General features: G+C 40.3%; 3 protein-coding genes and 1 non-coding gene across 6 annotated transcripts; 2 read left to right on the top strand and 2 right to left on the bottom strand.

The window, feature by feature from the left end:
• The first annotated feature begins 10,698 nt into the window (after positions 1-10,698).
• Positions 10,699-88,225, top strand: FAM184A (family with sequence similarity 184 member A). 3 transcript variants are annotated; one of them, XM_068407546.1, is made up of 18 exons: positions 10,699-10,866; positions 33,259-34,113; positions 37,019-37,154; positions 40,777-40,958; positions 41,619-41,816; positions 45,093-45,215; positions 53,771-53,932; positions 55,781-55,906; positions 56,105-56,251; positions 72,006-72,218; positions 73,368-73,521; positions 73,943-74,070; positions 77,325-77,509; positions 78,001-78,147; positions 81,580-81,697; positions 82,413-82,517; positions 86,141-86,343; positions 88,078-88,225. In XM_068407546.1, exons 1-18 carry the CDS (start codon positions 10,699-10,701, stop codon positions 88,157-88,159), a joined length of 3,432 nt encoding a protein of 1,143 aa, XP_068263647.1. In that variant the 3' UTR covers positions 88,160-88,225. The 3 variants fall into 3 exon arrangements, with proteins under 3 accessions (XP_068263647.1, XP_068263657.1, XP_068263666.1); XM_068407556.1 differs by lacking the exons at positions 10,699-10,866; positions 78,001-78,147 and having other exon boundaries at positions 33,460-34,113; XM_068407565.1 differs by lacking the exons at positions 10,699-10,866; positions 78,001-78,147; positions 82,413-82,517 and having other exon boundaries at positions 33,460-34,113.
• Positions 88,226-94,872: 6,647 nt separating this feature from the next.
• On the top strand, positions 94,873-143,598 carry MCM9 (minichromosome maintenance 9 homologous recombination repair factor). Its single transcript, XM_068409053.1, has 13 exons — positions 94,873-94,902; positions 95,774-96,090; positions 99,522-99,838; positions 101,732-101,813; positions 102,751-102,951; positions 105,480-105,605; positions 106,887-107,006; positions 127,402-127,576; positions 129,446-129,648; positions 130,621-130,824; positions 135,390-135,472; positions 140,122-140,267; positions 142,026-143,598. The coding sequence occupies exons 2-13, from the start codon at positions 95,781-95,783 to the stop codon at positions 143,596-143,598; spliced, it is 3,540 nt and encodes a 1,179-aa protein (XP_068265154.1). The 5' UTR covers positions 94,873-94,902; positions 95,774-95,780.
• Positions 115,916-124,998, bottom strand: ASF1A (anti-silencing function 1A histone chaperone). Its single transcript, XM_068406384.1, has 4 exons — positions 124,551-124,998; positions 123,229-123,344; positions 118,638-118,814; positions 115,916-116,347 (listed from the first exon to the last, which is right to left on the bottom strand). Exons 1-4 carry the CDS (start codon positions 124,657-124,659, stop codon positions 116,135-116,137), a joined length of 615 nt encoding a protein of 204 aa, XP_068262485.1. The 5' UTR covers positions 124,660-124,998; the 3' UTR covers positions 115,916-116,134.
• A 38,495-nt stretch (positions 143,599-182,093) lies between the features above and the next one.
• On the bottom strand, positions 182,094-182,166 carry TRNAK-CUU (transfer RNA lysine (anticodon CUU)). Its single transcript has one exon. It is a non-coding gene; the product is annotated as a tRNA-Lys (tRNA).
• Positions 182,167-222,722: the final 40,556 nt, after the last annotated feature.

Consider the following 222,722-nt stretch of genomic DNA (forward strand, 5'->3'; position numbering starts at 1 on the left):
TTAGATTTCAAACGATTACGGTGTAATTATTCCTAGTAGCTTTATTGTGCTTTTTGGATTTTCAGTCTCAAATAATTCAACTGGTTCTGATAATCTTGGCAAGAACAAAAACCACCTTTAAACTACAGTTCAGCCCTATGAATGTAATACCTGAATGATGTTAGAGAAAGCCACGGATAACTTAGCTGTGGAGAAATAATACCCCTAATTAAAACAAAATCAAAAACCTTTTAGCCTTCTGTGAAAGGTTGATAAATGGGATCTCTTCTGTTTCACTAAAGATCGGCTGGGAAGAGGGCTCCACGTTACTAAGAGAATGAATTATTTTTTATTTCTCTGACTGATTTCCATTCTAAAATTCTCTGAATGTTATAGTAGGCTTAAAAAAATAGTAAAAATACCTAGTAGAAGTACATTTCTGCCGTTGGCTGGTAGAGTGTGTTTCATTAGATGAAAGCTGATCTCAAAGAGATTACTGAAATACTCAAAGCTAAGTATGAACCTGCTGGACTGAGGCTCTAATCACCCAGCTTACTCCACTGGGATGAAGACTTGGAGGGAATTCTTTTTCATACCCTTCAGGTTTCTTACTTCAGAGTCACCACATCACTTCATCACAATCTTTGACTTCAAGAAATTTTGTGTGGAGTAACTCTTGATATTCAAATGCTGGGGTTTATTATTTTCCTTGCTAAGTGTTGTACATATTTTATTTAGTTTTATTTAGTTTTATCTAATTCTAATCTTACAGATCAGGAAACTTTTAATGTTCAAAACATGGATTTATGTGAAAGTTTATAAACTCTGTTGTAGTAACTAACTCAGCACACAAACAGCGGTAATAATGATTTCAAAATTATTCTCTTAACATCTAAGGATAGTAAACTGTGCTTACAAGCAAGTAAACTAGATTTTATTGTAGTAATTACGGGTGCTTGTAACTAAGAAGTAAAGTAAAAATGAACAGATGTAAAAAATGACATAACAGTGATATGTAATCTTTACAATTTTGTCCTAGTGTTCATAAATTTCAAAAGATGCTCAAGGGTGTTTTATATGCTATGTGTGGAAAAACATAGCTCTTATTCGCTTTGACTAAAATGCCTGTTCTTAAACTTGATAAGCAATAATTTGCAAATTTAAGGACTATTCTGGTCATAGAAATCATCTGTATCTTTCAGTCTCAACAACATTTTCCAATAAATAATTAACAAACTTTTCCCATAATAATTAAAAATACTCACATTTCTGTGCTTATAAACTAGCTTGATTATGCACCAAACAGGATACTACGCCCTCAATGAAATTATATGCATGATATACTGAAACACAAGTTTATGCTGATTTGGGGAAAAATGTGTTTTAGCTTTCAAAGGTAGCCCATTCTCAAAGCAAATCTCTTACCTTGGTCCAGAACGAGGCCTGTGCAACACTAATCCTGATCCCTTCCAAATTTTTAAATATTGCTGAGGGAGTTGGGCTCCTGTGAAGAACCAGAAATCCAACATTCTGCTGAATGCAAGCTGTGTTGCTGTTGATTTGAGTTTGAGCATAACACAACATTTTCAGGCATGATGCACTTTCATCCAGATAGCTGATGATCCTGTAGTCTTGACTGTTCAAGTGAAATCTGGATGTCTGGCAAGCAGGCTTCAAAACATCACTTCTGTGAATAATAACAGTACAGTCACAAGATAATAAGCACAGTCACCAGAACTTACAATTATAGCAGGCTATCTTATTCAGGGCAGATAAACTTTGCTCTTTTTCCCCTACCCCTGATGTTTTTAGTTACTGTATCAGTTTCAGTAGACGACACTATGTAGAAGTACAAGGGCTGCCTCTTGATTTTTACATGTTAATTGAAGATCAGCAATAAACTTAAAATGCTCTTCTTTATCCCCCCTTAACCACAATTTTTATGGAACATTTTATAAGATGGAACTTTCAGTCAGCAACCTGCATAGGCAAATTCATCTTAAAATACTGCAGTTTTCAATACCTTTAATTTCAGAAGAAACCTTCAACTATTTGAAGGTAATAAAAACTTTACAAAAGCCATTTCTATTTGAATGTTGACACTTGTGCAAAGCTTTTGAGGCCTCAACACAATTTTAGCAAAACCATAAATCCACCACTGTTAATTTTCTGGAAAGATGCCAGTCTGTCTGCCTTCCTTCTTGAAGCATAACCAAAATCCTCTCTAGTCTCCAAATCTGTATGCTTAAATCCCCCAAACTACATTGGCAAGATGCAGCGATTCAAATTCATATGCATCAGGGAGTAGGCTGGCGATAACTATGTGGGCCAGAAAAGCCTGAACCAATGTTGGAGATTAATTAGCCACATTCAAATTAAAACCTTCAAGCCACCAATCTCTCCGTTTCCAATACTGTCACAGTGAGAAATACAGATCACAAATGTTGTCTGTGTTGCTCTGCAGAATGACCCTGAGGGCAAGATCAGAGCTACACCAGCCATCTGTTTGAACTTTCCTACAAGAGCATTTCTGTGGCTGCTTCCAAGGGATCCCGTTGGTACTGAGGGAGAAAGAAAACCTGAGCAGTCCTGGTGCTTTTGGTGCCTTTACCTGCACTGTGGACAAGATGTGCCACTCAGCGCTGCTTTCAGCTGTCCCAACCAACCTTCCACTGATGGCCTCAAGAAGAAAAAAATATCTGTATTTCATCCATTATGCCTATTGCAAGACTGTATGCATTTTATAGGCATCCTGAAGCCTGAATGAGTACATACATGGGAAAATATGAATGCCAGCCTGGAAAGCAGTGAATTAAATCCTCGCCCAGCTTAACTCTGTACCAGTGCTCCTATAATGAACAAGTACATGATATCAAGCTGCTAAAAGCAGTGACACTTAAACTAGGGGCTGTCACTATAGCTGTTTTTTCCTACCGATTATTTTTTCCCTGTAGATGAATAATATTTTTATCAGTCAGAATTATTTTTATGTTTTAGCCTATAAAGCTGCTTTTCCTCCAAAAAGAAAACAAGTGCATTACATTTCTGTACAAGTCCAGCATATTTAAATAATGTCAGGATTGAGCTAAGCAAGTCATAGTAATATATCAAAATAATCTTTACCAGTTGCTACTAAAAGACCATGGCAGACCTCTTTATTTGTCTCCTTTTTGAGTTCATTGTAACATTTGCATTAAAACAACCCAGCCCCCCAGTGCACAGCACTCCCTTGCATTTAGTTTGGTCCTTAGAGGAACATTTCAGAAGTCAGCAAGGTTACTTAATGCATCCCTGGAAGAGGCTCCAACAATATACCAAAGGTCACTGCTCCTTTCAATAGGAATGCTTTCATCCTAATGAAGATAAATATGAATGTATTAATTGAATTAACTGAAATCTATTCATTTTTTACTCTAAACAGTCTCCTTAATGAGTTATTGTCAGAGGAGCATAAGAATGTAAAAGATTAACAGTCTATGAGAAAGACCTTCAAATTCAACTGTTACTTAATACACAATTTTCGTCCTATCTGCCATTTTATCCATGAGCAAAACCCAAAATATTTTCTAATGTCCTTGGAGAAAAGTTTCCTAGGCAGCTGATTAAATTTATATTCCAGTATAGAAAGCAAGACTGGATCCCTCCTCTGCAGTAGAGAAGTCAGCATAATAAGAATTATCCTAAATTTAGCATATATTGAAAAAATTGTGTTTTCATGTGCAGTAATGTGCCTACAACTTGAGTTTGAACAGAGAAATTAAATGAAGCTTTTTTTGCATCCCTGAATTTATTTGTAGCATAAATCTAGAAAGAATGATTTGAAACATTGAGATCAGGATTTGGTCTGACATTCCAGGGAGTGGAAAACAACGTTGATTTACACAGGTTGTGCAGGAAGGGATGGCAGTTCTTTTTAATGTCTGCCAAATTCCCCATGAGGGTCCTGCTTAGCAGACTTCGTTTGAAAAGCAAGTTCCTTGGCCTCCTGTTCCTCGCCATAAAGGCCAACCCTACCCCAGAGGGCCCAAGCTAATACGATGAGACCTCTCTGGTCCCTTCCTCCTGTCCACTCACCATTCCTCTCAAGTACTCGCTCCCAGCTGAGCTGCCAACTTCCCTGTTTTAGGTCTAATTTTTTCTACTTGAAAAAACATGCATAATTTAGAAAAGGGGAACAACATAAAATGAGAAAACTTGTTAAGAAGCAGCTTGAAGCAGTAGCTAATATGTTAAATCTTTGCAGGTGATGGGAAAGACTACGAGGACTATTATATCCTGTTTGAGGACTTGATTGTCAACTTAGAGCAAATGCATACGATTTACCAAAAAAAAAATTCTTGAGAAAAGGCAAAATGAAACATTATTTAAAGTAAGAAGGCTTACTTCAGAAAATATATTTTGTCAGTCAAAATGCTGGCTCTAAGCTGGAAATGAAGTCACTAATTACTAAAAGCCTGTATCTGAGAGGTTCTGTAGGATTACATGCTACATCTTGATAAAGATGGCTGGCCCAAAATATTCTGTAAGGCTACTATTAACACTTACATGAATTTTCAGCATGAGCTCTGGCTTTGTAATGACCAGTTGTCTTATTAATTTTCTGTTCAGTGGTGAGCACTGATAGGTTTAGTTCTCTGTTTTGAGAGGAAAAGCACAACAGCTGTATTTTATGTGTCTGGGTACTTTCTCGATGTTGGTAAATGCCTTTCTGTCCTGGTAAATTAGCAAGGGACTAGACTGAAATAGCACCTTACAAAGAAAAAGTTATGAGAATTAATAGAGACACTAAGATTCATACTTAACTGAGGATTCATCCAGTTTTCCCCATCTGTGCAGCTAAAGACAACAGAAATGTACTGGAAAATCTTGTCTAAAACAAGAGAAAAAATATTTTACACTAGGTAGACTCTTAAAGCATCTTTTACCCAGCTGTATGTCAGCAACGTCCAGAAAAGCAGTGAGTGATATCACCATCGCTTACTTTGTGTGACTCCCACCTGTAAAGGACAGTCATTGGAAGCACTGAGATGTTTTACCAAGGTGGTAGTTTTGCTTTGTTCGCACTTCTGCTGCTTTTTTTTTTTCTTTGTCTGTAAAAATTATCTGTGTTTTCTCTGTAATTTTTGTTTATTTTCTTTAAAATATAACTTCTCTGCTACAAAAAAAAAAAAGTGGATCAAGCTTAAAAACCAAAGTTAAAATAAAATATAAGACAACAGAAGTATTAAAAAAAGAGAGCTGTATCAGAAGAAAGATGGAGCCTTACACTTTTCATATTGGTCTTTTTCCTTTACACTGGACTTTTTCATCCTTAACTACTCTTTTCTGCTTGAAATTAAAATAATATAAAAATCTTTACTGAATGAAAACAACTGACATAAAAGAGTGGGCTATTGTTAATTTTTCTAATAAAAAGCCACATGCCCCCAAACGCATGTTTCCATGTGAGGATAAAAATGTCACGCAAGAGAATATACAAGTGGATTTAAAGAAAGATAGAATTATCTGGAGATAATTGCTCATGGGAATTTTTCTGTGTGCCAGTGCACATTTCTACAGAACCTGGAAAATTAATTTCCAAAGAATCATCAAAAAAAACAGCCGTTCAAATATGCTTGGTCACAAGTTGCAGCCAAAACACTCTCTCTTCCATCATATCTTGACAGTAGTTCCAGTTTGGACACACGCATGAGATGGCAGCATTCCTTTTAGGTATTGGTGACCTAAATTGTTTTCCACACACTAACAGTTTCCTAGATAGGCAACTAGACATAATAAAGTATGCAACAGCTTCATCTGTATCAGATGCGTGTTCACCATTCTCTGCTTACTTATTTGAAATATTCAACTTACGCCAAGTTTCACATACACGTTAGTTCAAGACTTGCAGGGGTTGAGTCTTTCAAGCTTTGAAGGCCAAGGCAGCGTACAGCCATAAAATTATAAAACCCAAAAGATGTAAGGACCAAAGATCTACCAGGTAGAGTCCTAAACCTGTGTTTGTCACCCTGTACCCCTGGCTCATTACTGACTGAAAGCTTACTTGCATGCATAGAAGCAAGACGGTAATTGATTGAATTAGATGAGTATCCTGAAATGTTGACCCAATTGTGTACCTTACAGAAATCACAGTCTTGCTAAGCCACTTTGAGATTATTTCAAAGTTATTAGGACATTTAGGTGGGTTTTTTCGGTCGGTTCTTCACCTCCCCCCTGCATATTCTTCATGATTATATATGCAACCATAGCAAGGCAATTTTGGCTACTCTTTTGTCCTTTATAGATCTGAAAATATACCCCTCTTTATATCATTATCTACAGCTAAGAGAAGAAGCCTTTGTTACTTGTACACTTTCAAAACAAAATTGTTTTGTGTGACTTCTTACACAGAAATCTCAGCATCATAGATTAACCTCAGCTTTAGCAATGAGGTCTTTATGTTAAAGTAGGACATCATGGGCTTATTTAGTTATTGTATTCCATCAGGTTTGTTTTGACCAGAAAATTAAAGCAGCAATGACAGATATGTTTAAGCTGTATTGTTATTTTGAGTATTTTATACTATTATTTTAAATGGTGAATTATTGCTTTATGAAAATAATTAAACCTGTGTGTAAACTTATGGTATGTATATAATAAATGGTTAGTTTAGCATTCTGGTAGAAATAAATAGACCTTTTCTTAGGAGTCCCCTATTTTAAGTATTTAGTTACTAAATACTTGCGTAATTCAACCATTCAATGAAAATGAGAATTGTGGTATAAACACCTTTGTTCATACACATCCACAAAAAACTTGAAAACTCAGAGTTGTAGCTGCAAACGTACAAATTAAACAGCAAACACCTGCAAATACCAGTAGGTCAAATTTCTTGCTAACTGGCCTTTCAGTAAAAGCTCCTGACTTTCTGACTTCTTCAGAGTTGTCAAAAGGCATTATCACAAAGCAAGCTTAGCTCTTGTAACACTTTCTGTCTTTAAAGAACCAGAGAGGGAGTTTTGTGCCTATGGCTTGAAAATAGGGCGTACAGTGATTGCACACATTTATCTTAGTCAAAGCTGTGATGAGATAAATAAAGGGGGTTTTGTACACATGGAAATCTGTAATCCATAATATTCCCAGCAGACTGAATGTAAATTAAATTCTTTCCTGGTTTTGGAAACCTCAGTAATGGTATTTCATAATTTTAGAAAACATACACACATACCAGAACATATGAACGTCAAATATGCAGATAAATAGATATGCAGTAGAATACAAGAAAGCACAGGTAGATTTCCACAGAGGCAGTGTGGTTGATTTTACATCTGAAAAAGCAAAACTATAAAGTCATTGTATGTCTTGCACATCTGCTGCTATATATGCATAGCAGATACATAAAAATGCAATCATAAAGCATATATTCACTATTTTAAAATTTATTAAAAAAATCTTCCATATACATATAGTAAGAGCACACCTACACAGTGCCTATACTCACATGGAGACACTGAGTAGCTACAAATTGTATGTCACTTACGTAAGCCCATAGTAATAGAGACACTAAAGGTTTCACTGTGCAGCTTTCACAGGAATGATGCACATGAAGAGCCCTGCCCCATCCCGTTGCTTTTTGCATCCTCCAGCAAACCCTGGGTGCTGCCTCGTCATTTGCCTCTGGATGGCCTCAGCCCAGGCCCTGGGAGACCTTTGGACCTACAGATCCTACCACACTGACAAGACATGAAATCCCACCAAGGAAAAAAAGCACTAGGGTCCTCACTGTCCTGCTGCATAAAGCCTCTTTTCAGCAACAACCTTAAAGAAAACAGGCTCTATGCTACACATGCAGACCTGAATGGAAAAGAGCTTCTTAGCAGCCACCATCTGAGCTCTAAAGGCATAAAACATGTAAAGAGAAGCTTGGAAGTAATTTAAATATGAAAACTACTACTGAAAGGCACATGAAATATTGACAAAGAATATTTAATCACTTTTTTTTGATTTAAAAGCACCTAGACAAAACGTAGTACTTAGCAACTCAGTGCAAGAAGGAGACAAAAATTAAGCATATTTGACTATTTTGTCCTAGCAGATATAAATCACTTCAAAATGCTTCAGAACAATGATTTGTGGCCAATATGAACCACAGCAAATATGCCTACTCCTTCAGAAGAAACTGAAAAAATTAGTGAGTTGTCTCAGAAGAAATGTTGATAAATCCAAAGCACTCTAATTTATTTGAAAAATAAGTCTATCCAAAATATTTAAAATGTGTAGATTAAAATTAAAATAATACTTTCTGTAACTTTTGAGATTTCTAGGAGCAATAATAAATTGAGCCAGCTATTCCTTAATATCAGAGGCATTATTAGGCACACTAAAGAAAGAGCTCTTTTGCATGAGAATTAAGAAGCTTGCTTAAGGTCACACAATCAGCCAGGCACAACCATTATCTGTGAACACGTCTTCACAATCAGTCTACTGCTTTAATTAGTAGCTTGACCTTCCTAGACATGAAAAAATCACAGTCTCCTTTGCCACTGAATTATTTTTTAATTTAATAAAACTGAATTAATGTGTTATTCATGGATGTCATCTATGGACACAGATTTGATACAGATGCTCCTAATATTCTTTCTTCCCCTTGTATTTTATCTGTATGAGTCACTGCCTGGGTAGGCACCATCTGTCCTTTGTTCTCTGTTGCCAGAATGGGCCACTTCAGAAGGAAAAAAAAACATAAACAGTGTCAGAATTTCCTGAACAATGCAAATTCTGAGTTTAAGGCAACACAGATACTTAAAGACCAGGATTAAATCAGTTCTTAGACTCCTCACTATTCAAAATAGTTTGGGTTTATTACTTCTGTCAATATATGAGACTTTTTCCAGAACCTCTGTAGTTCTTCTGGTCCTTTTTTCAACACCTTTGCAGTGTGTTGATGCATGGAAATTACGGATCCCAGACCTCGATGCAAGTATTTCTCTTGTACTCTCACAACCTGTACAAAAGTAGCAATGACTAATTGTACCTTCTGGTTAGTGTCCCGTCTGTGCATCAAAGAATCTCATTTGCCTCTCTGACCTCAGGTTTGCACTGGCAGTTCATGTTTAGTTGGTTATTTATCATACTATATAAGCATGAATCTCTGTTAGCAAGTGAGACACATTGCTCTGCAATATGGATCTCTTCTTATCATTTACTATTCCACCTATTTCTATCATTTGCAAATTCTAGGTAATACTTGTCTTCATACCCTTGTTGAGAACAACAGATTTAGCCATGTATTTTTGTAGTTTACCTCTTTGAAATTTCTGTCTGCCTACGAAGAATGCAGGCAAGGAAGACTTTCAGAGCAAAAGAAAAAAGGCAATAAAAAGATGAACTACTCAACGAAGAGTGACAAGGACTCTTTAAAAGATGAACGCCGAGGCTGTTAATCAGGAAATCAAATGTGTCCAACCACATTAATACAGATATATATTCTCCCAAGGCCAGAGCCTAGCAAAGAGACATTAATTTGTTAAAGAGGGTGGCTGTTCTCAGGAGTTGCACAGGGTGGAAACAGAAGAGAGCAGTCAAATCCGAGCTAAAGGACATACTAAATTCAGCTGTGGATTCCTTCTGGCAGGGACCTTTGTTCTGCACTCATCAGGTCACGGGTCCGTGACTGGGATCTGCAGCACCTGGGCCTGCAGCAACAGAAGGGACCGGCCAGCTCAAGGGAGTGCCTCCCCTTCGCCCGGCTGGGTCACCCCCGATCTGCGAGTACTGTGTTGCTTCGTCCCCCAAAACCTGAAGTAATTGCGCGGTCAAGTCCTTACCTAACTTACTACCTACTTCAATTTTAAGACACTACTTGCCCCTACCACCTACTGTTGCAAGAAGGCGGCACACACTCCGTCGCATACCAGTACATACCCAGGGGCCAGCAATACCTCATCCACTTCACTCCCTCATACACACCGGGCTGTAGCACCCCTGGCGCCCTTCCAGCGCGGAGGAGCCTGGCCCCAGGCCCCCACCAGCACCCGCTGCTTTTTCAGGCCGCTCCATGAGCAAAAGCTTTAAGCGGCTGGCGTACATGCCCCAGGCCCCGCCACAGAGGGGCAGCCCTGCCCAAAACCCGTACCCCCCTCCCGCCCTGCCCCTGCCCGTAGCAGAAGGGGCTCCCTCCGCCCCCGCCCGCAGGCGGAGCAGCCCGCCGCCCGCTAACAGCTCCCGGCGCCGCCGCCGCGGGCCGGGTGGACGGGGCCGGGACCACAGCGCGCGCACCTGCCGCGGGAAGGCGGGACCCCCGGGCCAGCGCGCGCGGCCCCAGCCGCTCCGAAGGCGGGAGGCAGCGGGCGGGGCCGGCCAGTGACGCGGGGCTGCGCGGCGTAAACAGCCCGGCGGCAGCCCGGCAACCGGGTACGGCCACCCCGCCGCTGCTCCCGCCCGGCCTCCGGCCGCCCCGGGGCCGGACCGGTTCGGTCTCCCCGCCCAGTGCCGGGCGGTGACGAGCGGGGAGGGGGGAGAGGAGAGGCTGGCGCCGCTTCGCGCAGCGGCCCCGAGGGGTTGAAGCCGCAGCCCAGCGCGGCTGCTGGGGACGGCGGCGGTAGGAAGCGCCCGAGGCCGGTGCCGGGGCGGGAGGAACCGTCTCGGGCAGCGGTTCGCGGCTGGGGCGCCCTTGGCCGGGCTCCCCAGTAGGGCCGGTGCTGGCGGCACCCGAGCAGCGGCGGGGGCCGGGCGGTGAAGATGGCGACCCCGGGGATGGGCTGGCAGCAGCCGCAGCACAGCTACGGCAGCGGCTCCGCGCCCGGCGCGGGAAAACTCGGCTCCGGCTCAGCCCAGGCGGGGCTGGGGGCCGAGCACAGCCCGGACCTGCATTTCAAAATGAGCAAGAAGATTGCCCAGCTCACGAAGGTGAGGGAGCGCCCGCCGGGGCGCGCAGGGTCCCCCGCCGCCTTGCATTTCTCCCTTTTTTTTTTTTTTTTTTGTTTCCCTTCTCGCCGTCGCTTCGTCAGCGGGGTGGCTGAAGAGAGGCCGGCTCTCAGGGCTGATGTTAAATCCAGGTGGGATGCGGCCGGGTTTGTACCCCGAAGGCCGGGCCTGGAGCGGCCGCCTTGCCCCGGGAGCAGCCTCGGTCCCCGGGAAACCGGAGCGCGCCGTGCCGGGGCCCTGCGGGGAAGCTCCGGCATACCGCAAACCGGGGGTACCGGGAGCAGCGGGTGGTGGTAGAGGCGAGAACCGCTCACGGAACCTGCCGCAGTACCGGTTCCCAGTTAGTCGTGTCCAAATTTCGCCTGGCACAGCCAGGTATCTGGGTGCGTGGGAGGTGTTCCCTCACTGCTGGGGTGGTACTGGCTGTTTATTCTATGAAAATCGTAGCTTCTCTTCTAGCTCTTTTGTACGCCGTTCTCTGAGTCTGTTTAAATAGAGAAATGCAAGTGACACTTGCTTTCCTTTTGCTGAAGAGCAGTACTGTTATTTAAGGTGTCTGGTAATATCTTAAATGCCTTAGATGGTGAGGGCAAAGTGTGAGAGTATCTCTGGTCTCGTACTGCTGATTGAACAGTTTTCATTTTATCATCCCCCGTGTAGAAAATACATTGTGCCTTTGTTAAAGGCTGGGGTCAAACTACAACATGTTTTAAAAGTATATTATTAAGGCCGGTAGGCCCAATGTTTCAGATGTGATTATAGCTATGATTGACTTAGAATAACTCAAAAAAAATGCTTTGGTGCTGTAATATCTCTTGTATGATGCTCAAGTCATAGATGCATAGCATTGCTTAGGGAATGAAAGGCAGATTGTCTTTGTTAAAGAGAAAGCAGAAGAAGTAATTTCTGTCAAGAATTACATAGCTAAAACATTTAAAGGTAATTTAAAAGCACTGTGAGAACTGCCAGTATTCTTCAAATGTATGCTAAAATGGATGAAGGTGACATTTCATTGGAACTAAGAATGAAGAGAATGAAGACTGCTGGCAGTCTCACAGTGGAGACAGTTCATATTTATGAACAGTTGATGCACCATCAACCAGTTAAAAATAGTATTTGTCATGGAACACCATGCACCTTAATGTATTGGAAAACCTACGACAGAGGGGTGTTTTGTCTTGTCTTTGAATTGAGTACAATTTCTTTATTTTTTCTGGAACTAAAATTGTAATTTCATAAGGAGAGAAGTAGAATTAAAATAAGCTGAAGAATCTCTTTGATTTTACTTCATGTGCATACAAATTATGAGTTCAAATATTAAAGACATTACTACAGACTTGTGCTCCCTGAAAGGTGCAAGAAGCACCTGGAGACCATAAACATACTTTAGTCTTACCTTAAGGCCTAGTGCATATGCAAAGTAATAACTTCAAAGAATAATTTTATTTATGTGTGTGTCCTTTGATATATTTCCCTTTCTTTCTCTAGGAATTTACCCAGAAGTTTATAGCTGATTGCAGAAAGTGTTCCACTTCTGTTGTGAAGTCATTTGTGTATACCCATGAGTTCCACAGCACTGAGCGTGTGCCCTGTGCTCTTTGAGTATATGTGTCAGGTATCTTGAGGTGGATGTGAGTTAAATATGGATTTAAATGCATGGTGCTGGAATATTTTGAACTTCTGTATTGGAGAACATGGAGAGGGTGAAAGTAAATACTGGGGGTTTTTCATAAGTTTTTCTAATGATCCATAGTAGAGCTCTTCTAAAATTCTAGAAACTGTGCGTGTGCATGTCTGTCCTGCCAAAGGCTTCAGAGTAGTGCAGATAAAAGCTATGAATTGCCTTCTGCTTGTTTATTTAAAAAAACTGCACGCTATGTGCTTGTACAAGGAGTTCATATGTGAATGAGACTTTTGCAGGACTGGAATCTTGTATTTGTTTCCCAGTGACTTGCAGATTCTGGTAATGTTTTAGTTTGTGTGTTTGTGTTCTGTTTTCAAGTTTTAGGGAGAAAACTTGGAAAATCAGCTGATCTTTGTACTGACTAAAGGTCTGGAGTGAAGAACAGTATTTTTAGATGTAGAACAGGATGTAGAATAAAATACTTCTCTTGCACCTATTGCAACAATAAAATTAAGAATTTAAAGATTAAAAGTAAAAAGTAAAAGAAATGTGCCCTTGTGGCCAAGAAGGCCAATGGCATCCTGGGGTGTATTAGAAGAGGTGTGGTTAGCAGGTCAAGAGAGGTTCTCCTCCCTCTTTGCTCTGCCCTGGTGAGGCCGCATCTGGAATATTGTGTCCAGTTCTGGGCCCCTCAGTTCAAGAAGGACAGGGAACTGCTAGAGAGAGTCCAGCGCAGAGCCACGAAGATGATTAAGGGAGTGGAGCATCTCACTTACGAGGAGAGGCTGAGGGAGCTGTGTCTCTTTAGCTTAGAGAAGAGGAGACTGAGGGGTGACCTCATTAATGTTTATAAATATGTAAAGGGCAAGTGTCATGAGGATGGAGCCAGGCTCTTCTCAGTGACATCCCTTGACAGGACAAGGGGCAATGGGTGGAAGCTGGAACACAGGAGGTTCCGCATAAATATGAGGAAAAACTTCTTTACGGTGAGGGTGACCGAACACTGGAACAGGCTGCCCAGAGAGGTTGGGGAGTCTCCTTCTCTGGAGACATTCAAAACCCGCCTGGACGTGTTCCTGTGTGATATGGTCTAGGTAATCCTGCTCCGGCAGGGGAATTGGACTAGATGATCTTTCGAGGTCCCTTCCAATCCCTAACATTCTGTGTGATTCTGTGAAGTGTTCCATAGCATTAATTTCATTGAGGTAGAGGTGCAAATTTTGACGGTTCTGTGTTAGAGGGCTCGGGTCCTACATTTCTGTTTGTTACTTGACCTTTCAGAAAGGGAGGCTTAAAAGAAGTGTAGAAACTTCTGCATAAAGTATAATCTAAACTTTCTAACCTGCTCTAGAATCTGAAGCCTGATTTGATAGATGGCTGCAGAAATTAATCCTTGAGAAAGGACTCAAGCTACAGGGGAAAAATATAAACATTATACTTAATTTCCATAAGCAAGAGTTAACTGTCAGAGAAGAATCAGCTTCCCTCTGCAGAAGATTTCCGAAAAGAAACTGATACGAAAAAGATATTAGGCTATTTCTATGGAGGTTTTTTGACCAAATTCTGCTGTTCTGTCAAATGCTTACTAACTTACATGTCTAGAATTCCTCTTCAGTAATCTGGGAACTTCTTATTAAGAATACCACTTCTTAATTGTTCTTCTCAAATTCTTTAATGTCTTACATATAAGACACTTCTCACACACCTTCCAGCTGTTTTGTGCATTTTATTTATTTTGTGTCTTCTAACTTTTCTCTAAGACTGCCTTGAAGATATATTAAGTCTATCAGTGGATTTAAGGCTGAAGCCAGGTGCTTTACCAGGCCAAAACAAACCCACCAATATAGTATAGTAAAAGGAAGTCTAAATATGCATGGGCCATTGCCAAAGGGATACACACAGTTAAGTTTGTCCAGACAGCTTCTGTCTTCTGACAAAAGAAATGTGACTCAATAGTTTATTTTTACCTATCCTTGTACAGTTTTTATTACAGGCCGTGAGTAGCAGCAGAAGAAAATGCTTTCCCCACAGAAGATGCAGGTCACTCATGAAGTAAATGTAAAATTCTAAAATTAGGATTCCTCTCTTATGTTTTTGCATTACTTAGAGAGAATATGATGTTTCAGTCAAAACAATACAGGAACACAAAGAAAAAGGTAAAATTTGTTTAATAACCAGATTTAATCAGTAATTCAGAGTGAGGCAAAATAAGATACAAATCACTAAGCACAACACTTCTGAAGTGCTTAACTATATTTTTACTTTTTTGGGGGGCAAGACTTACTTGATTTAACTTTAATATACTTAATTCACAGAGGAAGGTAAAACAGTTAGAAATGCAGCTTTAAAAACTAAGGTGATACTCCATGTCATGTTTAAAGACTGCGGTAGATTGTCACTGAAGCAATTTTAGGTCTTCCTCTTCAGTATAAGCTCCTTATTTTTAGGCGTTTTGAAAGATCTGTGTACCAGTTTGGGGATAAAGTAGCATCTGACACAAAGATTAAAGCCAACAAGAAATAAACTGCGATTATGAGATTGCATATATGTGTTTCTACTACTGCATGCTGGAGTGCTAATGCAGTGTTGAATTATGCCTGCTGCAGAGGAAAAATGTGCATATATATATTTAATTAGTTTGCATAAAACAACTGGAATAGAAAACAAAAAGCAAGTTGCTGCTGTGCTTACATCAGTAGGGGAGAATGGGATTAGTTTTTACATTGCCAGAAGAGTACAAGTTCAAGTAGTTTTGTTTTTTTGTTGTTGTTTTTGCTTTTTGTGCTGTAGTTTGCAGCTTGAGCATTTGTGATTGAGAAATCCATATCCTAAATGTGTCTGCAAACTCTGTTGTGCAAACTTTGTGGCATCAACATAAATCTTTGACTTTTATGGAATAACTGCATGATGGGTGCTGGGATTATGCAATGAGAATTCTTCAGCATTGATTTGGTTGCACGATATTAGTTGCAGAAATTTTACATTAACTGGAAGAAGAGTCTGTAAGTGCCATGCAGATGATACATACCCCACAGCGATTGTTTCTGTCTATTTAATAAAAAGAAAAAAACTGTACAAAACTCCAGTGTTTTCCCTTGGTACATGCTTAGAGCTGGTTAGTTCAGTTCTGGAAAGGTTCCAAAAACCTCAGCTAGTTCAAAGACTAAGGCAACAAAGTTATCCAAGGCGCATCATACTTCAGTAAACAAAAACTAGAACTGGGACTCCTGGGACCAGAGTTCTGTTCTCAACTCTGCAGCCAGCTTATTGTATAAATTTGTGAAACTGCCTTTTTTTTTTTTTTGCAAATATTTAAATTTCTCCTTTGTTTTCCTTTCTGTCTTCCACTGTTAGAGAGAAGTACTTAGAGAATAGATGTTAATGTAGTACTTAGTCCAGTGAGTCGCTTGGGGCTGTAGATAGTAAATTTATTTCAGAGAATAAAGAGGAAATTTGATGCTTTTTAATTCAGATGCTTATGCTTCTTATTACATGGACTTCTTTTGCTGGGATGGTTAAAGGTCTTCCTCAGCTATCACAGAATGCAGTGCTATGGAAGAGCTATAGGGTTTAACTTGTATTAATGATTCTTAACAAAATGTTTCCAGTGAAACTTTGTCAGTTTTTATTTGGAAGTATTCTGCCTCGGGAAACAAAGCAACTAAACCTCTTGCAGAAGGTTCATTGTGATAGGATTATAAGAAAACTTAAAAGAAGAACCCTTAAAAATAGGGAAGAAATGAGAATCTAAAAAACCCTGTAGGACTGTTTTGATGTTAGCTGTCATCATGTGGTAGTTGATGCCATTAACAGTTTTGTAAAAACTTGGGTTTTAGTTTCTTAAATAACTTTGTCATCTCTCCAATGTGTGTTAACGTTGGCAGTAGGCCAGTATTTGCTAACAGTTCTAGGATTGCATGAAAAGAACTGAAATTTTGAGGCGGGTGTGATTTGACTACATATTTTAATGTCAAAATTTTTGCATATGCTTCTGACTGGTAATGTGGGAATAAATGTTATGTTTTGTTATTACATAAAAATAGTTTTCAAGGACTAGAAGATATGAAAATTTAATATTAGATATTCTATTCTTTTACCTTTCTCTGGAGATACTGAATTTTGGTTTGTGTTAATTATTCCAAAGACAGATGAAGTAAGTACTCTAAGGAGGGAGAGACTGAAGGTAGGAACTGATAAAGTGAGAGAGACACTATTTCTGAAGCAGGTACCTTAAGATTTTTCTTTTTTAATCATGCTAATAGAGTCTCTCCACCTTCCCTTTCTGACTCTGTCCATGTGGTGTTCTGACTGTGTCCTCATTCTGCAGTAGTTAAGGTCTTAGTAAGGGATTTTCACAGAAGAGAAGTTTTCTGTACACATGATGGTATAAGGACAAAGATGGGACTGGGTAAAAATGGTATGTCCTTAATACCATCTGGTATAGTTCAGAAAAAGTAAGTAGAGCTTTCAGGCTCTCGAAATCTTATTCAGTCCTTAGATAAAATCAGCAGTTATTGTCTTTATCTGAATACTTGCTAGTTGATGCACTTAGAATTGCTTTAAAGCAGCTGTGGCTTCTAATTTAAACCTGAAGAGGTGTTTCTTACCTTCCATGTATTGTAGGACAAAAATTACGGAATTCAGTGTTTTAGTTAATATGTACTTTGTCTCTGAAAGAAGAGATCAGAGATCTTAATTAAAAAAAAAAAGTTGACAGTCCTGATATGAAGTTTGGGAACTCTTATTTAATGCTGTTTTTTTTTCCCGATGAGGACTAGTTGAAAAAAGTTAATTATTGTGATACTTTGAAGACTTCAGGACCATGTATCCTTCAAATGGTTCTTCCATTCATTATCATTGTACACCTATAACGTGACACTGCAGGGGTGCTATGTGGACCTGAGATGGGTATATTTTAGAGCTCTGTGTTGTATGTGTGAATTAGGTCAATGACTTCAGAGTCTTTTGTCACAAGGCATCAAGAAGAGAGAGAGAGAAGCAGGACAAGAACGAAATATTTTTAATATTAAAAAAAATTCCTCAAATGAAATTCCTTTCCTCTCCACCCGCATAGTCTTAATAGTTGACTACTAGCTCGGAGTTCTTCTGAGACAGCTTAATGTTCTAAAGATATTTTCTCTGTGTGTAATTGAAAGTGTGATGTTGTGCTTCTCTGAGATTGTTTGGGGTTTTTTGCTTTTTTGTTTTTTCACATTTTACAAACATCCAAAAGAATAATCAAAATGAAGAGACAAATTGAGGGAGATGATGAATAATATGATGTGGTGCTTAGGGATGTGGTTTAGTGGCAGACTTGGCAGTGTTATGTTTATGGTTGGACTTGATGATGTTAAGGGTCTTTTCCACCCTAAATGATACTATGATTCTATACGTATCTTCTTGCTCTATACTTGTTTATTGCTCTAATGAAATAATATAGAATTACAAGGAGCTGGAAATGTTAGATGTTATCGCTCTGATATGTACTTCAGCTGTTAAATCTGATACATCAGTACATTAAGCATATTTAAAGAAAACCTGAAAGATGAGTATTTTAGTACAAAGTTCAATGTTATCAAAATATCAAAATTTAAAAACTAAAGAAGAACATGCAGGCCATAAATGAATCCTGATATGACAACATCCATACAGTTTAAAATCTGTCAACCTTTAGCTGCTTTTTACATATGATGATATAAATCCTATGAAAAAAATTAAGAAATATTTGAAGTTTAGTTTGATTTTTGTGGGGTTTTTTTTCTGCTGCAGTTACACTTTTCAGGTAAGTACTGCATTATGAAAGAAGGCTGTTGCTATTATCTTGATTTAAATAAAATCAAGAAAGTGCCAGTTCAGAGTTAAGAACATAATACTGAAATGCTTTCATCCAGATGCAAAAGTTGTAAACAGGAGAGTCTTTTATGTATATTTGAAAAAGAAAATCAGTGGTTCATCTCTATGTAATTGTACAAGGTATTTATAGATTCGTTTCTTTATGCACTTGTAAATTAGCATGGACATAGCACTTTGAAGTACTCAATCCTGCAAGGAGTTCTGATTTGTCAAGTCTTATAAAAATGTATCATCAGAAGACTGTTGGGGTTTTTTTTTTTGGTTGGTTTTGTGGTTTGGGTTTGGGTTTTTTTTTTGGTATCTGGAATACCATGAAAGTGCACAGACGTTGTTTCAAAATGATGAGTCTTACCACTTCAGAAAAAGTCAGATTGCAATTTAATCTTAGTTGTGGTGGTTCTGTACATTCTTCAAATACTGTAAAACTATTCAGTAACAACATTGTTTGTATTTGGATATTTCTATATTGTCATGCAACCTAATGGTCACACATACTTTATTTTTTAATGTCTAGAAGTACGATTAGATGCAGGCTGCATTTAATGCATGTGTAGAAATGTTACTTGTCATAAGTCATTGTATTGGTACAGTAACTTCCAGCCTTAAGTAGCTTCTAACCACTGAAATTCTTTCGATATCTCATTGTCTAAACTCAGACTTTGGCTTTAATAAAAATAGTAATTTTGTCAGTGATACTACTGTTTCCCCACCCTGTTGGTGTTCGCGAGAGGGCATGGAGTAACTGCACGCAGACCAATATGATCGTTAAGCAGATCTCGATTTATTCGCATATCTGAGGGTACATTTATACTATTCTATTTTTGTATACGCTCTGTGTACAGGTCATTTCTATTATGATTGGTTAGTATGCTTTGTTCACACGCCTCTACATTAGTTCTGATTGGCTTATGCTAAAAAGTTATATCTTGCAGGTGCAGCATTCTTTCTTATTTTTCAACTTCCCTATATCTTATTTTTCTCATAGCCAAGGTCCTCAGCTTCCCCCATACCTTGTTGGTCTCATAGCCAAGTCCCTTGTTCTGTATTATGATTGGCTAGTTCATCACCACCCCATTACCACCCCCTGGACATGCCTGGACATAGCTCGTTCAGTACGTGACCATTGTCCTGTGGGAACCCCACACCACCCCACTCTCCAAGTCTCCACTGAAAACTTTACTCTCCTGTTAACTGTGTGGAGGAGGGGGGACGTTACCTTAAATAGTCACTAACTTTTTCTTACTGTTTGCATGCTTACTGCTTAATGAATCTGGCAAATCTCAACATAACATTGTGAGTTCAGATGTGTATGTCCCTTGGCTGATACAAGTTCGGCAGTAGTGGCAGTAACAAGCCAGGCGTCTGTGTATTCTTCTAATGACTGTTGTCATACCAATAATCAAAGGCATTGCATTCCAAAAATAACGAGAAGAAGCAAAACCAGTCTAAAGCTGTTCACCATCTTGTCCTACTTAATGCATATTACCTGGTTCTGCTTCCTTGGTCAGGCTTTTTTAACTGACTCTAGAAGGCTATGAGGAAGAGCAACCTTTTGCTGAGGTTGTCACTTGGTTAGGCTCAAAATGACACCCTTAAAAATAGCTACCGTTAAAAAGTTCATGAAGTCCTATTGTTCAAAATGCTCCTGTTAAAAGAAAGATAACCTTTTAGCTAAAAGAAGTATGAGGTGATTATAAGAAATACTTGCTTTCTATTTTCATTTTTATGAGATTAAGGTAATCTTTCCAGATAGTTTCCTAAAATTTTGTTTCTACGAACCTAAACTCTAATGTGACTAGAAAACAGGTGTGCTATAATCCAGAGATTTTTAATTGAACAATGTTTTTACTTGCACCATGACTGAAAGCTGTAGCTTTTAGTAAAGGGTGTCTGACACTGTCTTCTCAGATCTAGTATTTTGCAGTATGGATGCTGATATGTTTGGATAGGTTGTACTACAGTGTATTTCAGTAATCTCCTATGACTGTCTTTGTCCTTTTAAAATTTGACAAATGAAAATAGTAGTAAATTATTTCTGTAATAAAGATGAGGGAAAAGGAGTTGAATTTTTATTTATTTATCTGCTTTGTGTAATTATAAGTACAGTTTTCACACTTTAAAAAATACAGTTTATTTGTTGCTGGTAGCAATATGTAATCAAAGATATGTTTACAGACCAAAAAAAAATTTTGAAACACCTTGAAAATATATGTATGTCTGGCTCTCCAACGTTAACCTGTGTTGCCAGCATAAGTAATGTATACTACTTATATATTTAAAAAAAATACTTTTTGTGTTGTGCCACTGAGTGGTAAAACTTTATTTGAAATTTTTGATCCATTATTTTGTTTGGGTTGTTCATGAGCTTTCCATATTGTATCTAACATTATAGCATTAATTAATAGTTCCATTAAGTTCCTATGTAATTAAACTCAGTCATTCATTTTTTTTCTTTTTCTTTCTTTATAAAAGCATATGGTCGTTTGGTTTATGCTGAGATAGAAGATGTCCTAAAACAGAGCCTGGACTTCGACAAGAAGATCAGTTTTTGTTCTTTGAGCTGGTCTGGGAATGTTCTGTGGCCATTCTCTCTACTCCCGTGACTCTTGTCTTGCCTTTCTTTATTTCTGTGCTCTGCTTCACACTTTGTCATGTGCACCTTTTCAGTCTACAGTGTAGACCATTTACAGTTTGGTGTATTGGGTATATTTTGCTTTACCTCCAAATACCTAATGCATGAGACTGTAATTCTTGTCATTTATGTTGGGGCAGGTGCTGTTATATTAAGTATCCTTGCACCTTCTGTACAAGTGAAAAGCCTGAAGGAAGTTTAGCTTCTGTTGGTTTGTATTATTTTCCATAGCTATAAGTTGATATTCTAGAATAAACCATATTCCAAATCCCACAGTTGTTTTTGGACATAGCTGTTTGTGTAATAGACTTTTTTCTCTAATGGCAATTTTTATTTTTCTTATGGGCCTGTACTCCCTGTTCCTGAGGGAAACTATATTTCCTGCTTTCAGAAAACTGTTAGTTTGGCAAAGTTGGAGACAGAAGTAACATGTCCTCTCAATATAAAATATATATGCTTATGTATGTGCCTAAATGAAATTCTGGTAAATGTGGCCCCTTAAAGAAAATCTAATTTAAGTACTGAATGACATGCCCTATTTGACTCTAGATTTGCTACTAATTCTTGAGCCTCTTCTGTTCACATGTATAGAAAAGGGATTCTTGAAGGTTCTTATACAAAAGGGAAGAATTTGTTTAAGTGTACAGAAAGAAAATTCTCTCATCTGGGAAGTACAAAAAAAACCAGTAGTTTGTTAAAGAATTGAAAGTAGCCTCAAGTATCTCTACAATAACTGATTTTATCAAAGAACATGCTGTGTATTTTAGGGAAGCCTGAGGCTGTATGTGCTTTTCTTGGAAGGCTTGTGAAGCGGAGCCCTGTCTGACGCTTTCCCTGTCGGTTGTACGGCGCGACAATTGGTGCGCGCCTGCCGCTCTCCGTGGTGCTGAACGGAGGGGCCGTCTGTCGGCCGGCGCCTGTTGCTCTCCCTGGTGCTGAACGTAGGGCCGGCCAATCGGTGAGCATCTGTCGCTCTCCGTGGTGCTGAAAGTAGGGCCGCCTCGACGTTTTAGCTTCATTAGTGCTAATGTCAAAAGCAAGTAAGTTTTACTTCCTGTTATGCAAACCAGTACATTTTCCTACTCGCAAGATCTCTTTAGAGCCCCAATTTATATAACTACAATTGTCCAATCAGTTTATGTGGTCAATGTGGTGAGCTATAACATTGATTACACTGAACACTGTAAGTAAGTGCAGTGAATTATTTATCTGAAAATGTGTGCCATGCCATTTCATAGTGGCTTCCCAAAAGCCTGACAAAAAGACAAAGAAGTGAAAATAAAAACAAGGAATAGTATTTTCCAGGGAGTTCTGTCAGTTAGCAAATTAAGAAATGTTTGATAATATTTAAATGAGCAGCAGCATTTTATTCATATTGTCGAGTCTAAAAAACGGGTTCAAGTTTGATTTCCTAAAGCTGACTTAGGGAATATATAACACAAAACTTGATAATTTTCTTCAGGATTTATACTTGGTTTAATTCTGTTCTGAAATAATTGCATTCTTACCTTTTAAGGATTTTAAAAAGTTGGAAATGCAGTTGTCTTGTCATAACATTCATTAAAGGTGTGTACTCTAGTTGTGGATGTTGCCCAAAGTATCTTAGATTCAAAAGCCCTTGTAGCTCTCAAAAGAAGAGGAAATTGCATCTTGAAATTATATACTACTTAAAAACTTTTATTTTGATGATTAATCAAGAACAGTGATGCAGGTCTGTAAGATGACTCCCTTTTTCACCCTGTTTCTCCACTTAGGTGTTGCTACTTTTCGTTTTGGGAAGCTTTGAACTTAATATCACTATGCTGAGAGAAAATTCATTTGTTTGTATATGGAACAATTCTTCTAGAACGAAGATCTTTGCTATGTTGTTTGTTTGTTTTTCCAAGGGCAGACTACTGTTATCTCTTCAATACAAAGCCAGTTGCTCAGGTCTGGGAACTTTCCAGTGCATTGTTTCACGGAGTCTAAATACCCACGAAGAGATGCAATACAAATGTACTACCTTAAATTCCTCTAGGGATCTCTATACTGGAGACGCTCAAATCAAATATACAAATACAAAAGAAATAAATCTGTAAGGAAATGCAGCTTGGGAGACTAAAACACAACTCGGAGTAGCCCTTTGGCCTATCCTGTTTTCCTTGCAGCAATTTAAGGTCTAATCACACAGCAGATGTGTCAACTATATTCTAGATAGATGATTAGAGGGTAAATGGGATTCTTTCTCACCAGGAGGCAGACTGGGGAATTTGTACATCTGTCACTAAATATATTTTTTTCTTCCTTCTTTTTTTTTTTTTTCCCTTTCAGTATGCTTCTCAAGATTTAACTGTATTAGGATATTGCCTAAAGCTATTTGTGTTACAGATTTGTAGTGGTTGTTTCTGACATAACCTGACTGGTAGAGATTAACATCCCAGAACTGAAAAGGGATTTTGATTGGGTATTGGTAATGCTGCACCTCTCCTAGCACAAGAGCGGTGAGTTGTGGCTGCAAGTATATGCTAAACCAGTCTGTAACAGGAGGAAATAGTTGATTCAAGTTGTACACAGAATGAACACCTAAGCTAATCCTGTTCATTAGAGAGCTGTGAAAGACTATTTTTTCAAGTCTGTCTTTTATCACAGTGGAATTTTCAATCTCTCTGAAAATAAGCATACTTGAAGTAATTTGATTAATTTGACTTTCTAGTTCAAGTCACTGATTTATTACATGACATCTCAGGGGGTATAATGCATAGCTGGTCTTTTCTTATACGCTTGTGTTTGCCTTTTTCTTAGATACTTGTGTCTGCCTTTGTAAATGGTGTGTTACCCACTATCTGAGCATCACAGTAGGCTGTATCAGATGTTGAAACAGATTAATTTCCTGGCGGTTACACCTTCATCTCAGTTTGTACCTTCCTTATGCTTGTTTTCTAAACAGAACTACATTGCTTTCAAACAGAAACCATGTAGTACAGTAGATGGCATAGCTTATTTCTAGGTAATTTTTGTCCATTGTCAGGCAAATGGGACAGAGTGGAAGCTGAACCTACAATGCAAATTTCACTTCTCAACATATATAGGATCTGGGGTGTATGGCTTAGAGAGCTCCAATATTAACTGCTCATTCCATAGCTTACTTTCTGAAGTATAGTGTAGCGTTACCAGACGTTAATCTTCTGTGTAATGTAGCTTAAGAGCCTTGTAAGGCAGCTTGTATTGCTTTCCTTGCAGATGTTCACAAAGCATTGAAAACTAAAGTTTTCTTTTTTTTACATGACCTGAGAAACTCAGACGATCAGGTTTCTTTAGCTTGTGTCGGTTCTTGGGTTTTTTTTTGTAATGGAGTAGAAAGTAAGTCTAATTCCTGATAAGTGCAAGGGGATTTGTGGTTACTTAATAATTTGGTGATCAGTCCATTACTGCTTTTTGCATCTTTTTGGAATGTTTCTGTTCGGGGCTGGGGAGATATGTTGCTTCTTTATTATGATACACTGATATCATTAATGTTCCATTTTGGCGGCATTTCTATTACCTCTGTATTGAGTTCTAGTGCATTTTATGTCCTGATTCTCTGATTGAAGACTGCCCAAAATATAGGAGATTTATTAGGAACTTAAGGAAAAAACTGGCAAACTAACAAGTGCAAGCATTTTTTTTTTTTTTTTTTCTGTAAAAGGAGACATTTTTGAAATGTACGTAGCTCTGTTGGTATGTACTGAGCTTGTTCATTTTCAATGTGTTTTAATTATAAATAACTTTTACACTTTCATGGAAGAGATGTTGTTTTGGAAGCTGTACTGCACACAGTCTTTCTGACCCTTAAACTATATGGAGAAAGCCATGGAAGTTCTCTTTAAGTATAGATTAGAATTAGGGAGAGGGTCTGCTAAAAGCAGAACAGAAAGTTGGGTATCAAAATCTGACCTCTTTATTAGAACCTTTCCTGACTGTGTCATGGGAAGAGGAGTGCATTAATTGCTGGAGATACTTGTGCTTACGGTTTTTTAAGGGTGCTGTTATTAAAAAACACAAACAAACCAAAGCATAAATGCTATTTGCTAGCTAAATTGAAAGTGAACTTTGAAAAAATATTTGAAAACTTCAGCAAATTGGTTGTCCACTGCTAAATGTTTTAGTCTGCAAAGCAAATTGTTCTGTACTGTCTCTTAACAAGTTAAGACATCATTTATAAGTCTATGGAACTAAAACTGGCGTATTGGAAGCTGTGTTGCACACAGAATAGTCTTAAAATGTGCCTCAGTAATTTCTCAGTATTCTATGAATGTGTTCTTTGTATATGGCTTACTCAGGTCATTCTTAAATTTTCTCTTACCTGATGATGTATTTTGCAGTACACCATCAACTTAGCTCATTTTTCAATTTCATTTTTCATATGAAAATGGATTTTTACAGTAGTAGTCAGAACTAGGCACATTTATTTGAGAGACTGAATATATAAACTGACATGTGCATAATACAGACCTGTACCTACCTCAAGGCTGGAGGCCTTGTGCTAATTATTTAACATGAAGTTGCACACAAGCGCTCAGTAAACTTTTTTTTGCAATTCTTATGTGTGTTCCTTGATTTAAGATTTCTACTATTTTCTCAATTGCTGAATTTTTAAAATAGGTTTTTTACATACGTTGAAGAAAGAAGACTTCTTGGGTTTCCTTTAATTCTCTTTCTCGATCATATTAGGTATCACAGATTTTTTTTCCTAGGACATCTCTTCACGCCCAAAACTTGAGGTCTTGACAAAGATCCTTGTTTGGCTGACTCAACAGGTATGGGCAATTTTTGTTGGAGGTGAAAAATTCTGAACAGATATACCTGTGTACTTTTGTATGATGAATTGCTGGAACAGTAGGAGTTAACGTCTCCCATTTAATGTGGAATACAGTAAGTCTTGTAAAAGAGGTATGTCTAGGAAATAGTTACGATTTAAGTACTCCTAAACACATTGCATTCCAGTTGCCAAACAGGAGCAATAGTAGAAGCCTTTATTACAGTTGCATAGGGCGGCTTTTTAAGAACATGCATTAGTGTAGTTCTCCAGAAGATTAGATCCAACTGGATAACCATAATAAGAAAATACAAGTGTTGGACTGGTAACTGAGTGTTCTGGTTGAGGAGCCAAGGGATTCCCCTTACTGTATTTAATGGGAGTAATGGAAAAGAGATGCTTTAGGACGAAGCAATATAATTGTATGCTTTTACCAGGACATTGGTTTTCTTGTAGGTCTCTAATGGAGATGCTAAAATTTTCCTATTGAAGTATACACAATCAATCTTTCTTTTTTTTTTAATTGAATGGTTCAGAAAACCTGTGGTAGAAGGAACTGAACAAACTTTTAAGTATCTTGATAGATAGACTAGAGACTAGGGAAAAAAGTGTATTGTCTTTTTTGTGGGACTGTCTATAGGAAATTTAAAATTAGCTACATCTTCACTGCTGTTTGTCATGTGCGTTTGTGTTTTCTCCAGGTATATACTAGAGAAGTAGACATTAAGGTAGACTGAAAACTGGCTGAACTGCTGGGCTTATAGTGTTGTGGTCAGCAGCATGAAGCCCATTTGGAGGTCAGTGCACCCTAGAGGCTGATACTCAGGACAGTACTGTTTAACAGCTTTGTTAGTGACCTGGATGATGAGACAGAATGCATACTCAGCATGTTTGTAGACAATACAAAATTGGGACAAGTGGTTGATAAAACAGATGGGTGTGCTGCTATTCAAGGCTGGACAGGCTGGAAAAATGCACTGACAGGCACCTCATGCAAAGTCCTGCGTCTGGGGCAGAATAACAAATATGTGGTTGGGATCGACTGTCTGCAAAGCAGCTTTGGAGAAAAGGCCCTGGGGCCTGATAGACAACAAGTTGAATATAAGCCAGCAACGTGCCTTTGTGGAAAAGAAGGCTAGTGGCATACTGGACTGCATTAGAGCATCGCCAGCAACTCAAGGGAGGTGATCCTTCCCCTCTACTTGGCACCAATGAGACTCACCTGGAGTGATGGGTCCAGTTCTGGGCTCCCCAGGACAAGAGAGACATGGACATACTGGAGCAAGTCCAGCAAAAGCCACTAAGATGGTTAAAGGACTGGACCATCTGTCGTACCAAGAGAAGCAGAGATCTGGAACTGTTTAGCCTGGAGAAGGCTCAGGGGGATCTTATGAATGTGTGTGTCTACCAGATGGTAGGGAGTAAAGAAGACTGAGCAGGCATATCCTTAGTGGTGCCTCATGAAAAGATGAGGCAATAGGCACAAACTAAAACATAAGAAATTTATGTTTTCATAACAGTCAAATACTGGAACAGGTTACCCAGAGAGGTTGAGGAGTCTACTTCCTTGGAGATATTCAAAACCCACTTGAGCAAGGCCCAGCATAGTCTAGTGAGCCCAGCTCACCCTACTTTAAGCAGGGAAGTTGGACTAGATGACCTCCACAGGAGCCTTCCAACCTCAGCCCTTCTCTGATTCCATATACATGTTGTTTCTATAATAGTTAATGTGTCAAACCTTTAAGTTGTTGGTGTGAAATGACAAAGCTAATAGCCAGTATTGTGTAAATACTGAGAGGTAGCTAGAAATTATAAATGTTTTTCATTGTATGATAGATACCTGTAGGTTACTGGAAAGTATCCCAGTGGGCCACTGCAAACTTGTCCTAGATTCATCTCAGGCTGAGCCTTGAGAACTAACTTGGACTGTCAAGTGGTGTGATTTGACCAGAAGTGACTGTGCCACCTTCTTTGCTTACTTTATGGGTTTGCTCCTATAACCTCAAAAAAAAAAAAAAAAAAAAAAGAATGGAAGCTTAGGGATGAATCCTTAGTTTGAACATGATTTTTTTTTATTAAAATCTGGATCATTTTTCCAGAGAAAGGGAAGAGAAATGACTTCAAGGTAGTATGATATTTCTGGGGAAGTGTCTCTACTTCTTCTACAGTTATTAAAAATTCCGTGAATAGACAAGTTTCTGGTTGGAGTAATCCTGGCCTAAAGTTCGAGGCTTGTTTCTGTTGTGTTGCCAGCAATGCAAAGGACTGGATTGACAAAGGATCTGTATTTGCCCAGAGAAGCTGTGGATGCCCCCTCCCTGGCAGTGTTTAAGGCCAGATTAGATGAGGCTTTGAGCAACCTGGTCTAGTGGAAAGGTGTCCCTGCCCGTGGCAGGGGGGTTGGAACTAGATGATCTTTAAGATGCCTTCCAACCCAAACTATTCTATGATTCTATGATTTGCAGTATTTTCTATAAGGGAACAAAAGGTCTTTCTAGATAAAGGGATTTTTTTTTAATTAAAAAAAAAAGAGCAATAACTTAGTTTTCCCCATTAAATGCCCTGAGAAGATTTGTTTCTTGGTTACAATTAAAGGAAAAATAAAATCCTGTTAAAAAATGCAACTTTAAAGATTATTATACCAAAAAAATCTTTAGAGCTTATCTTGTGGTGCTTAACGTCTGGCTAGCAATGCATGAGAAGAAATAAAATGCTATGTTATAATTGGCTGTCTACTTTGGATGCAGTAATGCATTCGTAAGAATGTACTCTGTGATTGTGGACAGGTTTTCTGAAAGACTTTTTAAAATAACTTTGAAGAATTTTCCTGTATTCCTATATAATGTACTAAGGAGAGGAAACTTTTCCAGTAAAAACAAACTTTTTCTGGATTTTAAATTGGTTATTTTATTTACTTTGTCTTAAATTGACCTTTCATTGATCATAATACATAAACTTAAAATGCTTAAATACAACACACTTCTCATTATTTAGCATTATGTGGTCAACAGGAAAAAAAGGGGAAGAATGAATGCAATACCCATTGTAACAAAAAGTATGATCATTCTAGACTATAGTAAAGGATACATTTCTACATAAAATTAATTCATAATAATGCCTGGAAGTTTTTTGATGATTCTTGTCAATGTCATAGACTAAACTTTTCTGTTTGCATCCCACTGTATCTGTGGGGTGTGACTTGTCTCTAGAAAACCCTTATTACTGTTTCCCAGTATCTCTTACTTCTTCCTGCATCTAGCAGTTTTTATCAACCCACAGGCAGCACGGGTACATCAGGCTTGTTGGTCTGCGTGTTCCAAATCATTCACAGGTTATGCACGAGCAATTCCGTGTTGGCACTGTAGTTGTGTAGTTCATTACGTAGGCGTGCAGCACCGACTATGTCTCAGGAGGTCTCTGGGGGCTCTGCTGTTTCAGGCTGGTGGGTGCAGGCAGTGCCAGTGCTCACAGGCAGCAGCAGCAGCACCCCAGCGCTACTGGGAACAAGACACTTCACCTGAACTAGGCTGAATATAGTGTTCTGACCCGGGGGCCCATGCGTTAAGTCCAGAATGTTTATCAGAGACATAAGGTCCATGTTTGTGCAAGATGTGTAGTGAGGTTTTTTCTCATAGGTGTAAGTTCCTGTTTCCATGTAAAATTAGAGAGAATGGACCACACACATTTTTGGATATATTTTCTGTGCTGCAAAATATATTTGGAACTTACTACTCATATTAAGGTGCATTACACATTTTTAATTAGAAAAGCATTCCATCGTGACTAAATTGCTGGCAGGAATGACAGCTGACAACAGAAGACCAAGTGCAGCTGACCATGCAAGAGTTGGTCAGCTCTCCAAGCCATAACATCTGGTTTGGAGTCAAAAATATTTCTCAGCCAAATAGTAGAACTTTTATCTTTCAGCCACAGTGTTGAACACTGGTTGTTGTTTGTATTCCATGTAGTTCAAGACACCAACACTAATGCAGCCACAGACTTGCTTAACTTTACCACATAGAATATAACTAAATGCTCCAATACTCCATTATTGTAATAAAAAAAGGTTATTACTGTTATTGTTACTAACTTACCCTGTTGTAGTTCTTTAGACCAAGGCACATCGCATTTCAGTAGATTCCTATTCATAATTAATGATGTTACTGTTTTGTATAGAGTACTAAGGCCTTCAGCTGTCAATCTCGGTATTCTTGGAGAGGGTTTGGTTCTGTCTGTACCTCTGGAATGATATGGTAACTGAAAATACAGTAAAGCACAATTTATTCTGTCACCTGATAAGAACTGCAATGTGTATGATGCATTTAGTGTAGAGCTGGAAAAAATATGAATTACTCAAATGAGCAGTTTATGCTTCTTAGTAATATGCAGTTGTACTGAAAAAACCTACTAGTATTTTTCAAAGCATTTACAAGCATGCTTAGGAAATGGCTCATCCTCTGATTTAAAAATAGACAGTGCAAAACTTGTTTTATCTGCCCACCTCCAACTTTTACAACCTTACTGCCTTTCAATTTTCAGATGCTTACTTGAGCAAGTACTTTTTATTTTAGCTAGAACTTTAAACGTATTAATTTGTTCCACTGTATTTCAGTTTCTGCTTTCACTTTGTTGTAATGCTGTTAGGTTACTTTTGCTTCAGTTAGTGCAGACTTTTTTTTTTTTCCTATGTTCCTATGCTAATACAGTGCATCAAATTCTCAAAGATAAAATCTGACATAGCTATCCCATTACTTTAAAAATACCGAGATTTATAATAGAGTAATTTGATAGAGCTGGAATTCAGGCTGCTGAAGAACATATGTTATGATACAACATTCAGTTGCATGCTTTTTATTTTTACGTTTTCCATAAGACACCTATGTCCTTCATTTGGGGAACGAGTGGTGCTTATTGAATTTGTAGAAGTGGATGATGAGAATTTAAAGATACCTTCTGAATCCGGCATTGCATATAGGCTTATTTTTCACTTAGAATTTTCAATGAGGGTCCCATTGCCAAATCATAATACCCTTGAAAATACTATATGATTTATACTTTCTGCAGATTATAGTGCTGCATAACTTGAGACTGGAACACTGCTTGAAGTGAGGAAGAACATTATGGCACTTCTGTGCACAAAGACAGGAGTCAAGGACTGTTTTGAGCATGGGATTTGACCTAGTGTTCTGCAAATACTTTTATAATAACCTGATCATAAGTGTGATATTTTTTAATGATACCTTTTTAACTACTTTGCCTAACTTCTCTAACCAAAACTAAGGTCTGTTCATGCAAGACACTGCACGTATGTTTTGAAAACTGAGGGGTTTATTTTATTTTTTGAAGTATTTCTGATATAAACAAAGGAGTTGAGCACTGGACACCATTTAAATGACAGGGAAACGAATCTTTGGGATCCAGCAGCTGAGACTGCTTGTTGGTGACAGGAAGGAGGTGAAAGCTTTGTGGTCAGTAGTTACTGTTGGCATCACCAAAGACAATGGGAATATAAAAGGTTGAAACCTTGGGTGAACGGCATTGCACTGATAGTTGTGATTTTGGTAATGGAATTACATGTGGTTTTGTTGTCACTTTTTGCAGTGTATTGGAGGAGTGTTTTGAGTATCTGAACCATGAAGTTCTTTTGCAGTAGGAAAAACTATTTTTTTTCTAGGGAGGAAGAAAGGCAAAAGTCTACCTGCTGCCTGCAGAGATATTAGCAGTATTAAGAACAGTTATGAAAACCATGGAAGAGCTATTTTTTCCCCTCTTTCATTAAATAATGTGTACATATGTTAGAAAAATTGAATTAGAATAATGTAAGTTAAACTGGTTTTAGTAATTTTTTTTTTTTTTTAAAAGTTATTTCCTTGCTATATAAAGATGGGTGAGGCTGTTCAGTTTTTTATTTCCATCTGATATGGTTTCAGGCTTTTTTTTTAATCTAAAGCCTGCCCTTTTGTTTTTTTTTGGCACAGGTATCAGAGTGGTGGGTGTCTTGTTATTTCAGACAATAAAATTCAAAATACAGTGTCTAGACTTTTGTTTAAAAAAAAAGAAAAAACCTGACAGCCCGCCACGCCCCTCCCCCCCCCGCCGAAAACAGAGCTTTTTGTATTACATAGGCAAAATCTTGAATCTGCTTTTTCACTTACGAGAACTCTTTTGAGCTTTGTAACTTGTCTGAACACTTTGACTGTAGACACTTTCTCCAGTCCAGAACATAGAGGCTCTGTGCTTGGTGCCAGGAGAGAGATTCTGGGCCTTCTTCGTATTTCCTGGCCCGGAGAGCAAGTCAGCACAGTCTTCCTCTGTTGCCTGGTTCAGTGCTAATAGAGGACTGGTCTGGGTTCTGTCCTCACAAAAAAAAAAAATCCCCAGAGGGCAGCTTTTTTCTAAATTTTCTGCTGCTATGTTGTCCATTTTTGTTGCTTCTTGTTCATTTTTAAGATATACCAAATACACTAATCAGAAGAGACTTTTTTTTCTCTTCAGATGTGTTTTATAGCACATCTGAATGTATCTGGGAAGTGTGGGGATTTGCTGGAGTTCTTGGAGCACAAAATATTGTGTTAAAACCACTTATTGCATGAATAGTTTATTCACTGGTATATACATACACACATACTTATCCATATCTCTGTATTGGTGAGAGTACTTCCTAGTTAAAAAAAAAACAAAAAGACAACCTACCATGTTGTGGTGCAATTGAAACATCCCATAGGATATATCTGGTTACTTTAAAACTTTCACTGAAGGTTAGGCAGCTTTGCTGGTTTCACAGCTGCCTTGAGCTGCTTAGCGCCCTGGGCTCCCCAAACTGTTGGCTGCCCTGCCAGCGAATTTTCTGTTCAGTTGACTTATAAGCTGGAAAGTTGGCAAGCTTATGTAGTAAGGGTCCTCAGACCTTAGGAGATCCACATACACTGGATGCCTACTAGATAAGCTGTCAAAACCGAAATTGTATCTGGGCAACCAATGTTGGCATTTTAGGTGTTTCTAAAATGAAATATTTAAGAATAGTTAGCATTTGGAAAGGAGGAATTTGAGACTTGGATTTTGTTCCAATTTAATTTCATGTTGTAACGTATACTCTGTGTGTGTTATTCTCTGACAGAAAACATCTGTTCCAATTTTTTTTAGGCTATGCTTTTAATTCTTTTAAATAAATAGTTTTCTTTTTCAAATGTGTTGAATGTGCTTTTTTCCAGTGGTATTTACAGCAACAACATGCATATAAAGGTAAAACTTTGATCAGGAAAATTATAGGTTAAAAAGTACAGAAAAACCATTCTATAAGATGTATGAGATTGCATGACTAATACAGTGTTTATGCAGTCACATTCATAATAATATTTGGTGTCTTATTTGTATCATGAAGACATGCCAGATTGTCGAAGTAACTTTCAGAATGCCTAGGTGTTTTTTCTTATGATTTAACAGATAATCAAAATGCCTTTTCTCTAATACAATATTATTTCATGTTTGTAGGTAATATATGCTTTGAACACTAAAAATGATGAACATGAAGCTGCTATCCAAGCCCTTAAGGATGCTCATGAAGAAGAAATTCAACAAATTCTTGCAGAGACCAGAGAGAAGATCTTGCAGTATAAAAGTAAAGTTGCAGAAGAAATGGATCTCAAGAGAAAGATCCAAGTTTTAGAAGAGTCATTGGAAGATCATAAAAAGATGAAACATCAGGCCTTGACAGAATTTGAAGCCTATAAGGACAGAGTTGAAGATATGCAGCTTTGTGCAGAAGCTCAGCATGTCCAGCGTGTAGTGACTATGTCAAGAGAAGTAGAAGAGATCAGAAAGAAATTTGAGGAAAGGCTACGAAGTTTCATACAGTTGCAAGTGCAGTATGAGAAGGACAAACGTACAGCTCTGGAAGACTTGAGAGCTGCCCACAGGCTTGAGATTCAAGAACTTCTGAAGACTCAACAGAGTCAGAATGCTACTTTAAGTAAGGGGCAAGAAAAACTAGAGGAATTGCATAGACTGGAGCTGGAAGATTTGAACAGTAAAGTTGAAGAGTTAAGGCTGGAAAGAAAAAAACTCATTGAGGACTATGAAGGCAAACTCAGCAAGGCACAGTCCTTCTATGAACATGAACTTGATTCTTTGAAAAGATCTCAGCTTTTTACAGCAGAAAGTCTACATGCTTGCAAAGAAAAAGAAGCGGAGCTGAGAAAAGAATTTCAAAACCAGGAAAGTGTGTTACGGAAGAACCTGGGAAAGCTTAAAACTGAATTGCAAATGGTCCAGGATGAAGCTGCCAGTCTACGGGAAAAATGTCAAAAACTTCAAGTGGCTCTTGGTACAGCAGAAAACAATGTTCAGGTGAGACCGATGATATGTTGTTACCAAGACTGTGCATTTTCTTTTCCTATTTATGCTGTCTTTCCATGAGGCTGGTAGGTTGAGAAGCTTGGAACATTTAAACTTAATTTTCTGTTTCTTGTACTTGATCATGATCTACTTCTAATTTTTTTTAATTTATTTATATTTTTAAATTTTTTTTAATGTGTTTTAATTTTCCTGGACTGAATTAATACTACCTTATCTTCCAGTAGAATCTAGAAGCCCTTACCCAGGGGAAAGTTTTTGGTCACCTTCCTTTCAGCTGTTCGTGAACAGAACTTGGTTTTTCTAGTCATACTACCCAAAGTGTAGTATACTCAACAGAATACTCAAAACTGTTACCACTTAAAGAACAGAGAAAAAAAATCCCAAAACAAGCCCTGTTCCCCTCCCCACAAAGAAAGAAGGAAAAAAAAAAAAAAGGCAAAAAGCTAAGCAATATCCTTGCATCAGGCCTCCACAGAAATTGATCCCTCCCTCCCCCCGCCCCCCCCCCTAAAAAAAAAAGTATTCAGAGGGAAGGAGGATGTTGGTGACTGGTACCATTTGAGATGTTGTGCTGACAAACTGAAATGCTTGCTAGAAAAGTTGATAAGCCACTTATCTAGACCATACAGTTTCTTGCAGAAATGTATTTGACAGGAATGTCATACAACTGTCAGTATAAATACAATTAATATTCTGTATTCAGTACAGTCTTGTTTGTAGAGATCATTAATGACTACCTTGCCTAAACATGTTGGATGTTAAGAAAAGTAGGTTTGTGGGAGGTAAGAAAAAAAGACTACTTTCTGAATGTTTTAACTTTTTTATTGTAACATCTTCAATGATGATTTCACAAGCAGGAACTGAAATACTGCACACATTTTCAGTATGTACTGGTTTTTGCTGGGATAGAGTTAGTTTTCTTCATAGTAGCTTGTCTGGGGCTGTGTTTTGGATTTGTGCTGAAAACAGTGTTGATAACACAGGGATGTTTTTGTTATTGCTGAGCAGGGCTTACACAGAGTCAAGGCCTTTTCTGCTTCTCACACCACCCCACCAGCGAGTAGGCTGGGGGTGCACAAGAGGTTGGGAGGGGACACCGCTGGGACAGCTGGCCAAAAGGATACTCCATGTCATATGACATCACACTCAGCAATAAAAGCTGGGGGGAAAATGAGGAAGGGGGGGACATTCGGAGTGATGACGTTTGTCTTCCCAAGGAAGTGTGACGTGTGATGGAGCCCTGCTTTCCTGGCGATGGCTGAACACCTGCCTGCCGATGGGAAGCAGTGAATGAATTCCTTGTTTTGCTTTGCTTGTGTGGTGGCTTTTGCTTTACCTATTAAACTGTCTTTATCTCAACCCACAAGTTTTCTCAATTTTACCCTTCTGATTATCTCTCCCATCCCACTGGGGTGACGAGTGAGCAAGCAGCTGTACAGGGCTTAGCTGCTTACCAGGTTAAACCACAACACAGTGTTATTTAGATACTAATGTTTCTTGTCCTTAAAGAAGGACAAGACATCCCAGAAATACGCAGACTGATTTTTTTTTTTTTTGGTCGGCAAAAAGTAGGACTTGATATGCTGGACTTGAAGGAAAAGATTCTGTGAAATTCTGCTTGGTTTTTGGTGGCTGTGCTGAGGCCTGATGAACAGTAATATCTGTGGGTAAGCTTGAGTATCTTGTCTTTTGCATTTGTAGTTACTCTCAAGTTTCAAATCCAGAAGTACCTTAAATGTGATGGTTGTAATAATTTTGGAAGCATCATTGGGTAGAGCTGAGATGGGCCACGAGCTTTTCCCATTTACAGTCTAATTCCAGCCCATCTTTTGGACTATCCTTCCCTCTTATGTAAAGGCTACAGGGTACAGTGAAAGACTACTGCCACCTTTTTTCAGATGTTAAATTCAGAATACCTTTTTACAGTTTCCCAAGGGGCCTTCATTTCCAATTCTGTTCAGTTAACTAAGCAGAACTCTGTCTTTTAATTGACTACATCAAGGAGAGGTGGGTTTCTGACAAGCTGCAGCAAAGAGGAAACCCACTGTATGTTGATTGTTCCTGCAGTAAAGGAGTTCCTCTTGGTTCCAAAGAAGAGGAAGAGACTAGTGAAGTATTCACAGCAGACTTTAAAGTCAGGTCCTGCTCTAACCATCGTGGATGAGGTGATCAAAGGCATAATCTCACTCCTGGTGTCCATGTTTCATTACACATCCTGTCCAATGTTTTCCCCAATTCTATTTCCTGCTTTAGTTTCCGAAATAACCCTTTGCTATTCCAGTGACTTGAATGATGAGAAATCTAGCTTTACTTTTAAAATGGAACATGATTTCCTTTTCCTTCCTGCATGGCTGAGAACACATCATCACACTACCCAAGATACGCTATTGTGAATCAGTACATCAGACTTAAAACGTTCTAAAAGGTTGATTTAACTAATTGCGTAGCTCTCCTTTTATGTATATCCATGTGCAGCTTAATTTGTGTCAGTACTGAACACTCACAGTTGCAATGAAGGACACTGTAAACTGCTGTGAACATACAATGTATTCTTCAATGTGAAGAACTCTGAGATACCAGAAACCAGGTTTCTCAAATTGGCCTCCAAACCCTGTGGCCCATTTTTATTTTTCATATACCTTATTGAATATTGTTGCGTTTCTCTTATGCATTCTTGCCATGCCATATATCCAGTATCTTGTAGTGCTTCAACAATATTTTTGGAAAAACACATAATAAAAAATGAATACGATGGTAGTATTACAAGATTTCAGGTTTTGTAGGAATAAAACTTGTTTGCTGAAGCGTCTTTTCTGTACATTTTAACCTAAAGCTCATTTAAATTTAAACATGATCGTATATAATGATAACAGGCATTATACTGTTCTTCTTCTAGGTTCTTCAAAAACAGCTAGATGATGTGAAGGAGGAGGAGATGTCGTTGTTAAGCAAACACAAAGAAGTGGAAAGTGAGCTAGCAGCTGCTAGAGAGCGCTTACAGCAGCAGGCCACTGATCTTGTTCTCAAAGCCAGTATGTATGTCAGTAACTTAATCTGGAAATGAACTTCATCTATTTATTCTAGCCTTTACTTCTTCTGTTAACCTTGTGCAGGTTTAGAGTGCCTAAAGACTGGTCAGTGCCGTCCATAGACGTTTCTGACAATTTTGGGTTTTTTTAACTGTTTTGATATCACATGCATTGTACTTATGATTCTTTTTTTCTGTGTACTTACTTGTCCAAATGTTCTACTTTATATGTCATGTATGCATCGTCCAGGCCTTGGAAGTTCTTGCCTTAACTGCACTTGTACAGAATGCTTCTGCTTTGTATCTGTTCTACCCACAATCACTGAGACTTGCTTCCTGTTTCTCCATCCTTTTTCAGTTGCATTGTCTTTTTGCTGAGACTGGTACTTTGCTTTACACCAACTGTCAGAAGACTTGCAGCTTGTCAGTTAATAAATCTGTTAGGGTTTTCTTTATAGCTGTTCTCTTGACTTCTGTGTACTCATTGGCATATGGAAGGACATGGAAAATGGTTTAAAATTTGCCTATACACGTGCGGGTTTTAACTTATTGGCATTGTCTGTCTAGTAAACTGCTTAGTGGTAGGGCATGGGCCCAAGTACTTGAACTTGGTTAACTATACTATAGATAGGACTGCAGGCAAAAAATGAGCCCCTGGCTTATCTTCGGCCTTGTTCAACTAGACCAGTCATAGAAATACCTGATTATTTTCCACACAAGTTAGCACAAGCCCAGGGGCCCTTACCAAACGTCAGTTTGGATAAGATCACCTTGTTTTGAAGGCTGGGATGTTGACAGACTGTCCTGTTGGCCTTAGGGCCAGAAAATACTTCATAGTGTTAACTTGCTAATACTGTAATAGTTTACTATTTATATTATATACTATATATAATACTGTATTTACTATTACTGTAATAGTTTACTATTACAGGTGACATAGCCCTCAAATTGTGTATGTGAATGTGGCCTGTATGAAGACTTTATTTCTGTCCTTTAAATAATTAATCAGTTCCTACAGATGGCATAGATGAGGTAGCTAAGGTAAAGGCTAGGAATAGTCTAGGCTATATGTTCTGACAATATAGAGGCCAGCAGGGACCCAAGACTCCAAGGTCCTACTGCAGGTAAATAGCTGAAAGGAATGAACTTCCTGCTGAGAGCATCTCAAATGGGAATGTGACCCTTCAAAAAGTTATGTGTGAAGCATTCAGAAAAATTAATGACCTGAGACTGTTGGGGGAAAAAAACCACGTTCTCATACACTCCTTGACTGTTGCAGTTTCCTTCCTTAGGCAGAAGCATGGGAAGGGTTCAGCAGCCAGCCTCAGATTTAGTGGAAACAAACTTAAATATCCAGGCTGTTTTTTCCATATTACTGATGGCATGGGGTCAGCTAGCCTATGAATCCAGCACTGGTCTCCTCCGGCACCGAGGGGTTTGGCTTTACCAGAAACTGCAGCGTGTCCATACTGTTACTGAGCTCAGTGGCACTGTCAGTATCATCTTTGCTTTACAGTACCTTGCTGTGCAACAAGAGCCAGGAGCCCTGTTTACAGTCATGCCACCAAGCCTTTCCCATGTGATACAATTGATTACTAGCCTGTTTGGAAATGGTTTCTGACACTGGCCCACTGCCATCTCCTTTGAATTTCAGCTCACACTTGAAGTCAAAAATCCTGCCCCTAAGAAACTAAATTCTTGTACTTAATTACCATACAAAATATTTACTCAATGTATTGCAATTTGAGAACAATTTGAGATCATTGTATTAAGTCTGTTCTGGGAAATTAATATATTCTTCTTCCATTTATCCTGAGATTCCAAAACTGGAAGGAAACTGCTGCATTTCATACCTTCTGTGTAGAGCATGAGGAATGGGAAACCTGTATTGTGTGTCCGTATTGCTAGGACAAAAGCTCTAGATCAGTGTGTGTGTGTGCTTACAATAAAACATGCATGTTCCTTAATACTTCCTGACAAACTTGAAATTCTTGTACAGTTATTCTCCTTGTTACATTCGAAAATCTAGATTTGCAAATACATTTCTTAAATGGCTGAACTTTTGAAACAAGGTAGTTTTTGAAATGTTACAGAAGTTAAGTGCACCCATTATCTTAAATTTTTCTCTTCAGTTTTTAGTTTTATCAAACAACAATGCCAAAATGACTCTTAGAATTCTTCAGGGCTTAGTACAATTAGAGGTGTGCATTGTTTATAAAAATACTACTAATTTTGAAGCATTTTTCGTGGCCAAATTCCATTATGTCCTTTCCTTCACATCAGTGTCCACATGGAACAACGGCCAAAACGGTTGGCTCTTTGTCTAATGTCTTGCTTTAACCGCAGATGGAAATGAATCTGGAGGCTCAGTGGTTTTGTACTGTGAGAAACAGTGGCACACAGTCCACTTTCTTAGCTATTTCTTAGTAACTTAAACTTAAAAGCAATACTGTGTTATTAAAACTCAACTAATCTGTCACTTTTGAAGGTTATAATAAAATGGGGGGGGAGGTCTATCCTAGAAGATGTGACTACAAAAATAATTAAAAAATTATTCTGAGTAAATAATATGGTTTCTTATGTGGATGTTTGCTTTATGTGAAACTGTTAAGGATCTCTGTATAATCCTTGAAAGTCTGTTTAGTTACCACTTCATTTTATCATATGCAAATATTTAAAAGGCATATTTCAAATGTGTCTAGGTCATGCAATTTATGAAAGGGATAATAGGCTGTTTCTATCAAAAGAATCCTTTCCAACATGGAATGTCAGCTTAGGTATGACTTCATGATGCTTCTACAAAGATGTTAAAATAATGGGAGAATATCTTGTCTCTTGTCTTTCAATTGAACAAACCTAGGAGCATCCTCTTTTCCAAAATAGTCTTCTATCCCCTCCTAAGCCTTTCCCAGAATAACAGCAGTTTCACTGCTTTAGTCAGTTACCTAGTAGCAGTATTTTCAATAATACAGATAGAAATTCAGAAGGACAAGGACAAAAATTTCTGAAGTCATAAATCTTTTTCACTGATGATGTGAAGGACAGATGATTATACTGTCTAGCTTTGTAGATCTTTTTTTAAAATACATATAAAGAAATTAAAAGCAAGCTTCTAACCTGCAAGGATTTAGATCTTTCCTAGGAGAAAATTAGTTCTGTTAAATCTTTTAGTCATATCCCTACAGCAAAATAAACAAAGCGTAATTCCCTAAGTTTTACATAGCTTTAGCCACTATACTTAGTGTGCTGGTTAAGAGTTTGATAAAACAGTAACATCTTTACCATTAGACTTTAATATTCTGCTTTCTGTTGTGAAGCTTATCGTAGGGTAAACGTGTGGTTTTGAGGTGGGGTAAGTTCTTCAAGATAGAGTGTGTTCACACTGTTGCCTACCTCTGCTTTCTCTTGGAGTCAATATGCAACTTTGAACCAGGAAAATTGAAACTAAAGGAGCCCCAGCACCAAGCACTTTACTGTTGTTGGACATTTTACAATAAAACTAAAAAAGGGAGAAGTGCTCCTGCTTCTGCTAGAGTTGTGCTTCTAGAAAACACTGAAGTATGAATGTGTACTTCAATTACATGAAATCAGTACTGTGAGGTTTTAAAGAGCTGTTTTGTTTTTAGGTCACATTGGAATGCTTCAAGCTACTCAAATGACTCAAGAAGTTACAATCAGAGACTTGGAATCAGAAAAGTCTAGATTAAAAGAAAAACTATCCCAACTGGAAGAGGAAAGAAACTTATTACAAAGCAAGACACAAAGTCTGGATGAGCGACAAAGGCAGCAAATTCTGGCCTTGGAGAAGGTTAAGCAGTTTGTTGGCTTTAGCTGAATAAAACCAAAAGACTTAGAATTCTCAGGAAAAAAAACCCCTTGATTATGTTTTAATTTTTGTTTTATATGACTGGACTAGGACCAGTAGTAGTATGTTCCAGGTGTATCTCATGTAGCAACATGAGACTACAATGACTAATGTAGACTGTAAAGTGAGAGTAGAGGGAAGTCAGATTAGATGATGTTCAGACTGCTTTGGACATCTTTTAACAATTTAGTCTAATTTATGACCCCGTGTGGAGATGTCTAGTATCTAAAGTGTCACAGTAAGGGGAAAGGTGAAATGGTTAAAGAACAATCAAGAAAGCCATTCTCTGAAAATGTGCTGAACATGTTTGAAAATACCAAACTGAAATTTTCTATAGGCTTGATACCTGATTGCTGTTTCCCCAGATTAAATAGAGCAAAAAACAGAGTTTAATATGGCTATATTGCTTTGCATGGTTATATTGAAACTACCTTTTTGGTTATTGAATTGTTTAGTCAGTGCCTAGTGTTTGCTCAGTTTGTTTTGTATGGAAGTTAATTTTTGTAGATTTATGTCAGCAGTAATGTTTTTGCATTTTTTCCTCCTACTGTTCACATTTTACCATTTAATATAAATAATTTTATTTTTCTTTGTCTCTTATAGAAAGTAAATGAAGTAAGGGAGACACAACGTGAATATTATGAGAAGGAGCTGGTAAAATTGCAAGCAAGATTGGAAGGAGAGGCTGCACAGTTAAAGGAGGCTCATTCCAAGACCTTAGAAGAATTGGCATGGAAACACCATATTGCAATTGAGGCTGCACACAGTAATGCTAATAAGGATAAGAAAAAACTGCAGATGGTAGGTTTGTGTTTTCTTAATCAAACATATTACAAAAAGCAAATGTTACTACTGCATGTTTTTGTTGTATGGAAAGTTTTATTTGGAGTTACCTGCAGATCTGCTGTGCCTCTCTGAAGAAACTGCTCAGTCTTTATTAAAATAACATATATCTTGCCAAAAAAGAGCATTTGTACTGCCATTTGTCTGCACGCAGAAGAGAAATTCTCAACTAAATACAACTTTCTTTTCAAGTATAGTAGGTGTGTTTTTCCAGGTTTTGTGACCCTTATTCAGAAAGGTTGGTATATCACTCAAGATCAGTTCTTCTGAAGGAGATGAAAGATTATGTTACTCTAATATTTATTTAAAATTTTCATAAACACTCCAGAAGTACAAAAAGATAAAATGTTAGTACTGAACTATAGGCATACTCGGAGGACGACAACAGCTGTTCCTAACTTACATCATAAAATTATGCTAACTATATATTGACTATTCATTTACCTTTGACTGAAATCCTGAAACTGAAAGGCCTTTTTGTTTCACAAAATTGGCCTTTTCTTTGTTGGGATAAATGAGAGGACTAATTTTGAATAATTATTTCCTAATCTGATTGCGTGTACATTGTACACAAATTTTGCCCTATATAGTAAATATGGGATAAATATTAATTGTTCAGTTTAAGGCTTTGTTATGCTCCTCTGGTATGTTCACAGGAAATATACCAAGAAACACAGTTGTAGTTAGTGACGTGCATCTTAGACTGATTTTTTTTTTTTTTTTTTTTGGGTAAATTATTTTACTGGTGTGTTGCTTCTTAGTTTTATTTTGAATAAATCCCCAAGATTTTTTCATGTGTCCCAGTAATGGAAGTAGTTCTTTGAGACATACATGCATCTGATCTTTCAGGCTTCCTTTCTTTGTAACTTTAAACATGCCTATTATTAAAACAATCTCTCTTAAGGGTTTCTGGGAATACTTTTCTTTTACTGAAGAAAGATGTGGATTTCTTTTTGTTTGTTTTCTTTTCTTTGTTATTAAAATAATGTAGAGAATAAAACAAAGGATATCATAAAATGCTTGTTCTTAAGTCATTAAATTAGTTGAAACAGGGAACAGCTCTATAAATGTGAGAAATGTGAAACTTGATTTTAGCAAGGGAAAACTAACTATGAAAAGATGTCAGGGTAAAGATCTCTGTAAATCTTAATCAGTAAAGAGTCTTCTCTGTCAAACCTGTCTCGCTAAGCACATGTTGTGCTGTTTGATTAATTTAAGGAAGAAACAGTCTCAAATGTGGAGAAGAGTTGAAGTCAGTATGAGGAAGAAGCATGGTGCAAGGAGCCTTGCAATAGAGAACATGAGGATTTATTTGGACTGGAAGACTGGGAAGGGCGTCTGGGGTTTGGAAATCTTTGAAAAAAATTGAACAAAAGAGAATTCTAAAGAATGAGAATAGGACTCAAGAAATGGCTTAAATATATCTCTCTGCTTCAATTCTTCCATCTATAAAATGAGCTGTAAAAATTACATCAGTTCATAGGAGGATTATGAAAATAGAGCTGCTAATAACTTTGCAGTACTGCACAGCTGTACTGACAAGTATCATAAAAGAATTAATTACTCAGTTATCAGAATAGGGTCTGAATAGCACTAGTGAAATTTTGCAGACAGCAGATTTCACAGTGCGAAGAAGAAAAATTGAGCAAGTCTCATTTAGCAAGCATCACTTGTCCCACGTGGTGATTGATGTGGGCCTGGTGAAGAGCCATGCACTTGTTGAGTTACATTGTATAGCAACGTAGGATTGAAAGTGTAACCCTCTGTTTTGTCACTCTGTCCAATTTCTGCCATGAACAAAGAGATTGTGCAAGCAGTTTATACACAGATCATTTATTGCCTATTGCACACCCTAATGGAGTGCTAGAACTACCAAGCTACTAAGCTTAATGTGCTTACCAACCCCAGCAAAACACTTGAGGAGTCTCTACTTTTGGATGAGGGAGAGTTGGCCTCCGTTGCTTCTTGGAATGAGCTGGATGACACTGAGTTACTGTCTTCCAGCTCCCTGGTTTTCCTTAAGAGTTCTATACCTTTTCATGACAGTCTTTTCCCTCTTGAATTCTTAAGCTCTTACGTCTCCCTGTCTCTGAGGTCTCAATGCCTGCAGTTGTACTTTTTGTTTCCTGCATGGCTCTGATCTATGTATTTTGATAGCTGTTTCTCAGATGCTATTGATTTCTCAGAAATATGAGCCCAGGGCTACACAGAGGCACTGGATCAATGCTAAGCCTTGCATTACAGCTAACCCCGAGGAGGGAGTTAATAAAGGAGCCTCTGTAGCTGCATAGAAAACCTTGAAGTCTTGGATTACCTGGCTCTGGAGCACCTTAACTGGCAACCCTAATTTTCTTCCAGAAGACTTTGTGGTATAATAAACTACATAGTATATTGCACTGGAATATATAATAAAGCCCTTAACATGAAAAATGTTAAAATTAAGTATTTTGTGACAGAAATAGTTCTTCTGAAAATATATTTTGAATATTAATGAAGCTGAAGCATACATTTATTGTTTTCCTTAAGAAAAAGAAAAAATTTTCTAACATATACATACAACATAGGCTCATGTAAGTGAAACGTAATTCATCCAACAAGAGTTGTTTTCAGAATTTGGCTATTACTTCAGAGATCGAATGAGAACAGAGGTGTTATTCGATTCTTTCCGTATAGTTGAAGTTGAAGACTAACTGTTGATTTCTTTTGGTTCTACATACATTTTATAGATATGGTGTGGGGCTTTTTTCATTTATTGTAACAGCCTGAAAAACTTCCCAAAGCTCAGTCTGGATTTTAAGCTTTACTATTTTCTGTGGGGATTATGTGTAGGAGGTAGATGGGTAAAGGCTGAAGGATAAGCATATTATCAGGGTAATTTTGTAAAAAGTGAAAACATCTGCATTCTGTCAACTCAGATTGAAAAACTGTGAAAATAGAAAAAGTTTTAATGGCTTTGATAATTAAGTGCAAATTGAAACTAGTAATTGAGAAGAAAGTCCTGTTTGTCTTTATTTTGTGTTTAATCGAGGATGTTAGATTAGAATACAAATTTAAATAAGGCATCCATTGTAAAAGGAAATAAATCTTGTTTTAACACTTTAAGGAAAGGACAATTCTTGCTCGAGATCAGGAATATTTATGCCAGGAGGAATAGTTTTCACGTGGTACACCTGTACTTTGCGATGACTGTATGGCAAGTATTTAATATTTCTTCCATCCTTCTTATTTCTGAAGGAGTTGGAGCAGCAGTTTGAGAAGGAGAAACTACATTTGGAGGACGATAAGAATCAGCTCCGACAGCAGCTGGAAAACCTGAAGGAAGAGCTGACAACAAAACTGACTTCTGCCAATCAGGAGGCAAGGGTTAACTTAATTGTGTCAGCTAATGGTCCTGTGCACTAGACAGCATTTAATCAATAATGATCTTGTGCTTAGAGTCCAGTACAGAGCTAAGACTACACTGTTCAGTCTGTTTAGTGCCTTATTTCTGTTTAAAGTGGAGTATTTTTCAAATATAAGTTTTTGAACCTCAGTGCCAGGGAAGGTTATGGAGCAGATCATTTTGAGTGCCGTCATGGGGCACGTACAGGACAACCAGGTGATCAGGCCCAGTAAGCATGTGTTTGTGAAAGGCAGGTCCTGCTTGACTAACCTGATCTCCTTCTATGACAAGATGACCTGCTTCCTGGATGAGGGAAAGGCTGCGGATGTTGTCTACCTGGACTTTAGTAAAGCCTTTGACACCATCTCCTACAGCATTCTCCTGGAGAAACTGACTGCTCATGGCTTGGAAGGGCATACGCTTCACTGGGTAAAAAACTGGCTGGATGGCTAGGCCCAATGAGTTGTGGTGAATGGAGTTAAATCCAGTTAAATCCAGTTGGTAGCCAGTCACAAGTGGTGTTCCCCAGGGCTCAGTATTGGGGCCAATTATCTTTAATATCTTTATCAATGATCTGGACCAGGGGATCGAGTGCACCCTCAGGAAGTTCGCAGACGACATCAAGTTGGGCAGGAGTGTTGATCTGCTGGAGGGTAGGAAGGCTCTGCAGAGGGATCTCGACAGGCTGAATCAATGGGCTGAGGCCAATTGTATGAGGTTCAACAAGGCCAAGTGTCAGGTCCTGCAACTGGGGCACAACAACCCCATACAATGCTACAGGCTTGGGGAAGAGTGGCTGGAAAGCTGCCTGGTGGAAAAAGGCTGCCCAGGGAAGTGGTTGTGCCACCATCCCTGGAGGTATTAAAAGACGAGTAGATGTGGTGCTTAGGGATACGGTTTAGTGGTAGACTTGGCAGTGTTAGGTTAATGGTTGGACTAGGTCCTTTCCAACCAAAACGATTCTATGATTCTGTGTTATTTGACTGTTTCTGAGCACTGATTTTATTGTCCTTTATAAAATTAACAAAGAATAGAAGACTGAGGTACAAAACAGTTGACGTAAACAGCCTTTCGTGTTTTAACTCTGCTTATCTTCTCATTAGGTACACAGACCTCTACACAAAATATGTCAGGCAACAGAGGGAAAATTAACTGTATTTAAACCCATATTTGTTTACAATTAACATATTGTAAATTCTGGTCAGCTTCCTGACTTGCAGATGATCTTCATGTATTTCCATCAAAAGATGACATGAAGTATTTATAGCAAGACCCAAATTATTTGCAATGTTTTGATATATGCAGTCAATGTTAAATGTATCATATCTCAATACAGTTTTAATTTTTTGCGTTTGAAATCACCACCTTTTCATAGTATAACATTTTTATACTAGAAATACATTCTACTAATATCAAAACCATCAATTCATTCTTGTCTGGAACTTTTGCCTTGTTTCAAGAAAATAATTAATCAGCTTCATTGTTCAACAGGCCATACATATGATTTCAGTGTGTGCTTTAAGACAGACAAGCATGAATTTAAGCACTTTTTTGCAGCGGTGCTTTTCATTACCATTTTCTATACTGTACAAGTTCTAGAGACGGCAGGTGTTAGTCTAACTCTGGTGGCTTGCAACTTGCACAAATGTTAGAACAAAACTACTTGTTTTTAATAAATGGGAAAGATTGCCTTTCTGAAAGTATATACTAAAGTCTTATTATAATGTTAAAGTATATAGTCTTATATGCTAATATATATTGATATATTATTAATATATCAGTGCATCACTATATTAATATACACATGAATGTATTAAATTATTATATATTAAAGTATATATTCAGAATATATACTTTAATATACTTTCAATATATTAATATATACTTTCAGAGTAGTACCTACCAGATATATGTATGTATATATATCAGAGTAGTTACAGAATCACAGAATCACAGAACATTAGGGATTGCAAGGGACCTCGAAAGATCAGTCCAATCCCCGTGCCGGAGCAGGATTGCCTAGACCATATCACACAGGAACGCGTCCAGGCGGGTTTTGAATGCAGGGATGCAGGGAGGCAACTAGGAAAGCTAAGGCCTCCTTGGAATTAAACCTTGCAAGAGAGGTCAAGGACAACAGAAAGGGCTTCTTCAAATACATTGCAGGTAAAACCAACACTAGAGGCAATGTAGGCCCACTGATGAATGAGGTGGGGGCCCTGGAGACAGAGGATAAAAAGAAGGCGGAGTTACTGAATGCCTTCTTTGCCTCTGTCTATACTGCTGGAGGCTGTCCTGAGGAGCCCCGGACCCCTGAGGTCCCAGAAGAAGTCAGGATAGAGGAGGAATCTGTCTTGGTAGATGAGGGCTGGGTCAGGGACCAATTAAGCAATCTGGACATCCATAAATCCATGGGCCCTGATGGGATGCACCCGCGGGTGCTGAGGGAGCTGGCGGAAGTCATTGCTAGGCCACTCTCCATCATCTTTGCTAAGTCGTGGGCAACGGGAGAGGTGCCTGAGGACTGGAGGAAAGCGAATGTCACTCCAGTCTTCAAAAAGGGCAAGAAGGAGGACCCGGGTAACTATAGACCGGTCAGCCTCACCTCTATCCCCGGGAAGGTAATGGAACAACTTGTTCTTGGTGCTGTCTCTAGGCACATCAAGGATGGGGGGATCATTAGGGGCACTCAGCATGGCTTCACCAAGGGGAAGTCATGTTTAACCAACTTGATAGCCTTTTATGAGGACGTAACCCGGTGGATAGATGATGGTAAAGCTGTGGATGTGGTCTATCTCGATTTCAGTAAAGCGTTTGACACGGTCTCCCACAGCATCCTCGCAGCTAAACTGAGGAAGTGTGGTCTGGATGATCGGGTAGTGAGGTGGATTGTGAACTGGCTGAAGGAAAGAAGCCAGAGAGTGGTGGTCAATGGGACAGAGTCCAGTTGGAGGCCCGTGTCTAGCGGAGTCCCTCAGGGGTCGGTTCTGGGACCAGTTCTATTCAATATATTCATTAATGACTTGGATGAGGGAATAGAGTGCACTGTCAGCAAGTTCGCTGATGACACAAAACTGGGAGGAGTGGCTGACACAACAGAAGGCTGCGCAGCCATTCAGAGGGACCTGGACAGGCTGGAGAGTTGGGCGGGGAGAAATTTAATGAAATATAACAAGGGCAAGTGTAGAGTCCTGCATCTGGGCAAGAACAACCCCATGTACCAGTACAAGTTGGGGACAGAGCTGTTGGAGACCAGCGTAGGGGAAAGGGACCTGGGGGTCCTAGTGGACAGCAGGATGACCATGAGCCAGCAGTGTGCCCTTGTGGCCAAGAAGGCCAATGGCATCCTGCGGTGTATTAGAAGGGGTGTGGTCAGCAGGTCAAGAGAGGTTCTCCTCCCCCTCTACTCTGCCCTGGTGAGGCCGCATCTGGAATATTGTGTCCAGTTCTGGGCCCCTCGGTTCAAGGAGGACAGGGAACTGCTAGAGAGAGTCCAGCGCAGAGCCACAAGGATGATTAAGGGAGTGGAACATCTCCCTTATGAGGAGAGGCTGAGGGAGCTGGGTCTCTTTAGCTTAGAGAAGAGGAGACTGAGGGGTGACCTCATTAATGTTTATAAATATGTAAAGGGCAAGTGTCATGAGGATGGAGCCAGGCTCTTCTCAGTGACATCCCTTGACAGGACAAGGGGCAATGGGTGCAAGCTGGAACACAGGAGGTTCCACTTAAATATGAGGAAAAACTTGTTTACGGTGAGGGTGACCGAACACTGGAACAGGCTGCCCAGAGAGGTTGTGGAGTCTCCTTCTCTGGAGACATTCAAAACCCGCCTGGACGCGTTCCTGTGTGATATGGTCTAGGCAATCCTGCTCCGGCAAGGGGATTGGACTAGATGATCTTTCGAGGTCCCTTCCAATCCCTAACATTCTGTGATTCTGTGATCCTCTGACAACAGACTTATATTCCTCCCAAGTGGCCAGCCCCTCCTTCCATGATCTGTACACCCTCTTCTTCCACTTGAGTTTGCCCAGCAGTTCCCTGTTTAACCATGCAGGTCTCCTGGTACCCTTCTTTGACTTCCTACCTGTTGGGATGCTCTGATCTTGAGCTCGGAAGAAGCAGTCCTTGAATGCTAACCAACTATCTTGGGCCCCCTTACCTTCTAGTACCCTGTCCCATGGAATTTCCCCTAGCAATTGCTTGAAAAGGCCAAAGTTGGCCCTCCTGAAGTCCAGGGTTGTGATTCTGCTAGTTATTCTGTTCCTGCCACATGAGATCCTGAACTCTACCATCTCATGGTCACTACAACCAAGGCTGCCCTCAACCTTCACTGCTTCAACCAGACCCTCCTTGTTAGTGAGGATAAGATCCAGCAGCGCTCCTCTCCTAGTTGGCTCATCCACCATTTGCATCAGAAAGTTATCATCGATGCACTGGAGGAACCTCCTGGACTGAGGATGGCTGGCTGAGTAGGCCTCCCAGCAAATATCAGCAAATAGTTGAAATCCCCCACGACAACCTGGCCCTGTAATTGAGAGACTGCTCTCAGCTGCCTGTAGAAGGCCTCATCACCCTCCTCATCCTGATCCGGTGGCCTGTAATAGACACCCACAACAGTATCACCCCTGCCAGCCTGTCCCTTAATTCGCACCCACAAACTCTCAACTCACTCCTGATCCGCCCCTGGACAGAACTCAATACATTCTAGCTGCTCACTCACATAAAGAGCAACTCCACCACCTCTCCTTAGTGGCCTGTCTTTCCTGAACAGGACATAGCCATCCATGACCACATTCCAGTCATGCGAGGTGTCCCACCAAGTCTCTGTAATTGCCACTAAATCATAGCCCCCCGACTGAACTCGGATTTCCAACTCCTCCTGTTTATTCCCCATGCTGCGTGCATTGGTGTACAGGCATTTCAGGGAGCGAGCTGGGCACACCGATTTCACCCCAGGGGGATGGGAGGCCTCCTGGTCTACCTCAACACTAGAGCGTTGCCCCAGTGGTGCAAGCCCAGCTACTACCCCATCCCCCTTCGAATCTAGTTTAAAGCTCTCCGAATGAGCCCTGCTAATTCCTGTCCCAGAACCCTACCATCTGCATAGCTCAGCATCACTGCCGGTCAGTCAGTTGTGAGTACCTGTTGAAGAGGAGACTGGACTTCCTTCTTGGAGTTGTGTGCCTTTGCCTGTAGTTCAGACCTTGGAGAAGGTGCAAACTGAAGCTGGAACTGCTCTTGCTCTCTTAACAGTATGCTTACCTACATCCAAATTGATGAAAATATGATGTATTTGTTGTATATGTTAACAAAATTATACACAGGTTTATTTTTCGTTCAAAATTACAGAAAGTTTTGTTATTTTTAGCTTGAACGTCTCTGTTGTATGTTAACTTTCCTTATTGCTGGATTAGATCTGAGGAGAGCACTGTTGTCATTCTATAGTCAGTCAGCACTGTAGGTTTTTAGTTGGTCTTTATCAACTTCTCTTGGGTTCATAAGTAATAAACTTGCTCCTTCTTTGAAGGAAATAACTTCAAATGTTTTAAGAATGAGTTTTCATTAACTAACTGCTATCAAGTTCAGGCTTGGAAAATCCATCAGCGCACTGAATTGAGAAAACAGAGGCATAGTTAAGTAATAGATAAGTCTAACATAAAGTAAAATAAGGAATTAGGGCCAGCTGCTATTTAGTAATTGAACTTATGCATTCTTATGCCAGGATAAATGTAATACAGTGTATTTTGCATACTGAGAGAATGAGAGAAAGTGTACAGGCAATAAACTTGGGGTGGTCTGTAAATCCACTCTGTGTAGTACAGAGGTGATATGTTTTATTAATATGTTTATCTTAGGCACATGAGACAAGTGCTTTACTTGCAGCCACAGCTTACTCTTCGATCTCTATTGACAACTGACAACAGTTTCTCAATGTCTTCACTGACCTGGAAGAAATTTCCCTGTGAAATGTCTGGCACATCTTTACCTTAGCTATTACATTTCTCCTGCTGCTTTCTTTTTTGTTTGTTTTCTTTTAAGTTACAGACTTCATTTAACAGTAGGCATGTATTCATTACTTTCTGCGGATGTTAGGTTAGTTCTAGCTTCCCTGCTGAGAAAACTGGTTTTGAACTTATGCCATCCTCTTTTCTTTTTGACAGACTTTTTGATAGCAATTTTCTTAGCTAAAGGATGAGGAAGATTCAAGCCTCATTAGGCTCAGCCCTAGTACCAAGCTATTTAAGAACAGTGTAGTCTTAAATGCTTGTCAGAGACTTTTTTGAGAGTTCAGGTTAGTCAAGATACTAACTTCTTCGCATGTATGAGGCTGCCTGTTTTACATTCTGGATTTCCTTCCTTTCACCGTTGACCAGCCAAGACCTTTTAGAAAGACTCTGCTTGTGTCTCTTGACAGAGTAGTCTAAGGACTGGCCATCTCCATGCAAAGGATTTCTGATTATACTACTAAGGATCATATTAAACAGCCTCCAGCATTGCTTTGTCATTGGTAAAACAGACCTAAGCCCTGTAAGTGGTAATCCTGCATAATGTTTCCATACCCTTTAGATCTATAGGACTGCTGGTCACATTTCTTGTAAGTGGTGTGCTACTACCAGATACATAGATAGTAGTGCACTTCAAGGATATCAATATAGTTTTAGGGACAGTTTTTCATGTAGAGATTCTCTTTCATAGAATCATAAAATTGTTTTGGTTGGAAAGGACCTTTAAGATCATTGAGTCCAACCATAAACCAAAGACTGCCAAGTCTACCCTGAAACCGTGTTCCTAAGCACCACATCTACTCATCTCTTAAATATCTCCAGGGATGGTGACTCCACCACTTCCCTGGGCAGCCTGTTCCAATGCTTGACAACCCTTTCGGTGAAGAAATTTTTCCTGATATCCAATCTAAACCTCCCCTGGTGCAACTTGTGGCCGTTTCCTCTTGTTCTATTGCTTCTTACTTGGGAGAAGAGACTAACACCTGCCTCGCTACAGCCTCCTTTCAGGTACTTGTAGACAGTGATAAGGTCTCCCCTCAGCCTCCTTTTCTCCAGACTAAACAACCCCACTTCCCTCAGCCGCTCCTCATAAGACTTGTGCTCCAGACCCTTTACCAGCTTTGTTGCCCTCCTCTGAACTCACTCCAGCACCTCAATGTCTGTCTTGTAGTGAGGGGCCCAAAACTGAACACAGTATTCAAGGTTCAGCCTCACCACACTTGTTGAACCTCATACAATTGGCCTCGGCACATTGATCCAACCTGTCGAGATCCCTCTGCAGAGCCTTCCTACCCTCCAGGAGATCAACGCTCCCACCCAACTTGGTGTCATCTGTGAACTTACTGAGGGTGCACTTGATCCTCTGGTCCAGATCATTGATAAGGATATGAAAGAGAGCTGGTGGTAGGTTTTGTAGGGAATTACTAGTTGTTTGCATATAATGCAAAGAAGCACATAGAGAAGTGCTCAAGATCACATTAGTTTTTCTCTGAGATATGTCATGCCAAAGAAATTTGGAATTCCTTGCTGAGAGGAAAGCAGTCGTCCCCCTTTTTAAACCCTTCATCGGTTACATACAGAGGGAGAGAGTTCTGGGAGGAAGGTGTATGTGTGTATATATGTGTGTGTCTGTGCCCATGCCTCTGTATGTTATAAACAGCATTTGCATATAATTATGCTAACAAACAGAAAGTAGTTATAACTGTTACCTGAGCGTACTTGCAAACCAAAGGTTAGTCTTTTCCTGGGAGACTTGTCCCTTTGTGAATGAATTTATCTCAACATAACAAAGGCAATGGCATAGACTATTCTGCAAAAACTTCTGTTTCCATTAGCTGCTGCTCTTTGGTCCCAGTATTCTGTTTTTCCAGCCTACATATCTAAAAAGGTTTTCCTTTCCTATAGCTGGTGAACAATGTTCAATCTCTAACATTCTTACCTGAAGCAAAGAAGTATAGTATCATCATTTTACAGATGGGGAGCTGAAGTACAAACAGGCAGAGAAAAGTGTATTGTTACATAGCAGTTAGGGAAATAATCACATTATAGTCTACAGATATTAGATTGAACTTTAAATTAACTAATTTATGGGCAGGTAGCAATCTGAAGACAGAGAAACGTATACCCTAGCACAAATTAATTTATCCATTAGATTAGAGTTTATGTATTTTTAAATAGTGGTCCTCATGATTTTAATTTGCATAAAACATACTTTCTCACAGGAAAATTACAGGTAATTTCAGAACTTTTATGTAACCTCTTTCTTTGCAAAATGCTTCAAATATAGGTTGTGGGGTTTTTTTCTTGTAAAAATCTTTTAATTGAATCTTTGATTTTATAATATTGCAGGAATTTGGTTTTTAATACAGAAACATTAAGTGATATTAAAGGAGAACAGACTGTGCAAATAAAAATTTGTCTAGGTTGGAATTAGAAATCACTGGAAGAAAATGAAATCAGGATGACTTGGCTGCCATTAGTAAATAATTATGTAAATTAAAAGTTTGGGTTTTTTAATGTCTTAGGTGTGTCGTCTGCAAGACCTAGTACGAAAAAGTGAACAAGGCCTTGGTACTGCAGAAGGACATATCTCCAGTCTGCAAGAAGCTCAGGAAATACTCCAGAAAGAACTAGAATTAACTAGAGCAAGACTACGAGAGACCACAGATTCATTGTATAGTGTTGAGGTAACCATAATGTTTGTGAATAAATTGTGCAAAGTACAGTCACAGTGATTTTGGTTTTGTTCTTAAAACAGCAAGAGGTATTATAGTGTATACATCATTGAAGGAGCTTCATATGGTTTCATTTAAAGAGAGATTTCTCATTTTATTTCAAGCAGAGACAAAAAAAACTTAAAAACTAGGATGGGTTGTTTTTTTGGTTTTTGTTGGCTGGTTGGTTGTTTTGGGCTGTTTTGGTTTTGTTTTCAGAACACTTTTAGTATTTAACGGGTATTGTTGCAAGCACATCTTTTTGTGGTTAATATAAATTGTAGCTGCCAAAGTATGTCCACACAAAATATATCCAGAGTTGGATTTTTCAGAGGCTTAACAGAATTTCATGAGAATTTAAAAAGGAGGTGTGTTACACCAGTACTGTTCCAGACAGTTTGATGTCTTGGTGCAAAACAAGATCCAGAGCTTACTGGTTCTAGAATTCTTTGAAACCTTTTTTCTTTTTTTTTTCAGTATGCATGCATACCATGTTTTCCTCAAGTAATGGGCACAGTCTTCATTTCAGGCTCAAGTTTAGAATTTCAGAAAATGCTTAAGAATAGTTTAAAGATACATGCTATGATATCTTGAAAGATAGTAGACTATCATCCAGAAAATGTGATCACTTTGTACAGTTGAAGCAATTAATTTGTCTAAGCACAAACATATTGCCAGTTCAGTTGCCTTAGATGGAACTGGAACTGTCAGTTAATCTGTCAATAGCTCATTGACTTTAATACTGAGTGTAACCTTTCCTTTTTCTTTCCTCAGTAAACAATGTACATTTACAAGATCATTGCAATATTTGACGTAGAGCAGCAAATATTAAAAAATTTCCCTGAATCTGTTTTTGTACTGGTGTTATTTTCTTAACAAAACCAGCCTGAAACGGGATATTGGGTTTTGGGGTTTTTTTTAATTTCTTTCAGCTATAGTCATTAGATGTGCACCCTGTTATAGTTTATAACTTCCTCTGTATTTTTTATAATTTCTCTAAGGGTCCATATGAACTACTGTATTCTTCTCTCTTCACCTATTATAACATTTAAATATTCATATATATCAGGTTACTGCCAATAACATTTATCTTAACAGATTTTAAAATATATAAATGAAAAAATCCTACAAAAAAATTCGCACTTTAAAAAGCCTTAATTTAAATTCAGACAACCATGTTTGCTTCTCATGAATTGAAGTAAGCACTGCTGAAAAACTTTCATGTAAGTATGAATTCTAGGTAGTACCTAACACTATTCTAGCATGGTAAAATTTGAAAAGAAATTGATATGAATTCTAAATTTTCTTCTGTGTTCAGACTGAAAGCCTGGTTCTACCAGGTTAGTCCAGTCAAGAAACAGAAAGAAGATACATGAACTTTGTATCAAATCTAGATGGCTCAAGCTTTGAAATTCAAATAATGAATATTTGCTGATTTTAAAAATAAAAAAAAAAGAAAAAAAACAGGCTTGACAAGAAGCTAAGAAACCTGCATTGTTCAGGGCTTAATGACCTTTTGAGGTTCTTTCCAACATAAATTATTTTGTTATTCAATTTAACACTATTTGAAAAAAATAATTCCAGAATGACTTGTTGGAAAATTGCTTTTTATAGGAATGCAGAATTCTGTTCCACAAGTAAGAAATATCAGTGGATGTATAGGAGTTAATTGTGTGTAATTAGGAATTACACACTAAAAAAATTATAGTTCAAGTTTCATGAACTAATTGTAACTAACATTTTTGTTATAAATGCATTCATTTAAGGTTTGAAATACTTTTTCCTGCTGATCAGTCTCTATTGTGAAGTTTGTGTTTGCAGGGAGAACTAGATCAGGAGAGACAGCAGCATGAGGCAATGATTGCTGCCATGAGAGAAGAGGAAAAGTTCAAAGTTGACAGGATGGCTCGTGACTTGGAAATAAAATGGACAGAAAATCTTCGGCAAGTATTAATTTTTTTTCTTTTATTTTTTGAATAAGAAATGAAGTATGTATTACATACAAATGTAATAGCAAAGGAAATGTAATACAAAGGGGTTTGTTATTATTTAAGCTTTTCCAATTATTACTAAGTTCTTGATTCTTTTTCACTTCTTGCACAAGGTTGACTGCATTTTAGTTATTTGACTTTTGGTTTTAGACAGGAATGTAATAAACTTCGTGAAGAGCTGAGGCTTCAGCATGAAGAGGATAAGAAGGCAGCCATGACTCAGCTGTTGCAGCTGAAAGAACGTGAGAAAAATGCAGCAAGGGATGGATGGCAAAAAAAAGTTGAAGATCTTTTAGACCAGGTAACTATGATCTCTTTGACAACTGGAAGGCCATTACAATTTAGTTGCTGGTGGTTTATTACAAATTAACTGCATGAAATTGGTTGTAACATCTGTCTTTGAAATGAAATTTGTTAGCATAATACTTTTTAAACCTAATCATTATTGAAATTTTTGAATAATAATGAAGAGGGCTTAAAAGTATATACCTGTCCTTCTTTACACTGAATGTGAGTAGAACTTTTTATGGGATTTTTTAGGGGAGTGGGAGGGTGTTGACAGTCTCACCTCTTCACTGTAACATTTTTTGATTCTCTGTCTGTTCACCTATTCTACTGTAAATATTTACCAATGATAATTGTTTGGACTTGGAGGTATCCCTTCTCTTTGCAGTAATGACACTGTACAAATGACTGAAAATTCAAAATGTCCCTCAGTGTCTATAGCACATTTATTACAGCTATGTCTTCTCTTAAGTAATTTTGACCATTATTTTGAGATTTTTTTATAAATACTGAGTTTTTAATTGCAACTCGTATTTATAAACTGAGTTACGCTAGATAATTCACAGAAAATACTTGCTTTGTACTTTTTCCAAGCCATAAATGCTAGAGCGCTGATTTTATTGACTACGGATTGAAACAATAGCTGATAATGAATAAATGCATTTTCAAGTAAGAGAAACAGATTTTAGAACTCATTAAATGACTGCAATTCCAGGGTGTTTGTGGGATAACTTTTAATTTGCTGTCTAATTTGAGAAGTCTAATAACTGAACATGCACTTGATTATACAGCTTCTTGTAGGAACACATAACAGTGCATTTTGCTGACAAGGAGATTTAAGCTTATAAAATCTTGTGGCTTAGCCTCATAAAAGCTGGAGGTTTTCAAAGTTCTTGGTCTGTTACTTTTTACAACATGAATGTAATAAGACTTGGACTAATTTGATTTTAAGTTTCACTTACTGCCTTTACCCAAGCTTCATTTACTCTCTTTACTTCCACCTGTAAACAGCATTTTCACTAGGACAGTACAATTTTTAAAGGGATATGTTAAACTTTCCATAGTTTTATCGTACTTTTAAAATACTTCACCTATCTCTACCTTTTAAAAATACCATAATAAATCTAAATCTACAGTTTCAGAATGGAAAATTAATATGATGGAAATGAACAATTTTTTTCTGCATATGGAATAGATTTTGGAATCAGAGAGCTAACTGTAATAAGGAGAATTTCACTAGAGAATTTGCAGATATAGGAAATGGTCTGTATGTGCAAAATGGTTGGGTTTTTTTTCTTCATTTTTTTTACTGTACCAAAGAGCTGCACCATTTCATACCAGCATATGTGTTCAGAGGACTAATAAGAAACTAAACCATGGGAGTCACAGAATCACACAGAATCAACCAGGCTGGAAGAGACCTCTGGGATCATCGAGTCCAACCGTTGCCCTGACACCACCCTGTCAACTAGACCATGGCACTAAGTGCCATGTCCAGTCTTTTCTTAAACACATCCAGAGATGGTGACTCCACCACCTCCCTGGGCAGCCCATTCCAATGTCTAATAACCCTTTCTGAAAAGAAATTCTTCCTAATGTCCAACCTGAACCTCCCTTGGCGAAGCTTGAGGCTGTGTCCTCTTGTCCTATCGCTAGTTGCCTGGGGCGAGGAGAGGCCGACTCCCACTTCACTACAACCTCCCTTCAGGTAGTTGTAGACTGCAATAAGGTCACCTCTGAGCCTCCTGTTCTCCAGGCTAAACAACCCCAGCTCCCTCAGCCGTTCCTCGTAGGTCATGCCCTCCAGAGCCTTCACCAGCTTGGTCGCCCTCCTCTGGACTCGCTCCAACACCTCAACATCTTTCTTGAAGTGCGGGGCCCAGAACTGGACACAGTATTCGAGGTGCGGCCTCACCAGTGCCAAGTACAGAGGGACGATCACTTCCCTAGACCGGCTGGCTACACTATTCCTAATAGAGGCCAGGATGCCATTGGCCTTCTTGGCCACCTGGGCACACTGCTGGCTCATGTTTAGCCGGCTGTCGATCAGCACCCCCAGGTCTCTTTCCGCCAGGCCGCTTTCTAACCACTCTTCCCCCAGCCTGAGTCTTCACATTTTTTTTTTAATCCAGCTGTTGCTTTTTCATACTAGTGTTTGAGTTGGATAGGTATTTCATAAAGACTGAAAAGTTATTGTTCATGGTATTCAAAAGTATTGTTCATGGATTCTGGATTCCCTCTAAGAATCTACATTTTATCCATTACACCTGGAGGAGAGACAATTCCAGACCATAGCGTACAAGATGGGTGACTTAACTCTTAGAGAAATGGGTTTGTAGCAAGCTTCTCCTGATTGTAGTACACAAAGGATAGCCTCTGCGAGTTGCACTGACCTGAATCATAGAATCATAGACTTACTTAGGTTGGAAGAGACCTCAGGAGGTCATCTAGTGCAACCTTCTGCTCAAATCAGTCAACGCTGCATTTGAACCAGGTTGCTTAGAGCTTTGTCCAGTCAGGTTTTGAATGACCTCCAAGGATGAAGATTTCACAGCTTCTCTTGAACAATCTCTTCTAGTGCTTAATTATCCTCATAGTGAGTTTTTTCTTTATATTTAGACAGAATCTCCTCTGTTTCAGTTTATGATTATTATCTCTCATTGTCCTATTGTGCACCACCGTAATGAGGGTGGGTCCACTTTCTCTGTAACCACCTCATAGGTACTGGAAAGCTATTAAGTTCCACAAAACCTTCTCTTCTTTAGACTGAACAAACCTAGTTCCCTCAGAAGGATCTATGTTCCAGTCCCAGCCATCTTGGTGGTAGCTCTCCACTGAACGTGTTCAAGTTTATCAACATTTGTCGTGTACTGAGGCAACCAAAGCTGAATGAACTGGAGGAGGAGACAGAATGTGCCCTTCAGGTGATGTGCATCAAGTGCGAAGTCAAAGAGACTGATCCCTTCCCTCAAACTACTGGTTGTTGCTACAGCCCAGAATGCTGCTGGCATTTGTTGGTGCCAGGCCACACTGCTGATTCATGTCTAGCCTACCGTTAACTAGGTTATGCAAAGCAGATCTGTAAACCAGTATGAACCAATGCAGGGGTTTAGTCCATCCCATGTAAAGGACTTTGCATTTGTCCTTGTTCAATTTTGTGAACGGCCCATATCAGCCCATACCTGTAACCTATACAGGTCCCTCTGGATGGCAGCCCTACCTTTCAGTGTATTGTGTCCCTTCTACTGTGCCGTGCTCCACCTTCTATTCCTCCCATTTTGGTGTCATCCACAAACTCCATGGGAGTACTATCTGTCGTCTCCTCCAGATCATTCATAAGGTACTAAAACAAATAGGTCCTGGAATGGACACCTTAAGAACTCTACTTGTAACAAGCTTTCAGATAGAGTGAACCATTAACTGCTACCTTTCAGCCCGATAATCCAGCCAGTACTCATCTATCTGGTAGCCCACCCATCTGAATTGCGATACAATCAGATACAAGGATGTTAAAAATCTTGCTGAAGTTGAGGTCGCAAACATCCACTGCTCTCCCCTCATCCACAGATCTAGTCATTTCATCATAGAAGAAAATCAAAGATAGCATTTTCATTGTGGAAGAGAGTGGAAGATTTTTGGTATGTGTTTCATAATGCAGAGATTACTATTCACTTTCACAGAATCACAGAATATGGTTAGGGTTGGAAGGGACCTCTTGAGATCATCTAGTCCAATGCCCTGCCAAAGCAGGTTCCCCTAGAGCACATTGCACAGGGTCACGTCCAGGTGGGTTTTGAAGATCTCCAGAGAAGGAGACTCCATAACAGCACTGGGCAGCCTATTCCAGTGCTCTGTCACCCTCAAAGTAAAGAAGTTCTTTCTCATATTCAGATGGAACTTCCCATGTTTCAGTTTGTCCCCATTGCCCCTTGTCCTGTTACTGGTCACCACTGAGAAAAGTCTGGCCCCATGCTCTTGACACCCACCCCTAAGGTATTTGTAAGCATTGATAAGATCCCCCCTCAGTTTTCTCTTCTCCAGGCTAAACAGACCCAGCTTCATCAGCCTCTCCTCATAAGAGAGGTGCTCCAGCCCTCTCATCACCTTTGTAGCCCTCCACTGTACTCTCCAGTAGTTCCTTGTCTTTCTTGAACTGGGGGGCCCAGAACTGCACACAGTACTCCAGGTGTGGCCTCCCTAGGGCAGTGTAGAGGGGCAGGATAACTTCCTTGACTTGCTGGCCACACTATTCCTAATGCATTCCGGGATACCATTTGCCTTCCTGGCCACCAGGGCACATTCTTGGCTCATGGTGAACTTGTTGTCCACCAGAACTCCCAGGTCCTTCTCTGCAGAGCTGCTTCCCAGCAGGTCAACCCCCAGCCTGTGCTGGTGCATGGTGCTTTGTTGTGTTAATCTAGCATGATGCTATTCTGAGTGGAAACTGCATTGGGCCCACTTTGACACTGTAAGACCTACCTGCAATAAGCTTAACTGTGCTTGGCAATATGTAAACGTGTAATAAGATTCTTTACCCCAGAGGTTCACAGTCTAGTTTAAACAGACTGGAGACAGCAACAAAAGTGAGATTCTGCTGCTGTTACATACATATATATATATATATATATAAAAATAAAAGTTAACAGCACTGGGAAGAATTCAGATTTCAGTCCATCAGAAGGGTATCATCTGTTCATATGTGTCTTCTTTCAACTACACTGAACTAGAACAGCCTGAGATACTGCAGTAGGGGTGTAAAATTGTGAATTGGTTACACCCAGCCCCAGTGTTCATTAGTGGGAAGATGCATTTAAAACCCATTTGAAAGGCATGAAGTCTGTGTAAAAATTAGGAATAGAACAGAGATCCACCTCCTCTTTCTGCAATTCAGATTTCTATACCTGAAGCATTGGTCGGGTCTATACCATCAGGACTATACAATGATTTATCAAAATAATACAAGACCAAAATCTCAGCTAAATCATTTGTGAACTCCTAACTTGACAGGAAAATGTGGTGTACGTGTGCTCTTTTTGTTGAGAAAGTGTCTAGAGCTTCACCATTTAATTGTATAAATGCTGTCAGAAAGGTTGAATTCAGAAATGAAATGCCTATCAATACAGGTACATAGTTTTCTAATATGTATTGATGCATCTCAGATTTGATTTAAAAACAAGCTACAAAGAAGTGTAGCACCTAACTTGAAGTATAGGAATGGTTATGTAAGCGAAGTGTTGAAAAAAACAGGTTTAAATGAATGGAGAGAAGTGACACAGTATAGTTACTTAAACTGTAGAAAAATACAACGTATAGAGTATGCCCGTCTTGGAACGCTGCTGACTGGTGCTGGAAGAACTGAATGAGAAGTCACAGCTATAAATGGCAACAATTTTTAAAAAATAAAACAATGTTAAATCAAAAAATTTATGCTCCTAAAGTGTACCAAGCTGGTTTGTTTTTTTTGAATTATGATATAGTAATCTACAAATTTCTGCCTTCTACTAGTTGTTGCACATTTGATAGGTGAGATCTAGCTCTTGCATAAAGCACAGTAATAGTTTTGGTTTTATACCGGTAATGCTAAATGGTCCCTCATAGAATGCATGTAGGATTATTGTTATTCTGACAGTATAGTTTTGTTATAAGTAAAAAATTTCTCTTGAGAGAAAATGCTGTTCAGCTGCTTAAGTGCTTAAACACGTTCTTGCCAGTTGCAAAGCATCACTTACCATCTACAGTTAAATGTGGTTGGTAGGTTAACTAGATCAGTGTCTAGAGACCAAGTGTGTAGTTCTTCTCTCTAATATGAGAAATGGTTCTAGAAGACATAAAAAGAAAGTGCTTCTCCTTTTTTTCCTGTAAATTGTAGTAAGTACTTCTACATCAATCCATGTGAGAGTTTCTTCATGAAATATGTAGGTGAATTCAGATGTGCTAGCTCTTTTCCATTTCTCTTAGCTGTGTAATGGGCTTTTAACGCTTTTTTAAAAACATTGTACTGCAGAGAAGGCTTCAGCCATGGAAGAAATAGCAGGAATTTTCTCTTTTAAAGCATGAGAGTGTTCTCTCTTCTGCTTCTCCACGTAGCACAACCTTCAATTCTGGGCACTGAAACATACAGGTTAAGACCTGTATTATTCTTATCTATTTCTTCTTGTGATAAATGTTTTTCTGTAAACTGAATCAAGTATTCTGATTGTGGATGGGCTTTTCTGTATTTGAGCAAATATTGGTTCTCCCATCTTCCTTACATTTCAGTAAAATGTGTTCCTGTAAAATAAATGTTTTTGTTAGCGTTTTTTTCCATTTTTATGTAGCTTCATACTATTATGTGGCCAAGCATTAGTGTGACATTCTTCTTTCTAACTTTGTCAACTTTTCACACACGAAGATACCATCTTCTGTTAATGGAAATATTAGAAGTAGTACAGTGAGAATGGACAAAAGTATACTAAGTATGCTTTGGTAGCTGTTTATTTTTCCTGCTGCAGAGATTCACTCCCTTTTTGAAAAAAATGTATGTTTCCTGTTCAGAGTTTGTTTCTATGATAGTGTGTTCCTTTTTAAACTGTCAGAGTAATATAAGAAACTTTGATTTATATGAAAGTGTAATTATTAATTAAATAGTAGACTATTCAAATTGTAGTTTTCAGAAAATTTCAAACTCAATCTTCAAACCCTGGACACTGAGTATACTCTTGTTCATGAAGTGGAGTGTTGTAGAAAAGTCACAGAGCTCCTGTGCACATCTGTAAATGACCATTGACCAGGCTTCTACCAGAGGGAGTTATTGCTCTGTCTTTATTTGTTGATGTGGAGGTGCTTATCGCAGAGCTGACGGGCATCCACATTAGCAGAATTGCTAAACGCTACTTTCTTTCCCCAGCACAAGGATTACTGGCCTGTTCCATAGCCTGAGTGATCCTTGCTTTAGGAGATTTGCTGTCAAATGGATGCTGGAAATTTCTACAAGAAATAACCTACACATATACTATATCATTTTCCTGAAAGAAAGGAGATTAACTTTCAGCACAGAATCATTTGACTCTGTTTCCTGCCACTTGATATTGTGTAAAGGCTTGTCTGTCAGAAACGGAGAAGTAAATGTCAAGCAACTTCTCCATCCCAATTCTCTTTGGTCATTCTTGTATTCATTAATACTAGTAAGGCTACCATGACATCTAGTGGATGGTAAAGGATTTTAGGCAAGACTTAAAAAGCACTTAGAAATCTGAAAGGCTGAAATCTGAAAGAATAAACAGAAAAATCACACTAAAGAGGGAGCAAAGAACAGAGGACACCTGGAATGCAGTTCAGAGTAAGGTTTTATGTCTCTTTTTTCATCTGTAGATATTTATCGTTTTTCCAAAGGGGCACCACTTCCTGCAGCTCTTGGAAACTTTTCAGAAGTGACTACAGCTCTCAAAACTGTGGTCTTAACGGGACTGTGCTGCAAATCCTGTGGGCCTCACTGAGAATCAGGGGAGATTTGCAAGTTTCTGCCTGGATCCAGTGTCCGTATACATCCTGCCTCTCACAATGGATTTAGAAGAATCAGTATTCCTGTATTCTAAGTGGGAAATCTATGCTTTAAGCAAGTCAAAAGCTATTGTACATGAGCGTGTGAATAATCATGTAACCCAGAGTCACTGCAGCCCTCAGAGGGCCATCTATTTAGGGTGCTTACCCCTGTTTCATGACTGTCTGTCAATAAAAAAAATCCCCCTTGTTCTGAGCTCCCTGTTCTACACAGAGATGTGATCCTGAGCATTGGTTGGTGCATTCGTTCTATCCACATTGGTCATTGCAGTTTTGTCTGAAGCTTGAGCATGAAAACGAATGCCTAACATTCAGCTGTACTCTCTCTTTTTCTGAGCTTCCAGTTATGGTGAGCCCATTCAGCCCGTACTGCGCTCTCGTCATTATTTTATTCTTTGTTTAAAGATTCTGAATGTAACAGAGGAAATTAATTGAAGACCATTTACAATTAAGAGCTACTCAGCAATACAGACAAACAAAAGCAACACAACAAATGGGAGTTCTCAAAGTATTTTCAGTGGGATACAGTAAAAATACTAACAAATCTTAGCTTTGTTGCTCTGTTAAATAAATGTGTTACTGGACAACTTTTTCATCTCTTTTTTGGTTTCTTCTTCATTTAATTTTTTTCCTCTCATGGTGTTGTGTTTAATTAAATTTAAAAATACATCTAGGCTGATGTTTGAAATTAAGGTATCTTCATATCCAGAGAAACTTGTCTATCTGATTGTAAACTTCTAATTGGAATTTAATATTAATAGTTTTTGTTTGGCAGTGTTTGAGTTAGTAAATCTGGAGGAGACTGAAAGACTTTTTCATTCTGTCAATGGATGAAAAGAACATTAAATTCTTAGTACAGTATGTAATTAATGATGCACAAGTCGGAAAAGAGTTTAATTTGATATTAGGAGTTAAATTTACACTTCCAAAACTGGTAAATAGAAATCTAAGCAGAATCATAGGATCATTTCACTTGGAAAGGACCTTTAAGATCATCAAGTCCAACCATTAACCTAACACTGCCAAGTCCACCACTAAACCATGTCCCTAAATACCACATCTACACGTAAATCCAACAGTAATATCATTCCACGAATAAAATTTTAATCCTATATCTGTAATGTTTTTCCCTTAAATGTAAGACAAACACTCAAGCAAGAATCTAGTTTTAAAACATCACCCTTAGCCTGTTTGCTCCAGAAGATAGTTGCTCAAGTAGCTTTTGCATAGGTTCAAAACCAATGAAAACAGTGGATCCTGGGAGGAAGGAGAGATGACTTAATAGGTGGGGCAAAATTCGTTTGAGATTCAGCAGATAAATAAAATTCTAGATTAAGGGCACTTCTTGACAGGTACCTCTGTGTTCCAGGAAGGATTAGCCAAGATGCATATGTAATCTTTAAAATCCTCACAGCATTATGACAAATAAGTAAAATGAAATGAAGCTCTAGTACCATTCCAAAAACTTTAAGAATTATCAGGAGATTCAAATGATCCTCTTTTTCCCCTGAACCTGCAGTTTGTCAGATTAAAAGCATATAGTCCAAAATCCAAGCAGGTAAAAACATGTCAAAAAACCTAGGCATTTTGTCTAGCAGTTGGACAGATTCTTATAACTGGGAAATAGAAGAGCTCCATCTTTTTAAAGCAACAGGATAAGTACTCCACCTTGTGATAGCCTGGACTCAGGGTTGCTAGAAAAACAGGAGGAAATCAGGACCAATTAGATCCCAGAGGCAGGTATACGTTTCAGAATGTCTTATAGATACACTTCATTTTCCTCAATAGAAAACTGTTGGGTTTTGAGAGAGGGGGAAGAGGCGCTCAATGCTGCTTTTTCTTACCAGTCAGAGAGGGCAAACTTTGATGCAGCTCTTCCCTTCCTAGCATGTCACAAGCCTCAAGCCAAGTACAAAACGTTGTAGTAGGAAACAGCTGCTTTCCAAATCTCTGCAGTCATCTGTCGCATAAGCACTGCACAGCCAGAGACAGTACATCTGCTGACAAATCACTCTTTCTCTTCAAACCAAAGACATGTCTCGAGGGAGAGTTTGTGGGGTGGTGGTGGTGTTACTAGCTAGATAAAATGGACTTATGCCAAAGGTCCCTTCAGCTTCTTCAATATGCATCTCAGAAACTAGTTTTTTTTACTAACATCTGATGGATGCACATAGGTTTTCTTCTTCAGAAAGGTTAGCAGCATCTACTGGAGGTTGTTCTTAAAATGGGGCAAAGACTGCGTAGCGATCTAGATCTGATTTGATACAACAGATAAAGTTGGACCTTCCCAGTTAGGGTCTCAGGTATCCAAGGCCTTCAAGTGTTACGCCCTTGCATAGAAAATTGTTACTTGTAACTCTCTTACAGTTTTAATACGATAATTTTGGATATTCCTCAATAATGTATTTTTATGTTGTGCCTGTAGACTCAGGAGAACAAATAATCGTTTCTTCTTTTTGTATTTTGACAAAGTGTTGTCTAAAAGTTCCCAACTATAGGCTTCCAAGCTGGTGTCAAAATAACTGCTGTCTCCTGGAGAATGCCATCTTCTTGACTGACCTGTGCCAAAAGGGGAAATTGGTCATGCTGGATTTGAAATTGCTCTCACTTCATTTCTGATTACTATTGTGTGCATGTGTGTGTGCCTGTCTACACCATTCATATATATATATACACACAGGCATATTTATGTGTATATATATGAATGATGTATATGATTTGTGTGATCAATAATATTTCATATGGAACATTTACTTGGCAATATATTTTTATTATTTGCTTTTGTTAGCAATCAACACTCATGTAAGGGGTACATTAAGTCATTTTTTGCTGGAGACTTTCAGGAAGAGTCTTTTATGTACCCATCTCATTCTGAATTTTAAGAAAAATAGTATTTTAATATAAATATGTCTTCATTACAGACTAAACTAATTTTCTGCCCTTTAGCAGTGAAATTTGATCTTTAATATTATGTGTTAAATATGCTTGTGATATTTCAGAGACACAGCTGAACGTTGAGTCCTTACATAACATCTTGTCTAATAGAAATGCAGATTGGTTTACTTAATGATTTCTTCCCAAAATTATTTGCCATAAAGGAGAAAACAGTTGAATAATTTCAAAAGTGTTCAGCTGCATAATATATAAGTATATAGTAACATTATGTTGAAGAGATAATTCTATCCTGTACGTTCAAAATATAACACAGGAAAACACCTCATTCTGTTCTGTGTCCAGTAGTTTATATACCAAGTCAAAGCAACGTATTCATATTTTTTTCCAGGTAGTTTTCAACTCTTTTTTTCCCTGATCAAATTATAATTAATATTCTATGTTTTACTCTCCCCTTCTTATCCCTTTTTCTTTCACTTAGTTGATTTCTGAATGTTTCCCTTTATTCCTGTGATCTTTTCTTCATAGCGGCACTGTCTCGGTGAAGCTTTGCATAAATCTATCAGCAATGTAAGTGATTTGCACTTACAGCTTGTGAACAGGGCATGTTTGCACTAATTAATCTGCATATCCTGTAGTACTGCTTTACAGCTTTAGCCTATGAAATACAACACGTGGCAATATTTGAGAGGAGAACGTTTGCCACTAGTTATCAAAAGCTTGTGTACTGCATCCATTCATCTGTGTAAATGTATGTGTCACTGGACATCAAACACTACGTACATGGTCATAGTATAAGCAGCATTTTTATGTCATTGTTAAAGCAAGCAAGCTTGTGGGCAGTGCAAATGTGTATTGCAGAGCTTTCTACAAAGCATGAGATTGATGCTGTATTATAATTTGCAGTTTTGCAGTGCAAGTCATAATTGTAGCCAAAATATTCTCTATTTTTTTATTTTTAAAATTCTTACCAATGTTCTTAATGTGCTGAAAACCTTGGATAAAAGTATTGAAAGTTCAGAGAATAGTGTTGAGAGCTATTTTCTTTCGAACCCTCACTACAGGAGTATAAAGAAGGGATACTCCAAAGACATGGAAAGGGAGGCACTTTTTCAAAAATGTGCTCCGAAGGACATCAGTGTATGTACTGAATAATCAAAATAATGTTTAAAATTATGTAGTCTTCTAAAAATATTTGTCAGATTTTTAATATTTGATGTTCTTTCAACAAAAAAAACCCTTATTATTAGAAGGGTAGACTAATCTGTCTTGCTTGTTAGAATCATTTAATCCTCATTGTCCTTTATTTTCTGTATAGTCTATTGATGCAAATAGGCATCTCCAGAGATTGACTCATTTCAGGCTGTGGTTTTGCAGTCACTTTAATCTGGTGGAAGTGCAAACTGCTCTTGAGAAGGATATTCCTGAACTTTTCTAAGACGGCTTCCTGGCCAGATGTCAGACTTTGCTTGGTCATCTCACTTAAAATGTTTTCTGCATCTCCAAGAAAGAAATGAACAGAAAATTGTTCTGCCCTTGGCCCATGCTAAAAATATTTATAAATGATGTACTAAGAGTTATCAGAATTTGGAGCAGGAACTTAAGTGAGAGACAGATTTAACTTCAAGCCAAAACCACATTTTTTCGTGTCATCTTAATAAAAATTTGGCTAAGATACTGTGGTCGACTCCACTTGAATGTTATCATGAAAGGCTTTTTAGAGTATAAAGATTAAATTACCTGAGGTTCTGCAGCACTGAGCAGGACTTCCCCTAGAATTGTACCTCCTGGTGGCCAGGGTGAACAGGACAGGGCAATGGTGAGAAACCTGAGGGACAGAAACATAGTGAAAGGGACAAGGAAGAGAAAACAGAACATCTGTCCAGTATCTCAGTGTTTCTGCCACAGGCACTCAGAGGAGGGGGAAGAAGATCTGAGTGAAAATTGTGGGATTTCCTTCATACAAGGTTTTTAAGCAGTGATTTGTGTACAGAGTTCCCACCTAGTGCAAAGAATTGGACTGAATAATCTCTTAAGACTGTCCTAACTGTGCATTCCTATGATACTAAAAATGGGAGTTAGAAAGAAGAAAAAGAGCAAAGGAGGGGAGGAGGAGGGGGAGAGATACTGGAGTATGGGATGAAGGGAAGACAAGGAGTAGAGCCAAATTGCAGTAGCCGTCTCAGGGAAACAAACAAAAACACCCAACAAACCTGAGAGTTTATGGATGGCGGTTAAACAGGAGCAGAGGTAATCTAAAGAAGCATGAGTAACCTAAAAGCACAGGGGAGAAGCAGACCTCCAGATAGGGTCTGGTTTTCGCTAGGTGTAGTCTGGCAGAGAAACAGGAAATAAAGGCAAGGCTCACTGGTGAAAAGTAGAACCCAGGTAGGTTTGAGGCTACAGAAATGTGGGGAAAGAGAGAAGGGTCCAACAGTGAACGTGGGATGAATTAGAGTAGATGGGGATGTGAGCTATCAAAGGGGAGTTTAGATAAGATAGATTTTTTTTTTCCTGGAGAAGGAAGACAATAGCACATTGCAATGCCAGATGATGATACGTAGATGAAAAATCAGAGCTGGCCATGATGGCAGTTGCATCGTGCAAACTAACCATGTCAGTGGAGTTAGTTTCTAGGGTTGAAGAGAAAGAATATATGTGGTTGTGTTACTGGTTTGTCTGACCAGCATGGCAGCCCTGGCCACGGTATGCTGCAAGAGATTGGCCGAGAAGTTCTGGGGCTTCTGAGGGAACTAGAACTCCACGGTAGGAGAGGGAAGTTTTTGTATAGATAAGTAACTAGTTGAAAGATAGGTATTAAATACAGTGTTACCACAGTGAAGGTGGATTATCAGTGGAGTTACACTGATGTTCAACATATTTTTTTTGCAGGTGGTTTATGAATAAGTATGAGGGGAAAGTTTGCAGCTTATAGAAAGTTGTTCAGGGTGGGAAGGACAAAGACTTGTCTGAAGAATTATAGAATAGCTGTAAAAAGCCAAGGGACTTGGCAATAAAATGGCAGATGAAATTTAGTGTAGATAAATGCAAAGTGATACACAAGGAAAAAAAATTCTAACTTCTTGTGTAAAATGATGAACCTTACCTTGACCTGTTACAACTAGAGAGTAGGTTTGGTGACTGTGATACATAATTTCATGAAAACATCACCTCAGTGCTCAGCAGGAATCACAAAAGCAAATAAAACATTAGGAATATAGGACAGAAACAGAACATAACATGTAAAACCATATAAACCACTGCATAAAACCAGAGTTTACTCTCATTTTAAATACCTTATGCTGTTTCGGTCTCCTAATCTTAGAAAGAAATAGTAGCAAAGGGACAAAAGTAGGAGAAATGTGATGATAGATGTGAAATAGCTTTCATACAAGGAGTGACTCATTAAGCCAAAACTGTTCAGTATGGAAAAGGGTGTAAGGAAGGAAATGATGGAGATCTACAGAAACATGAGTAGAACAGAGTAAATGAAAAGGAAACTACTTTTGACTCCTTTCCATTACAAGTATTAGAGGTCATCGTGTCAAATTGGCACGTCTATATGGAACTTGCCACAGGATATCGTGGATACTAAAATCTTTTATGGATTCAGATAGTCATTGTATTTAATTAATATTTCTTCCATTAACTTACCCCGAAATACCTCTTCTGGTTTAAGAAAGATTTCTGGATGCTGGTAGACTTCGGAGTCAAGATCCCTACATTTATGCCTCGGCCTTGTTTTCCCTGGGTAACCCAGCTTGGCCATTTCTGGAGGCAGAACAGGAGATTAGACAAACCTTTGGTCTGACGCTGTACAATTTGTACGTGATATTTATATTTAATGTACTTAGTAAAAGGTTTTACATGTATAGTTCAGATTACAGAATGTAGTATAGGCCTTCACTTCACTCCTTCCAATTGTAGCTAATATGTTTCAAAGGTATCTGAAGTAAAATACTGTTGTTACAGTATACTTAGAAGGTAGAGTATATATATATATATATGCCCAGACACAAAGACCTGGTGAATTTGAAATGCAACGAGCCATGCTCATTTCATTCAAATTAATTTGCTTGTTTTGTTTTAGGCTAATTTTCCTTTAAGTGTAGCTTTTTTCTTTCAAATTTGCTTAAGCTGTGTCCTTCTCAAAAAAAAAACCCCACACGTTCGACAGTAATGTTCATGCTGCAAGTTGTCCTTGGTATGCTGCTATTAATTTTTTGCTAAGTGGTGAGTTTTAATATTCTGTAAATCAATAAATTGATGTGCAATGTCATTATTAAATTGTCATAATTAGTTTTAAGATATGCTGAATCAAATGACACTATCAGACTTTCATTTATAATTCAATTTTATGTAATGCTCAGAGGCTTGAAAAGTATCCTTACTGATTTAAATTCTTTGTCACATGACAATTTTATTTTTCCTTCGAGTCACTGTCGCAAAATTCTCATTCAGTTAAATCTTGTTTCCAGACTTGGAGGGTCCCTCCCTTGTGTTTGGCTCCAAAGGGAATACAGGTTTTTTCAGTCTGAAAAGATGCTATCTGATGTGAAGAACAAAGTATAACATTACTATAAAAAGAAAAAGGGACTTTTTCAAGGAGTACAGTGTACTCTAATGTATTAAAATGCTTGTTGGGTGAAAAGCATCATTTGTAAAATCAGGTATTTCTAAGAAAATTAGTGTTTGTGACTCAGATTGCTTAGATCTTGAAAATCAGCAGAAAAATCACTCTCACAGTATTACTGAGCTAACTAAAAAAAAGTGTGGGGGGAAATCCATCAAGTGTTAACATTTTATGTGTGATGTAGAGTGGTATGCTACTATTCTCTCAAATGAGAAAACTACCAGTGAGATAGGACCATATCATATCAAAAGATACAAAAATCAATCAATGTAGGTGTCACAGGCTATCCTCCCCTATCAGCTGCAGGATTTTCCTTACAGAATTGACATGATGTTCCCCTGAAGAATAGTTTATCTTAACAATCAAGTGTTTGATTTCAGACCTTGATAGTGTCATTTTTATTGATCTTTATACAAAACCTAGAAGTAAATTTTGATAATTCGGCTATGAAACACTCTGTTACAGGTAGTGCTGTAGTATGAACTGACAGATGTGATAACCCTTACAAAACTATTTAAATGTAATTATTATATCTCTGAGATGTAATATTAAAAACAAATTCAGTAGATGGATGACATTGCTTGTCTCTCTTTTAGTTAACGTTCTGGCTTTAAAATTTCAAGTATTTTCTTCTTTTGAATGTTTTTTTCAGAGCTGATGTTAGTATTAATGACTAATGGATATTTGCTGTTCTGTTGTGGGTTAGATCTCCTTACTGAAGCAGAACCTGGAGCTGCAGCTTTCCCAGTCACAGAGCTCTTTGCAACAGCTACAAGCCCAGTTCAGTCAGGAGCGACAGAGGCTGACTCAGGAGATCCAGGAATTAGAAGAAGAGCATCAGCAAAGGCATAAGTCACTTCAGGAAGCCCATATCCTTGCCTTTCAAAACATGGAAGAAACAAAAGAGCAAGAACAAAAGGCATGTTCATATGGATATTCCAAATTATGTAGAGAATGTTGCCATTTTAGCAGTTTATGTGCACAGTTGGAATTAGCAAAGAAAAGTATCTGCATAACTACTAAATTTCCTTTTCAGCTGATGTCTTATAGTAACATTTTTATCCAGTTAAATCTGATTAAGACATATTGAAAATCATCTCTAATACTGGCATTGTTTCATGTCTTGCTTTATACTCTGCCAGTATAAGCATATATATATAGGTGTATATGTACATGTAAAATTATTATCAACATACACATTTCTTTACAGTAGTTTGACATTGTTATCCATAACATTATATTCTAGTTTTGATTTGGAATAGGTTTCTCTGTATTTTCCATTATAGTTACCTAATTTCCCATGTGTTTTCTGATATTTCCTGTCAATTGTCTCCTTTTGTAATATATTTTATATTTTCATTATGTTGAAAATCGTATAAACTTGCAAGATAATTTTCATGTCCAGAACAATGTCGCACCCAAGATATATTTTTAAAACCTTGACTAAACCAGCTCTAAAATCGAAATTTTGGCAGTGCATGGTACTTAATAGGGTGTGTGTCTTAAGTTTCTTTTAAGTTCAGATCTAGAGTGTACCTTTGCAATCAATTTCCCATAGTCCCTGCTTAATGAATGTTGGTTCACATCATAGACTGGTCTTGGAGCACACAAGGTGGATTCCTTTTGTTTGAAATTAAACTAGATGTGCACCAGGAACGTTATGCTTCATACACTTCAATAGGGAATAAACATGGGTGTCAATGGAGAGCAAGAATCCCCAAATGTGTATTGCGTGCACACTAGACCCATCTATGGATCTGCACCTTAGCACATTGCTTGCTATTGTAAATATATCCATAGATTTTTTTTTTCTCTTTTCCAACTGTGAGCAGAACAGGGTTTTTTGTGCACAGGTAATCTCGATAACCATCAAGATAACCACTGAAAAGAAAAAATATAGTAGTAGGATAACTTAGTGAAAGAAGAGAATATGAGCAATACTAGTGCATTTTTAACAATTTCTAGAGTATGCCAACGCCTACTTTTTGTTGCCAGTTGTTTATGGTTTAATATTTTATGAATTCCCTAAGCTGGTATAGAAGAAATTTTGTCAATTTTGATTTCATAGGAATTAGAAGAACGTTTACAACAGAAGCACTCAGAAGAACTTCAGGCGCTGAAAGAAACACATAAACAAGCCATGGAAGGCTTCAAATTGGAGATGGAACAGGAACTTCAAACTCTACGATTTGAGCTGGAGGACGAAGGAAAAGCTATGTTAGGTATACTATTTTCAAATTTGCAAGTGGGTCCGAAAACATTATTTTTACTCATACAAATATACTTGCACGTGTATGTATGTATGTACGTGTGTGTGTATTATAACAGTGTAGTGTATCTCAGAGTCATTCAGTGTTGACCTAGCTGTTCCTCTTAAAATAAGTATAAGCTTTAACAAGTAAGCCCAAACTGTTCAGTTTTGAAAAAATCTTACCCTTAAGTTTTTTTGTAAGGAGTAAGTGACCAAATTTCATGATGGAGAATGTTTCAGAAGGTAACAGGAATAGAATGACAGGACAGTTGCTTAGCTGATGTAAACAGTGTGTGTTAGGTTAGCAGCAATACTTGATGGAGCTGGGCTGTTATTGTTAATTAATGTAAACATCTGCAAAATAAACTTTTCTTTTTGTTCATGGTAACTAGCTTCCTTGCGCTCAGAGCTAAATCATCAACACGCAGCAGCAATTGACCAGCTAAGGCACAACCATCAGCAAGAACTGGTAGCTGCCAAAATGGAGCTTGAAAGAAGCATAGAACTCGGCAGGCGACAGGTAGGAGGCATTGCTGGCAACTGACTGTAAAATTGCATAATCAGTATTCGTTTTCTCTTAGCTGGAGGCAAGAACTGTTGTGAACAAACAACAAACATGTAATCCTTCAAAGTCAGCCAACACCAGCAGATAATGCAGCCTACCAGTTTACCTAAACTTCTTGCTTAGCTTTTTCTTCCTTCAACAAACTTCATTTGAAGCCTAGTGAAGGCTCCCGTATCAAGGCAGTTTCCTCTCAGAACTGTGCAGCCGTCTGGGAGCACACTGGCTTGCTGTGGGAGGAAAGTGACGATTCTTGCAAAATTCTACTCATCCTCAGCTGCCAGCAGGACTTGAAAAGGAAAAAGCTGTTTCCTTCCGAAGCCTAAGTGATATGGCTAAGAAGTGGTTGCTTAAAACCAAATGATTTTTTCAAACTTAAGAGGTAGCTTAGTGTCTTTTTTTTTTTCAGGAGCCAAATTGGAAAAGATAAATTAGCATCTGAAGAAAGCAGAGAAGAAGATGAAACAGCTTGCAACTGTTTCTTAAAAAACTACACCTAAAAGCAAAAAACACAAAACAAACCCCCAAATCCCAAAGTCCAACTGGCGGCCGGTCACTAGCGGTGTTCCCCAGGGCTCAGTTCTGGGGCCGGTGCTGTTCAGTATCTTTATAGATGATCTAGACGTAGGGATTGAGTGCACCCTCAGTAAATTTGCAGATTACACCAAGCTGGGTGGGAGTGTCGATCTGCTGGAGGGTAGGAAGGCCCTACAGAGGGATTTGGACAGGTTAGATAGATGAGCCGAGACCAACGGCATGAGGTTCAACAAGAACAAGTGCCGGGTCTTACACTTTGGCCACAACAACCCCATGCAGCTCTACAGGCTGGGGGAAGAGTGGTTAGAAAGCGGCCTGGCGGAAAGAGACCTGGGGGTGCTGATCGACAGCCGGCTAAACATGAGCCAGCAGTGTGCCCAGGTGGCCAAGAAGGCCAATGGCATCCTGGCCTCTATTAAAAACAGTGTAGCCAGCCGGTCTAGGGAAGTGATCGTCCCTCTGTACTCGGCACTGGTGAGGCCGCACCTTGAATACTGTGTTCAGTTCTGGGCCCCGCACTTCAAGAAAGATGTTGAGGTGTTGGAGCGAGTCCAGAGGAGGGCGACCAAGCTGGTGAAGGCTCTGGAGGGTCTGACGTATGAGGAACGGCTGAGGGAGCTGGGGTTGTTTAGCCTGGAGAAGAGGAGGCTCAGAGGTGACCTTATTGCAGTCTAAACTACCTGAAGGGAGGTTGTAGTGAAGTGGGAGCTGGCCTCTTCTCCCAGGCAACTAGTGATAGGACAAGAGGACATAGCCTCAAGCTTCGCCAGGGGAGGTTCAGGTTGGACATTAGGAAGAATTTCTTCTCAGAAGGGGTTATTAGACATGGGAACAGGCTGCCCAGGGAGGTGGTGGAGTCACCATCTCTGGATGTGTTTAAGAAAAGACTGGACATGGCACGTAGTGCCATGGTCTAGTAGACATGGTGTCAGGGCAATGGTTGGACTCGATGATCCCAGAGGTCTCTTCCAACCTGATTGATTCTGTGTTTCTGTGACTGCCTTTGCTTTGAGCAGCAAACTGATTCATTCACTTTTATCTTTCATTTTTCACCTTATACACAATCAGTTTTTCCAGTGTAGTAACTAAAAATTCAAAGGTTGATCATTATTGAAAGGAAGCCAGACTCCTGGAAATAAGAGGACCAGAAAATGACTTGTTTGCCTATACAAAGGCAAACATATATGGCTTTTCAGGACTGATTTACTGATACTCCAGCACCAAGGAGGTGGAGTCGTTTTAGAAATATATTAACAGAGGAAACAGGTTTAGTTGGATACTGCCTTTACACAAAAACAGAGACAGTCAAAGATGAGCCCTTCTTTTTGTCTTGCTGGTTTAAAAGCGTGAGCACTGGAGGCAAAAATGTGGTGCTGTCAGCAGTGAATGAAAACACGCAGGATTTAGGAGGATAAAGTTTCAGTCTTTTGTGTTGTTTGAGCCTAGGGTGAGACACCTAAAGGAGATGTCAGGAAAAAAAGTTTACATTACAAGAGCAAGTGTTTGATCCAACCTAATGCCATGTACTTCTGCCCTCAGTACAATGATCTGCTAAGCACCAGCTTTAGTTGTGCTGAGGGCAAAGCAATTAATTGTGTTTTCCTGTGTTAGAATGCTCATCAGTTCACAGGATCAGAGCTGAACTAGATGCAGAGAGGTCTGACTAGGATGATTATATCTGCTACTTTTTGAAATATTTAAATATTCAGATATAAATTTTCCACTGCTTTTTCTTATAACTTTATTAACATAGTCTTTCTATAGGGAGGTAGAGAGTTATTTTTAAAGGTGTATTCTTAAAGATGTCCTGTAAAATTTGTGCTTTAGGATATATTTGTATTTCCTGGACGTATGAAGGCACAAAACACAATTATACATAAAACCACTTTGAAATATCTGCTGATTTTCTGTCTGTGCAAACTATATGGTCATTAATTATTGTGAAACTGTAAGAAGTTAAATAGATGGAAAACTCTAAAAAGGGTTGATTTTATTACAGAAATCTTCTAAACTGAGGAGAATAATTATCAAAACCATTGGGATGTGTTCCAGATGAGTTTCCCAGATGTTAACTTCATTGGAATTTCTTATGCAATAAGAATGACTTTTATTGATTTATTGGACACAATATAAGTATTATATAAGCTATTCAGCACATATTCTGCTGTGAGATATTTATGTCCCTTATATTCATATATACATAAGATAGGAGACTTCTGAATTGTAGTGTTTGTTGGTGCAGGGCATACATCTTGAGCTATTTTGTCCCATTGTATGGGGCTGTAAAGGGAAAAACAGTTTCTCTGTATCATATGTTGAAGAGGTAGAAAATGCTAAATGCCCAGCCCCCAGCGGTATCTGGGGTCTTTTTGTATGTGTGGGCAACAGGCAAATGGGATAAGCTACACAAACCTTACAGGCAATGACAATGACAGGTTTTTAATTTTCTCACAAATGGAAATTTTTTTGTTACATAACTTTGATTTCTTCTTTATTTGTGCTTGAACACAATAAAAAAACCCTCAGTTTTAATTATAATTTGTGTCAACATCAAAAACTGAAAAAATTGTCTATTGAATGGAAAATTCTGCTCAGCTGTTATCTTCCAAAAGCAAGTATTGTGCTTCTGAAAGACAAGTCTAAAATATTTTTTGCTGCTGCTACTTATATCGTAGGAGAAAGAATTTTTATGCCGAATATCAGATCTACAAGATGAACTGAGACACCGAGACCATCATATAGCTGAACTGGACAAAGAGATTCTACATCTTCATGAAAATATAAGTGCATTGACCAAGGAATTAGAGTTTAAAGGAAAAGAAGTTCTTAGAATACGCAGTGAATCCAACCAACAGATCAGGTATGAATTTTTCCACTCTAAACTCAAATATGTATTGTTTCACATATTGTTTTACTTAAGAAATTTTACCATTTGCAGCTTTTAATTTATCCTCTTAATCGAGTGATGTTCTATATCATTTAGTCTTCTTTAGAAAAAGCTATGCCCATTACTAGTAAAGCTAGTGAATATTACCATACAGTTAAGCTGCATTTCAGCGCTACTTTTTGGCGTATTTTATTAACAGTCTGCTCAAGTGTTGGTTTTTGGTGGTTTTTTTTTTAAATTCATTATGTTTGTTTATTTTAAAAAAGCATTAAAGGAGATGCATTTTCCATGAAATAAGCTAGAAGATTGGAGGACAGTAAGTAGTGGGTTATGATGTATTAGTAATTCCTTCTATGTTGTCTGATATTGTGTAAAAGCCATTATAAGCATGGCAGAAAATCATGATGAACAAACAAGTCTGATTTTAGAATAACTCTTTTTTTAACAAAAAATAAATTAAACAGGATGCATGAGCAAGATTTAAGCAAGAAACATGAGAAAGAGCTGGATGTCTTGACAGCAGATCACATCAGAGAGAAACAAAGCATGCTGGCAGATTTTAATAAGACCCAAGAGCTGCTCAAGGAAATTAATTCAGCTTTACAAATTTCGTAAGTTTTGTTGTGTTAAAAAAAATTGTATGTAGCTGTGTTTGAGTGAACAGATTACTCTGGTTTCCTTAAGTTGCTGAAGATATTGCAGAGATTCAGACATGCAAAAACCTCAATCAAGTATGGGACCTAATCTTGCATTCTTTAGGCAACACAATTCTATAAGCTTTAGGGGAATTTAGTAAGATAAATTATTAGGGATTTGAGATTGAAAAATTTCAAGTAGGAAAGATATTAAATCTGTGCAGTTCTTAGAAAACTGGAGAAAACATTATTTCAAATGTTTTTTCTCAAACTTGTAATACATCTTTTTTGAGAACACGAGTTTCTTCAACAAGTTTATAAACAGTGCAGCATTTGCTATTAAGAAGCCTGATTATAGCACATTAGTGAGGCAAACATTTTCAGGTTTGCTAACGTAAAGAAAATCAGCATCTGAAATTGACTTTATGAGTGTAACAATAACAGAATACTTAGAGTGTCTGTGTGGGAAAATGCCACCTGGGGTTAGACTACCTCTGGGCAGAAGCAGTGTAGAAGTGTGTCGTCTAGCTGATGTTTTCCTGTTGTCATGGTTTAACCCCAGCCAGCAACTAAGCCCCACACAGCTGCTCACTCATTCCCCCCACCCCCTGGTGGGATGGGGAAGAGAATTGGAAGGGTAAAGTAAGAAAACTCGTTGGTTGGGATACAGACAGTTTAATAGGTAAAGCAAAAGCCACACGCAAGCAAAGCAAAACAAGGAATCCATTCACTCCTGCCCATCGGCAGGCAGGTGTTCAGCCATCGCCAGGAAAGTAGGGCTCCATCATGTGTAATGGTTACTGGGGAAGACAAATGCCATCACTCCGAATGTCCTCCCCTTTCCTTCTTCTTCCCCCAGCTTTATATGCTGAGTATGACGTCATATGGTATGGCATATCCTTTTGGTCAGTTGGGGTCAGCTGTCCCAGCTGTGTCCCCTCCCAACTTTTTGTGCACCTACTCGCTGGTGGGGCAGTGTGAGAAGCAGAAAAGGCGTTGACATTGTGTAAGCACTGCTCAGCAGTAACAAAAACACCCCTGCATTATCAACACTGTTTCCAGCACAAATCCAAAACACAGCCCCATGCTAGCTACTATGAAGAAAATTAACTCTATCCCAGCCAAAACCAGTACACCTGTCTTCCACATCCTTCATTCCTTATCTCTGTGAGGTAACCCATTTGGTCAGAGTTTCTGGCTGAGGTTTCATAACGCATTGAGGGCTTCCTGACACAAAGTTGTCACTGAGGGATTTGTATTTGCAGCACAAAAGATTTATGGCAGAGAAAGTAATTGGTTCTAAGTAAATGATAGAAAACTTTTTTAAGTAAATATCAATTAAAAATGGACAATAAAGCCCAAATGCATCTAATTCTTTCTTGATAATGAGCTCTCAGAAATTGTCTTCAAATAAGATAGGTATAAAATTCTAGTTCTTACTCCCTTGTAATCGTCCACATGCACACTCTTGTGCCCTGATAATGTAACTTGCCATTCAGTAAATTAGGTGTAAACTACCTCCTGCTTACTGCATTTATCTTGTATGAGAAACATGCCTATGAGCAGCCACCAGGACTAGGTTTTGGAACTGTTCACCCTAACTTTTTCCCCCATGAAGTTGTTTGCTTTTCAGTGTCCCGAATTTTTCTGAATTTAGTTGGTTCCCTGCTCCTGGTTCTTGCTCAACTTAGAGCTGCGAGGAAGCAGCCACTGGCCTAAAGACAGCAAACATTATCCAGGGTGCCCTGACCTGGCTTTCAGTCTCTCTCTCTCTACTTACACTGAAGCAAGGAGCTGTCAAAAGAGGAAACTGTGTTTAAAAAAAAAAAAAAAGGAAAAAAAAAAGACGAGTTTATGCAGCTATTTCTTAAGTAACTGTTTCCAGGTTTGGCTTCACCTAAAGCATGGCCTTGTGAATGTTTATGAAATGAAGAATCTATCTTACAGTAATTGAGAGTGGGTATCATTAATTAGGCTCTACAACTAGAGTCTTTAAATTACATATTATCTCTTTGAAACAGAAAAAAAAAAGGTTCTCTGAAATATCTAAAAATAGAACGACAGCTGTGCGTAACTATGTACTATAGTCTGGGGATCTGTATGCAATAGCTTAACCCAGCATAAAATGTATACACAAAAATTAAGCCAGCTGAGCATATTTCTGTTCTGCTGAGTCAAATGCCTTTTCTGCAAATAAAAAGTCATGTTGTTCACATTTGTAATGTTTTATGTAAATACATTACATAATCTCCTAGATTATGTACAGGTTATTTGAAGGTTATAAATATAATTTAATATGAACTGTTTTTTCAGATGCAACTCAACGTAAAAATCACATAGCTGCTTCTGAAGGGAAAGTATTTATCTAAAGTGAGAAATTATGTCTACTTCCAAGTGTCTTGTGGAATTAAGTTTGAGCTGATTTAGACACTTTAAATTTATAGATTTTTCTCAGGGTTTGTTTGGGTTTTTTTTAAATTTCTTTTTTCATTGTTTGTTAGATTTCCTGAATCTGTTCTGAAACTTGGTTCACTAATCTACCTGAAGGCTGAATATGTGAGACAAGTATTTTAGTAGTTTCCTTTGGAACAATGTTTAGCATCAGGAGCATTATATTTATGTTTCAAAGAGACACAGTCATTTGAAATTGTCATGTCTTCCAAACTTGTTCTTTAAGAAGAAACAAGATATGCAGTTATACTTGTACCATTCCTCTCTCAGTAGCTTATTTCACTTCTCTCCTTTAATGCTTTCCCACCAGGCATTTCAAATTTCCTCCTATTTTTTTCAAATGTTTATCAATTGTTACATTTCTCTTAATCCAGATATCCTAATATCCAAGTGTTATTGCTTTTCTTTTGCAGCTCATACCTTTATTTCATCTCTAATGGTACTAAGTTGCTTTTGTGGAGAGGAATTAGTTACTTATTAGTCTTCACTGTTCTTGGATATCTTTGTCCCAGTATGTTCCACACGACTGAGGAAGAAGGTGCCAGCCTTGTCTGTCTATCCAGTTTCTCCAGTATCACAAGCAGGCATCTTTATTCAGAGTAGTCATCTATAAAAAGAACAATGATACTCTTTTGTTTTCTTCATCAAGAAAGTCAACTGCTAGCTTTTAAAATTTACATTAATATTACATGTAATGTAATGTAGTCCCTACATTTTACATAAGAACCAACCTTAGCTATGTCTTCTGTAATTATACTGTCCATATTATGGTTTTGAATGCTTTACTTTCAGTTTGACTCCCAAGAGTCAAATTTACTAATTTATTTCAAGGTGATAAGAAAGTCATCTTCTGATTTTACTCCCTGAACTCTCCTTTGTACTAATCAAAGATGTGACTATTCACTCATCATTTAACACTGGATCAGACTAAAGGGGGTGTTCTTCTCTCCTATAAAGTTTAGAAGAAATGGAAGAAAAATATAAAAACAGAGAATCAAGACCAGAAGACTTGCAGCTTATCTCAGAACTGAAAGACCTGATTGCAGAGCGGGACCAACTCATAAAGAAATTGATTGTAAGACTTTTGTGCTCTCTTGGTTTAATATCTTGACAGATATAAAAGTTAATCTAATTCAAAGTGTTTGAAATTTATTTAAAGAACCAATCCTGCTAGCATGTTATTCATATTCTTTAATACGTTATTCCTGTGGTTCCAATGACTCATAATAGTAAAACTAATTAGATACAGAGAGTTTTGCACAATCAAGCATAATACATTATTACAAAAAATATTTCAGTATGACCTTGATCAGACGTCTCCTATCTCCAGTCCTGGAATAAGCCAGCCAGGTAAACCATACAAGAAATAGTCTCTTCTGTGAGGTTTCTAAGACCAATTTCCTGATCCACTGAGCTTCCCAAATTCAGAGCACAACACCCTGACTCAGATTAGTCTGATTAGATTCTGATTCAAAGGCAAGAAGGAATGAGGAAATTCAAAGTAATTAGAGATCAGAAGTTGACTATACTGAGTCTTTCCCAATGCATAATCCAGTAGGCTATGCTCACTCTCAGGAGCGTAGAACTGCAACAGAACTGCATAAATAGAAGTTATTTTGTATTTACATATAATAATATATAAAACATTAAATATGAAATGCAATTTTTAGAATTACCAGTTTCTTTAGAAAGGTAAACATAAATTTATTTGAGATCATTTTATAGGCAGATTTGGCCACTAACTGATTGAAAATGCATAAAAAGAAGTTTCTATTTGTTCTTCTTTTTAGGAGGACAAAAAGTTCTATCAGCTGGAGCTAGTTAACAGGGAGACTAACTACAACAAAAGGTTTAATGCAAGCCCTAATGTTGGTGTTATTAATCCATTGGTGAAGGTATGTTCCATGGACTTCATTGCTAAAGAAAAAGAAATCTAAACTTAGGATATAGTAAAAAGAAGAAATACCTGTGTATGTGTGTGTGCCTGTGTGTGTACATATATCACTCTTAAAAGACATGTTCAAAACAAGGAACATAGTTTTCCATTTGTCTCTACTTATTTTTGTGTAGGTTTGTTTCTTTTCTGTTGTTGAGAGATCCACTGATCTTGTTGCCCTAGTTTGCTAGACATGTATGACGTAAAACACAGTTCCTTCTCATGAAACTCCAAAATCAAAATAGAAAAGTGACAGAAAGGCAACAGAGGGCAGGACTGTAGCGTATAATAGAGAACAGTGAAACCCATAACCAGTTTTAGTTTCATCATTTTTCTTGGTGATTTTGGAAAGTGCAGGGACAATTTCATTTTTCAAGTGGTGCTAAGGATGGAAGAGCATTAGAAAGACAGAGGGAGAGGGGACACTAAAGGAAGGGAATAAGGGTGAAAAGGGGAAGGAGAAGAGTATGAGAAGGGCATGGAATGAGTCTGAATGGAGAAAGACAGAGTAATACTGGAGAACTGGAGTGACAAATCAGGTATGGACTGTGGGGGCAGCAGGAGATAAAAGTCAGTCTCTAGCCTTCTCATTGTCACCTCCTATATGAGTGAAAACACTTCAGGAGCAACCTTTTCCAGTTCTCTCCATCCTGCTGAATAGCAGCCAGTGAAGGCTACTGCACAGGCAGGCATAGTAGCCTCCCTGTCACTTCAAAAGCCAGCAGCATTCCTTCACGAGGAACATGAACAGACTGTGGTGGGGTACCTTAATTCTCTTTCTTTTCACCACTTCAGGAGTAAGAATGAATCCTCTGACATTTCCTTCCTCCTTGTGATAACCCATAGGTTATTTCACCTGCATGGAAAGGGAAGAGATTTGTCGCAGCTGTAGAGGCGGAAGAACTCAGGAAGGTTCTGAAGGAGAGGGTAACCCAAAGGGCACAACATGAGCAGCTCAGATGCCAGAGAGCTTCAGTGATCAAGGTTCAGACTCCATTATTTAAAAGGAGGTCTGGCTCCATTATTTTGAGCTCAAGCTGTGCTATTTAGCTAAGCCTTGTTGCACTTTCAGATCAGATCAGCGTATTTCCCACTTCTGCGCAAACTCTGCTGCAAATTGTTAATATTCTCCTACATTTTTCAGGAGCCCAGCAGCTCTCACAAGCTTATCTGCAGATGCCTAACTTTTATGCATAACTGCATAAAAGAACTTAGTTTGGGCCCAGTAGAGACAATACCAGGACTGCCAGATACAATTTGAATGCTTTGGTTTTATATGGTAAAGGTTGTTTGAAAAGTTTGGAAGTTTGTCTGAACCACTCATTTATAAAGATGTGAAATGAACCCATCAAGTGTATAAGCTTGTGTTTTGTGTGAAATCTGAAGTGTTTTGGGAAAAGTACTTCAACATCAGATTTCCATAGTGATAATTCATGTATTTTTATAATATGCTTCTATCACTTAAAAGTGTTTAGACTTTAAAACCATCTTGTATGCCAGAACATTTTGTTCTCTCATTTCATGACTTGTGGACTATGTTACTTTATTTTGTCAAAGCACGTACTGTGTTATTGGAGAATGAATTACAAAGAAACTGAAAATCTCATTCTCTTTTCTTTTTTTTGTAATAAAAAGACAGAAATTGTGAGTTAGTTACTACAGGCTTTGCATATTAATGCAAAATTACAGCCATTGCACTATGTATTACAGCTTCTCTAATTTATGCAATGGATCTGTCTAGTATTACATTGTTACATCTGAAGTTTCTTTATACTTTGCATGAATTTCATGGAAACAATACACACAATTTTGTCTCTCCATATTTGACTGCTTCAGAAGCATAGATTGTTTTATAGAGAATAAGAGATAAAATATAGTATTTTTCTAAGCGCTTATGTGGTTAATAGACATTTTCCAGAAATGAGCCACCGATGAAGCACACAGATTTAACTACAGTGTGTTTAACACACAGTTTTAATTACAGTGTATATTACCTTGCAGATGTATTTTACATACAGTTGGTTGCTTTTACCAAACTATTTTTTCCACCATAATGTTACTTCTTGCTTCTTCAGCTACTACAGAAGTAAAGTGTATGGGATGATCTTAGTTTAATCCTTTGCATCTAATGATCTTTCACTGTGTTGCTTAAAAAAGACTTTTTTCTGTTATTGCTTTCTGTTAAATTGTTGGGGGTTTTTAATTGTATTTTGACAAACACATCCACCAGTGTGGCTACAATTAGTAGCATTTGCATCTGCCAACCTGGGAGAGGTCAGGCAATGAAATCAAAGCTAGTGGGGGGCTAAACAGAAGAAAGCACAAACAAACAGTAGGACCCTGTCTGTCTCAGTTTGAACTCATGCCCACCCTTGAATAGAGCAGCTCTTCTGTTTCAAGTGGAATTCTGCTGGAAAATATAATATAGAAACAACATGAGATTCTACTTGACTTTCAATTTATTTAGTTCAAATTTGTGTAGTTCATAAGCCCTTAAGGGGTTTTTCTCCTAGCTGCTTTGTTAGGGTTGCCTATATGTAATTGAATGGAAGTATTTATTATGTATTCAAATAATACATAATTCATGAGAATAAATGAACCCAATCATTCAAAAATCCTATTTTTGGAAGTAAGTCTTTTTTAATATTAATATTTTATTGTGGACATGGAATATTTCGTAGGAGTCAGAAAATATACATGGCTTTCTGTCACACAGCTATTTTTAAAAAGCTATAGGATTATTTGAAGCATCCTTCTACATTAACATATTTATAAAAGCAGAGAGGATAAATACTGATTCCTTTGTACGATGTGTTATGGAAAGTAAAACAGTGATGTAAAAACAAAATTATTCGGTATTTTGAGTCCCTTGAAATACTATCAGCAGAAGTATAGAGAGTATTAAGAAAAGAAAAATGTTCAGTTGTGCCATCTGGTGTCTAGAAATGGCAGCTGTAGTAGCATTAGCAGCCAGGCCTTCTGCTTGTGCAAGAAACTGAACTATACAATAATCTTTTTATCTTTAGCAGTATTGCTATAATGCTTGCTAACTATGGGGGCATAATCGCTTTAAAAGAAATGTAGCTGCTTTTCTAGATTCCATATTTCAATTACCAAAATGTGCCTCAGTGATGGGGTGAAACCTGTTGAAAAGATTCACTTTTTTGGTCATTGAAAGTTGCTGTAATTACATTTGACAGCAGAGCTGTTTCACTGATATCAAGAGAAGATTTAAGTAAACATGAAAGGTTTAACAGACTAAATGGCAATTTTGTGGAAAACTTTCTATCTTCAATGTCTTAGAGCAAAATGTTATATTGGAAGATCTCATATAATATATTCCTTGATTATTACACTAATCAACTTGATTGGAAATTTGATTTTTCTGCGAAAATTTGTGGTGTTTAGTTCTGGTCAAAGCAAATAGTAAAACTACAATTGGAAAAAAAAAGCCCAAAGTTTCCCAGTTGCTCTCCTTCAAAAAAAGCCCAAACCAGCCATCGCTACAACTTTTAAATTTGCAAATTTCCTCATCTGTCCTGGTGCAAGAAGCCTTCCTTACATTTGTTATTTTTAATGCAGCAAAAGAAGAAGAACGATAAATCAACAAACAGGTTTGTGAGTGTCCCCAATCTAAGTGCTCTGGAATCTAGCGGAGTGGTGGGCAATGGACATCCTAACCGCCTGGACCCCATTCCTAACTCACCCATCCACGAAATTGAGTTCAACAGCAGCAAACCACTACCACAGCCAGTGCCACCCAAAGAGCCCAAGACGTTTTTGAGGTGAGCACTGCCTCACCAATCTTTTTTTTTTCTTTTTTTTGCTTAACTCAGGAAAAATTTGCATTCCTATTGAGCTGAATCCCACTTGCTTTATGGACCTTTCAGAGGTACAAGTACTCTTACGGCATTTTTATTTTTTACATTAGTTTTGTAACCTCTTTATAGTATTCCTTTTTATTGTAGACCTTGTTGAAACGTGAAGTATTCTCTCACTTTTTCGTAAGTCTTGAACTTTGAAAACCTCTTAGATACTTTAACAGAACTCATGTGCTTCCAATTGTTTACATATATGAACAATTGTTTCAAATGTTTGTGTTATTTACTGATTGTCATTTAGGAATTGATACTAGCACAGAATTTCTTTATTTGGTATTATGTGATAATGGTTTTTATGTAAGAAAACTATTTTCTGTGCTACATGAATGTTTTGTGTTTCCCCTTTCCTCACCCGTATCAAATTGTTTCATAGGAGTAACCTTACAACAGCAACAGGAAATGTACATGCTTGGATGCTTAATGCTGAGCTTCCAATAATCAAAACCAGCATTAAAGTCTCAAGTAATTCTCTCACAAATTAATATAGTGAATTGAATAACTTTAAAATGGCATTTTAGAGGCAGGATTTTAATCTTTTGGCTTTATGTGCCTACATATTAAATGCACTGAAGTGCTGTACTCTGTATTTAGTAGGTGCTGACCTCTTACCTCAAAGTTGACAACTTAAAGCAAGGCGTAATTACCAGTTCCACAGTTGGTTGTTTACTCTCTCTTTTGGTTTAATGTGAAAGACCACACACCTAGCAACTACTAATTATAAAAGGAAACAAATAATAGAATCTAAAATAGATAAGGAAAAACAGTCTATTTCAATAAAACAGTCTTTTTAAAAAAACCCCTGTTGCTTATTTTTTCCTGTGCATGTGATGTGCATGAGTGTGCTCAGGTATCTATAACATGCATGTGCATGAACTGATGGACTGTGATGCTGGAGTTTCCATTCCAAATTGTTTTGTGTTCTGTATCACCCAGTAATACAGTAGGGATTATTTTATTACTGTTTTTAATTGATAAAGGAACTCGATTGGTAATTAAATTTAAATTCGATTTAAATATTCTCTCTTGCTCATTTTGTGAGAATTTTAAGTGTTCAAGGGGAAAACAAATCTTGTTTGCAGTGCAGCAGTTTCCTTTTTCCTAGTATATTAGCGTATTTTAAACATGTGCATGAACAACAATGCAAGTGGTATTTGTGATCAGTGTTAAGTATTAAAATAGTGTGTATTTTTGTTCAGTTGCCAACCAGTCTTTGTGAGCACATGCCTACAAATATGATGCTCGCATCATATTTTTGAAAATTAACTTTACCACAGGAAAAGGATGCTAAAAGAGGACCTTCTACAGTCACACTTTTCCAAGAAAACCCTTTTTATTCTTCCTGAAAACCTACAGCTGTTTATGAGATTTTAAAATTATGTTTTCCAAAATATTATTTGCCCACCCTGTAATGTGGCTTGTGAACTGACTTGTCCATGCTGCTGATGCTCTCCAATGGAGTGGATGATCACAGATTTTATAGAGAGACGTCAAATCATGTCCTGAGGCACACTGCTAACTAACCCATGGAAAACAAGGCTGTGTTCTTTACTGAATATTCTCTGTGATTTTTTTCTCCTAATATTTGTACTTTTTGTGTAGTTGTGGGATAACTGGTTTTTTTTCTTTCTGTGAATTTAGCCCTCCTCAGACTGACGCTTCACCAGTGGCTTCACCAGATCCCCAACGCCAGGAGTGGTTTGCCCGGTACTTCACGTTCTGAGAGATGGTTTGTTTTTGTGGCACAGCGTGACGTGGACTGTTCATAAGAGCATGACCTTAAGTAAACCCTCATGTGAACAAGCTTTCCTGTAATTTGTCAAACACTGTGAATGAGAAAGTATTTGTCTTTCTGATTTGAAACTGCACTGTATCTCATGTTATATTGTTGGAATCACTTGACATGGTACTATATGTGTGTAATTATAACTTATTTTTATTTAAAATGGAAGAATCTTTAAACTTTGTAATTACCACATAATAAATTTTGGTAGAACAAACGTAATGCTTTTCCCCTTTTTCCTGTAAATGTGTTTCTTTGATTTCAGGTAAGGCTTTCCCCCAAAAAATAACATAATTGCATGGTTACTATAAATACAATTTAAATTTTAAGAGGAAAAAGTATCTCTCTCTCTCTCTCCCCAGTTTGGGCAGGATATGTTTAATGTGTCCCAATTCTATTCTGTGACTTTGTAGCAGTTTAAAAACTAACTCTTTCTAATATTTAAAAGGAAGAATGTGAAATAAATCAAAACTAGTGTAGCTGCTAGCCTTCAGAGCAGAGTAATTTTGACAAGAGGATGAAAAAAGCCACAAACCAGGAGCTGTTCATGGGGGAGGGGGCTTGACTCCATACCTGTTGCTCACGAGATTTTGCTATCTAGTTATACTCAAACATTTTATCATTTAATTTAAGCAGAAACTGTTCCCACAGGTTATGTATTTCTTTTACGAATATTAACAAAAACATGCTTGAAACATTTAGAATACTATGCTAAATATCTCTGCATAAATCAAGAATCTGTATTTTGAGCATATAGTCCTGCTTTGGATAAAATTCTTGTCTGAAATGAAAAAAAAACAAACCGACCACCCAACTTTTTCCCATTTATACATACTACAGATACAGATCTTTCATTAAAACTTAATTACCTTCCCTTGTCTATATTAATGTTTATTATTATTCTTAAACTGATATATGAAAATGTTTTTTCAGCTAGTGAGCATGATTCTCCCATCTATACCTTTTATGATGCCAGTGTTGCTTGAGAAGTTTACTGCAGCATATAGAAAACTAGAGCTTATTGTCTTTTTTATATTTTTTCATTCAAAGATTACCACAAAATAACTCACACTGGTAGTCTCAGGGAGAAAATTGTCTCTTTGTTTTATGAATGTATTTTTAAGCTGAATCTCTTATCTTTTAAAAGCAGGAAAAAATGCTTGAGTTATTTGAATAAGGTTTTAGTTAGCATATACAAAGGTCTTGAACTTTAATATTTCATCTGAAGTCCTAACTACATCCTTTTTTTGCTATATGCACAAAGGTAAATACCCAGATGAAGATACTTGCTAATTACAATGAGTTTTATATGTAGTATATGTATAAATGAAAAATTTGTATGTTTTCATATAAACAATATGAAATCTTCTAAATGAACATTTTAAAACTTCTCTCTTATAATTCAGCTTGAAAACTCCACTGAAAGCTGTATTCTGGTGATGCTGCCGTGGATTAAAGATGTATACAGCAGATTTTCTGTAGCTGGTGGACTCAACTGTAGGTATATGCAACTTTTTAATTTTAGAAGAAAGCCATATTGGGCAAAATGTCAGATTTCTTGGCTGTTACCCAAAATAAAATACACTAGCTCATTTTGTTATAATGTTCTGAAGTGAGTGTTGCGTATTTTTTCTTGCATGCTTTGCAAGGGCTCAGGCTTTTTCTCCCATCTTCCACTTCATTTGTACATTTTTACATATGGAATCAATAACTGAACAGTAATCCAAAGATGATAATATCTGCATTTACTTTACCTGTTCAGTAAAAGGCGTGCCCATTCGATTTTTGCTAGTAGGCATTTGTCTTTTGGAAGAGAGAAGAAAGTTAAGAAGCACTCAGTTACCGTGTCTGCCATAGTCAGCAGCTGTTCCACTACCGAATCAGTCTCTTAAAACAACCAAACAAAAAGAGCCCAAAACCAACTGCAAGAAACTAGGAAAAAAATTATTTTCTACCAAATGGCATTGAGAACTCTGTAAAATGTATTCCTAAAAGAAGTTGCTACCTGGCATTTGGGATTAATACAGGAACTTGCATTATCACAATGCCGTTGTGTTCCTGATCTTTGCAGTTATCTAGTAGTCTGGAAAAAGCTAAAAGTGCACATATTCATGAGTCCAGTTGTGCGGAGAGTTCTGCAAAGTCTTTGCTTACACATGCATGCAGTCTTTCCTAGCTCAAGAGACAACTCGGAGTAAGGAGGTACAGAATTAGCATGAAGTTGCATAGTAGTATTTACAATGCTAAAGAGCTCTCTGTCTGCACTCTGACACATTAAATCTCATTATCCGCACTTAGTGTAACTAATTCCCCCGACCCTTTAGTTTTGTTCCAGAAGAACAATAAAAGGTCAAAGAGCGAACAATAAAGAATGTAATATTTTAATCTTTACTGTGTTTTCCTATGGAAGAAGGAGGTAACAGGCTACACTCGATACAGGAGCAAAATGCAGAAGAATTCTACGCTTCATCAGAACGTCATTGTAAGAATTGGTCTGAAGGCCAGGACAGGCCCTTCAGTCTGGGTTGCTCCATTTACTTCTGTGCTAAGAGTCTGAATGCCAGTGAATTTTCTAGGTTAGCAGAAAACAGCTCTAGCTGACCCATCTCACATGATCTCATAGCACAGGGAAGAATTATGTCGCAAGAACCGCATGGCTTTTTTTACCTGCAGCAGGAATTGTACCCAGAAGGTATACTTGGAAAAAAAAAGCCCAAAGATGGTTGAAAACCAAGCTGCAATCAGTGCCAACACAGAAATCGCTTTATGAGATTGACTTCTTCCTTTTGCATTTTTTCAGTCACTTCAGCATATGTGTACTATATTTACCTGAGACTTCAAGGAAAATATTAGTCCTATGAGAAGTAATGGCAATAAATTACATGGATCAATATTATAGAATTCTTAACATTCTAATTTAGTCTAAATAAATTTTCACTTCTGTTTTTCTCATGATCTCTTATTTTGGAAGAAAAAGCTTGGATTATTTTCTAACTGGTTTGAGTAGTTCTACTTTTAACATGTACACATTTAAATTAAATGTCTTAGATTTGTAATCTTTGATCACTTTATAGAGTAGGAATATCTACGTATTATAAAACTGAAGAATGTAGAATATTTAGTCTTTTTTTTTTTTAGGATATACCTATGATCTTTTCTTCCTAAATGTTTTCTATAATGCTGCAAGAATCTGTTTTCATTCTTACAGCAGAATATAATTTTTTCACTCTTGATGTAGATAGTCTCTGGACCTAAACTTTTCCTGCTTTTTGAGACTAGAAAACTCTTTCCACAAAGGACCTCCTTTGATGAGTTGCACTTCAAAACTGAAAGCAGCAGTTTCTTGGGGGAAAAAATGCTTCCATTCCTGTAACTGAACACGGAGGGATTCTGAGCAATAGCCCATGTTGCAGCACTTGCCTTTCTGGTGTGGCAGCTGGAAAAAAAATGGGCTCCTTTCTTTTCTCTGAATTGTTAAATACATTATCCCAGTAACCATAGCTAGAAAATCCCCAATATTAACTTTTGACTAGTGGTCATTCACTTTTCCCAGTTTTAGTCTTACTCTGAAACTATTTAAAATGTATAGGACAGGAGGAATTCCTAATGAGTATCAGGAGACTTCACTTGTAATATTAGAAATCAGACCCGATCATGATATCAGAGCAATCCTTTACTTGTTTAAAGTTTAAGTTATATGTGAATTTTGTTACATGATCCCTGTGCTATCCACAGGTGAATTTCACTAATTCTGCATTAAGAAAATTAGACCCCAAGTTTTCCTCCTTTGCTGTAATTTACTTCCCTTAGAAGGAAAATGACTGAGTCACATCAGTTAAGAAAATGGTGATCTTCAACCTCCTCTACAGTCAACAGGCAGCTTCAACTGTGAATCATCGCACTTATCTCTCTTGCTTGTATAAAGGCTGTAGAGGAACAATAAATGTAAGTGCCTCGGTTGCCTAAATTTAGGTGTGAGGAACCCTAGCCTGTCTTTTTTTTTTTTTTTTTTAAAACCAACATTTGCAAAAATATATCAGCTTTGAAAGGCACAAACTGACTTTCCTTACAGGAGCTGTGTTGCTTTTTTCCTGGTATGTTCAATGTACTCCAATGCAGTTCTGTTACTATTCTTCACAGGCAAATCCTAAACCTTTTTTTACTATAATGAAGGCAAATCTCTTAATTTGTAGTATCATTGTTGCTGCTTTTGGGCATTGGGCATTGTATCAGTTTTATTTATGTATACATTCCCTAGCAAAATCTTTAAGTGGAAATACGGCTCATTTCCATGTACAATTATATACAGAAATCAGCTTGCAGTTCTAAAGCTAATTTACTCTGCAGTGTATTTTGGTTGTATAAATAAAAATCCATTTCTTTAGACAGGCTACAGTAATTGGAAGTACCTGTGGATAGCACTGGGATCCTGTAACAAAAGCAGGCAGCGAAGCTGAAACAACTTTTCCTCTTCAGCATGACTGACTGCTGAACTCCATTTCTCCTAGGAATAGAACTTGTTATTTGCTGGGCTCAACATCGGGCTCTTTTACTGCACAACTGTGTTAACATTTACCATTTTCAATCACATACACAATTAGACCACTCAAGCTTTGTTGACTGCACAAATTGCACTGCAAGTTCCTAGGTTAATGATGGGACCTATGAGGTGAACTACTGATCCATTCTGGGCTCCTGCACAGTCTTAAGGATGAGTTTATAAATTGCCTATGGCAACTCAGTTATTTTCAGGTTAGGCATGGTATAGAGGCCTGTTCACAATAAACAGCTGGCTGAATGCAATGAGAAGCAGCTGCTGCCAGCAGCACTGAGCACAATGTTGCTAGGGAACAGGAAAAGACACGCTTAAAAAAATAAAAGCATAATTCAGTAATGACTACCAAAATCTGAGTTCATTATGACAGTGAGTACTCTTGGAAATTATCAGGCCTTCCACGTTCAACCTGACCGACGAACAGAAAAGTTTAGAGAGCAGCTGAGTCTTTAGCTGGAACTATAGCTGTTTAACTTCAGTTACAGATCCCCAGCTGTGGTGGCTGGGCACAAAGAAGTCAGCCCACTTCAGGCTGTAAATACCATAGGCAGCCTCAGTCACAAGCAGAGACTGAAGCCCAAGTTTTACGGTCACATAAACATTCAACCACATTCACGCTGCTTCGTCTAAATCTTTACCTAACCCGTGGGATCCATGAGCCCTTCTCAGCACTTGTGCAGCCTTGCCGACACTGTCCTGGTTGCACGTTGGAGTGGGATGTGTACCAGCCACCCTGACCACGGCATTAGCAGGCAGTTCTTGTACTCTCCTGGGACAGTTCCACATTGAGGACACACACTGTATTCCGTAAAACTGAAAAATAGAGGAGTTTTTAGTCTTCGTCTTTTTCTTCATAACCACACAAGACTATCAGAAGTTATCTGAAAGTTCATGTTCAGCTAGCTGTCCACCAATGCCCCCAGGTCCTTTTCTACCAGGCCGCTTTCTAACCACTCTTCCCCCAGCCTGTAGCGCTGTATGGGGTTGTTGTGACCAAAGTGCCTACACTTGGCACTTGGCCTTGGCCTTGTTGAACTTCATGCCATTGGTCTTGGCCCATCTATCTAACCTGTCCAGATCCCTCTGCAGAGCCTTCCTACCCTCAGGCAGATCAACACTCCCACCCAGCTTGGTGTCATCCATGAATTTACTGAGGGTGCACTTGATACCTTCATCCAGATCATCAATAAAGATATTAAACAGGACTGGGCCCAGTATTGAGCCCTGGTGGACACCACTAGTGACCGGACGCCAACTGGGTGCAGTACCTTTCACCAGCACTCTCTGGGCCCGGCCAGTTCTTAACCCAGCGAAGAGTGCACCTGTCCAAGCCATGGACAACACACACGGTAAATTCTGGGCAAAAGCGAAAGCTTTAGAGCCTCCAGCAAACACTAGTTCCTGGCTATATTAAAACCCTCAAACTCCTCAGACTTTGCTATGACGTGCCCTCACGAAAAAGGGGGAAATGACTGGTTTTGTTAGGCAGCTCGCTTTAAAGAGGCCCATGAAGCCTACTTCATGGGATTTAGAAAACAGGGTGGGGGAGTGGTTTAGGAAGCAGCAGCGAATACGAGCCCCAGCTACCTTGGGGGCTACCCCTGCTGCACAGCACCCCTCTCTCCCCCCTGACTTGCAATCCTCCCGTGTTGTACACAGGAGCAGCGTCCCTCTGTAACGGGGGAACAGAGACAGAGGCATTTAGGCAAACAGCGTGCAGCACCCTTAAAACACGAATCCGCTGGTGTATCTTTTGTTCACGGGCGGCAGAGCCGCTGGGATACCCCCCGCACCCACGGAGCGCCCTCCTCTCCCGCCGCCCCCACCTGCGCCCGGGGATGCCGGTCCTGCGGCGCGTCCCTACACCACGGCCCGCTGAGGCACCCGAGGGAAGCGCACCCCCCACTACCCCGCCCGGGTCCGGCCCCGCGGGCTGGCAGCTCCACTGCCGCTCTCCGCCCCACCGCCCCGCTCGGCAGCCCCCGGTCCCGGGCGTGGAGCGGCGCGGAGGGGGCGGGGACGGAGCCGCTTCTCCTGCCGGGTGAGGGAGCTGTGAACACCGCCTCCGCGCGGCGCGGCGGCCGCAGGAGCCCGGCCGGAGAGGGGGCGGCGGCGGCCCGCGCTGCAGGTACCGAGCGGGGCGGCCGCGGAGCGCTGCCTGCCTGCGCCTGGCGGGTAAGGGGGCGGCCCCGCACACACGCTCCGGCGGGGCCGGCGATGCGGGCGCTGCGAGCGCACCCGCGGCCCGCGCTGCCCGGAGGCGGGACGGGACGGGACGCGCCTGGGGCAGCGCTCCGCAGGCGGGCGGCCGAGGCGGCGCGCTGCCGGCCCGGCCCGCCCCAGCCCACCCCCGCCTCGCCGCACAGCGCCCGCCCGGCCGCGCCGCGTTCAAAACTTGCCGCGCTGGCGGCGGCTGGGGCGGGATCGGGAGGCCTGGCTCCGCGCTGCGGAGAGCCCCGCGCCTGCCGCCGCCTGGGGTGGGGCGGGAGAAGCGGCTGCCGCCCCCCCTCGTGCCCCGCCGAGGGAGCGAAGGAGCGGGTCGTCGGACGGTTTCACTTTCTGGCATTAACGGGGAGAAGAGCCTCGGCCGGACACCGCCCGGTCCCCGCCACCCTGCCTGCCCCGGCGGGCGGTAGGAGCGCGGAGCCACAGCGGGTGGGGATGGTGGTGACTGACTGGCGGGGGGCGCGACGGGGGTGACTGACTGCCGCGGGGCGGGGCTGATTGGCTGGCTGGGGCGGGGCGGGACGGTTGGTTGGCGGGAGCCGCCTGTGAGAGGCGGCGCGCGGCGGCGCGTTCCCGCCGGGCGGGCGGCAGGTCGGGGCGCGGCGTAACGAGGTGCCGCGGCCGAAGCTCATTAGCCGCGCACGCGCCGGCCCCGCCCCACTCTCCCCCGGCTCCGCGATGGGCTTCTCCGAGCGCAACAGTTAAGTTTCCCGATTGTCGCTCACCGCAAAACCTCGCTTCGTGACCGCTTTACCTCTCCTGCTCGCGTGCAGGCGCGACATGGTGCTGAGCGCGGATCAGGTGAACCTCATCGGGCAGGTGTTCGAGTCCTACGTGCTGGAGCACCACAGAGACGACATCCTGGGCATCCTGAGGGAGGCTGACGACGAGGCGCACTATCCCGTCGTCGTCGACGCCTTGACGCTCTTTGAGACCAACATGGAGATCGGGGAGTATTTCAACGCCTTCCCCAGCGAGGTCCTCCCGATCTTCGACAGCGCGCTGCGCCGGGCCGCCCTGGCAGCACTGCAGGCCGCCACGGCCGCGCCGCAGCTCAGCGTGAAGCAGAACCTCCACGCCAGGGTCTCGGGTGAGTGGTGGGGTGGGGATGGCAGCAAGGTGCCCCAGGGGCATCTCCCAGTCAGCACTGCCGAATTCCCGTATTCTGTAACAAACTGTTGGGGGTCGAGGGAAGGAGCAAGTGTAATTCTTGCAGTTCCAGTGTTTGAAGCAGTAGGGAAGGGCTAGTGTTTATTAAACAGAAAAGAACACACGCAAACACATGGAGTTGTGTAGACCAACCTGGTGAAAAGCTGCGGCCATCCCTGATGGTGTGCGTTGGCGTTTGTTGCTGGGTCAGGACTTAACACCAAAGTCTTTCTGTGGCAAAAAGACTCCTCAAAGGAGCAGCTGGTCTCACATTGTTTCTCTTGTTAGCCAGAAGGTCTAAAGAAAAAAAAAAGTTTTAGGGGAGGATATATAGTTTGTAGATTTTCCTGCAGGCTGACTTCCTTACTGTGTCAGTTGGCTCATGGTCTTTATTGGCTCCAGCCATCTCCCAGAAAAGGCAAAGTCTAAATTTTGAGTTGTCTTGTAGCAATTTAATCTGAAATTGTCAAATTTTATGCTTAACTAATTATTATGAAATTATTTGTTATAAAATTGGAATGAACTGTTGGAAGGCATGATCGTTAATAGAGGATTTTGTCCTTTTTTTCACTACCAAGTCGATATGCTATTATTCCTTATTACTAGGAAATTTTTAGTAGCTTTGAGGAGTAAGTGTGGAGTGCGGCTTCTGAGGTTAAAATGCCTGTTTTGCCTGTTGTGGAGAGCTGGTCCAGCGGTGGCACGGTCCCTTCTGGTCATTGCTGATTGTAACTATTTGGAGCTGTCTAGTCTGCAAAGCCAAGAGCTGGTGACCTGTGTTTCCCTCCCCTGCCCCATGTTGGAGTGTTTTATGATCATTCAGTCTTTTGGCAGCTTGAACTTGGATGAATTACAGTTGTTAAATAGAGCTGTGTTTTATCCCAGTAAGTTTCATTAAAAATATTGTCATTAAAACACATACATAAGAAATATAATGAGCTTATAGCTCTCATAATGCTGTTTTCTCAAGGGTTTTTTTTGGCGGGGGGAAAGGCTTGCTACCTATTTAGGTGTTGTGGAGCTTGTATACAACCGCTGAGTGTGTGGTGTAAAAGGATGGCCTCTGTGTTGTACTAAAATTTGAAATGTCAGGCATTTCCCTGTAACTATAAAAGCTGGAGTGAATTAAAACTTTCCCCCCAGTGTTCTAGGATGCATTTGCATCATTCAGGGCTTCAGCATGAAAACAGTTATTTTTACTCCAAGTATGATTATTTTATAAGCTACCAGGAAGTATTAGAAGGAGTAAAGCAAGGGGCAGATGATCACTGCATGAGCAGCGGTGTCTTTAAGACATTCCTCCTCCTATTATCAGCCTGTTGCTGGAGCTGACCATTCCTCCCACAGTGATGTTTTGTCTGAATATTCCCTGATCAACCTCAAGCAAAATTAACCACATTTGATCAAATAGTTTTAGTAACTGATAAAAGCAAGTCTGACTGATCGTTGATGGAAAAAGTTTGTTGGCAGACTCACAAATTACTCCATCACTAAACAGGAGGGGAACTGATGAAGAGCAGGGGGTGGTTATCCTCCTGTAGTCCAGCTGGATCAAAAGAACATCTGTCCATGTAGTTTGGTTTATGTTCTGTACCACCGAAAGGCTGGGTGCTGAAGAAACAAAAGCAATAAGCTACATGATCTGTAGGCTTTTTTCCACCCAAATCTTCCCATTATACTGTTATCTTTTAAGCAGATGCTGGGTTCTGGTTACCTTCAGGATTCTCGTCTTGGAGTGCTGCTTCCCATTCCCACGTCAAATGGGAATGAGGAGAAGGTGGTGCAGTCGTCTTGGAGCGGCAGGCTCCTGGAGCGGGGCCGAGGGGATCTGCATGTGAGGCTTGAACTGAAGTCAGGAAAAGTGGTTTTGCTTATGCTAGCTATAAGAATACAGTCTTAGCATGCTCATACCAATACAGACAGGGCATCTAGGAGTTCAAAGAAGGACTCGGGGGAGTGTGAATATGCACTGATTAATAATGGATGATTACCCTGGGTTCGCTGAAAAAAGGAAAAGATTAAGTTCTTTACCTGAATTTTAGCATTGTAGGAATTCAATTGTATAACTTCTCCTTTTGCTACAAGTCCATTAAAAGATTTTTTTTTTTTACTTTCTGTTAGCCTGAGCACCGATGTGTCTGTTACTGATGGCCGAGCTGCTTCTGATAGTTCAGTTTTACATGTTGTTACTAATATAGTAAAGCTGATTCAGAGGCACATGCTCAAATAGTTTGTCAAGCAGTCTAATGTGATCAGAATGAAGGCGCTTTTCTTCCCCGTCCAGGCTCGTCTCTTCAGTATTCACAGAGATGATCATATCATATATCCTGACAACAGTGCTGCAGCTCTCTCTAGTGTAAGATGTGTTGTATTTTACAAAGGTTGTGAGCTGCACCAGTACTGAGCTGGGAAAAAAAGATGACAAAACAGTTGGAAAAATAATGGATTTTATCTTTTTTGCCTGAACTGAATAGAAATGCAAACCTGTGGGAGAAAAAGAATTTTCAACAGGTTTGGTAGAATATGTAAATAGCTTTGTTACAGTCAACCAGAAAAATTTGTTTGCAGTTCTACATAATACTTTATTTCTTTTCCAGATTATTTAATTCCTTTCTGCTTTACTTTTTTTTTTTACTTTATTCTTTTACCTTTTAAAATTAGCTTAATATTTAAAAATATTTTCTTTAAAAAAAACAAAGGTCAAACACTTTGCTTAAAAGCAACAAAACAGAATGTTTCAGCATGTCTGAAATAAAACATTTGGTTTTGAAAACACCGAAATAAATATATGATGTCTGTCTTTTAGCAACCAAAGCTACTAAGAAGATTTGACCTAAATGCACAAATAGTTTTGATCCCCTTAGAAACATCATTTTCCAGCAGATGTATTGTTTTACATCTCTGTTTCCTAGCTCTATTTTCGAAGTAAAGCTAAGAAATTATTGTAAGAGCAGGTAATTTCTTTTTAAGTTGTTAATTATTAGTATCTTGTAGTTCATATACTAACTTCTGAAGAGGCGATATTGTGATGCTGTCCTCAGGTATACGTTTCAGAAACCATTTATTTTTAAAAAGACTTTGTAGGCTGTTGAAGTAGGTTAATCTTCCTGAGGATTTCAGCCGCTGTGGTGCTAAGTGATAGCTACACAGGTGAATGCCACAGCGGGATCAGGACACCACAGAACTGGCTGTTGGGGTGGAATTGAAGGAGAGCAAGTGCCACTAAAATGTTCTGTCACTATTCATTTGAATGTGCAAGTGAATTTACTTTGGTTGTGTTCATAACCCCTTTATATTCTTTTTATGCTCTCTTCCTTGTGCTTGAAATTTACTGGTATGCATTGTGAATTGCACGTATTTTTGTTTTAACAGGTTTGCCTGTTTGCCCAGAGCTGACTCGAGAGCACATTCCTAAAACCAGGGATGTGGGTCACTTTTTGTCTGTTACTGGGACTGTCATACGTACCAGTTTGGTGAAAGTTTTGGAGTTCGAACGGAGTTATATCTGTGATAAGTGCAAGCATGTGTTTGTCGTCAAGGCTGACTTTGAACAGTACTACACGTTCTGTCGTCCATCAGCCTGTCTTAATGAAGAAGGCTGCAATTCAACCAAGTTCACGTGTCTCTCTGGAACAACCTCTTCTCCTACCTGCTGCAGAGACTATCAAGAAATCAAAATTCAGGAACAGGTGAAAAAAAAATAAGATGGAGAAAAAGGGGAGGGTATTCAGGTATAGATGTCTCAAGTACAAAAAGAACTAACTTACTAAAGAAGGCATTTGGGGGCTTAATTTCCTGCTGGAATAAGGTAACTCTGCTAATTTTAGTGAAACTGTTCATGCTTACGTCAGTCAGAATTAAGTTGTTAATTAGACTTCCATTATTAGGTAGCTCCATTCCAGATCATACAAAACACCCGGGATCAGTGCATAGGTTAAATTTCCGTGCTGAATCCTTACACCACCAAGTTTGTGTTGTTGCTGTAAGGACTAAAGCTGGCCTAGTGGTGGCCAAGGCCAGCTGTAGCGGTGCAGCATGGTCAATACATGGTGTCTGCAAGTGTCTGTTCCCTTCAGCCAATATTGAATTCAACAATTATTGAATATATGCTCCTCACAGAATTTGCATATATGCTCCTCACAGAATTTGCACTCATTTTTCCGAAGGTAGTCCTGGGTGGAAATACAGCTAAGCTGGAGGAGTAAGAAACTATCGGGCCTCTTTTTATGGGAACGCATAATTAAGTCAAAACTGGCACAAGAAAATCTACACTGTATGAAAATTGAGAATAAGTAGGGTATATTGCAAGCAATGTTTCTGTGTTTATTTGTATGTTCAGTGTCTTTTTCATAAATCTTTTCTAAGATCTCTTCAGTTGTTTCAGGGTTTTGATTTTATAAATTAAGAGTATAGTGGTGCCAGTCTACGTGCGAGATGTATGAAAACAGAAATGTATGAAATTAGAAATGAAGTTCTTTCAAGTTCAGAATAGCAAAAAAGTAAGAGAATAAAACTTTCTAGGAAATAAGTTCTGTGCTGCATGTTTATATTAGGATTGTTTCTGACATATGGTTTCTATAACTTTTTTGTGTTTTACTGTGTGACACACAGATCTCTGTGATGGGAAGGATTTTCAGCAGCATGGGCTTATTAAATACAGTAAAGTTAAATTGGGAATGAATTTCACTCATGTTTCCTACTGAGCTCTGCAAGTGACTGTGTATGTGCCACCAGTACTGACAGTGATGTGAACTGCCTGTGGCCATATGGATCATACACAAGGATGAGTTAACCTTCCTAGGCACTAGAGGGTGAATAAATCTAGAATTCTAGCACATATGACCTGTGCTGCAGAATGAAAAGGTACTTCTGATTGTTTTCTTGTGCATTGGATGTTCTAAAAACTATTGCAAGCTTTAAGTGTAAATGGAAAGATTGCTGGCTGGAAATAGACTATGACAAGATTGCATAGACTTTGCCCTGGAGAAAAGAAAAGGAATTACAGGAGTTACTGGCACATTTGTCAATATACGTTTGTCTGGTTGTGTATGATTTGTTTCTTCCTATTGTTGATTTAATCCTTGACACCTAGGTATAAACTTATATCTCAACCTGTCAAATTATGGTTAAATACCAGAAAAATACAGAGAATAATCTTTCAATATATACTTCAGTGAAGGGTTATCTAACTCATGAGCTTGCTTCAGTACCCAAAGTCAACTTTGCATATTGAAGAAGTATCTAAAAATATCTCAAATTACTAAAAAAAAAAAAATCAGCTCTTTCAAATGACCTCTTTTAGTGAGCTTTTTTCAGCAAGATATTGAAATCACACAGCACCTCCCAGGATTGAGCACCTTCGGCTAATTTCATATGCAATCCTGTTTCCATTAATATCAGCATTGACGTTCCATTATTAAGTTCATGGCAGCAGTGGCATGTTTACTATGTAAGTTTTGTGAGAAAAAGCAAGGACTGACCTCAGTTCCAGGAAAGGCACGTAGGTCCTTAAGCCAAAGCAGCCATAAATGGCTTTTGGAAGGTGCTGTTCTTAAGAAGTGCTTTTCCTTCTTGTCTCCTAGGTTCAAAGACTGTCTGTTGGAAGCATCCCTCGTTGCATGGTGGTTGTTCTGGAAGATGACTTAGTGGACAGTTGCAAGTCTGGTGAGGATACAGCATATATCACATATGTTTGTGCCACAAGCATTTTTATTTTTCCATTTGAGATGAATCTTTGCCAAGCAGGCTGTCAGTGCTGAGCGCTTGTTGAACGAGATGTTCTTCTGTCATGTTGCTGTTGCAGCTTGGACATTAGCATGGCAGTTGAAGACTATTCTAGAAAATGTTGTACATCTCCATGTTACATCCTGACTGTTTGACAGATCATGCCAATAAGTAATGTGTTGTGATGTATAGAAAGTATATTAAGTCTTGTTAGTGTGGGAACACCAAGCTTCTTGAGGAAATCAGTCCACACCATCAGACAGCATGTGGTGCCCCTCTGTAGGTTCAGAGCACTAGGTAACCTGACCTCCTGTCTAAGGGGTGCTGCAGTTGGAAAAAGCTACATGGCTTCCAAAAAGGAGGCTAATTGGCAGAAGAATGTATGAAGAATGGACTAAAAATTCTCAGATAGGCACATCCCCACAAGAAACTCATTTCTGGTTGTACTTTCTCAGAAGAACACTGTGGCCAGAATGTTAACAAGTGATTCTGGAATTCATCACAAAAGTTACCAGAAGTCAAATAAGTTCTGACTAAATTTTTTGTATAGTAAATCTAATTGAAAGAAGACCACCTACAGTTTACCATGAATTCCTCTTTTCTAAAAGAGGAAACAAGCAGAGGTATACCTGTAAGAATTCACTACCTTAAACAGAAGTAGAAAGACATAGCAACTTCCCACCATAGAAGTAAGCAATCCAGCTAATGTTTGTTTTAGACTTCCAGTAACTGCAGGAGGTTTGTTTTTTGTTGTTGGGTATTTTAACCTTATTAGCTGTAACACACGATCTCAATTGCATTATTATGCATTTCAGCTAACACGTCTGCATATCTCAAGTGAGATGTTAGTTTACTAAATTTTTGTTGTTACCTCCAGGAGATGACATCACAGTGTATGGAGTGGTAATGCAGAGGTGGAAACCTTTCCACGAGGGTGCACGCTGTGACTTGGAGCTTGTTTTGAAAGCCAACTATGTTAAAGTAAACAATGAGCAGCTAGCAGGGGTTGTAATTGATGAAGAAGTCCGCAAGGAATTTGAAGACTTCTGGGAGAAGCATAGGAATGATCCCTTAGCAGGTTAGTAGTTGAAAGCTTTTAAGTAGGGCACATGATTGGATGGAGATGAAATCAGGAGTGAAAATACAGTTACTGAACACATTGTTCCCCCATTATGCTATCCCACCACCCATTCATCCAATAATATATTTTTTCCAGTATAGGAATATGAAATTCTTGCTTTAATATTACTGAGGAAAAAAGTACCAAACATACTGCATTGATCTTCCTTCTTTTGAGCTTTCTAGTCAAGTGTTTTATGGAACTTTTATTAACAAGAATTGAGAAATAATACAAGATTCAGGGAAAAAAAAGAAAAGCATTTTATGATCAAGAAAGAAAAAGCATACCTGTTAGAAGAAATAGTGCGGACCAGATCTGCTTTTAGTCAGCATAGCTGTTGGCTCTGGGGTGAAAGATCTGACTCACTGTCTTTGCATCCCAAATTAAGCTGTGAATCTTTACCACAGAGCTTAGCACATCTCATCTTTAACCTAACTCTTGGATGCAAAGAGTCTAGATGCCTAGACACTTGATTTAGGTGCTGTGGAGCCTCCTATCAAATATGGAGAGAGTCTCCCAATTCACAGTGGCTTCCAGAACAGCCAGAGTGTTTAGTACACTGGCTCCTAAACTTACCATGGTCTGCAGTCAACCACCTAGGAACTGGCAGGAGTTGTGTCTGGAACTCTGTCCCCCTCCATAATCTCAGTGCCTCCTCCTGAACCGTGGGGAAGCTCAATGGACTCTTTAGGATCTCTATCACTGAACTGTCTCAGGCTAACACTCTGTCTTTTAAAACCCTGAAAAGGGCTTAGTCTTTCTTCTTAAAAGACAAACAGGAAGAAAAGCAGGTGGGAATGTTGCCCATGTCAGCTTAAAAATTAGAGTGCTCACATAAGACATTTGAGATCTTGTCAATGGCAAAGATTCTTCAGAACTGCATTTCCTGGAAAGCAATTTAGTTGCTAGCCTCCTGCTGTTTGGAACAAGAACATTTCTTCCTCCTGATGTTTGGAACAAGAACATTTCTTATCACCCTGGTTAGAACTGTTCAGAAAGTAATTCAGGATCCTCTTTGAAGGTCCCATTTAGTCTTTCATTCTCAGGATAATTTTTGGAAGCCTGCAGGGAGCAATGTGGTTTTATGCAATATTAACCCATTCAGAATGAATAAATTAATATGAAGTGGCTACAAGAAAACTGAGGTGGAAATTAGAAGGACCCTGAGACTGCCCAAGATGTCTGTTTCAAGCTGTTTGTCTGAATTTGAATCCCCTCAGGTGAGGGCAGAGATCGAATTTGACTACAGAGTCTAAGGTATAGGCCATTTCACAACAAGATATATGTACATTTACTGTTTTTCAAAAGGTAATGGTAGTTACTGCTGCATTTTATGTCAGTCAGTTACTGATGCTGTGTATTAAGTGTCCTGAGAAAGTCTACCATGGCATGCCTCTGAGAGAACTTACGCAGGTGACTTATTTTTTCGGGTTACTGTCTAGGAAGAAGTAGAACTGCTGAGCTGCTCAGCACTGACAAGGCAAATGAACCTGAAATCAAATAGAGGCAACTGTGGAGTTAAATCTTGAGTTATGCTATGGCTGACCAAAGATTTTAAAATCTCACTTTTGGACAAAGATGTGTTAATTCCCTCAGAAGACCTCCACATAAAAAGCATATGCCTCAAGTCATCTATTAGGTGCCTACATATTTTGCCAGTACCATGTACTTGCATCTAAATTTAAAACAGTAAGTTAAGAACTCAAAATTGGTCACTCTGTTTTATTCCCTAGCAATGGGAGTGGTTTATGGCATTAAACCTGTGATCCCTTATGTGCCATTAATGTCAATCTCAAAGGATGGAATTAATTCTGTCACACATCTTCCAAGCAAACAACATTATCATAGCAGGTTGATGTATTCTGTTGCTGGAAAGAGACTATGGTAGAGAGGAGGAGAGGGTCAAAGGAGACCTTTGACACAGAAGGATCAAAGGAGAAGGAGATTCAAGACAACGATGAGACAATGAGCCATGCTGTGGGTGCACATGTTTAGGGTAAAATACTTCAAGTGTTAGATGTTTTCTTAGTTGTCTTAAATGTACAACACACCAATTTTCAAGGGGGTGTTTTGAAGTCTGGAAACTTTTTAAGATTTATTCTTCATAGCCCCTACACTTTTATCTGTGAAACAAAAGAATTTGCATGACAGCATTTCGTTAGTGCCTTTTCTCAAGATATCCAGGCCATATATTCCTTAAATTGGCTTTGCTGCTTATCCCAGTGGAAGACTTAACTTCTTTATAATGAAGGACGTTTGGATCAAACAACTGCTTTGGGTCCCATTTAAAAAATAAAATAATCTCCCTGCCCTGTTCCTTTTGTTCAGGAAGCAGACACAAATTATTTGTGAGTGTACCTAGGACTGTGGACATAGGACAATTATTTGTCAGTGTATACAGGACTTCAAGTGTGCATAGAAGTCCACGGGAAACTAAGTTTTAGTCTTACGGCAGTGCTGAATGTCAATTTTTGCTCCTGTTCTAGGGAGGAATGAAATTTTGGCTAGCTTATGTCCTCAAGTTTTTGGATTGTACCTGGTGAAGTTGGCTGTAACCCTGGTGCTTGCTGGTGGCGTACAGAGGACTGATGCTACTGGAACTCGAATCAGAGGTTAGTATTGTTTCTAGTAGTATCACACCCTTTCTAACAGTTGTTCCCACCCCTGTCTTCACCCACATCCCTCTCCCCTCCAAAATCAAACCAGTAAGGTTTCAGGAGCAGAATCATCCCATTTTCTTGAGTGAGAGCAATTTTTGATTAATGCTGAGTATTCTTCCAGAATCTCAGACAAATAAAGTGGGTGTCTAGACTTCCTCTTTTTATTTTAGTTTTTCCCAAATAAGACCCAGTAAAAGCAGGCGTTCAGGATTCCATTAGGTAGAATATTAAAGGCAGTTGTTTTAGATAAAACATAAACTCACTTTTTATTGTATAAGTGACGTTTTGAAATGATTTCTAGTAGAATATTCCCAGCAGTATTTGGCACCAAAGGATGGAATATTAATGTTTCCTTAATGTGGATCACTATAGTACATTGAAAGGAAAAATTAAATGATTCATTTTACTTTCTAATGCCAGACTTTTCCATCTGTGATTGTCAGCACATCTTACTTAGTTCTGTTACTGTAAGTTATCTGCCTGCTGATTCTCCTTCTGTTGTTATTAGATGGCAAATATGCCATGTGCCAGGTGGTATGCAGGTCATAATCTATGTAGGTCATAATAATTCTAAAATATTATGTCTGTATATACAAATACAGGATTTTCTTAATGCTCCAGCAGCTAAATAAAGTTATAGACTTTATATTTGAATTGAAGTTGTATTAATATTTTGTAGAAGGCAATGAAATAATTTCAGAGCACTCCAGTGAGATCATAGTAGCCAAATTATTTACTTCTGAAATCTCATTGTTTTGAAATTACTAAGTTGTGTAACTCTTGGCAATGTAACAGAATTAGTTAAGAAAAACAACCTGCTGATTTTATTAGCCCCTTTTTGCAATAATTTAAGTAACTGAATAGTGGAATGATAACTAAACCCCGCTATCCTTTTGTTTCATGTTCAAGAGTGATTTAAGTCTGAGAAATGAGTATTCTGAAATGTAAGAACTCACATTACAGAAAGTGTGTTAATTACCTGCTAATACTTTTAAAATATTTCATTGTAAATATTTGGTTTGGGTGCAGCAATATGACTAGATGCTTTTATTAAACAATATATTTATCACACCCAATAAATAGTGAAGTGTTAAACAGAATTACATATTGTAATGTATACGTAGTGCAAAATGTTAGGTGAATAATGAGAAGTATTTTTTAATTCTGAGCATTTTGTGTATATCTTTCTCTGTATGTGAACTGTGTACTCCTGCATCAACATTTTCCCCCAAGGTGAATCGCATCTTTTGTTGGTTGGAGACCCAGGTACGGGGAAATCTCAGTTTCTCAAGTATGCAGTAAAGATTATACCACGCTCTGTGCTTACTGCAGGAATTGGATCTACAAGTGCAGGTATGTGCTGCTTTAGCTGGAACACTTTTTTCACTCGAGTGTGTTTATATAGGCTTGACATGACTCACTGCAGAAGGGCAGTCCTGCCCCTTCTGTATCAGTGGAGCAGTGTGATGAGCTTCTAACAGGGAACCTTACAAGCCTCATCCAGAGGCACCTCTCACTGCTTTGCTAGCAGAGGGTGATCTGGACTGTATTTTTAGTGTTTTTCCCAGCTATGGCAAATCTGACATCTTTCCAGAGTTCACACTGTGTGATGGGCTAGCATCATTTGGTTTCTCCTGAACAGATACTCTCCTCTCTTCTGTTCTTTTCTGTGTTCTGGCTGGGTGCCAGTTTGATTTCTGCTTACTTTCTGAAAATTCACCCCTGTGCTGAGGAATTTTTTTCTGACTCTTAAAGATGATTTCAAGATGGTTTCTGAGAGCAAGCTTTTTTTTGTTGTTGTTAAATTTAGGTATGTCCCAAGGAGCTCTAAATGCCAGGTATCTTTACAAACTCTTATGGGGATAATGTGCAGAGGTCGGATGACCTCTGCAAATAACTTTAGTTGAGCAAATGACTACATTACTAGTACATTCAAAATCACAAAATAATTAGGGACAAACTCCAGTGTCTCAGCTAGCATGTGTAACTTGAATGTCTCTGAGATGGTGCTGCTTTTCATTTTATGTCTGGGAAACAGCATTATTTATACATGGGAAAACAAGAGAATAAATCTTTCCCAGTTCCATAGCTATGTGTACATGTGTATACTGGGTCTTCTGTAGCTGTGGAAGTGGAACATGATGTTGAACATACACACTCTTGTGTGCAGGGAACTTTTATGAAACACATATGCCTCTGGTTTTCCATTCAAACTGTTGACAAATAGGTCTGGAGAGAAGCCAGAGAGAACATTTTGGCTCAGCATAACCTTTTCTCCACCTTTTGTTCTGTGTTAAGAACTGAGAACAGACTGGATAATTTACATTTTGCTAGGGGACTGACAGTGACCTGGAGTAAAATTTTGCCATGCATTTCAATGTGACCTTGCCCACTTTTGTCAGTAGCAATCTCCCTGTGTCAGCTGCTTTTGGCCTCTGATGTTGCTGTTGGCTTCTTCACCACACCTCCCTCCTGTGCTTCATTTTCCATATGATCTGTTTGCCAGCTCAGCCGTGATAGCTAGGTTCAAGATATTTCCCTGAAAACCAGTATTGCAGTTTACAAGCTTACTGTGGTATGTGTGCCATAGAATTTGTGTAATGATGTGTGGAGCTGGAGTTTCATCTTGTGAAAGGTTTGTCTTGGGTCTTTAGGTCATCAACATTTCACTTAAATATTCCTTATATTTTAAAAAGCCTCTCCCTCTCCCTGCCCCCCGCCCCTGCCTGAAATCTGACAGCAGGTACACCAAATTTCCACCTTCAAATTCTTTAGGACCCTTATCACAAGTGAAACTTGAGTCCCTAGCAAGAAATCTTATTAATGCTTAGTTTAATTTCAGGGAACTGTTCCATGGCTAGAACTGCTCTACTAAAGCGTTAATTTCTAGCCCAGGTGTTTAGATGTAGTTTGAATTATTTTCTTTGCCTTCCCTGTGCATGGAGTGTCTTACTTACGAATAAGTTTATAACTGTACCTAACATTGATTTTGTCAACTTGTTCTTCATGCAGAAGCTCCAAATGATGAGTTTAGAGAACTATTAAATTGTTTAACTTTCCTTGTTGTAATTGCACCCTTCAAATTACCAGTTTCTGCTTCCTCACGAGAGGAGAGTCCTAAGGCACATTTTTCCCTCCAGTGTACAAAGACTAAATCCGTAAATTCTACTTTCAACTAGTTCCTTAGTTTATATAAAAAGCTGTCTGGATTGCAGGTTAATTGCTGGCTCTGGGATTACAGTCTACACAGGCCAAAAGACACACCTGAGATTTGGTAAACCCTGGAGAAGTGCTAAAAGCTGTCTTATATTTGGATTCCTCTTTTAGAAAAAACTGCCAATATTTAACCAACCTTTGGTAAGATTTTGTGCATTAACACATGTTGTACCCTTTACCCATCCAGTGCTGTTTTAGAATATGAGCTATTTATCAACCATAGAACTAGAATTCTGGTTCCAAAACTGTCTATCATATCAGTTTTCCCTGGTTTTCTGTACAAGCGTTTATTGGTACCAGGACAGCATATTAGATCATTAACATTCTCCTTGCGCCAAAATTCCCTTTCTTTCCAGCTCCACCTTAGGTATCATGTGCTTTGAGATCCACTGTGATCCTTTGGGGCCCTTGCAGTGTCATGTGCCCGCTGCAGCCCGTTACCCCATCCGTACCTAACTGGAATTGCGTCACAGAATTTCAGAAAACGGCGACTTAACTCTGCAGGTTGATTTGCTGTTGAGCCTCTGCTCTTTCAGTCAGGTTCTTACCTTCTCAGCGCTTTTTAAACAAAGTCTGTGCTTCATCAGATGTGTTTTGCCTGATTCAGAAAGTATGACCCAGGCTAACACCCTACTTTCTTGTTCTAGTGAATCAGTATGGAAGACCTTCATCTTTCTTACCTCACCAACCGGCTCAAGTTGCCTGCTTGCTGCAAACAGCCCTTACAAATGACCAATAATCTATTCTCTGTTTTGGAAAAAACAGAACTTCACCTCCACTCTCTGGATAGTGTTTCTGAGTTTACCTGTTTTATTAGGTTGCCTTTCTTGCAAATACTTAGTAGAAATTTTCTGTTGAGAGTTCTCTGCAAGTTTAGGACTTCTATGAGGAACCAAGGTTTGTTCCTCCCATATCTCTTCAATGAAAGTTGGCAGCCACAGGCCAACCCACATTCAACAACTCAGTGGCAAAAATTTCTTTGACCGCTACAGGACTTCCAAATTTGTAAGTAAAAGACAGGGGAACCATCTGTCCCACTGTCTGGTTGTTTCTACACAGTTTTTAGTTTTTTTAAAGGCCTGGTTCATTCTCGCCAACTAGCCTCTCATCAGAATCACAGGGAGGCATTCAACTGCCTTTAATTTTTAGAAATTGATACATAGTTTTGCAGAAAGATAGAGACTTAGTGAGGTTTAACAAAATCTCTCTGCAGGTTCTCACCTTACTACTCAGTTTAACCAACTGTTTTGCAGTCCCGAGAGCCATAGTGCTACTTGTGTATATTTGGATGAGATAATCACTAGTAAGAAAATATTTCCTTTTCCCCTGGAGCTTGAGATCTGCAGTGATTGATAGAGTGGTGTGCTTGACTCTGTAGGGACAGGAACCAACACATGCCTGCTGCTGGTGGGTCTTGAGCTTGTGGACATCCGGGCCAGAGTCGTTCTGCTGCTTCCTGGTGCATATTTGGCTGTTCACATTTCTGCAAAGTTTTGTTTGGTGGTGTGTCCCTCCACAGATGGACTGCTTAAAGAATTTTGTGAACTGCATTTAGAACAGCTTGTGTAAAAATCTGGGAGACTGTCAGCTGTTTCTCCAGCTCTCCAGTTCTGTGCAATATGCCTTCCTGAGCTGTGTGAAGTCCAGCCTTCTGGCCTCTCCTCTTACAGCCTCTACAGAGCCTTGAGAGTACTGACATGTTGCAGTGTCTGACGTTGTCCATATCATGCCAACAGCTGTTTGCTACTATGTTTTCTTTCTTTTCATTGAAGGCAACTAACTCAAGGGGAAACCACCATTTTTCTTTTCATAGGAAGCCTCTCCCTGCTAGGCAGGCTTCAGATGCTAACAGTTGTCTCTCTTCTGAGCTGTTAGAAACCAATTCAAAGTGGCTGTCGTGAGCCCTCTAGCTATGGTTATGGATGGAGTATGTGGTGGCGGTATCCTGAGGTAAGCAAGACACTGAAACTGGAGATATTTTTCCGTTTGTAGTTTCCCAAACTGTCCCTGGGCATTCCCTAGTTGATGCAGGCCAAGGCAGTGCCAGGGAACATGCTAACAGTTTTGCTACTGTGGATCCCTACCCTCGCCCTGATCAGGTTATTAATAGAGATGCAGCCCTTAGGCCACTCTTTTTGGATCTTCACTTCTGCCACAGGATTCTTCATTGTTTTCCTGAATATTCATAATTGTACATGAACTTGAAGTATTTTCTATCAGCATGTACCTTGAAAATATTTTCCTGAGAGAATGATTTAATTGGTTGTTCCTTAAACAGTTGGACCTCAAGTTGAAGAGGCCTTAATTCTGTAGGAAGTCTGCTAGACTCTTGAAGGAATGAATTCTGAAGTTGCGATCAAACCTCATCAGAGATATGCCACATCTGTTAACAATGTCTCATCTCTTGCATATCCTTAACTTCCCTTAATTCCCTCTCAATAATGCTGCTCCAAGATGGCTTTGTCCTGAGACAGAGCTTACCTTGACTACTTGCATGCAAAAGATTATTTAGCCAAGTAGATATGTGTCTTCAGAAATTCTGGCCTATTCATACATATATATATGAAGACCCATAGTTAGGATGGACAGGAAATATGGCAGGAGAAACATCTTTGTCATATTGGCTGAAGGTTTGAGGTTTTACACACTTCTGGCATAATACATCCAGGCAGGCCTTCACCAGACTTTTTCATCCTGCTGTTGAAATGGCAGGCATTTCATGCAGCTGATTTTTGGATGGATGTCTTATGTCTTCAGGATTCCCTTTACCATACCATAAAGCCCCTGCTTCTTCCCAGTTTCTATCAGTGTAGGTCTGCCACACCTTTCTACTGAGATAGGACAAACTGGAGGACTCCCTTACAGTGAAAGGTAGGCCTCCTTATCTCATGGTCCAGGGGTGTTTTAGAGGAAGATCCAAGAACTCCTTAAAAGTTCCTGACGTCTCAGCCAGTTCTTAACACTGCTGTTAACACGTAGCTGTTGTCTCATCCATCTGGGGTAGCCCTTCTGCAGCACACACACCTCCTTCCTCTGATTGATTGTCTCTTACCTGCGGGAAGGCCAGTCACATCCCTCGTGCCATGGACAATGAGTACCCAGCCATGCCTCCAAACCAGCATTACTGACAGTTGGAAACGTTGAAGTGTATGCTCCCTCCATCCCCTCCTGAAAAGGCCTTTGCTTTCTAAGTTCCTGACAGTAACCTGGGTTTTGTCAGGGGTTCCTGAGAGAAACCTTTCACAAAGCCTCCCTAGTGACTCCAGCTGGCTCTTCTTCCTTAGACATTCTTCTTTGCCTAGACCAAAAATCAAGCAAAAATCCCTCCACTTGTCTTCTGCAGCCCAGCTCTCATATCACACACTACAAGACCAGCTCTTAAGAAGCAGAACTTTAACTGGAAACATAAATACAAATAGGAGAGGCCTAGCATGAGTAGTTCTCCCACATGCTGCCAGCCTTTATAGGTGGTTGTCAGTTTTGTTGCATCTTCCCTGCTGGCACTGAGCAGAGCACTCCAGCTAGCAACAACAGGAACAATTAACCCATCATCTCTGGACCAAACTTCTGTGGCTCCCAAAGAAATGAGAGAATCTGCAAGCTTGCAGACCACTGTGCTGTGGATAAGGGGTAGGGTAGTTAAGTATGGGAAGGATCTCCTGCAGCTGCCCAGACAGAAGCCACAAGATTTAGTTAACTCCGCTCTTTTTCTGTCTCTGGTAAATGAGGATTTGCCAGGAGTATACGTGCATAAGGTAGTTGTGTTTTTTTTTCCTTCCCTACCACTGTTTTCAGATGGCAGTGGACAATCTTTGTCTAACTGCAAGTGGCTAGCCTCCAGTCCTAGCTGACTTCCAGAAAATCAGCAGTTGAGGCTCTACAAAGAAAGGAATGGACTGTCAGATCATCAGATTTGTCTGTGACTTTGTGACCAGGCAAGTCACTCACATCTCAAGAACACAGATATTGCTTGGTGAGCTATAAACTAAGTTACTGTGGTTATTGTAGCAAAGTTCTCAGTTGCTGCAGTCCTGAAGATTGGTAGTAAGGGTTGGCTTTTTCAGTGGAGCTTTGCAGAGCCACTGGAGAGGTTAAATTTCACCAGCCTCCATTATGATGGAGCTGGAGCCTTTCTGCCCCCTTCAAACTCAGTGTCATAGTAATTCAGACTGAAGGAGATGCATGAATAAATCACAATGACTGTAAGATGAAGGGACAAGTTTTTTTCAAGCTAGACAAAAACCCCACCCATGGTTTTCATCCGTAATGTTACCTTGTCTGATCCATTTATTTCTTTGTACATGAATAACCTCTGATGAACATTCCAACAATATTCTGATGGAATTGAGTCTAACTAGCTAGCTGAGGTAAAAATACAGTGAGATGCATCACCAGCCCTGCCAACAGAATCTGTAGCATCCCCTTGCATCTTGGTGGTCTCTCTAAGTGGAGGTTTGTGGGAAGGTGAACTCATCTTTGACCTTGAAATTGTAATACTGTGCTGTCTGCACTAGCTGTCTGTATGTCACGTGTACAGCCCTGCTGTTCCAAAACTTTCAGAGATCAGGGACAAGTCTTTAAAGAGATGCCTTATATGCACTGTATCTTTTAATAATTACTAAGTTTGTGCTGTGATGTTGCCTGATGATCAGACCTGAAGCCTCTGGAGTACTGGAATTTGGTTTCTCAAATTCTATGTCTCTGGAAATGTAATATTCAGAAGACAGTGTGTATGGACTGCTAAGATCTGGACAAAGTTGTAAAAGACCTGAGACGTCCAGTCTCTCAAAAACCATAGAAAGAGCATTTCTGTTACAAAGATCATGAGGTGGTCTCATGAGGTATGGTTGTTCTTCCCCCGTTTTCACCGAGCACAGTAGGGTTATTCTTTTTCCTGTAATTAGTGGGTCAGCTATATCTAGGATGTGTTAGCGTATCAGGTAAGGTGGTGCCAAATTCTACTGCAGCATGATGCCATCTGGTCTAGCTTGAAGTTTCTTGCACCCAAATTCATGTGCACAGTTGACTTTTTTCTTCCTAAACAGAACAATAGATCTTCACTTTCTGATTTCTCTAAATCAGTTGGTTTCCTGGGTGACGTAGTTTTGCTGACTCTATTTTGTAGTTGATTCTGCAATAGCAGTAATACAGTTTGCTTCCGTCACTTTTAGAAGCACATGTCACAGACACCTTCATACTACTGACAGATGGATTCTGGTTACAGCTTGTACTTGATCATGTTTTCATTTGAATCTTCAATAGGTGCAAGGGTTTGAAATACTACTATGGTACCCTTAGCTCAAGGCAGACTTCACTAGCCTGCCAATCTTTCAGCAGATGACCAAGTTATTTACATGCTTACATTTAAGAGATTACCTTAAATAGATTTATAAATAGAGCAATAAAGTGCATGAAAAACCTCAAAATGTGACTGTAGACCTTAAAGTTGCAATATAATTGGAAAAAAAAAGATCTTTCTTAAAAGTTCACATAATTTCAGCCCTCCAGTGAAGCAACTGCTGGTTTGGGGGACCAGTTCTTTGTGTTAAGTCATACCGATATTAGTGTTAATATTTTTAAATTGCTAATCATCATTTTAAACAATTACAGAGAGATTTTTAAGAGCAGACATTAGAATTAGGGTTCCAAATATTAATGGATTTCATTCGTTCATTCAGCTACCATATGTACTGCTGAGTTTCCATACAAGAAAGAAACATGTGCATGTACATTCAGATCAGGTCATTCCTTTCTGATTTAAAAAATAGAAATGTTAAAAATGAAGACAATTTCCCTAATGGTGTGAAGAGACAGAAGCGCTAACTGCTTGGGACATCTTCATCCCTATTAGAGAATGCAGAAAGAGAAGATAAATTGTTCTATTTTTATTCAGAGCTATACTGTCAGCCATCATGAAATCTACCTTTTCTTAAGGGCCTGGAACCTACAAGGGTTCACAGTTTGGGCAATTACTAGTAACTAGCAGAACTATATTCCTGTAATCTGACATGATGGATTACAGTTCTAAATGCACATATAGTCACAGTAAACATATAAGGCTAATGAGGATTGGAAGGAATAACTAAATTGTTAGTGTCATAATAACATCTTAAGTCTTTACAATTTACTGCTTAGTTCTTTTTATCTTCAAGGACGCCTTGGCTAATAGGGATGTCTCAGCACAAGAACTTCAGGGCAGGCAATGTATTCTTGAGTGTGTCATGCCTGCCACAGCAGGATTTGAATCTTGATTTATACCAGTGCATAGGATTGCCTTAAAGGGTAGAGAAAAACCAGAAAGTTTTAAATTCCAGATGTTTCAAAAAACTGAAAGAACTCTGAACTCCTTATAACTAGTTAAAAGGACTACAAGAATAAAGCATACCTGAAAATAAACGTACCAACCCAGCAGCTGTACATAACAAACTTGCAGAAGAGCATTTTTTGGATACTCATGCTATACCTTTTGATGCTTAAATTTTCTGGTAATTGCTTGAATCCTTCCAACCAATTGTGTGTGCTATTAGGGTGGCTGAGAAAAGGTTCTTTCCTGAGATACCCACCCAAATCCACATGAACCATTGTCCTTAACAAACCAGTTTGACTAAACAGCAGCAGCAGGAAAAAAAAAAGTCCTAAAATCCAAGATAGCAGATGGTAAATCTCAAATTGCATGCTTTAAGTAACAAGTATGTGTCTTGAAAGGAAAAGAAGCTTGCACCTAAAATTAGACTGTGCTGTCTGCTTTCACAGCAAGAGGACATTTTTGGACTTTTTTTTTTTTTTGAGAGATACTTTTTTCTTTGTACTTCATCTAATGACAGTTTCATTCTTAAGCTGCTATTAAAGGGCATTTTATATTTGGCAATCTGGATATCAGAGATGAGGACATGGCATTATTCCTTCATTTTGCCTGAATGTTTTAACTTTCTGGTTTTTAGCTTTTAATAGTGCTTACAAAGTAAAGGAGGGGGGGGAGAATATGTATATTTTAATCAGGTTTGGTTTAGACCACACAGAATAACACATTAGAGAAAAAAAGGCAATTACTTAAAAATAGTTGTATTTATATTCCACAATTTGCTCAAATACTGTTTAGTTTTTTGGGTTTTTTTTTTGTTTTTTTTTTATAAACTTTCTACAGGATGTTTTAAAACAAGTTCTTCACATTGCTTGTCAACTATGTACTTATGGAATTTGAAGGAAATAGTTCTGGTTGTTTTTACAGTTTAACACATGTACAGTACCAAAGCGATGGTGGTTAGTCACATGCAGTCCATATGAGATTCTAACATAACATTTAATGAATTTTCTGATGTTGACCACCCCTTCGATGCTGAAGGTAATGCATCTGTAGAAAGCAGTGACTGAAGATTTGGGTTACTGCTCTCCGCATCTTCCAGTTTTTCAGTGTTGTCCTCCCAATTAATGTGGAATCTCGTCACTCTGGGATTCGATGCCAAAATATTCCTTTGAAGCTGGGAGAGAAGAAAATATATGGATTATGTAACATGTACATCTCAAACCAGAGTTCATGTGCATATAGATTTTTTTTTCCTTTTACTCCCCATAGCCTTGTATGTATAAAACAATTTGTTTAAAAAGGTGATTCATATAAATGTGAATCTATAGCTACTGTTTATGGATCAGAAACATGATGACAGAAACACACCACTCATTCATTTACTCTAATATCCTACTCGGCAAAATAACTGCTTCCTTGAGATTCTTAACTGTTCGTGAGTTCAAGGCTCTATGAGAACGCTGCTAGTAAAGTACAAGGGTTTATTATTTTAGCCAGCTTTTAGTAAAACAATGACTACCCTCTCAAAGATTTTGCAAACCACAGTACCATAAAGTGATGTAAAATGTTATGAAGTGTTTGCAATAATTGTATCAATTCCATCAACTGTCTGTCTTCATTTAAGAGTACCACCTTTCCTTAAATTAAATTACCATGCTTTAGACCGATTTCACAAACTGGATTTTAATTTGTCTACTAAAGTTTTAAAGTAAAAACATTACTCAGATTTGGAAGATGCTAATGTTGTGGCAGTGGACATGCCTAGACATTAGTCATATATTTTGTTCTCATAGCTGGCCTTAAGTTTTCTTTGAAAACATGCTATATTTGTTTATGTGTGCAGCAGAAAAGAAAATGCTCACTTTCTCTTCATCTTCCACCATTTTCAAGATAATATATAGTTAACTGGAGGATGGCAACTTACTGCCATTGGCCACTCATTATGGAAATTAAGACTGACCACAGGAAAAGTTCGCTTTGGTAGTAATGCAAATTTTATCCTTCAAGGAAGTGCACTGTCATTAAATATTTCCCAACCCTTTATGCAAACTAAAAAGACCATTTCTTTTTTTGAACCTAGTAGGGTCTATTACCCATCAATTAATCAGTTTAGTAACCTTCTACTTGTATGTTTAAATTCTGTCCCAACATCACATTAAGGACTTTTTATACAAATACATGATCGCTTTTGCTGTTTTTTCATAGAAGCAGAGCTAGCTTTTTATGTAAGCAGAGAATTAAGACAAGTAGTTCTAGGCATTTCTACATTCAAGTGCTTAAAGGAAGTCAACATTCTGGGATTCACACCAAAAATAACAAATAAGTATATGATTTAAATGAAATAAAAAAGAAAGGAACAGATTATAAATTTAAGAATCCTCAAAATTAACCATAATTCTGAATTTTGAGAACACATTGAGCATCTGATCCCTGAAAATTAGGCTAAGCATAGAAAATCATTAGCAACTTCTAAAAAACTAATTTACATACCAATTCAGTTTAGTTACATTTGAAGATCAGTTTCAGGAACTATGGGGATTAATCTCTATACTAGTCATTACAGTACATGCATTATCCCATTCATTTCTTCATATAACCTGTCATATAATTCATGCGAACTTGAGAAATAACAAAATTTTCACCATCACACAGCTTTGGAATGTAAGTGTGTACATACGTACGTCAGCTTTCATAAGAGAAAACCCAACTCCACAAAATTTTCCATTCAAACAAACCCAGGTGCTGTATAGAACCTTGTTGGTTTGTACAGAGTCTGCCTGGGTAGAGTATTTCACAGGATTTTGACTATTTTTTGATGCTTAACTGATTGGTATTAGGTTCCAAATAATTCCATTTCACACCGTCTTTTAATTCTAGTCCTGCTTTAATCTTTACCATGAAGGATATATATTTTTTAAACTTAATCTGTATACTTCCTTGGTCAAGTTGTCCATTGATCAGATAATCATCCAACCTCTTACCAGGTTACTCATCTTCTCTCCTTGTATACGTAACTTGTTCTTCAGTTTGTTACTGTTTTGCAGAAACTGCAGCTCTAACACTAGAACAGCTGGATAACCAGCTGTGTTAAATTAATACTTAAAACTTAGTTCCAGGTTGACTGTTCTAGAAAAAACATTATTCTGTTATTCTGAAGAACAGAGACACTTTGTCAACAGTGGTGCAGGTAGAGGGAACACACCTGTTTATTTCAGTGTCAGTGTAAAATAATAACTAAGTCCAGCAAAGGCTTCGAGTTGGTGGAAACTGTTGCAGGTTTCTCAATGTTCTCCAAATTTATGGCAACTACATGGCACTTGAAGTTCGTCCCCCCAAGTCTTTTCCATTATTTCATGCCTCGTTCCATGCACTTTATGGAATCACTTGGGGTTTGGTTTTGTTTCTTAAAAACCTGTTTCTATAAGCATACCTTTGATATATGACTAGAACAAAACATGCCTTACCTTAGAAAAATCTGGCTTTACTGGTGGATTCTCTCTCAGTTCTGTTTCGGTATATTCATTGTTTACATAGTAGCCGACTCTAATAAATTCTTGACCTCGATAGGTGCACGTTATTAACACAACTGTTACACCTACTGCATCTGCATCTGGAATAAGCCCTGGGTTAGGTGCATCAGCCTAAATGCGAAAGGGAAAGATGGATTAAAATAAAATTGATACCACATGCCTATCTAATATCTCTTAGCACCTGAGTAGTGACTGTATTTAAAATTGTTCTTCAAGTTAACCAGAAAATGTACCTGCTTTCACAACAACATCAACCCTGAACTTAGGACACTATCCTCTAGAGACAGAATTACTTAGAATACAGTAATATTGTGTGCTGACACTTCTCATGGGTGATTAGACAGCTTTGATCCAAAACTGCTTTTACATCTATGATTGGCTCAACTGTTGCTCGAGCAAGTGTACTAACATCCCTCCAATTCTACAGTGCCATTGTTCTCCAGCCCATCTTGGTAATTTAGTAGAGTTAAGATTTTTTTTTTTTTGTACTTCTGCTGTTGAATTTGTCTGTATGTGCGTTTTTAACAAGTCTAAATCCTTAAAAATACAGACTGCAATTTATACTTCAGCAAGAGCAGGGACAGGCTACGGTGAGGTTTGAGCTGCCTAGGAAAGGAATAAACTACTCTCTTGCCTCCTTCCACATACCTTCATTTGTTAAAAAGCATGCAATTAAATGCATCACTGCTCTAAGACATCTGACGTATTTTCAGCCAGGATGCAATCCTAAAAAATAGGCAGCTCTTATAATCTTCCCAAACTTACCATGGCTCTGCAGTTATTAATAATCAATAAAATTTGCTTTGTAAAATATGGCTCACATCAGTTCCTTAAAGTGCTTTGTAACTCTACACATTTATTGATAAAATGTGATGCCTCATTCTGCTGTAGGATTTAAAGTAACAGCAATCTAGGCATAAATGAAACAGCTTCATATTTAGAATTTTATATCAAGATCTGAAGCCAACAATGAACACCTGTGTTGCAAGTACAAGTTAGTATTAACAATGTATGTAACAATGGTTCAGGTGTAACAAATCTTGCCTAAGGACAGAGGACCAATGGGATTAATTCCTGCTGTCCCTCTCATCCCTACTTTTCTGTAGCATTTATATGCTCCAGCACTGTGAAATTTGGGAGCTTGGTCATGCATCATTGGCTTCTGCTCTTTGCTACTTCAATTCTGAGCCTTCAAACCAGTCCAGCTTTTTACAAGAAGCTGGAGGCACTGTGCAGAAGAATTAGATGAGTCAGACCTCTCAGGTACAAATACACCAGGGGGAGGAGAAGCAACCAGGCAATCAGGTAGAACCCAACTTCCTCCAGCCCTGAAGGGAACAGAAAATAACCAAATGGCTTTACAACTTGCATAGGGGAATGGAAAAGATGACCAAGGAATAGGACAAGTGTAGAAGCTTGAAGAAATCACAAGAACTGCCAATACAGATAAAATCACTACTTTAATTCAGTAGTCTTATTCTAACAGTGCCCAGGACCGTGTGATTACTTTAAATTCCCAGTGGGCAGTTACAGACTAATATATTGCAAAAGGACACTTAATTTAACCCCCCATGAAACTCAACTCACACCCTAATGTGGGATTTTAGTTCTTCCAGGCTCCCATTGTCCTTTTGTGTCCTGTAATATCCTATGATACAGTTGTGAACTCAAGGAAATGCTCTGGTTTAATCCTGCTTAACTCTCAAGCATTGCTTTGCTGACAGGAAAAGACACTGAACGCTGTTTAGAACTCTTATTTTTTCAAATTTTGAACTTCCTGCCTTGGATGTCAAACCTCAATTGCCCAGGAAACAAATGATTGTACATAGGTGGAAGGAAAAAGAAGACCTTGGTATGACCAAGTGAGCAGTTGCAAATAGGTATTTTGGTCAGCAAAAAGAGGCAGTAAATTAACTTTTGCATAAAAATAATTGTCTTAATATGCCATTCTTATGCGACAAATTACTTAAGAATTTTATGAAATCACCCAATGTATATGTTTTCTTGAATTATCTTGCTTTTCCACAATACATTTATTCACATAGCTATTACTGCAGAGTAGGTAGCTAAGGTCATATCCCCACTTAAAGATAATAAATTATTTATATGCTTATATTCTCAAAAAGAAGTTTCTGTGAATTTATTACAAATCCCCAAGTGCATAGAGAGGAGGAATCAGGTTTTACTACTTATATATTGGTATTTAGAACCAAATAGGCCAAGATGGGGGCCTTTAATATTGAACATTTTTCCTTGAAAAAAGGCTGATTGGGTAAGTCTGAAAAGGACAATAGTTTTCCATCTTACTGTACGTAAGGCTGATTCCCCAGCCTGATACACAGCTTCCTTTCAACAAAGGTAGTTTTATCGTCCTTGCTATTGTACCTGTGTAGTACTCCATTTTACTTGCTGTTTCAGCCATTCTCTTACTTAGAAAAATCTACAGCATATTATTAGCTGAAAATTTTATACACCTCTGCAAAGGTCCTTTCCTTGTGCTGTCCCTAGTGAACACAATCTCTTTTCTTTATATTATACGCCTCCTACAGTTCTGTGCTTTGCCCTGTTCTGGCGTTCCCTTGCGAGTTCTCTCCATCTCCCAGGCTGCTTCAGTTTGGTGAATAAAATAGCTTCAGTCATCAGCAAAGGCTTATTGCAGCACTTTGGTTTTTGGTGGTCTCCTGTGTACACATTAGCCGAGTCCTACCCTCCCCTGAAATCCAGTGCTTTTGAACTCTAATATACTTAGACCAACAATACTTCCATAAGAAATAAAAGGGATACTTTATTGTAACACAGGAGTACTGACTCTTACAGGACCTATTCCAGTCTAAGGAAAATGTCAACATATCTACTCCTGATTTAGCTGTAGTGTCACTTATAACCAGGATACAATTGACGAGTCCAACCTACAGAAACTGCAAGACCAGTAAATTTAATTTTCAAGGCCGCCTTAATCATACAGCCAAAACATGCCTTCTTAGGCACCTGCCTCCTGCTCCTTCCCATCACCATCAACAACCCATCTTCGTAACTTAATTCAGAACAGTGCATCTTTTAAATTAGAAATGCAAATGCCAGCTGATTTCTCTCGGTGTAGCACTACAAGGTAGGTAGCCCCTTTGAGGGTAACAGAGCATCACCTATTTCTGACCAATTAATGCCATAAGCTGTAATAGCTTGATAATGGAAGAACTGTTAATAAATGATGCACTTGTTACACATCTGCTTCATTTGTAGTGTGGAAAAATTAGGCACAGATCCAAACCCAAACAGAAATGTTTCAAAACTGATTTGCACATATGTGGTTGATAAATGTAACCTCCAGCCTAATCCTGTTCCTTTAGCCTGTCCCGTAAGAAAAAGAATTTTCCTGGAATTTACAGGATTAATCAAGATGCCTCACAGATGTTGATATTATTTTAAAACAGTTACAGTAACTGTGAGAAATAAGAAAGGGTATTAATTAGCACTTTTTTTAAATGCTCATACTCCAGCATGCATTTGCCATTAAATAGTTCAGTGAATTTATAGTATTTGGGAAAGCAGCATGTTTCTTACACAATAAGCCGTACTCAGTTTCAGTCTGATTTTCCTGCTGATAGATTTTGCTGTCAGTTTACAAGACAAATACTAGGATTTGACAGAGAAACAAGTGAGCTAAATCATAGTTTTGATTTTAAAACAAAACAAAACAAAACCCAAAAAAACTTCTGTAAGAATTTAGGCAAGTCTGCTTTAGTTCCCCCCCCCACCACTCTCGCTGACTTAAAATGGAAACCAGAATAGGCTAGTAAGCCATCTTAGTGCTGCTCTTTCCCTGGTTTCCTTCTCTTCATTATTCCTTCTTAATAACTTTTAGCTTTAACAGCAGTATTTTATAGGACTGTCACATTCTCCGGAATTTGTTGGACAGTCTTGATCAACACATTTGCATCCCAAATGCCTCCTATCTACCACTGGAATTCTGTCTTACTTTACAAATTGCTGTATTTTGTTCTGATTTAGCATGCTTAGCCAAACATCACAGTTGAATGTTTATCCTGCCAAACAGAAATGAACTCTTGACTGTTCTGGCAGAGTTTTACAGTGAGTTTGTTGGCCTGATCTTCTGAAGGTGTTGTCTGCATTAACCTAGTGCTCCTGATTGTCTGAAACTGCTACCAGCTGCAGTAGTTAAGCCTGATGGTGCTAGTGTAAACCAGGTAACTGGCACTCTTGATTACTGAGTGATCTAGAATTTATTTGTTAACCAGACTGGTCAAAATTATTAGTAGCTACAGGAACAGTGCTTATATCACTCTCTCTAATTATTGACACCACAAGGGAAAATATTACCATGGAAATATCAGGGGCAAGAAATATCAGCTCATGAACAGACTTTAAAGGAAGGTGTATCATACCTGAAGAGCTAACTGCAATATTTTTCTAGCCTACCATTATTTTTCAAGTGCCTCTTAGTTTGACACAGTCGTCTTTACACAAACTAACACAACCCTTTTAGAAACAGTTAAATCAAACTTACCTGAAATACAAACATGTGTCTGCCTGCAGGAACAGGTCCTACTAAAACCGAGTCTAGCACCTGATCATACTCTTCACTCTCAGCTGAACCCACATAAATTATTTTCCATTCCAAATCTACAGCAAAACAAAAACAAACAAACATTATTTATCATTACAGTTAAGGGTTGGCCTTTTCCCCTCCCTCGCCCCTCAGGCCGCTGGGGCTCCCTGGCGAGCAGGCGGCTGTCCCGCTCGCCGGCAGCCCCAGCCGAACGGCCTCCTCTCGCACCGCCGGCGGGCACAGGCGCCCCGCTCCCCTCCCAGCCCGCCGCCGCCCTCCTCGCCCTCAGCCGCCGCGTTCAAAACTCCCGCCCGACGCGTGGGGCGACGCGCGGCCTCTCGGGGCGCCTCCCGCGGAGAGCGGCGGCGCGGCCTGCCGGCGGGCGGCGCTGCGCCGCCGAGGCAGAGGCGGGTTCGCGGCCCGCCCGGCGGAGGGGAAGGCGGGAGCCCGGCGGCGGCGCGGCCCTCGGCGGGGAGTACGGCCCGCGCTCCAAACTCAGCCGGGGGGGCCCCGCGGGGCGGCTGCAGGGCGGCGCCGCCAGGGCCACCCCCCGCTCTGGCGGCAGCCGGTAACTTTCGAGTGACTTCCAAAAATAGTGGCTGGCGGCCGGCCCCCTCCCCCACCGGCAGGGCTCCCGCAGCCACCGTACCGTGCCGAGCCGCCGGCTCCGCGCACCCACCGCGCCGCGCCCCGCCGCGGCAGCCAGCTGCCGGCACCCGGGGGCGAGCCCGCCCGCCCCTGCCTCCCACAGCGATTTTTTTTGAATTTTTTTTTTAAGTATTAAAATGGAGCACGAGGCCGACAACACGCTGGCTGCGGAGCGCCTTCCGCGCCCCGAGTAACGGCCGGGCGCAGGGGGGCCGGCCGCGCAATAGCCCCTGTGCCGGCGGGGATGCGCGGCGGCCGAGCCCGGTTAACCCTCTCCCTCTCGCGCTCCCCCCCACGCACACACAAAGCTGGCAACATGGCTACCACCACTCAAACAAGTTCCTCGCAACTTGCAGCTCGCCTCGCCGATGGCGTGGCGGGGAGAGGCGGCCCCGACTCGGCGGCCAGGGCAGGCGAACGCCGCCAACTTTCCCCGCCGGGCTCGGCGAGAGCGGTTTTCCACCGGCGGCTCGGGCAGTGGCGAGGACATCCCTCCGCCTCGGCACACGGCGATGCGGTGAAGGAGAAACTGTTAAACCGTAGGAGCAGGCCTGAGCGAAGTTTAAGCCTTAAAACCCCTGAAACGAAGAGCCCGGGGTTACAAAATCCGTATCGGGAAAAAATCTACTCACCTTCCGACAGGTCCTCTATGCACTCAAATGTGATTTCGAACTGGAAGGGGTTGTAGAAAGGAGAAGGATTATCCAACACCACTACATTGTTCACCTGAACCTTTGCCATATTTTGAAAAAAACACAAACAATAGGAAGAGCGCGTTAACGCAGCACAGGGACGTCCAGCGTGTTGGTTGTTTTGCAGGGCACAAACCCCCGTGCCGGTGCCTGAGCGAGGCCGCAGAGCCGCGACTTGCGGAAACTTTTTTTTCCCCCCTTTTATTTACACCGGGAACACTCCGCGCTGTTCGCAGCTTTCCTATTTCACTCAACTACGGCCCATTCTGCCCTGCTCGCCGCCAGCGCCCGCCCGGATTGGCCGCACGCCGGCTCAGGGCCCTCCTCCCCGAGCGCGGCCGCCGAGCGGCAGCAAGATGGGCTCCGCCGAGCCCGCTCGGCCCGCGGCGCCCCCGCCCGGCGCCCGGCGGAAACGGGCGGCCAACGGCCGGGCCGGGCCGGGCGGGGCGGGGCCGAGGCCGGCCGGGCGGAGCCGGGGCGGGCGGGAGCGCAGGCGAGGGCCCGGCCCCGGTCGGCTTCGCCCCGCCTCGTCCGTGGGGCTCCGCCATGTGCCGTGGGGCGGTTGTCGGGGCTGGTTTTTAGGCTTTTTTTTTTGTTCTCCTTTTTCTGTGCCCGGAGGTGGCCGGGGCGATGCAGTGAGCCGGTTTCGCTGGGGCTGCGTGCTGGCGCGGTCCCGGGTGCCAGGGCCGACCCCGCTCGGGGCTGTGAGGCTGCGCAGGGGCCATCAGCTTGCAAGAGGCCAACCCCGCAGGGGAGCCGCGCTGTCCTGGTCAGCCCCGCGGCGCCGGCCTCTTGGCCAAAGGCACTGTGCGAGGAGGCGGTGCAACAGGGAGCCCTGCTCGCCCCTTGCTCGCTGGGGTGCTCCCTGAATAAAGGGGGGTTTGCTGGCGGGGTGCTGGGTGCCCCGGGTGTGGGCAGGCTGTCCGCACAGGCCTGAGCTCTGCCACGGATCCACCTTGCGGCTGCTAGAGAGGTGCACCCTCAGAGGGGCTGTGGGGGGATCCGAGCGTGTCTTTTGCACAGCCGTGCTGTCAAGAAGCTATCCCATTCCTATATTTGTAAAGAAGGGCTTAGGTAACATCATAAACTGTGAGACAAAACACATCTCTGTGCAGCAGCAGGAGGCCCAGAGAGGAGGCCATCTTGTGTGGCAGCAGGAGGCCCGTAGAGGAAGCCATCTTGTGTCTGCCACACACAAGGGATAGGGAGGAGTGACATGTGGCTATAGCACCAGTTTATGTGCCTCCTGCTCCTGTGGGGGCCGGGGTGTGGGTTGGGAAGAGCAGACAGTGCTCAAGGCTTGGGAGGCTGGTGAGTTGTGTACCCTCACCACAAGAGGAGATTCTGTGTGGAGATAGTAATGTCTGCAGGGAGCCCTGGAATGTGGTGGAATATGCACAGCAGCAAGGCACATAGGAGACATCTTCCCACCTGCGTGGAAAGGGCTTGCCCTGCTGGTGGGAGCAGAGTGCTGCCGGCTCTGCAGCAGGCGAGAGTGCAGCACTGAATCACAGAGGCCCTTGACCTTCAGCAAATATTCAAGCCCCTGCAAGGTTTGGAAAGTAGATGACACTTTTGGTTTGTGTTTATGAAGAAATGTCATCGTCTGATACTTGCCTGATCTGTTGCTCGCTCTGCTTTTTAATAGCATTCTCCACATGTCTGACACAAGGCTAGAGGTTATTTTGCTTTTTAATAATTCTGCTATGTGATTGACTACCCCAGGTGTTCAGTGCGGAGTCCACGAAACCAGGAAAGATTGGACACAATGGAGGAGATTCCTCACAACAAGCTAAAGTTCACATTATGTTATCAGGAAACATATATTTCCAATAATTTTTTGCTGACTACTTGGGAACAAATGGCTACAGTGGTGGGCTACGCAGCAATGAGAAGACCTGAGCAGCCTCTCCTCCCTGAACCAAGGGAACTTGGGGGATCAGAGGGATTGTTGGGCAGGTTTTGCCATAGCATTCCAGGATATTTTAGGCTGGTCGCAGCTTGTCAACTACTGGGATATTTTGAGCTGAACACTGGAGTGAAAAAAGAGGGCTAAAGATAGAGAAAAAGCTGGGAAATGGGGAATAGAAGGTTTGAAATGCTTGATAATGAGTGGCCATTTTCACAGTTGTGCGGAGTGTCTGACCTGCCATACTCCCAGTGTTGTATCATATGCAGATTTACAGATCCCTGCTGGGAACTTTTTTTTTTTCCCTCATTTCACGCTTGGGCATCTTTGGATTTTTATTTTTGCTTAATGCTTAGAGGAACACAAAATCTCATAAAGAAATTTAATTGCCTTAGTTTAAAGTGAACATTTTTCTCCACTTCCTGGGGCCAGGAGTTAACGACACTTGAAATAATATTTTTTTCCAAACCTTGTTTTTTCCAAAATTTGTTCTAGTAGTTGATGGCGAGGAGGAGCTAAATGGGTCTATTTTATAATTCTGAGATCTTTACATTTGGCCTAATTTTCGAATTGATCCGGTAGGTTTAGTCTTCTTACCCTAATCTCTCTTGTTCAATTAACAAAAGTCCTAAAACAAGGCACTATTGAATATGGGAAGCTTAACAGAATCTGCTCCACAGGTCCAGGCTAACCTGCCAAACGCTAGTGAGATTTCTTACCAGTAGGTGTAAAGTGAGTTACATGGTGGAGGTATGTGGTGGAGCTAACCTGCTGTTTTGCCTTCTGTCTGTGGCACAAGCCAGTGCGCCGAGTCCCTTTCTTTCACTCAAGTGCACTTCTGCATTTTAAGGAAAAGACTGACTGAAGTAATTGATTCTTCAGGTTTGACAGTAACTGCTGTGAAGGACTTTGGGGAGTGGAACTTGGAAGCTGGAGCACTGGTGCTTGCAGATGGAGGTCTTTGTTGCATTGATGAGTTCAATAGTATCAAAGAACATGACAGAACCAGCATCCATGAAGCAATGGAGCAACAAACCATCAGTGTCGCAAAGGCAGGGTAAGTGGCATGTTAACATATGCGATAAAACAACACAAGATGTTTCTCTTGCACTTACAGTTTGGAGGGAGGTTTGTCATGCTGATTAAATTTATCTGTTTTCTTTGTTGTACTTAATAGTTTTGTTCTCAGCAGTATTAAACTAGACAAGTCAGCATTTCAAAGGACAGTACACTGGACCAGAGGCTGCAAGCAATCAGAATAAATACATACCCTCTTCACTGTTGGGTTTTCAGTCTACCACTGTAGGCCAGGGCACTTTCCTAAGAAGACTCAGTGTTCTTTTCCCTGTCCGTTGCTGTGAGTGGTCATAATAATCGTATGTGAAATAAGGAATTTAGTGAATTTTTTGTTGGAACTCAGAAAGCGGGACTTCATTTCTCCAAAATCCAGTAATACTGCATGGTAACAAAAGAAAACCAGGAGATTTCCAGGCTGCTGAATTTGTATGTTGGGCATGGCATCAGTATAAACTCCTGCTTACTTTCAGTTCCTCGCTTTCTTTTTCAAAATAGTGTGTGTTCAAATCTGCTGTTTCCTCCCCCCTGCCACTTTGATCTTCGAGCTCGTATCTCATTCTGTCAGTCATATGCAGCTCTTGTCTGGGCCCAAACATTTCCTGGCTGGTATTGCTGAAATCTCTGCTGCTCAAAAGGCATCACCCTTTCCACATTCCTCCTTGTCACCTTCAACTCAGCTCTTGCTCCAGTCACATCTTCTCGGCTCCTCTGACTGATCATGTCCTTTCTTTTTTCTGAGCATCTCCACTGAAGCTCTGTTTAGCCTCTTTGGCAGGCAGTGGACAAGTAATGTCACTCTCACCTGGGAGATTACTAGCCTTTGCCAGTAATGCGTCTGGGGACAAATATTTGGAATCAATATGGTCCTATCTACTTAGTTAGATAGCGACATATTTTAGCCGGGTTCGTTATTGCAGTTGGTTGGGTTTTGTAGACCCAAAAACAGAGTTTGGTAACTTGCACATATAGCCTCTCTTGCTCACTTTTAAGGACTACATATAATGAGGATTTTTTGAATAGTAACTTAGCACAGATAGGTTAAGCACTTTGTTAATTTAAAGTCTTATTTTGGTGCATGGGAGAGAAGGGTTTTTTTCCCATTGGATATAAGCTAATGGAAGATCTGTGGTCCTTCCTCTCAGTTACAGTAGAACTTTGGATGTGAGGTAGCAGTTACTCAGGAGCTGACTAGAAATAGCTCAGAGATGAACCAAAGTTAGAATACTTCTGCTGCTGCCTTAACCGAAAGGATTACATTTGGACTACTAGAATAAAAATAATCTTTCCCCACATCTAAAAACACATGCCAGGACAGCATGGTTAAGAGAGGAAAATGGCTGTTTCCCTGGGGAAACAGTTGATACAGCTGCCGTCATTATTTGGTTGGGTTCATATTCATAACATGTTTACACACAGGCATAAAACATACATTTGTATTACATTTTATTTTGCTTTTTTAGAATGTGAATTAAGCTAAAATGTTACTTTTCATCATAAAAAAGTGTTTCTATACTGTATAAATCAGCAAAGTAATATTTATTTCTGAAAAGTTATGTTGGTTTTCACCATTTAAGGACCTAGCTGTATACAGAGATTACTCATGGCAATGTTGCATAGTTACTTTTGGTATTCTGATCACTGTCTTTCTGTCTAGTTGCTATTCTCAGACTGAGAAATGCTGTATGTATAATATATATTAATACAATAATTGTGTATATTGTTTAGCTCTTATGGTCTTTCAAGGTAATGTGTGCTCTTTATAACATAAAAACGTGATAATTTTTAACGCTTTGGAATCATTTCCCCTACCCAATCTAACAACCATATTGTTCACCATACTTTTCTCTAGCTTGGTGTGCAAGCTTAATACAAGGACAACTATCCTGGCAGCAACAAACCCAAAGGGCCATTATGATCCTAATGAGTCTGTCTCTGTCAACATAGCTCTTGGCAGTCCCCTGTTGAGCAGATTTGACCTGGTCTTAGTATTGTTAGATACAAAGAACGAGGAATGGGACCGCATCATTTCATCCTTCATCTTGCAGAATAAAGGTGAGAGTAGTCTGTTTAAATTATAAGGTGGGCTTTTTTTTGGTTTTTTTTTTTTTTTTTAAATTTTCCCACTTTTCAGTTTAGTTTGTTATTCTTGAGTCTTTCATATTAATCAGTGTTTACGTTTTCACTACGGTAGTTTCCTGCAGTATGGTTGTTTTTCAAGTAGGAATAAGATAGAGATCACTGATTAATTAATAGGGGTGAGCTGGGAACACTGTACTTTTACTCTGATCATTTACAAGAGATTTCAGCCCAGACTGCTCAGTAAGTGCACCTTTACATTGCCTGATATGCAGGTCCTACATACCATGCAATTGTACGTGCTGTTAATGGGAAACTTAATTCAGACAGAACAAATCTGAGCTGCATGTGCTGCAGGGCTCAAAGAATGAACAGTAGTGTTCCCTGTGTGGAACTCTGTACTCTCGAATTAGGGAAGGCAGTGTGATTTGATTTGAACCAGTCCCTTCTCCATCCACTTCAGGAACAGGGCTTTGATCCCCATTAGGGAAGAAGTGGTTAGAAGAAACTTCTTCAGCTAGCTTCCTTCACTTCCCAAAATTTTCCTGCAAAAAATGTTCGGAATATAGCAGGTAGCTTTTGGTTCCTACAAAGTAGGTAAAACAGCCAGAGGAGGTACATACATTCACGTAGCATTTTACATTTTAAGGAATACCAGAGCACTTAGTACTGACTGCACTGTCTGGTGGGCAGCGAGTCTGACAGCAGTTCTGTTGAAATTATTAGAGGCTTTACTGTGGATTTTGATAGGGGAAGGATTGGATGGTGTGTAAAATTCCACACTGGAGTTTGACCAAGTCCTTGAGGACTAGGGTACAGGCAACCCAGCATGCCCCAAAAATACAGTAACGTGTCTTTTATAGTCACCTGTCTTAGTTAACGGGAGTTCTTAGGAAAAAGTTTGATGTCTGTTGTTACAGAATTACTGACTAGGCAGTTGTTACGCAGGTTGCCCAAGCAAATCAGAAAAGCTCTGGAGCATGGAAAAGATGAAAACCTACTTCTGCCTTATAAAAAGTATACAGCCAAAATTGTCTGATGAGAGCAACCTGATCCTTGTACGCTACTATCAAATGCAACGTCAGAGTGACTGCAGAAATGCTGCCCGAACTACCATTCGCTTATTAGAGAGTTTGATACGCCTTGCAGAAGGTAAGGCTGTGGCAATTTTATTTTTAGGCTAACAATTAACCTTTATAAAATAAATAGATCAGGAGTACAGTTATAGCCAGTAAGCAGAGTAGCAGCTTTTCCATAGAGGTGGGGGTAGGTGATTCTTGTATTGTTTTTCCTTTGTAATCTGAAGAAGTTTGGAGTTGGAGATTTTGAATGTGGGAAAGGGTGTTACATTGACATTATCAAAATCAGTTTTAATTTTGCCATTCTCACACCCATAATAAAAACTAAAACCACTGTAAGAAATCACATTCGAAAGAAAAATCTAAGTTATGTGTCTTTATGAAAAGCAATCTCGGCATTTACTTAACTTCCTTTGAGTCCTGGATTGCCATCCTACTCAGCCTGAGGAAAGGTGTCAAGTATTTGCATCTCCCCTAGAATTAATATAACATCAAAAATAACACATTTTTGTTTCCTTAAGTATCAATAATCAAGTCTGTGTTTTGCAATAGGACTTCAACATTTCAAACTCTAAGTTCAAATCATATTTCATTTATAAGAACAAAACCAGAGGAAGCAGTAGGTCTCTGTCTTAGCATGATTTTGTTTTATAAAATGGCATATATAATGGCATATAAAATGGCATATAGGGCTTTAAACTAGATTTGCTGGGAGAGGGGAACCTCAGTCCATCCCAATTCAGGCAGTCCGATGCCAGGGCCAGCAATAGGTGCCCAGAGACTGGAGAAGGATGGCAGGTTGGCAGGAGAGCACCAGAAGAGCCACGGAAAGGAATTTCAGGCCGCAAGGCAGCTTCATTGGGGGCCCAACTGAAATGCCTCTATGCAAACGCACGGAGCATGGGGAACAAACAAGAGGAGATAGAGACGTGCACATACCTGCAAGGCTACAACCTTATTGGCATCACAGAGACATGGTGGGGTGGCTCTGATGACTGGAGTGTTGGCATGGAGGGATACAGGCTTTTTAGGAAGGACAGGCAGGGGAGACGAGGAGGGGGTGTTGCACTGTATGTCAATGATCAGTTTGAGTGCATGGAGCTCCGTCTGGGGATGGAGGAGGAGCCGATGGAAAGCTTATGGGTCAGGATTAAAGGGCAGGCAGGGATGGGAGACATTATAGTGGGCATCTGCCACAGGCCACCTGACCAGGAAGACTGAGCGGATGAGGCCCTCTACAGACAGATAGATGTAGCTGCACGTTCACAGGCCCTGGTCCTCATGGGGGACTTCAACCATCCTGAGACCTGTTGGAAGGACAACACAGCTGGGCACAAGCAATCCAGGATGTTCCTGGAATGCGTGGATGACACCTTCCTTCTCCAAGTGATAGAGGAGCCGACGAGGAGAGGTGCCATGCTGGACCTTGTTCTCACCAACAAGGAGGGGCTGGTGGGGGACGTGAAGCTCAAGGGCAGCCTTGGCTGCAGCGACCATGAAATGGTAGAGTTCAAGATCCATAGGGCAGCAAGGAGGGCGTGCAGCCAGCTCACCACCCTGGATTTCAGGAGAGCAGACTTTGACCTCTTCAGGGACCTGCTTGGGAAAGTCCCTTGGGATAAAGCCCTGGAGGGAAGAGGGGCCCAAGAAAGCTGGTTAGTATTCAAGGACCACCTCCTCCAGGCTCAGGAGCGATGCATCCCGACAAAGTGGAAGGTAGGCAAAAACGCCAGGAGGCCTGCATGGACGAACAAGGAGCTTCTGGATAAACTCAGGCACAAGAAGGAAGCCTACAGAGGGTGGAAGCAAGGGCTGGTAGTCTGGGAGGAATACAGGGAAATTGTCCGAGCAGCCAGCGACCAGGCTAGGAAAGCTAAAGCCCTGATAGAATTAAATCTGGCCAGGGATGTCAAGGACAACAAGAAATGCTTCTATAGGTATGTCAGTGATAAAAGGAAGACTAGGGAAAATGTGGGCCCTCTCCGGAAGGAAACGGGAGAGCTGATTACCCGAGATATGGAGAAGGCTGAGGTACTCAAGGACTTTTTTGCCTCAGTCTTCACCGGCAAGTGCTCTAGCCTCACCACCCAAGTTGCAGAAGGCAGAGGCAGGGACTGGAAGGATGAAGAACCGCCCACTGGAGGAGAAGATCAGGTTCGAGACCATCTAAGGAACCTGAAGGTGCACAAGTCCATGGGACCTGATGAGGTGCATCCATGGGTCCTGAGGGAAGTGGTGGATGAAGTTGCTAAGCCGCTATCCATCATTTTTGAGAAGTCGTGGCAGTCTGGTGAAGTTCCCACTGACTGGAAAAGGGGAAACATAACCCCCATCTTCAAGAAGGGAAAAAAGGAAGACCTGGGGAACTACAGGCCAGTCAGTCTCACCTCTGTGCCTGGCAAGATCATGGAGCAGATCCTCTTGGAAACTATACTGAGGCACACGGAAATCAAGGAGGTGATTGGTGACAGCCAACATGGCTTCACCAAGGGCAAATCATGCCTGACAAATTTGGTGGCCTTCTACGACGGGGTTACAGCACTGGTGGATAGGGGAAGAGCAACTGATGTCATCTACCTGGACTTGTGCAAAGCATTTGACACTGTCCCGCATGACATCCTTGTCTCTAAATTGGAGAGACATGGACTTGACGGATGGACCACCTGGTGGATAAAGAACTGGGTGCATGGTCTCACTCGAAGAGTTACGGTCAACAGCTCAATGTCCAAGTGGACACCAGTGATGAGTGGCGTTCCTCAGGGGTCGGTATTGGGACCGGTCCTGTTTAACATCTTTGTCAGCAACATGGACAGTGGCATTGAGTGCGCCCTCAGCAAGTTTGCTGACAACACCAAGCTGTGTGGTGTGGTCGACACGCTGGAGGGAAGGGATGCCATCCAGAGGGACCTTGACAGCTTGAGAGCTGGGCCTGTGTGAACCGCATGAAGTTCAACAAGGCCAAGTGCAAGGTCCTGCCTGTGGGTTGGGGCAATCCCAAGCACAAATACAGGCTGGGCAGAGAATGGATTGAGAGCAGCCCTGAGGAGAAGGACTTGGGGGTGATGGTTGACAAGAAGCTCAACGTGAGCCGGCAATGTGCGCTTACAGCCCAGAAGGCCAACTGTATCCTGGGCTGCATCAAAAGCAGCATGGCCAGCAGGTCAAGGCAGGTGATTCTACCCCTTTACTCCGCTCTTCTGAGACCCCACCTGGAGTACTGCGTTCAGCTCTCGGGCCCCCAACATAAGAAGGACATGGAGCTGTTGGAGCGCGTCCAGAGGAGGGCCACGAAGATGATCAGAGGGCTGGAGCACCTCTCCTATGAAGAGAGGCTGAGAGAGTTGGGGCTGTTCAGCCTGGAGAAGAGAAGGCTCCAGGGAGACCTTATAGCAGCCTTCCAGTACCTGAAGGGGGCCTACAGGAAAGCGTGAGAGGGGCTTTTTACAAGGGCATGTAGTGACAGGACGAGGGTGAACGGTTTTAAACTGCAAGAGGGTAGATTTAGATTAGATCTTAGGAAGAAATTCTTGACTGTGAGGGTGGTGAGACACTGGAACATGTTGCCCAGAGAAGTTGTAGCTGTCCCCTCCCTGGCAGTGTTCAAGGCCAGGCTGGATGGGGCTTTGAGCAACCTGGTCTAGTGGAAGGTGTCCCTGCCTGTGGCAGGGGGGTTGGAACTAGATGATCTTTAAGGTCCCTTCCAACCCAAACCATTCTATGATTCTATTCTATGAAATATTTTCTGAATGAATTTAAAAGAATGTACTGTATTTTTGCATAACAATCATAAATGGTCTTTATGCTTTTATATGCCAGTCCAGTCAGCAATGTACTGCTTCCTGCACCAGATGTTTGTATTTTGTTTTCCATTTTGGGGGAAAAATTATTTAACTGAAAGACTTTCCTAACTTCTAGGGATTCACCTGTTATTTTCACATTCAGTCTTTCTTCCATTCTTATGCATCCACATGACTGGGGCTTTGGTAGGATTTTGTTTTTTCAAAGTATTGCATAGATGGTATTAATTAACCTGCCTTTCTCTTGCTGAATAAGAACTGTGTGCCTTTCCACAGTCAATTAGGAGGAGAGCTTCAAGTGGTAAACTATTTGCATTATATCTATTTACAAAATTCAGTTTTGTTTTGCTGACTTAAGAAAAGGAAGGAAGAAAAAATAAAGCTATTGTAGAGAAAAGCATTGTAAACAGTACTAAATTTGTGACACAGACCAGTTAGGGGAAATCAAATCTGACTTGTGATGAAAATTAGCCTTAATTTTTTACTTTATAGTGATGACATATACCTATATACATAGGGATGTTTCATATCACACTCTTTGTTGTGATATCCAGCACTTTACATTTTTTAACTCTAGCTTTTTGAGCATCTTTATTCGAACTGTCACTGTAACTGTAATCTGGAAGTCACATTACATTCTTTATGAGTGAAACTAAGCCTTCCAATTCCTGTTGAAATTGACACTAAAATCAAAGGGATTATATTCATGTTTAAGCTAGGCCCGTACCTGAGTGTTTGAAGAGCTGAAGAAATTTGAAGAAATATCCTGTCCCTTTTAGTACAAAAAATTACTTTTTGACTTTGGTAACGCTTACTTTCAATGCCCATTTATTTTTGATAGCTCATGCCCGGTTGATGTTTAGGGACACTGTGACTTTGGAAGATGCTGTAACTGTGGTATCGGTGATGGAATCTTCTATGCAGGTAAGGTTTCTTGCAGATATTGCCATTGCTGCAATACCACATTTAAGGGATTCAGTTTATCGTGTAGATATATGCCAGCTCCCTTCGTCTCTTTGGAGAGGGTGTCATGGACTCGTGGAAAGTAGGTCATCAGAGACCTGGACAAGTCATTTTTAGTCCATCTTGATTATTAAAATCCTTAAACAGAGGCTATACTGGAAAATCTGGATTGGTAATAAAGGCCTGGTACCCTTTTTTATAGACTTTGTAGTCTAAGTGAAGTTTTGGCATACTATTGACTTTTAATAATCTACATTTTAAAGACCTTTTGAGCCAGAAATTGTGTCTATATCACTGTGTTTAATAGCCTCTGATGGGTTTTTCTTCCATGATGTTATCTTGTCACTCATTAACTAGATATGAGAGAACCAAATCATTTTTTTTTGAGCAAGTTTCGAACAGTTGCCAAGACCTACACTTATTTTGCCATTAGATCATTTTAAAATATGTTGGTGGTGATACTATAACTCAGAACTTTTAGAAGACTAATTTTACTCTGAGAAACCTTGGAAGTTCAAAACTTTGGTTGCCATGCACTGAAAATTGTGCATTCTAATTATCACGTGAATTTGTGTAACGTTTCTATGTAAAAAGACATCGGAAAAATGTGGAAGGCTAGATTTTAGTTTACTGTAACATTTTTAGGATGTTGAATGTAAAGAAGCAGCAGCACATCTAGAATTAATAAAAGGAATGTGAATCTGGTAGAGGCTTTTTTAAAGGGAAATATGGAAAATAATATAGACACTATTACTTCAGATAGAATATTTTTAAGGGAAATAAATCTTCATGCTTTGGAGTAGAAAAAGAATTACCATAACCAGATTAGCCAAAGTTTTATGCATGGGGGTTTTTAGCACTTCTGAAATACTTGGGTTTGGCTCTGTCAGAGATGGTATACTCCACTGCACAGATGACTGGTCTGATCCAAAATGGCATTTCCTATGTTTCTGTATAGGTTGATAGGAATATATTCAAATTAGAACAATTTTATATAGCACCTGTTAGCTCAGTGGATCTTAAAGACCTTTGCAGGAATAGATATGGTCCTTTTTCAGAGATAAAGCTCTTCAGGATAGATGCATAAAGTCACATATGGCAGGTAGGCACTTGTGATCTTCTTTGTTCTTTCACTGAGGGTTTAGAGACTAATTGCAGTTTGTGCCATGGATAATCTACTGCACAGTGTTGCAAATGGAATTTGTCTCAAAAATACTACAGGGCCTGACCTTACTAAGTAGCAAAAGATTATTTCACTGTATGCTGCAATTCATCTTGCACTGTTTTGAAGAGCTCAGCTTTTCAATGACAGCACTGCATCTAAGTTAAAATAAGAAGCTGTACTAATATATCCGATTGAAGCAGCAGAAGGTATCACATAAGTGTTCATTAACTGTAATTAGCTAGATGGGAATTTGATGGGACAGTGGTTTCAAAGCAATATGGGTTTGAAATATGGATACAAGAAATCTGGTATGGTATGGATACAAGAAATCTGAAATACTCATTTTTTTTAATAACCAATCAAAAAGTGGAATGTTCGTATATAATAATAATGAATGTGTATTGTCATCTGTCTGTCTCTCTACCTCATCAGCACAAACAAATGTATAAGAATTGTTTTAACTGTGGGTCACACTTTCATATTTATACAGCCCTGCCCTCAAGGGTTGCAGTTTGCATAACAAGCATCTATCTAATAAGAGTCAGTGAGAAATTTGCCTGAATTATGACTGCAGAAGTCTACCTGGGAGTAGTTGGTATGCTCATCATAGTTGCTCCACTCTTCACTTCTCATGAGCAAGTAGGCGAATGTGTTCATTTTTGCTTGGAATCTGCAAATTTGAGATCTGCTATTTAAGGCCAAATTTTACTTTCCTCCTGGAAAGTATAAATGAATCACTGGAACAGTTTCTTTTTGAAGGAAGTGATTTATTTGTTTTATTAGAAAAAATAAAAGTAACGTGCAAAAGTTTCTTATCAGAAATTGATTCCTCCTCTAGAAAAAAAATAACTTTATATATAGATATATCCTGTGTTTCCTGCCTAATTGCCAGTCTGTAGAATGAGGTTGTAAATGGGGAAGTACCAATGTCATTCTTGAAGGACTGGCTGCCACCTTTCATCTCAGCAAACTCTGTCTTCAGCACCGTCTTTGCAACTTCTACAAAAAGTCATATTCTTGCTAGTATAAAATCAAAGGTCACAGTTCTCAGGTCAGTGTTCAGATATTTCTTGTGAGCCCTCTTGGGAAGGAGGACTATCACAATTTCATCACCAGCCTAGTTCACTGGGGTTTTTCGTTTGTTTCATCCTCTAATTCAACCTTATTTTTCTCTTCCCTACTTTGTGAGCATATTCTAATCCCCCCTGGCTTGCTCTTTTCTTTGCCTCATTTCCTCTTTGTTACCATTGTCTTCCTCCTTCTCTTGGTCATATTTTCATCCTTGTTTTATTCCCTTTCCAATCCCTCTCCTTTTGCTCCCTTTTTACATTTTGTCTTCCCATCCTTAGGCATTTTTACACCCTTTCTTTCTGCTAACTTTCCCTGTAATACTTTCTTTTTTCTTTCTATGTTCTAGATCCTCTGTCCTCAGTTCCACAGCATGTGGATTTGTCATATGGCTGCCTTCCTCTACTCAAAATGATATCTCAGAGGGGCAGATATCTCAAGAGACGTATGTACCAGCACAGGAATGAAACTTCACTGATGTCTTAAATTCAGTCCCATCCCACTTAGAATTTCACACACACACAGAAGAACATTTAAAAGAAGCTCATTGTGATGGCCAAGTAAAGCACTGAAAAGTCAGTGAGGGCAAGACATATTTGTACCCCTTGAGTATCTATCTGAAGATACATAATCATGTATTCCTTTTTTTTTTTCAATTGGATCGTTAGGTCGCAGGTTGACAGTACTCAAGCCAAAAGCAACTATTCTTTGTCAATTTTTACTCAATGTTTTGTTTCTTACCTGCTGTTCTAAAGGTAGAATTCTCAATTTCTTCATGTCTTTTTCTGTGGAATTCATCTCCCGTGTATTTGAGTATTTCAGAAATATCGATTCACTTATCTTCACGCAGTCCTTGTGAAGTGATGGGATGGTGCTACTCCTGTTCTATGATCTGGAGCTAAATTACGCATGATCCAGAAGAAGTTGTCCACTGGAGCATACCGCCATGAGGGATGGTTAGGGCCCCAGTTTCAGAGTAGTAGCACTTTGAGTGTTTGAGCACATTTCCTGTTGACTGCAGTTTCTTTCTGTGCACGCACCGCATCAGGACCCCAGTTACAGATTTATTGCCTTTTAAAACCTTTGCTTAACTGGCTCATTCTGAATCACAAGAACTGGAACTTAGCATCAGAGAGAGAACCTAGTTCTCCTTGGCTGCTTTTAACTGTCCTACCCAAGAGACTGGACTTCTGTTTCTACAGTCCCTGCCTCATTAACTATGAACCTTCCAGTTCCTGAAACAAATAAGACAGAGAGGTTTTGCAACAACCGTTTCCATGACTCCAGACTAATGCTTCTATGTGGAACAGATCTATCACATTCCTGAAGTGATATGCGAAAAAAAAAACCTGAGTGGTAACTTCAATGGGATGCATTAATGGTTGCATGGACTGTGTCATTTTAGAGGGCTTTAATTAGCCACCAGAATGTTGTTTTTTTCAATGTAATTTTTTAAATTCAAAATTTTAAAATTTCAAAATGGAAGGACTGGAAATTGTCACAGATGAAAATGTGTGGTCCATGTGATGCCATATGTAGCAATTCCTGGTTCTAGAAACTCTATTGACTTTTGCTTTTGCTCTCGTGGCACTTGATATGCATCTTGTTCATTAGTTGTATTGAGCTTTATAGATTAGACAGGAGTGGTAGATACTAGCTAATCTGTGGCAAAATAGAGGGTTTGTGGTGTGGGGTTTTTTTTTCCAAGGAGCAATTAACTACAGAGCTATTCTAGATTATTTGTTGTGGAACAAATCACTTTGTGCAGATGCTTCGTTCCAAATAAAAACTACTTAATTTTCACAAGGTATAGCAAAATTGTCCCAGATTAAAATCACTTGCTCTCTGGAATTATTCCTGAATAGTTAGTTACTCTTAGAGAGCTATTCAGAAATATTTTTGCCGGTCAATTTACCTTGTGTTGACAAGCCTTAATATCCAGGTCTTTCCATTTAAATAATTAGGCAAAGCTAATGAAAACTTTTAGCAGTCAGAACTTCTTCAGTTATAAAAGTTGCTCGCATGGGCAGAATTTTTACAAGGTATTTGGAAAACTTCTTTAATCCCAATTTTCATTTTTGGTCATGATGTTCTCAAGCCCTAGGTAGAGTTTCCAATTTTTGTACAAATAAAAATAAACCACTACAAGTAAACTGCAGGCTTGATCATGTAATTGCTTTGTGAGTATGAGAAACTTTGCCTGTGTGAGCAGACCTAATAGGATTATTTGTGTGAATACAGTTACTTAGTAAATATTTGCTACCTTAAGGTTTAAAATATCTAAGGGAAAATTTTGTATAAAATTATCTCTGCTGTTTACATTTGGTGCTGAATAATAAAGATAGCTTCCTTTTTTTTTTTTTTTTTGATGACATAGGGGGGTGCACTTCTCGGAGGCATCAATGCCTTACACACCTCATTTCCAGAAAATCCAATGGCGCAGTACCGAACACAGTGTGAACTCATATTGGAGCGACTAGAGCTGCAAGATCTTCTGCACAAAGAGCTACAAAGACTTGACAGGTTATAACATGCAAAGTAACAAAATAGTTCAATCACGAAAAAGAATTGTTTGACAATAATATCTGGAGAGGGTCTAAAAATAGAATCTGACATTGGGAAGGGACTTGTTCTTTAGAGGACATAGATAAGCAGGGAGATTGTTTTAAAGTAGCACTCTTAGATCATCACAATATCGTTTCCCCCTCTGGGTTAGGGAATTTGCAAAGAATTTAAGAACATTTTAATCAGTTCCCAATTCATATCTCAATTCTATGCTCAGATAAGTTTCAGCGGAGCTTCTTAGGGTCAAAATGCTGGATTCTGTAGCTGAGCAAATGATTTTATGTAACCTTTTGTTACTTGCTTGGTAAAATACAGCAGATCTGCTTCATATTTTTTAAGCCTTCTTTTGTGTGGGGCTTGTCAGGATTCTTCCCTTTCTGTTAATGGAAAATATAAGCCTGAATCAAAGTTCTGTTCTTTTGGGTGTTTTTTCTTTTTTATACACTGGAATTTTCACTATCTCTTCTCTAGTTTTCAGCTCACTGCAATAATCTTTGGAAGGTCTCTTTGCTGTTATTAATAGAAAACTTTTAATGTACTGAGGCTGAGAGGAAAACACGAGGATTGGAAGGAAATAAAGTACAAAAAAATAACATTTGTTTCCTGAAATGAGATTAGGCTCTAAAGAAACTCGTACTTTTATGTTGTTAAAGGAAGATAAAAGATTAATGTTATCAAAGCTAATGGAATAAGAACAGCTGGGAAAAAAACACTTTTTCCTTTAAATATTTTTCAGGCTTATTTTGTAACTCATAGTGAGGACATCTTAAATAACCACAGAGACAACAAAAGCACATGAAAGTGGGATATCTCCAACAGATATACAAAAGCTAGTTTTAAAACAGAGGTGTTCATAAGGGATCATAGAAATGTAGGATGGGATGGGAGATCACATACAAAGACAGCATCAGGTCTGTGTTTGACCTTCCTGGCAGGGGCTTGTGTTATCTGCTCCAAAGGCTGCCTAATGAAGAGGATTTTCCATTGCCATTGGGTAGTCTGTTCCATTATTGCTCCATCCTAATGCTCATAAAGGTTTTCCCAATATCCCACTGAATCCCCTGTGCTGCAAATTAGGCTGATTTCTTCTTCCCTTTCTTAAGCGGCTTAGAGAATACTAGATGAATGTCCTCTTTAAACCAACCTATTCTGTATTAGAAGACTTGTCCCATGCATTCCACCTAAACTATATTTCAATAAAACAAGCATGTATCTTTCAGCCCTTCTTGATGAGTCAGATAATTTCTGCTACTTTCCATCAAAATTTTAAGAATAAGCATATTGGTAAATAATGATAATTATTCTAAAACATAAATGTCAATATCATATTTTCTCTCTCATACAGCAGAGAAACTGGTTATAATCCATAGGAATCATTTCATCTGCTCTAATGCAGTCACTTTTGGGATGGAATGTGGCTGCTTTTCACTCATGGTTAGAATCACTATTTAGCAAAAAGTACAATGCTGTCTTCCCTTGAAATTATACGTTTAGGTACAATAGACAGAATTCCAGCTATACTGAGATTGGAGGGAACCCTCATTCTAGCACCTCTGTTGTTTTAGAGGGCCCTGAGAATATTAATAGCCACAGACAGTGATAATTAAGCTTTATAGGTTATCTGAGATGCTTTCACTCTATCAAGTGGAGTTTTTGACATGTTGAGTCCGTAGTAATTGTGATTACTCAATTACTTAATTATTTTTCATTCTGTAGATTACAAAAGGAGAATTCATGCCAGCTGCAGCCTGAAGAGGAAAGTTTCAGTGCTGCTACAAGGTGCTTGAACAAGGATACATTTGATCAGTCAAAGCAAATGTCTCCATCAGAACCTTCAAATCAACAAAAGAATAACTCCAGGCCACAGCCTTCTTTGCCTGAAGGCAACTGTGAAAGTGATGATACACATCTAGAAGCCTTATGCGTCCCAGCATGTGGTAATAACAAAAATACAAACCACTTGATTAAAAATAGTAAGAGAGGTGATGATGGCAGCCTGGCATGGTTTGACAGCCTGGAAGAGAGCAACACTGATGCTGAAGAAACTTTTCAGAAGAAGTCTCTGGTGCCCAAGATATCGCCAAATAACTTGGCTTCAAAAACTGTGTGTAAAACATCCTGTTCTGAAGAAAGAAGTGCTTCAATACCAAGGAAGGGGAATGGAATGAGAGAGACACTAGCAACTGTGAATCTACACGCTCCTTTGGAACAGACCAAAGTTTCCAAGATAAGCAGGAAAAGGACCGAAGAACACAACTGTTTTTCTTCAGAAGAAAATATTCAAGACCCAGCGTCACCAAATGCTAGTGTGCAGGATTCAGTTATTACACAACGGGTTTCTAAAAGCTGTCAGAGGCTGCACACGGAGAAATCTCATGGATTCTTGACGAGCACACAGGACCCTGAGGCAAAGGCCCTTCCTTCAGCATTACCTGCGTCTGGCCTGTCAGATCTTTCAAGTGATGCAGATTCTGTGCTAGGGGAGGAAAAGAACAGCATATCTGTAGCAGCAAAAACTGCAACAGTTTCCATGAGAAAACGAAGTAAAGGTCAAGTAGTGAAGGAAACAAAGATAGTAAGTTCCCACGAGCCAGAAATGCTTGACAGAGAAAGTCCTCCAGCAGCTAAACTAGCTAAATTTTCTTTCAGACCAAGGACAAAACTTGATCATTCTTCAGAGAAGAAAAATGAAGAATCTTCTCTTTTTCAGAGTGAAACTATTTTTAAGCCTGGAGAGCAGGTCCAGGGAAAGCAGCTGCCAGAAAAATGCTGCCTCCCTGAGAAATCCAAGATGACACTGACTCACTTAGGAAAAAAGAGTTTGGAAAAACGGCCAATTGATAGTAAAGAGAGAGAAGAGCAACAGAGACAGGACTTGGCGAAAGAGATCAGAGGAAGTAAAACGATATGCTCTGTTGTCAGTTTTGATGCCATGTCTTCTCCACCCACTGAAAAGAAAAGGGAGGGAGAGGAGAAGCTTGGTGGCCCAAGCACAGGGAAGGTGTGCTCCAGCACGTTATCCAAACTGTCGACATTCTCCTTTGCATCACGTCCTGAGTCAAAATCTGAAACCTCACCTACCATTAAGATTGACACTAACAAGGAAAGCCATAGCCCATTGCTGAAGGTGCACGTGAGCAATCCTAGCAGAAGGAAGACTTTTGCATTGGGAAATGCTACTAAAGCCAATGTGGTCACGCAGAAACCTCTCTTTTCAATAGCAGAGCTAGATGATGCTACATTAGATTTTGATTGGGATGAAGAGGTTAGGAAAAATCCAATCACGTAATATGTATATCCTCCAAATTACTTAGCGTACAGGACTGCGTATACTGCAGGCCTGACATGCCTTTTAGTTTTCTAAACTCTTCCCAAGACTACTTATATCGGTTGACAGTTTTGATTGACCTGATGTAACCTGAAGACTTGTATGGTTATGTTCATATATCCAGAGTATAGTGGATCTTGCAGAAGAGCAGGTGTAATTGACTGTCGTCCTTTGTTTCATGTAATGGTTAGAACTATATGTGATTCAGATTGTCCTTCTAAATGACTATGCCACGTTAAAAAAAATGATGATGCTAAAGCTATGTCATTATATTTTGTTCATCTGTATATGCTGTTTGTCTCAGCACAGTTAGCAATATTGTGATTTATCATCATGCTATGGTAAGTATTTCTGTATTATCAGTATCATGACAATTGTGCTGCATCTCTGGATACTGTGCTCCTTGTCACACTGCTGATGTTGAAGACATGGATCGAGAACTTTTTGTTTGTTTTTTTTTTTTAATTTCAATTTTAAATACATTGATTCAGGTATCTGTGTCTGTATTCTGCGTCATTTTATCAAAACCCAGCTCTTTAATAAACATACAGTTCTTCACTGCAGAGAGAACAAATTTCAAGTGATTGAAGGGGAGTCCTCAGTAACCAGGGTAACTTTAATGCAGGCATTAAGCCCTGGCATATAAGCTACACTTCAAACCTAGCAGCATGGTGAAGAGCTACCCTAGTGTAGCCTGGTTCTGAGTCAGATAATGTTTACTTGACTATTTTAATTGTGATTAGAGTTTTGCTGCATCTGATATGCAGTTCATCTTCTGGAGCATGCTGCATCCTATGTATGTCATTCATTTGTCTAATGGGAAATTAATCTACTAATGCATTACATGTTTACAGAGAAAGGTAAGCCTTAAATTTCTTTCAGTGACTTGCCTGGTATGTTTCTTCTGTATTTGAATTCTCCACAGAATATTAGTGTTGTTACGTGCAAGGTAAACGGAGAATGGAGTGGTTGCTCACAGCACAGTAAATCCTTTGAGAGGCTTGCTAGCACAAAGAATATCTGATTCTCTCTTGATTTGCTTAAATTTAGAAGTAGTTCCCTTAAAACAAGGTAAGTTAAAATACTGTAAAATTTCAGAGAATGAGGGAGTGTGAGACCCAAGTACTTTTGTATGATATAGTGAAATCATGAGAACAGTAATTGTAGTAGTTGGCTTACTGTTAAGAGTTTGGGAAAATGACAGAAACATTACTGTCCAGACTGGTTGTGTGGTAGTTCCTTCACTGGAAAGATGACATCAATCAAAAGTGGAATTTATCCACCTCCTTCCCAGAGCACAGAGCCACCCCTTCCTGTTGCTTCTCACAAAGACCTACGTCAGGGTGAGGGTGATCTGCACTCATGATGCTACGGCCTGTGAAAATCAGAAGTTTCCTACAGGATGCTGAGTCTACACTGAAACTGGAGAAGGGTCAAGAATCCTGGAGCTGTTAACATTTATGATGGTCTCCCTACCTGAATTTTCGCAGGCCAGCTAAAGGCATAGTTTTTCATCACCACTGGAGCTGCATCAGCCCCTTGCATGATAGTCTCGTTTACAATCAAAAATCCTCCTTGCTAGCTGGTTTGATGGATGTTACTAGCTGGCCAGTGCAAAGCCAGAACATAGCTACTGGATCCCCATAGTCAAGCATCACAAGCTTGTTTTAGCATGCAAAATGATAAAAAAAATAGTCAAGAGAAATTTCATCCACCTGTGCTGGAAGTACTGTTCTATTCATCACTTCCCTATAGGTCAGTAGCTAGGGCCTCATCTCATGTAATTTGCTATGTAAAGTTATGTGATGAGCTGCTCCCAAGAACTGCAGGACCTTTTCCTAAACATACTGTTGTGGGAGCCTGGTTGACTTTCTTTCCTCTGCCCAGTGGAAATTAGAACTCTCTTGAAATCAGCGGAGTCATAGTGGCACAAAATTGAGGTGAAAGTCAAGCTCAAAATTTCTGTCATATTCTCCATGCTTATGCTGTGTTTGAGAAGGTTCTGATTTTTATATTCTGCTTGTTTCAAAGTTGTTGCACTGTAAGATCTGCCTGAGGGCCAGGGAAACGACACAGTGAAGCAGAGCAGCCGTGTTTCAGGAAAGCTGAAATGGCAGGTAATGCAGACAGCTGTCTATCTTTCTTACTAATGAAACATGCAAAGTCTCATGAAGCAAGGGAATGCCCAGTTAGCAACAACTTTGAGAACTGGGCACTCGCATTCCCGTGGTGTCCTCAAACCAGTGCATAGATCATTGCAGCTGAGTAAATGGAAGATAATTAAACCAAGTTTATTTTTTCATAGATTAAAAATGTTTCCTCTGGTCCAGTAAAATTCAGCCTAGAACGCTGAGGTACTGTAAGTCCCACAGCTTTTCCAGTCATACAGTACTAATAACATTTGTGGTCCAGTTCAGCAGTTTGGCTGATAAAATACTGCTAGATCTTTTTTTTTTAATTAATCTGTTTTCAATTGAAATTCACAGTTTTAACTGTTCTCTTAAAGCACAGTCAGCAGAGCCGTGAACAAGGTGGCAACTTGCTGGAGACTGGATCTCTTGGGACAGGCTACCTGATGTGCCTAGGGCCTGGTGGACTAAACCAGCTCAATATACTGCCGGACCTTTGGGACACATCCTTTCATTGCCTGAGAGCAGTACAACCAAGCGAGGCGCGTGTATTGAGGTATTTGAACTTGGGAGGAGGCTAAACGTATGAGCTCTTCAGCAGGCTTGCCGAAATTCCGAGAGCAAGAGGCAAGTTGCAGCAGCTTCCATTACAGCACGCCTAGAAAGGGCCCCCGATGCTTAGCGGAGAACAGAACCAGGAAGGATAAAGAAATACCACAGCATCTGAAGTCCTGCTTAACGTGGACAAATTAGCCCACTTAAACCAAGGTTTTCACTAGTGAGTGCAAACTCTCTACATTCATTCTTTAATGAGCACCATTTGTAAGGCCTGATTTGCAGATGTCCTGAGTACTTCACAGCTAAGCTTAAATCAATGAGACGTGTAAGGTGCAGTGTAATTGTAATTCTGCTCTTCTCTCTTCATCTCTCATATTCTTGGTTGTGAAATGGCCCCTTCAAGAAGAAATGGTAGTGAGTGGTGTTACTTGAGATACCCTGTGTTCTGGGGGTAGAGGAAACAAGAAAGTGATACAGGTTCACTCCCCTTCTTGCTGAGGACATCTGAGAACCTAAGACCTCCCACATTTTAGCACCTGCTTTTACTAGACTGCAAGTCAAGCTTTCATCCCTCAAAACAATACCTTTGAGCACATCAGGACACATTTAATAATGCCCAGGATCAGTGAAAACATTTTAATTGTCTACACAGTTAGCAGCCCTGAAAAGAGCATGGCTGGGTTGTATTTTGGGTATCATCTGAGATCAAACACATACTGTAGAATTTGGGCAGAGTGAATTCTCTCATTCTGTGTGGTGTCTTAATAGTTAATAATTTTTGAGGGATAATATGTTAGATAGTATATCAGTAAAAAGAAAGTTATCTCTTTGGATGCCCCAGATTAGAAGTAGTCAGTGTATTACTTTTTATGAAATGGAACTATGCTTCTTTATTGAGCAGAGGTTTTTGAGATCTGAGAGACCTGCTTCTCCCTTTCGTATAACATGAGAAATGGAACGAAAGCCAAAAGGAATCAAGGAAGGATGCTGCAAACTCTGATCACTCTGAGGTCACTCTGCCTGGAAGGCCACTTGAACAGCTTTGTTTCCCAATTAGAAGCAAAGAAGAGGAGGCACAGGGATATTCTATTCAGCTTGCAGTAAGGCCCATCTTCCCCCTATTAGCAGAGAAAAAGCACTGTTGTTCTTTCAAACTGTCTGCAAAGAGGTCCTAGTCATCCAAGTCGGTTGGGTAAGTAACCAAAGAATAATTTCGGAAGAGCAGATACTGCTGAGATCTTTCTCTACCAGACCAGTTGAAATACTACTGTTGTGGTATTGCTTCTGATTCATAGCATGAATTCAGAGCATTCAAGATAAATGAGAAGCACACAGTAAGAAGAAAATGATACCTGCTGACGGTTGCCATTGCTACAGAACCCATTGATCAGTGCCTTGGCAGGGAACATTGCTAACTTCTTTCCTTTCCCTTTTTAAACCAACTTCCCCCACAAACAATCATATGTTTTAATGGTTTTTGAGTGCTACAATAGCCCAGTGACGGGAAGATTAAACCCGTTATGGCAGTGACAGTCTGCTGGGCTAACCTACAGGTGAATTTCCTCTGCGAGTACTTTGTGCAGTCAATGGGCCGATGAGTCACTTCCTGCCAGCCTGTCTTCCTGGCCCAGCACCGAGCCATTATCTCCTTCATGTTTTAACACTTGCCTCTCTGAGTTTATGATCTAAGAATATAAAAATATGTCCAATGTGTCTTCTCTGGGTGACTATATACAAATATATATCAAACCAATTACTACTGTTGAATACACTGGTACTTCATTAAGCTATGTTTTATTTTTTATGAGTCTGGTTCATTAAAGGTGAATATGTATATGTTGCTGTCTTAAAACCCGGTTGAACCAAACCTTAGGAGCCACTGGTTCTAGCAGCATGTTGATCAGGTCCTCATTTGTGAGCAGCTGTGAAATGCTGTTGTTAGATACTCAGTGGCCAGGCTCCATTGCCTTGGTTGCAACCAGATTATGTCATGTCAGCGTGCGACAAGATCACAGTTTTACTGACAGAAGTCCCATAGTAGTGTTCTCCTGGATGACCCATGCAGACATGCTTATGAGTCAAAGGGAGGTGAAAAACAAAAAGCCCAACAATTTAATTTTATTGTTATATTGTTTAATTATATTTTTGTGTGAAAAAAATACTTCATCATAATTCTTTTAATGCTCCTGCATGGCACTTTTGCTGGGGAAGGCACAGCCTTGGCTGATACAAGAGCGGACTTAAGTGAGACCCACACTCCTCCAAATTAGGAGCCCAGGCAGGATATTCTAGCCTGTCATGAGGTCACTCTGCTTAGTGCCTGAATTGCCCCCTGTTTGCCAGTACTTGGGAAGGGGTAGCTGTGAGTAATCATTCTCTGTGGTTATGTACACCACTGGTTGTTTTACAGACCTCTCTGTTGGCCTTTCTCCTCACTTCTTTCCTAGCTAAAAAATCCTGCTGAAAGAGGCTTCCTGGAGATTCTTCCTCTCTACTTCCCATTTACAGAAACAGGCTATCGGCCATGCCCAGGACTTATTTTCCGAGTTAGATGCTATTGACAGCAGTCTTCGTAAGGCGAAGAGAAACTAAAAAGCTGTGCCTGGTTATACAGCCACAGGTTATTTCGGGATCTCTACTGGGGTCTTCACCTGTTGTTGTTTTTTAAAAATTCCTTTAATATTTAAAATCTTTTTAGTGATTGTTTAATTTCACCTTAATTCACCTCTTCATTTATTTGATTACCTCACTTGCAGATGAGTCTCAACATGTTACATACAGCAATCTAGTATGTCACCCGTTCATTGTAGGAATTGCTGCAAAAGTGACATTTAAGACAAACAGTACAATCCGTAGATGTTTATGTGAAACTTCCCCGATGTGAAAAGGCGGTACAGCAGAAAGGAGCTGTTTTTCTATCCAATTTTCTTCTAATGTTTTTGATCTCTTTAACTTAAACAGTCACACTATTAAGTTGCACTTAATAATCAGTTCCAATCCTTCAGGAAATTCTTCCTAGAGACAGCAGGATATGTGGGTATTTGTTACCTTTAAGGATCTTACGGCATTTACGAGTACAAAGCTGTGGTTCATGACCTTCTTATAGTCCAGTCTTGCTGGAGACCATTGGCAATGCTCTGTCAGACATGACCTGCGACTGCTCCCACTGATTGCTTACCCTCCCCTTGTTTACTTGCCACCCATGTAGCTGCCTCCTCCCCTCCTTCCCTTCCTCCCAGACCCTTGTTGCCTTCTTTCTCTGCAACTTGGGACTGTTGTCACTGCCTGGTCCTGCAATGTCAGTGCAGCTCTCCTCAAAACTGCCCTGGGAGGTATTGCCCATCTTATTTAAGGCACTTCTGGGGTGGATACCTAGTTCTTAAGCTTGTAAAACAACTTATAATAGGAATCACTTGCCTTGTCAACATCTTATAAAACCAGCCTTCAGTTCTTCCCAGCATTATGAAAATTTTAGATATGACACAGAAAGTGTGGCAGAAGGCAAACTGAAAAAAGGACCATGCGCCATGTGTATCAGCTACTCTGCTGACATTCTTGCGCTGGCTGCCAGCTAGTCTTACTCCAGTTTATATGCTGCTTTTCGTTCTAAATAACTAGTAAGCAGAAAAAAACCCTACATGGCTGAATTTGCTTGTTGCTCATGTTATTCTCAGGACAGTAGTTTGAACGTCATGATTCTTGTCAGATACGTAAATTAATGTGTTAACTGTCATAATGTGATGTGCACTAGGATTACAAAACCGTGTGAACTAAAGTCAAAGGCAAGGCAAAGTCAATATAAACTGAACTGAAACTTCTAATTAGTAGATTCAATGTGAACTGATCTCCCAAGTGAGGACATATAACATCATGTTCTAGAGGGAATGTATTTATTGATGGGAAGATGAGGTAAACAGAGTATTAAGTGCTCTGTATTTCATGTGAATGAGGCAATAGCTTCATTAATAATGAATGCTAATTATGTCATCTCCCTTAGGTATCTGGTATGCCTTCGCTTATCAATACTTTCCTTCCTGTTAGACAGAAGAATGTTAATAGTTCCAAGGAATAACATTGTCCTTTACGGAGTAAAGAGCAGAGCTATTTTACAAAAGACTATGAAAAAATGTTTCTTACCACGTTTGATTATTCTGAACAAATATGTCTAATTACAGTTGCACACATAATAATTATATGTGCAGTTGTATGACTGTATATATACAATAATGTATGCATAACAAATGCATATTGTGTAAAAATGCAAATATGATTGTACAAATAAAATGTATTACTGCAGTGCAACTTAGGAAGAGATATCTTTTGGAGGAATGACTTTTCAATCAGTAACACTTCCTAACTTGAACTCAATAGTCATGAGATAGTTACAATAAGATTATGTAAAAAGGCAAGGAAAGAAGTCTGTGTGTCATCAAAGTCCCCAACAGAAAAGCCATACAAGCAAAACCTGCATGACTCTTGTCACTCACAAGGTGTTTGGTATCTTCTGAACAGCACATATCATGTCCCAAATCACCCTCTTGCTACTGTCAACGTTATAACTCCGTACTCCCTGGCAACTGAAAGCAGGGCTGAGGAACAGTGGGAGCTGCAATTCCCAGACGTAGTCATCTTCCATGTTCAGCGGCATCCTTACGTTGTTCATCTGCACTGCCAAATACTAGGTGAGCACACCACATATTTCCAGAAATGTCACTTGCCTTTGTCCTGAAGTGTTTTCCTTCTCCATTCAAGGCACCTACTTGCCACAAGCTGTTGTTCATCTCTCAGAACAAAACATCACAAGGAAGAGAAGCAACACCTCCATGCCTTCAGCGTGAGAGAGACTAGTCAGCAATTTGAGTAGCTGCTCCTGCAGTTCTGCTTCTAGCCCAGCTTGGTGGTCTGGACACAATGATCTGGTTCAAGGACACATGCAGCTTTACTCCCACTCTACACTACTAATAGGACAGTGGCTTTACTCCATTCCCTTTTTCATGGAGATGTGGAGGTGTAAAAATGCCTGCCTTTGAATGCTAAGGTGTCTACGCACTAGAGCAATGATTTTTTAGAGGTTCTTTCAGGTCACAGATTGACCTCAGAAACAGAAGGCCAGCTGCCAGGAGAGAGAGCTACCCACTAGCAGCTCCAAAATTCAACAGGGTGAGCACCCTGCAGTGGAGAGAAACCCAAAGCAATATGGGATGCCAGCTGACATAACCACTCACACATCAGCCTAAGTATTAAGTAATGTGCCCCAGCCCAACCCGAGGATCTGGATCGACACTGTGCTGCCAGGCAAGCGGGTGTGCGCAGATCTGTGCTGAGGACCATGGCAGTGCAGCCTCGCTGCAGCTGGTGCTCTTTTCTCAGAGTCATAGATACTGTACTTACACAAGCAGTCTCAGCTTTCATCTTAGTATCACCTCGAGCTAATTACAAACACGGGAAACCTCAGAAATATTAAACACGAAGGCTAAAAACTAGAGGAAATGCTGAGAGTCACCTAGTCTACTTTTGTATTCAGAGGTAAGATAAACTCCCTCTGCAAGTTAACTTTTTGGGGGGTAAAAGATACTTTTTATGGTGTCTGGTTTACAGTTTCTGAATATTTATGACTGACATCTCTGCTCTACTATACAGCTAGTGATTAACAGCATCACCACTGAAAGGTCTTTTCCTCGTTTAAATAAATAACAAAGACCCAAGCCAAAATCATTTTAAATATACCATAAAATGTTAGGAAGATTGAAAACTTTAAAGTCACTAATGGGCCACTCCAGTTTCTGCAAGAATCAGAAGGAATATTTCCAGTGACTTCAGTGGAATAATTTTCTAATGACCTTAACAAGGTTCAGCACAGCAGCATATATTTATGGGTCCATTATCCAGTTATCAATATTCAGAACTAAGTAGCCTTCCAATCTTTTGAAAGAAACCTTTTATTCAAGCAAACTGGAACTAAAAATATACTGTTCTCTCAGCGAACACAGAGAAAATATAAGGGTTTTTTTTCTATATTAGTGATTAAAAAATGTAAATTAAATTGTTCAAAAGTTGAAAGTCAAAGTTCCATCTCTAATCACCTCTCACTGGTGTCACTGAAATGATGATATAATCTAATGTAATCATTAGATTTGAAATTATCTTATTCTGTTAAGTGCTATCTTGACTTAATCAGCTGTTCCTGTAATTACCTTGTGGCTCTCCTATTAGCATTTTATCAGCCTCATTGAGGGCTGTACACCTGCGCTATTAAAAATTTTTATAGGCTACAATTTGATGTGCAGACTTCAGGTTGGTTGGAATTTATTGCAGCTTAACTGCAAGAACAGTGGCTTAGCTACAAGAAAACGGGAAGAAAAGTTCTATAATCTATTTTCAGACCCCTTTAATCCATTCAGAAAATACTTGAGCATAACGAAATTTTACCTTTTAAAGTTAAAGCTATTTGATATTTATAGCAAAAAAAGTTGGAGTAGACAACTATATATTTTGCAGGGGAGATTTTTGCATGCAGAGTGAAAGTATGTCCCAGAAAGGCTTGAGTCTCAGATTTGATCCCATGCACTTTGGAGGCTATTCTGCAAACCTACCTGTGATGACATGCCTGCTGTAAGGCAACAGGAGATGAGCCGCTGCCTATCAAAATGGACAGGTTCAGTTTAATCTCTGAGAATTTGTATTAGCAGCCCTAAAGTTATAAGCAAAGTGAGCCAATTGATATACAAAACCCTCCCGAGCTCTCTTTGAGGGTAATGAAGACAATGAAACTTGAGCAGTACCTTGGACCTACACTGTTTCTGATGTCTGACTGTATTCTCTCCCACTCATTTGGTTGGCTTTCTTAACACATGCACCTGAAATATCAGTGTGATTGCATTGTGTGGCACATTGAGCCTGGTTACAGCTTAGAACAGCAAACTCTGTAATGCCATTTACATACATGGCAATAAGAAAATACTCTGAATAAAAATGAGGGAAGTTCTAGGCCATGTAACACTTAAACTTTTTTTTAATACAATACATAAAATTAATTGTTCATGTGATAATCAGCAGTGGGAGAGAAGGGAAAGCAGTTGTGAGTGACAGTTGATGTCGAACCAGCAGAGGGAGCTCCAAAATTTGAATTCTTTTTCGCAGCGAGAAACGTCCTTGGGAGCCGACTGTTGTGAAAAGTGCTCGTCGGTCACTGGCCACGGGGCTGGCTGCTCTGCTTCTTCCCTGGGCCCAGGAACCACAACAGCAAAAAGATGTCTCATTGCTTTGGGTAGGAGTACTCTCCTGACATGCTTAAAATATAATTTAAAAGGTCTTTGTAATACCACTGTTTGTTGGAAGAAATAATCGTAGTATAATTGTAAGATCTTGCACTTATCAAATGATATGCTAAACTCTTTCTTAATATATTATATGTCTACACTGTTGCCCTTCTTACCCAAATCCATTGCACTTAACAGTAAGCCATGATGAGGAGCCAGACTGTGACATTAAATGCTCCTTTCCTAACTAGGACATATGAGATCTCAAGAGAGTGCCCTGGCCTGGATCGCAACATCTTTTCTTATTCTTAGAATTAGTTCCAATGTGATGGGTGCCAGGACATTGAAGGGACGTGGAGCACAGGGTCAGCCATGGTGTGCTTTCTTCATGATCAGGCCAGCAAATTTGATATGCCTCAGCAGTCCTCCCTGGCATGGACTTACACAGACCTGGACCCTAACCTGGACCCTCTTGGCATTATGCCTTCCTCAGCTCGGGGTAAGAAACAGTCCTGGCCAAGGAGAAATGTTACTGGAAATCATTTCACTGTCAAAATCTCAGACTGAAAACGAGCACGGTTGTGGCATGAGCTTGTCAGGCGCTCTCCAGATGTCTTTGCTAAATGTAGTCATGGACTGCTTTTACCTTTAATTATTTCTTTCAGCAAAAGGAACTGGAGAGAAATTAAATACCCTCTCAGCACAATGTATTATCACTGAGAGCTGCACAATTGAAAGTTTCTTGTCAGCAGTGTCCAAGGCAGGGATGGCTTTGGTACCTCTCATCCTTTCCTCAATAATACGCTTATGCATTAGCATGAGCATTAAGCTGATTAACATTAGCTTAATTGGTAGCAAACCAGGTTTGAGCTGAATGCTCTTGAAAACTCTTTCTTCCTGAGTACTATTGTGAAAGACTTTCTCTCCCTCTGTGAAAGAGGAAAAAAATGTTTTATTGTCGTCCTCTTTTGCTGATAGCAACACACAAATCTTTCTGAATTATAAACAAACAAACAGCTTTGACCAGTACTATAATACCAATAATTACCGATATCTGCTAAAAAGACTTTTTGGAGATTTCTCTCTTTTCTGTTTCCTCTTCTGTTTCTCTGATCTTTAGAGTGCTATTGCCAACTTCCCTGTATAATACACATTTACTAACCCCCTTCTTCCAAATTAAGCCAGTAGTCTTGATTAAGCATGCTTTCTGTAACTGGCTACATTTGCATTTATTTACTCCTGGTTTCTGATGAAGTACCTATCATTCCCCAGCTTTTTCCAGTGGCCCATGAATGTTTTGGCTAAGGAGACCGCTATTTAACCATAATGCTTCCCTGCCTTTCAAATACTTGTTTGGTGGGTGATTAAAACTTCACAGAATTCAGCCATTTTGCTCCCTCCCTCCCTTATCTAACACACCTAGTAGTGATGACAGTCAACTCACCAGCAAGACTGGTCTTGAACCTGTGGGGTTTGGGGATAGAATTATCAAAGCTTTTGTCCTGCACTGATACTAGGTTTAAATTGAAATACCAGCATCTATCTGTATGCAATTCTTGATTGCTTTTAACATAAGTCAACAGTTTCTTAATCAGTAGGTCTTCACAGCTTTGTTTGCAGTTCCTCCCCACGCGCACCTCTACCTTGTTGGCTGAGCCTCGCTCTCAGGCTGTGCTGAAGACTCGCGGTGCCTGCTGGTTACGGTGCTCTGAGAAGCACGTGCTCAGTGCGGCCCAAAGCAGGAGCAGGGCCTGGGGACCCCGTGAGTATCTGACACTTTAGCACAGGTTCCAGCCAGCTTGCCCTCACACCCAGGAGGAAGCCCGAGGGCACTGCAGACCTGCCCACCAGCAGATACCTAAGCAAAGCTTGGTGCAGGTGCTTTGAGCCCAGAGTTCAGCAGTCAGTGACCGTAAAGAGACTGTGGAAGCTTCAGCACTGAAGGTCTTAAAGACAAATTAAACAAATACTAGCCTCCCTTGGGGCAGAACAGTGCACCACTGGGGTCACTCCTGAGATTCCCTTCCTCTGGCACTATGATGAGGGCAGAAAGCACATGTGTCACAGGTGTCTACAGATACAGGGGTAAGCCAGTGCAGATATAACTACAGGTCTTGTATCTTGCCGTGCTGCATATTTACCAGCAGTGTGCCTCATGCAAAGTAAAGACACGCAAGTTGCAGATTTTAAACAGTTCATTGTCCATTCACTGAACAATTTCCATTGTGAGTTAAGGGACTCTGTTTCTGCTCGCTGTTCAGGACTCAAGATAGCATTGTTACTTTTGAGAATGTGAGTAAAATAAAGTGCTTTATTTTAAATGCATTCCCTATATATCTAAGTTAAAATTATGTTTCCAAAAGGCTTTGTTGTTAGAAGAAGTTGATAAGTGATGGATATGTTAACTTCAGACCTCTAACTAATTTTAAAAGATGAATTCTAGAAAACACCTTATCTAGTTTATTAAGAAATTTCAGGGCTTTAATCTAAACATCACGCAGCTGCTTAAAAGAAAATCCAGATAGAATCTTTATTTTTACTCCTAACATGCTAAGCTTGTATCAGTTAACCTAAACTAAGTAAAAACATTCACTTCATCAACCCAGAGTTCCCAAACTAATATTGCTGATAGACTCTCAGTCCAATTTCATTTTACTTCTTCATCCAAACTACCACTGTTGGAGTCTCTTAACTGTTCTATTTGAGATGTCTAAAACAGGCAAACAATACAAGAAATATCTGGTTCCTATTACAGCCACGGAACAGCCACCCTCCCTAAGCTGAGAGTGTTTGTGATGCCAAAAAGCTAATTAGGTCAGTCCGTCAGTTTAAATTGTACAGGAGATGAGCATTAAATGTTTACTAAATTTAACTGTCTGTTTCTGGATCTGGAATGTCTGTTTGCTAGAATAGAGTAGGAGCAGACACACTGGGCTTTAAATTAATCAAAACCAATACACTGAAATGCATGCAGAAAATGAAGTGGCAGTCAGAATTACAGTATTTATTGTATTATCTAAATTATAAGGCCAAGCAAAAGCTGAAGAAGGGGTGGCTTTCAGAATGGATATTTTGGAAGCATTTAGATGGCTTGTTCTGGTTGCAATTTGGAGCAACTGCCTAGATAAATCATCAAAAAAGTCATGTGAAGCAACATTTTTGAAGTTCACGCAATATGAATTTGCAAGTGCTAGGTACCTTCAGCTGTTTCTAAATTACGGGACATGGGACCTCTTTCTAGGTCCTGGGTCTCCGTGCATGCCCCAAAGTCATCTCATCTTTGTCCTGTTTAGACTTTAACATGCACCATTCCTTTTCCCTAGGCCATATGCTTACTTCCATGGGAAAAATCTGGGTGCACACCCCAGAAGGCAGCACTGCAAGCTTCTGGCAGGAACTCAGCTGTGAAATCAGAAGAGCAGGATATGCTGTAGAGCATATGTGGCCCAGAGCCTAGATACATTCTCCTTGCAACTGGGATTCACAGCCTGAAGTGTTTTTAGGTTTTTAGGTTATTAATATGTGTGCAGGGCACCAGCTCACCTTTCCTCCAAAAGAAGTTATGCACTTCTCTTGCAACATAGGGATTAGAGCACTCCTTCATAAAGTGAGATCTTGATTAAGATTATTCTTGTACAATCACTGACATGTCCACCATTATTTTTTGCTTTTGAGGGAGATAAATTTGACACTTAACAGTGACTTGCTTTTCCTCCCCAGTATGGCTGAAGTCTGATGAGATAATGAGGGGAAAGTGTCTCCACTAGGAACCTTCTGGTTCACTGCAGCCCATAGTATCTTGAGATATGAAAAGTTTGTGCTTCCACTGTTGGCTTAGGTTGCAGAACATTCTGATGACAAAGCTGGTGATCTTCTGGAGAGGGAACAGAGGAGAAGTTGTGAGAAATAGACTGGAAAAGAAAAGCACCTCAAAACCATCTATGTTTAGTTTTAAAAGCTTGACAGAATGAGTAAGAATAGTAGTTGATATGCTTTTCCTGCACTAAATGAATGGATTTATTTTCTGGTACTAAAAACAGTGTATGGGCTTATTTTTAGAGGGCATTGTGCAGTTTATGCTCACTTGAACAATAAGCACTGGGGAGTTGAAGTAAAAATACAGTTGGAGTAAAAATAGATGTTTTTCTCTATATTCTTTCAGCTTCTTGGAACTGGATGTTTCTTAAAGTACTGGTATGAAAGTAAACACTGCCAAAATGAAGACGACAGCAGATACCGTCTCTGTTCCATGTCAGCTAATAATCTGCCCAAGGTGGACTCTCTGTTTTCTCCCAAAATATGCTCCAGACTGTGTAGTCACTCAAGACTTGAAGCTGTTGAAATATCAGCATCCGATATCAACTTCCTAAAAGAGCTGTTGTCACCTATTGTCATATATATTGTCACACTCTTTCTGTATAATCCTTACTTCTGTAGGCCAATACCTTGTGTAAGTAGGTACCCTCTTCTTCCAGGTGTCTACAAAACAAAGAGGGAACTGATGGTAAGAAAGAAATCAACTTTAACTGTTGTTGTTTAATATGACTACTGGGAATGTACCCCCAAGACATGATAACAACAATATCTACCATTGAACTGCACAATCTCTATTTGCCTTCTGTGGCATTTCAGAAATTAACAGTGTGGGCCTCAGTTGATTTGTTGGGAGTTTGCACAGCTAACACCATTAGCAGACCTTGAAAATAAGGCATCCTTCCCATACCATGGCCTCTCTGAGGAATACCCCAAAACAAAAATAAAGGCCCCAAAGTAGGAGAATACAGACCCACACACAGGCACCTGGGTGGGTTTAAAGGCCAAGCCATCAATCAAAGCTCCAGATCCGTTTCCTGTGCTATCTCACCCACAGGTTTGAACAGGGCAAAACAACTACCAAAGATAGATGGGATGGAAATGGTCATGCAACAAATGAAGTGGCAGCAACAGCAAAAAATATACTTTCCATTCAAAGCTCTCTGAACCAAGCTTGTATGTTGGAAATACAACTTGAGGACAGGAAGTTAGGAAAAAACCCACTTGTCTGAGAACAGCAGCCCTCCGTTCCTCAGGCTTGCTCCTGGCCATGCTGTGGTGCTCAAGCTATGGTCTGCCCAGGCAGCTGCTGGCAGCTGCAGCCACCAGCTGTGTCCAAGGGGATCCCAAGAACAGACCCAGATCAGCAGCCGTGAAAATAGTACCCTGAAGACATGAAGCAATTATGGGTCTGCATGCCATCAAGCTCCAGGGAGTACTGAATAAAGGGAAGAATAATCTCTTCTCTTTTGACTCAGTTTATCTATCCTCTTCTTCCTACTAGCTCTCTCTCTTCTCCTGTGATTAATTCTCAACGTGGTATTTTTAATAGTTGTATATTTCATTTACATTTGATACTTAAAGAGGGAGGAAGGATAAAAGGATGGGACTCCTGGAATTAATGTACATTGACCCCTAACCTTAAACAGTGGTATTACCCTTCTGTAAGTCTATCCTCTGTGAAGTAACTGTACCCAGGAAATAAATATTAGTCTCTTCACAGCTGTCCTGGAGACGACATCCCTATTACTACTACTCTTGAACAGAGTAAACTAAATAAAGTTAAATGAAGTTATCAGACATGATCTCATATTCAAAGAACCAATGTACTAAAATAACACTCTAAATTCAACAGTCTAATATAATTATTAAAGTGGAATGTGGTCTGTTTAGTACTGTACTGATTTAAGCCACCCTCTCTTAATTTGTAGGATCAGTGCTGCTGCTGGCATTAGGTTAGCCCTGCTGGTATTATTACATCTTGGACAATATTTACAATGTAGGAGTGAATAATGTTAATCACCAAAATTTATCATATAGAGTTTAAGATATTCAGCAAAGTGTTTAAACCTAACGTTAAAAGGGGAGGGCTTGTACTTAATGGGAATAAAAGATGAAAAGTAACAAGAAGCTAGAAAGCATAAGACACTTCTTTTGCCTGTCTAGAAAAAGAAAAAAAGTGAGTTCTTATGTTCCTTTCTGTGGAGGTTGATTCTGGGGACGAGGGGGGAGTTCTCAGAAAAAGGATTTTGAGATGTGGTGGCACTCTTCCTTTGTCCCCAGAATAGTGTCTTTCTTCTCCCCAGCCTGTGATGTTGAGCCTTCCCGTCCCCTTTGCTCTCCCACCTTTTAGTCCTTCTCAGTGGCCCCATTCTTTCTTATTTTTCACTTTCTTCAGTGCTGACCTCACAAGCTCAACCTCTTATTTTTATATAGCTTTTTTCACCACTATATCTCAGGCTCCTGAAAGCACACACCTCCCCCACGCATGCACACACATGCATATCCACAAGAATGCTCTTTCACTCCTTATCTCTTCTACCGTGGGTTTATATCCATTATATATGAATAGAATACATACATATAGATGTATATAAATTACTCTATATGCAACTTGTGAAAGCTGGATCTGGGACAATGAACATATAATTTTTTAAATGTCTTTGTGAAGTCATGCATATCCAGGCTTGCCAATAAGCTGTGCCAAGTGTGTTCCACACCAGCCTGGTGAGGCAGTCGCTGAACTAAATGATCGTACTATGAGCAGAACAGTGGATACCCTCGAGTAGCTGAAGCCAGCAGCCTTGCCTGTCTGCAGACAAAAGGCTGGAAGAATAAAGGAACAGAGGTGATAAAAACTGATAAAAGACCCCTTTGAGGAAGGCATTTAAATGCATTTTGTGGTCGGTAAAGAAAGACGTCTCCTTCCACAGCATGCTTTGACCCATCCTAAGATGGCTGTTTAAAACAGCACCCTGTATGAGCTGACACACTTCTGACGTGCTCCAAGCTCTCATCCCAAAATGTCAGTCTTGCAGGGCACCACGAACTAAATCAGACATCTGGGGCACTGCCTAATTACACTTACAGATCCATTTTTAGGTGTGAATTTATCATAACTGTGTCAGCTCTGCTGCATGTCTGTCATGAGTAATACAGTCTTTGGCATTACCTCTAAGGCTTCTCTCTGCAGCAATGTTGAGAATGCCCTTTTTTATTTCTTAAACAGTAATTTATTGATTCCCCATTGATTTGGTAGAGAGAGAAAAAAGAGAACAAGAAGCGGGTGGAAAAAAGCTTTGTAAGTGTGAATTCCCATGCTCAAAAAAGAGAGAGAAAATAGCAAAAGAAATCCCACTGATAAAATACAGTCAATCTTTAAACCCCCACTTGTGATTTTTTTCCGGTTGTAGAGCAAGCACTACTAGTTTACATGCATTGGCTCTTCTTATGTAAAGGGAAAAAAAATCTCTCCTTCCTTGATATCACATGTTCATGTGAAATGTGCAGTTTATTGCTGAAAAGGTTATGGAGTTTTTTAACTTTCTGTGGTAGATGCGCTGAGGGAAAGCAAAACGAAGGAACTGCGTCCAGCAGAGGGAGCTCCAAAATCTGAATTTTTTGTGAAGGTGACAGATGGTACTTTTTGAAATACATGTTCTCTGGCAGAATCCGGTTTGTTAACATATAAATCCTTTGATGATTTTCATTCCCTTCTGTTAGGAATTCCTATCTTTCTCTTTCACAATCCTCAACACTAAAATGGAATCAGATTTTGTCAGTGCATGGGGGGTATTTTTGAGGCTGTCCTAACATTCTAATGCAATTTTTAAATGTTTACATTAATTTCAACTTAAATTTTAATGCAGCAGTTGGTGTATTTTTTCATAGCATTTATTTAAAATACTTCTGTTCAGCTTTTCTAGGAAAGAAATCATAGCATAGGAATTATTTATGTGCTTTTTTCTAAATTTCCACATGTAAACTATTTCAGCTCAGCAAATGAGCAAAGCTTTTTCCATTATATAAAACATATATCTATAAATGGCCATGTGTTTCATTTTCTGGTCAAGTCAAGTCAGCCAGTTCCAGATGAAGCAGATAGATGGCAAATTATGTGAGTTCTAAGCCCTCACCTCTACCATCAGCACCTGCTCTTCCCTCATTGTTCAAATTCATTAAAGAATGTCTGCAGATCCTGATGCCACTTTGTTGCTTCTGATAATATTTAACTACTAATCTAACAGGCATTCGTCTAATTTGAGGTGTGAAGGGTGACGTGCATATGCTGTTGCCCTCACAAATGACATCTAGTAAGTATGCTTTATTTGAGTTAACATGAAAAAAATAATCACTGCCTGTCTGTTGTTCACAGTACTTAAACCTTGTCTCTGTGGAGAAGCGGATCCCAGCCTTCACTGGCCAAGTGGTAGAAATGCTGAGCAAGTGAAGTGTGGAAAGCAAAACTATGCTTAGCTCTGCCTTTTGGCTTCATATTCATTCTTTAAAATTTCCTGAGGCTCAAAAGCCTCAGGAACTTGTAACAAGTCATGTCTGCTGCCCTCAACTTTTATTCTTACAATGAAGACAGAAAACATATGGCATTTAGCTCCTGGTAATGTCATGCCATGCCACTAAATTATCCAGTCTGCTGGGGCTTTTTCTTTTTCTCTGGCTTGGAGGAGAAAGAGACATAATGGGAGTGAGCTTCAGAGGAATAGTTGTGCAGTCCTTTAGCAGCTGCTCTGTGTGCACAAGGGGTCCAGATAGTTGTGTGTGGGATGAACGCCCTTCTGAAACAGAGTGGCATTGCCCGTGATGCATTGTTCTGCCAAAGAATTAATGTCATGATGTACTCCTTCCCATCTCTTCTCATGCTGCAGCAGCCCCCAGATGCAGGAGAGTGTGTCATCATTCATTTTGCAGACAAGAAGGCAGTAAACGTTTGTTTGCTGCTGGCTGCTTGATTTCTGCATACTCTGCTCTACAGACTAAAGAGAGCTGGAAGCTGTTTGTGCAATTTGGAGCTTCCCGTCATCAACTCCTGGGTGTGTTGTGGCTGTGTTGGGTCCAAATAATCAGAAAGCAGTATCTGGCTCCACAATCTGTTTTCTTCCCCTCTTCCCCTCCTCTTTTTGATCTGCTTCCAAGAGCTTCCTCTGGAGTCAACGATAATGGCTGGGCACCTTAGATATCTGAAAAGCAAGACACTAACTTAGGTGCAAAAATAGTGCTCTAGGCTTATTTTTCAAGAAGTTTACTGATGCCTGAGCATACAAATATTGAAACATTATTTGTCACACTGCAAAGAATAGTTACTAAACAGTTAGGTTCAGATTTATTTGTGCATTTTAAATGTGTTAAAGTTGTGTCACAAACTATTGCTTATAAATATGGTGCTTTCCCAAGTCAGCTCATCTCACAGAGGATGGAGAAACAAAACTTTGGTCTGATACCTTCAGCTCAAAGCTTGCTCGCCCCCCAGCTCCTCTCCCTCTGACGTGGTGCCAAGCAGAGCTGGGAGAGCAGATTAATTCCTGGAAGTCCTTGCACTCGCAAACCACAGCTGAATTTCCTCTTCAAGTACTTTTCAGCGAGGCTAATTTCAGGGATCGGTTCCTCAAGTTCACTCTGTCTTATGTCATGCCTACCCAAAGGAATATCATCTTTCTTAAAAGTCAAGGGCTTCTTAAGATAATTTTTTTCTGTACCTTTTCCCTCTCTCCTGCTTCCACCATCCAGCGTCTAACATCAGTCAAAGATCAGTGTTAAAAACGTAAATGTTGACTTCATTAACCCTCTGTTTTCTCCTTCTCTTGTTCTCTTTTTGAGCAGTTTAGAGCTCCATGCCTGATTCTTACTTAATTTGCAGCTGTGTAACCTCCAGTACTGCTCTATCTGAAATACATCCTCCATCGACCCCGCTTGTGATCTGGCTCCTCTTCTTTTACATTCCCATGGCCTGACCTCAGCGTGTGCCAGATGATGGGCGTCACGCTCAGCCCACGCACGCATGCGGAATAGGAGCCCTGTGTCTCAAAATGCCATGGCGCCTCTGTGCACAGCCCCAGCCTGCTCTCCAGCCCCCAGCACCCCTGGTCCCTGACAGCTTCTGCTGCCCCAGGCGAGGTGCTGCCACCACCCCCACCTCAGCCTGTTCTGGGTAAACTGGCTGTAGCTAGGGAAATGTTGGGAGATGTGAGCCCGGTTTCCTCCACAAAGGTGAGTGCCTCCGTGATTTTAAACAAATCATGCCACTTACCTGTCTCCAGTTCCCTTTCTGATAGATGATCCTCTGTGTGTTTCATCCTTTGAGGACAGAAGGGTGAGCGGCCCGTTTGCCCCATTCCCATGAGTCAAAATGGCCGCCATCTTAGGGCAACACCTGTGAATCTGGTACTCACAAAATGGCCACCCCGGGGTTCTGCAGTGCATGGCAGTGAGCCTCCCCCTCGCAAAGGAGGCCGCCATCTCCCAGCAGTGAGGCGAGGAGAGGCGGTGCGTGCCTGGGTACTGGCCGTCAGCTGGAGGGTGCCTGGGTTGTGGAGTGCGAGGAGCAGAGGAAACCCAAAGCAAGGCGGGGAGGAGGAGGAGGCTGAGCTTGCAGGGAATGGAGGGGGAGGCCTGCGTGGCTGTGGAGGTACGTGCTGGCTTACGCTGGCGGGCAGAGATCCCTGTGGCAAGAATCACTGTCTGTAGAATATCAAGGCAGCAGGAAACTTAACTCAGATTGAAGCTAGTATTCCATATACTTCAGATGGAGTCTCTTCTGATATTTTTTTTTTTTTTCTTATTTCCTCTCCCCGCCCCCCGCCATGCATACCCTCTTACTCTGGAAACATGTAATTTAAAAGCTTTCAGCAACCCACAAACCATTGCACTAATGTGCATCAGGCCTTTCAGTGGAGAAGTGATTGCCCTTCCTGAGGGGATATGGGTTGTGCCTGTGGCATTGGTGCTGATATCAGCAAATCTTAATTGAATTGTACAGCTTTTTCCAACAGAAATCAAAAGGTAGATTCAAAACTGAGCTGACCCTTAATAAATGCAATTAGGCATATAGTTTTTCTATTATTGTTCTCACTGTTTTTAAGCACTAAATCAAAGAAGCCCAAAGCTTCATAGATGTTGAGATTTTCAAAATGTCCATGTCAATAGTTAGGACACTGAGGCCATTTTCTTTGTGTAGAAGCTCCTTTTAAATTCAGTAAGTTTTGGATCCAGCCTGGAATGTATCTGTTAATAATAAAACCAGGAGAATGAGAGGACTGTATTTTATCCATACTTATTTCTGGTCTGGAGAAACACAGAAAACTGAAAATTCAAAAATACTTCAGGTTTTTTATTTGGTTTATATATAACTTCTTACAACTTACAGGACTATGCTATCACAAATGGTGATAAAAACCACATGCACAACAACTTTGGTGTGTTTTTCCAACAAGCAGCATCACCTAATATCACAGAGAGGGAATCTGCCCTATGTTAAACATGGCTGGGTTTAAGAAAACCAGCTGGGAAGGCACCTGCCATATCTCTGTAAGGAATGGGCGAACGGGGGGGGATGTCTCTGCTGGAGCTCATCATTATGAGGAGTCTTTGCTGTAACAAACATGCCTGGTCTCTTCTGCCCTCCTCACTCTGGTGACAGCCCCCCACCATTCCCATGGCTCTCCTCACTATCTCTGCACTGTTCCCGCTGTCCCCTAAATCCCGAGAAACAACCTCTTCACCTTGAGATTCTTCCCAGTCACCCCAGCATCTGTGTCACCACAGCCTCCTTGCCCCAGGATCCGTTGGGGACTGTTCCCCCAAATTATCCCATTTACCTCTTCCAGTCTTCTCATTTTCAAATCTGCTCGCAAACTAGTTAGCCATGGTTATTAGTTTTGTTTTCTAATATAGGTTATTCTTTGATTGTTTGACATGGCTTATGTGTGACACTATTAGAAATGTTCATGGCTCAATGATTCCAAGCAAAAGAAGCCCTTTAGCTATTTATGAGGGAGATGCAGAGCACTGCTACTGGGGTAAGCAACTAAAACTGATAAACTGGGGTGGCTCCAGAGAGCCTTTAAAAGGCTTTAGACTACCTGTAGGCTATGTCTATACTAGAAAGCAGAACAGGGTGAGGGTGCTGGTCCACAATCATGCATCTTGTTTAATTGTTGCAATGCTCCGTGGCACAGATTTGGTCCATGCCAGCCAGCAATATTGAAGGAAACAAAAAGGATTGGATGCCACAGACCTTTCCTAATGGCTGGTTCAGATATGACCACCATGTCTGGAGGTAAAGGGGAACAGTTCAGCTTTGTGTGCATATGCCAGGCCATGTTGCATTGCTTCAGGCTACAGAAAAGTGTCTAGCCTGTTCTATTTGCTAGTAGAGACGTAGCCTTACAGTTTCATCCTTAGTGCTGCCACTGATTTTACCGAATAGCATCAGTGTGGGGCTCTGCACATCTATGATGCTGACCACAGACTGCTGGCAACTTTTAATGCTAGGTTAGATGTGTTTGCAGAAGATACAGTCACAGCAATGCCTGTAGTGTGGACTCACCCTGCAGGTAATCTTAAAAAAGACAATTATTTTTTTCTGCATCATTTTTCTTTATTTTAAACCTCCTTGGAACTGTAAATTCCTTGGTAGTGCTGTATTGTAATTCAGTTAGGCTGGTGAAGAGGTTCTCCAGGAAGGAACAGCAAGTCTGCAGACAGCAATGCAGCCTCAACCTTTTTCTCCAGACAGACCTGCCAGAAATTGGTCGGTGTGTTCTTGTTTCTTCCTGTAGCCTTACCAAAAATCAGGGAAATCTGTTAAATAGTTTATACTAGTAAAACACCATTAGCTAGTCACTTGTCTTTTCACTAGTAGTGAAGGAAAAATACCTTTCCTAAGTGAGCTGCTGCAGAGACAAGAGTGGTCGCATTGGAGGCTCTCTGGTTCACAATATTGAGATTTCTGGTTTATGAAATACATCTAGGTTAACACTCAGCTTTATTCTCCCATTGGGGCCTTATAGGAAAGGTTTTAGAAACTGTTACTGTGAATAAGATTTTATTTTATGCCTCAGGAGAGAAAAAGATGATTGATTTTAAAAATACACGAGCAGGGCATGAATCTCTTAGACCCTGTTGACCGCCGGTTTACTCCTTGGGAGAGAGACATCCGAGTAACGCTCTTTGGCAGAATGGTGTTTCCCTGCAGAGTTCTGCGCTCCACCTCCTGCAATGCCTCCGCATTCAGGGCTGCCACTCACATGGCTATGGCCCGTGTTGGAGTCCTCATCAAAGATAAAAGAAGTTTAAGAGGGAGGTTTTCAGCCTTGCCCAGCCGCACTCCTTGGCACACATCCCTTCCTCTTGGGGAAGATCAGCCAATTGGATCCCCTACAAAAGCACCACTTCCAGAGCGGGTTATAGGAGTGCTGAAGAGAAGGGCAGTTTTTAGCAGATGTGCTGGGAGAGACCAAAGAAAACAAAGGCCAGAATTTCAGTGCACTTTCTTTTCTTGTTTTAACTACTTGCAGGTATGCAGGTTTTGGGGGAAAACAAAGGGACATGGAACGGTCAGGACAGATATGCATTCAAGCAGTGACAGAGGCTCTTACCGAAGGCCTATCTAGCCCAGGTTTTGTGTATCACTGAGCTGAACAAGGCCATTACAGAATGAGTAGATGCTGCAGGAAACTAGAAAACAGAAAGAGAGGAAAATGTTGCAAGACATCAACAAGAGCAACGAGGCCCTGAGGCGGTAGCAAGAGGTCTCAGTGCAAGTGCTTGCTTCAGCATGCAGAGACAGAGGGTAAGGTGCTGAGGGAGGACCGGAAAGGGCAGGACCCCAAAATGGATGCTGCTTAGTCTGGGAGAGAGTCCTGCTGTGGTAGGAAGCAAATGAACTGGAGGCACTCCTCCGGAGAGAAGCAGGTGAGAGGTTCTTGAGTTCTCAAACAATGGACTGGATCAAGTGTGAATCCTGGAGCAAAGGCTCCTTCAGATGCTGAATATGCCTAAGACCAATGAGGAAATGCAGCAGAAGGTCAGAGAGGAAGTGCCAAGCATCCCTGGCACGGTGAGAGCCAGCTCCAAGGAGCTCCAAGGAGATACCTGGAACTGAAACCTCCTGATGGCTTGAAATGCATGAGACAGTCAATGGCAGGTGTAAAATCCTGCTAATTGTGTAATTATTTATTTAGTAAAGATCAATAGCTTGGAAAAAAGGGAAGAAGTAGCTGCTGATGGAAGACCATGGCAGCAGGTCAAACGTATGTGATACTTCTCCCTAATGTTCCTCAGCCTTTCTACATATTTGATAACCTTCCATGGATTTCCCATCCACTAACTTGTCCCTGAACACATGTAGACACAAAAAGAGGGAAGGGCACACGACTGTAATGTGGAACTGGTGGCATGAGGAGTTAAGGATGGCTACAGGAGTGAGAGGAGCAGGATGTGAAGATGATTAAGATGATGAGATTTGAATAGCAGAGAGCTTTGGTCACCAGCAGCAACAGTCAGAGTACATCATGTGCTGGCTGAGGGGATCCATCAGATCTTTGATTGAGGACCCTTCTGAGAGATGCATGGGCATTAGAAAAGAAATGCTGTAACTGTACTGCACCGCATGCAGCCATGCTGCGCAGGTGGGGAAGTTCTAACACTAGACAGCACACCAAGCACATCAGCTTACTAGTTTAGGCTTAAATGCCATCATTTGGTGCTTACCTCATTGCTTTGGAGGCATGGACCTGACTCGTACCAGCAATAGGCTGCTGGAAAGTCGGAGTGGAGTAGAAATGAAACTGCCCTTGCCCGCTTTTTATTTCTTGTCTAAGCAGAGTAATGTGAGAATGATCACAGAGGTGGGAATCTGGACTTCCAGCCCCCTACTCTTATAGTGTTGGTAGGAATGAATAATTAGATAGTATTCGTTATAAAACCATAGACCTGCTTTTGGCAACAGTATCTTTTGAAAGCATTTTTTTAATATAGACTCTGTGTTGGCCTTGTTAATCATTGCCTTTTAGAAATCCCTTGCATTTGGAATCTCTGCAAGAAATATAATTGCTCTTGTAACTAAAAGAAGCTTTGGAGCATGGATAAGAAACGTGATGTGCAGAAAAAAATTCTACCTGATATTTTTTGGCATTTATTTGTAATGGCATAATGACCATCTGCTTCCCAGAACTTAAAAAAAAAGATTTCTGTGCACGTTTTTATTGCAACGAATGTCAGTACGTTGTCTTTCCTGTTATCATGGCATTGGGCTGTATTATCTGTTACTACTGCAAACTGATTTATTCCTAACAATAGAAAATAGGTCATAAATGAATGTCCTAGTTCTTTGCTGAATTGGGGCCCAAAAAAGTGGGGCAGATTTAAAGATACTCATGAGGTTTATATACTGCAGGGAAAGATGGTAATTATTATTTTTCAGACCGAAGCCTTCTTAAAGTGCTTGTGAGCATGTGAAATTTTTCAGTGCTACTAATAAATGGCTAATAATTATGTTTCCCCTTGTTTAAAGTAAAGGAATAAAGCAGTGGTCCAACTTTTAGGCTGGTTGTATAGCTGTAGTCACCAGGCTGTCAGCAAGGTTTTACTTATTCCACAGACATCAGGACCTAACTGTCACACAGGAAAGCCTCTGAGGCCCAGTCAAATTGAATTTTTGTACATGAAGAAGCACTGACTTGTTCAAGACTGCTGTCTCTCACTACTGACTCTGGATTGACATGAAATAACAGCCAGCTGCTCACCAAGGGTTTTGTTCAACATTATTGTAGTTTTTAATAAAGCGGAAATCAACTTCTTAGGAAATCAGTAATGGTAATTCTCAAGTGGCCACCCAGCATTTCAGGCTCTCCCTCTCCTGTGCCAATGCAGAGGCAAGGAAAGTAACAGACAACGTGCAGAGGCAAAGAAGCAGCAGAGTAACAGCAGCTGAAGCCAAATCAAAGTATTTGAACATGGAGAAGTTTCACTGTTCAGTAAAACAAATGCTTGTTTCCACCTTCATTTAAAATCACAGAGCAGAGACGACATTTCTGTTCCTCTCAGTGCTTGCAGGCACAGAGTACAGTGGAGATGGCTGTGAAGAGCCAGGAGGTTGCTGGGGTGCAGCTCTGTGTTGAAGTTCAGTGCGAAGACCTTGCTGGTTTGGTACTGTCACTCTGAAAAGGGATCTGGGATGAATGGTTTCCTTTTCAGAAGTGCCTTTCCTTGCCTATATTTCACAGGCAGGTTTTCAAGCCATTTGAGTTACTCTGAAGCTGTTTTCTTGCTCCTTGGTTTCCTTCCAAGTATGATTCTCTGAAAGCTCTTCACTAGCTTGCATTTGTAGGCTGTGAAACGCATGGTAGGTGGTGGGGAAAACAGGAAGTTTCAGTGTAATTCCCAGAGGTTATGTGCGGGATTGAAACCAAAAACTGTTTTATGTTTGTTTTGGCCCACATATCTAGAACCTAGCGCTGTGGAGTTATTAAAGTTGAGCAAAACATTCCAGTGGGTATGTACCCATGAACCTGCTGACTTCTTGTTACTGTATTTAAAAGAGAAGCTGTAGAAAATAAAACCTAGTTTATCCAGTGAACTTTAACAGCACTGCATCTGTTCAGATGACGTGGTTTCTAAGAATATGCTTTTTTTAGAGCTCCTGTTACTTTTCTGGTCACTCCTTGGGCCAGGACACAGAATCCTTCATGCAAATACAGTCCGTCTCCTACATTCCCTGTGACTCATTTATCTGAGAGGAAGAAGAGGAAGAGAAACAACTCTGTGAATTCGCCCTCTTCAGTACACTAAAGGTTTTTCTCCGTGGAGTCCTTCATGGAGTTACTTTCTGCAGTGTGGAACAGGCTGCTCTCCAGCACCGGTGGAATCTTGTATATGTCCCTTCATTCATTTCGAGCCTCTCTTTGCAAATGCTTATGGCTGCCTCACCTTCTCTTGACCTATACACTACTGGCTTTGGTTTTACACAGAAAACAGGAGTCGTATCATGCACGTGTTCAGTGATCAACTCTGTGGCCAGCATGAGAAAAACAAGATTGGAGAAAAGAAAAAGTGCATTAGCCAAGAGCAAAAGCAAAACTCACTCTGATCTGTAATGAAATCATCTCTGGAAGTTCCCTCCATCCCCAGAATTAGAGGCTGGACTGTGTTCTAAAGCACATGGAGACTGAGATATTATCCTAAAATTGTTATGATGCTGTCATGATTTAGGGTCTGCCTGGAACTGCCCAGTGTGTTTCAGCAGTTTACTCCCCTGGGAGAGTGGCAGTCTTGTGCCTGTCAGATGGAATTTCTGGTACTAGAACCTCGTACTGGATTTAATTAACACTCTCACTGTCCTGCACCAAGCTTCTCAGAAACTGCTTCTCATGTGAGTCTTGTAATAATATCTCAGGGTATCTGTAAATACCACGTGTTGTGGAATGCTACTATTGCGTAGCTAACAGTTTGCCCTTTTAACTCCAGTGTGTCTTTCTCTCATACACTATATAAGTTTAATGATAAAATGAAGAAAAGATTGTTGAAGCAAGATTTCAGGTCAGGTTTTTAGCTACTGGATTGGAATCAACTGTCTACAAAAAAATAGATATCAAAACCAATCCTTGTCTGCTTTAGCAACTAAATATCATTTAGTCACTTAGCCTCTCAATTTATTTTGTCACTTCTGAATGCATTTGTTTTCTGTTTCACATGCCGCCCCATTTCTCTTGTACAATGCGACGAGAAATAAACTGACTTTTGTTACACCTCTACTCATCACTTTTAACAATTCTGTCAGTGATGATCACATGAAACGGTACTCATTATGTATAATAACTTGCTCTCATTTTGCCACCTTCTCATGAATTTAGAGCTGGAAGCCCATACTAGAGCTTACCAGCCCAGTTAGGAATGACAGCGGCGCATTATGGAAGGATGCGTTTTCATGTTTCTTTCCCTCAGCTCAGCTCTATACTAATGCCCTGGGAAGGTGTGGGAGATAATTACCTTTTGGTAGTGAGTGGATAGAAATTGTGGGTATGTGGGGGTTCTTTCATCTTCACTGGACACTGAACAGATACAGATAGTAATTTGTATGAGTAGTTCAGACTAAAAAAAGATATGCCCTACCACAGCTTACCTTAAGGTTTTTACCTACTAATTGAAATTTATCTTCCATTTAACTGCCTTTCAAAGTCATTAGCATTGTTCAGCTGGGGAAATAGCTAAATTATAACTGAGACTGGCGGGCGTAAGAGACAAACATAAGAAGCAATTAAGCTCTTCTTAGTAACTGAATACCCCAGGCATGTAGCAAAGTTTAAATATGTGCTGGGCTATGCTGTCCAACGCTGGTTGATGAAAATGTCAAATATTACTCTGATTCCTGCTGTGTAAAGGGCAACAGGACTTTTTATGTTCTGTGTAAATAAGAAGGATACTGTCAAAAGGAAAATAAGCAGGACTGTGACAAAATACATTGTTATTACAGTTAATGTAAGCATACCAAAGACATCTTAAAACTAACAGCTTGACAACTTACTGAGCTTCTCAGGTAGATGTTGCAGCACACATTGGTTTCTGTACTTCCACAGCTGTGCTGCTAACAGCATGCCAGTATCTAGTTTAAAACCAGCTCTATCATGGCCATGCATCTCAAACTTGGAGTGCAAACACAGCGCTAGTTTTCTTCGATAACAAAAATGACCCACTAAACCTTCAAAACTAGCTTACAGGTTGGGGCAGAAAGGGATTCCTGTCCATATGCATGTCTGTGGGCTCTCTTCCTGCTCCCACCAAAAGTGGGAGCTCCATACCAGATGAACCAAATCTTCCCTTCTTATCATTACTATGTATTTTTAAGAAGGAAAGCCAGCATGGTGTAGCTTGCCAAAGTCACAGAATGTCACAGCCACTTCTAAACTGGCAGGACACAACGCTGTTATGTCCCATCCTTTATTCCCTTCGTGAGCCTGGGCCTGGCTCAGAGACCTTGTCCTGTCTCAGTCTTTTCTGATAGTGAGACCCAACTTCTTCATGTAGATGCTCAGGGAATCCAGTTTGGAGGTGGGCCCGGGCTGCAGCATTCTTGAGTGTCTCCAGTGCCACTGTCTCTACTCTTCCAGATCAATGAGTCCAGGCATGGAGCATGCATCATTTCTACAAGTCATAAAATACTTGTTCATGGATGTTCAGGTAGCACCTGGCTTGTGATAAGGATACCTACTTTCTGTCTTTCTACCAGAGGATCTCTTAAACTACTGTAGGGGCTGTGGTTTGAGGACTTTAGTTTGCTCACAAAAAGACCAGAGTTGGGGCTGGTGGTGTAGAAGTTACTATTTTTACTCCAGGGCAGGAAACCAAGCTTTTCTCTGTAGTCTGATTCCATCCAGGTGGCCTTGCTACTGTCCTCATCTTATTGCAGGCTTGTCTGAATAACCTCAGTTCTTGGCCTTGTTAGATATTTCCTCGTAGCTGCTGTCATCTCTTACAACTCAGGGCATAGCCACAGTGGAGTCTCAGTGGAGACAGAACGCAGACAGCTGTTGACATGTTAAATACAGGCTCATGTAGCTGTGTTCAAAGACCATTAGCCAGTGCTTCTGCCACAGCTCCCACCAATGGATCTGAACAGCACACTGATTTGAATCATTGGCATATGGTTTCTGTGGTGGATTGAGTTCCCTCTTCTCCATTCTTTCTCTTTTGTTCATATTCTCCCTTCATTTGTTCATACTTTTTTACATGCTTCAGGCATGCCAGTGCAGTAATGGTCTACACAGAGGAATTTTCAGACTGCGAGGTCCCCAGATTTGTTGTTAGTGATATCTCCTCTTAAAAATCCATTCTTAAATCTGTACACCCTAAGAAATTTCAACCAAATGCTGAAAAGTTTTGCTACAACATGGATGTTTCAGTGAGACCCATCTGGGAGTTCTCTAACAAAAATGTACGGGTTATTAAAACAGTCAGCTCAGTTTCATGCATTTTACCTGTAGATCTCGTACTATTATAGCATCTTTTCTCCTCTCCAACACTTTTTTTCTATGTTTAGGATGATAGCTGACACCGGATTGTGCTTGGCTGATGAGTCGGAGGAGAGAATGAAAGAGCGGAACAGGAATCATTTTTGTGGGTTCAGATTACTTACAGCACTTGCCTTGAATAATGTGGGCTCATAGATGCTTCCAACGTAACCCTTCTTGTTCTGTCACACTAAATGGAACAGGAGAAAAAAGATGCAACTTCCTAATGTAATTACCAATATGTGGTTGAGTCATTAAAGGATTAAAGTTGCAATACACTTTGCATCACTTGCATCTTCTTATCTGAGGAACAAAGTCTATTTATACAGCCTCATTTATAAAATCTGCTCACCCCTACACAGGAAAAAAATTAACCACTTTTTGTTGCTGTGGATTGCAATAAATAGCGCTCATAAAGGAACTTTAAAACTCTACACCAAATTCAGCTCCCATGTCAATATGCATGACCAAAGTACCAGGCGATGGACTTACCCACAAGTAAACCCTGTTCCTATAGGGCTGAATTTGGCCTAAGATTTCTGCATCTCTCAGCTCATTAGTTCAGGTTGCACAGAGCATTTGGAGATCACTCCAGTGAAGTGTGAGCAGCAGCAATCAACTCCGTGCTCCAGTTTTACACAGACACATAAAGCAGCAGGGGAAGCAAAGATGATGGGTCACACTTGCTGTCACTTCAGTGAAAAGATTAGTATTAATGGATTAGGAATCCAATTAGCCACTCCTCTTCTTTTAGGAAAAGCTGGCATGTCAAAGGTTGCTGTCTCTCAAGAGAATAGTGGGACGCAGATGGCTGAAAATCCTGACACGCTTTGATGCAAAATAAAATTTTGGCGCCATCGTTTTGTTTCCGACTTTGGAGCTCCTGAGGAAAGCAACCCTGTCACTCTCTGGCTGGGCTCCCCCACACAGCCGCTTCCATCTGTAGCCATCTTTCCACTCTAATCGAACAGATTTCTTACCTAGATTGGTAGCTGTTTGCCAGACAGTGTGATGGGGCTGTCAGCAAACGGACTGCAAATCACTGTTGTACTTGTTTAAATGAAGTTTCTTCTCTTGTCTTTCACTCGTATTCAGTGAAGTTCAAGGTCAGCAGTTAGAGGCTTTTTAAAAAGAAAAAAAGTGTTACTTTTCCACTTCATGTCTGTCTGTAGGATTTTATTGCTTTTTTCAGATGTGGTTTAATGCTGGATTTATTTCCATATTGTATCCCTTATATAGCAGTGTTACCTAGTCATCTTTTCTGAGAATTCACTTGTACCCTTTAGGAATTCAGAAGCCTTTGCATTTTAAAAGCCATTAGATAAATTGTTAAATTATTATTTTTTAGACCAATAATGACCAAAAAAATTCCAGAATTCCAAGATATTCATCTGGCCTCTGCTGGGCTTTGCAGTGATTGCAGAGGGACTTGTCAGAGTAGATTAGTGCTTTAGTCCATCACACACAGTGCCTCTGGCATTTTGGTACTCCAGATGACAATGGACATTTCTTCCCCATTGTAGATCTAGTCCCATTCCACAAAATTCCCTATTTATTGTGTGATTTTTCTTCAGGTCTTAAGGGTAATCATCAGTGATATTTGAGTGGTGGAGGGAGGGAAGAAGTTCGCTTTCCCCTTCCCTCTTTTTCTCCTCCTACACATATTGTCTGGACACTACAGAAGTCTTTGCGGAGCATCCACCTACATCTGCCAGCTGTTGCCAAAGGACTTTGAATCATGGCTTCTGTGGCATTACTGATATACTGGGGTATAGGAAGTAATCTAGAGAAATCTAGATGACTGCTTTTTAATCCTTCTAGCCCTCCTCTACAGAGAAGGAAATTTGTGGAGGCATTCTTCAGGAGTTCAGGAGGGAATTGGTAGGCATATCACAATACACTTCATAAGAAAAAAACATCCCAAATTTGCCATGGAAGACCACCAAATATTTACTGTTACTTTAACCTCAGACTCAGGTATGAAATAGGATCTCCAGCACTGTCTTTCTTGATGATGGCCAGCTTATATAAGGCTCACCAAGGAGATCAGGTTTCAGGTTTTCTGATTGGTCTTTTTTGCATACAACTTTTTGATTGCTGAAGAATTTAGGTTTATATATAATTCAGTCCTCATTTGAGAGCAAGGACGAAAAAGTTGTACAGACTGAGTAGGGAAGGGTAGGCATAACTAAATATTTTTTAAAATAACTGTAGGGTAGAAACGTGGTTTAACTCACACACCAAAAAAAAAGCTTTTCTGAAAAGGATAGAAGGACCCAGAATTTCCATTGGCTTTTTGGGTAGCTTGTTGCTTTCATGATTGCTTCTTGAAAGCATATTTTTGCCAATTATAGAGACAATGTATTTTGCTAGGGGTTTTCAGTGGCAGAAAGGCTGAGTTTGAAATAGCAAATTGAAATTAACAAATGCCCTCAGCTCCATCATCACCAAGTTTTTTTCTGGAACTACTCAGGACAATCTTGGGAACCTCTAATTTGTGGTGCTTACACCCTCGGAAGTACCAGCATAGTTCACAGAATCACAGAATCACAGAATGTTAGGGATTGGAAGGGACCTCGAAAGATCATCTAGTCCAATCCCCCTGCCGGAGCAGGATTGCCTAGACCATATCACACAGGAACGCGTTCAGGCGGGTTTTGAATGTCTCCAGAGAAGGAGACTCCACAGCCTCTCTGGGCAGCCTGTTCCAGTGTTCGGTCACCCTCACCGTAAAGAAGTTTTTCCTCATATTTATGTGGAACCTCCTGTGTTCCAGCTTGCACCCATTGCCCCTTGTCCTGTCAAGGGATGTCACTGAGAAGAGCCTGGCTCCATCCTCATGACACTTGCCCTTTACATATTTATAAACATTAATGAGGTCACCCCTCAGTCTCCTCTTCTCCAAGCTAAAGAGACCCAGCTCCCTCAGCCTCTCCTCATAAGGGAGATGTTCCACTCCCTTAATCATCTTCGTGGCTCTGCGCTGGACTCTCTCTAGCAGTTCCCTGTCCTTCTTGAACTGAGGGGCCCAGAACTGGACACAATACTCCAGATGCGGCCTCAGCAGGGCAGAGTAGAGGGGAAGGAGAACCTCTCTCGACCTGCTGACCACACCCCTTCTAATACACCGCAGGATGCCATTGGCCTTCTTGGCCACAAGGGCACACTGCTGGCTCATGGTCATCCTGCTGTCCACTAGGACCCCCAGGTCCCTTTCCCCTACGCTGCTCTCCAACAGGTCTGTCCCCAACTTGTACTGGTACATGGGGTTGTTCTTGCCCAGATGCAGGACTCTACACTTGCCCTTGTTATATTTCATTAAATTTCTCCCCGCCCAACTCTCCAGCCTGTCCAGGTCTCTCTGAATGGCTGCGCAGCCTTCCGGCGCGTCAGCCACTCCTCCCAGTTTTGTGTCATCAGCGAACTTGCTGACAGCGCACTCTATTCCCTCATCCAAGTCATTAATGAATATATTGAATAGAACTGGTCCCAGTACCGACCCTTGCGGGACTCCGCTAGAGACAGACCTCCAACTGGACTCTGCCCCATTGACCACCACTCTCTGGCTTCTTTCCTTCAGCCAGTGTTTCAGTAGACTGTTAGTTTGGTTCCTCACCCACTAGGACAAATTATGTTCAGGCCTTTACCACATGCCATCCCCATCTGCTGAGCCCTGCCCTGCTCATGGCATAGTGTCAGTCAAGCTCCAGGAGCCTGAAGTGCCCTAAAGACAACCTCTCTTCTGTCCCTTCTTCATAGCTGCTCTTTGTCTGTGTAGCCCAGGGCCACCTTGCTCGTATCAGGGAGCAGACCACAGAAGACTCCAGTTTCCCCATGTTAGACTGTAGCCATCTTCTGCTGCAGTAATACCCGTCTTGCTCTTAACTCTTCTGATGGGCAACATTTGGCCACGTGTCCCTTGCCACATCCTCCCCTCTAGCATCCTAGTGCTTACATCCTCACCTGATGGACTGACCCCTCAGCACACACAGGGCTCTGGAGCAGCTGTCGCACATCTGCCTGAGTAGCTGGTCAGCCAAGAGGCATAACTGGCCAGTCAGTAAGGCAGAGCCACGGGCTGCCCCTTCCCCAGGACCCAGCAGCCAAGTTGTTACTGTCCTCGCTGTCTTTTGCCACCTCTCTCCGTGTTCAGCTCCATTACCCTGGGTGTAAGAGAGGAAGACCCCAGGGAATCTCTGCAGACACCAGGGGCTGGGGAAAGAGTTGAGCCCTCCATCCTGAGTTATAAGTTTGTTGCTTGTGCAAGTTGGCTGGACTCGTTCTTGTCTTCACCAGAAGATGGAAGGAGGGAATTCTTGAACCTGTAGGCTTTCAGGCTTACATAAAAAATGAAAATAACAGTTAATGTAACGTGCAGCAGGACTTTTAAGGGAGAATGCATTATTTTTGACACAGAATGGGTCGAACTATTTCAGTTTAACTAGAAACCAGCATCATTAAAATAATGGTAAACCAGCTGACAGAGCAAAGACAAACTTGCCATTCAAAAGAGCAGACTCATTTCAACACCTCAGGTGGCCCTAGCAGTGTGAATAAAGCCCTAGTAAACATCCATAATTTATCAGAATACCTTCCTAACCTTAGAGGTTTAACACTTTAGTGATATTTTTATTATAATTCAAATTATGAAAGGACAGGGGAACTTCAAGAAAAGCATGAGGTACAGAATGTTTGTGTCTTGTAGGACAGAGTAGGGTTGACTTTTTGTTTAGCCTGAATGAACGGCAATGTCAGAGGGCACAGTTTTGGGGGCAGTTACAGTGCCTTTATTCTCTTTCCATTTTCTCAGTCTCTGAGGAAGAACATAAAGCACTGAAAACCGAATCTTCTGAATGTCTCATTTGTTTTGAGCTTTGTTCGACTGTACTATAATGAAAGGTTTAGGAATTACTTAGGTCTGACCAGTCCGTTTCCTGTACCTGATATTAATACTGACATTGACTTTTGTGGGAGCAGATGCAGGCTCCTGTTGGTCTCCCTCAAAATGCAATAAATTTAATGCCATTAAACAGAGAGCTATTATGTTAATTAAAATGGGATCCATTTTCTAAATAGATTTTCAGGTATCCATGTACTCCAGAAAGATCTATGACCAGAATGGAACCACGCAAGCTGTGCTACCTGAAGCTTCCTAAGCCCCCATCCTCAGTACCCAGAGACCTAAGGATATCTCTTTCCTGGTGGTCATGACCGAAGACAGTCCATGAGATTGTAAAACTGGCAGGAAAATAAATCTTCACAATGCTTGGTAATGTGTAAACAGCCCCTCCAAGGCAGTTAAAAATGAAAATCAATAAACAAAATAAGTTAGGATGAAAGATAATATTTTACACCATTTTCTATTTTACTGTTTTGCTTAAATAACCCATGCTGTAAATTGGACAAATTCTATATTGATCAGCCAGCATATCCTTCCTGCAGTCTCTAAAATTGATATTATTATATATTCTTGTAATTATAATTCCATATCTGTTAGCTTGTTACATTGTCTTTGGACAACCTAGACAAGAAATAAATAATGTATATTTCAAGCCTAATTTAATTTGCAGTGATTAAAAAGTAATTAACACCAGTTCAGGCAATCTGCACAATCACGTTTCTTGCCATCACTTTAGTTTTCTTGGAACTGAGAAAACTAACAGCTTTTTAAATTAAACAAAACAAATGTTATTTTGGTCTTTCCAGACTGTTCACGGTAAATCCCGCTATCCTCATGCCTGTAAGTAGTTGCAATAGTTTTAGTGAAATCCCTCACTTAATATATAAGTGGAAATGAAATGCAGACCTTGAGCTGCAAGGGGAATTATGAAGGAGGCTGATTCTAAGTCGTTGCTGGGTCTGTCACAGCAGGTAATCCCGCCAGCTGTGCTGCTGCACCGCTGCCACCCCATGCTCTGCAATGCAGTCATGGGCTCCTCCTGGGTAGAGCCTGGCAGCTGCAAGACCCAGACACACAAGCTCAAAATGGATATTTTCACCCTTTTTATAAGCAGAGCATTTGGCTTCTGGTTTATTTTTTGGTTGCTTTCTTGTCTGGCTCCAGTGTTTCCTACTTTCAAAGACATGGGTTATGATAACCAGTTTTCTTTGATGTATGTCTCCTTCCTTCCTTCTTTTCTCTTTCTTCCTCTCTCTCTTCCTCTCTGTTTTTCTGTTTAGGTTATGTGTGATTGCAACCAAGCTTCTGCTTACAATGCTTAGGTTAAGTCACTCCACTACCCCACGCATCACCCCTATTTACTGCAAAAGCTAAATTCTGACTTAAAGTATGTTTTTGATACCAGCAGGCCTAACGTGCTTCTCATGTACGTGAGGGGAGTTCTGTGCCTGCCCCAGCAGCCTCCTACCCTGAAAGCCCCAGGACAGCAAGCAGTGTACTGCAGAACCCTTTCACGCTAGAGAGTGACAACAGAGACCACGAGAGCAGAGCTGGGCAATTGCTACCAGAGCCTCTGGAGATAATTTTGTTTTTCATTTTGTGTCATACAGATTTAACTATTTTCTGTAGCACAGAGTTGGTACATTTTAACCAGCTGATATATTTTCTAAAAGAGTCAGCACTGACATTACTGTCATTGTAATAATGTGCATACTTGTTGAGTGTTATATCAGTACTAAAGTATGTTATTGCAGCTTATCTTTTCAGAACATTTGGAAGCATTAGTATTTATCTATTTTATGTCTATATTACAATATATGTAATTAATAGATTTTGTCAGTTTTTTAAAATTTATCCGTTGTTCCATAGAGGTCTAAAAGGGAATAAAGAGAATAGTAATATAAAGAGATCATTAAAGAGGGAGCTGTAAACATTGGTTCACCAATTCCTGAAGTGATAATAATTGCTCTACAAGCAAATATCTTTGGTAATAAACCTTTCCGTTCATGTGCTCTAGGAAACAGACAAGGATAGGGGCCAGCGGACTTGATTCCTGTCACAGTTGTTTTTACCACTGCCCTGCTAAATCATCTCTAGTAAGTTGTGCCACAGATCTTTTCTGACCAAATCTTTGTCAGTGTAGAACAAGACTTCCCAAATGCCACTATTTTACTTATAATACTGCTAGTAAAATTGTTTACAGAGAAGGTCTTCAGACTCAGCAGATTCATTAAGTAGTAAGTATGGCTTTTATAGCTGTTAGGTGTGGGCTTTTTATCCTCTGGCTATTAACCCAGATGATGAAAGGAGTTCATCAACGTGTGACTCTCTGTAGAAGTTATTTGCATTTTAATTTGGTGGTCTTCCTTGGCCTAAGACATACCATAGAAATGGGTCTGTTTGGAAATGCCAAGTGAATATATTGTGGAAATCTGACTACGAAAACACAAAAGTAAATGTCCATTTAATACCAGGTATGCAGAAAGCAGTTAATTTTCCTGTCTTTCTTTATATCTATAATTAGGCTTTGAGGACTTTATTGCCCTCAGGCAGAGTGCCTGGTCTCTAGCAGTTGCACATGCACATTTCTTACTGTTTCCATAACCTGCACTTTCTGTTTTCTTTTCATGGCCCATTGCTTAGCAATTGATTTTACTTCACACAGTGAATTCTCCATAAATAAAAGGTTGGGAATAGCACTTTAACTTAAACAGTCAGTTATTGTAATTCTCTGTTTATTCGCTCAATCAATAGCTACAGTTAGTAAAAAAATACATTGGCTCCGAGACAACAGGAAGTTCATGCACTCCCAACCTGAATCCTTCCCCAGCAGTTGCAAAAAGACCCTACAGCAAAGTGTTAGCGACAGGAATTACCAGTGGATGTCACAGCACCCTGTGTTTCTTTCTTTCTGAATTACTTCTACCTTGAAACATCAACTGGCAGGCCCAAAGGAAGTTGGCCTGGGTAGGTGTTTCTGTATTCATTTACATTGATACCAGGTGTCCTGGTTTGGCCTAAACCAGGCCGATTTTCCTTTCAGTGATTTTTACTTTCAGCTAAGTCTCCTCTAACTAACTGCATGTTTTTGCAGACAGTGTCTGCTTCCAGGACTGATAACGCTCGAAGTTTGTAGTTATCACTGAGGCACCGGTAGGGATGTTGTGCAGAAAGGCTCTTGCTGTACTTGTTCTTGAGAGAAACCAAGGTCACTGCTGAATTCCTCACTGCTTACGAGTGAAGAGCCAAAGGGGGGTCGCAGCTGCAGTGGGGAGCAGACAGGGCAGGTGACCCAAAATTGACCAACGAGGGTATTCCATCCCACACACGTCATTCTCGGTATAAAGTGGGGGGATCACGAGGGTCTCGCTCTCTTTCTGCTATGGCCGGTGTCCAAGGAGGACTCCGTCTGTTTTCCTGCTGCCCCCGATCCCGATCCGTGCGTTCTTGAATCCAGCTCTCGACCGTCGCTAGGCCCAGGCTGGGCCTTCCCGGAGCCTGCCCTGCAGTGCCGGTGGTGACGTGGCTGACTTCAGGGGAGCTCAATCTTGGTTTTGTATATATATATTTGTATATATTTGATTATTTCTATTATTATTATTATACTTTTTTTTCATTATTATAGTTTATTAAAACTGTTTTAATTTTCCAACCCAGAAGTCTCTCTCCCTTTTCCCTTTCCCTTTCCCTCTGGGGGGAGGGGGAGGGAGGGATAACAGAGGGCATCTGCCGCAGGTTTAATTGCCAGCCCAGCTTTAAACCGTGACAGATTTATTGGCACCCAACGTGGGGCTCGAACCCACGACCCTGAGATTAAGAGTCTCATGCTCTACCGACTGAGCTAGCCGGGCGTCATGATTTCAAAAGTCACTCTCCTACTTATGCAAAAATAACACAGTGGACAATACCGGCATACCATATACTGAGGTGTTGGCAGAGAGAAGCTGCTTCAGTCTGCAGCAAGATTGCTTTTTAAGCTAATTGCTTCATCGTTGTCATTGCAGGATCATGCATATGCATAGCAATTTATGCAGTCATTTTGTGTTGGTTATTATTACTAAAACCTTTTGTCACTTTAATTAATAACTTTCACTTCATTGAAAGCATATTTTAATGAGTTTGAAATGCAAAGTGAATCTTTAAAGATCAGAAATTACTGTTGCTGAGAGTTAGTGGATGAGGGAGGCAGGCTATTAATGCCAAAATTCCAGTGATCTGTGCTTTAAATCCTTGGTGTGATCACTTATTAGCACTGAAAATAACTTAGTTCTGAAGCAGTATTGTCCAATGCTAAGTAGAATCTCAGGAAACGGTGATTAAAAGAATGTGACTGAGAAACTGGGATAAAAGATAACAAGAGAAACATCATAATAGTTTGTAAGTATGATTTAAGGGAGGAAATTTTATCTGATACTGTTAGCTGGCAAAAAGGTGTCTGAAGCCTTGATTCTGCAAAGGCCTTGTAACCCTTAAACAGAAAAGAGAAATGTAGAATATGCCTGGATTTAGAAATACGAAATGTATTTCTTGAAATAAATCTTGGAGTTTAGGTTCTCTATGCCTGTAAACATTTTTCGGTATGACTCTTCAGCAACTGAAGTTCTGACAAAAGAAGTGGGTTGAGAGGTGATTTAACCAGAGGCTAAGCTTTTCACATTAAATGCACATTTCACATTAAATTTTGCATTTCCTAGAAAGATTTTATATATATGATAATAGAGTCTATGTATATTTTCATGGGGTGTCCTGCACTGTAAAAGAATTCCAGCACCTAGATACGTCTTACAGGTAACATTTTGTCATTAAATAAAATGGATTTGCATGCTAAAACAAATTTTATGTCAGTGCCTGATGTTACACTTACTGTATCAATGCAATACCATTTCAGAAGTCCTTAAGGAGAACCATCTGTAAAAAAATTCACTTCTATGAATAAAAGAGTGCTGCTTAAAATGCATGTCTTCTCTGAATCATTACATTTTTAGGTTCTATCTTTGCCTCCCACTAAAAGAGAGTTCCTTCTACTGAATCAGATGTTCTAGGTTTACCTATAGGAAGACACACAATGTTGAGCTGCCAAACTTATAAGATCAATTTGGTACCTGAATTTTCAATGAGGTTTTACAAATTGCCCATAACCAAAAAAGGATGTCTTCCAAGCGAAGTTATACTTAAACCTAGGGGATGCCATGACTTGCACTGGTTTCTGTAAATTGCAAGTGAATAGGACCAAATTAAGAATTTTTTCATCATACACAATGTGGAGTAGGATCTATGGCTCCTCCTCTCATGTCATCTCCACAGGTCTCTTGGAATTTAGAAAAACACAGAAACTTATGTTGTCAGTGAAAACAGTGAGCTTAACAGAAAGTCTGCAAAGAGCAAACCACAGAAGCATGACCCTTCCTGTCCACCTTCTGTGTAAAGACACATTTTAAATCAATGGATTGTGAACTTGTGCGTAGGCTGCATAAGGTCAAGATAAACAGGTATGGAACTGGCAAAGTGAAATAAAATAAATGTATTCTGTGTTTAAGTAAGTGCCCTGAAAGCTAAGAGGAGTTACAGCCCTGTGAGACCACATCTGGAAGTGCTGGAAATACAGCAGTCTGACAGGGATTCAATATTTTGTGTTCTTGCTGAGGTAAATAAAAGAAATGGGATTTATTATGTTTGTATTGTACACGTTTTTGCAGCACAATGTCAGTATGGCCACATTTCTAAAACTCACCTTAGATTGCTAACTGTTCCTTTACAATGGTCTGAATCAATCTAGTGGGTCAGGAATAGTCTTTCTGGTTTTCTTTTTTTTTTCTGTAAGATGCACTGTGGAGATTGCTGCGGAATGAGTGATTATTTCCAGAAATTTTTCTGAAAAGATGACAAGGATTTGTTTGGATGTTGTCTTTTAACTGGCGAAAATCAATTCTGATTTTGAAAAGGAAGTGTCTCGTATCGATTTCAGACATAGAGTTTGCAAAGAACTAGCAAATACACTGTGGGGAACAAATCTTTACAAGGAGTGGAGGAGGAGCAACCCTGAAACATTCCTGTGATTCAGATATTCTTCAGAGGTTCTCCCTTAATAAAGGGCACCAGATATTCTTCAGAGGTTCTCCCTTAATAAAGGGCACTTTGAAATGAAAATCCTTCCCTTTTTTTTAAAAAAAAAGAGGAGAATTTGATGCTATCCTTGGTTTTAAACATATCCTTGTCTCATCCCACCCAGGGAAGCCACATAATTTGAATTAAAGAAAGAAATTAAGAAGCAATAACCATATTTTTAAAATGTTGCTCAGGAATGTGTCCATTAATGAGAATAGCTAATGTGAAGAAAGGGCTTTGCATAACAAAAAGGCTGAATTCCAAACCAATTCCTTATTAATTCAAAAAATAAACTTACATAAGCATCTATTTACTGTGGATGGTACTATCAGCTGTAGAGAACCACGATTTTAATATGAATTACTGTGGTTTTGTTTTGTTTCAGAAAGTGTTTATCAAAACAGACTGTTTAGAGTAATTATTTAGCTCACAGGTATTTGTCTCTCCACCCAGTCAACCCCTACAGTCTTCATTTTCAGACATAAATTATAGACCTAAATTACAGATCTGGTTTAGCAGATCTGATCATTCTCAGAACTATTAAAATTTGTTTCAAAGAGAAAACAGCTGTATTTGTGGTTATCTTTCTTTGGCTGAGGACAGCAACGTGTCTCACCAAGTGAAAATAGATGCATAAATGCAGTGGAGGGATTTGCCCATTGGCAGGTAATGGCCTAACATTACCCAAACACAATCAGTGGTAGCAAGATCAATATTTATCTCACCAATATTTATCTGAACATTTGCCTGAATCCTAATAGAAAATGGCAGTGGGTAAACCCCATTAATCTCATGAGGAGATATATCTCCTACCAAGGAAAAATACTTCAGTGTTTCATTTAGCCTCAAGAGTATTGCATCAGAAAAACCTGGGCATCTGAGTTAAAAAAATTGTATGTTCAAAACCCCTGCAGTCCCTCTGCACAACACTAATGGGAGTTTCTGTGTGCCAACTTTCCAGCAGTGAAGTTCCCTCAGGAGTTAAGTGTATGTTTTGTGTACAGTCTGTTGCTACCTAGTGTATGTAGCTAAGCTACATTGAGATCTTTATTTAAAGCAAGTATCTACTGAGCTCATTGGTAAGATTAGGTGCATTTGGTATTCAATTAATCTGGTTCAATGTACAAGACATTTTCTTCATGAAACAGTAGTTCAAATACCTGGGTAAGTTCAAATCCATCTTCCGTTCATGAGTTTTTGAACTCACCTCTACTATGGATGCTTAAAGTAGCTACATAATGCTGTAGGATGAGGCAGCTTTAATCTTTTCTATTGCAAAATATTCAGAAAAACAGTTTTATGAAACAATTCGAGAAAGAGAATAACTTCATGACTAGATCACTTGTCTAGATTGGGGGAGGGAAAGAAGACTCAGGTTCTTCTTTCTACTCTTGTAACATTAAAAATCCTACAAATAAATGGGTTTCCCCAAACCTAGGTGAATGCTTAAACCTCAAGGCCAAGGTGAGACTCAGTGTAAATGTGTAAATATTCAATGCAAAGAGCAAGACTTTCAACACGAGGAATCAAGGGAACCCCATCACATGCTGAGGCCAAAGTTGGTAGCTCCTCTGGGGCTGTATTGGCATCTCTTCCCTGTGAACTGAACTGCTTCCAGGGAAGTTCTTGGTATGTGACTTGCTCTCAGTCAAATGAAAGATTTAATATGCATTTAAGGCCAGCAATATCTTGTTCCATAATCTGACAGTTAGAGCATCTAGGTAGGAAAACATCGGTTTGCAATGTTCCGTAAGGAGGTAAAAATTTAATTTAGACCTTCCATATACTGGTCTGAGCAGTGGGTTATTAAGAATCGGAGGTCTTCTGATGTTAGTGACTGCAACAATGTGTGTGAAAAAGCACTGACACGGGTGCCTGGTGTCAGGACAGAGTTCATGTTTATGAGTATAGAGAGGATGGAAGTGCTTGCCTGCAGTGAAGAGCTAGGTGCATAACACTCAGCGTCTCGAAGGGATCTTGCTGGCAGCTAGTCAGACAAACAACCACCAGAACCTGCGTTTAAGCCCCTCACAGAGCTCGGGCTGAAAGCATTCCTTGCTAGTAACAGTTCAGGTGCCTCTCTCCTTTAGCTATTGTGGATTTCATGCAACGTTAGGGCTCTGAAGTTAAACAGAAAGCCAGATACTTAAGAGCCAGGCGTTGCAACATGTACATCCTTTTGTGAAGCTGGTCCTTAGCATGTAGCAGTGGGGTCCTCTTCTCCCTCTCTTACTGCTGTTCAGTTACATGTGTGCAGCACAGCTCAAAATAATTGCTGATTCTTGGCCGGAGTGATGGACTAAGAGAGAGAGGGCAGGACAGCTGGATGAACTTCCACAGAGCAGTTAGCAACGTTAAACTGAGGAAAGAAATGGTGGCTACACCTGAAAAAGCTGAGGGGGCAAGGGGGGAAGGGAGAGATAGCAATCCTGAAGGGTTGCATTATACAGTCCGGAGTAAAGGGAAGAAGAGGGGGAGTGTCCTGGTTTGGCCTAAACCAGGCCGATTTTCCTTTCAGTGATTTTTACTTTCAGCTAAGTCTCCTCTAAATAACTGCACTTTCTGAAACTAACTGCATGTTTTGCAGACAGTGTCTGCTTCCAGGACTGATAACGCTCGAAGTTTGTAGTTATCGCTGAGGCACCGGTAGGGATGTTGTGCAGTAAGGCTCTTGCTGTACTTTTTTCTTAGAGAAACCAAGGTCACCGCTGGATTCCTCACTGCTTACAAGTGAAAAGCTGAAGGGGGGGTCGCAGCTGCAGCGGGGAGCAGACAGGGCAGGTGACCCAAAATTGACCAACGAGGGTATTCCATCCCATACACGTCATTCTCGGTATAAAGCGGGGGGATCACGAGGGTCTCGCCCCTCTGGCTCGCTCTTGCTCTTTCTGCTATGGCCGGTGTCCAAGGAGGACTCCGACTGTTTTCCTGCTGCCCCCGATTCTGATCTGCATCCCTGAATCCAGCTCTCGACCGTCGCTAGGCCCAGCCTGGGCCTTCCCGGAGCCTGCCCTGCAGTGCCGGTGGTGACGTTGCCGACATCAGGGAAGAGCTCGATCTTGGTTTTGTATATATATTGTATATATTTGATTATTCCAATATTATTATTATACTCTTTTTCATTATTATAGGTTTATTAAAACTGTTTTAACTTTCCAACCCGTAAGTCTCTCTCCCTTTTCCCTTTCCCTTTCCCTTCGGGTGGGGGGGGGGAGGGTTAACAGAGAGCGTCTGCTGCAGGTTTAATCGCCAGCCCAGCTTTAAACCGTGACAGGGAGAAAGAGAAATAATCAAGATATAAAAAGGCCTTTAATTTTGTTTTCATTTATATCATTACTTATTAGAAATCTTTTCAGGAAGAGGAAGGCATAGGGACAAACTTTTTAGTAGGGCCTGTTGCAATAGGACAAGGTGTAGTGGTTTTAAACTAGAAGAGGGTAGATCCAGACTAGATATAAGTATAAATTTTTTACAGTGAGAGTGGTGAAACACAGGAACAGGTTGCCCGGAGAGGTGGTAGATGCCCCCTCCCTGGAAACACTCAAGGTCAGGTTGGACAGGGGGGTCACGTTGAATGGGGCTCTGAGCAACCTGATCTAGTTGAAGATGTACCTGATCATTGCAGGGGAGATTGGACTAGATAGCCTTTAAAGGTCCCTTCCAACACAAACTATTCTATGATTTTTGGAGTAAGACAGAAGTTAGGAAGGTAGAAAGTCGAGTCACTTGAAAAGAAAACAGTAAGAGGGTTAAGGCAATAAGAGGGACCAAGAGATGAAAGAGAAGATGAAACTCAAGGGCAAAAGGCCCTTTAGCTCTGGATCAATTGCAGAGATGTCTGACTTGTCAGGGGACAGTCTTTTCACTTCAGTCAGCTAGTAATATCCACCATTCTTGTCAAATGATCTGGTGCAGTTATCTGCTGATAAGATGATAGTGGAGGTAGCGGGCAGGGGGAGGGGGAAGATGCTACTTTTTTCTATGTTTGCAGGTTCTTCAAAAAGCGGCAAAGTTACCTAGGGCATCAAATAACCCACGTGGCAGGTGCGTTTGGTGCAGGCAGGTATTCTACGGAAGTTCAAACTATGTTTTCCCAGACACTGCTGCTCAGACTATCTGCAGACGCAGTGAGGAAAGACAGGATATGTTTAATGGGAAAAATGCAAAGAAACAAGATGCGTTTCACTGAAGCTGGGTAAAACTTTTCCTTCGAGGAGTCTCTACATCCTTTTACTTACATTATGCAAGAGAGCACTGCTAACTTGCTTTATTTGCTGGCACAGATGTTTCCTTTTACATGTGCATCTCCAGTGATTTTTTAGTCTGACATGTAGCTGCGTAAGCAGGACCTCCTGGAGTCTGTGTCACGGAGCTGACTCAGCTTACAAACAAATACTTTTCCCTAATCACTAACCCTGCAGGGTCAGACCAAGATCCTAAAGGCATTCTGCAAGTTTCTTGACTCGTGCCCAGAAACACAGATTCCGTAGGCTGGATCTGCCCTTCAGCAATCCTGTACAACTGCTCTTTTCTGTAATTCTCTTGTCTTTTCCAGCTGCACCATCCCTGCAAGATTTTTCAGGTGTCAGAGCAGTCAGAATTTGTTCTTGCAGTTACAATTTAGTGAACAGCATTTCATCCACTTGCATGAATATTTAATTGTTCTGCTGCTAGTCTCTACCTTATCTAACCACCCAGTGGGTGCTAAACTGACTTTGACAAAAATGCAGATTGGAAAGTATAAACCTTGATGAGGCAATCCAGTTATTAAAGACATGCCAAACTGCCTGCACTTTCTGATGTTATCAGAGCTTTTCCATGAATTCACAGTCTTACTTACATATTTCTGTGAGCTGGATATTAATGGCAGCTTTCTGCATCTGTCAGATGCTAATTCAGAAACAAAAAAGAGATTGTAGTTCCTGTCTTAAAGGCTGTGAGATGCTGGCACGGTTTCAGCTAGCTGTCTGCCCTACGATGAAACCGTGTTGTAAGAATCAGGGTCCTGATTCACTGCGGACAAAGTTCTGCCTCAGCCAAGAATGCAAAGGTATGTGGAGTTGTCTTTGGACCTACTCGACCTATGAGTGTGCACATCTCTTCTCAATACCCTCTCCACCACACTGCAGCACAAGACAGGGCAAGCGAGGTCCAAGTTAATATCTATATGTCCAGGAGGCAGTAAAAAGTCAATGTTGTCTTTAATAAAGACAGTGAACACATCTCCAGAAAAAATCAGTAATAAATGATAGCACACCTAGGATGCTTTTCATCTGTAGGTCTTGGAGCACTTGACAGAGGTAAGTATTGCTATTTCGAGCATAGAGCTATCATGAGTAATCAGCCTTTTCACAGACATATTTCACGTGGATCTTTGTTAAAGCCACTTCTCTCCACATGGCGTCTGTTTAAGATTTACATGCAAAGTACAAGAAGAAGGGGCGGCGGCTGTCCGTTGTTGCTTACCAATCCAGTGCTGACTGCCTTTGCACTTTGCAGCGGGTGGTTTGAGCTGCAGACGCGCAGCTTACCCGTAATTACCACAATTTCCTGTTACACTCATTTGAAAAGACAATGTTCCTGAGGAAGTTATGAAGACGGCAAGTAAGTTGCTGCCTTAATTTCTGTGTGTTTGATTAAGAGTGCTGTCTTAATTATGATGGTTAGAGCTTATTTACAGTGCTGCTCAAACGGTGCTATCTTTTGGAGGGGTGAGAAGGCTCGTGCTTCCAGATAACATATGGGCAAATTCAGATATTCTGCAGTGTGTTGCTCATAAACAGATACAGAAGAGTCAAGGCAACTCCTTCTTTTACTGATGCTGAAAATGTGAGGAAAGTAGCTTGAATATTCAGCTGCAAGATGCTGCTGCAGCTGGGATGTCAGATAAGAAAATGTAGACATTAGTAAATCTACTGTATGACTGTAAATGTTCCTTAAAGGCACTAACTGAGAAAGCAGTTTCACGTGTTCAAACCAGCACATTTTCCTAAAGTACTGAATTATTTATGCCTTCAGACGGACGCTCCCGACGGCTGTGAAGCGCACGCTAGAGCTCTCTCACTGTTCACAAACAGGTTTTTCAATAGGAAGGATATCTGTACCTTTTTGCTAACAGTCATGGCTTCCTGCCTTTGTTAGGGGAAATATGGTGGAGGGAAGCAGCAAGTTTGCTGCCTGTCTGATGCACAGATAACCTGCTCAGGGCGCACAGTGTTACTGCACAGCTTGCAGCACAGATAGGACCGGTCTGACTTTTCTTGTGCTGTCTGTCACGACAGCAATTGGCTTGCTAGTTACAGCTCTGATGTGTACAGAGGGCTGATTATAGCTCTGAAATAAAGGGATTATCCAGGGAGAATATTAGGTGCTATATGTTTTCCTGGGCACACAACATGTGCGAGGAAATGTTGTGGTAAAAGCTGGGTTGCTAGGCAGTTGTTTTGCTGGTAATGCGGGAACTAAGCCAACGCAGAGCAAGCCATAGAGGCTGTTCTCTTCAGGCCACAGAACAGCAGAGCGCCTCAGCATGTTCTTTGCGTTCCGAGTTTTCCTCTGTGTCTGAATGTTTGGGAAACCATTGATGCCATGTACCACCGCTCTTTAAAACTGATAAACCACCTCTGACACTCTTCTCCACTCACCCAAAAAGTTTTCATTTCTTTAACACATCTCTGATCAGTTTTTAAGATCCAGTTTATTCAAGCAATACTTCCATTGTCACCTCTAGAAAAAGTGAGATTTAGAAAAGGAAAGAAAGCTACTAACTTGAAAAGCAGCAAATGCAAAAAATGAGAGCAGAAATTATTATGGTTTAGGGTGTGAAATGAATAATTGAGAAAAATTATTTAGCTGTATGCTCATCAGTGACACTCCAGGTTTCTTTGCATCGTCACTTTAAAGATTCATTCTGCTTAAGGTTGAGCAAACTAGAATACTCCCCTATACATTTACACTAACTTAAAACATCATTAACTGGATATGAAATGACATGTGAAGACCGAAAAAGATCCCTGTAGTTTATGTGAAAAGCCGCAAGACACAGAGACTTGTGCAGCCTTAGTAATAGGGACCCATTTCCATTTCTGAGATAAAGTAGAGAGAAAAGTTCCACCCTTGGGCATTACAGCGCATTTCAGTGAGCTGTACAAGGCAATCTTAGGTACTTCAGCTGTAGAACTGGAAATCCAGCGCCAGACAGCAGGAAGCCAGAGAGCAGCCCTCTGTGAGAGTCACAGATACTGTACCGACACTCTGACTCTGATTTAAAGAAGAGAGAGGATATTTTTCGGTGCCGCTATTCAGCTTGTCTCCGTTGCCTCCTGTGAGTCCGCAAAAGGCTTTGCGTCAGAGAAACTGCCATTAGACTTGGCGCTTGTGGGCATCCCCACTGACAGTGCCAGCAGGGCCTCGCGGCCAGACAAGTGTGGAGAACAGGATCTTGCGTTTTGAGTCACCTTCCTGCCGTCTGGTGGCAAATTTTATTTTAAAGGATTATTGTAGCTTAGTGTTGGTGGTGCCAATCCAAATCTCTGTCAGTGCCCAGCCTGGCAATGGTGTGAATGGTTTGCCGTGAATGCTCAGCAGCAGGATGGGTTTCATGCAAAGAGGAGCTCTCATTCCTGCTGCCTATAACACACAAGCTCTGTGGTGGCCTGAGAAACCAGAAGCTGGGTGTCATCTTTCACAGTTACTATATGCGTCTTCCTTCATTTGCTTGACGTATTTAAGTTAATATTTCCCAGTTTGTGGCTAAGAACATTATAAGAACTTTTCAGCTCATGTTTGTTTGTTCCAATTTTAGCTAGTATATTAGCTGGATATAAAACTTTATTTTATTCATACACTAATTCATTTTCTTTCTTACTGCACTTCATAAATAAGTCAATGTACAGAATTGTATTACAGAAGCTCTACTAAATAATAAATAATGCATTTGGTTTGCCATATGATTCTGTGCTTGTCTCTCTGCCCAGTGCTCCTCTAATTCACAAAATGTTTTTTTAATCATAGGGTATGTAAATTAAGATTAGATTTTTTGTTGTACCTTTCATCAAACTCATGCCTATTCTGAACTAGATGCTTCTGCAAAGAGTTTATACAGAGCAATATTATACAGAGCAAAAATCTTTATTTATTTTATAATGTCTCTCTGCAGTTTTAGTTGTGGTTTTTATTTATGTTTTTGTTACGAGTTAGAGAAGTTTGGAGTACATAAGCAGAGTGTTTCCTAAACCCCCATGACTCTGTCACATACGGATTCTGTTTTTAAAGACTGTTCGAAGGTTCTAGAGGAACTCAGAGGGTAGCTGTTCTGTGTCTGTTGTGTACTTCACCTCTACGAAACCCATTGTCCTGGTTTTGTGGGAATAAAATTTATAGAATCACTTTTCTGTTACATTTTGTTTCAGTTTGTGGCCAGCCATGGTATGGTGATCAAGGCCATTAGCAGTGGAAGCCAGGGCAGCTGACCCAGGCTGGCCCACAGGTGTATTCTATAACATTAACGTCAGGGTCACTATAAATGTGAAAGCTTGTTAGGGAGGGGGAGGGGGGTGTCTTTCCTCTCCCTCCCTCTCTCCCAGTCCCAATGGTTGTGATCCCTGGAGGAACTTACCACCCCTCTATGGGCTGAGTATAACTTTGTGTCTTTTGTATTAGTATTGACACTGGTTTTCTTATTTTATTAAATCTGGTTAAATTTCAACCCACAAGTCTCCCTCCTTTTCCCAATTCCCTTTCTCAGCTGGGGAGGGGTCTTGGGTGATAGAACAACTATCACCCAAGCCAAGTTATTGTTTAGCCCTGGGTGTGGGCTAAATGGAGACACCTGTTCATATTATCTGTATGCTTCAGGAGATCAAATGGTTCTGAGGGCAAGGGTCTAGAGAGCAGTTTGAGAGAAATGTTTGTGTATTGAGTGCTGACTGGACTGTCCAGATGCTGATAGTTTGCAGGAGTAAGCGCAGATGGGGAGCCAAAAACTAATAAGTCAATGATTGTTTCTCTTCAAAAGCTTCTACTACAGTATCTACATGTGCATTATAATGATCAAGCTAAATAGAAAATTGACCTAAGATATTCCACCTGGTATGACAGTATCAAGAGTGATTCTCCCCTGAAAACTCATTTGCCTCTTGTTTGTCTCAGTGACAGTTTCGAGCAAATCTCTTGTTGCTTCACAGCAGCATGAACAGTGAAGGCAAATCAAGATATTAATAGAAGATGCCAGAAAGACCTATGACAAAACTGGACTGTGAGAAGTTGATGAGCCACAATCTTCTGGCACCAGCCCAGAACAAAATGCAGAGGAATATCTACAGGCAATTAAATTAGTCCTGAAAAGTTCTGCCTTGAATACGCTAGGAAAGTGGCTAAGGTACCCTTGATACTAGAAGATATCCTGGCCTGGAAAAGGCAGAGGCAGTGGGACACTGTGAAAGGGCAGATGCATTATGAATGATAAAACCTCAAAAACTTTGCAGAAAACACAAGTAAACAGCTAAGGTGGAAATAAACCAATTTGCCAGGAACTTTGAAATTGCAGAATTATCTTCAGATTTTTCAAGCTGAGAGAGGTTTTCAAAATAATAAGGACTAAGAAGGAAGTACTACCAGGAAGACTCTAGATCACCAGTGCTGAACACCTGATGACCTCAAGAAAAGGCACCCTAAAGACAATGCAATATTCAAAATATAGACCTTTACAAGCATGATGACAATGGGAATTGCATTGTACTGGAGAAAGTTGAGAGTCAGAAGTTGCTGGGAAAAAAAGGTCCAAAGAGTGGATGGCTCTGAGCAAGATGATCCAGAGGAGGAAGAGCTGGTCTGTTCAGGAAGTCACATGTGCTATATAATACGCAGAAAGAAAAAAAAGATTCTTAAATAAAGAATGAGGAATGTCAATTCTGCAGGTAGTGCCTAAGAAAGGTGAGCAGCTAAGCTGCACAAGTCACCATAGATGGCTGATCAGTGAAATTAAGCCCGTCTCAAAAGATTGGTGGTACAAAGGGGTGTGTCTGAGGAACAGGCCATTGCTCAGTGTCTTGAACTGACAAGACTGACAGCTATGAGCTCTTTGGTCTGCCTTAGTAAAGCAGTTTGTGGTTCACAAAGCACCTCTCTGGAATCACTGGAGGTAGGCAAGGTTGGGTCCCAAAAACATCACAGGTGTGGTGAGATCAGTGGTCTTGACAAACTGCTAAGGAACTGGTTCAAGGTGATAACTGGCAGGAGATAGGATATCTGTTATCTCCCAGTGCTTTCCCAGCCTTCCTGGAGAAACTCATTAATGGAGTTATAATGGCAGAAAGGGTCACAGAAGATTTGTTTTGCAAACACAGGGAATATAGGTTTGAAGAGTAAAGTCTACAGCTGCCTCAGACCAGTGAATTACTTGAACTGCTGGTCAGTGTGTGCAAGGCATGGCAAAACCAGTGGCCTTCTGCAATGGAGAGGAAAGAGTTACATGGATATTAGCAAGGCAGTAGCGTGGCTGATGTGCATCGTCTTCTGTGCAAAGGCAGCTTGATCACATAGGATAGCAATTATTTAAGGAAACCAGGAGGGATTGCGCAGTGGATGTGGTCTTGGCTTATGCAAGGTCTCTACAGAGGGAGAGATTAATAATTTTCAACCTGTGGTTTACAAATCCCTAGGAATGTATGAACTAAGTCCAAGCAAGCTTTGCTGTCAGTGAACTTAGCATTTGTGAATAGTGTTGAGAGAGCAAAGGATTAGTGAAAAGGACAGAAAAGTGGCATGTGTTGCAATTTAGTTCCACCTATAAGTGACTGGACCAGATCTGTTACATCTCGCAGCTCTCCCTGGCCCTGTAACTAAAGTTGCTCTAATAATATAGACCTAGCATTTACCTTGAATTTAAAATGTTGCTACAAGTGCTTTTAAAGAGAAGATATTTTCCAACGTGCATCATCAGTACCTAAATTGGGGCTGGACTACACAGTATCTTCATCATCCTCCAAGTCACTTGAGACATTGGTCATGCCTCCATCTCCTTCTCAACAGTCTGCCAGGAGGCAGAGGATATTATCCGAAGATTATCTCCTGCCGACTCTGATTGAAATAGAATAGCATTATCTTTAAAATACTGGTGAGTTGTGAGGCAGGATAGCATTTGTTGAAATATTGCTCTGCCTTGTTTAATTAATTTGTATTGCTTAGTGTCTTCATAGTTTTAATTTTCCTATCTGCTGCCCTCAGGTTTATGGGCAACAGCATGGTGTCCCCTCTGAAAGTATTCCTTGGAATAGTTTGTGCAGCAGCGTCTTGTGAGGGACAAGGACACAGGGTGTCGAAATCTTATTAGCCCTCACATAAGCTCAAGTCCTTTCTGAGGTTCTTAAAAGCATGTCAATAAAATGTCCATAAAGGAGATTGACAGGAGGAGCATATACTGCAAGGAAACGCACAGGGGAGAAAAGGTTGTACAGCAAAGATCTCAGTAAAAGTGCGAAGAAGTAATTAGACGTAGCTACCTTCCTTTTAAGCTCTTCTCCTTTATAACCTCCTCTTCTAGAAAAGGTGTAGTTCTGCCCACTTTGTCCATTACCATATACCTTCAGAGCTGCTTGCTAGTTATTAGTATCATACCATCCTTTTCAAATGCTGATGATGCATTTCTGTTCTCACTTCCTCCTCTGCACACACGTGTACATCACACAAACACCATACAGTCATATTCTGGTGAATCTTCTGAGATAACAACAACAGGAGTTACCCAAGGGAAGTGATGAAGTAAATGGCTCAGAGGATCAGAGCCTAAAGTTTTAAAGAACAGCAAGAATTAAGAAATTGGCTATAGGGAAGTAAAGATATTTTAGAAAATGAAAAACTGAGCCTTAATTTCTGACTGTGGCTTTCAAAGCAATAATGGTTTCCTTCCCCCACGCCTCCCACCACATACGCACATCTTTCCCTCAAAATAGCAAATTATGATGACTTCAGTACAGAGAGAGAGCCAAGAGATTTGCTAATATATATTCTACACATACCAGCGGTGGCTATGTCATACAGAAAAAATGCATGGGATTTTTTTTCCATTTTTAATAGCAATAACCAACAGAGGTCAGGGCATGTCCTAAGGATTTATTGACTGTTTGGAGTTAATATCTTCAACCTTACTTATGGATCATCATTAACTCCCATCCAGCCATTAATCTGCAGGAAACACCCTGCAGCGTAGTCACTGTTTGCTACATAACAGCAGTGCAAATCAGTAGAAATGGTGTTTGAAGAGGGGATAGAAATGCTACCCTGTACCTAAATACATGTCACGTGCAAGAATAAGGGCAGGAAACGAAAGCCGCCTGTGTGGGGACCGGACTGATTCTTGTGGGACACAACATCGTCCTTCCGCTGGACATTCAGGGAAATAGGTTGACCTCTTCAGACTCTCTTCTACACAGTAGCCTCATCACCCACAACTAAGTTCCAGCAGGAAACATTATTTGACAGCAGCACCTCAAGAAGTTACGGTGCAGACGTAGGGTCTTTTCTGTCACTATTGACTTTTTCTGCATTTTTTAATGCTCTCTTATAATGTTAAAATAAATTAGCTAAATGTGTCATCTTTGATGAATGACATTTCTTCATGCTTGCAGTTTGTTCAGTCTGTGAACGAAATTACACTCCCTTAATCTCTGAAAAATTACAGGCTGAGAGTAAGTGCAGTGTAAGGAGGATGGTCTCTGGGAAAGCACAGATGGAGTCTGACAGAGTAGAGCCATGGAAACTATATAAATAAAAGCAGAATTGTTTATAAATATTTCCCTTTTTTGGGTGTGGGTGTGAGCAATTGCATTATTTGAAGACACTTTCCACTCATAACAACTTTTTTTATCCTCAGTGTCATGGTGGGTTCGTAGGGAAATGCACGGCAGTGGGCAGGATGGCTGTGGGGGCTGCTGGAGCCCCTCCAGGGATCACAACACAGCGGAGGAGCCCCAGGAGCCCCCGAGCTGGATCTGCAGTGGGAGCCTGGGCGCAGGGCAGAGCTCTGCCTTGCCGAGTGTGCTCCGCTGAGCAGCAAAAGCAAGAAGCTTGGGCAGCCCCTCTGCTAACGTGACTTAGCTGCTTCCAGCAACCAAAATAGTCCTTGTACTGCCGCCAGCTGACTTTGTATCCAGTCACATCCCGTCACTGCAGTGGTTGCAATTGGAGCTTTCAGCACGTAATTCAAAGCTGGTGTGATGAGGTGGGTGTTACTGTTTCACATAATAGAATTTGGTTTTACTTTATTTTATAAAACAGAGCATTAGAAGCAGTTAGGCACAAAAACTCTCCTAAAAGAGCTTTGCTTCCAGGCCGAGAGGTGGCTTTACTGCTGCAGCAGCTTTGGACCTGTAAAAGCGCATCTTTCCATCTTACATAAACTGCCTCACACCTTTCAAAATGCTGCCGTCCACTCTCATTAATTCAGTTTTCCAAAGCTCCTGAGGGCGAAGCTGAGGGGCAGCACCATGGAGGGGAGCAGAGGGGAGTAAAGGGGACCACCATCCTGGAGGTCCCTTAGCAAAGGGAAGCTTCTCTGAGCAAACGCCCGAGCAAGGCAGATGGTGAGAAGGTGAGCCAGAAGGAGAGGGCATGACCCCAGAAGAGGACATACAAATAGAGCGAGGAGGAAGCTGAGAAGAGGATGTGAATGACCAGAGAGGGGCAGGGCACAGAGAAATAACAGCCAGCCTCATGAGAGAAACTGAGCAGAAAAAATATGAGCAGTTAGTCTCAAAAAAAATGCATAAAAATGTGTGCAAATGACAGAACTGCTGGTATGTGTCTGAATATTTCTAGCAGTTATTTCTTACAGTTTTGAATAGGTATTTCTAAAACATAATAGTAAGATTTTACTATATTATTATTTTAAAAGCTTTTGTTTAGTTCTTCTGGACAGTATCCAAATGAGAATAGTAATGTGTATTCAGATCCTTTGTTTTGGAAATCTTTTTTACACATATGAAAGAAACACATCTCTGGTAAGCAGCATCGCTAGAGATGGTGAGGATGAGTAACGCTGCGTTGGTATTCCTGCTGGCCCTATTCCACGGGCCCCAGCCAAGAGGCTGAGGTTATACAGACACAGGGTGATGGAACAATTCTGCTTTAGAAAACTCGCAGGGCTTTTCTTCTCCTTTTATTCCCTGCCTTTAAGCCTGGGAAGCAGAGCTGATGTCATGAGGGCCACACTTACCACATTGGGCCCTATGGCCTGGCACTGGCATCAGGAGGGGCACACGCCCCGGGCTGGAGGCCGAGCGATGCCTAACAAAACACCTGCGCGGGAGTCTGCATCTCAGCCCGGGGCACCTGCCTCACCCTCCTACCATGGGGCCAGGATCCAGTGAGATCCCATGGCCATGGCTTGGGGAGATGGGGAAAATTGCATATCTTGAACAAAAATCTGCAACAAAATAGTGTTCTGAAACCTGGAGCAGCACGCTCAAACATGGCAGTGCTTTCCAGGACTGTCCTGACTGGTCACTCTGTTTGTGTCTCCAGCCAGGCCAAATGTCCACCCAGATTTTCCTCAGGTCTAACTGATGATTTCCTGGAATTTCCCATTAGTTACATCAGGAGGAAAAAAGCATGTGACAAGACTTAAATCAAAGATAATTAAGTTCACTAAACTGGAAATTCCTTTATTTGTCTAACTGTGATCATCATGCGGCAGTTCAGGGGAAACTCGGGAGGCCACAGGAAACAGACTGCTCTGTGGCTGGGGCCATCACCGGGCTGCAGTGAGCCCTGGAGAAGCAGGAAAGTAGGTGACCAAACCAGGGAGCAGGGCCAGACAGCAGAGCCACGGGGTAGGACAGTGAGCTTTGCTGCAGAGGAGAGCAGGATGGAGAAGCTGGGTTGGAGAGGAGCTGAGTGCTGATCCTCATATGGATTGCTGGAATACAGTTCCCTCCTCTCCTGTTCCTACCTTAACCTATTAGTGCTTCTGGTTTTAATTTTGCTGAAGCACGAAAGGAAACATGGATTGCACCAACTCATACAGTTTCTAATTTAGCTTGTACATTGATGCATGGAAGAAATTAGTGCCTACTTAGCCAGGATGTAAATATACAGTCCATTAGCTACTTTGTACTATATTCTTTATGGTTGTCCTTAGTATGCCATAAATGTTACAGCAACTTACTCTGCTTTCACAGGGACCATGCAAAAGCCCAGTGCAGACCAGCTTGTGTGCTGTAAATTCATACTCCAGCTGCTGCACACTAACTTGCTCACTGTAGACAGAACCTGACTTAAAGCAGCATCATTTCTCTGCATTGATGAGTTTTATTTGCTTGTGCTTGTAGTTCCAATATAATCAGGCATCAACTGCAGCTGGAGCCTCTAGGTGGTTTTGTAGTAGAAGCCGAATAATAACTAATTGAAATGGAATAAATTTCCGCTGGTGGACTTGGCAGCATTAGGTTTACTGTTAAAGGTCTTTTCCAACCTAAATGATTCTATGATTCTAAATTGGCTGTGTCATTGTACGCATGCTGTCAGATGTAGCAAAGAAATCCCTTCATTTGTAAGCCGTTAAATGGAGACACACAAAGGCCCAGTTCCAGTCTTCAATTTCTTAACTCACGTGCGAGAGAATGGTTGTGGGTATTTCTTTTACTTCCAACCTGTCACAGGTGAGGTACAGTTCTCTCACTGGTATTCAAGCAGTGTGTTGTGTTTTGGCTGGAGGAATCTGCCGTTTCTGTTTCCTGAGCCCTGCTTGCTCCTTGCGTGTCAGCGAGCTTTTGGCTCACACTGCCGGGACTTGTGGAAGTAACTGGGAAGCCAAGTGATGAGACGGAAGGCATCTTTCTTCAGTCTGTTCTCTGCTTGGCCCAAGCTCCTGTATTTGGAGGACTTGCAGATCTATTTGCAAGTGCCAGGAATGCTGCTGTGGAGACAGCCAGCCCCTCTTTCCCCAGGCTATGAGAGCACCATCACTTGAAGGCAGGTTCAGGGCAAGTGGTTTTAATGGGATAAACAAGCACCCCAAACAGTTCCCTGTATTGGACATGGAAGGGAGGTAAAGGTTAACTTGTTGGAATTAATCAAGGCTATAAACGCAGAGATAATTAACTCTGTGTTTTATTAGGAGATCATATCTGTGAAAAGGGATGTTCCACGGGTTAATAGTTTCCTGCACTGTATAAATGCCAAGACCAAATTAAACAGCTTGGTAAAAGCAAATGCTGAGGTGAAGGGGTAAAAACACACATTATATAACACACATGGGCTTGTAGTAGCATGAATTTGGAAAAAGACTGAAAGGCCTTGAATATTATTATCTGAGGCTGGTAAGTGACACTTGAGGACTCTATCATTAATCAAGTGCCACATTTTGAGTTCCTTTTTAAAAGGCCATTTATTTGTTTGTAGCCTTATAATCATAAAAATCTCCTTTTTTATTTAAGAATAAGCAGGTTTTAAACAAATATTACTTGTAAATAATGTGAGCTCTCTAGCAGCTCGACAGACAGGATGTCACTCTGTTTGGTATCATGGCAGGTAACATCAGAGAAATGGGTCTTTTCACAGGATAATGGTCCTGCTGATACATATCCGACATTTATGGAAAAATGTATGTCAAGGCAAAGGCCACACGTTCATGTTCACAGCAAATAACCAAACAATTTCTAGAGCAATGCGTAATTGTGCGCTTTGAGGGAAGTCCTCATTTATACAAAGTCTTCCTTCTTCTGAATGACCTCAGTGTAAATGAAGATGAGGCTTTTTACACAGTAGCTGCTGGTAAAGCTGCGAGTGGGTTGCTTTCTCTGTCACTACAAACCATCTGCATTCTGAATGATGCTCTTCTCTTTGGTTAAAACATAAACTTATCTAGAAAAATAAAGATGCTGTAGCACCCAAGGAACGTTACCTTACCTAATCTATCACTCTCTCCTTCTAACTCTCCTTGTCTGTAGTGGTAACAGCTGGGGAGAAGAGACCTGCTGCTACCACTGTCCCTAACAGTGTATCTGCCATGGTCTCTCCTCTAATGCATATGCAGATTTGCCTTAGTTGGCTTCCCATCCTATTTTTTATCACTGTTGAAAATGCATCTCTATTTGATCTAGTCCTTTTCTACGGTCTTCTCAGTTTGCTGTGAGCTTCAGCATGTAACTTCACAGAAGGGAGACACAGTTCATGTGGTTTTCAAATGAAAAGCACTTATAGGTACTGTTTTTAGGGCTTTGTAAGTTATGGTTTTTATTTGCCTATATTTTTAATATAATAGATGATAAAGCAATATATGCCAGCTGCAGGGTTTTTTTCCAGTTGATAATGTGAGATACATTGCACAAAAGCAGTTTTAACTAGCTGTGGATTAACAGGAAGCCTAATCTTTTGAAGAGAAGGTTTATAAGGTGACTCATTCCTCACCTGTGTACTGCTGATCACAGCCCCTTAGGGCAGAAAAAGTATAGCGGGGGCAGAAAGGATCTTTGGGGAAAGGCCTCAGTTGTGCTGCATGGAAGAGACAAATCGAGGAGGTATCTAAACTGTGGGACCCGCGGTGAGCCTGCCAGCTCCGTGTTGAGGTTCAACCTGAGCACTCGCCAGTGTCCTGCTCTGTGCCCCATGCACCCTGGGTCCTCCTGCTGGGAGGTGCGAGGGTGTTCAGACCATATACCTAATGGGGAAAACAGGGCTGGAATGTGCGTTAAAGAGTATGCCTGGCCATTGCTAGAGAAAAAATGGATCTGTTTCTACCCACTGATTCCCTATCTTGATCCAGAGCTACATGCCAGCTCACTAAAAATAGGTTCAACCTTAGTCTCACTCAGTAAAAGAAAAAAATACTGAGATATGAGTTTGTAAGGTCAGTTCCTGGCTTTTTTATGAACTAATACTGAACTTCACAGACTTTCAACAGGCTTTCTTGTTGAGAGTGAATCTTTGCTTAATTTCTCCCAAACATCTGAGTGTCAGCCTACCTTTGTGGTGAGGACAGAGTTTCATGTTCTGTGACTCTCTAAATGCAGCATGGGTAATGGTAAGGCTTTAATACAATTGTACAATGTCCTGCAAAATTTTATGGGGAGGAAACCAAAGTAGCACCTTATTAGAAAGCAGTGGTTTTGTAGATTCTACAGTAAATAGGGTCAGATATCCCACTCTATCGTCATTTATATCCAGTCAAAGTATGTGCAAAATGCGAATGTGAGTACGTGAAATTCACATTTTCAAATTTTAAATTTTCAAAATGTGAAAATAAAATAAGGATTAATACAGTAAACAACTACACAGGTGCAGCAGATTGTGAGTCAGTGCCATAAAACATTTTTTTTTCAAGATGGGGAAGTATAGCTGTCCTGCAAAAATATCTAGATTTTTACACTTACTAAATACAGTTAATGCTCTGCTATTTGGTTTTTTTTTAGAGGAACTACCTTTTGATGGAACAGTTCTGTTGCTGTTACTCTGGTGAGTCAAGCTCGATCGGTAGAATGAATGGAAGTGTCACACAGGTAGTAATTCCTTTTCCATGTAGCCAAAAGGACTTCCTAAATTCAAATTATATTCAATGCAGGTTAGAAAATTGCTACCGATAACTGACCAGAAAGAGAACATGAGAATCAGAATGTGCAGTATGTATTTACACCTATGAATTCATGATCTTTCTTGTCTCCACTCCTTATATTCATGTTGCAAACCTTGTGCTATGCAACTGCTGTTTGAATGCACTATATCAGTGCAATTATGCTGATACTGCAAACCTCCACATCAGAACTGCCCCCAGTCGTGAATGAGCTGTGCAGGTGTGGTGTCAAAAATAAGCCAGGTTTCAGGACCCATCTTTCATGTGAGGAAGGTGGTGCTGGGTGCTAACATCACCAAGTGAAGCTGTGAGAGGGATGCCTTAATCCATGACAGAGGCTATGGAGAGTGCTTTTCAGAGGGAAAACATTTGGGGTAGTGCAAAGCAATAAAATTCCTGAGATGTTTGGTAGTATTGTCTCAGGTACATGTCAAGGGCCTGGCCTTGATTTAGAGTTTGGGGATTTTTTAACTCCATTCCTACTTTTTTCTAAGCATGTCAGATACTGCTCTGGACTAGGCTGTTATTTCACAGTCCCAAAGTCAGCATACTCGCTCTGCCTGAGATCATGGCAAGAATGTAGAACAGTTTCTTGAAAAATGCTGGAAGCTGTTTTGTTTGGGACATTTGAGAGGATGCTGGAGAAAATAATGTTAAATAAAGAAAAATGATGGTATTTTGCAGGGGGATGAACTATGTCACCCAGTAAGTTTCTTCTAAATGTACCTTCTATGATTCTTTGAACTAGAAAACAGGACCAGAAACCAAGATAATATTTTAGAGCTTTTAAAAAACAAAATGTCTTTTGTTTCCAGCAATATTAAAGAACATTGAAGAAGGAGAAAATGTAATTGTTGCCATAATTTTTTTTTAACTGAAGTCACATATTCTAACTAGCAAGATGATTGTGTAACACTGTCTAAAATGTCTTTGTGCTCAGAAAAGGTCATAAGTAAATGACTTTAAAGCTTAATCAGTGGAAGTACAGGTCAATTTCTGTATTTCATTATAAATCCAGTTTAAATCCATTGAGGTCAGCAGAGTTACTTGGGATTTGCAACAGAGTAAGTGTGTGCAGAATATGGCTCCATGATTTTAACTGTGCTTTAGTTCCACTGTGCAGATATTATACCTTTGTCTGCAACTCGCACAGAATAATTTTAAAGAAGAGATTCAGTATGCAAAATCATAAAATAATAGCTATAGGGCAAAAAGTGAAGTTTCACATTGTTTAATATACAAAATGTTTTCTAGTGTTTCTAAAACAGTCTATAAAACTAGTGGATACTTTAGGGATTACAGTTACTAGTTTTGTATGTAGGACATTTTAGAATAGGATTTAAAAGTACAGCCTTGCTGCCTTTATAGTTGTGTTTATCTTCTTGGTCCATTATATATTTTTGTGATCCGTAGGCAAAGCCATAAATCCTTTGGAGAAAGAGCAACTCTCCAGAGAAGCCATGTTTGTTAAGTTTCTTTTGGGCTAGTTTAGACCTCTGGACTGGTTTGGTTTGGTTTTTGGCACTTAGATAACGGAGAGTGCTTTCACCATCTCAGATCACACAGAGGAATTGGTAGGGCCCTTTGCTTCAGGATGTAAATGTGCCATCGGCGAAGCTGGGGAAGCAAAGGCAACAGGAGGAGAAGACTTTTGGCATGAGTGGTCTGTCTGTTTTCTGAAGCAGCCAGAAATGTTTGAACCCACAAAACAAATCCTGCACTTCTGTATAATTGCTTATGAAGATTACAGCAAAAGGTGAGGCTTGAGTAGAGCAAAAAAAATCAAACCCCAGAAGTAATAGAATAGAAATCACATTTGGATTCACAGGGTTTATATACAGGTCTGGGTCAAAACTTCCACAGAAGTCCCTGGATTTAGATCTTAAGCCTGAAGTCGTTTCAGTACTAAGAGAAATTATGCAAAATAGAGAAGAGGGCAAAGAAAACCAGGCAGTTACTGGTGGAAGGTAGACATCATAGTCCATCTAAAACAATGCATCTCTCCTGAGATTCCTGTGTGGCTTTTTCTAGATGGGACCTATAAAGGGTTACTATTGAGCAGGCTGCAGCTACTGTCTGCTCCCGGAGCCAGTGCACTTTCTGCAGCTGGGACTCTTTTCACTGATTCGTGTACAAAAAGTGATCTGTAAGTAAAAGATAAAATGTCAGGAAGGTTTTGTTCAGTGCTGTCATTTGGGAGGATGCATCAGGCTGTGCAAAATTCAAAGGGGTGGGTTTTCCTGTTCCGTTTCTAATGATGAATTTTACAGTGTGCAAATATGGGAGGTGCACATACCTGCAGTCTTTTTTCCTGCAGAAGCATCATGGAGCAGACAGATAAAATGACACAGCTAATTAATTTAGGAGTGTTATTTAAAGGTAAAGAGTTGAACAACACAAGTGACTGTTAAATTCATTGCCAAATAAAACAGCTTTTTTTGAGTGCTCTAGAAAAATAATCATAAACATGTTTGTATAAAATCTCTTCTGTTTGCATGTTTTGCTATATAGCTATAAATAAAAAAAATGCCCTTCCTCCTGGGAAAATTTATTGTGATAAACAGTTTTTGAGCCAGACCATGTCCGGTTCAGAAGACAAGGTGCAGCTGCACTGTCTCAGGAGGAAAGGCCAGTGTTCCTGGGCATTTCCTGGCCCAGGAGGAGTATGGCTCCCATCAAAAAGCCTGCTGCTCTGAGGGTAAGCCTTGTACTTCTTTTGGCTGGACACCTTGCTGCTTTGCAGTGGCTCTCTGCCAGGCAGCAGGAGCAGTGCTGGTATGCTTTCTGGCAGGACTCTCCAGCAGAAGACTGCTTGATGCACTGGAATCGAAGCTTTCCGCAGCAAGATGTCCATTTTGCTTGCAAGTTCAGCAAAGAAGCAAGTGGGGAGGCAGCCAGCCTGGCTCAGAGGTGACTGCACATGTGATGTGGCTCACTGCCTGCCGGCTCGGTGTGCTGGCAGGCCACCCCAGCTCCAGGGGATCCCCAGGCAGGACAGGGGGCAATTGTCCCCGCAAGAGATGAGCCCAGGAAGGCAGCTGCAGGGAAGCCTTGGGGCTGGGGACTTCGCCAGACAAGCCCCTGTGGAGCCAGGCTTCCTGGGACACTGGGCAGCTCAGGGAATGGGTTGTCTGTTTGGAGACCCAGGGATCTGCCTGTTTCAACTGAGAACAAGGCCACATCTAAACTGATCTTGATTTATTCCACCCAGGAAAAAAAAAATGTTATCCCACTGATGCTAGCCATCAATAAGGGCACTAATAACGCCAATCTAGGAATGGGCGTGGCACATTCATACCTCTCTTCTCTAAGCTTAGTCTAGTCCTGTGCATGCAATGCTTTCTATCAGTCACTTAATAACCCATCATTATGAATTACCCATTGATTTGTTGATTTGGATGTACGCAGTGATTCCTCTGATAAAGCAAGCCAAGGGAATTTATATTTGACAAGAAGTTTCTGAATAACTAGAGATGGTGTGTTGTTAGAGATGTATTCAGATTGTGAAATGGGCAGATGATACATTTTAAAAAAATCTTATTTTACTAGGCTTAATACTGTACTGCCAGTGCTGATGTAGCTTGTGGAAATCAGTCTACATTTCATGTAAATGAGTGAGATATTTGTTGATAGTGATTGTTTTAATTAGAAGAATGTCAATCTACACAGTATATGAAATTTACTGACAACAAAATAAACCATAAGGTCATCAGACACTTGGGTCTTGTCCTCATGTTCTGATGGCAGGGCTGGGTATAGCATGAAGAACATGACCAGAGCAGTTCGTTTCCACCAAGTGGCATCATGATGGTATAAAGGAAGGTAAACAGGGCCCTGCTGGCTCTATCTTTTATGCTCTGCAGATCAGCTGATGTAATTTTCTCTGATGGCTCTCTTTCCCTTTCTATCGTGTCCTGGGGAGCTGCACTGCAGTTGTCTATTCATGATGCACTTGATGGATAGCTAAGTGAATAGAAGTGCACCACCAAAAAGGCAGGGGTGCAGGCTTCCCATTAATATTGCTGTGTGTCCTTTTGGAGAGTTCTAGGAGTAAAACAAACATTAAGTCTGGAATCTGTTACCTATTAAGTAGTTGTTACCTTACAGACAGGGCAGTGCTGACGTAAGGTCTCGTGGTACAATGGGTTTTGCAAACTGATGCCATCTGTCTGCTGGAAATCAGACTAAGATGATATACATCTCTCTTTATAGACCAGTGACTGTATGTCAACGGCATCATCTTTCCTTCAGTGACCTGGAACCTGATTTGTAAATGCATTTGTCTGGTTTTATGTTCATGTGTATCCTTTGTGTTTTTCAGTATACTAGCACTGATGTGAATGTGCTTCGTGAAGCAAGCACCTTGATTAATTTGGGCTTCTGTAAATATTTTACTTATCTGCTCTAAGTTATTTCTTCCAGTTAACTACATTTTCTTACTTGTCCAATATAAAAACTTGCCAAGTGCCTCACACTCTGGTGCTCTAATGCCAAATTTCTAGTTTTAACTCTCCCACAGAAACATTTGTGTGCAGTAGCATTTTTATGCATGTTTTAAAATTGCATTGTGTAGTAAATACACTGTTCGGTGACTACTAGAATCTATTCAGTAAAAATGTAAATAATAAACAATTATATTTCATTTAAGAGCCAAAGCCATACATCATCATGATTTACCAGAAAAATTTTGTCTGACAAAAAGCTAATGTAATGATAAACTGTAATAATGACATAAAAGAAAGAGAGAAGCTTTTCCTCTTTCCTAAAAGAAATACAATAACAATTTCTGGAAGTCAAATCCTCTGCTTAAGTTCAGTCTTCTTTAAGAGCTGCAAAAAAATTCACTAAATCCCTCCCTCTTCTTCCCTGATTTCTTGAAAGCATGCAAGAAACATTTTTTAGATATATCATCAGATCATTTTTCTACAGCCAAATAATTTTTATTTTTTTTAGAATCTGTGAACAGCTAAAATGTGAATTATTCTTTAATCTACTTTGCCAACAAGGGTAAAGTTAACTACAGATGCTGTAAGTAACATTTATAATGCATGGTACTGCAAAAAGAGCAAAACTTTGAGTGTCACCTTAGTTGGCTGGTTACATTCACCATTTTTCAATATGTAAATATAAAGAAAATAAGAAAATATAGGGCATAAATACTCAACACGTCTTTTAGCAGCAACTTTCAATCTAATTGCATGAAGAATGATATGCAAAATATCATTACACAACACATCAGTCAGAAGAGTGTCATCCTCACTGCATAGCTTAGGGCAGGGAGATTACAACAACTGCCTTGGGCCTCGGCCAATCTCTTTTTATTTGGCCACTGACTTGAAAGAGGTGTGAATTCTAGATTAGAAATCCAATGTATTACATGCTTTTGTGAGTAAGCCTGGTTAGTTTTAAATGAGTTGTGTTCCATGGCTTATTCATGTTCTGTATGTCCTCAGATGGTTACCTACAAAGCCACTTCAAGGAAAAGAGCTGTGAACCCTTATGTTCTTGTCAGATCGTGAGGGGGTCTGCACCAGGCAGAGTTCAGAGTTGGCTCCGGTCCCCTCACGGTGCCAGGGTGCGTGCACAGTGGCCAGGCTCACACACAGTATTTGAGATGTGGTCTGTGAATTATTTTTTAAGACGTTTCATGGTGCTTCAGCTGGGAAAGGATTTGCTGTCTCTCTAGAGAGGACACTGATTAAGACAGTGAGAAGAACATTTTCTGGTGAAGTGATATAAAACCTGGTGAAATAGTAAGTGAATGCAATGCCTTAGAGCTGTGCCTGCACAAAGAGCCTGTGTTGGCTCCTTGGGATCTAGTCAGACAGAGACCATGGACACCATTCTCAAGTGAGGCTATAAAAAGTTGGGGAACTTCTGGTCCGGATGACACTCTGTTTTCTATCTTGTTGACTGTGTCTTCTTTCTGCAGGCTACAAAGCTGCATCTAAATAGAGAGCCCTCAGAGCAATTAGATTTTTCCACACGACCTGAAGACAAGCACCCCAACTTGCTCTCCTATGCAGAAAACTGTTATGTTTCCCAAATAAACCCCAGCTGGGTGGCTGGGACTTTGCTGTCAGGAAGGTTTTCATTGGTGTGCACTGAAAATCTGGAGCCTGTCATGCTCAGTGCCCATATTCTGTTTTACAGCAGGATTTTTTTTTCTTCCGCCAGAGCTGGGAACACTGACACTCACCCAGCGTGTTTCCTCTGTGCTGAATTCCTCTACGTTGAATGACTAACAAGAGACCAAGGAACACTGTGAAGATATCTTTTCGTTGCTTCTGCTCGGATTTTCCATTCATTGCCAAGACACAGCATCCATTTCCAGCAGTAAATGTCATGCACACAATAGCTCTGCTGTTGGTGTGAAAACCTAGCTTAACTAGAGGAGAAGGCATAAAAGATCAGAGCACATCCTCTGTGTGCAGAACTGTATAGTCCAAAATATGTCTCATACTGGCAATTCGAAATAGATTGATTAGACAGGGTTGTATCCTAAGGCTTCATTATCTGCCTGCATCAAATGTTACTTTTTTTTTTACTTGAACCATCTTTACAAGTCAGGGCACTAAAACTGATTATGGTCCTTACTTGGCCAGAAGAAAGCAGCATTTGAAGGAAGGTTTGCAGACTACAGACCTGACTACATGTGGACCTCACCTGAGCGAACGGTGGTTGGGTGAACGTTAGGAGATACTGGGGCTGTTTGTCCTTAGCCAGCTTGGAGCAGACAATATTCCAGAGGTCATGTTTACACAAGCAGGAGATGTGAGGGACAGCAATAGAAGATGGTATGGGACAAAGGAAAGCAGAGCCAGCGAAGTCTCAGTGCAAGGCAGTGTTAAAAACAAATGTTAGAGAACATGTTTGAGGTCAGTCACTGAACCAGGAGCAAGACCCAAATCAAAATCTGAATCTTATGCCTTGTAGTATAACCTTCACTACATAGTCTGTAAATTGATTTAAAAGTGGTATAATTCCTCAGTGCAGAAGTGTTTCATGTGTATGAGAATATTTCTCCAGCTTTATCTAATAAGGGACACATAAAATCTGATTTGAAAATAATATAGCGTGCAATGAATAAATGATATGCTCTGACATTTGGTGGTGTTTGTGAGATATAAGTCTATTTCTAGTGCAGCGTAGGCTTAAATAGCCAAGTGGTGTTTCTAGGAGATGGGCTGCTGCATTCCTTTTCAGTTTGCTAATACGCGCTAGTCTACTGAAGTAAGCCAGCCCTGCGCTGAATAAACACATGGGACTCTGTTCATCAATAGAACGGTATGAATGAACCATCATACCTTCACTGGAGTTGTAGGCATACATAGTGTCTTAAATTGTGAAAAAATCAAACAGAATTTAAACTAATTGACTATGCTCATTGGATACCCTCTCAGCATATATGCCTTAGTTTACCTAGTTGAAACTTGAAAAAAAGAATCCGTAGCTGGAATCTCTTTGTGATGGACACTGTAAAATTCCAGTGAGATGGTTGTGAAATGTAGGTTATGCTTGTAAAACACTTTAGGATTTTTGTTTTAAATGTGTTTAAACCATAAACGCTATTAAGTGTTTGTCTTACTGCTGTTCAGTACTTGCAGTGTTGCATCATTACATTAAGAAAGGGGGGCTTGTAATTTTGACTGGATTACCATGGAAAATTTTGTTCTGTACAGTCCTCCAGCTGGAGCACAGAAACAGACTTCTCTTGTACTGGTGAATATACTAGAGAGATGAGGATACGGAGCTGTGTAGTGCCACCATGAAGTAGTAGAGGTAGGGAAAAAATAATCTTTTATTACTGGACTGACATTCACTCACTGGAAAAAAAAAAACCACTAAGACCATGGGGCAAATTTTAATGATTCTTCCTCTTCAAGATAATTTTGGCTTGTTACAACGTGACTCTAAATCCAAAGGACTTTGGGAGACTGGGGGGAAGATTTGAATTTGAATGTAGATTCTGCTCTCAGTTTTACAGTGGTTCTCTTTCTCTACAGTGACCTGAACAACCTCCCGAGAAACAATGTCTGAACTTTTCTAGGTGCAGTTGGTGCAGCATTAGGAAGTATCAGGCTTTATTCAGAATCCTGCTTTCAGTCTCCAAAAATTCAAACCCTGACTAGCTTAGGAAGGTGCTGAACCAAAGTCTCTGATCCTTTGTTCTTGGATCTTCTTGGGTAGTAGCTAAGCGAAAAGTTTCACCCAGTTCTGCTAAAGCAGCTCCTCCCTACCCTTTTACTGAGAATCATTTTAGCTGAGATAATTGCTGGGATCAGTTAATTAAGCCAGACAGAAGCATGCAGAGAGCCACAGCATGGTTTTCACTTGAAGAATCTAGGTCTTGAGAAGTAAAATGTTAACATGTGGTACTACCTTCCCACCTGGAAATATATAATTGTGCTTGAACACTGTTTCACTATGAAGGGCTACTCTGTAAGTGGAATTGCAAACCTCTGGAAGTGGCTTCCTAATGGAAACAAGGACAGATCATGAACAAGGTAACTAAAGTAGCTGCTTGATTGATTATATTAATGCCCAGAAGGAAATATGTCCATTACATTTTTTTTTCTGTGGCTTTCTGTTGTATCTTTCTCTCATTTAACAATGATCCAAATACAAGGAAGGGTCAGGACAATGCAAATTGGAGGAGGGAAATAACTGTCTTTAAGCAATGTCCTTTTGCTTTCAGAGTAGCTGGTATTGTTTTCCCTCTTTCTTAGAAACCTCTATGTATAGCCAGTGAGCAGAGTCGGCCTCTGGGTTTGAATTTCTCTTTGTCTGCTTACTGTGACAAAAAAGACCTCAGCTTGTAAGAAAACTGCAAAGCATTGAGCAAGGAGGTGTTTTGAAGCGCAGGAACAGCTGAGCCTTCTGGAGGCTCTACAGTTTGCTGATCAGTGTGCTCTCCAGGCCAGTTTTGCTTACAGTTATACGTATGTGAATTATCTGCATATCCATTTTTATAAATTATTCCAAAGAGGAATCAGTATAATGCTACTCTCCAAACTTCCCTCTCTCCCTCTCCAAGATGAAGAAATTGTCTCTCCAAAACTGCACGTTATCAGAGCTTTCTTCTTGCCCTTTCTCTCTTTCCTTTCTTTCTTTCTTGTTTCCTTCCTTCCCTTTCCCTGTCTTTCTTTTCTTCTTTTCCTCTTTCTTTCTTTCCTTCTTTCACTTTCTTTCCTTCTGTCTGTTTTTCTTTCATTCTTTCCTTCTCTTCCTTTTTCAGTCACTTTCTAAGTCTCTCTGCTGCTTTGTCTCTTTTTTTTTGCCTTTTTTCTCGTTCTCTCCCCCTTCTCTTGTTCTGTCTCATTCTTTCCTTCTCTCTCTTTCTCACTCTTTCTCTCGTTCTGTTTTTTATTCTCTTTCTGAAAGTCACCACATTCTTATGGAGGGGACAAATAAGCTTTATGTCTTGTTTAATGCTTTCTGAAACACTTTGTGTGAAGAGTGCTCATGATCTAAATGCATATCTTGCTGATGGTTCTTTTGAGCCTATGTGAGTTTAGAAAAACAGTCATCAGCTTAATTTGGAACAGGATTGGGCCCCCAAGATGGATTTCAGTACTAACTGCCCAGACTGTATGAAAGCAAGCGAGAAAAGAAAGACTCATCAATCTGCTTATTTGTCTGCCCAAAACTTTTACATCAAAGAAAGCTTGAACATTTTCTGAACTGAAGAGTTTTTGAGAACATGAAAACTCTAGAAGCTGATACTGACACATTTCTGAAAAGGCATTACTCCTTCGTACAGATATATGTTTCTTTGTAGCATCCAGAAAATTGTATTTGACTGTTGCTATTTAGTGAGAACTGACAGTGCACTTCATGCTGTTTGAGAGGCAAATGAAATTTCAGGGCCTCCTACCAGGAGCCTGTTTCTTATTTCTGAAAAGCTAACTATGCTTTAATTGTGGTCTGGAAGTTAATGTTATTTTAGAATTGTCTTCTTAATTCCCATCATTCTTATTCTGCAGATGTGGAAAATCACCCTCTTTACTATATTGCCCATGACTCTCTTCATTACCATCTGCTAAGGGTCCAAAATCTGTTACGAGCTTGCTGCTAATTTCAACTTCCTTTCCTTTTTTTTTTTTTTGAAAAAAAAAACCCAACGCACAACAGAAAACAACCCATCTGTATAGCTACTGAACAACTTACCCTGCTGTAATAAAGAACTCCTTTCAGAGACATAAGTCAATACTTCTGCTTAGGTCAGCCAAGAGGAATTGTCTTTTCTCGGGTACATCCTATACCCGTCTCTTCTTTCCAAGGGAAAACAGTTTTCGCCAGGCAAGCTGATACTCTGCCTGCCAGAAAAACGTGTGGTGTTTGAAAAATTAAAGCTGTCTTTAATAAAAACCTCTTTTCTAGCACAACTGTTCTTTCTCTATTAGCCAGCTATGTAGTATTAAAGTGTTCATAAAATAGTATTTAAAAGAATTATGAAAACAGTAATTTTCTAAAAAGTGCATTCAATTTAAATTTTATCCATTCTTTGTCACTTTTCCTAATAGCTATGTACAGCATAGAAGTAATTGGACTGTTTGGATTCTCCAGTATTTTTAAAGATATTTAATTTAAATGATAGACTTGAAACTGGTAGTAATAATGACATCCCTGCTACAATAAAAAATATTTTTAACAAAACTCAGCTTACTAAGCTATGAATAAACAATTCTATGGGTAGGAAGTACATTTAGCACTGTCTAACAGGGAAGCATTAAAACTGGAGAGCCCTGAAGTCCCTCCCCAACTCCATGGTGGGTTGTTGTGCGTCCAGTTTTCATCATCTTTGAAATGGCCACAACTGTACTCATTCCCACTAGTTTGGAAGTGATGTCTGAAAGTGCAAGACTGAAACATTTTGTGGAGGGGCTATATACGATGAAGGCCTGGAGGGACAGTTGTTTTACATCATCTCTTTGAAAGCCTCAACACACAGAGGTATTACCACAAATAACTCATGATGCATTTGCCAGTTGCTTCTGCAGATACTAGCTTCCCACTAAATGAGCTGCCTACTCATTTGCAGTAGTTGAACAGGACTGGAGCTGTTGGCGGTGCCTGCATCAAACCTGAAATATGATGAAAGGATTTGTGTCATGTGTACTGAACGAGAGCAGACTGGCATCATGCTCATTTCTTATCCAGCACATACTACTTCCCGACACCATGACGTGTTTACAGGGGCAAGTCTCTCTCTTTTCTGTGATGAGAAATAAGCCCAGCCAAGTCTGCCACTCTTCTGTTAAATCTGTGACAGTGTGACCGACTGTCAAACATCAGAAAATTATATGGAGCTGGCTTTGTACTTAAAGATAGAGCTGATGAGGGTGGGTGGGGGAAGAGCACATTCAGAAATCTGGCTTTTTGTTCTTTGCCAAACGGACCCACTCTCTATCTCAGGCAGATTTTGCAAAGAGCTCACCATATGGGAGGACAAGGCCTTGGGAAAGCCTGACCCCAAGTTCCTTCAAAAATGTGGTCTTCTGGGATGGTAAACTGTGTGATTAAGTTGCACAACTAATTGGATAATTTGTTCTGCAGTACTAATGTGCTTATTCATTCTGTATGTAATAATTAGAGCAGGTGCTGAGGTCCAGTCAGTCAACGGGTTACTTTTCAAGCCTTTGCAAGTGGGTTCAGAGACCCTGAAGATGCGTCAACCAGCGCTTCCCTGCAGACCAGAGGCCTTTGCCCTCTTCTGCACCCAACTAATAATTCTTGTCTCTGCCTTTTTTTTTCGGTAAATCCCACCACAGCGCATCAGAGAGCTTGTAAGTTTGTACTGTCCCACTCTGTATGGAATACCATCGGGCAGGGAGGACCTGCTGTATAGACTTTGCGCCGTGTGCTGTGGAAGTGTTTGGAGTGGCTGAGGTCCAAGGGCAGTAAAACCCTATATTGCAGTTACTACTTGGGGGTAGCAAAACCTATTTGTGTGGGAAATCCTTGCAGCTGTAGATAGGGTGGATCGGGACTCTGCAAGAAAGTCCGTTTCAGTAACCACTCACGTGTGTTTTAAATTAATGATTCTTTAGCAAACTAGTGTCTTACCATATGGTCCAGTTTGAGTACCTATATATACTTCATGTATAATTATATTTGAAAATCATGTGAAACATTATGCTAAAAAAACAGTGAGGGAAAAATATGGATTTCATCAGATAAGGAAACACAATTCACAGCCTCTCAAACTAGGTAGTTGGATCCAACTTGGCTCACAAATTGACTTGCTAGCCCAATGGAAGTTACTGTATTTACTAACTTTTCTGCTTTTTTTTTAAAGAAGGAACTAAACTGCCAACATTTTCTTTTCATCTGTGTTCATCCAAATTTGAATTTGCAATAGGTCATGTTTTGTTTGTGATGGTGAGCTTCAAGAGGGGTATCTGAGGGAAACAAAATGTTGATAATTCATCTGAATTTTAGAACTTTTTTGTGCTTCAGAACTGATGTGGAAATATTGCATGGTGAAGCTTTGTTCTGAACATTCGATGCGCCTCATGATGAAAAAAACCCTCATTTTTTCTAGTGATTTTTCAATGCTTCTGTAGAGGCAGTTTCAGCAATTAAAGCACAACGCAGCCCATGCTAAATATAGACTCAAGTGAAATGGTTGGTAGTTTTTGTTTTACGCAGCTCAGTTTTCTTATGTCTGTGCAAGGAAGACTGCTTTACTTAAATTGAAATATATAATCTCAAGGATATATAGCACTCAGTAGATATTATTGTTTGATTATGTTCTGCTTTTAGGGTTTGTTACATACTTCTGTGTATGTAACAGATTACTTTAGAGGTCTATTAGAGCCACCTTTCAGAGGTCTTATTTTTATGCTTTAAACTTATGTGTTCTTGCATGTTGGTAACATCTGAAAGCAGTAACATGCAAATGTGTTTTTGGAATATGTGCTTCAATTTATAATTTTTAAAATTAGTTCTTGAGTGCTACCCTTAATACAATGCAAAATACATGCTTTTCTTGTGTTTTTAATCCAAATTTTTTGAGCTTATCCTTGCAGCAATTATCTTCAAACACAGAAGCGAAAGACAAGTAATATTTGCATGTATTTAAGGATACTTTATTATAGCTGCTTGCTTCCTTTTTATTTCTTTCTCATTTTTCTGTTCTATCTTTTAACTGCAGTGGCTGTGGTAAGTAAAGATCTCGTCATGGTGACTGCTGCGGATGTGTTCCAGCAGGGCCAACGTTGTGAAAGGCTCACGTAATGTAAGTTTAGTGGTGTCTTCGAGCAAGGACTTCCATGAGTGAACTGACATCACAGAGCATTCACTGGACTAGTTTGCAGATGGGAGTCTGGTGTATGACTGCCTCTTGCACTTTCTTCGTGCCTATTAGTTTGCTGTCCATTTTATCTTCCTGCACTGCTTGTCATGTCCTGTTTCAGCATATTTTTTGTTCTTTGTAACTTTCACATTAGGAGCATATACATAATGTTGTTTTGTAAGGATGCAGCCGGTTCTGAACTTTTAGATAGGCTACTTATCTCTTCCCATTAATGCATTTTGGCTGGGTGGTTCAAGCTACTTACCTTGTGAATAGATGGCAGTCAGGCTTCCTTCAGAAGCTGGGGGGACGTTCCCGTACCCGTATTCTGGATCGACTTTCTAATGCTTGGCTCAGAAGGTAGTAACACTGAGAACCAAACGGTCGAAGTATAGAACATATTTGTACCCGTATTAACCAGAAAATTGGAATTACGATTCTTCAATTTAATTTTAATTGATTTAACCAGATATGCTTATTTGAGGTATTAGAATGGTACACCAGTGCACTACATTATGTGCAATTCTTAAACCATGGGACTCTTAAATTAGCGGGACAGTCCCCAACAATTTAAGCATCAATACTTAAAATTTTATGCTGCTTTTATTTACGTACATTAAAGTTACAGGCTCACTTAGAAGCTCAGTTTCTTCTTGTTTTCTCTGTGACCAAAGATCAGGTTGCATGTTTATGAAAAGGCCTCCCATATCAATTTGGTCACTCAAGCAATGTGTTAAAAGTGGAACACTAGAGAATGATCTTACAGCCAGGCCAGAGTCACAAAGTTACTTTTAATAAACACTCTCGTCTGTGTTAATTTTAAGTCAAAAGCAAAACAGTCTAAGGACACTGTGGTGGATTCATACACATGTCATATACTAACCCTGAGGTCCCATGAAACAAATCTGAGGGGCTCTGTGGTCAGTACAAACTAGTACAGTCCCCTTTTTGCACTTCAGGCGTTTTTCACCTTTTTTGGTGAACTGAGTTTGTCTAAAAAAAGTGTGTGCTAATATATATGTTTATCAGTTTAACGTGAGAATATGATTTAAAAGACTGAAGGGTATGAAGCAAAAGATCTAAGCAAATTGTGCTTTGCAGTCTCAGGCATGACAAAACCAGAGAGCGTTTTCTGAGGCTGCCTGTCTTGCCCACTGGGAAGTTCCCAGCAGTGCCACGGCCGACGGCTGCTGGCCCTTGTGCATTGTACCCGGAGCAGGCTGCTCCTGAGACAACTCCATAGGGTGTGCTGGCTGGGCCTGAAAGTGTCCTTTTAAACTGGGTTTTATTCTACCAGCGTAGAATACCCCGTCATTTTAGGCATGGACCTCTCACTGCTGAGAGAAAACAATGTATTATAATACTGATACGTTATTATAATATATAGTAGTGAATGATTGTAGAATCAATGATGCCAGTGATTTTTGTAGAAGAAAAGTCAATGGAGAAAAAAATGGGGTAGGGAGCTTCATGAAGTTAATCGTATTTATAGTTAAAGCATGAAATAAATTTTTCCATCCGACTTTTACATATGGGCATATGACAGCACTGAGCTAACTAAACTGAGCACTGGCATAACTCCATTGACTTTACTGAAATTTCATCCCTTTGCAGCAATACTGGGTTTGGCTCAAACACAAGTGACCAGATAATTTTCTGACTGGTAATATTTGTAGGTTGTATTTCTGACTTGGAGTAAACAAACTACATATTTCAGGCTATAAGAAGATAATGATGGCCATTTGGAAGAAAATTCCATTTCCAAGTGTTTATACAATGTTGCATGGCTGGCTGGTTGTGCCCTAGTGTGTTCCGCCTTCCTGTACACAGTCACTTGTAGTTTTAAATTCTGTATTTCTCAAAAGTTATGGAATTCAGCAGAGATGTTTGTTGCAAAAGGAAAACAGGATTTATTCCTTCCTGTGGTGAGGTGGCGATGGAGCAGGAAACCTCACTGCATGGTCTTATCCTTTGTTCCAGTGACTGGATACAAGGGGCATGCTTTTTGATTAACCTTTAAAGCAGGTAGGTTTTAAACAGGTCAGCCTAAATGCTGTTTTGTGCTCCTAATGTGGCAGTTACTTCGTATTCGAGGTGCAGTTTAACATACATAAAGCAGCTTTAAAAATCTGCAAATTATTGTATAGCGATATCATCCAATGCTTTATCCTTCTGCACCCATTTGTCTGTGATGTAACATGGAGTCAAACAAGGCTGCCTTGGAGTAAACAGTCAATCGTAAAAACTCAAGCATCGCCAGTGGCGGTCGGATTGAAAACCTGAACTGCAGCACTGCTGAGGCTTCTTAGGCTTTAGCATAAGTTTCAGCACAGAAAAGTAAATACAAGAAGTTCAGTATTTCGGTAATCCCAAATTGAACAGGTTTTGGTATAGCCATTTTGAAACTGAATTGTGCCTGCCTGGTCTGATGACTGGTAGCACAGTTATCTCACACCTTCATTTTCTTCATTTTACTGGTCTTTCTCTCTGAAGAATACCAACGAATACTATCAAGCACTAAGTTAGCATTTTTTTGTCAATTATTACAAAGAAGCCTCTAGACTGCAACGGGTCTCAAAAGATGATGTTCATCAGATGTTTCAGCATCATAATAGATGTAGAACATCACCAAGAGGCCTCAGTCCTCTCTCTCAAGAGGATTTACAGCTTGCTATCTCTTTTTGTCTTAGACCTACTGGGAAAAAAAAAAGGATGGATGCTCCTAAAATCAGATAGTGTGGTCATAGAAAGCGAAGGTGACTCGAGCAGGCTCAAGAACAAGAGAACTGGAGAGACTGTAAAAGTCATGCAATGTGAGTAGGAGAAAGCATTTCTAAAAAATATTTTTTGTTCAAGTGTTATGTCCTGAAAGGAAGTCAGATATGTCAGTGAGTCCAGTCCCACTGGGGCTAGGGGAAGAGGTTCGCTGCTCCGGTACAAGCCGTTGGGCTCTTAAATGTGTCAGGAGCCAACCCTGAATGCCTGGGAGAAGGCGGCCTGCCTGCAGCCTGTAGGTTTTTACATATTCTCTCCATCCCCTCCCAAGTGATTTGTATTTCCCCTTCTTTCCCACTGCCTTTGGGAGAGGAGGGAATGGAGAAAAAGGAAGGTAGAAGAGCAGAACTCAAAATTTTCCCTTTGAGAAAAACACACCTGGGAAATTACTGATTATTTTCACAAGTTACTGGTTAGATGTCACTGGATCCCACCCCTTGCATATGTTCTTCCTCCTGTGGTATCAGAGTTGATGAGACAGAGTTGATTTAAATCTCTTAGACTTATTTTAAAATCATATGACACATAAAAAAAGTGTTTGACCCACCCACCAATGATGAACTATGTAAAATCCCTGACTCCCAAGGGTCTTCTAGCAATGATGTAAATCATTTCTCAGTGAAAATCTGATTCTGAAACCTGCAACCTTAAGAAGAATCTGAAATTTCAGGAGGCTGCTAATAAACCATAGCTATGGTAACAACAAGCTGCTTGGTTTTATTCTGTCTCATGGTACAAGCTGTTACTGAAAGCACAGCAGAAAGGCAGATTCAAATCAGTATCAATTTGTGTTCCTTTGTGAAAGACGCACTCTCACTCGCTTGTAAAAAAGGCAAAAATAAGAACATTGTATGCACCATGTTATTTTGTGATGCCTGCTTTGCAGATACAGGTGACACAGCTTATTGTTAATGACATGCAGTGTGCGCGACATACCTTTAGTGGCACATTTCAGTCTTTTGTAGGCCAACCTGCCCCTACCCGCAGGGGTGCAGTTTATTAGGTAAGCTAATCTGTTCTTAATTATAGTGCCACCCAATACAGTTTAACATCTTGTTTTGTAACATACACTGTTATTTTTTTGCAAAACATGAGGAATTGTTCTAAGGCTTCCTAAAGGCTTCTTAGACTTTGCTACGACACAGTGTTCAGCTAAAAAAGTTGTGGGTGGAGGAAAAGGATTTCTGTACTTACTGAAGAAACTCAATAACTGAAAATTTGCGATTTTAATTTCAAAGTCGTTTACAATATAGATGTGCTTGCAGAAATTTCGCTGTTCCTTTTTGATAGAATGCACACATGCTTGATGTCTTAATTAGATAGCGGAAATAGTCTGCATTCTGTTGGAACAATGTTTAGCTATTTAGCGTTCGGGGTTTTTTTAATAATCTTTTAATTCTATTAACTGTGAAAGCAAGTGTGTAGAATAAATATTGAATGCACTTCTGGCTTTAATCAAAGAAAAATACTGCTTTCAGAGGTTATGCTTCAGCGTAATTCCACTTAGGGCATTATGTTTTCACTCAGGAAAAAAAAAAAAAGAGATATGTGATTTCAGAACCTGGAAACAGATCACAAACTCTTGGGTAGGATGTGCTGCAATTGACCTTAATGAGACAGCATGTGCCCAGTACCAATGCTTAAGCTGTTACTTTCTATTGTTATTTTTCTTTGTTGATTCTGCCAAGAAGGTAGAGTTTGTGTCAGAAGATAATGAGGAAAGAGGTGGGGAGAAGGCTTTTCAGACAGTAAGAACTTGAGTCCATTCATTTTCTGAAGCATCACATTTCACAGTAATCACCCGGGGATGCAGGCTGTTTCCACTTACCGTTGATTCACGTGTAAGGTTACATGAGTTCTCCTTTGTACCACACTGCTGTTTTCTACGAGTATTGAGACCTTTATATGCCTCTTGAGCGGGGCAGTACTGGAACACAGATTGCCACGCTCCTAATTCTTATCAATCCAAGAGATGTGAGAGGTGATAAGCTAATGCAAGTCATCTTAGTGTAGGTAGGGGTCCATTACGTGCAGAGGGATGAATGCACGTAGAATGGACCGGAGCCAGTACTAGCCACCAGCTCTGCATGGCTGGGGCTTGTAGGTGGGACAACAGAGACTTGTTAAGAAGAGGCACTGGGATGTCCTCAGGGCCCTCTGCACTGCCAAGTTGAGATCCATGAGAAAGCAGGGGCTTGCTTCAGCAGCATTAAATAGCACAAACTCATTTCTGCCCGAGGTCCAACCCAGTTAGCACACTTTGAAGAGGTTTTTTTAAAATCTAAAACAAATACTGCTCCTGGTCTAGAACTGTGTACGTAAGCAGGGTGTAGATGTAAAACATTGCTGGACAGTGAATAAAGCATTAACAAGCTAAATTTATTTATAGAGTAAAACTACTAGCTTCAGTTTTGCCCAGTTTCCAGACAGATACACTGAGGTTATTCGTAGCGAAAAAGCTTTACTAACTACATTCAGTTTCTATAAAAATAACTTAAAATCCAATAAAAAAAGATGAACATGTTTCAGGTTCTGTTATCTGACTGCATAAATTTAAGGATATTTTTTTTCTTTCTGCTCTGAGCAGTAGCACTGTCAAAGCACAGATGCCCCCATAGGGTCACCTTGGAAGATAGGCGTTGCTGTCGGAGGTGATTCAGCCAGACTACCTGGTTGTCTTCTGCCACCCTCATCTTGACCTTTTTATCGTTTTTTTCCTCTGTGGTATTGTTCATGAGTAGACAGGAGATACTTAGGAAACTGTAAAGCTTCCATGAACTGCAATACCAAGGTACCTAAAAACACTGCAGTGACGTTTATTAGGAGATGGAAGAACTGTTATTACACCTTTTCCAGGTGTGCAGCTTTCTGGGGTCATGATATGCCTGTGGATTCTTGCAGCTGCATTACAGGACAGCATCACAAACTCCAGAGCTCAGTAGCGATGAGGTAATTTTTCTCCTCGCCTGCTGCTGGATGTCTTCTTGATATTCAGCTTCCTCGGAGCTCACTGTGTCCTCCTGTAAATATGCTAAGTACACATGCTTATCCAACAAACTAGCACGCAACAAATGTTACACACAGACAAGTCCTTTAAAGAGGTCTTGATCTAAGCTGTTTACGTGTTTCTTGGTCTTGAGTGTTTTGCAAGATACTTTAGCTTTTATTCTTCCTTCTTATATTCATGTTTACCTACCATGCTCTCTCTCGCAAACATTCTTCAATATTGAAGTTGGCTTCAGGGTTGGAAGGCTGGACAATTTCATCGAGGTGTTATCAACAATAATTTATATTCCTGCATTGGTCTTCTACTGTAAGCCAGCATTTGTGGCTTCTTGAAAATTCTTCCGACCTTTTATCATTCAGAGGACCTCTAGCAACAGTTGGAAAGTTTTGACGGGATCTCCTGGCGTTTTAGTATTTGGGTTTTTTATTCAGTCTTTACTAACTTTTTAAAGCCTATATTTCTACAACTGTACCTACAAAACACCTAGTGACAGTTACATTCCACAGTTAAAATGAGCTGGTGAGGAATGTACGTCGTGTCAGGTCTTCAGTGAGTATATAAGGGCTTTAAATGGGTAGCAAAGAGGAGGAAATAACAATATGAATTTCTATGTGCTCATGCCAGTACTTCTGAGGCCTCTCTTCTACTGAGTGCG

This window comes from Nyctibius grandis, chromosome 1 (genome assembly GCF_013368605.1).
Source record: "Nyctibius grandis isolate bNycGra1 chromosome 1, bNycGra1.pri, whole genome shotgun sequence".
Classification (NCBI taxonomy): Eukaryota; Metazoa; Chordata; class Aves; order Nyctibiiformes; family Nyctibiidae; genus Nyctibius; species Nyctibius grandis.

Coding starts and splice junctions, on each gene's coding strand:
- FAM184A (XM_068407546.1), top strand. CDS start 10,699: ATGGCGACCCCGGGGATGGGCTGGCAGCAGCCGCAGCACAGCTACGGC. Junction 40,959..41,618: donor AAATTCTGGCCTTGGAGAAG/GTTAAGCAGTTT, acceptor TGTCTCTTATAG/AAAGTAAATGAAGTAAGGGA. Junction 45,216..53,770: donor TGACTTCTGCCAATCAGGAG/GCAAGGGTTAAC, acceptor TTAATGTCTTAG/GTGTGTCGTCTGCAAGACCT.
- MCM9 (XM_068409053.1), top strand. CDS start 95,781: ATGGTGCTGAGCGCGGATCAGGTGAACCTCATCGGGCAGGTGTTCGAG. Junction 101,814..102,750: donor AGTGGACAGTTGCAAGTCTG/GTGAGGATACAG, acceptor TGTTACCTCCAG/GAGATGACATCACAGTGTAT. Junction 102,952..105,479: donor TAGGAATGATCCCTTAGCAG/GTTAGTAGTTGA, acceptor CTCCTGTTCTAG/GGAGGAATGAAATTTTGGCT.
- ASF1A (XM_068406384.1), bottom strand. CDS start 124,659: ATGGCAAAGGTTCAGGTGAACAATGTAGTGGTGTTGGATAATCCTTCT. Junction 118,815..123,228: donor GACACATGTTTGTATTTCAG/GTAAGTTTGATT, acceptor TTTCGCATTTAG/GCTGATGCACCTAACCCAGG. Junction 116,348..118,637: donor TAAAGCCAGATTTTTCTAAG/GTAAGGCATGTT, acceptor CTTCTCTCCCAG/CTTCAAAGGAATATTTTGGC.